This window comes from Cervus elaphus, chromosome 5 (assembly GCF_910594005.1).
Source record: "Cervus elaphus chromosome 5, mCerEla1.1, whole genome shotgun sequence".
Lineage (NCBI taxonomy): Eukaryota > Metazoa > Chordata > Mammalia > Artiodactyla > Cervidae > Cervus > Cervus elaphus.
In genome coordinates, this window is record NC_057819.1 from 114874534 (window position 1) to 115143427 (window position 268894).

The window sequence follows — 268894 nt, forward strand, 5'->3', positions numbered from 1 at the left end:
AGAACCTTGTTCCCCCTTCCCTTAAGTCCTATGCAGATGCTGCAGGAGGGGAGGCTGTGTAGTGATTTTGCTCAGTTTCTCTGCCTTCTCCCCAGCCAGGGACGTTCCCCCACCCCACCCCACCCCACCCCACCCCCAATCCCATAGCTAACCATGCTAGGATACTTTCCCTGGCCTTTTGCTGGAATTTGGCAGCTACATCAATAACCTCAGTGGACCTTTATTCTGTCATCATGAACGTTTCCTGAATAAGGGCTGACGTGCCAGCTGGGGGTGGGGGTCGTTGCTGGGTTTTTGTTTTCCTCTGTATAAGGGGGTCCTAGGGCATGAGGTGTGTTTGGTCTTTGGACTGTCAGTCACCATAACACCTTCCCCTTCTCTCTACTCACTTTCCCAGGGAGTCCACCTCTTAGCCTCTGGTCAGGCTTTGTCACAAGTGCTTGGACCTTAATTCGAGGTGGCTCATGAGCTCCTAGCTTTGCAAACAGCAGGGTAATATTTCCAAATTATCATCCTGCTCTCCCACCTGCCTGCCAGCCCTGAAGTGAGCACCACACATGCTTCTCCATCCTCAGTTCTCCTTCTAACTTTCCAGCTTGAGTTTCAGCCTCTAGTTGGGCACTGGTGGCCAGTGATCTGCCCACAGCAGCGGCCAACCCACTCCAGGATATTCATCTCTCGTCTTTGCAGTGGTTCACCCTGCGTGGTTCCTCAAACAAGCTCACTAGACCAGCTTGCATTTCCCAACCCCATGCAGGTGCCTCTTTCCCAAGGTCCATTCTTTGGTCTCCTGGTCAGCTTGCCACCAATGTTGATTTGTCAACTGGGGGCAAAGACCGCCAGACTGATGAAAGAAGCAACTACTCTAGATTGGAAGGTGGCAGGTTTAATAAGCAACGTGAACTTCCCGGACATCCAGTGGTTTAGGCTAAGCCTGCCAGTGCAGGGGGTGCAAGTTCAATCCCACATGCCATGAAGTGTGGCCAGAAAAGCTTTTTTTTTTTTTTTTAAAGCAAGGTAACTTACATACAAGGCTTGTCGTGGTGGAGAAAGAAGAGTAGATCTCTGCACCCACCCACCAGAATCTCCAAGTTTCTATAGAGGCCTTACCTAGGTTCAGTCACCTAAACCATCCAGGTGGTCTCATCAGCATGTTGCCCTTGAGAGGCTGCATGCTTGAAATAGGTCCCACTGGAGGAATCATAGGCAGACGACATTCCAAGGACATGGGAGGGGTGAGCTGCCTCTGACTGCCCAAGTCCAGCTCAAGGGTCGATTGGCAGTCACCTCCTCCAGAGAGCTCCTCCAACAATGACTCTGTAAGCATGTGAAACAGTGTGTCCAGATGTTTCAGGGAACTGCCTCAGTCTTTGTGGTTTGCTTCCTCAGCTGGGTCTTCTCTCTCTTTTTTAAAGTTTATTTTTGGCTGCACTGGGTCTTCATTGCTGGGAGGGCTTTTTCTAGTTGTGGTGAGTCGGAGTTACGGTGCAAGGACTTCTCATTTCGGTGTCTTGTTGCAGAACAAGGGCTCTAGGTTCAAGGGCTCAGTAGTTGTGGCACAGGGGCTTAGCTGCCCCTTGGCATGTGGAATCTTCCCGGACCAGTGATCGAACCCAGTCCCCTGCATTTGCAGGCAGATTCTTAACCACTGGACTGCCAGGGAAGTCCTGGGTCCTCTCTTTAAAACCCAACTTAATATGTCTCTGCAAGAAGACTGGTCTCAAGGCCTTTGTGGCACTAAAACTCTTCCACCATTGACTTCAGGACCAGATCCAGGTTCTGTGAGGCCATAAGCTTATACACTTTGGGAGACCTCTTTATAAAAAAAACACAAAATTAAGTGTGCAAGTGAGCATTTATTTAGTATGGGAATAGAAACCACAGCACATTACTATAGTGGACCTTGGAAATTGGTTTCCCTCCGTTTTGAGATCGCCCTGGACAATTTACCTGAAATGTTCCTAATGGCAACCTGGCTTTGTCTTCCCACGGAGACTACCAATTCCAGCCTCTCCAGCACTCTTTGCATGCTAAGTCGTTTCAGTCGTGTCCGACTCTTTGCGACCCGATGGACTGTGGCCCACCAGGCTCCTCTGTCCAAGGAATTCTCCAGGCAAGAATACTGGAGTGGGTGGCCATTTCCTTCTCCAGACCAGCACTCTTTAGCCTCATGGTAAATTCTCACCACTGAGTCTCCTCCCCCAGCCCCACTGCCTTTTCTTCCGCCCACAGGAACCATTCTCTGGCAGCTCTACTGAGCTCACACGCACAGCTCTCCTCTTCTTCCGCCTCTCTCAGGAAAACCGTCATATCACTGGTTCTAGGTGATATGGAGAGCACTGCACGGGAGCCACGACACATGGCCTCTGTCCTTACCTCCCTAGATGTCCCTGGAACATACAGGGCCTCAATGTTTCCATCTGTGAAATGGGGACTTGGACAGAACTGTTCCGTGACCTCCCACATGAGGATCCTTAGACTGGGAGGGCGTCAGGACGGCCCTGGGGACGCAGAGCCCTAACTTGAATGCTACCCTATGACATCTCCCTCCACCTCTGTCCCCGCGATTTATTAAGCAGGAAAGCCAGGTGTTAGTCCCGCCTTTGCCGCTGTCTCCCAATGATCTGGCTGAAGCCAGTCTCTTCTCTCAGAGTCTGAAGGGCATCCGTTAAACAGGCTTTCAAGCCCGCCTTGCCCTGCCTGCGTGCTAAGTCTCTTCAGTTGTGTCCGACTTGTGTAGCTCGGCAAGCTCCTCTGTCCATGGGATTTTCCAGGAAAGAATACTAGACTGGGTTGCTGTTTCCTTCTCCAGCCGCCTAGCCCCACTCCGCCCAGTTTCCGTGAGATTAGGTTTTGGAAACAAGTTTTCACGCACCTCCCACGCCTCAGAGCTCCACCCCTTTGCAACTGCAAGCACCACCCCCCACCCCCGCCTTCAAATGAAAAATCTCGCGAGAATCCCTCGCCGAACCAAAGCTGAGATTTTTGGCCTTTCTTAGGTTCCGTAGTTTCGAGTCACAGCTCCGGAACTTGTGTTAACGGGTCGCGGCTGGGGAAGCCTCCGCGGTAGTGCAAGCGGAACCAAAGCCCGGAGGTCTCAGTAAGTAGGACCCGAGCCTGAGTGTCCCCTTTTAGTTCCCTCCTCCAATTCCTTGAAGATGCTGGTGCAGCTCAGCAAGAACGCCCGGGATTTCTGGATTCCCAGTCTTACGACGTAGGGGCTCCTGCCCAGTTCCTCTCCCCACCCCAGGATTTTGATTCAATTCAGCGAATTCACCGCTCTGAGAGATGATAAAACTGAGATTTAGAACACAGCCCGGAGGCGCCATTTTCCAAGCCCAGTCCCCTTCCCCAGGTTCCTCTCGGTCGGCACTGAGAACCCCGTCCCTGCTCCAGGTCCCCCTCTCTTGGGTCCGAGTCCCCCTACAGTTTTCGGCCTCAAACACATACCACCCAGTCACCCTCGCCTCGTCTCCCTGACTGTCCGCAGGCCTGGGCAGGATGGCCGTATTCCGGTCGGGCCTCCTGGTGCTGACAACGCCGCTGACCTCCCTGGCCCCTCGCCTGGCCCCTATCCTGTCTTCGGCAGCCCGGCTGGTGAATCACACGCTCTATGTACACCTGCAGCCGGGCATGAGCCTGGGCGGCCCGGCTCAACCCCAGTCCAGCCCCGTGCAGGCCACGTTTGAAGTTATCGATTTCATCACGCACCTCTACGCAGGCGCCGATGTCCACAGGCACCTGGACGTCAGAATTCTGCTGACAAATATCCGAACCAAGAGCTGTCTCCCTCCCCTACCCACCTCAGTCCAGAACCTGGCCCACCCCCCGGAAGTGGTCCTGACTGACTTCCAGACCCTGGATGGAAGCCAATACAATCCGGCCAAGCAACAGCTAGAGCGTTATGCCACCAGCTGTTACAGCTGTTGTCCGCAACTGTCTTCAGTGCTGCTGTACCCAGATTATGGGCCTGCAGTGCCCCCCGTGGGGTCCCTGGGCGTCCACTTACCCTCCACCATCAAGCCAACCTCCCCTGTGGCCAGGTCTGCAAAGCAGCCAGTGCGCAGCCACCAGCGGGGGGCTGTGGGCGGCACCTTTGACCACCTTCACAATGCCCACAAGATGTTGCTCAGCGTGGCGTGCATCCTGGCTCAGGAGCAGCTTGTGGTGGGAGTAGCAGACAAAGACCTGCTGAAGAGTGAGTGACAAGAGACTCTGGATTGGGGCAGCCTTACCCTCCCCCGGCAGGACAAGGCTGAGGAAGGGTGGGGCCATCCATTACTTCCCACCCCTCCTAAATGTCACAGTGCCTGGGGTGCAGTTCGCACTGAGGGGATATGTTAAATGAATAAATGCAGCTTATTTGGTGTGTGGTCTAGTCACCAATCAGGATCCCCCAGGTGTGGAGCCAAAGAATCTGCACTTATAAACAAGTTCTCCAGGTGATGAATCCTAAAGTCTGAGCCCCTGGAAATAAATGGATGAGTAAGTTATAGGTAGCAGTGCCGAGGGCAGTAAGAGGAGGATCTTGAAATTCTCTGGCTCTTGGAATTCTTAATCTGACCTCCTGGCACTGCCAGTTCTCTGCACATGTGCCAGCCCTTGCAGCAGTACTGTGCTTGCCTGCTGCCTCCTCCTCATAGGCCCCTTCGTCCTGCCTCCACCTCCCCTCTGGAGATAGGATGCTTAGGGACACTCTTCCCCAAACTGGCCCACTCTCATCCTCCCCGGTAAGAAGATCTCACTGTTCTTCTGGGCTCCTTCCCCAGGCAAGTTGCTCCCTGAGCTGCTCCAGCCCTACACAGAACGCGTGGAACATCTGAGTGAGTTCCTGGTGGACATCAAGCCCTCCTTGACATTTGATATCATCCCCCTGCTCGACCCCTATGGGCCCGCTGGCTCTGACCCCTCTCTGGAGTTCCTGGTGGTCAGCGAGGAGACCTATCGTGGGGGGATGGCCGTCAACCGCTTCCGCCTTGAGAATGTAACCCCTGGGGGCGACTGGCAGAGGGAGCGGAGGGGGATGGGGAAGGCCACTGGGGGCTGTTGGAAGTACCGTGACCCCACAGGAGGGAAGAGAGGGCTGAAGGTGGTGGGAAGAAGCAAGGAGGAACTGGTTCCCAGCTTGCCCTCTGAGGCAAGCTCCACCTCTGGGGTAGGCAGGGGAGGATAAGGTGATAGACTTGTCCTTGTCCATCTCACCCCTCCTTCTCTCTCCTCACTCTTCCTTTGCTTCAGAACCTGGAGGAGCTCACCTTGTACCAGATCCAGCTGCTGAAGGACCTGAACCACAAGGAAAACGAGGAGGACAAAGTCAGCTCCTCCAGCTTCCGCCAACAAATGCTGGGAAACCTGCTCCGGCCTCCATATGTAAGCCCCCACCCACATGTGGGTGGGCTGGGATTGCTGGAGAGGAAAGACTGAACGGTTCAGCCTCCATCCTGAGTCCGGGGACCCTAGTAACTGTGGGGTTCTCTCTTATGTACCCGTAGAAGAGGCCAGAGCTTCCCCCAGGTTTCTACGTGATTGGGCTGACGGGCATCAGTGGCTCTGGAAAGAGCTCAGTAGCTCAGCGGCTGAAGGGCCTGGGCGCATATATCATCGACAGTGACCACCTGGGTCACCGGGCCTATGCCCCGGGCGGTCCTGCCTACCAGCCGGTGGTGGAAGCCTTTGGAACAGGTAATAAGTGGGGAGGACTGGAGGTGGCCTGAAGCAAGGAGGTGGCCTGGCCTCCTTGCCCAGTCCTTCATCTCTGTCGTCCAGATATTCTCCATAAAGATGGCATTATCAACAGGAAGGTCCTGGGCAGCCGGGTGTTTGGGAACAAGGTAAATACACACCTCTCCAAGGGCTCTGCAGCTGCGCCAGACCCGGAGGTGGGGACCCACTGTACCTTTCTGTTCCGGCCCCAAATGCCAGTCTCCACCACCTGTTCCCCACCACCTGCTCCCTCGGGCTGGCTCCATCTCTGGGGAAAGGTGAACTTGGCCCACCCCTTGCATTCCCTTCCTTAGAAGCAGCTGAAGATACTCACGGATATTATGTGGCCAGTTATCGCAAAGCTGGCCAGAGAGGAGATGGATCAGGCTATGGCTGAGGGTGAGTGAGCAGCCCAGGGAAACAGTGGCACAGATTCTCCCTCCAGAGCTCCCCCACCCCAAACCAGACCATCCACTTTCCCTGGGATTACGTTTCCTTGGCTCTATGACTGGTAGCAAGTGGTGGGGTACTGCTGGCAGTGACTGGGGTTTCCCCACAGGAAAGCGTGTGTGCGTGATTGATGCCGCCATGCTGCTTGAAGCCGGCTGGCAGAACATGGTGCATGAGGTGTGGACGGTTGTCATCCCCGAGACCGAGGTATCTGGATCCCACCCCCCACTCCATCATTGTAGCCCAGTTCCTGCCCAGAACCAGTGGGCTGACAAATGCCCTGTCTGCCCAGGCCATACGACGCATCGTGGAGAGGGATGGCCTGAGTGAGGCTGCGGCTCAGAGCAGGCTGCAGAGCCAGATGAGTGGGCAGCAGCTTGTGGCTCAGAGTCACGTGGTGCTGAGCACCATGTGGGAGCCGCATATCACCCAGCGCCAGGTTGGTGCCCAGGGAAAGGCTGGGTTGTGGGGAGGGAGTCTCAGTGAATACCCGTCTGACCCTGTCCCTGTTTTCTTCCTGACATTCTCGCCTGTCCCAAGGTGGAGAAAGCCTGGGCCCTCCTGCAGAAGCGCATCTCTGAGGCACCATCAGGCCAATGACTGACAGATTTCTCTGTGGGGTCATAGTGGCCCCTGGAGCTGACAGATCCAGCGGTGAGGAGGAATGGAACCTTGAAGCTCACTCTAGCCTGGGCCTAGAGGGCTCTAAGCTAAGCTGGGCAGGGCAGGGCTGGGCCCGCTGGACACAGGGAGCCTACCCAGCTTGCCAGTGGTTGGCCAACACTGAGGATGCAGCTCATGCGGGTGCAGGCCCCTGGCATTGTTCTATCCCTGCTTTTGTCCACAGGTCTTTGGTACCCATGCTGGGCTGGGGCCAGGGCAAACTGGAACCTGTAACAGAATTAAAGGTGAATGTTGCCATGGTGTCTGCTTCCTGCTTCAATGACTCTGGGTATCTTTGTGACCCTTGAGCCCCAAGTGCAAGGCCCAGTCCTGAGCTGGAAGCCAGAAGTGCAGTGGTTAAGAGCATGGCTTCTAAAGCTAGCCAGACTGAGGCCAGCATTGGCCCTGTCACTGGCTAGCTGTGCACTTCTGAGTAAGTTCTGGACTTTCCTGGCACCTGTTTCCTTAGCTTACAAAGTAGCGTAACTTGGCTAACAGGCTCTTAATTCCACAAGTATCCTGCCAGACTCTGGGCTGGGTGTTGGAGGAGCTTCCTTCAACAAGCCACTCGGGCCTCTGGCCTCACAAAGGCTGCATCCCGGCGGGGTCGGAAGAGGTGGCCAGAAGTGCAGGTCCGGGAAACTCATCCCGGTCCCGGGAGCCCGCTGGGCACGGCGGTACGCCTGCGCTGCGAGGTTATGCGGACAAGCCTCTTAAAGGGACCCAGTTTCACGGAATGTGCTTCCTGTCGCGGCGGCTGGAACATCTACCCTGAGCAAGAGCAGGGATTGGCGAGGGGGGTGGCCCCAAGGCCATCAGTGTCAGCTCCGAAGGCAGGCGGGGCACCGTCTAGGCGGCAGCGGCGGCCGGGCGTGGGGGCTGTCCTCCGAATCACGCATGCGCAGCTGCCCCGCCCCCGCTACTGGACTGCGGGTTGGTGGGTCTGGGTCACGTGAGCGCGCCTCGCCTCTTCCTCCAGGCCGGGGGCCCACCCGCTGGCAGGTTTCCGGTTCGGTGGGTCGGAGATGACGGAGCCGGGCGCCTCTCCGGAGGACCCCTGGGTCAAGGCAAGCCCCGTGGGCGCGCACGCCGGCGAGGGGAGGGCGGGTCGGGCTCGAGCACGTAGGGGGTCTGGAAGACTAGGGGACTCCCTGCAGTCCCCAGAGCTACCCCCGCTCCTCGGGCCCTGGGGCTGCAGAGAAGACAGCTCTCACCCTGTGTGTGCCAAGGTGGGAAGACAACTGAGGCGTGTGCGCGCGGGTGTGAGGGGACGGGACTGGAGGGCTGGGGGCGTGGAGTGGGCGGACGGGGTCCTGCCGAGGGGCGGCGCTCCCGCGGCCTAGCCGCCCTTGGCTTGGGGGGAATCCTGCGATTGCCATCGCACCCCAAGTGTGTACGTATGTGTGTCTGTGTGTGTGTACACGCGTGCAGGGGCGGAGGAGGCCTGACGGGCTTCTCCCTTGCTCGGTGCCGCAGGTGGAGTATGCCTACAGCGACAACAGTCTGGACCCTGGTGAGTGCCTCCCCCACCCTCTTCACCTCTGGAGGGACACTGCCACTTCAGCCCGATGGATTCGCGAGGCCTTGGCAGCCACACCTGAGCACAGCCCACCGTCCCTGAGCTGAGCGGGCCTGAGCAGCGAGGGAGGGTCTGGAGGACAGGGGCAGGAAGCATCCAAGGGTGACACCTAGTTCCCTCTGCCCTGGAGCAGGGAAGTGATGGAAACGGGGCCAGCCGGTCACTCTCCATCATCACGCCCAGATGCCACTTTTGAGCCAGGAGGTATCCTTGCAGGCCTGTGGAGCAGTGCAGACACTAGGGACGGGAGCACTGCGGCATGGCACGACAGGAAGTGGGTGTACCAGTATGGCTGGCTTTTGGGTTGAAGGAGAGAGGTCAGCATTTAGGGCTCAGGAAGCCAGTGGGCCCACAGGTGTCTTGAGAGCCTAGTGGAGCCCCTCCCCCCATTCTATTCCTTAGTGACTGGGGCCTCTCTTTTCCAGGGCTTTTTGTAGACAGCACCCGCAAGGGGAGTGTAGTGTCCAGAGCTAATAGCATCGGTTCCACCAGTGCCTCTTCAGTCCCCAACACAGGTAGGCGGCAACATCCCCCACCCGGGGAACCAGATGTGCCTTACTTTAGTCTTTTTCTTAGACAGGGCCGCTCCTGCCTTCCACATGGGGGCGCTGGAACCCGAGTTCTAGACATGGTTTCACCATCACGTCATCTAGGGTATTAGGTTCTCGTATCCATCCGCCATCTCTGGGCACCAGGTTCTTCCTAGCTGGGGAAAGTGGGCTGGCTGGGCCCCAGTGGGCCCCAGAATGACCTCTTCCTGCCCCCAACCCTGAGCGTAGATGACGAGGACAGCGATTACCACCAGGAATCCTACAAGGAGTCCTACAAGGACCGGCGGCGGCGAGCACACACTCAGGCCGAGCAGAAGAGGAGGGACGCCATTAAGGTGATTGGGGAGGCCCGCACCTCGGGGAGCGCCTGCACGCTTCAGATCCACTCTGCCCTTGCCCCGTCAGGCAGCCCCAAGCAAGCTTGGGGGCAGCTAGTCTAGGCCCTGGACATGAACTTCTCCCTCCTTTCTACCCCTCTGAGTGAGCGAGCGTGGAACTTGGTATCGTGGAAGAAAAGCTGCGTGCCCATTTGTCTTGCTCTCTCCGTAAAGGAACCCGTTTCCCCGCTCTCTCCACAGAGAGGCTATGATGACCTACAGACCATCGTCCCCACATGCCAGCAGCAGGACTTCGCCATTGGCTCCCCCAAACTCAGCAAAGCCATCGTGCTGCAGAAGAGTATGGCCAGGAGAGCGTTGGAGGGCTTGGAGCTAAGGGGGCTGTGAGAGGGCTAAGCCTCAGAGCCGCTTTTGGCCTGGCCCGGGTGGGATGGTTGTAACGAGGTGGGGGGCGCGGAGGTGGGGGTCTGGAGGGAAGGGGAATCAAAATCAGCTTTGTCCTTCTGGTTGAGACGTCCTCTATGCCCACCGCCTTTTCCCACCCCCACTCCAGCCATTGACTACATCCAGTTTTTGCACAAGGAGAAGAAAAAGCAGGAGGAGGAGGTATCCACGCTCCGCAAGGATGTCATGGCCCTAAAGATCATGAAAGTGTAAGGGCGGGTATTGGGTTGGGGGAACCAGGGCGTCTGGTTCTGAGGGGACTCTGAGGCCTCTTCAGTTCACACCCTGCCCGTCTTCAAAGGCCACATCAGATGATATTCTTACTCCCTCAAGTGGCACGACTTAATCCCAACTGTAGCAAACAATACTCTGGAAACACCTGTGGGATTTAATGAAGGAAAGGTTGGAGGGGGTAGGCCACCACTGCTGACCTAGAAGCTGATGTTGAATACATCCCACAAGCTCTCTGGGAATCTCCTTCCCAGGGGAGTATGGAGGGTAAGCGCTATTACTCTTCCGGGGCCAGGAGAGCCGCTGCAGCCCCTCAGGCCTGGCCTGCTCGCTTTCAGGAACTATGAGCAGATCGTGAAGGCGCACCAGGACAACCCCCATGAGGGGGAGGACCAGGTCTCGGACCAGGTCAAGTTCAACGTGTTTCAAGGCATCATGGACTCCCTCTTCCAGTCCTTCAATGCCTCCATCTCCGTGGCCAGCTTCCAGGAGCTGTCAGCCTGTGTCTTCAGCTGGATTGAGGAGCACTGTAAGCCTCAGGTACGGGGCGGCAGTAGTCACAGGGTCAGGGGCTCTTCGCTCAGGCAAAGTGACCCAAGCTGTGGTTTGTTCAGAGAGGCAGGGTAGCAGCTTTTAGGTTTCTTGAGGGTATTTCTACAACTTGTATTCCTGTTTCCCTCTTTGCTTTCTAGCCCAGATATTCCTGTAGAGGCTTCATTTTGCAAGAATGATCTGGGCACTCACTCACGCAAGGCCTTTGTTTCGTTCACAGAATGGCAAGTAACAGCAGCCTCAGGCACTGCTTGCCTGCCCAGCAAGTGAGCCCGGACCACTTGCAGCACTTAACTTGGAGTTTTGGGAAAAGATTTAAGGCCCCTACCCCTAGACCCCCAACAGTAGTTTTCCTTGGGGTTTCTAATTATTATTTGTAATAGTGTGTTAACGGTTAACTGAGTCTTTTGCTTTTGAGGTGTGGTTGCTTTTACTGAGGCTTGACTTGTATCTGAGATTTCTCACTTTTTTGTTTCCCAACATTTTTTTCTATATAGTTTTCTATATAAAATTCTATATAATTTTCTATATAATTTTAAAAAGCGATTTCTCCATTTCCAGTTATTACAAAATATTGGCTGTATTCCTCATGTTGTACAATACACCTAATAGTTTGTACCTCCCATTCCCCTACCCTGATGTCCCCCGAAACCCCCGTTCCCGACTGGTAACCACTAGTTTGTCCACCATACTGGGAGTCTACTTTTTTGTTATATTCACTAGGTTATTGTAATTTTTTTAGATTCCACTTGTAAGTGATGTTGTATAGTATTTGTCTTTCTCTGACTCATTTCACTTAGCATAATGCTAAGTCCATACATGTTGCTAAAAAGGCAAATTTTCATTGTTTGGTCTTTTTTTTGACTAAGTATTCCATTGTGTTTGTGTACCACATTTTTACTCATTCATCTGGAGTTTTTAAGTTTTACTGAAGTATAGTTGATTTATAATATTCCTGTTATTTAATTCCTGCTATAAGTAGTGACTGGCGAAGGAAATGACAACCCACTCCAGTATTCTTGCCTGGAGAATCCCAGGAATGGGGGAGCCTGGTAGGCTGCTGTCTATGGGGTCGCAGAGTCGGACATGACTGAAGCGATTTGGCAGCAGCATAAGCAGTGACTGTTATATTCATTCTTTTTCATTACGGTTTGTCACAGATAGTAATCGCCTCCTGTGCTATACAGTACAACCTTATTGTTTATCTGTCCTACATGTAAGTTTGTCTCTGCTAATGCCAAACTCCTAATCCTTCTCTCCCCTACCCACCCTGCCCTCTCAACCACAAGTCTGTTCTGTATATCTTGTTTCATAAATACTTTGTGTTGTACTTTAGATTCCACATACAAGTGATGTATGATGTTTGTCTTTATGACTTCCTTTGCTTATTAGTATGATCATCTCTAGGTCCATCCATGTTGCAGCAAATGGATTATTTCATTCTTTATGGCTGAGTAGTATTCCATCTCTCTCACACACACACACAGAATTAGTGTTTTTGTTTTTTCGAACAAAAATTGTTTTTTTGAATACATACACACTGAATTAGTATTTTTTTTCGAACACATACCTCAGGGTGGAAGTGCTGGATCATTTGGTAGCTCTTTTAGTCTTTTGAGAAATCTATTATTTTCCACAGTAGCTGTACCAATTTACATTCCCACCAGCAGTGTGCAAGAGTCCTCTTTTCTCCACATTCTTACCACCATTTATTATTTGTGTTCTTTTTGATGATAGCCATTCTGACAGGTATGAGGTGATAGATGATTGTGGTTTTGGTTTACATTTCTCCGATCATCAGTGATGTTCAGCATCTTTTCATGTCCCTGTTGGACTCGTGCAGTTCCTCTTTGGAAAAATGTCCATTCAGTTCTTCTGCCCACTTTTTTTTTTTTAATAAGTTGAATATTTTATTATTAAATTGTTTATTCTCCTGCAAGGCTGTTGCTTCACTGTATAAAAATAGCACCAGCAAACACAGTATACTGCAAAATTAAGACAGTAATATTCTTCACTGGACACTATACAACTAACAAACTTTTCTCCACTGGCAGTTATTTCTAGTGGGAAGATCATTTTGACCCAAATCCAAGGATAGCTGTAAGCAAGTTACAATGTCATATAAGGTATAAGATAACCATGTTATCGTTGAATTACATAATTTTTATAATTAGTTTTATCAGAGATAATTTCAGGAATTCTGAGTATTGTAACTGGAGCCTAGCCTAAAAATCACAGGATGCTGTGGAAAAGATAGTGTTTATCTGAAGGCATTAGAAAGTTAAGGGGTATTTTCTTCAGGAAACATTGTTACAAGTAGTTTCTTTTGCTAAAAGTTGCTTTTTAAATATCTATCCACCACTGATTTAAGACAACTATGCTAGATTAAGTTGTTTCAAAGTAGTTTAGGGATTCCATTTTCATTCCTCAATAGATTTTATGTATTTTTCATATGCTTCTTCACTCATTAGTTCATCTAGTTCTGAAGGGTTACTGAATGTCATCTTGATCAGCCAACCATCTTCATAACAAGACTTGTTGACAAGTCCTGGATTTTCTGCTAGGGTTGTATTAATTTCAGTTACTTCTCCTGATAGAGGGGAATAGAGTTCACTAGCAGCTTTCACACTTTCCAAAGCACCAAACTCCTCTTGTTTGTTCAACTTTGTCCCAACTTCAGGCAGACTACAGTAAACAACATCTCCCAAAGCTTCCTGTGCAAAATTGCTGATTCCCACTGTTCCAACACCGTTTTCTGTTGTTACCCATTCGTGTTTTTCTGTGAATTTCCGCACTGACAGCAGAGCAGGGCCGGTGCGCAGTGCCCGGACGGCACCCGCCCGCAGTCCCCATGGCCGCAGCGAGCAGGGCGCGCTGGGTGCCGAGATGGCGCGCAGGCTGCCGACCGCGGCCCGCACGCTCCGCACCGCTTGCAGCGCCATGTTCGCACGGGTGCTTCTGCCCACTTTTTAATTGGGTTGTTTTCCAGGGATGTTTTTTGGCCACACCACGTGGCTTGTGGGATCTTAGTTCTCTGACCAGGGGTTGAACCTGGGCCACGGCAGTGAAAGCACCAAGTCCTAGCCAGTGGACCACGAGGGAATTCCTTAGTTGTTTTTCTGATGCTGAGTTGTATATGTTGGCTATTAACCCCTTATCAGTCATATCATTTGCAAATATTTTCTCCCATTCATTAGGTTTTCGTTTTGTCAGTGGTTTCCTTTGCAACGTAAAAGCTTTTAACTAGGTCCCATTTAATTTCCTTTAGAAGATGAATCTAATAAAATATTGCTGTGATTTATGTCAAGGAGTCTTCTGCATGTGTTTTTCTCTAGGAGTTTTATAGTATCCAGTCTTACTTTAGGTCTTTCATCTATTTTGAGTTTTTGTATATAGTGTTAGAGAATGTTCTATTTTCATTCTTTTACATGTAGCTGTCCAGTTTTCCGAGCACCACTTATTGAACAGACTGTCTTTTTTCCATTGTATATTCTTGCCTCCTTTGTTGTACATGAACTGACCGTGAGTGCATGGGTTTATTTTTGGACTCCCCTGTTCCATTGATCTTTGTCTGTTTTTGTGCCAATATCATACTGTTTGGACCACTGTAGCTTTTGTAGTAAGTCTAGTTTGAAGTCAGGTCATATAATTCCTCTAGTTCTGTTCTATCTCAAGATTAGTTTGGTTATTAGGGTCTTTTGTGTTTCCATACTAAATTTAAAGTTATTTGTTCTGGTTCTGTGAAAAATGCCATTAGTATTTTGATAGGGATTGCACTGAATCTTTAGATTGCCTTGGGTAGTATGGTCATTTTTAACAATGTTGAGTCTTCCAACCCAAGAACAGGTTATGTCTTTTTGTTTGTCTTCACTTTCTTTCATCAGGATCTTAACGTTCTCAGAGTACAGGTCTTTGCCTCTTTAGGTAGGTTTATTCCTAGGTATTTTATTCTTTTTGACGTGATGGTAAATGGGATTGTTTCCTGCATTTCTCTTTGATACTTTATTGTTAGTTTACAGAAATGCAAGAGATTTCTGTACATCAGTGTTGTATTCTACAACTTTACTGCATTCATTGTTGAGCTCTAGTAGTTTTCTGATGGCGTCTTTAGGACTTTCCATGTTTAATATCATGTCATCTGCAAACAGTTTTATTTCTTCCTTCCCAATTTGGATTCCTTTTATTTCTTCTCCAATTAGTTTAACTAGGAGTTCCAAGACTATGTTGAGTAAAAATGGTGAGACTAGGCATCCATGTTTTGTTCCTGATTTTAGAAGAAATGCTTTCAGCTGAAGCTATGTCCCAAATTTTTATTGTAAAACACCATGAACATACTGCAGCATTGCAGGTTTTACAGTGAACCCTCAAATACCCCCACCTAAAGTCTACCATTAATTATTTCTGTATTTGCTTTATCACAGAGCAATGCATCTCAACCCCTGCCTCCATCCTATTTTGGGGGCATTTGCAAAGTAAACTATAGACATCAGTGGCTTTCAAGGGGCTATTTTTTTTTTTAATGGTACTCTAAAAAGCACACCTGGCCCAGGTAGGTGTCACTGAGCAGCCCTGTATCCTCCTTGAGTATCATCTCTTTCTTTCTGTGCTGCCCTCACCAGACCCTACGGGAAATTGTGATTGGCGTCCTGCACCAACTGAAGAACCAGCTTTACTGACCAACTCTTGGAACCTGCAGAACAGCCAGCAAGAGGCTTTGAGTCTCCTACTTGGCCACGGAGCCACTGGGCTTGTGAGAGTGGACTGTGACACTGCACGCCAGTCAGCTGCTTTCTCCTCGGTGTTTGCCTCCCCAGCTTCCTCCATGCCCCCCAACTCCCCCACCTTCATTGGGTTGGGGGGAGTATTATGAGAGCTTTAATTTATTTTATTTGACCATAGATCTCAAACCTACCTAGTCTTTCCCCCTCCCATATAAGTCCTCAGGATAGAGGTCTGCTCTTGGCACCCTAAAGAGCTCCTGGCCTCTCCCCTTTTTTGAAGCCTCGAATTCCTGCTCATATTTGGTAACTACTATTTGCCTGTTTTGGTGTCTCTGGCAACACTGAGCCAGTGCGGCCATGTGGCAGTAGTTGGATGGGAAGAAAGGAGTAAGAGGAAGTACTCCCACAGCCATGAGGGGTGGAAGGCAGCCTCATGCCTAGGCTAGGGCTGCCTGGTCAGTCCAAGGTGAAGCCAGAGCTTTTTCTGGCCAACTCAGGGCAGGGCTGCCAGGTTCCTGCCCTTGCCCCCTACTCCACTGCCTCCCTGCTCTGGGTGGGAGAGGGAAGCCACCTCCCCACCCTCTCCTGCCCTCTGTGCAGGGCACAGCAGAGTCAAGTGTGACACGACACTACATATTCAAAGTGTTTAATTTTTCTAAATAATGCAGTTTTGCTTAAGTTACAATTTTGGAGAATTAACTGGCCTCCAGACTACTTGTAACCTTTCTGTCAAGTGTATCTGGCTCTCTACCATCTCAGTGCTTCCTACATTTCTCCCAGGACTTGGGGTGGGGTGAAGGTGGGTAGAGGAGATTCTTTAAAGGCCTTCTGATTTGTAGAGCCCAGGAGAATCCTGGGTAAGGCCCTGGGCTTCTTGAATGCTGTGTATGGCAGCCTCTCTCTGCCCTTGTTCCCCAAGCTCCCTTTTGCCTTCCTCAGGTTTGATATTTGGGAGGTGTGATTATCCAGAGGAAATGAAATATTTTTATATCAAATGATATTACAATAAATATTGCCAAATGCTGTCCTTTAGTGCTGTTCCACATCTAAGTGTTGAGTTTAAGCAGTCGACATGTGGCTGATGAAATGAGCGTGCCCATCCTCTCTGGGCCACCTGTGCTCCCTCCCTCCACCCAGTACTCCGGTGTGTGCTCAAAGGTGGCCAGCACCAGGAACAAAAGAGCTGACCTAAACACGGCAGCCAGTCCAGGACGTCTGGTCTGTTCCCAGTCCTTCCGGGGGAACCTCTCAGGGATCTGGGAGCTTGACGTTGTGATCTTCATCAGTCTCTATCCCAACTTCCTCCTGTGGGGCAGCGAGACAAGGGAATGAGACCACCTTGGATCAAAGTCCCAGGGGAGCAAGGAAGGGCGACCACCACTTACAAAGAACTGCTTCTTGCTCTTGGGGTATCCTTCAAGGATGGCATCAGACAGCTCTGTTGCCTGACAAGAAATAAAACCACCCCCTTTCAGATGCCAGTACTGGGCATGCCTGACGGGCCCCTGAAACGAGGCAGCTGTGTCTCTGGGGGCTGCTATCGTCCAGGGCCTTCCTAGAGCTCCCATACACTTACCATCCTCTTGCGCTTCCTCCACTCCTTGTGGTACCTCTGCCTCTCCTTGTACACCTAGACAGGGAAACAGGTTCCTTTGAGCCCACAGCAGCTGCTGGGGTCAACCCTCCTCCTCACTTCGAACCTGCAGAGGCAGCCCTCCCTGCTCCGCCTCCCTCCCAGCCCACCTGCTCTTTCTCTTCTGGAGTCACGTGGTTGGTGGCCTCTTTGATGTTCTTCAGTCTTTCTCTGTAGCCAGCACATTCCTTCTTTAGCTCCTGGATCTCTTTCTGCATCTCCGGTGTGGTCAGGGCACTAGTTAACTCCTTCAGCTCTAAAACCACATCTCCCTGAAGTCAGTGGCTACTCTGAGGTAGGAGACCAGGCCTCCACCTTGCTCTGGGCTCTCTCCACACAGGGTTCAGAATGGGTCCTATATTCTGGAAAGCCTCAAGAAAGACTAATGCTTACAGAATTACCAGTTTATTCCAGTTTTCTTTCCTCCTAAATCTACAAACAGTTGGGGAGTATAAGTTTGAGTAGACTATTAGCTGTGGCCAGTTAAATAGGCAGAGTAAAGGGGAGTGTGGGAACTGTGTATTGATATCACAATAGGGAACGTAAATGTCTGTCTTGCCCATTTGTCTTCAAAAGCCATTAGTTGTTAGACATTAAGTTGAATGTGACGCCTACGTTGTTATTTAGTGGCTAAGTCGTGTCCGACTCTTGTGACCCCATGGACTGCAGCCTGCCAGGCTCCTGTCCATGGGATTCTCCAGGCAAGAAGACTGGAGTGGGTTGCCATTTCCTTCTCCAGGGGATCTTCCTGACCCAGGGATCAAACCCGTGTTTCCTGCATTGAAAGGTGGATTCTTTCACCACTGAGCCACCAGGGAAGCCCATAATGCCCGTGGCAGCCTACCAAAGGGATCTCTGCAGCGAGACGTCACTGCACTCAACAAATTCTGCACTTAGTAATTCCTGACCTTAGGACCAACCCTGACAGTAGGGGCACCTTCCAGGGGCTGCCAGTCCTACCAGCCTCCATGTGGCGGCAGCTCTGCTGCAAGCTCTGCACCTTAGCAGTGAGAGCCAAGATTCTGGCATCCAGGCCTTGGAGGTCAGCATCGCTGACCGCGTCAAACTGGTCCTGCCAGAGACAAAAGGAAATATAGAAGCAGGCTGATGGGAGGCACAAGAGGGGAACCCACATCTGGGAAGGCAACATCCATACACACTTGAAAATCTGGGGCTCCCCAACCCTCCACAGGGTCCAGGAAGACAGTGGGAGGGTACTTTTGAGCAGTTGTTCAGTCTAGTACCTGTTTCCTCAAAAAGCTACAAGAACGAACAAGTTGAAACCTGCTATTTGTCCTCAGGAGCTTTGAGGTGTGGGATACTGACTAATAGAACAGAAATAATCTTGCAGTTTACTAGCAAAACTACTCACTGGGCTGAAGGAGTAAAGAAACATTCTTCTAAAGGGGCTGATACCTAATTACAGGTTTCCAGGTAGTAAGAATCAAGACAGGTGAAAAGGCATGGTGGGAGGTATTCAGATAAGGACATCAGTGGTTCTGAGGCCCCTTCCATGTGAGCAGCTGCTAGAAAAGGCCCTTGCTGGGGCTCAGTGGCCTCCTGTCAGTTGGTGATAGGAAGCAGAATAGAAAGGACTGGAATACCACCCTGAGCAGTTTGGACTCTACAATCAAGTGTAGTAAACCATTAAGGCAGAAGGCAGCACTACAACCTGCAGGCCAAATCCTGCCAGATGCATGTTTTTGGGGGAAAAAAAAAACAATTTATGGAAACATAGTCACACCCATTTATCTACACACTCTCTATGGCTGGTTTTGCCCTACAATGGCAGACTTGAATGCCACTGAAAGCTGTGTAGCTGCAACAAAAGACCACCAGGTCTGCAAAGCATAAAAATACTAACTGGCCTTTTACAGGAAAAAAATCTCCCAACCTCTTTATGGAATCTCCAGTACAGCAGTAATATAATGAAACCTACTTTAGGAAAATTAGCCTTGACAGTGGATGTTAAAATCTTGTAGGGGTACTGAGTAAAGGAAGATGGATGAGAAATGGGGTCTGCTTTAGAAGAGCTTCAGTTTTGTAATGGAGGCAAGTGAAAGACAATTAAAATAGAGGATGCCTCAAAGAGGTAAGTGCCTGAGGAAGGCAGTTAGTTCAGAGCAGTCAGGAACATTTCCAGAGGTGATGCCTGAGTGAAATCCTAACGGATGAGTAACAGCTGGGCAGAGGAAGGACAACAAGCAAAGGCCACAGGAGTTAAGTACATCTAAATGGGCTAGCACTGATGGAAAAATAACCAGGACAGGAGAGGCTGGAGCCAAGTCTCTGAGCATCTTTTATCTGTTCTAAGGAGCACTGGAATTTTTGGTAGGGAAGTGGCATGACTAGAGATGCATGTACATAGACTATTCTGGCTGCAATGTTTAAGATATGTGTAAGGAGCCCAGGCGATCGGGAGGATCCTGCAACAGACAAGGAACACCTGAACCAGAGCAGTGGTGGCAGCTGGAGAGGAGATGGTGGGGTCAAGAAAGGGGAAACACCTGGGCTTGACAGCTGCCTAAGTGTGTAAAATAAGAATTTCCCAGGGAACTCCCTGACGGTCCAGTGGTCAGGACTCAAGTGCTTTCACAGCTGAGGACCTGGGTTCAATTCCTCGTTGGGAAACGAAGATCCCACAGGCTGTGTGGTGAGGCCAACCAAAACCAAAAAGAATGACTCCCTACTCTCTGGCCTGGGTGAAGAATGATTCCCTTAGGGGGAAGAACACAGGAGGAGCTGGTTTAGGGGAGAGATGAAGCATTCTACTTTGGCAATATTGATTCTGATGGGCCTGAAAGGGGGTCTGGGCTGCAAACAGAAGGAAAACAACTGGGCAGACTGGTTCTCATCTAGATGACTGGGAATAAGAACTTCCACGCATAAATGGACCTCGATAGCAACAATTCAGGATTTTCTGTCATCAATCATATTTCAAGTCTGGAAATCTAGTGAAGTTTGGATGACAGCAAAAGGAGTCCACGCTTTGTCCTAAAGGTTGGCTGGGGCCCTTTAAATGGCCTAAGACGGGTGAATTTCACAGGATGCTTCAATTCTCCCAGAGTTCATACTAGGGACTGACTGACCTAATGCCGGGCTCTCATATAGGTGTTAATCTGTTTCCCTCACCTGGTCCGCAAAGTATATCTTCTGCTTGCCATACATCTTCTCTTTGATTTTGCCTTGTTGGGCCAGCTGCTCCAGCGCCTTCACCACCGCCTGACAGAGGCGAGAGGGCGGAGTAGTCAGGAGAGGGACTTTGGGAGCCGGAAGGATGTCACCAATGATGGGAAGCGCCCAACAAGCCTTAGGAAGCCCTGGGCTAAAATGGCGGCCTGGAGCGTGCAGGCCCCTGAGGTCCCGGGGGAGGTCCCACAGTCCGAAGAGAGGATTCTCACCGTCTTGCCCAGCCCATGTTCCCGCTGCAGGTTCCCGAACACGTCCTGGGCACTGTAGGGTCGGTTCTGCTCCTGTAGGTACTTCAGCAGGATCCCGGAGGCTACGGAGAGAGACAAGGCAGGAAGGGGGTCCTTCAATCTGCCCCTGCCCACCCTCCTCCCGGTCTCCCAGCGCCCACGGCTGTTACCTCCCGGGGCAGCTTCTGACCGGCCTTTACTCATGGCTTTTCCCGCCGCCAAACTCCGAAAACCGGACGTTGTAGTTGCTCGGGGTAACGGCTCCTTCCGGCAAAGGGCAGGGCGGGCCTCAAGTGTGATTGGCAGGGGGCGGCCTCCGCGAGGAGCGGAGCGGAGCGGCCCTTCCCGGGCACCGTAGTTCAGCTCGGCCTGCTCTAGGGAGCCCGGCTCCCGCCCCAGCTGCCAGGCTCTCTGCCGGAGAGGTGGGGTGCACGCTTCGAACCTCTCCCTTCCTCCTCTCGGAAACAGGGCTGTCGGGAATCACGCCTTGTAGTCTCGGGACCCAGTTCCAGCGGCCGCTGAGCACTCGTGACCTTGAGCTGGGCTGAATATTTGAATGGAAAGGAATCTCGGCATCAGCTCCCGCTGGGCAAGTGACTTGCTCAAGGTCACAGGGTGTTACCCAAAGGCGTGTCCCGTCCCACGGCCCAAGCCTTTCTCTCGGTTTTTATCTTTTGTAAAACGGGAACAAGAGGTGCTTGCGGGGGGTGGGGGTTGTGAAGACTTAGAACGACGCGTAGGCGCCCTGCAAGGAATAACGCTGCGTTTGTTTGCCCGTTACCGAGCTCCTCACGCAGGGGGCGCTCAGCACATGCTGTGGTTGAAGGTATGGTTGGGAGGGGGCTGATCGTAAGCCACAGAGCTTGTATGTTTTCTTTTGGCAGAGACAATCTTAAGGCAACACCTGACAGGTGCTTTCCATTCCTGCCCACAGTGGCCAGTGGGACAAAGCCTTAAAATAAGTTATTTCTAGTTTCTGAGGTCAGCTGAAGGCCAAAGAGCAGCTGTTCCTGCAGCTCAAACAATCCACTGGGGCATGGTGCTACTTTTAAAAGCCTCTATTACCTCAAACCTCACTAGCCTTTGAAACCTGTACTCCTCTTCACACGTTGAGTGGACAATATTAAGAATTAGAATGATGGAACTGCAGGCTAGATGCCGGCCGGGAGTGCCGGTTATGCTCCTATCTGGGCTCTCCTGGAGATGGGGGGCAGCCTCCTATCATGGTGATTTTTCTGGCCGTCACAAAACAAAAAACCAAGGATGGTCAAGTGGGTCCCTCACACATTGGGCTTTCTTTGAGGCTGTCACCTCCTCTAATAACATCTCAGATTAGCAAGACCTTTCAAGGCTGACACCATTCAACGTTAAGTCTCTTAAAGGTTGTTCTCATACAAGATTTATTCCCCAGCACCCCTCCCACCCTCATCCCCATCCGGATTCACAGTGGAGGACTAAGGAGATTCAGAGCAGGATCTGCAGGTACAAAAAACACCTTCCAAAGATTTTGCTCTCCTTCCTTTTCTCCCTCCTGCCAACTCCCAAGGCTTGAAGCTACACACACTCATGCAAACACACAAAATCCCACTCCTTTCCCACACCTCCTGTTTTCTTCCACATCAGAGCTCACCTGTAAGACATCTGGGCTCTGAGAAGAGAGGTGTCCAAAGTTTGTCTGAGAACCCTAAAGTGGGGGAGAGGCTGTTTCTCTAAACTTCACACAAAGGGAAGTGACTGAAACAGACACCAAGCTCTTCTCTCCTCTCACCGTTGACTATTTTCACTCCTTGGCCTCTACCTTCTCCATCAACCAAGAGCAAACACATTAGCGCACTCCCACCTGCAGCACGTGAAAACGGGCTCTGTCCAACATCCATCACCCAGGTGTGGGGTGTTGGGGGGAGTGGTCCCTGAGGATCAGCAAAGGGTTAATTTATGTGGAGGGAAAGATGATTAGGAGAATTCGGCTTGAGCTCTGATTGGGGAGGCATGGGTTTAGAACTAATGATCATTTTGTTTTTGTCTCATATGATTTTTTACTAGGGGCAGTAGCATATAGATACCCCATACAGGGGTCTCTGCTGATTACAGACAGATTCTTGCTAACTGGGCTCATCTTAAAAGAGGCCCTGCCAAACTGGGAAGCAGTTGAAAACAAAATTATTAAAGGAGCTGAACAGGGGGGTAAAAGCTGGTGCAAGAAGAGCTGGTGGCTCCTGGGATGAATGCCACTGAGCCGTCTGTAAAGTGCTACTCTGACACCGCCTGTGTGGGATTATTGCTTCTCCAGAGGAGGAGCAGGGGAAGGAACAGGAACACGGAAATGGGTATGGAATGGTATGGTATTGCTTTGCTCGTTGCTCAGGCTGATGGGCAAATGGAGCCAGGGGTTAGCAGCACCAAAAATAACCAGCTCCAAAACAATGAGTGAGTTGGGGAGCTACAGAGGCGTTCACCCTCCCACCCCACTGACCCCACAGCCCAAAGTAATGTGGAAGAAGCCCACCCACACCTCATGTTCACATTCTAAAACTTCACAAGCAAGATTCTGGAGCACTAGGGGGTAGGCCTCAAGAAATGAGGATGGGCTGAGGCAAGGGGAGCAGGCCTGCTCTGCAGAACCAAAGGACAAGTTTGCTTAGAAAAAGGCAAATCAACCATGGCTTAGCAAAAGAGGACAGTTAACCTCTTCCAGCTGCCTGACTTGGAGCTCTAGGGAGATGATAAACAGAGGAAGGAAGGGAAGGGATCGGTTCACTGAGGGCCTCTGAGCATCCAGACCTAGAAGCACACAGCAGCATCCCCTCAAAAGGGAACCAATACCCCTGACTACTTTGTTCCCCAAAAGTACCACCATCCTGATAGAGAGAAGTGTGCCTCAAGGGAGCACACTCTCACTTCGGTGACTTGAGCTCAGATATCAGCATCCAGCCGATAGCAAGGGAGTGAGTATCCTCTCTCAGTAGGCCTCTGAGCATCAGCCAGGCCACCATGCATACATATATAATTCAGAAGGTGGGACCTGGGTTCTTCCCTTGCCCCTTCACCTTAAGTGGAATGGGGAGAAAAAAAAACTTAAACCACAGTGACCCCCCAAAGGAAGTCTCTCCTCAGTGGCTCCTGGAACTGGCAGGGTCCAGCTGATTCAGCTCTGACTGGTCCAGAAGTTCAAAGTCATCCCCCTCAGCATCAGTGTCCAGGTCTGAACTGGGTGCCCTGAGGACACCTCTGGCGGCTCTCCGGGGAGGTGGGCCAGACGGGCCTGGCTGGGAGGCCCCTGCCAGGGCCAGCTGGATCATGCCCTGCGAAACCAGGCTGGCAAGGTTGCTGGTGAGGTTGGATCCTGCAGGCAGGGCACCAAGCAAAAGCTCCGGCAGTGCGGCCTCTTCCCGGCTGGCAGGGGCGCCCTGAGACTCCTCGGCCCCTGGCGGGGACCGGTACATCAAGCTGGGCATCCCGATGCTGGTATCGTCCTCATCATCCAGGCCAGCAGGATCCACGTTAATGGAAGGGAAGTCTGGAAGGTCTCTGGCAAAGGATTCCTCTGGATCACTGTGACCATCTAGGTCTGCAAGAACAGAGGAGTGTCTGAGACATGGCAACTGTGGTATGGCCTTCCTGTGTCCCAGCCCCACCATGTCAGCCCCAAATAACCAAATGTTTCCACCCTGGGTTTCTGGCACTGGTCAGCCTTCCCCCTCCACTTATAGACTGCTGTTACCTTTACTGGCCAAAGAACTTCCCCTTTCTCCCCCATGAGCTTCGATCCTGAGGCCACTAAGGGACTGAGGACTTCCAGGGCAGCAGCAGTGCCATCTGGCTGGAGCCATGCCCCTAAAGCTGCTCCACCACCTAACCCACAGCTCGGAAAACAGAGGGCAGGGGTAGTGTCCCTGCTGCCTGCAAAGCTGAGCGGCAACAGTCGGAGCCAGTATCAACTCGGGTCCAAGGTTCCTCTCACCTTCAGAGCCTTCTGTTAGAGGTGTTTGGCCCCGTGAAAGGTTGAATGTACCGTTGTCTGTACAGGAGACCTCAGCATCCGAGTGCTCGGAGTCTGTGATGGCAAGTTCCCTGGCAACAGTGGAATCATCCAGCTGAGGAAAAGACAAGACCAACAAGCATGAAGAAACGGTGCCATTAGAAACAGGTGCAATTTGCCACTTACAGCTTCAGCAGTGAGCTGGCCCCAAAGGCCTAAGGCTAACAGTGTAACCAGGCATGGATGGCGACTTTAGTCAGAATCCTGACCCCTTTCAGGCTGCTCCCCCAGGGAAGACACTCTTTTCATCAATCTTGAGCCCAGGAAGGAAAGCAGCGTTGACAGTCAACCAGCCACTTAGACTCTGATGCAAATAACTGACCCAGAGAATACTTTTCACAGATGGCTGGGAGGATGTGCACAGGTTACTGCTTGACCTAAGGCAAGCTGTGCTGTTTTAAGTGTGATCAGGCCAGTTGCAGAAGTTCTGCCCTGATGACGGGTTAAAAGGCGACATGGAAGAGGGTGTGCTGGTTACCAGACTCAAACTGAGATCTACATACAAAGTCCCAATATAATACTAGCTTCTCTCCTCACTGCTCTTGGGGGCAGGGAGGTCCTTGGAGAAAGGCAAAAAGCTGGGTCCCTGGAGAGCCCACAGTGAGCTTGGAAACCTGTTTACTGTCTAAACAGGAGTACCAGATGGTAAAAACGGAGCTAAAACTGGCCAGTGAGGCAGCTCCCACACCCCAGATACCTGAGGACAGAAGGCAGCAAGCTCCTCCTCGCTGTCACTGTGGTTGTCCACAGCGTGCTCTGGGTGGAGAGCTCGGCGCCGCACTGTGTGGGAAGAGCAAAAGCCGTGAACACCTTCCCTTGAGGGCAAACTCCCGCCCTCTTTGAATTTCAAAGGCATTCAAGTCAGAATACAAGAGAATGAACCCCTTAAACCTACATAAGGATGTCTGAGGAAGGAGCTGCAGAGCCTAAGTGGCAAGGTAAGCTGATAACATGATAACACAGGAAAGAAACCCTTTTTGTTCAGGTCAGATCAACTACCAGACTTGTCAACAAGCCTCAAGATCACCTAAGAACAGATCAGATATCAGTGTGAAAAGGGGACACTATCACCGAGAAGGCAAAGGGAGACACTCCACCTGGGCTGAATCAGGCTTTTGAGAAGTTCAACTGACTGAGTCAGGGGGAGCTGGGCCTTGGCACCCATGTGCAGGGCTCTTAGAAGGCCGAGGGGGCTTAAGATCCAACCTGACCACACCACAGAAGAGAGGGAAAAGTTCGCTCGATTGTCGTTTGTGGGTTGGAGGATCTCAGGCTAGTATGTTTGGCTTCTGAAGCCAGTTTTCAATCACTTTTGGAAGGCAGCTTTCAGGAGTGAAGAGGCCCAGCTGAGGGGTTTAAAAGACCTACTCTGCCATTTACTAACCATAAGCTTCAGTTTCTTCAACCAGAAAAGGAAAATACCACCCTCTTCTTAAGGGTGTTGTACAGACAACGTATGCAGAGCAGCCAGCTCAGTGCTTGGGCACACGGGATGGGCTTCATAAAAAGCAGCTAACACTGGGAATATCTTCACTGTCTTTTATATGACTTGGGAGAACTTTTCTCATATTTGTTTAAAATAGGAGTGTCTAGAATTCCAAAGGGAAAAATTGGTAAGCCTGAAGAGATTTCCCTAGAGTAGATCATCACTTTTACCTACCAACCCCCTACACACCAACCACATGCCATTTCTCCATGTTCAAGGGCCTACGATGCCAAACCTATGGGCTTCTCCTTCTCCTCCCCAAACTGCGCAAATGGACGGAAGGCTCCCCTGGACACTTACATTGCTTCTCTCTCTGCCTGGACATCATGTAGCCACGAACACTGAAGTCCAGCCGCTGCAGTGCGGGCTTCAGCCACACGTACGCTCGGTCCCACAGTCGGTGGTACACCGTGAGGGGCCACATCATGACAGTGACAACTGAGAGGAGTGAGAAAGAGTGGTGAGATGGACAAAGGGCCGCATGCACAGTCCCTGACTGTCCCTCTGCCTTGTGTCCTTAGGGCTGGGGCACTTAGTGTGGAACGGTCCTGTTTAATTCTGCAGGTCATCTTCACGAGGTGAAGACTTTTGGGGTCAGAGACTCTGTAGCCCTGACAGGGTTGTGCACAGTGGGCTGTGCTGCTGACACATCAAGGGCAGAACCCGTGCTGTCACCTGCACGTGGGCGTCGCTGAGGCATAAGCAAGACCAAATGGTAACAGTGCCTCAGCAACTACACAACAAATCATTCCAGCTTCTGCTATACAATCACCGGGGTCATCACTGCTCAGTTCTTCCAGCCCCGAGTAGACAGAGTTCATGTCAATATGAAGTAACTAAACTTACAGAACTGCTCCAGGGGTGGGGGAGAAGTGCTCCAGGGTAAACAGAACCTAGTAACCTACAGGGTAAACAGAACCTAGAACAGAATCCTAAGAGTTATGTTCTACTGTTACACAATACAACTGACTCTAAAAATTCCCTCCTGAAATAGGAACAGACAGTCCTTTCTTGTGGACCCTTGTCAGTTTCTAAAACTTGGTAAGAAAAGGACTTTATATGTGGGGAGCTTGGCATAGGTAAGAAGAAAGGTATTTTCATGACTCTAAACAGGACATGAAAATATAAAAAGGTCATTTCCTGGAAAACCAAAATATAAAAGTCCTCTCTCCAGACAAAGTTAGCTATGGCTAGAAAAGCTATGAGTAGGTTAAGCTTGTGGGGGAGGTATATACCATACTTACGAATTAAGTAGGAGAGCAGGAGCCCAGGGATGTAGCGGCCCAAGACAGCCAAAAAGGTCAGTATCCCACAGCTCAGCAAGCAGAACTAGGGGTGTCAGGAAACAATGTTAAGTTTCTGCTGTATGGCAGGGGATGGGGTGGGGCTGGGAGGCAGATAAGATGGAGGTGTGCCTGAAATGACTTTCATGACCTCTGAATAAAGCGTGGACATGTCAGAATGACACGTACCTAGCCTGCCACTGCTGCGTCCGACGGGGATTCTGCTGGGGAGGAAAGGGACCACGGCCACTCCTATTCAAACTCCTCTCACATGGCTAACCCCACAGGGTTGCACCTTTCATGCTGGGAAACTGGTTTGAATAGGACTGAGCCAAAAATTCTCTCTGAAAACAAGTGCTGGTGGTGGGCTTTTTTAAGGCAAAGTAAAATAAAAACCTCAACCACCTACCACATGTTTAATATGACACAGAATGCACACAAGCAAGCTTTCTTTCCCATCTTGGGGCAGGAAGACGGCCTAATCTAAGTGGCAAGCACCTGAAGGAGTCATCGAGTTCTTGCCCTAGTCCTAGTGGCTGGTCAGAAGCCCCTTCCTATGACTTCCCTTGTCTCTACCAGCACCATGGTCTTTTCTTTCTTGAATGAGGATATGTAGTAAAAGGGCTATTTCAGTTTAGCATGAACTGAACTGAGAAGCCAGAAATGAGAGTTGAAAAAGGGAAGTCTTACCTTGCCTGGGTTTTGCTTTTTGAAAAGCAAAAGATTCCTTATGAAAATGGTCCCACTAACCCAGACTTCAGCTACGTGGTGGCAGAGCTCGGGCACGCTGAGCAACCGAGGGTGCACAAAGCCCCAGCTATAGGAAAGAGAAGGGGGAGCTGTGAAAGGAGGGTGCTGAGGGCTCCCCCCCATCTCACTTTGAAGGCAGCCGATGGTTCCGGGTTTAAATAGGGGTGGGGGAGTGGCTAGCCCGAGGTGCTCTAGAGGTGAAGCATGACTTTCTTCTTGGCGCTCCAGGTTGAAACTTGAATTTAAAGACTAGGAGAGCAAACTTGTTCTGACAACTCCACCCTATGAGCCAGCAGCCCAATCCACATGTGTAAACCTGCCACCAGCTCCTAGGCCCTTTGTGCTTAAAAGCATCTTTCCTGTGCTCAGACCATTGCAATTCACTGTGATTGCAATCCAGGAGAAAATGCACAGCACAGTCTGACGGCACTGCGGCGGGTGGGGTGGAGGCAATGGATGTGCCCCTTAGAGAGAAAACAAACAAAGCAAAACCAAAATAAACCCAGCAAAGACAATCCAACACATGACATGAATGAACTCAAAAATGAAAGCAGGAGCTGTAAGCCACAAGAGGAATCTTTGGCTTGCTGATGCCAGAAATGAATGTATTTTCTGACCAGGAACTTGAAACGGCCGAAGGTCACAGAAAACACTAAATGACCTCGTTTTTATAAAAGCCCGGAGACAAATGAGGTAAGTTGCCTCTAAGTTTTTACACAGGCTGAATATGAATAATTCCTTGGTACGTCAGCACTCTAATGCTGCTTTCTCAGAACTGTCTCTTATAAGTATCACAGGACACTCAGCGTCTCAACCTACTGCTGCCTTTAGGATTTGTTAAAATGATTATCTGCAACAGACTAGGTTCTCAGCTTCTAATTTGTATCCAGAACATGGAGTTAACAACCTGTAACCAGAATATTACAAGAGAATCAATCAGAGCAACAAAAAGGGATTTAATTAGCATTCCATACCTCTCATTGTCTAACGCGTCGGGTCTTGGCACTACAATATTAAAACAAACACCAGCATTAGTTGGTAGGGAAAACAAAACATGAAAATGTTAGGCTGTTGGTCTGACAGCTCAAGTTTTAATAGGTTTGGGGAAAAGGAAAACAGTAATAGCCAATAAAAAGGAGATACCATGTTACACTGCCAGTTAGGGAGCTACAGACAAGGAAATGATAGCTAGTGCCTGCTCATTTCTCTGGTAGGATGGGGTGGGAATTCAAATGGAGCATTAGGGCCCCTTCTAATCACTACAGCTGAGAGCCAAGGTGCACACGAAAAAGTTCATCCCACCCACCCCTCAAGTGTGTCTGGGTTGCTCTTATGCATCAGTGTGTGCCAGGTCACGAGGGCATGTTATGACTACTTTAACTCTGGATATCTGCTATTCTCTTTAAAAAGAGACCCATTAACTACAATCAATGATGAAAAGTCTTCTGACATTCACTAGCCATAGGACAGGTGGGTGAACTATATGATTCCTTGAAGTCTCTGCAAAATAGGATGGGAATGTATTTAAAAACTGTACACTCTGGTTTGAATATTCTGCCAGCACTTCAAAAATGACATGTCCAACCTACATCAATTTTCCTCACTCTCAGTCTCCACCCAAATCAACTGCCCAGCCTACCGCTGCCTACCTCTGCTAACTGTAATGCCACTCTTACTCCTCTCCTTGCTCTGAAATCCCAAAACTACTGTTATTCCTTACTCCCCTAACCTCCTATTTATCAGTCAGAAATTCCTGAGAGGCAAATTGATACTGCCTTGGTAATGATGTAGTATCCAATGAGGAAAATTATTTAACAACTTGAGGACTATTTATTCCTCACGCCAATTATGGAGGAAAGGATATCTCAGGTGGTGGATACAGATTTCCTGAGCTTTAACAATGATGGGAAGGACAGAACTCAGCTCTAAGGAACTGCGGGTGGGGCGCTAGCCCTTCAAGTGTCTCCTAAAGCAAATAATTCAGACTTCAAAAGCTATTCCCAGCTCCACATACTCCTCCAGAAACTCCTAAAACTACAGGTAAAAATGACAGACCATTTCCAGTTCAGAATGTTCTAAATCCTACCAAACTCACCTTTTATTTCAGGCCAGATTTTGTTCTTCCATTGATCTATACACACAATGATCATTGAGCTGAATGCAAGTAAAAACACAAGACGAAGGGATGTCAGGGCAAAGAACCTAAAGGGAAGGAAAAAGAGAAGATCATTATCCACTTAAGCTAATTTCATAAAAGACCATATGTGCACTACTGGTTCTGTGGTAAACAGACTTAAGTGCTAGCTATACACCTTGGGAAAAATCACTTAAACTCAATGGACTTTAGCTATTTTACCTATGGTGTAGAGGTAAGAATTTGCTTCTGCAAAGGCAAATGACTAAATCAAATAAACTTAGAGCCCCTTTCAACTTTCAAGTCTGTGATTCTATTAATTTCAAGAAGAAATTCATCTTTTTTGTTGTCTGTTTTGGGGTTTCTCTGCCATACTGCGTGGCTTATGGGATCTGAGTTCCCCAATCAGTGATTGAACCTGGGCCCTCAGCAGTGAAAGCTCAGAGTCCTAACCACTGGACGGCCAGGGAATCCCCAAAATTCATTCTCAAACTGAACAAGTTGTTATGATGAAAGCAAACATCTTTCTATAAAATCAGACCCTGGTTCAGGGCAATAAACTGACAGAAGTGCATTAAAGAACAGCTAACTCAATCAGATATCCTTTCACAGACAAAGGAACAAAGACAAAAAAGTGAACCAACTTGGTCAAGGACACATAGAAAGTGAGCACTGAAGCTCCATCTAAAAACCAGTTCTTCAGAATCGACACCAACCCTTCTCAAACTTCCCAGAAAACCTGACTCGATACCAAAGCCAGACAAAACACTACAAGAAAACTATAGTCCAATACATGTTATGAATATAGAGGCAAAAATCCTTAGTAAAATATTATCAACATGAATTCAGCAGCATATTAAAAGGATTATACACCATGACTAATTCCAGGGATTCATCCCAGGAACACAAGGATGGTTCAAGATACAAAAATCAACAACTGTAATGTATTGCATTAACAGAATGAAGGAAAAGCTAATTATTTGAAAGAATCAACCATAAAGAGATGTTTACAAAAAACTTGGGAAATCGGAACACTGACAGTAGATCTGAAAATATTAAGGAATTACTGTTAATTTGGGGGGATATGATGATATTATGGAAGTTATGTTTTTAAAGAGTCCCTATCTTTTAGAGATACATACTATTTGGGATTTGTGTCAAAACAAGAGCCTGGCAAGGGGCAAAGGATGTGAAAGAAGAGGAAACAAGACTGACTGTGAGTTGATAACTGCTGAAGCTGGGTGATGAGTACATGAAATTCTTTATGCTCTCCTCTCTACTTCTGTGTATATTTAGAATCTTTCACAATAAAGTTTTTTTTACAAAAAAAAAAAAAAAAGGTTGGTCCTTATGAGTCTTTCTATGATCCAACTCAAAAGCCTCCAGGGCAGTCAGTGCCTGCAGAGTGTCTGTATCCAGTGATTTTACCAGACTGTCAGGAAGTAAGTACAGAAACTGAAAGCAAGAATCTAGTAATTTTTATAGTAATCTGACCAAGTAATTTCGAACATAAGGATATATTTGGGTTTGTATTTTGTGTGCCTTTTTATCTAGTAACTTATTCATATTGTATTTTACAAAAATATTGATCAGATATAGACTGGGGAAAATGACAACACTAGTCCTTCACTGAAGATGGTTTGAGAAACAACTGTTCTAAGATCTTTGTTGTTGTTTAGTTGCTAAGTCGTGTCTGACTCTTCGCAAACCCATGGACTCCAACCCACCAGGCTACTCTGTCCATAGGATCTCCCAGGCAAGAATACTGGAGTGGGTTGCCATTTCCTTCTCCAGGGATCTTCCCAACCCAGGAATCAAACCCATGTCTCCTGCACTGACAGGCAGATTCTTTAACACTGAGCCACCAAGGAATTGAAGTAGGCCAAATGCATCACCAGAGAAGCAGTTCAGCAGGGCAGTGAGGTATGGCTTTTAAAGCTAGATTGACTTGAGTCTATTTCTCTGAACAGGCATTCTTAGTTGTATGACTTTGAGTAAATTAGCTTAAACCTCCTTAAGCCTCAGTTTCCTCATCTACATGTGATATTAACAATAACAAATCATGCAGGATGTTTGTATGTATTAGAAACAACATGCTTAAATCACTTATAAAAGGATCGTAGTTGGCTTCCTTGGTGCTCAGTGGTAAAGAATCCGCCTGCCAATGCAAAAGACAGAGTCAATCTCTGATCCAGGAAGATCCCACATGCTGTGGAGCAACCAAGCCTGTGTGCCACAACTATTGAGCCTGTGCTCTGGAGCACGGAAGCTGCAACTACTGAGCCCATATGCCCTAGATCCTGTGCTGCTTAACAAGAGAAGGCCACTGTAATGAGAAGCCCGAGCACCTCAACTAGAAAGAGTAGCCCCTGCTCACCGAAACTTGAGAAAAGCCTGCACAGCAACAAAGACCCAGCAGAGTCAAATATAAACAAATAAAATTATCTTTAAAAATACCATGGTTGATCTTGCTAAAAAGACAAGAAAATACAAATAAGGCACCTATATATGCCCAATATATGTCCTATTCAGTTTTACAAAGGAGCAGTGTTATTAGCTATCATCACAGCAACTGATCAAACGAGAATAAGGATGACCAAGAGATCATTCATGGTTATAAACGTATCTCTTATCATCTCAACACAACACATTACCTAATGACCTGACATATTCACAGAATACCATATTAAGAGTATAATCCTTATGTTTTTTTTTTTTTAAAGCTGTATTTGTGTGTACCTATGAATACATATGTGCATTCAGGGACTGTCAGAGGAACTTTAATTTCGGTCTCTAGATGTTTTGCACTGTTTTCAATAAACATGAATCCATGTTATGTATTTTAAACAATACAAAAAATGAGGGATGGAAGAAACCAAGAACTTAGAGAAACCCAGTCACTAATGGCAACCTTATTCCAATATTTCCACCCCATCACTTCAAAGATACTGTAATTATACACGAAATTAAAGAATGAAAGTAGTTTAACAGGAGTAAGCCTCAAGAGCTGCCCCAAGGCCATTAATCTCTTCAAAGTCAGTTCATCACCTCAACAAGCTAGGAAGTTGAACAAGGCCAAGGATAAGGGCTGAGAGCACCTGCTCCCCCCTGCTGTTGCTTCTGTGTCCCAGCAGCAGGATGTGGCACGACTCTGTACTCTGAAGTACCTGGGAGGACTCTCTAGGGAGGCAATCCAGACTATCTGCAATTTCCACTTTCCAGGTCACAACTGCTAACGCAAATACAAACTGAGGTAGGGAAAGGATACTAAACTTTCCTAAGAAAGGTCAGTTTTTCAAAGATGATGGCAGTAAGAACACAGTTTCTCCAAGAGCTGAACTATTTTAGTAGCCTGTTAGAGCCCCCACCTATGCTTCAACCTCAATTCAAACATTTATTAATTGCCTACTATATGCTGAGGCCTTATGGTAAGTGGGCCAGTTACAGAAAAGAGTAACACATGGACCTTATTCTCAAGTGGATTTATGTCAGTACATGTTTGTAACATAGCATGACAAGATAACAATAACAAGGAGGACATCTAAGCTGGGATTTGAAATGGTAAGACAACACAGGAAAAGAGAGTGAGAAAGGATTAATCCTGGTCAGTAATGCAATTTTAGAGCCAGACACAGGATAACCTTTCCATGAACAAGCCAACTTGCAGAAACTTAAGAGGAAGAAGAGCTTTTCTGTGAAGTGCAAGTCACTCAGTCGTGTCTGACTCTTTGATTCCACGGACTATACAGTCCATGGAATTCTCCAGGCCAGAATACTGGAGTGGGTAGCCTTTCCCTTCTCCAGGGGATCTTCCCAATCCAGGGACTGAACTCAGGTCTCCCACATTGCAGGTGGAGTTTCTTTACCAGTTGAGTCACAAGGGAAGCCCAAGAATACGGGAGTGGATAGCCTATCCTTTCTCCAGCAGATCTTCCCAACCCAGGAATTGAACCAGGGTCTCCCGAATTGCAGGTGGATTCTTTACCAACTGAGCTGTGAGGGAAGCCCCATGTAAAATAACAATTCTTGGAAAAATAGCTTCTTCCATATAGATAAAATCTTAATGGAAAGTTCACCTCAAACCACCAGAGTTGACCTCTTCAAGGTACCTACGTGAATGCATGCTAAGTCACTTCAGTTGTGTCTGACTCTATGGGACCCTATGAACCCTGCCAGGCTCCTCTGTCCATGGAATTCTCCAGGCAAGAGTACTGGAGTGGGTTGCCATTTCCTCCTCCAGGGCATCTTCCCAACCCAGGAATTGAACCAGCATCTCTTGTATCTTCTGCACTAGCAGATAAGCTTCTTACCACTAGCGCCACCTGGGAAGCCCCCTCCAAGGTACCTGAAAGTGAAACTGAAAGTCACTCAGTCGTGTCCAACTCTGCAACCCCATGGACTAGTCCATGGAATTCTCCAGCCCAGAATACTGGAGTGAGTAGCCTTTCCCTTCTCCAGGGGATCTTCCCAACCCAGGGATCAAACCCAGATCTCCCACATTGCAGGTGGATTCTTTACCAGCTGAGCCACAAGGGAAGCCCCAAAATTTTAAGTCACTCAGTCATGTCTGACTTTTTGCAACCCCATGGACTATACAGTCCATGGAATTCTCCAGGCCAGAATACTGGAGTGGGTAGTCTCTCCCTTCTCCAGGGGATTTTCCCAACCCAGGGATCAAACCCAGGTCTCCCGCATTGCAGGCGATTCTTTACCAGCTGAGCCACCAGGGAAGTCCAAGAATACTGGAGTGGATAGCTTATCCCTTCTCCAGCAGATCTTCCCGACCCAGGAATCGAACTGGGTCTCCTGCATTGCAGGAGGATTCTTTACCAACTGAACTATCAGAGAAGACAACATCAAATGTTATTAATTCCTTTAGGGGTCTATCAAACATAAAAGAATATGGATAAGTGTAGTGTGTACACCTTTCCTTCCACCCCCAATACTAAATTCTTAAACAAAAGGAAATATCACTCTCAGATTGGTGTGCTTGGGATATATTTAAGTCACATTATACTTTTATTTTATGGAGGTAACTTGGATGATAACAGAGGATGAGATGGTTGGATGGCATCACTAACTCAATGGACATGAGTTTGGGTAGGTTCTGGGAGTTGGTGATGGACAGGGAAGCCTGGCGTGTTGAAGTCCATGGGGTTGCAAAGACTCAGACACAACTGGGCGACTGAACTGAACTGCACTGGATGCCTACCTGTTAAAAAAATAACCAACTCTGCAACTATGTACAAGGACAAGATATCATTGAAGATAAAATACTTGTGAGATTGGTATAAGAAAGAAAAGAAGACAAATAAGGGAGGATTCCTCTGGATTAGTTTCGTCCTCCAATGTCTATTTCTGCAAGCCCAAAAATTCACATACAGATATAACAGTGTACAAGCTGGATAAGACAACATGCAAAACATTTTTTCAGCAACTATAATCATCATGAGAACTTTCCAACTTAGCAAAAACAACTACAATTGCAGGCAACTCTGGATATTCACATGTGAATTATTTAATTTGATTATTGCCCATAGCCCATTACTCCTTCTACCAATTGTAGGAGGCTCACAATAGACTTTTCCTTAATGATATTTATTTTTTTTTAACTTCTAATGGCAAGCATGGTTGTAGAAGAAATTTCAGAAAATATAGTTCATAACTAAGGAAGAAAATAAAATTAATACACTATTACCAGTCTGCCAAAAAAATTTTTTTTTACCCTAAATCTGGTCAAGCCTCTAGATTCAGCTACCAATTTACAGGAAATACACAGGAGAGCACAGAGGAACGTGTTAAGCCACAGGGATGCAATCAGCAAAATACACTCTGTAGGACACTCTACAGGACAAACTGGTTTCTTGCCTGAAAACAAGAAAGGAGGAGGTGGAAAAGGACTGAGGCATAGGAGACACAAAATTGGCCAAGAACTGAACTTTTTTTTTTAAGAACTGAACATTTTTAAAGCTATGTATGTGATGATGCATAATATTATTCTGCCTGCTTATATATACGTTTTCCAATTTTCCACCGTAAAAAGTTTAAAAAATAAACAACTCGTTATCCACACACATATCCCAAAATAGCGAGAGATTATTCCCTTCAGTTAAAAAATATTCACATATAAAGTACTCCATGGAAGGATAGAGTACCTGGTTTAAAAACGTTCTCCTTCATTTAAAAATCCACAGATGTTTTCCTTTATCACCAGCAAAGCACTCACAGCTTAAGGATGATTACATCATACCCAGATACAATTACTTTTTAAACCTTTCCCTAATTGAACTGAGATGCTTCCAATTTTTGATGTAATAAAATAAAGCTGAACTCTGTATCTCTGAGCATAAATCTGACCTTACTTATGATTACTTTAAATGGAAGTACTAGGTCAAAAACCATTAACTATTTTAACAGCATTACAGAGATACAGTTTGCATACCATAAAATACACCTTTTAAACAGTCAAATTCAGTGTTTTTTGGTATCTCAGAGTTGCAACTATCATCATTATCTGATTTAGAACATTTTAATCACTCCCCAAAAAACCCCATGCCGGTTAGCAATCACTCCCCATTTCTCCCAGCCCTTGAAAAGGTAGTAACTTTTTAAGTATCTTAATACTGTTGTCAAATTAGTTTCCAGAAAGGTTGTCAAATTCATATTCCTATCAACCATACACCAGATTTCCCATATTTTGCCCAGAATTAAATACTATCATTTTTAAAAACCTAATAAGCAGAAATTAGTAACTCACTGCCACTTATATTAGATTTTGTATTATTAATGAGTAAAAATGTATATATCCATTGATTTATTATTGTTTTTTTTTTTGTCCTTTTATAAATTATCCACCCCCTTTACTAGGGGCTAAAATTCAATTAACTATCAGTCTAAATAAAATACTTATTAGAAAAACAGTCTGGTGTCCAGAAAAATCATGAGAAATTCCAAAAAGAAACAATTTTTTGAGGTCAACTATAGCATGGATCCTCATCATTAGTATAGGTAAATTAGAGTCTGCTATAATCATAAACAAAAGAAAGATCACATGTCTATTTTCAATCAAAGAAGATACTATTTCTGGGTTTCTTTGTTATTACAGAGTAAGCTTCTCTCAGTGGCACTTCAGAACAAAGCAGCCCATCCTATAGGGACAGAAAGCCCATTATTATACAGCACTTGCGGCTGTCTGGTTAATGAGCCAGTCACTGGTAAATTAGAAAGAAAAAAAAATTAACGCAACCTATATCATGTAGAGCTGGTTGCTGCCTGTACAAAACCAGAAATGAAACCAGCTAGCTGCAAACGACCCACGTTATGTTAATGGACAGAAAGCACCCAACCTTAAAATGAGAACAGATAAAAACTTTGGCAAAACAAAGGCAAAAAGAAAAAAAAAAAAAAAAGGAAGCCAAGGCATCTCTGGGAATCCTCCCTGCTCAGGGAGTCAGTGAAGGACTGGGAAGCTTGGCGTGCTACAGTCCATGGAGTAGCAAAGAGCTGGACACGACTTAGCGACAACAACGAGGCATCTCTGGGAGTCCTTCCTGCTACCAAATGCAAGAAGAACCCTCCAAAGACTATCATCAGAAACATCTGCTCAATAGATTTCATCTGAAATTTGATGTACATATTGTTTTTTCACAGAATAAATGCCTCTACTTAAAAGGCCCTCCCTTCCACTTCCTATCTCTCACTACTGTTTTTTTCCCCCTCAAATTGTAACCTTTTAAATCAGCGTTGCTGTATAATCACTTCTTGGGTCATTTTTTCACTTGGGGGTATTCAGGGAGGGGAATCACCTTTATCCCATTGCGAAAACAAGAATTTCCTGCTGCTGCTGCTAAGTCATGTCATTCGTGTCCGACTCTGTGTGACCCCACAGATGGCAGCCCACCAGGCTCCACCGTCCCTGGGATTCTCCAGGCAAGAACACAGGAGTGGGTTGCCATTTCCTTCTCCAAATACCCCCTAAAATACAGAATGGTTAACTCAGACTAGTGACTCTAAAAACAGATCCCAACAGAGATCTTATCAAAAAGAAAAAAAAGTTTGTGGACTGCTCTAAATCAATATTCCTAACCACCTAGAATCACAGAATGTGAAAAACTGGAAGAGAGCTCAGCAGTCATCTGCCCCTCCCACCCCTAGTCCCCAACCCCCTTGAACCACGTGCTTTTCATAGGAGGCAGTGCAAGGGTTTAGAGTTCACACTCCTTTCGGGGGCTCCTTTATCCTTCCCTTATCTCCTAGGAATGAGTCCAACCAAAAAGTTACTACAACCTGTTCTTTTCTTATCCTGTCAGGATAGATTCTTGCTGACTCAGATATTCTTCCCCCAAATCACTCATTTACAGGTGGTGTTGAGGCTAATGAAAATACAGGCCTGATATTGATAAGGAAGGCCTGATATTTCTGTTGTTATACTAGAAAAAATATAAGTGAAGCAAGGAGCAATATAGGCTAAAGACCACAATCACTATAATTTTTCTGGAACTGGAAAATAAGAAGGAAAGCCTTGAAATACTATAGGAGTGAGGCATCTCATCTATCCCTCTCTTTTATGTTCTTTATTAAAATGTAAGAGGGCACATTCACAGGTACAGGAAAACCTCAACTGAGAAGATAGAACATTGAAAGTTAAGAGCTACCTACCTGAATTCTGATGATTTGTTTGTACTCCTATTCAGTCTTCTAATACCTCGAAATGTATAAAACACCTCAGTTAATGATGTATCATTATTCAAAACAAGTACCGAAAAATAAATTACTTCAGATTTGATTTCTCTGTAACCTGCACCCAAGACCCACCTGCATTTTCTAAATACCTTTTTAAATGAAATGAGAACAAAGCAATTACTCTTTGACATTCCTAAGCAAAATATCTACACCCATATTCAATTTGATGCTACTGGAATGTGGTCTGACTTTTATTGTGAACGTCAAATCACCTTCCGCGGAAGCTCATTTCCTAGGAGAAACCACCCTGTGAACTCCAATGCTAAACAACCCTCACTTCTGGATCCTTCCCACCATCAGTCAGTCCATTTTGTAACCTTCACAGGTATGAGTCCTCTCCATAAATGGTACACCCAGTTGTTCTTTCACTCTCAAGAGTCACACCCTCATTTTGCTACATCTCTCCCCCACCTACTTAGAGCCTGATGGGAATGTAACAAGAGTAAATGCCTACTGGATACACAGCAGGCAAGCTATCAGGAAATGCCAGAGATAAAGACCGATTGGCATCAATGCATTAAGAGACCCAGGAGTAGGAGAAAGGGATGTGACATTCTAAACATAGCATATTAGTAAACTTAAGTAAATGCTGTTGGGAACCAGCAAATTAAAGGTAACTGTAACATTTAAACACATGTATGAGCAGACTTCCACCCCACATTCTACCCAGAAGATCTTTCTCAGGCAAGGATCATGTGGAAGGTCCTCTCCTCAAAAATAACAACATACATGCTACTGATCTATTTGCATTAATAAACCCTTGCTTTATCAGAATTCATTTAAATGCTGCCAATGTTTTTATACATCAGTCACACTTTAATACAAACTGATTCATGATCAGCTCTTTTCCTAATAATACAATCCCATTGTAGGCAAGGAAGTTTTGACTTAATGGTCTGGGGCTACGGTCTGGGATGTGGAGGTGAGAGGAAAAGAAGATAAGGTCATTTGGGGAAATGCTCCAGAATGAGGTGCTACAACTTAAAAGTTTTCTGACAGAGAGCCTGGGAGAGAGTAGGTACCTGGGGATCAAGGAAGAAGCACTACCAAAAAGAAACGAAGAATCCTGGAGGAAAAGTTTATCAAGTTGGCTCAAGACTCTAGAAGCAACAGATACCAGAGACTGCTATGACACCTCTAACCCAAGTCTCCTTCAAACCAGGAGACAATTAATGTAATATATACCTCCGCAGTGTGTCTTCCTGTCAATGAACTTGGAATTATTTCTTTTGCTCCAGCTCACTGAAAACGTTCTTTCAAAGAATAACAAATATTTTGGTTTTAAGACCAAGAATTTCAAGAGGAAAGATATTTTTAGCAAAAACAATTATGTTTTGGAAACACACATTTTGTTTTGTTTCAAGCTCATCCAGAACTGCTTTATTTTTCATTCAGCTGTAAAAGCCCCCCCGCCCCCACCAATACTTGAGCTCCCTTGGAATCTGATCAGTAATACTTCCCTAGTTATGAATAAATACAAGCTCTGCTTGGCAGATTCTATGAAGACCTAAGTTCACTTCAGGAGATGACAACTCAGGGAAGCAGCAGTTCCTTTTTCACACAGCATGACACAGACAGATTCTTTAAGCATATTTTTAGCCCTACTATCCCAGTTCAGAAAAACAAACACTTAGGCACCCTCAATTTCCTTGCATATAAACCGTGGCGAAGGATGCCTCTCTAATTCCTTGGAACACGGAGAAGTCGTCTTAAGTGGCTTTGAAATGGGTGAAATCCCACAATCACTATTTCATAACTGTCTTCAAAAGCTTGTAATTTTCTTTCAAGTTGCAGTTATGGAGGCTCTCACGGACTCTCAGACTTCGCGAACTTCCTGAGTGGGCAAAAGGATGTCTGTCTAACATGCTAATTCAGATCGTTTAAGCCTGTTTCCTTATTACACCTATGGATCCCTTTTCAAGATTTCACGCCTTACTCACCTACCCCAACAATAAGTACTAAGATCTCGAAACTGTTGAGCAGACAAGAGAAGGGAGGTGATGGCCTTAACAGGACACAGCTTCCCTTGGCTAAAAATGCACTGTGAGCGGCTCATGATGTTACTAGAAGCTCCTGCCAGATGTGCGGGGCGAGGGTGCACGTAAAGCAAGGGAAACAACTGGAAGGCCCTAAGAACTGCGGTGCCAGAGCTTCAGGCGGGAAAGAGTGGAAGGAGGTGAGGCAAAATTAGGCAGGTACAGGTAGGAGCCAGTGCAGCGAAGGAAACAAAGGAGGCGAGAGATAGAGCCTTAGAGAAACCTGACGAATTCGCGCCTCGGAGGGTTTCCGAGGATCCAGTTCTCTCACCAGAAAGCCGCGTTCAGCCCCAGGCACCACAGGGCGCTCCTGGCTGGCCGCTCCCACACCAGGGCTGCCTGCACTCGGCTCAGCAGAGGCTCGTAAGGCCCCAGCACCTCCACCAGGGCCCGCTGCGCCGCCTCAACCTGCTGGTCCCGCTCCCAGGAGCCAGACATAGGGCGGCGACCCTTGAAAGTCTGACCCGAGGCTGGGCCTGGGGCCTCGGCCACCCCCTCTGCCTCCGCCATCTCCCCCCGGCAGCCACAACATCCGGGGCCACGGCCCGACAGTCACAATAATACCAACTGCGCAGATGCGCGAAACAGCGAGGGAGGCCGCATCCCTCCACAGCGCGCCTGCGCGAAGGCTCTCGGTCGCGTACATCCCAGAACGAAGAACACTGCGTCAAAATTACGTCCCCGGCGCCCCAAGCAGGAGCTGCGCACGCGTAGTCCGCAGGACTGAAGCCGAACGAGTAAGGAAGTGCCCTCGCCAGAACTCAGTTTTCATTGGAACAGAGGAAGTTTGTGGGCGGGGCGAGTTTTGGCGTCTGCGCAGTGCGACGGGCTAGCGAGCGGCGGCTTTGCTGGCGGGAGCGGCAGCTTTTCTGTGGCGAGAGCGGTATCTTTGCCGTAGAGAGTGGCTGCAACGCAGCTGCCAGAGGAGAGATGCCGAGGGAGATCATCACCCTACAGTTGGGCCAGTGCGGCAATCAGAGTGAGCGAACTTCCGGCCCCTCCACTAGCCAGGGTTTCTTAGGTTCTGTGGGATCTCGCTGTGGGATCCTGAACTCCATCTGCCCCCAGAATCGTAGTTCTCCGAAAGGTGGGACATGCCTGACCCAGTATCCAGTTGCTCAACCCCAAGGGGCCCTCCTCTGCCCAGTCGCTGATATACTGCCCTTTCCTCTGACACGGGAGACTCCCGAAGCTTGACTTCCTATCACTGGACCCAGGCATTGAGTCCCCCAGCTCCTAGTTGGAACCTGCCCAGACCCAGATATCCTCTTTCTTCCCGCCCGCGTCCCTCCCGTCAGTTGGGTTCGAGTTTTGGAAACAGCTGTGCGCCGAGCATGGTATCAGCCCCGAGGGCATCGTGGAGGAGTTCGCCACCGAGGGCACTGATCGCAAGGACGTCTTTTTCTACCAGGTGCCCCCAGCGACTTAGCCAGGGCCGGTAGTGGCCCAGGGGTTCTGAAGGGAAGGGCAGTGGCTTGGTATTGGGAAGCCCACTGGACAGAGGAGCCAGGGAGGCTGGCTTGAAGAGGGAGGGAGGCAGGAACCAGGGTTGGGAGGACTGGAGGACTGGGCAGGCCCTAGCTGATTGGGCCCCTCCTAAACTCCCTTTTACAGGCAGACGATGAGCACTACATCCCGAGGGCAGTGCTGCTGGACCTGGAGCCCAGGGTGATCCACTCCATCCTCAACTCCCCTTATGCCAAGCTCTACAACCCAGAGAACATCTACCTGTCGGAGCATGGAGGAGGAGCTGGCAACAACTGGGCCAGCGGATTCTCCCAGGTCATTTGCTGTTCCCTGGCAGAAGAACTCCACTCCTAAGTGGGGACTGGCCCTATGACTTCCTAAAGAGAAGATAAACCAGATGGAGGATATATGAGTGGAGAGAGAGATGTGACTGAGAAGATTCTGAGTGAACTATGTAATAGTTATAAGAGACTGCACTTGGCTCATGCCGGGTGCCAGGCCATAGTTAGTGTTTTACATAAATTAACTTACCCAGACCTTCCAACAATCCTAGAGGTAGGTACTACAGGTCCACAGTGTCTGTAGGTTTCCAGAATCCAAAAAACTCTGAAACCAAAAGGATTTTTAACTACTCATTTAGCAGCAAAACCAAATCTCAGTAAAGATAGGCTAGTTTATAGTTTCTGTTCAACTTACTGCCACTTCTCATTCCTTTCACTGCAGAAATATTAATGTATTTGGTTAGCGCCCCTCAGACCCCCGCCCCACTGGTGTTCCTGTGTTATACACACCATATAGCCCTCCTAGAATCTGAAATATCTGAAGTATGAAACATAATGCCCAAGAATTTTAGATAAGGGACTGTGGACCTGTATTAGTACCTTCATTATACAGAGGAGGAAACTGAGGTACAGAGAGATGAAGTAGCATGCCCAGAGTCACCCGACTAACTAGAACTAGAGCTAATATAGGCATTCAGGCAGTCTGGATGTAGTGGGCCTGCTCATAACCACTAGGCTGTACTACCTCTCAGTACAAACAAAAGGCAGGACCACTGTTTTCCAAAAAAGGACTTTTAGGTACTATAAGGTGAATGGAGGGTGGCTATTCTGAGGTCAAAGTCCTTGTCCCTTAGTCCTGTCCCACTCTGATGCCCCTCCATGTCTGTACAGGGAGAGAAGATCCATGAGGACATTTTTGACATCATAGACCGGGAGGCGGATGGCAGCGACAGCCTAGAGGTGAGCATCTCAGGAATGCCGGTGGGGGGCCAGCATGGGGAAGGCTCGACAACACCGTTTAGAAGCCATCTGTTAGGTGTGGGACCCTCCCCCTGTAACCTTTGCACTGGACAGAAGCCACAGGGCCCTGTTGGAAACAACGAAGAGTCTCCTAATCTGTGAATGGGGGGTGGGGGGAGCGCAGTGGAGGAGAGGTCCTGGGAAGATAGGAGTCCAAGAAGTTATGAGATGGGTAAAATTGGAAATCCTGCCACTTGAAACCTAGACACTGACCGCCCCTTCCCCATGCAGGGCTTCGTGCTGTGTCACTCCATCGCTGGGGGAACAGGCTCTGGCCTGGGCTCCTACCTCTTAGAACGGCTCAACGACAGGTAAGTCTGTTTTGAAAGGCTGAGAGGATTTGGTTTCCCAGGTGACTGGGAGGCCCTCCAGATAAAACCTTCCCATTCACTGGAGCAGGAAAGGGCCCTTCCATTCCCTGCTGTATTGAGGAAGGAAAGGTACAATGACCAGGAACCCAAGCACACTCCCAGTGGTTGGAATCAGAGTCTAGAATCCTGATCTTTGATGAAGATTCAGGGAGTAAGCCTGATTTGGAGTTAGAGCCCTAGGTCCTAAGATGTTTCTCTGCCCTAGCCCCCTTTTGGGTTACAGGCTGCCAAAAGTCAAGTCTCCCTTTTCTGCTCTCCTATGACCCGAACCCCACTTTCCCCATCCTGACAGTCATTAGAAGCCCCAAGTTTACCAAGCCTTCAGTCTGTTGCCCTTGACCATCCTTTCTCAAACACCCCCAGGTACCCCAAGAAGCTGGTGCAGACATACTCAGTGTTTCCCAACCAGGACGAGATGAGCGATGTGGTGGTCCAGCCCTACAACTCACTGCTCACACTCAAGAGGCTGACCCAGAACGCCGACTGTGTGGTAAGTCCTGGAGTCTCGCTTACTCCACTCCCAACCCCCCTGTCTATTTCATCCTTTTCATGCATTTTTAAAAGTCCCGTCTTGAACCTTCCTGTGCCCCAGTCTTGTTCAAGTCTTTTGGATGGGTCTTTCTGGCGATGAAGCAGCAGGCAGAGCTCCTGTCCTTTCTGTCCTCCTAAATCTGTCACCCTCTTCTGTCCCCACAGGTGGTGCTGGACAACACGGCCCTGAACCGGATCGCCACAGACCGCCTGCACATCCAGAATCCCTCGTTCTCCCAGATCAACCAGCTGGTGAGCCCCCCACTCCTGGACTCCCTCCTTCCCGAAGCACCATCTAGGGAAGGGAGGCCCCCAGGACAAGGCCCGTGACCCGGCACCCTGTCCCCAGGTGTCCACCATCATGTCAGCCAGCACCACCACCCTGCGCTACCCCGGCTACATGAACAACGACCTCATCGGCCTCATCGCCTCGCTCATCCCCACGCCACGGCTCCACTTCCTCATGACGGGTTACACGCCCCTCACCACGGACCAGTCGGTAAGAGCAGCCCTCGGGCCCAGCAGGCCCTGACCAGCCTTTCCCTTCTCTCGGCTGCACCCGGAGGCCCTGCTTGCTGGCTGACTCGCTCTCCTCTCCCCCTGCCTGTGGCACCCTGCAGGGCCGGGGCTGTACGGGGTCTGCTGATGCTCCTGCACAAGGACATGAGTTAGCTGAGCTCTGGGGGACTGAGATCTCTGATCCCTCAGTGAGGACCTGCATCTAAGGCCACTCCCCAGAGAGACCAGGCTCCCCCGCATCTGATGGGGCTGTGCGTCACCTCGTGCTCTCTGTCCATGTGTCTCTTGACTTTACTCTGAGTACCGGGCTGCCCTGTGGCCCCTCTCCCCTCAGGTGGCCAGCGTGAGGAAGACCACAGTCCTGGATGTCATGAGGCGACTGCTGCAGCCCAAGAACGTGATGGTGTCCACAGGTCGGGATCGCCAGACCAACCACTGCTACATCGCCATCCTCAACATCATCCAGGGGGAGGTGGACCCCACCCAGGTGGGTGAGGCCCCTTCGTTCTACCTCCGGAGCCCACAGGGGTAGAGGAGAGGCTACCACCACCATCCCTGTGCCCACCCCAGGTCCACAAGAGCTTGCAGAGGATCCGGGAACGGAAACTGGCCAACTTCATCCCGTGGGGCCCCGCCAGCATCCAGGTGGCCCTGTCTAGGAAGTCTCCCTACCTGCCTTCTGCCCACAGGGTCAGTGGGCTCATGATGGCCAACCACACCAGCATCTCCTCGGTGAGCCCCACAGTCATCTTCCTGGTGGTGCCTTATCTCTTTACAGCCCTGCTGCCCCTGCTTCTGGCTTTTTTACTGTGGGGATAGCCCAGCCTTGATTCCTGGCTCTCTGGGCCACATGGTTCCTTGAAGTTCCCTGTGACCCCTGTCCAATCTAAGTCCTTTCTGTACACCCGAAGCTCTTCGAGCGGACCTGTCGCCAGTACGACAAGCTGCGGAAGCGGGAGGCCTTCCTGGAGCAGTTCCGCAAGGAGGACATCTTCAAGGAGAACTTTGATGAACTGGACACATCCAGGGAGATTGTGCAGCAGCTCATCGATGAGTACCATGCAGCCACAAGGCCAGACTACATCTCCTGGGGCACCCAGGAGCAGTGAGTCCTCCAGACAGGGACCCTCATCTGCCTTACTGGTTGGCCCAGGCCCTGCCTGACTGACCACCCCTCAGAGCACAGATCAGGGACCTCGCACCTCTTTCTTACCAACACATATACCCATACTCTCTGTTGACCTGAGGACACATGTAATCTCCTTGTGAGACTGTTCATGTTTAATAAAGCACTGGATATAAATCAAGTCGCTGGACTCTTTGAAGGCTTGGGGAAATGGGGGTGGGGGGGGGTGCCTGTTCTTTCTCCATCATTCTGACGGGGTCTTCCTCTACTTCATACACCTTCAACTCTAAGCAAATGGCCTCCCCCAGCTTTTCCTTCCCCTGTCTAGTATTGGAGAACATGGGCGAGACATTCCTTTTCAGGGTAGACAGGCCCACAAACACTGCCTTGCTCTCATAACACTCTGTATCCCAGTTCCTCCCACCCTCCTCCTCCCCATATGGTGATCATTCGCCAGTTTCACATTCCCACATCTGAATGTCCCATTGGGCATCACAGCAGCAGGCCTGCGGCCACCACCCCCACCACCAAGCCCTGGACAGGCAGTAGAGTCAGCCCAAATGCCTTTAATCTTGCAGGCAGGGCAGTGACAGAAAGCCAGTCCTGGAAAGCCCTGGTCAGGCAGGTGGAGTCGTCTAGGATGATCAAATCAGGAGACCAAATTCAAAGCCTGGGCTATAAGCAGGGCCAGAAGTGGACCCATATCTAAGGTGCCAAAATTCAGTTGTTTCAAAGGCCAGAGTTGCCTTTTTGAAAATTAATTAATTTGCTGAGGATCTTTAGTTGCAGCATGCAAACTCTTAGTTGAGGTAGGTGGGATCTAATTCCCTGACCAGGGGTTGAACCCAGGTCCCCTGCATTGGGAGCATGGGGTCTTAGCACTGGACAACAAGGGAAGTCCCAGAGCCTTCCACTTCTGGTACCAGATTGCAGGGAAGCAGTCAATACACAGTGGCCTAAGTCCTCAGAATCAAAAGGGCAAAGCAGGTTGTCCGTAGATTGGCGGATTGTCAGGGCCCCTCTTAGGCCCTTACACCCCCCAAAGGTGAGGACTGTAGTAACTTTTACATGCATGTGGACCCTGTGCCAGATGCTTTGCATTATTTTGTTTAATCTTCAGGACAGCCCTATGAAGTAGTAAATGTTATTAACCCCATTTTGCAAATGAGGAAACAGGCTGAGTGATTAATTTACCAAGTCACCCAGCTGGTGAAGAGTATAGTTAGAGGCAAACCCTGGTTTGACTGCCTGGCATAGGTGTTCCTAACCATTGCACATCCTGCTTTTTGTGACACCTTCCTGGGCTGGTGTAGAAGAGTCCCATTTCTGGGGTCTTGGAGCTGTGGGATGGGTCCACAGTTGTCACAGGATGTGGGGACCTTGAACACCTGTGCATATTGAGCAGGTGGAGTCCGGGGAGGGAGGGGGTGTAGGCCTCCGCAGGCAGCAGGTAAACCCACCAAACGTCCCTATCACCCAGGTCAGGGCAGCCTTCTTGCCTCACCACTAGGATGTCTGGGGCCAAACCCAGAGAACCAGGCCCTGTGGATGGGAAGGATGGTACTGGCAAGGCTCAGCAAGCAGATGAAGCACCAGCCCAAGAAAGTCCCTCCAACTCTCCGTGAAGGCTGAAGAGTCCCCTTCACTTTGGGTGAACTAGGACGTTTTTTCCTTTTGCTCCCTGTTAGCCTGGGGACACACTTTTCCTTCCATGAACCAATGTATCTTTCATAAACCCCTGGACATAAACAAAGTGAGCAACATACAGGGCAGACCTTCATGAACAAAGGGGACACTTACAGGACTGATGGGCTGAGACTACGCGGTCACAAGCCAGGCCCTGGGCTGCCTGAGGGTGGCAGGGAGGCTGGACACACAAAGCCTGTCAGCACCACTGTCACAGCATGAGCCTGTCACTTTTGGTTGCCAGGGTCTGCAGGTGGTGGACTCAGGAGAGCCAGCCTCGTTGTCAGCCAGCTGCCTGTTCATCCAGGAGGGAAGAAGATGACTTCAGGGAAAACCGATGGGCACCGGGTCCCTTCTCAGCTCTACCTCTGACCCCTGCACCCTGGATACGTTGTGTTGCTCCCGCCCTTGCCACTGATGACCTGCCTTTCATCTCTTGGGGCATCTGCACGACTGGCTGGTACTGAGTAGGGGATCATGAGCTGGCAGATGTGGTGAGGCTGCTGTATGTGAAGAGCCAGCTGGCCCCCCTCCAGGCCACAACCATCCCAGAACCCTCCTTTGCGAGCCTAGTTAAAGAGTATGGAGCCCAGGAGGGAGGGACTACCTAGGGAATCTGGAGTCAAAGTTGTACGTGAATATTACTAGCTACCGACCCAGAGGGGTGAATACCCTCCTCAGGAGGGGGAGCTGGACTTAACAAAGATGCCTCCTTTTTCTGACTGCTGAGTGTCTCAGCGCAGACTAACACCTCAATGCCAGCTTCAGAGCTGGGCCCCTCCCCCAAGGCTATTTCCAGATCACCCATCACCCCACACCAGCTCCACCCCTCCCTGTTCTTGGCCAGCAGCAAACCCTAAAGTGTGTCAACCAGAGGGCAGCGAGGAGGCCAGGTGGAAAGGGAGGGAGGCCTCTGGGATCAGGGCAGCAGGTGGTGCTGGTGGTGAAAAATCCCTGCAGTCTGAGAGCCTGCCAGCCACAGAAGTGACTGTCCCTGATGAGCGACAGGACTGTTTCAGAGGAGCTGGAGCGAGCAGAATGCTCAAGCCTGGAACAGGAACCGCTTCTGGACTAAATAAATCAGAGAAAACGAACAATTTATTTTATGTAAGCATTTATTTTTTGGCTGTGCTGGGTCTTCATTGCTGTGTGCGGGCTTTCTCTAGCTGCAGTGAGTGGAAACTAATCTAGTTTCGGTGAGCGGGCTTCTTGTGGTGGCTTCTCCTGTTGCAGAGCACAGGCTCTAGGGCTTCAGTCATTGCAACACAGGGGTTTAGTTGCTCTGCGGCATGTGGAATTTTCCCAGACCAGGGATTGAACCTGTGTCCCCTGTATTGGCAGGCGGATTCTTTACAACTGAACCATCAGGGAAGTTCAAAGATGAGCCATTTAAAGGTAATTTTTCTGGAACACTTCAGTGTGATGTGACCACGGGGACCTTTAAATGTGCCTGAGACAGAGATCTAGCAGTAGGAAGCACTTTAAAAACAGAGTGAGGGACTTCCCTCGTGGTCCAATGGTGAAGAATTGCCTTCCAATGCAGAGGATGCAGCCGGTTCAATCCCTGGTCAGGGAATTAAGATCCACATGCCTTGAGGCAAATGAGCCCACACGCACTGCAACTAGAGAGAAGTCCATGGGCTACAACTAAGAGCCTGTGTGCTGCAAGAAAGACCCAGCACAGCCAAATAAATAAATACATTCCTTAAAAAATAAAAATAGAGTGAAACTTTGAGACTGTAACTTCAAAAATTGTGTTGAGATGAAACCAGGAGGTGATGAGCTCAAGGATGGGCGGGTGAGCAGAGCCGCTGCAGAGAGTTGGTGAGTCAGTCTAGCAAGCCTTATTCGTGGTCTCCACCAGACACAGGTATTCTAGAAATCCCTGGAAATGGGCACTCTGCCCTAGAGAGTCAGTTAAAATCCAACACAGAGGGCTTCCCCAGTGGCTCAGCAGTAAAGAACCTGCCTGTAATGCAGGAGATTCGGGCTCAATCCCTGGGTCAGGAAGATCCCCCGGAGAAGGAAATGGCAACCCACTCCAGTGTTCTTTCTTTCCCAGGACATCCCATGGACAGAGGGGCCTGGTGGGCTACAGCCCACGGGGTTGCAAAAGAGTCGGACAGGATTGAGCAACTAAAATCCAACATACAGTCCTCCCTCCAGTAATGCCCACCCCCACCCCCCACCACTTGCTCACTCTCCAATCCCTCTTGAGGATCTGAAGCAGGTAAGGGACTGCCCTAGAAAAGTCACAGGAGCATTTAAGTTGACATGCTGTTTTACTAAGCCATCATGTGTAAGTTAAATTACATATGGCCCGATCACTACAGTGTGAAGCGGTAAACTGAGTTTCTTACAAAACTGCAGGCTCTGTCAATCAAGGTCTAACACCTCTGTGAGACCCCACTGGAAACACCTGTGGCATTGCTATAGTGGTGACCTTGGTTGTGGAATCCAGAGGTAGGTAGTTTTCACTAACCCTCAATCCTCAAATCCAGTGGCACTGAATTGTTAATAGGGTGAGACCAATTCATCCTGGTTTTAGCACTGAAAGTCTTGAGTCCCAGGAATCCCCCTAAGATTCGGTTTAAAAATTAAAATTCCCATATTTCCTCATTCCTGGGAAAGCCAGGACAGCTGGTCACCCTAAATTTAAGAACACCATAGAGAAAGACTGGAAAATCTCAAGGCAGTATATGTGAGTGATCAGGGCTAAGTTCAGGCCTAGTAGACATCTGTTCATTAATTAAGCAAGCATTTATTAAAAATAGAGACTGGGCTTTTCTAGTGACCCAGTGGTTAAGAATCTGCCTTGCAATGCAGGGCACACAGGTTTGATCCCTGGTCCAGAAAGATCCCACATAACATGGGGTACCTAAGCCTGTGTGCCATGACTACTGAGCTCTGCAACAAGAGAAGCTACTGCAGTGAGAAGCCTGCACAACGCAACTAGAGAGTAGCCCCTATTCTCTGCAACTAGAGAAAGGCCTCCTGCAGCAACAAAGACCCAGTGTAGCCAAAAATAAATAAATATATATATATTTTTTAAAAATACAGACCAAGTTGCCCATTAAACTTCACAATGGACCCTACCTGAGGGGGTTTCCAATTTTATCAGGAGTGAAAGGAAGTTGGTAAGTCATGTCCAACTCTTTGCGACCCCATGGACTGTAGCCTACCAGGCTTCTCCGTCCATGGGATTTTCTAGGCAAGAGTACCAGAGTGGGTTGCCATTTCCTTCTCCGGGGATCTTCCCAACCCAGAGATAGAACCTGGGTCTCCCTCATTGCAGATAGACGCTTTACCCTCTGAGCTACCAGGGAAGCCCTTATCAGGTGTGGGTAATATATAATGTAATTTTATTACATATTCATAAAATACTAATAATATAATTTTTGTATGTCATCATGTATTTTAATTAACTGTCTCAAATATAAGTTGTTCAATTTTAAGTGTTGAATGTAAAATGTAATACAAACTAAAATTGGAATCAGTACTGAGCATTTAATATACACTAAGCACTATTCTGGGCTTCTCTGGTAGCTAAGCTGGTAAAGAATCCACCTGCAATGCGGGAGACCCCAGTTTGATTCCTGGGTCAGGAAGTTCCCCTGGAGAAGGGATAGGCTGCCCACTCCAGTATTCTTAGGCTCTCCTGGTGGCTTAGATGGTAAAGAATCCGCCTGCAATGTGGGAGACCTGGGTTCAATCGCTGGGTTGGGAAGATCCCCTGGAGGAGGGCATGACAACCCACTCCAGTATTCTTGCCTGGAGAATCCCATGGACAGAAGAGTCTGGCAGGCTACAGTCCATGAGGTCACAAAGAGTTGGACACAACTGAGCAACTGAGCACACACACACATAAGCACTATTTTAAGTACTTTACATTTATGAGCTCATTTAATTTTGACAACCATATAGATAGACATTAGCCCAATTTTACAAACAAGGAAACTGAAGCTCAGAAGAAAGTGAAGTTCAGGGTCATATGGCTAGTAAGTGGTTTTTCTATATCTGGAAAGAAAAGACAGATGTGATAACTGTCAAATATATGATGGGCTGTCAGCGGCAAGAGGGAGGGTCTCATTCTGTGACACTCCAGGGAGAAGAGTAAGGATCAGTGGAAGAAACCCACAGAGGGGCAGGACCCAGCTTCACAGCAGGGGTACTTCTCCATGATCAACACTATCCTCGAGTGGAGTAAGTGGCCACGTGGACCGTGAGTTCCCCTGCAGTGAACTCGGTCAGGTAGATTCTGCACGATGACTTGCCTGGAATGGATGGATGCCAGGAGATGGATGAGGTGACCTCAAATCCACCTTCCAGCCTTAAGGACTGTTAGGAATTTCTTGAAAACCGTTTTCTTTTATAATAAAGTTTATTCATTTTTATTTAAAAAAATATTTATTTATTTGCTCTGGGTATTCGTTGTGGCATGTGGGATCTAGTTCCCTAACCAATGATCCAACCCAGGCCCCCTGCACTGGGAGTGCAGAGTCTTAGCCCCTGGACCACAGCTTATTTATTTTTTTAAAAACAAATCTATTAGGGGCGTACCATGCGCCTGAATCCTTTCCAGGAACTGGGGATACCTAGATGAACAAACTAAGGTGCTTAGAATCTCAAAAAATTCACAGCCGGAGACATCTACACAGAAAGTGACAGTCCAGATGGTAAGCAAATGTCAGCGGGATCACAACAGTGTATGCTCAGTAAATATCTGTTGAATATTTACAAGAGGAGAGGCTGTGGGAGGTCAGTGTGGGAGTCCCACAGAGGGACAATTGTTGACAGGGTCTTGAATTCTGAAGAAAAGCTTCCCAAGTGGAGATGTGGGAGAGGGTAGGAGGGCTGGCATGTACAAAGGCCCAGTCTGGGCAGGGGAGTGTGAGGTGTAGCCCACTCTCCTCTGAAGCTGAGCCATTCCTGCCCCATGAGTAGTTTCGAGGGGACACTTGCAACAGACAAATGAGGCCACCAGGGCTCACCTAGGACTGCATATATGGCATGGCTTGTGTGCTCAGTCCAACTCTCTGCAACCCCATGGACTGTAGCCCGCCAGGCTCCTCTGTCCATGGAATTCTCCAGGCAAGAATACTGGAGTGGGTAGCCATTTCCTTCTCTAGGGGATCTTCCCAATCAAGGGATTGAACCCACGTCTCCTGCTTGGCAGGTGGATTCTTAACCACTGAACCACTTGAGAAGCCCCATTTAAGGCTGAGGGGAGGCCAGACAGAGAAAGGAGGTGGTGCCCAACCCAGGTATGATAGTAGGCTTCACAGAGAGAAACCAGCCGGGGTCTTTTACTCAAAGGGAGCAGCTACGGCACTGACGTGCACAAGGAAAATCATGGTAAGCACCGGGAAGAGCACCTGGAGAGGAGGGAGGCCCAAAACCAGGACCGTAGGCTTTGGAAGCTGCAAAGACTCAGAGGTGCATTTGGGGAAGCAATGTGAGACCAGGTCAGGGAGATATTCCAAGACCAGGCCAGTCATGTAGGGCCTTTTATGCCATGTAGAGTTCGGACTTGATTCTTAGAGCAAAGAGGAACCCCTGAAGGCCAGCTGGGAAGCTCCAGCCATCAGCCTGCCCTTTCTAGACTTTTCCCCCCAAATGACCCCCACCCCCACCTCATGCTTTCTTTTTTTTTTTCCCCATTATTATTTATTATAGGATGTTGCATATAGTTCCCTCTGCTATATAACAGGACAAAGTTTAACTATTTTATATATAGTAGTTTGTAGCTGTCAATCCCAAACTCCTAATTTATCCCTCTCCCACCCCTTTCCTCTTGGGTAACCATAAGTTTGTTTTCTAAGTCTATGCGTCTGCTTCTGTTTCATATATAAGTTCATTTGTGTCATATTTTATTTTTTAATCATTTTATTTATTTTGGGTTGTGCTAGGTCTTCATTGCTGCATGGGCTTTTCTCTAGCAGAGGTGAGCAGACTTCTCACTGTGGGGGCTTCTCTTGTTTCGGAGCACAGGTTCCAGGGCACAGAGTCAACAGTTGTGGTGCACAGGCTTAGGGCTCCATGGCGTGTGGGATCTTCCTGCATCAGGGATCGAACCTGTATCTCCTGCACTGGCAGGCGATTCTTTACCACTGAGCCACCAGGGAAGCCCCTGTGTCATATTATAGATTCCACATAAAGTGATATTATACGGTCTTTTTCTGACTTGGTTCACTTAGTATGATAATCTCTAGGTCCATCCATGTTGCTGCAAATGGCATAATTTTATTGATTTTTATGACTAAGCAGTATTCCACTGTATACATGTACCATATTTTCTTTATCTGTTTGCCTGATGATGGTCATTTAGGTTGTGTCCATGTCTTGGCTACTGTAAATAGTGCTGCAATGAACACTGGAGTGTGTGTATCTTTTCTAAATAGAGTTTTCTCCAGATACATGTTCAGAAGTGGAATTGCTGGATCATATGGCAACTCTGTTTTTAGTTTTTCTAAGGAAACTCCATATTGTTTTCCATACAGTGGCTGCACCAATTTACATTCCCACCAACAGTGTAAGAGAGTTCCTTTTTCTCCACACCCTTTCCAACATTTATTTGTAGACTTTTTTTTTTTTTTTGGCTGCATCAGGTTGCAGCACACAAGATCTTCAGCACACAAGCTTGCAGCTCCCTAACCAGGAATCAAACCCAGGCCCCCTGCATTGGGAGCGCATAGTCTTAGCCACTGGACCATCAGGGATGTCCCTGTAGACTTTTATATTTTTAAATTATCATTTATTTATGGCTGTGCTGGGTTTTCATTGCTGTGTGCAGGATTTGTCTAGTGCAGTGAGCGTGGGATGCTCTTCGTTGCAGTTCATAAGCTTCTCACTTCAGTGGCTTCTCTTGTTGCTGAGCACAGGCTTTAGGTGTTTGGGCTTCAGCAGTTGCAGCCCTCAAACTCAATAGCATGCAGACTCAGTAGTTGCAGCATGTGGGCCCAGTAGAGCACTTGGGCTTCAGTAGTTGTGTCGTATGGACTTTGTTGCTCCAGAACATGTGGGATCAAACCTGAGTCCCCTGCACTGGCAATTGGATTCTTAACCACTGGACCACCAGAGAAGTCTCCCCTGTAGACTTTTAAATGATGGCCATTCTGACCAGTGTGGGGTGGTACTTCATTGCAGTTTTTATTTGAATTTCTCTAGTAGGTATCAGTGTTGAACATCTTTTCACTTTCCTAATGGCCATATAGATGTCTTCTTTGGAGAAATTTAGGTCTTCTGTCCATTTTTAAAATTAGTTTGTTTGCTTTTTTGATATTGAGTTGTATGAGCTGTTTGTATATTTGGGAAATTAAGCCCTTGTCGGTCACATCATTTGTAAATACTTTCTCCCATTCCACAGGTTGTCTTTTTGTTTTGTTTATGGTTTCCTCTGCTACACAAAGGTCGGATTCAGTCCCAATTGTTTATTTCTGCTTTCATTGCTATTGCCTTGTCCACCCCCTGCTTTCTATTCCCTCCTACTCCCTAACTCTTTTTGCAATCAATAATTGGCAAATCTGATATCAAATCTCTTGTCTATGTCCTGCCACTTCTTTCTGAAAGTGTATTCTTAGATGCTGTTGCCGGTACACTGAGGCCTGCTGTTTATCATTTTTTTCTCAGGAGCCAGGGCCTGCCCCACCCTAAGCTGCCCCAGACCAGTTCTGCTCAGTAGCCAAGCCCAGCTTCCTTCCCTCCCCCCAAGCCCTCAGATCATTCCTGGCCAGGCCCAGGCGGGCCTCCTCTGGGAGCTCAAACACAATATTCCCCTTTCTGTCTGCAGTCCACTAGATGCACAATTTCACAATACTTTGTTAGTGTTATAATTGTATTTTTTCATGTAATTTCCTTTTCTAAACTCTCAAACACAACCCCATGTATTCCATAAAATGCTTTGGCATTCTTGCAATAATTAAGTTCCAACAAATAAAGGTGTTTTGGAAATGTACCCTATTCCTTAGCGGTTAACTCTATAATAAGACAGGTTTTTTTCGTTCATTTTTTAAAGTAATCAAGAGATGTGGGTATGAAATGTGGACATTTTCTGTTAAAAATGAAAATATAAAGAGAAAGGATACAAAATCCTAGCTACAAACTGATTTTTTTTATGTTTGAAATGATAAATTCACAGAAAAGTGCAAAGAAACACACAGTGAGGTCTTTGACAGTAGCTCAGACGGTAAAGCGTCTGCCTACAAAGAGGGAGACCTGGGTTCGATGCCTGGGTCAGGAAGATCCCCTGGAGAAGGAAATGGCAACCCACTCCAGTATTCTTGCCTGGGAAATCCCATGGACTGAGGAGCCTGGTAGGCTATAGTCCATGGGGTCACAAAGAGTCAGACACGACTGAGGGACTTCACTTTCACTTTCACCCAGTCACAGGGCTTCCCAGGTGGCGCTAGGGGTATAGACCCTGCCTGCCAATGCAGGAGATGTAAGAGACATGGGTTGGATCCCTGGGTCGGGAAGATTCCCTTGCTTGGAGAATCCCCATGGACAGAAGACCCTGGCAGGCTACAGTCCATAGGGTCATATAGAGTCGGACACGAATGAAGCGACTTACTTAGCATGCAAGCATGCACCCAGCCTTGGATTAACATCTCGCATAACTATAGTACAATATCATAACCAGGAAATTGACATTGGCACAATCCACAGAGTATATGCAGACTTCGCCAGTTATATATATATAGAGAGAGTTAATGAACATAAGTGTGTGTGGCCCTGTGCAATTTTACAACATGTATACCTTTTTTTTTCATTTATTTTTATTATTTGGAGGCTAATTACTTTACAATATTGTAGTGGTTTTTGCCATACATTGAAATGAATCAGCCATGGATTTACATGTGTTCCCCATCCTGAACCCCCCTCCCACCTCCCTCCCCATCCCATCCCTCTGGGTCATCCCAGTGTACCAGCCCTGAGCGCTTGTCTCATGCATCCAACCTGGACTGGCCATCTGTTTCACACTTGATAATATATATGTTTCAATGCTATTCTCTCAGATCATCCCACCCTCACCTTCTCCCATAGAGTCCAAAAGTGTTCTATACATCTGTGTCTCTTTTTCTGTCTTGCATATAGGGTTATCGTTACCATCTTTCTAAATTCCATATATATGCGTTAGTATACTGTATTGGTGTTTATCTTTCTGGCTTACTTCACTCTGTACAATGGGCTCCAGTTTCATCCATCTCATTAGAACTGATTCAAATGAGAACATGTATACCTTAACGTAACCACCACCATAAACATGATACTTCATTGTGACAACAGCTCACGACTCTCTCATGCCACCCTTTTATACCCACACTCAACCTCCCCTCAGCCTGATTTAAATATGAAAAAATATTAAATGGAGCACAGAAAAATTGCCAAGAAAAAATACAGCAAAATGATTGCCAACAGATGTCTGGATTATGGGATGCTTGATTTATCTTTTATTTTTACAATTTTCAGTCTTTTCCATTTTTCTTCAGTGAGAATCCATTACTTTTTAAATTAATTAATGAATGAATTAATGTTAAATTACTTAATTAACTAATTTGGCTGTGCCAACGGGATCATCAGTCTTCACTGGGGCATGTAGGATCTTTTAGTTGCAATGTGCGGAATGTTCAGTTGCAGCATATGAGATCAAGTTCCCTGATCAGGTATCAAACCTGTGCCCCCTGCATTGGAAGCACGGAATTTTAGCCACTGGACCACCACGGACATTCCAAGACTCCATTACTTTATGAGAAAAATATCTTGATGAAATTTCTAGTATACACTGTAACATTTATAATTGAATGATCCCACAATTTTCAAACTGAAAGAAAACCTGGTAGATTTTAATTTATATTAAAGTTTACCAACAGATCAAAATAAGCCCTTCCCTTCCACGCATAAAAAATTTTTCCATCTCCCACAGAACAATTTACAAAGTAAAACATTCTAAGAGTTGTTCATAATTTTATCCTAGCCCGCCTTCATAAGGTTAAACTTGAACACAGTAAAAAGATATTGTTTCTATTATTTAGAGATTGCACAAAAACTCATGGCAAAACGTAGAGGCATAAAATCTTGATTTATCGTTTCTCTTGATTCTGTGAGTTGACTGGAAAGTTCTTTTGCTGGTCTCCTCTGGCTCACTTGGGCTATTACAGATGGCTGGAACAGCTGGAAATTCATTCCAAGTTGGCCTCATTCACAAATCTGGCAGTTGGTGCTAAGCAGGGAGTCTCAGCTCTTCTCGTGACCTCCTGACCACCCAACGTCCAGTAGACTAGATGCTGATCTGGGGCAGTGTTCCAAGAGGTGAGCCCCAGGGCTCAGGTGCTTACCCTCCCAAGTTTGTGGGATGCACAGGTCTCCTGGTTGAGCCCAAGGCTGATAGGGAGTTACACAGAGGCAAGAATACTGGGAGGCAGTATTCATTAGGGGCCATCAAAAGCAATAATCTAACACAGATATGAAGGGTTGCCCTCTTATAAGAATGTAAATATGGGCAAAATAAAATACCTCTTTGAGTCCAGTGGCAAGGCTAAGGAAGGCAATTATAAGCAATTTCTTTTTTAAAAAATTAACGTATTTATTTTTGGCTGTTCTGGGTCTTATTGCTGCCCGTGCCCTTTCTCTAATTGCTACAAGCGGGGGCTACTCTCCTGTTGCAGAGCATGGACTCTAGGGCGTGCGGTCCTCAGTTATTGAGGCACATGGGCTCAGTTTCCCCAAGGCATGTGGGATCTTCCCAGACCAGGGGTCGAACTGGAGTTCCCTGCATTGCAAGGTGGATTCTTAACCGCTGGACCACCAGGGAAGCCACAGCAATTTCTAATCTTAATATAACAGTGATTCAATCAAGATAATAGAAAAGGTCAATTTCCCCATGGTTAACTCAAGAACTAGTGCCTCATTAAGGGAGCTGAAAAATATAGTTACACAATCAACTAGATGTTACATTCATACATGTATTTCCATATGCTCTTTTCTTAATATTTACCAAACACAGTTCAGCTTTTTTTAAATCTTTTGCCATACCAACAGATGCGGGATCTTAGTTCCCAGACCAGGGACTAGCCACCTGAGCCCCCTGCAGCGGAAGTGGAGCCTTAGCCCCTGGACCACCAAGCAAGTCCCTATAATTTTTTTGTGTGTGTGCGTGAGCTCAGTTGCACAGCTGTGTCCAACTCTTTGCCAGGCTCCTCTGTCCATGGAATTTTCCAGGCAAGAATACTGGAGTGGGGTGCCATTTCCTCCTCCAGGGGATCTTCCTGACCCGGGGATCAAACCTGCATCTCTTGCATCTATTTATTTTAAAAAAGATTTATTTTTGGAATTTCCTGGCAGTCCAGTGGCTAAGATTCTTTGATCTCACTGCGAAAGACCCAGGTCTAATCCCTGGTCAGGGATCTAAAATTCCACAAGCTTTGCAGGGCAACCAAAAATATTTTTTTAATAAATAAATATATTTATATAAATAAATTATATTTATTGTTTTAGAACAAGTATTTATGAAAAATCTAATTAAAAGTTTACATTAAATCTTAAAAGTTATACATTAAATCAACTTTTGCCTCAGAAATAATTTCTGCAAATACAGGAAATATAAAAGGGATCAGTTCAGTTTAGTTGTTCAGCCATGTCCGACTCTTTGAGACTCCATGGACTGCAGCATGCCAGGCTTCCTGGTCCATCACCAACTCCTGGAGCTTGCTCAAATTCATGTCCATTGAGTCAGTGATGCCATCCAACCATCTCATCCTCTGTCGTCCCCTTCTCCTCCCACCTTCAATCTTTCCCAGCATCAGAGTCTTTTCCAATGAGTCAATTTTTCCCATCAAGTGGCCAAAGTATTGGAGTTTCAGCTTCAGCATCAGTCCTTCCAATAAATATTCAGGACTGATTTCCTTTAGGATGAACTGGTTGGATCTCCTTGCAGTTCAAGGGACTCTCAAGAGTCTTCTCCAACACCATAGTTCAAAAGCATCAATTCTTCAGTGCTCAACTTTCTTTATAGACCAACTCTCACATCCATACATGACTACTGGAAAAACCATAGCATAAAAGGGATATGCTTTTTAAAATTTTAATAAATATATTTCAGACGTCCCTGGTGGTCCAGTTTTTAAGAATCCACCTGCCAATGCAGGGCACACAGGTTCATTCCCGGTCTAGGAAGATCCCACATGCAGTGGAGCAACTAAGCTTGTGTGCCACAACTACTGAACCTGAGCTCTAGAGCCCAAACTCCACAACAAGAGAAGCCACCACAACGAGAAGCTAAGCACTGCAACTAGAGAGTAGCCCCTGCTTGCCATAACTAGAGAAAAGCCAGTGCAGCAACCAAGATCTAGTGATGCCAAACATAAATAAAATACATAATGGATGTTTCTTTCACTATAAAGTAGAATCAATACATGTTACACAGCTAATTTTTTTATGTGTGTTCCCTCCAAAGTTTGACTGATCCGACGGCTCCCCAAAGCATATGACACTTAGATAAGACTTAAGATTCACTAAGAATTTATTTGGAGGATCAAGTGTTTCAATTGATCTTGAGACTACAATAGTTCCTCAGACATCTGCTGTGAGGCTTGCTCCCTCATCTGCCAGATGCTGTCTCTAGAAGCACTGGCCCCTACCCTTTTCTGCACCACATCTCTCCTAGGCTCCCTTCACTCTCCAGCCATGCTGGGCTTCCTTTGGGTTCTTCAACGAGTTAGGCTCTGGCTTCCCAGCTCTCTTCACGTGTCTCCTCCTCCGAGATCTCCTTGCTCCACTTCCTTCCTCTGGCTGACTCCTTATTCATCTCGCATGTTACTTAAATGTCACTTCCAATGAAGATTTCTGACTTTTCCATATATGTTCCACCAGCACCCTGGGGGCTTCCCAGGTGGCGCTAGTGGTAAAGGAACCCTCCTGCCAATGCAGGAGACAAGAAATGCAGTTCGATCCCTGAGTTGAGAAGATTCCCTGCAGGAGGATGTGGCAATCCACTGCAGTATTCTTGCCTGGAGAATCCCATGGACAGAGGAGCCTGGTGGGGTACGGTCTGTAGGGTAACACAGAGTGAGGCATGACTGAAGCGACTTAGCACGCATGCGTTTTTGATGATGTTAGCATCCTGTACTTTCCCTGCCATAAATGTCACCATATTCTGTTATTTTTTTTTGTAAAATTAAAAAAAAGTGTTGTTGTTAAGCCACGTGGCATGTTAGTTCCCTGACCAGGGGTGGAACCTGTGCTCCCTGCATTGGGAGTGCAGAATGTAAACACTAGACCACCAGGGAAGTTCCTCACACTTTATTATCTTATGTTTTTAGTTTTATTTCTTCTCCCTGAGGGCAAGGAATGACCTGTTCATTGCTGTGTCTAGTGACTGACACATGGCTGGGGCACTCAGAAATGTCCCTCTGCTGCTGCTGCTAAGTCACTTCAGTCGTGTCCGACTCTGCGCGACCCCAGAGACGGCAGCCCACCAGGCCCCTCCGTCCCCGGGATTCTCTAGACAAGAATACTGGAGTGGGTTGCCGTTTCCTTCTCCAATGCATGCATGCATACTAAGTTGCTTCAGTCTTGTCTGACTCTGTGCGACCCCATGGACAGCAACCCACCAGGCTCCTCTGTCCATGGAATTCTCTAAGCAAGAGTACTGGAGTGGGTTGCCGCTTCCTTCTCCAGAAATGTCCCTCAAGTGACTATAAATATGACAGAAAGAAAATTAAAGAGGCACTTTCAGTAGTCATGTTCACATACTCAAGATTACGCTCTTTGCCAAAGGTGATGCTGTCAAGTCTTGACTTATAGTCTTCTTACTCATTTTTTAAAAATAACTTTATTTGTTTATTACTTTTGGTTGTGCTGGGTCTTCACTGCTGGGCCAGACTTTCTCTAGTTGCGGCGAGAAGGGGCCACTCTCTGGCTGTGGTGCTCAGGCTTCTCACTGCGGTGGCCTCTCTTGTTGCAGAGCCCAGGCTCTAGGTGCACGGGCTTCGGTAGTTAATGCATTCAGGCTCGGTAGCTGTGGCTTGCTGACTCTAGAGCAAGGGCTCAGTAGTTGTGGCGCACAGCCTTTAGCTGCCCCATAGCATATGGAATCTTCCAGGATCAGGGGTCAAACCTGAGTTCCCTGAGTTGGCAGGCGGATTCCTAGCCACTGACCACCAGGGAAGGACTTCCCACCTTACTCTGACTTTTTGAATTAATTAATGTTTTATTTTTGTTTGTGCTTGATCTTCCTTGCTGCCCACAGGCTTTCCGTAGTTGTGGTGAGGGGACTACTCTCTAGTTGCAGTGTGTAGGCTTATTGCGGTGCCTCCTCTTGTTGTGGAGCATAGGCTCTACGTGCACGCGCCCAGCTGCTGTGGCTCAGGGGCTTTGTCGCTCTGCTGCATGTGGGATCTTCCCCAACCAGGAATCAAACCCGTGTCCCCTGCATTGCAGGGTGGATTCTTAATCACTAGACTACCAGGGAAATCCCACCTTACTGTTCATTTTAAATAAAAGTCTGGGCTGATTCATGTCAATGTATGACAAAACCCACTGCAATGTTGTGAAGTAATTAGCCGCCAACTAATAAAAACGAATGAAAAAAAAATAAAATAAAAAAAAATAAAATCAACTAAAATGATTTTAGTTGGTGAATAAAACTTTTCTAAAGCTGTAAAAAAAAAAAAGTCTGACCTACTTGGATTTATGAATTCCTAAACCAACACAAAGTTGAACGTACAAAGGAGAGTGCTACTTGGGACGGTCAACTAAATGCAGTCAGGGCCAGCAGAATCAGTCTGATAAGGAGAGAAGGAAGAGAAACATTGCCAAAAGCCATAAGGAAAGGCCAATTGGCTTAGAGGAGAACATATGAGATTTTGGGCAGCACAGCCAAATCCAAAGCCTAGCATTCATGCAGTGCCTGGAGTCAAGGAGAAAAGACTGAATTTCATTGAGCATATTCCATTTAGGAAAAAAGAGGGGTCTTCCCTGGACTCTGAGCTTCCACTGCTGGGGGCGCAGGTTCCATCCCTGGGTGGGTGCTGCATGAACCCCACAGTGCAGCCAAAATTAAAAAATAAATAAATAAATAAACTAACTATAGCTTAAGAACTTCAAAAAAAAGAAAAAGTACATTTAACCTATTTCCATGAAAACAAATTTTTTTAATGCTTTAAGTTTGGGGACCTTGAAAAATAAGCCTGGATATCTGGAAAATCCACTTTTCCACATGGAAAATCCCCCTCCCCCAGCCCTGGTAAAACAGTGAGGGGCTACTGATTTTCCAATGAAGGAGGCAGTATCTTGCCTCAGGGATTATTGTTGTTGTTCAGTCACTAAGTCATGTCTGACTCCTTGTGACCGCCTGGACTGCAGCACGCCAGCTTCCCTGTCCTTCACCATCTCCCAGAGTTTGCTCAAACTCATGTCTCTTGAGTCTGTGATGCTATCTAACCATCTCATCCTCTGCTGCCCACTTCTCCTTTTGCCTTTAATCTTTCCCAGCATTAGGATTTTTTCCAGAGTCTGCTCTTCACATCAGGTGGCCAAAGAACTGGAGCTTCAGCTTCAGCATCAATCCTTCCAAGGAATAGTCAGGACTGATTTCCTTTAGGATTGACTGGTTTGATCTCCTTGCAGTTCAAGGGACTCTCAAGAGTCTTCTCCAGCACCACGATTCAAAAGCAGCAATTTTTCAGCACTCAGCCTTCTTTACGGTCCAACTCTCATGTCTGTACATGACTACTGGAAAAACCACAGCTTTAACTATACGGATCTTTGTTGGCAAAGTGATATCTCTGCTTTTAAATACACTGTTTAGGTTTGTCTCTGGGATATCAGCCCCCTGATCACGGCTTTCCTGGCAATTGCTCCACTCTATTTCATTAATGACTCACTTCTCTGTCTCCCCAGCTGGCCCATGCATTTCTTGTAGGCTGGGATAGGGTCTTTTATCTCTTCAGCCCTGATATCTACCACAGTCCTAGCACATTGTAACTGTTCAACAAACATTCATTAAACAAATAAAAGAACAGTGTCAAGGCCATAGCTTCCACTCTCTGCCTTTCCTTTAATAAGAAGACATTAAAAGCCTTGCCATACAATCACATAATAGCATACCCCAGGATAAATTTGTGTGTTCACCACACTGGCCTACAGATCAATAACACGGCTGACTGTAATCAGCCCATTTTCAAAGAGGAGGAAAAGGAATAAAAGATGTCATTTCTGCAACTTTAGAAATTATTTTTTTCAGTTCCTTTTATGCATGACTTAAGAAAAGATATCCCAGAAACTTGGCTTGAATTTCTGATATTCGAGCCTCTGGAAATGGTCCCAATGGATACACTTATATGAGGTGCCATTAGCACCTGAATGGAAACAAACTGGTGACTAGGAATATTTCACTTCCTACAAGATCAAATAGTAGTCATGAAGCATGAACTGGATCTGTCGATGGCTGCACCAAAACAGAGAATCAGTGGACAGTACGGCAGTTCTAAGGCCTTGTCTGCAAAAGTCAGCTGGGAAAGGGGGCATCAGAACTGGCACGGGGGGAAGGTCACCTATAGGGTAAAACAGAGCTGCCAACTGGATGTGTTTCCCTGAAACAGCTTTGCAGCGGCTTGCCTTGCTCAAGGAGCACAGGCTCAGCCAAGAGATGACCAGAAGGAGGAGGTGAGGAGTGAGAGAAAGCCTAGTGTGCGTATCCATGCTGTCACTTCAGTCGTGTCTGACTCTGTGACCCCATGGGCTGTAGCCTGCCAGGCTCTTCTGTCTATGGGGTTTCCCAGACAAGAATACTGGAACTGGTTGTCATGACCTCCTCCAGGGATCTTCCTGACCCAAGGACCGAACCCGTGTCTCATCCATCTTCTGCATTGGCAGGCGGGTTCTTTACCACTAGGGCTACCCAGGAAGCCCCTGGGAGAGAGCCTCAGCAACACCCAACTACAGCTGGGCCAGTGAGAAAAACATTGAGTCAAACAACCCCAGAGATTTGGAAGTGATCCACTTTTTCTTTTCCCAACCTACAGTCCCCCCTGAGAATTACCACTTCCACCATGTCCCATTCTTCTTTAGGATTCTGGAACCTAGAGAGAACTGCTCCCCAAAATAGTTCTCTTGTCCACTTAGATTCCATTTCTGGAAATGGTACTATCCAATCTCATCAGCGGGGCCCCAAGGTGGAAATGAATCACACAGGGCACTGGTCCCAGGAATGGTGTGGAAAAAATACCAGGTCACCTGAAGTTCATGAAAAGGATCAAGTAGCGATGAATATACTAGGCTTTATGTCCAAGGGCTAATGAAGGCCAGACTACGACTTCAGCTTCTAGGACATAACCACAGATGATACGGCTGAAGAGGGTCCCCCACCCAGAGCCAGGGGACAGCCTTAACTGAAGTCCATGTGGCCCCTGGAACTCCTTGTGACCTCACCCTCTCGTGGATTGTAAACAGACTCAGTCCTGAGAACACTGTGATATTCTGTCCTCTTTGGAGTCTGGTTGTGTTCAGGGAGCTCCCCACAGTGACTCTTCTATTCCAACCAGTTAAGTTCCCTTGGACTCACATTATTTATTTCTCTGTATGCACCGTAGTTGTCCCTTGCTCATTCAGTTAGTTTCCGACCACTGCCTCTAATCCACATGTGAGTACATGTCTTCAGGTACGTTCCATTATCAGGAGATGCAAAAGCTGTTAATCCATTGGCCCTGAGCCACCAAATTGGTCCTTCCTACCCTGTCATACTCCATTCACTGACATCCTTGCCCTGCGAATAGCAAGGCCCCTATAAATGCAGGCATCCCTTCTGCTTCCCCTATGCCAAGAGTTCTTAACCTTTGTTGACACATGGGTCACTCTCAAGAAACTGTTACCAACTTTTCCCCAGAAAAAAATAAACATATAGACTTGAAAATAATGTTAAGGGGTTCTTGACTCATAAAGCCCATTCTACGGACTCCAACTCAATGCTAACAATTCCTAATGGCAAGAAATGGTGACAAATCTAAAGAGACACACAGTCAGAAGAGAGAGAGCTAGGGGGAATTCCCTGGTGGCCCGGTGGTTAGGACTCAGCACTTTCACTGCTGGGCCTGGGTTCAATTCCTGGTCAGGCAACTAAGATCCCACAAGCCAAGTAGTGTGGCCAAAAAAAAAAAAAAAAAGTGAGAGCTTAACCTACCTGTTCTCCATATGCATCAATGTCTACAGAGGATTTGGGGACAAAAGTTTGTTGGTTTCATCCCTGAGGTCCAGCCAGGTGCTGTCCTCACCTGCCCACTGAGTTCAGGCAGCAGGCTCATAATAAGCAACCAAGACAGCGGCTCCTCGTTGAAGCTGGCAGACATATCAATACCCTTGCCCACATCAATACGCTCCCACCTATGGGGCCAGCCCAGACCTTACACATCTTTCCCGATGGCCATCTAGGTGACTCTGGTGCTACCTTGTCACCTTGAAATCGTGAATGAAAAGGACTTCCAACAGGTCTGCAGGGCCACACCTTCTCCAGGTTTCCTACTTCTCCATTCACCCCTCTCCTCCCCTCCCTCCTTCCCTCTCCCTCTCTCACACTCACACACACACATTCCAGCTGTCACTCAGGAAAGCAGTCAATGTCAGCATCCTGAGGCCTCCTTGGAGCAAATTTCCTGGAGCATACCATCACAGAAGACTGCTGAGCTCAGGGATGGTTACCACTGGCCACCAGCCAGATTACATTTCCTGGGTCACTCTGACCTCCTCAAAGGCCACAGGCAGTAGCGATCTGGTATTCTCATGCTGACATCCTACTCCAACCCTCTCTGCTTTAAAACAAAGCAAAACCTTGATCCTGTCACATATCTAAGTGGTTATCACATACACACAGGGTTGTCACCAACCTTCCCCCATCTATTCCAAAAATGATTACATATTTCTAACAAAAACTGACCATGAAGATAATTGAGGGTCTGTGGACCCCAGGGAAGGGGAGAGATCTCCCTGCCCTTCTGTAGACTAGGGACTTCACCCACTCTCATATGTAAAGTGAAAGTCACTTGGTCGTGTCTGACTCTTTGTGACCCCATGGACTATATAGTCCATGGAATTCTCCAGGCCAGAATACTGGAGTGGGTAGTTGTTCCCTTCTCCAGGGGATCTTCCCAACCCAGGGATTGAACCCAGGTCTCCCGCATTGTAGGCTGATTCTTTACCAGCTGAGCCACCAGGGAAGCCCAAGAATACTGGAGTGGGTAGTCCATCCATTCTCCAGTGGATCTTCCCAACCCAGGAATCAAACCAGGGTCTCCCGCATTGCAGGCCGATTCTTTACCAGCTGAGCTACCAGGGAAGCCCTTCCTTTCCCAATCGTGGGAATTCTCCCTCCTCCCCACATATCTTTCCTACTGGTAGAGTATTAGCAAAAGAAACAAAACTCTAAGGTACCAAAAGAAGCCTCTCAAGATGAACCTCAGAGTCAACTCTGGATGTTGTGGATCATCATGTGAATTAGAAATTCACACAGATAATGTGTCACCAGAGTTTTATTCCAAGATCCAGTCCAATTCTGCCCTCTCCTGACATGCTGTCAGGCAATGCAACGTAATTACAATGTTATCATAACCTATGTCTCACAAGGTTGTTACGAACTAGATTTGTGATTTGGGGCAGGGCACTTCCTGTCCCTGGGCCTCTGTCTCATCATTCATTCACTCAAGAAACATTTATTGAGAAACTAGTAAGTTTCAGGCACTCTGCTAAGTGCTAATGACAACAATGATGAGCAAGATATAGACCAGCTGAAGAATTTCCCACTCTATTGTCTATGTGTTAATGTAAATAATTGATCATATGACTGCATAATTAGGGCAATGGGGAAGGCTGGACAAGGTACTGGAGGAAAACTGGAAGGGGAGTACTGTCTGACTGGGGCACAGAGGGGTCTGTAAAAATGAAAGGGTTGGACTTCCAGATAAAAGAGTCTGTTATTGTAAGATGCATTCCAAAAGGCCCCAGAAGCAATTTGGATATTTCGCTTCAGGGAAATGTATGCAAACCACCCTCCACTAGTGTAGATAAGGCATGTACCATTGACGGTTTACCATTTGGCACCAATGCCTCTTCCAAATCGAAGAGAAGCCAGATTCTCATTATCAGACTTCCGCAGTACCCAATTTTAATGATTACCTACAAGTGTAAAGCATACTCGATAAAATCAAGTCTCTTCCAACTCAAAGGTCAGAAAACACATGTATACTTGTGTCATACATATACTTAACCAGTTGATGAAACAAACACATCTTTTTGGGGGGCTGCACCCTATGGCATGAGGGATCTTGGTTCCCCAAACAGGGATCAAACTAGTGCCTCTTGCAGTAGAAGCACAGTGTCTTAACCAACGGACCGCCAGGGAAGTCTCAACGCATCATTTGTTGTTTAGTCACTAAGTTGTGTCAGTATTCTTGAGCTTCCCTTGTGGCTCAGCTGGTAAAGAACCTGCCTGCAATGCGGGAGACCTGGGTCTGATCCCTGGGTTGGGAAGATCCCCTGGAGAAGGGAACAACTACACACTCCAGTATTCTGACCTAGAGAATTCCATGGACTGTATAGGCCACGGGGTCACAAAGAGTTGGACACAACTGAGCGACTTTCACTTTCACTCGCTAAGTCGTGTCTGACTCTTTTCGACTCCATGGACTGCAGCATGCCAGGCTTCCCTGTCCTTCAATATCTCCCAGAGTTTGCACAAACTCATGTTCACTGATCCAACCATCTAATCTTCTACTGCCCCTTCTCCTGCCTTCAATCTTTCCCAACATCAGGGTCTTTTCCAATGAGTCAGCAACACATCTTTTAAGTGGAGAAAAAACTCAAACACAGACACACATAAAATTGAATCCATCATAAGGTTTTCTTTCAAACAAAAAACAGAAATAAAACCTATTGATCTGTAATCGCTGGGAACTCACTCACCCTGAAATGCTATTGAACTAAAGTTTGCTAATTGTGGCTTACAATTAACTCAAGCACAAGTTAATACTGTCAATATTTAAATCCTCAAATACTGAAAACAACAGCACTCCAAATGCCTAAAAGGTCAATATTAATCCTTCCAAGTTATTTACTGTTTTTGCTTACCTGTTTTTTCTATATTTACTACAACAAATACGTTTTGATGCTATAGTGTTTAAACCTGGTAGAGATGATTATTTTACATAGAAAAAGTGTGTCCTCTCCCATTAAAATACTGTTTTTCCTATCTTCCCAAGGTAGTGTGAGGAAGATGATACACATTCAGGATGGCTGGTAAGTCAGTTATATCTACAACTCAGTGCTTAGATTTTCTTCTATCTTGAAGTAGAAATACAGGTAAAGTACAAAGCTTCCCCATCCCATTTTCAATTCATCAGTTTATATATTTTGATATATACATTTTATATATATTTATTTATCAAAAGTTTTATGTGTTAAGAAGCTATCTCAGTGGTTGCACACTGATGTAAATGTACTTAAAGCCACTGAACTGTACACTTAAAAACAGTTAAAATGGTAAATTTTATGTGATGTATCTTTTACCACATTAAAAAATAATGAAAAATGTTTCATTTTTTTAAAAAATGCAATTCCCTTGTGTATATGGATCTTGAATTGTAACTTTTCTAAAGTCCCTCATTAGTTCTGGTAGCTTTTTCAGACACATTCCTTAGGATTTTCTATGTACAATCAAGTCTCTGTAAATACAGCTTTATCACTTCCTTTAAAACAAAAAAGAGATCTCTACATTAACAAAGCAAAGGCTACCAGAATATAAAATCTCTTTTTCTGTACCCTCAAGTGCATTTTTTTTTTTAATCAAAACTTTTTTTTTTTTTAATTTTTGGCTGTGCTGGGTCTTCTTTGCTGCATGGGCCTTACTCTAATTGTGGCAAGCAGGGGCTACTCTCTAATTGCAGCGTCTGGGCATCTCATTGCCGTGGCTTCTCTTGTTGCAGCTCCCAGGCTCTAGGGCCCAGGCTCAGTAGTAAGATATGCCAAAGAGGAAGAACCATGTCATACAGATGTCAACTCAGATTAGGGAAGATGAGAGTAAAATTACTTTGATTCCAACACGTGAGAACAGTTTGAGAATGATTTTGCTTCAACATGTGATTAACAGAAAAACACCTAAGTCATGTATCATTACTGAGCCACGGAGGAACTATGGCAGAGGGAAGTGGACACAGGCTGTTTTCCTGGGTTCCTGGGCTATCATCTTACTCGATCACAGGGTGATTCAACCCAGGGGGCGCTGTTTCTACCTGTTTGGTCTCGGTCAACACAGAAGGCACTCACTGACTTGCTTCTGTCACTCATTTACAGATGGGACTGAAGCAGGCAAGGGAAAGGACTCGGACAGTTCTCACACAGAATCCTCAGAACACTCACAAATGCCCGCCCTCCCCCGCCAAGAGCCTGCACAAAGGGACTGTCTTGAGACCTGCAGAACCTTAGGGTCAGTCACCAAAGTCTTAAACTGGAGCAGTAAGGAGCCCGAGGGGCAGACAGGCCAGGACTAAGAAAATGAGAGCTGCAAAACAAACAAAAATCCTTAATAAAAAGTGTTAGGGCTGGATTTTCCAATTTTCAGTTAGGCTGTTAAATAACTGTTCTTAGAACCTAAAAGGTTTTGTTAAATTGTGTTGATTTAACAAACCAAATGATAGAAAGCAGGAAACTAAAACCATGTCAAAAGTTAATTTTTAATAATCTCCTAAACAGGTTAGCCAAATACACTAGCCTGGCATAGCTAGAGAGAGGTACTGGTAGCATAAGAAACACCAGTAGAGTCAAAGTGGCTACAAATGTCAGGGTTTCCCTTGTGACTCAGCTGGTAAAGAATCCTCCTGCAAAGTGGAAGACCTGGGTTCAACCCCTGGAGAAGAGAAAGGCTACCCACTCCAGTATTCTGGCTGTCAATATACATATAAAACAATGGAAGCTCTAGAAATAAAAACAGTCCCAGATACTAGAGGAAATCAAACTATTAGATACAACATATTAAAGCAGTAATAGAACATATCGCATCTTACTACAATGCTTCCAAAAATGGAAACTTTCTTATTTCATCAGAAAAAAAAAAAAATTGGATGAAATTTTTTCCTGCCTGGCACCACAATAGGATCTTAAAAAGGAACTCTGACAAGAGCACCAAACCAAATACACTGTGACTTAAACAGAAATCATCCTTACTGTAAGAAGGAGAAAAAAATATAACTTACAACAGAAGAAAGGAAAATACAAACCATACACAGTACCATCACTAATAAATTATGCAAACATACTTTTTGAAAATGAAATAAGCCCCAGTTTCCTCATTCATGAAATAAAAAGTTGAAATAGACTAAATATTTAGTGATCAAAAATTTTATGTGTTAAAAAGTTATCTTGAGGGGAGTTCCCTGGTGGTCCAGTGGTTAAGAATCCACCTGCCAATCCCAAAAGATTCCACATGCTGCTGAGCAACTAAGCCTGGACGCTGCAATTACTCAGCCTGTGAGCTGTAACTCCTGACGCTTGCATGCCCTAGGGCCTGTGCTCTGCAAGAAGAGAAGCCACTGCAATGAGAAGTCAGAGCACCACACTAACAGCGGCCCTCGCTCACTGCAACTAGAGAAAGCCCGGGAGCAGAAACAAAGAGTCAGTGCTGCCAAAAATACATAAATAAAGGTACATTTATTAAAGAAAACCCTTAAAAAAAAAAAAGAAGCTATTCTTTGAGGCTTCTCTGGTGGTCCAGTGGTTAAGAATCCACCTTGCATTGCAGGGGACGAGGGTTAGATCCCTGGTTGGGGAACTAACATCCCACATACTTCTGCGCAACTAAGCCACAATTAGTGGCACAACTAGAGGGTCCACGCGCTACAACAAAAGACACTCATGAAACAGTGAGACCCTGTGTACCTCAACTGAGACCCGACACAGCTAAATAAATAAATAAGTAACAATTTTTAGAAAGAAGCTGTCTTGGGTGAGGTCGGGAGGGATGGATTGGGAGCTTGGGGTCGGCAGATGCAAACTATTATATACAGGATGGATAAACAAGGTCCTAATGTATAGCGGAGCAAACTATATTCAATATCCTGTGATAAACCATAATGGAAAAATGGTTATAATGGGAAATGAGCTATAGGGTTCACAGGAGCCCCCCAGGAACCCCTCCCGAGGAGAACTGCCTCAACCCTTCCCTTTCCTTAGGGTGTGGTTGTTATTTCTCTACAAACTGAAAGGGGAAAGGTTGGGAAGGCTTAATTAATAGATAAACTCTACAGTCCATCCAGCTCTAGGAAGCTGTCACCATGCCTCCCATAAATCAAGACCATGATGCACAGTGGCAACAATTTGAACAGACAGACCCTCCATTCTGCACAAAGAAGTTACATACAACAGATAATGAAAGTGACAGAAACATGCCTGTCTTTCTAAAAGCTGCTGCTGCTGCTGCTAAGTCGCTTCAGTCGTGTCCAACTCTGTGCGACCCCATAGACGGCAGCCCACCAGGCTCCCCCCGTCCCTGAGATTCTCCAGGCAAGAACACTGGAGTGGGTTGCCATTTCCCTCTCCAAAGCATGAAAGTGAAAAGGTAAAGTGAAGTCACTCAGTCGTGTCCGACTCCTAGTGACCCCATGGACTGCAGCCTACCAGGCTCCTCCGTCTATGGGATTTTCCAGGCAAGAGTACTGGAGTGGGTTGCCATTGCCTTCTCCTTCTAAAAGCTACTTTTCTGGAAAGTACACTTAAAGAATATCAAGATAAGAAAATTAAATACATTTTAGAGCAGGCATCCCTAGCAAAATATATTTTAGGGCAAGTTGAAATGAGGGCCTAAGATCATCCATTTGATGAAACTGTATCTGTTAGCAACTACGAGAGTGCAGCAATCAGGGATAACATGGGCATGAACTAAGGACAAGAGCAGAATCCTGAAAATGCCATCATGAAATATGTAATTTCTAATAAACGGTACAAGAAGGGATGCAAAAACTACACAATAAAATAAAAAATTGAAATTTCCCCTAACTTTTTTCCAATGAGTATAAATATATTAAAACATTTATTTTTAAAATACTGCATGATTTCTTTTACAGAGGCGTTGGTGGCATACACAAATTCACCTCATTCAAGTGATTCCTAAAAGAGCATACTCAAATTTATACCTGGGATAAGTTTTTCATTTGAAATCAATTACGGAACTTCCATGGTGGCTCAGACGGTAAAGAATCCACCTGCAATGTGGGAAACCTGGGATCAATCCCTGCATTGGGAAGCTCCCCTGGAGGAGGGCATGGCAACCCACTCCAGTAGTCTTGCCTGGAAAATCCCCATAGACAGAGGAGCCTGGCGGGCTACAGTCCAGTGGGTCGAAAAGGACTGGACACAACTGAGCAGCCAAGCACAGCACACATGGGACTTCCCTGGCGGTCCAGTGGTTAAGACTGCCTTCCAATGCAGGGGCTGTGGGTTCGATACCTGGTCAGCGAACCAAGTTCCCACATGATGTGGGGCATGGCCAAAATTTTTTTTTAAATAAAATATAAAAGAACTATGAAGTATATATGGTACAATTATATGATCCTTGTTAATTTTTATGTTTTTAAATGTCTAAAATAAAAGTTTGAAAGTTTAATTGTAGATTATATCTTTTAAATTTTAAAATGTTTAGATCTTGTTATGTGGTGTAAATAGCTGAATCCTAAGTGTATTATTTCAGCCTGGTCAGTCATCTCTGTTTCAGCACTCTTGCTTCAATAAGTAATCAAGAGACACTGGAGAGCATATTGTTGAGCAATGCTCCTTAAACTTCAACATGCCTGCAGATAACCCTAGGATCTCCTGAAAATGCAGATTCTGATCCAGTAGATCTGGAGTGGGACCTGAAATGGTTTTTTTTTTTTTCTTGTAATCGTCATGTCTGACTCTTTGTGACCCCATGGACTGTAGCCTGCCAGGCTCCACTGTCCATGGGATTTTCCAGGCAAGAATACTGGAGTGGGTTGCCATTTCCTCCTCCAGGGGATCTTTCTGACCCAGGGATCAAACCCACATCTCCTGTTTCTCCCTCACTGGCAGGAGGATGCTTTTACCACTGAACCACCTGGGAAGCCCTAAGATAGTTATTTTTTCACAAGTCTGTAAGTGACGCTGATGCTGCTGGGCCAGGACCAAACCTGAGGACCATAGCTAGAGAGCAATGGCTTTCAAACTGAGGTGAGAGAGAATCATGTAGAGGGCTCCTTAAACCAGATTGTTGGGCTCCACCCCCAGGTCTGAGGTGGGCTATGAAATTCCGTGTTTCTTTTTTTTTCAGCTGAACCAGCAAAGCTTATGGGATCTTGGTTCCCCAAGCAGGGATTGAATCTAGGCCCTCAGCAGTGAAAGCACCAAATCTTAACCACTGGACCTCCAGGGAACTCCCTGCATTTCTAACAAGTTCCCAGGCAATGCTGATGCTGCTTGTCTGGGATCCACTAGTTGAGATTCATTACTATCAAGGAAAGAATATTGGATTCTGAGAGAGAACACCTGGGATTAGCCTCGGCTCTGTTACTAACTGGCCCTCTGACTCAATCAAGTAGAAATACAGTGAGCTGCAATTAAAAGAACATTAAATTAAAAGCAGCTTAAATAAACAGTAGTTTGTTTTTCTCCCTTGGTAAATCCAGAGGTAGGCAGTCCAAGCTTGAGGTTAGGAAACCATCAAGGACACATGGCCTCTTTTTTTTTTTTTTTTTTTAATATTTTGGCCATGCTATACAACATATGGGATTTTAGTTCCTCCACCAGGGGTTGAGCCCACGTTCCCTGCAGTGGAAGTGCAGAGTCTTAACCATTGGATCCCCTGGGATGTCCCAGGGGCACATGGCCTCTCTATTTTGTGTTGCTCCATCACTAACACGTGGCTTTTTGTGCTCCCGACACAAGACACCTGCTGAAACAGCTTCCAACAGAAGAAAGAGAACAGAGCAAGTGTGGAAAAGGCCTCTGGCTGCACTTGCCCTTTGAAAAAGTTTTCCCACGAGTCTTGCTCCACGGCTTCTGTTTACATCTCACGGGCCAGAACTAAGGCAACCATAGACCAATTATTGGGAGGCGACTAGATAGAGCAGACGGGACTCACCAACCACCAGTGTCTATCACAGTGATCTCAGACACAGACACAGATCTTAACATGATATCAAGACAAAGAGAAGCTCCAAAACGTCAGCACACAGCTCTCTGAAACCCCGTCTCCTCATTTGTAAAGTGTATGAGATGTACTACCAGCATCATGGCAGGACAGGTCACCTGCAGTGTGGATCTATCCTGTACACTGCGGGACATTTAGCATCTCTGATCTCTAGGTACTGAAAGTCAGTATTGTCCACCCCCACCTTTGACATACAACCAAATAGGCCTCTGCTGGTTTGCAAGTGCCTCCTGGCTGGTGTAAGGCATGGGAGGGTGACTATCTTCTGGGGTTGGAAACCACTGTACTAGATGGTGTCAGGTCCAAAATCGTGTGACTCTTTCTGGCCTCTTCAATAAAGGCTAGTTTTGTTTGTTTTTCTGAAGCCCTGGCTATACAGCAGAAGCGTGGGTCCCCACTCTCCACCTCATGGTGGGTAGGCATTCTTTCATCTCCTAATTGTTATTTTTAGACAATTAACTTTTTTTAAGTACAGTTAATTTACAATGTTGTGTTAGTTTATGGTGTACAGCAAAGAGATTCAGATATATATATAGACATATATTCTTTTGAAGATTCTTTTCCATTATAGTTTATTACTGTGTATTACAATATAGTTCCTTGTGCTATACATTAGGACCTTATTGTTTATCCATTCTAAATGTAATAGTTTACACCTACCAAACCCAAACTCTCAGTCCATCGTTCTTCCTCTCAGCTCCCCCTAGGGAACAAGTCTGATCTCTATGTCTGTGAGTCTATTTCTGCTTTGTAGGTAAGTTCATTTGTGTCATATTGTAGATTCCACATATAAGTGATATCATATGGTATTTCTCTTTCTCTTTTGAACTTACTTCACTTAGTATAATCTCTAGGTCCATTGATGTTGCTGCAAATGGCATTATTTCATTCTTTTTCATGGTTGAGTGGCATTCCATTATATATATGTACCACATTTTCTTTATCCATTTGTCTATTGATGGACATTTAGGTTGCTTCCATGTCTTGGTTATTGTAAACAATGCTGCTATGAACACTGGGATGTGAGTTATATTTTCAAATTAGAGTTTTCTCCAGATATATGCCCAGGAGTGGAATTGCTTGATCATATGGTAACTCTATTTTTAGTTTTTTGAGGAACCTTCATACTGTTCTCCATAGTGACTACAATTTACATTCCCACCAACAGTGTAGGAGTGTGGGAATTTTTTTCACATCCTTTTCTTCACATCCTCTCCAGCATTTATTATTTGTAGAATTTTAGATAATGGACATCTGAACTATGTAAGGTGATACTTCATTGTAGGTTTTTAAAAATATTTATTTATTTGGCTGTGCTGGATCTTCACTGTGGCACACAGGATCTTTGATCTTCATTGCTACATGTGAACTCTTAGCTTTGGCATGTGGGACCTAGTTCCCTGACCAGAGATCAAACCTGGGTCCCCTGCATTGGGAGTGTGGCGTCTTAGCAACTGGACCACCAGGAAAATCCCTTCATTGTAGTTTTAATTTGCATTTCTCTAATAATAATAGATGTTGAGCAACTTTTCATGTGCCTGTTGGCACATGTCTTCTTCAGAGAAGAACAACTTTTGATAGGGTTATTTGTTTTGTTGAGTCATATGTGGTGGTTTAATCGATAAGTTATGTCCGACTCTTTGCGGCTCCATGGACTGTAGCTCGCCAGGCTCCTCCATCCATGGGATTCTCCAGGCAAGAATACTGGAGTGGGTTGCCATTTCCTTCTCCAGGGGATCTTCCTGACCCAGGGATCGAACCCAGGTCTCCTGCATCGCAGGCAGATTCTTTACTGACTGAGGGACGAGGGAAGCCCATTGAGTTGTACGAGCTCTTTGTATATTTTGGAAATTAAGTCCTTGTCCATTGCATTGTTTGCAAATATTTTCTCCCAGTCTGTAGGTTTAGATAATTACTCTCACCTTGCTGAAAAAGCCCCCCTCCTCCTTTGAGGCACTTATTATCCACCAGCACACTCTTCTGCTTGTTCCAAAGATCCTCCTACTTCCAAGTCACTCTTTCACATTCTCCAGATTTTCTTCTCCACTCCAAACCTCACCTTCACGTTTACATCCACATGGGTGGTCCTGGCTGGACTGGCTGTTTATTGACCTCCTCACCTCCAATGCCCTTTCCTAGTTTTCTACTCATCATACACACCATGGACAGACCCCACCACCTGCCATCCCACAAACTATTCCTTAACCTCAAAATTGACTGGCTAAGGCTTGCACCACCACTTCCGGCACCTCAACCTTCTCATTCCCTTAGTCCCACTCTGCTGCTTCTAATGTTGATTTCACTCTTCCAAGCAATCAGTCCCTTCCTAGCTTCACATTCTTCTCCAGGCAGTCTGGATAATCTGATCCATCCTTCATTTACTCTCCTGATCTTCACCCCCATCCTCCTGGTAAAACCCAGCCCTGGTTTTCACTGATATGCCCTCTGATTCCCACACCTGGGCAGCTGAACACTGCCCGAGGCAGCACACTCCCACTTGGACTACTGCCTTGACATTCTGGTGGTCCCTAACTGTCCCAGCCCTCTCCACCCACTGGACTGGGAGACCTCATACTTGTGCCTGTCAGCCCTCTCTTCTGCTCCCTACCTTTGTCACCTCCCCTCTTACTCTCAGCAGATAACTTCACTCCTACTAGATGGTGAAAATAGAAGCCATCAGGCAGAATCCCCCTCAACTTCCTGTCCCTGCTCCCACCCGACTAAAACACTTATTTTTATCCACACTCATCCTTTCCTCCCTTTCATTGTGGGAAAAGTTTCCTTCCTGTAGTTAATCCCTCCACCTGAGCCCTGCATCCCAAGAGCTCCAGTCTCCTCAGGGACTTGGTTCTCAAAATCCCCTTTGTCCCTTTAGCATTTCAACATCATGTTGAAATACTGAGGCTTTTGCAAGCTTCTCCCATGCTCTAAAACACAGTGTTCCCCAGACACTACATTCCCACCTCCTCTGTATAAGTCTCCCTTTCTCTCTTTTCCGCTTGAGAGCTAAGTTCTTTTTTAAATTGCTGTTTTATTTATTTTTTAATTTATTTTGGGGATCTTAGTTTCAACCGAGGATAGAACTCATGCCTCCTGCTGTGGAAGCATGGAGTCTTACTACTAGACTGCCAGACAAGTCCCTAGAGCTGAGTTCTTAACCCTTATCACACCACAGATGCTTCTGGAATCCGGGGCATGCTTTTGGCAGTCTGGTGAATGATGCAGTTTTTTAAAAAAATATTTTAAAAAATTTATTTAGTTATTTGACTGTGCCGTGTTCTTAGCTGTAGCACTTGAGATCTTTGATCTTTCCTGTGGCATATGAACTCTTAGTTGTGGCACGAGGGGTCTAGTTCCCTGACCAGGTTTTGATATAGGTTTGACCCCTGTATCCATCTGGGAATATTCCACGTGTCGTGAGGACAACTAGGCCTAAGCACCACAACTACCAAGGCCGTGTGCTGCAGCTACTGAAGCCTGAGCACTTAGAGCCTGTATTCTGCAGCAAGAGAAGCCGCTGCAATGAGACGCCCACACACCACAATGAAGCGCTGTCCCCACTTGCCGCAACTAGAGAAAGCCCATGCAAAGCCATGATGCCCCAGTTCAAAATAAACAAATAAATGATGGTATAATCATACATGAACTTCTTTCATTTTATTTTTGTGTCATCCATGAATGCATTAAATAACAAGATCTCGAGGGGGCCTAACAACTCATTCACAGGTAGTAAAGATTATAAACAATATTTTGTAACATCTGCATCAGCTGTGATGTGATCTAAAAATAGCTGTGATTTTTAGCTGTGTCACAGAGTCACAGGCACTGCTCAATACTAGTGAAGTGTGATGCCTACAGTTACAATGGAAAGGAAGGCTAAATTTTAATTAGAGGTGAGTGAAAAATCAAAATATAATTCGTTCCATTTAAGTTCATGGTCTATTCTATCCATAAACCCCTTGGAAGTGATCTGTGATCCCCATGTTAAACTTGCTGTTTCAAACACCCTGCCCATCTCCTTATCTTCCACATGTCTTAATTTTATGTTTCCTCAAATATTCCTCAAATTTATTCCTCAAATACAGTGCCAACTATGTAGAAGGGTAACTAACTTTTGCCAGGAGATGCAGGAGACATGGGTTTAATCCCTGGGTCAGGGAAGATCCTCTGGAGGAGGAAATGGCAAGCCATTCCTCCAGTATTCTTGCCCAGGAAATCCCATGGACACAGGAGCCTGTCAGGCTACAGTCCATGGGATCACAAAGAGTTGGACATAACTGAGTGACTGAGAATACACATACAACCTTTTGCAATCTAGCTTTACTCCCAGGGTTACTATGCTCACTGAAGTCACTAGTAATCCCCCACACTAGAAAGACCCTTTTCTATCTCCATGTTACTCCATCTTCCTACAGCCTCAGATGTCAAATCATCTCCTCCCTAGAACATTCTCTTTCCTAGATTTCTACAGTATCCTTCTCTGTGGCTATACCTCCGTTGTTGCTTAATCACTAAGTTGTGTCCAAATCTTTTGCGACCCCATGGACAGTAGCCCGCCAAGTTCCTCTATCCGTGGGATTTCCCAGGCAAGAATACTGGAGTGGGTTGCCTCCAGCTGCAAGAACAAACTATAAGGAACTATCCCACATTTCAAGAGATCCAGATACAAGGCAGCTCCGGGGCTGATTAATTTGATGGCTCAGCAGCAGCATCAGGGATCCAGGTGCTTTCCCTCTTTCTGCTCTACCATCTTCAGCATGATGGCTTATCCTCAAGATGCTGCTGCTGCTGCTGATGGTGGTAAGTCACTTCAGTCATGTCCGACTCTGTGCGACCCCATAGATGGCAGCCCACCAGGCTCCCCCATCCCTGGGATTCTCCAGGCAAGAATACTGGAGTGGGTTGCCATTTCCTTCTCCAATGCATGAAAGTGAAAAGTGAAAGTGAAGTCGCTCAGTCATGTCGGACTCTTAGCGACACCATGGACTGCAGCCTACCAGGCTCCTCTGTCCATGGGATTTTCAAGGCAAGAGTACTGGAGTGGGGTGCCATTGCCTTCTCCGATCCTCAAGATGCTCTCTGCACAATTAAAAGATGACTGTAGTAGTCCCAGGTGCCAACATGCAACTGAAGAAGTGCAAATTTTCTTTCATTTTTTTACAATGTCTCGTGGCTTGCAGGATCTTAGTTCCCCGATTAAGGGGGTTGGATGCAAGCCTCTGCAGTGAAAGTGCCAAATCCTAACCACTGGACCACCAGGGAATTCCCTCTTCCTATCTACTTTTATCCAGCGAGGAGATCTTCCCCAGAAGCCCCCAGAAGTCTTTCCTTACATTTCATGGACCTGAATTGCATCGCATATCCCTTCCTAAATCAGTTGCTGGCAAGGAAATTGTGAGAACCATAGTTGGCTTGGATTAATCAGGATTTACTGCTGCTTGGAGGAGGGGTGGAATGCAGAACAAAATCAGGGCTCTGCCAGGAACAAGGAGGGCAGGCAATCAAACCTCACTGATAGGCTCTAATTTTTCTTCTGCCTTTTTGTTTGCTCTTTCATTTTTCTTTGCAATAAAATCTTCCTACCCTTTAGGTGTTATATTCTATTGGGTTCTATTCCAGTCCTCTTCCAGTCCAGGAACATCCCACACCATGCATCGTCCCTGAGTGATTCTATTCAGGCCTATGGCTTCCACTGCCACTTGGGTACAGCCAACTCTCCACCTAGATCCTGCTTCTTCGCTCTGGGCCTCTGTATTCTCTGTTGCCTGCCGGCCCCCGACTTCCATCTGGATATTCCCCAGGCTTCTCAAACCTGGGGCTTCTCAACCTCTGCAAACATGCTCCTCTTGAACTCACACGTCTCAATACACGGCCCTACCTTCACCCAATGTCCCAAGATTGAAATCTGTCTGCTCAGACTCTTCGCTCTCCCTTAATTCCATGACACATTCAGCCATCTTGAACTGCTGTGGATTCTTTCCACTCTATCTCTAGAATCTGTCGCTTGGGCAGGGCCCTTCTCATTTCAGGCCTGGCTAGAAAGCTTGCCTGTTGCTCCATTCAAGCATGCCCATCTCACTGATGTCAGAGGGATCTTTCCTTTTTTATTTTTTAAGGTTTTTTTTTTGATGTGGACCATTTTTAAGTCTTTACTGAATTTGTTACAATATTGCTTCTGTTTTATCTTTTGTTTTTTTGGCTGACAGGCACCATAGGATCTTAACTCCAAACCAGGGATCGAACCCACACTCTGCGCTGGAAGGCAAAGTCTTAACCACTGGATTGCCAGGGAAGTTCCTTTTTTCTTTTTAAAAAAATATTAAAAAAATTATTTGGCTGTGTCAGGTCTAAAGTTTCGGCAAGGATCTTTAATTAGGGCAACAAACTCTTAGTTTTGTGCATGTGGGATCTAGTTCCCTGACCAGGGATCAAACCTGGGACCCCTGTGTTGGGAGCAAGGACCCACTGGAACCACCAGGGAAGTCCCCCATCCATTTTTTTCTGAGCTTGTGTTTTCTTCCTACTGATTTGTATCCACTCTCTTTCCCTCACCCCCTTTTTCTCCACCTGCCTAGTTCCTACTAGACATTCAAGACAGGCCAGGGACAATCTCCTCCAAAAGTGAAAGTCGCTCAGTCGTGGCTGACTCGTTGTGACCCCATGGACAATACAGTCCATGGAATTCTCCAGGCCAGAATACTGGAGGCGGTAGCCTTTCCCTTCTCCAGGGGATCCTTCCCAACCCAGGGATGGAAGGTCTCCTGCATTGCAGGTGGATTCTTTACCAGCTGGGCCACAAGGGAAGCTCTAGAATACTGGAATGAGTAGCCTATCCCTTCTCCAGCAGATCTTCCCAACTCAGGAATTGAACCAGAGTCTCCTGCATTGCAGTGATTCTTTACCAACTGAGCTATCAGGGAAGCCCTGCTCCAAAAAGTCTTCCCCAATTCTCTGGCCTCTCCCTGCCCCTACCCCAAGTTAAGCCAGCTCTATACTCTCTACACACCAAGCTTGCTGTATATTTATCTCCTCTGCAACTTCATGAACACCTCTATTCCCCTCTCATATTAGTGTGCTATGTGTAATGTAGGTGCATAATAAAAGAATAAGCAAATAATAGGCAAATAGGATTACTTTCAGGTTTATTTTCTTTTTCCTATTCCTTAAGAAAACAACACAGAACAAAATAGCCAGTTTTGTTCTATTTCACAACCAAAATATGAATTTAGTAAAACTCCTTTCACATAAAGAGCTTCGGCTCTCTGGTTTCATTGTTTAACCTTTTTCCTTGGCATCATTTTGAAAGTTAAACTCCCGCGGTCACAGTATCCCAGTCTCAAGACCCTGAGACACACCCTCATTTTCACACCACTGCCTCATTACTTCACAAGATACCTGTATTCCTGGCCTACCATAGGCCAGGCATTCAGAAAAGCCCAGAAACAAAGGTGCCTCCCCAATAATGTCTTTTTAAAAAATATTTACTTATTTTTACTTATTTGGATTTATTTGGCTGTGCTGGGTCTTTGTTGCACCATGTAGAATCTTTGATCTTCGTTAAAGCATGCGGGATCATTCAATTTCGGAATCTTTTTAGTTGTGGCACGTGAACTCTAGTTCCCTGACCAGGGATCAAACTTAGGCTCCTGCATTGGGAATGAGGAGTCTTAGCCACTCAACCACCAGGGAAGTTCTCAAAATAATGTCTTATTGGGAATTCCCTGGGGGTCCAGTGGTTAAGACTCTATGCTTTCACTGCTGAGGCTAAGGGTTCAATCCCTGGTCGGGGAACTAAGATCCGGTAAGGCACAAGATGCAGCCACAAAACAAATTAAAGTTTTATTCAATCTGTAATGTTCAGTAAAGGCTTAGGACATTTAACAAACTTGTTAGTTGACAAATGCTACATGTACTATCAGATGCAAACCAAAGCCTCAGACAAAGGAAGGCCAAATCCCACTACATTATCATAACCTGAATCAGAGATCATAGAGCCAAACATATTAAACTCAGCACTCAATAATCAAGCTGTGGGTAATGACCTCCAGGTCCTAAGAGATGGACCATGAACCTGGGCCTTCTGTTCAACCTCAACAGAAGTCTGCTCTGAAACTGAATCTGTAGGATCATCACAAAGTAATTAGGCTTTAAGTTTTTTCACATTTATTTAAAACAATCAGTCATTTAGTTTTTACCCCGAATAAGATCTTTCATCTCTAGCAGCAGCCAAACTATATTTTAACTCCAACTGCATCTTGTGATATAACAGCAGCTAATATTTGCTGAGTGTTGACTATGAGTCAGGCACTGTGCTAAGTGCTCAGGCATCATTTTATTTAACCCCGACAGACAGGTCAGTTCTCAGCAGAAATGGAAAGCACACCCTGCTAATAACTGGGAGGATTTTTGTTCAGCTCAGCTAATGTACACAAGCACCTCAGTTTCCAACCCCTTTCTGCAGAGGAGGAGGAGTCTCAACCGTGTCAGAGATGGCTTCTTAGAGAAAACTTAACACTGCAACTTCTCCAACTCCGAGAAATTCACATGTTCTAACCTGTTTGCCTATAAATTGAGATTTCAAGTTTTCCTGCTTCTGGGAGAAGGAGGAGCAAGGCACTATTGTTAATTAAGAAAAGGTGGAAATTAAATTCCCACGTTTCACAAGTGTTCCTAAAGGGCTTACAGCTTATTATTTTAAAGGAAGCAAACAGCCATTCCAAGCTCAAAAGGAGGGGAGGCCTGGCAAGTTTACTATCACCTCCGAAGCCGTCCCCTTCACCTGGGCGGATTCTGAGAGGGGCCTGGCAAAGCCTCTGAAGACAGGCAGCCCTAAGGAGAGGTCCGTCGGGGGAGGGGAGATTCAAGGCTAACGAAGGCGCTCCGACCCCACCCTCAAAACTTCAAAGGAAGCAGCCAGATCCTCCCAGAAGAGGCCGGCCGGCCGGCTTGCGGATTCTCTGGGAAGGCGCTCGAACTCTTCCGACGGCAGGGCGGGAGCTAGAGGGAGCAGGCGAGGAGGCCCGGTACGGTTAGGGGAGGGAAACTGAGCCCGGGAGAGGACAGGCGTGGGGCAAGCCAGCGCCTTCTAAAGACCAGAAGATTCTTGGCGGCCGGGGCTGGAAGGCGGCCGAGTTCTCCTTTAAAAAAAAGAGAGAGAGAGGAAACAAAACCTAAAAAAAAAAAAAAAAAAAATCCTCGTCTGAGCATGACTCTTGGCCGTGGTGCTCTCATCAGAGTCTCTGCAGCGGCTCCCAGAAAAAGCTCGCCAGACGGGGACAGACCCACAGCCCAATCGAGCGGAAGAGCGGCCAGAAGCCAGCCCACGTCGGAGCCCGGGCTTGGAATGTTGGGGGTGGGGGAGAGGCCGGACTGCACCGACTCTACAATAATTGGTTCGGAGACAATTGGCCATCCATATGGAAAAGATAAAGTAGATCCCTATCTTACAGCAGGCCTCCAAATAAGTTCCAGATGCACTAAAGACCTACAAGAAACAAGCAAAACTACTTTTGGGCTTTGGGACGAAAACAGCGAAGGACAACTTTAAGATAGTGGGAGAAGAGGCAGGTCCTTTAAGAAGGAATAAAACGTGCAAATCATAACCGAAGAGATGGGTAACTTTGTCTACATTAAAATGAAAATCGTCTCTGAGGCAAAAGACATCATATACAAAGGGTAAAGACAAACCATAGACCCATAATATTTGCAACCCATAAAACCAAGAAAAAAATTCGTAGAATATCTTGAATTAAGAGAAACAGCCCAATAGAAAAAAAAAAGGGCAAAGGAAATGAACAGGCAATTCCCAGGGATCAGTAACAAGAGAAAATTGAATCAGCTTTGATTGTGATCCTAACTGGAAGTTACAGCTATGAGTTACCTGGAGCTGACAAAAATGAAGATCTGATAACCCAAGTGTGGAACTGAGTATAGAGAAATGAGAATGCTATTGCTGGTTAAAAGTATAAGTTGGTAACAACCATCTAGGAAAAAATATGCCAAACCTGGTAAAGTTGAAGATGCACAAGCTCTTGGTAAAGATATTTTTCTTCACATTCACAAGTGGATAACTCCTGTAGGCATTTGATGTAACAGCAAATAAGTGGAAACAATCAAATCACCCCTGTGTGGAAATAGAATAAACTGTTTTTATCCATCCAATGAAATACTATGAAGCAGTTAAAAGGAACGAAATGAATCTACAAGTCTCAACATAGCTAAATCACTAAAGCTAAAGTAGGGTGAAAATAGCAAGATACAAAAGGATATTACACTCTGATACCATTTATGTAAATTTTCAAAATAAAAAATATATAGTAAAAATTCAAAATCATGCTTGCATGTTTAAAACTTTTTGAAATTTAAAATAAAATAGAAACCACAATGAGATACCACCTCACATTCATTAAGATGGCTTTTTTTTTTTTTTTTTTAAGTAACAAGTGTTGATAAAGATGTGGAGAAACTGGAACTCATGTGTGTTGCTGTGGGAATGTGAAATGGTGCAGCCATTGTGAGAAATAGTATGGAAAGTCCTCAAATAAAGGAAACACAATCCTGCCATGATTTAGCAATTCTGCTTCTGGGCATATACCCAGAAAAATTGAAAGTAGGCACTCAAACAAGATATTCAGACACCCATGTTCATTAGCAGCATTAAGTAGAAGCATGCCAATGTCCATTGACAGATGGATTGATAAAACACAAAACGTGGTATATGCATACAATGGAATATTATATAGCCTTAACAAGGAATAAAATTATGATATATGTTTCAACATGGAGTAACCTTGAGAACATTACCTAAGTGAAACAAGCCAGACACAAAAGGACAAATACTGTGTTATCCCACTTGTATGAGGCACTTAGTCAAATTCACTGAGACAGAAAGCAGAATGGTAATAAGGGCGGGTTACTGTTCAACAGGTAGCTTGGGAAGGTGCCAAGGTTCTGGAGGTGACTGCTGGAGACCGTTACAGAACAATATGTATGTACTTAACTTCACAAAATTGTAATCAAAAATGGTTAAAATGGTAAAATTTGTTAGATACATATAATTTAAAAATAGAAATTTAAAAGAAGAAAATTAGCTTGAATTCAGCCCCTCTACCTAGCAGAGCAGGCAGAGCCGCTCACCTACCTATAAAGCAGAGCGCCGGTGACTCCAGACACCTGGACGTCCCCTCCCTCACTTCCCTTCCCCCACACCCGGTCACTCCCCGCTGCCCTGCGCGTCTCACTGCGCAGGCGCAGAGCTGGGGCGGGTGGGCAGGAGGGGGCGTGGCCTCACTCCGCGCCTGTGCGGAATTCCAGCTGCAACTGCTGTGGGGGGAAAATGATGCCCAGGTTGGGCTCCCGGGCCGCCGGCCGAGAGGAGGCCCGCACTGCACACGCGCAGACCGAGCATCCGCGTCAAAAGCAGAAGAGAGCGCGCGCTCCCCACGTCCTGCGCGCCCAGCTGCCAGGCATTTGTCCCTGCCGTGACTCCCGCCGGGCCTGGCCAGGCTGGCGCGGCCTCATCTGAAGAGCGATGCCCCGGGAGATCATCACCCTGCAGCTGGGCCAGTGCGGCAACCAGAGTGAGCGAATGAGAGCCGGGCCCAGCTAGTCTCCGGTTCTGCCCCTTCGGGTCCCACCCGAGTGCTTGGCATCCTCCAGCACCACCACCCCACCCCCGCCCCGCTTCCCTCCCATAAACCCCCTGCCCTACTGCGCATGATGAACCAGGTCTCAGACACTCAGAACGAGAGACATGCCTCTAACCCTGAGCTGTCACAGCTCCCAGACCCGGGCGTCTTGGGCCCACCCTTGAATGTGTGAGACTGTCTGAGCCTCACCCTGGGCTCCCGAGAGCCCTCTGCTAGAGGGCTTTAGCAGACCCAGGCGTCTCTCCCCATCCCCCAGTTGGGTTCGAGTTCTGGAAACAGCTGTGTGCCGAGCATGGTATCAGCCCCGAGGGAATCGTGGAGGAGTTCGCCACCGAGGGCACTGATCGCAAGGACGTCTTTTTCTACCAGGTGCTGCCAGCGACTTAGCCAGGGTTGGCAATGGCCCAGGAGGCCTGAAGGGAAGGGTTTGGGTACTGGGAAACCCACTGGGCAGAGAAGCCAGGGCAGCTGGTTTGAAGGAGGAGGGCAGGCAGGAGCCGGAGTTGGGAGGACTGGAGGACTGGGCAGGCCCTAGCTGATTGGGCCCATCCTGGACTCCTCTTGACAGGCGGATGATGAGCACTACATCCCGAGGGCAGTGCTACTGGACCTGGAGCCCAGGGTGATCCACTCCATCCTCAACTCCCCCTATGCCAAGCTCTACAACCCAGAGAACATATACTTGTCAGAGCATGGAGGAGGAGCTGGCAACAACTGGGCCAGCGGATTCTCCCAGGTATCCAGGTGGCCATCCCAGAGACTCTTGATGTTCCCTTCCTGGGGTAAGGCAAGCACAAGCAGTCTGGTGATTAGACCATACTGACAGTAAGAGACAAGGGACTACCCTGATAAGAGGGACAGACACAGAGAAGTTTATGCAAAGTAGCATTTCTGGGGTGAGGGCCACAGTTGGGGCTCTGCTTGAGGCATCAGCAGTGTCCCAAGGTAGAGTTACTGGTGCTGAAAAGAAATGCTCTCCAGAAACATCATCCTCACGTCTCTATAGATGTCTCTGCCTTCCTCATGTCTCTATACAGGGTGAGAAAATCCATGAAGACATCTTTGACATCATAGACCGAGAAGCAGATGGAAGTGACAGCCTAGAGGTGAGGTTCTGCCCCTTTAGGGGAGAGGAGCGAGGAAGCTGAAAAGTGCTGGGGAAAGTCAAGAGGTAGCCTCCCTGGTGGCTCAGGATAAGCAATCAGCCTGCAATGCAGGAGACCTGGGTTCAAATCCCTGGGTCGTGAAGATCCCTGCAGAAAGGAATGGCAACCCACTCCAGCATTGTTGCCTGGAAAATTCCATGGACAGAGGATCCTGGTGGGCTACAGTCCGTCCATGGGGTCACAAAGAGCCTGATCAGATGTGTGATGGGGCAATTCAATTCATAACTCTTTCATTAAGTATCAGATGTGAGATGGTGAAGTAAATAAGGTACAGTCTGTGTCCTCAAGAAGATCCTAATCTGGATGGCATCAGCTCCTTCTTTCTCAAGGAGCCTCACACTGGATGGATATACAGGAAGCCCTGAGACTTGAGCGGGTTGGGAGTGGGCCATGAGACAAGCCTGAAGTCTCTCCCCCAGATCCCTGGAGACTGCCTCTCCATTCCTCCCCCTTCAGGGCTTTGTGCTGTGTCATTCCATCGCTGGGGGGACCGGTTCTGGCCTGGGCTCCTACCTCTTGGAGCGATTGAATGACAGGTAAGCCTGTGTTTGGAAAGAGGGCATTAGCTCTGTTTCCCTGGGTAATGTCTTTTTTTTTTGTCACTTTTTTCTTTTGGACTGAAAGCCCTATTCCTACCGCCCTTCAGTTATAAGTAGGAACAGAGCCTGGCCTCCCAGGGAGCATCTTGGAAGCAATAACTCTCAGGAAACAGGGAGTCTGCATAGGTGGGGGAGAGGACCTAGGAGGGAGGGAGGTTTGATGCTTCAGGTTTATCTTTTTTGGCTTCTGGGAGATACATTGCTCATATTGCCCCAGCCTCCTCCACTCAGGGCAGAGGCTGTGGAGGCTGCTAAAAGAAGGCCTGCAGCATTCTGAGCAAGTCAGTTCTGCCCTCACTCCTTTTGTTTAAGACCTTGGTGGCACTTGGAAAGGATTGGCCCCCGTTATCCCTGGAGAAGACAAAGAGAGGCAGTGATGAGAGTCCTTGCAATTCACTCTGCTACCTTCCCGTTTCCCTCTTCCTCACCCCCAGGTACCCCAAGAAGCTGGTACAGACATACTCAGTGTTTCCCAATCAGGATGAGATGAGCGATGTGGTGGTCCAGCCCTACAACTCACTGCTCACACTCAAGAGGCTGACCCAGAACGCCGACTGTGTGGTGAGCATGGGAGGAGGAAGTGGGGCCTTTGGCCTACCTCCCCAAACCAGTGAGACACCTACACTCTGCCCTTCCCAAGCCCTTGCCCAGAGAACAGACAACCAACAAAGCCATACCTGGTGGCCCAAAGTATGAAGTAAGAACCTGACCCCAAGCTTCTCATAGTTCCTTTAGGTAGCAGGACTCTCAACAAAGTAACACCCCCCTCCCACATGTCTCCACTTAGCCTATTTAATACCTACTCATGTTTCCACTCTCAGCCTAATGGTTACTTTCTTAGCAAAACCTTCCCTGACCACCCAGACAAGGTCAAATTCCTTTGTGCTTATTTCAGGCATAGCTATACTTTTCTGTTGTTTTGTATTCAATGCCACTCTCCCTTCTCTAGACCAGGGGTCCCCAACCTCTGGGATCTAATGCCTGATGATCTGAGGTGAAGCTGATGTAACAATAATAGAAATAAAGTGCACAATAAATGTAATGCACTTGAATCATTCTGAAACCCCACTCCTACCCCGGTCCATGGAAAAATCGTCTTCCATGAAACTGGTAAAGTTGGGGACCGCTGCTCTAGACTATAGACCTGGTGAGGGGGAAGACCATGCTTGTTTTACTCTCTATGGTTTCTCCAGAGCCAGGTACCATGCATGGCACATGTTGGACAGTCAAATATTTCTCTAATGCACTGGATGGTAGAAAAGTGTCTCTTGATGCCCCAGAGACAGTACTTGCCCTTTAAATGAATATACCTGCTTCCTAGTTTTGGAGTGTAGAGGGGGACTAAGCTAATAACCTATTTCTCTGCCCCCTTTCTCCTCAAAAAGGTGCTGTGACCCTCTTCTGTCCCCCCAGGTGGTGCTGGACAACACGGCCCTGAACCGGATTGCCACAGACCGCCTGCACATCCAGAATCCCTCGTTCTCCCAGATCAACCAGCTGGTGAGCCCCCCACTCCTGGACTCCCTCCTTCCCGAAGCACCATCTAGGGAAGGGAGGCCCCCAGGACAAGGCCCGTGACCCGGCACCCTGTCCCCAGGTGTCCACCATCATGTCAGCCAGCACCACCACCCTGCGCTACCCCGGCTACATGAACAACGACCTCATCGGCCTCATCGCCTCGCTCATCCCCACGCCACGGCTCCACTTCCTCATGACGGGTTACACGCCCCTCACCACGGACCAGTCGGTAAGAGCAGCCCTCGGGCCCAGCAGGCCCTGACCAGCCTTTCCCTTCTCTCGGCTGCACCCGGAGGCCCTGCTTGCTGGCTGACTCGCTCTCCTCTCCCCCTGCCTGTGGCACCCTGCAGGGCCGGGGCTGTACGGGGTCTGCTGATGCTCCTGCACAAGGACATGAGTTAGCTGAGCTCTGGGGGACTGAGATCTCTGATCCCTCAGTGAGGACCTGAATCTAAGGACACTCTCCAGAGAGACCAGGCTCCCCCGCATCTGATGGGGCTGTGCGTCACCTCGTGCTCTCTGTCCATGTGTCTCTTGACTTTACTCTGAGTACCGGGCTGCCCTGTGGCCCCTCTCCCCTCAGGTGGCCAGCGTGAGGAAGACCACAGTCCTGGATGTCATGAGGCGACTGCTGCAGCCCAAGAACGTGATGGTGTCCACAGGTCGGGATCGCCAGACCAACCACTGCTACATCGCCATCCTCAACATCATCCAGGGGGAGGTGGACCCCACCCAGGTGGGTGAGGCCCCTTCGTTCTACCTCCGGAGCCCACAGGGGTAGAGGAGAGGCTACCACCACCATCCCTGTGCCCACCCCAGGTCCACAAGAGCTTGCAGAGGATCCGGGAACGGAAACTGGCTAACTTCATCCCGTGGGGCCCCGCCAGCATCCAGGTGGCCCTGTCTAGGAAGTCTCCCTACCTGCCTTCTGCCCACAGGGTCAGTGGGCTCATGATGGCCAACCACACCAGCATCTCCTCGGTGAGCCTGGCTGCCTGGTCTGCTTTGGCCCCTCTTTTCCACCTTCATCATTCTCCACCAGATCCAGTCCACCCCCCTGTCTCCCCCTGGCTCCCATCCTGGAGACTTTTATCTCTTTCAGCTCTTTGAAAGTTCCTGCCAGCAGTATGACAAGCTGCGGAAGCGGGAGGCCTTCCTGGAACAGTTCCGGAAGGAGGACATCTTTAAGGAGAACTTTGACGAGCTGGACAGGTCCAGGGAGGTTGTGCAGGAGCTGATTGATGAGTACCATGCAGCCACTCGACCAGACTACATCTCCTGGGGCACCCAGGAGCAGTGAGTCCTCCCTACTGCACCCTCTGGACAGTAAGCACCGCCCCATCATACTTGGTTCCTCTGGTCCAAATTCCCCTCACCAACAAGGTTCTAGATTCTTCTCCAACCCAAGAGTGGGCCTTGCTTCTTCCTTTTGGTGACATCACCCTTGATATGCTTATTTAGCTCTAATAAAGTAATAAAGCTTAGTTGTGAATATAGTCAGGCCTTGGTCTGTGAATAACTGTCAGGCCTTGGTAGGTGAATATGGGGGACAATGAAAGGATCTCCGTGGTGCCTCGCAGTTCCCAGGCATGTGTTGGTAGGGTAGGCTTTACCTGCTCTAGTCTTACCAGGTGGTCCCAATCTGTGTCCATTGTTTCCATGAGCATCCCTGCCTAGAACCAGGCTGTTTTACTGGAGTCAGTCCTACTCTCAAGACTACAGAGTGTTACTGATGTCTGCTGTCTCCTCTGTGCCTAAGGTCCTGCCCGAGGGTGGAGATACATAGCTCATATTGCCCCAGCCTCCTCCACTCAGGGCAGAGGCTGTGGAGGCTGCTAAAAGAAGGCCTGCAGCATTCTGAGCAAGTCAAGAAAGCCAAGACTCTGGATTCCCAGGCCCAAGGCATTTAGATCCTCAGGAGTTAACCCAATTCAGCTCGATCTGATAAAGCAGTTAACAGCTCAGGAGTAAAGTTGAGCCCATCCCGATCAATTCATTGTCTGCCAGAGAAGTTCTTGGGTCTGATCCTGCTCCAGGCTTCTTCTGTTCCAGGCCCAAAGCAGTAGGCACATTAAAGATAGTCCCAGCTAAGACCCAGAAGCTGGACAGCAGGGTAGGACTGGGTAGTGCCAGTCCTGGTGACTCACTGCCCTCGGGCCTCAGGGACGCCAAGAGGCCACCCCCATGCCACTCAATGGAAGAAGGATGAGTAATTGCCAGCTTCCAAAACTGCCCTCTTGTCTGCCCCACCTACCACCCTAGGGCAGCATACTGGCTACGAGGAGGTTAAATCTAGAAGGTCAAGGAGGGTGGAGCCCCGCGGTGTTCAGACTCCTCTCAGTGCTGGTAAAAGCCTGGGAGTGTGGGCGTCCCTGGGGGTGGAGCTCTGAGCTCTGGGGCTCCAACTTGTCCCACTGACAACACTCCCACAGGAAGGGTTTGTGTAAATAAGGAATTTTTTTTTTTTTTTTTTTTTTGCTTCTCTTCTACAAATAAATTAAGAAACAAACTAGAAAATTGTCTGCACCCATTGCAGCCCTTGCATGTGGGGTATGCCCTGTCCCTGCAGGGCCAAAAGGGTCCATGGTTCCCTGAAATCTCAGAGTAGTCCAGATCCAGGCTGGAGGCAAGAGGGAGGTCGTGACCTCTTGGCAAGCTCAGTCCTGCAGCTGCCCCAAACAGCCAGACTGTCCCTGGGGCTCGTCCAGGCCCGGGTGCTGGCTGGGAGGGGAGGTGTCTGGCAGGTCTTGGCATGGAGGAGGGCTGCTGCTGGGCCTCTCGGGGGAGGGGTTGGCCAAGTAGGCATTCACCAGCTGCACGATCTCTTCCACCTAAGAGAGGGCAGAGGTCAGAGTACAAAAGGGGCCAATGAGTTCTCCTTTGTCTCATCCTCCACCCAGGCTCCTTCCCAAGGCCTTGTGAGCTGCCCTCCTCAACCTTTCCTTCCTCATCACCACTCTCCCTCACTCTGTGCCTATCACACTTCTGCTCCTCTGTTATCCTAAGGCGAGTCTCATCTCGGGACCTTTGCCCTGGCAGGTCCCTCTGCCTGGAAAGCTGTGTCCCAGGATCTCCCTTTGGGTGGTGTTGAGTAGCTTTTCCTGACCATCCTATCTAATGTTTTGATCCCCTCCAGTCACTTCGTGTCTCACTACCCTTTCCTTCATAGCATCTGTCACTATCTTTAACAGTCTTTGATTCCTTGTTTAGTGTCTGATGGCCGGTACTAACTCAAGCTCCTTGAGTTTGTCTTTGATCACTGCGGGATCCCTAAGGTCTAGAGCTGTGCCTGGCCCATGCTCAATGTTTCATAAATGTTTCTTAACACCCTCTCCCTCCTTTCCTCCTTCTACACCCTCTTCCCACTCACCTGGGGACTCTGCAGGAGGAGCTGGCTCTCTCCCACCCTCAAGGCCAGGGTGTGGGGGCCCATTAGCTGGCAGGCGGCCACACGGCCATAGCTGACGCTGTGGATGGGCTCTGTCTCACCGGGCCGCGAGAGGGACATGGCCTTGGCTCCCAGGCCCAGGCATAGCTTCTGTGGAGCGCCCCCACCAGGCTCCTGCATAGGTGGACAGACAGGCAGAGTCAGGGTGGAAAGAGGGGACCCTGCTGCATTATTTTTGGTGGAGGGAGATGGCTGTGAGCAAGACGTTTCCTGGTCCCCGCCCCCCCAACATGATCCACAGCTCCAGAGAGTGAGGGCGTCAGGGACAGTGACTCCTGGGCTTTGAGATGGGCAGCTGTGCTGGGTGTAGGGAGCACAGTGACCCACAGCGGGGGCCTGTGGCTCTGGGGCAAAGGTGTGGGGCTTGGGCCACCAGAGTCCCCCTCTCCCTTCTCCCCCTCACCGTGCTCAGCTCCAGAACGTCATACCGAGCAGCGCCGAACCCTGGACACTGCGCCGCCAGAGCCAGGTAGGCAGCCATGGCCTCAGCTCGGCCCATGCCCCGTAGCCGCTTCCAGCCTCCCAGCACAGCAGCCGCCCTGCCGGCGCCACCTCCTCCCTCGCGGGCCACGCTTCCCGCGGTGCGGCCGGCCCCGCCGTGCCGGGCCCGCTCCGCCCGCCTCTTGGCCAGGCTCGGGCTCCAGATCGCCCCGGCCAGCAGGGCGGCGGAATGGGGAGGCCTGGGCAGCGGGCGGGGAGGATCTTCACGCGGCCGGGCCGGGGTGGGGAGCAAGCGATCCAGGCGCGGCAGAGGCGCCCGCGGGGAGAAGTCCGGGTGCAGGCTCTGCAGCCGCAGCGCCGCCAAGGCGCGCAGCGTGTCGTCGGGCGGGGGTGGCCGGCCACGCAGCAGCAGAGCGTGAGCCTACGGGGAGGCAGCGGGCATCAGCACAGGAGTCGCGGGTACCGTCGCGAAGACACCTCGGGGAACCGAACTGTAGGTCTGGGTTGGAGCACCGCCTCCCCCGGGGTTGTCATAACGACGAAAAGCGAAGGCCCAGAAAGGAAGGGGTTCAGGCTAGGGGGGTCTCCCCCGGGCATGAGTACAGGAGAGCCTCACTTGCTCAAAGAGGAAGGGCAGTTCGTGACCATCTGGGGACAGCCCCTCAGGGTGCAGAGGTCCGTGAAGACGCAGACACAGTCTCCAACCGGTGTCCGGCGGGTCCTCCAGCCCGGCTTCCTCCGCCGCCAAGCTGCAGAAAAAAGAAGGGAGCGATACGGCCGGGTAGCAGGGCCCCGAAGGCGCTGCCCAGGGGAAAGAGGCGAGGCCAGGTGTTTGGGGGCGGGGCCCGCCCGGGCTGAGTGGACCGCGGAGGCGAGCCTGGAAGCCCGACTGCAAACCGCCGGCGGGCAGGAATCCGCCTGTGAACTTCACCGTGCGGAGGCCAGCGCTCGGTAAACGTTTACTTAGGGATGGATCGAAGCGGAGAGGCCAATGGGCTAACGGAGAGCAGGGCTGGGGCTGGACATTTACTTCTCAAACCTGGTGAGCACGTCGGCCACGAGAGTCCCCCCGGCCAGGGCTCGCTCCTGCGCCCCTCGCTGCTCGTACAGCGCGAATGTATTACGGCTCCGGGTCAAGCCCAGCCGCCCCACCAGCTCTCGAGCCACCTGCAAGGCAGGGAGCATAAGAGGAAAGTCAGGCTCAGACCGCGCAGGGGGCCTGCCAGTACTTCTGGAAGGGTTCAACTGGAGGGATCTTTCAGGTCTCTTAGTCCCGCCACACGCAGCCCTTACCCAACTGATGACTCTCAGACTCGGGCAAACCTGGGGTCCAGGCACCCCAGGCACTGGACGCTGGGAGGCTTCGGTTTCCGGGGTCCTCTCTGGTCTTACCTCTCCCGCCGTGGTGTGGGAGTCTATGGCCACAGGGCAGGCACCAGCCCCCGGACAGTGCACGGTGCACAACAACTCCTGCCGTCGGCTCAGCGCGGAAATCTCGGCCAGCGATGGCACTAGCTCCCGGCCGCGCGTCCGGCCCAGCGCTCTCCGTATGAAGCGCGCATATTCCGCCAGTTCCGAGTCCGGGAGCGCCTGTTCAGTCCTGGATTAGGGAGAACTGGAGGGTTAATGCTCCCAGGACTTTTCTTCTCTTCCTCCCTATTGCCTTTTTAACTCAGACTTTATTTCACCTCGCCCGATTCCCTCCCCTCCAACTCTAAGTTCCTTGAAGGCAGCACCACCAGCTGTTCTGAATCTAACCACCACCCCACCCCCATGCTCTGTAAGGAGCGGAATTACTTTCTAAGGCCCTTGGCAGCCTATCTGCCCCCTCCCACTTCCCAAAATTTCCATGCTCCTCCTTTGGGTTGAAATCCAAACTCCAGCCGCATTCTGCCTTCCAACCTTAAAGTCCTGGCACTGGACTGCATCAGCCCCGAGGAAAAACAGCCTTTTAATAATTCTTCTGCCCAAAGTGGGAGCCTTTTTTGTAATTCCTCCGCCGGCAAGTGGGGTATGAAATTGTGATTCCCACAAAGGCACTGCGCTCTGGAGCAGCGGCCCTGACCTTGGGCAAGTCCTTCCCTTCTCTGGGTCCAAGTTCTCCATCTGCCAAACCCTTTGGAATGGCCTGCCATTCTTTCCCAGCTCCCTCCGCTCCCTCGCCTTGGCTTTACCCCCACGCCTCCCCTCTCACCTCTCCAGATGCCCGAGGAGGTGTCCCCGTACGGCTCCCCCCGGCCGGAAAGTGCAGCTCATGCAAGTGAGGAGCTGCCAGTACCGCAGGGTCGCGGGGTCTTGGGTAGCTGGCGGCCCGGGGGGCCCCGCGGGGCCCGAGGTCTGCTTAGCCAGCTGCAGGAAGAGTTCGTCTCGGAGCGCGGGCAAGTCCCGGCAGGTCTGGAGCACACCCTGCATCAGGGGCCCGGGGCGCCGCGCCCCCTCCAGGGCCTGCAGCGCCAGGAACAGCCTCACGGCCTCCTCGCGCAAGGGCGCGTAGCCGGGACCTGAGGGAGGGTGGGGGCGGAGGGACGGTTTGGAGAGGGGAAACAAAGATGGGCCCTGGGAGGAAGGTGTGAACCGCCGGAAGGTCAGAGGGAGTACAAGGGGACAGGGGTGGCAAGGAGGGGGAGAGTGCGAAGGACAGGAAGAGTGAAGGGAAAGCAATGGTCCCCACGGAGCCAAATTCAACCTCTGCCTCCCAGGAATCTCCCCCTCTAGACCCACTAAGGCTAGGCTTCAAGTTAGTAACTTGGGAAAAAGTGTTAGTCGCTCAGTCGTGTAACTTTGCTTCTCCATGTAGTGACTCTTTGCTTCCTCCATGGACTGTAGCCTGCCAGGCTCCTCTGTCCATAGAATTCTCCAGGCAAGAATACTGGAGTGGGTAGCCGTTCCCTTCTCCAGGGGATCTTCGAGACCCAGGGATCAAACCCAGGTTGTTTTTGCAGGTGGATTCTTTACCACCTGAGCCACCAGGGAAGCCCTAGTAACTTGGAGGGATAGACTAAAGGACACAGAGTCAAACCGTGGATGCTGTAATTAGGTACTGAGAGTCATCACTGTGGGCCAGAAAACAGGCTGGACTGAGAGTCAGAAAACCAAGGTTCTTCTCCAGCTCCCCTTATTCCTCTAGCTTGAGAACCTGGGCCTGTCATTATACCCTTTTGGGGAGAAGTGTAGCTAAATGAGGCCAGCACATTCTCCTGAGGTGGTGGCTTTTCCACCACTTGTAAAGGAAGTCTGTCATGGTGTTGAGAGCATAATGAAAGAACAAGAGAGAGAGTGTAAAAGCCCGTGAGTGAAGGGACATCGGTAGTCAGAATGAGACCCAAAGAGAAGGTAGTCAGTCAAAGGGGGTCTTTACTTTCTGTGCTGGCTTCCCTCCCCCTCTACCCTGGGTATCAGTCTGCTCCACTTCTTGTTTCATCTTCATCCTTTGAAAAATGAGGGGCTAGGGGCTAGTCCTCTGAGGACTCCTAGGTCCCTATCAAGTAGACCCCATCGCAGGGACTTGGGCCATGGCACCACTCACCTGGGGTACTGACTCCGTACGGCAGAGGCAGGAGTGGGGCATACAGGGCTCCACTGGTGTGCCTCAGAATCGGGTTTCTTCTGTAAATAAGGGCCACGGCTTCTGGGTCCCCACGACTCTCCTAGAGGCCAGAGAAATGATCTCAGTGATGGAGAAGGGAGCTCCCCCGTGAAGCTGGAAAGCTTATGGGTCCATCACCCTCCTCTTTCTCCATGGAGTTCTCTCCCTCGCACCTGAATGTCCCTGAGCAGCAGCTGGGTGGGGGTCTCCAGAGGCGCCTTGGAGGCGATCACCTCCCGCAGCGCCACCCCCCAGCGCTCTGCCTCCGACTGGCGAGGTGAGCAGAGCCGAACGCTGTGCTTCCGGCCAGACACGGTCACTGACCACAGACCTGGGGGAAAGAGAGGCCGCGGGGGGCAGGCAATCAGGGCTGGCTGGGGCAGCTGCCTGGGGAGGTAGGAGAATCCCCAGGAGGTCTCACCAGTCTCCTTGGGCCTGCGCTCAGGGCCGGACACCGAGCACAGGCTGGTAAGCACGAGGCTCCCGAGCCGCCTCGCCCCCTTCCCGCTGCTGCTGAACTGGTCCAGGGAGTCCCGCGTGAGCACGAACCAGGCTCGGCGCGGGGGCAACCAGGGCCGCGCCCCTCCTCCGCGGGGCTCGCGGTACAGCCAACCTTCGGGGAGAAGGCAGGAAGGGGGATCAGCAGGATAAGACAGCATCCCTTGGAGGGTTGGGATGGGGCCTCTAGAGCGTATGAGGTGGATCCCCACCTTTCACGACGACATCTGGGTCGTCTTCAGACGGCCCCTTCTCCGGGATGAGGCTCCGCGTCTCCTCCCAGCTTTGCAGCCTGGGCAAGAGGGGAGCGAGGGTTGGGCAAGCCTGCCGGTCCCGCACCCCGCCTCCAGGAGGCTCTTCTCTAAGGGCTCCCCAGGCAGGCTGCGAGGGGTGCCTACTCCCGGGCTGGGCACCCCTCCCCCAGGCTGTGGGAACCGCTGGGCCATTCTGACCTCGAACCAGAAATAGCCTGGACCCCCCCTTCCTCCCCGCGCCCCCAGCCGGACCGCCCCCCGGGACCCTGGCCAAACCACAGCGTCCGGCATAAGGCCTCTCCCTTATTGCACAACCACATGAGGGAAGAAGGAGAGGATGGGGGTCCCAGGGACCGGCTGGGGTCTCCAGACCATGGGACTGCAGGGGCTGGGCTCACCTGTCTGAAACTGGCCCACTCCGCATAGGCTGAGTCAGCGTCACATCTAGGGGGCCCTGGGGAAACAGGCAGGGCAGCCCTCAGGCTCAGAACCCTCCTTGTAGGATGCCAGTGGCTTCTGCTCTGGGACAGCACAGCTCAGGGGATTGAGGAATCAAGGCGTGGGGTGGTGACTGTGACTGTGACCCAGCGAGTTGAAGCCACTGGACTTGCCCCTTCCACCAGTCTCTATCCAACAACCCAAGCTAAGAAGCCAAGACTCTCGCCTTGTCTCTGATTCAAGAGGCAGTCGGGTTGGGGAAGAGTAGGAAAGGCACCCGGCAGAGTCAGGAGACCAGGGTTCTAATACCAGCTCAACCATTAATTCCAGTCAGAAACTCGCTGTGGAACCTGGGCAAGCCCCTTCGAGTCTTTGGGTCTTAGCTTCCCAATCTTTGAAAAGGGAGTGGTGGGTGAAGTCCTTTCTTGCTCTGGCAGACTCGAAGTCACCCCCCCCCCATTTTCCCTTCTTTGGCTGGTGGGCATTCAGGCTGGCAGGCAGGTGGTAGGCATGGAGGTGAATGAAGGGAAGAGGAACCCTTTCAGTATAGGAGTTTCTTCAAGAGCGTCTTATCCTCTCCCACAGACACCGCTGAAACTCAGTCGTAGGTAGAGACCCTGCCCTTTTGCTGGGGCTCAGGCCAGGCTGAAGAATACCATGCATGGAGAGTATAGTCCAGGATTTTGCCCTCCCTCCCCCATCCCACCTTCCTGCCCTGGAACTTCTACTGTAGATTGGGGTCTAAGAGAGGCTGAAAACCCATCCAGGAGCCAGGTCAGGCAGGAACTGTGCCAGGGTCCCATTGCGACCAGGCAGCTAAAGCCAGGAGGCGGGGGGAGGGGGACCAGGGACACCTGTCCCCAAGCTCTGGGGGGAGGGGGTGGAGGTGGAGCATGAGGGACGCAATGGCAGTGGTTCACAAAGCCGACCCTGCCGAGGCTGGAAGCTTGGGGATGCCTGGGTCCTGTGCCTTCAGGGGGCACAGGTCCTCTTATTTTCTGGTGGGGCCAAGAGGGGCTCTCAGCCACACCACCGTAGGGGCAGGTGCTGACCCCTCTCTTAGACCAACTACCCTAATCGCAGTCCCCTCCTTCCCTCCCTCCCCCCCCTCTATATTTATCCGCCCTCCGCCTCCGCCAGGTGCTGGCGCCGGCCCCAGCGGCGCAGCCCGCCCCACCCGGGCAATGAGCCACTGGGCCTGCTGGGGACCCCTGGGCGGGGGATGGGAGCCTGACCCAGGCCACAGCACAGAGTCTGGCTGCCCGAAGTCTGGTGCCTGGGGTGTAGGGGCATCAGAGACGGGACGTAAGGGGATGATCCTCCCCCACATCAGTAGAGCCTCAGTTTCCCCACGGCAAGAATCGACGAAACCCCAGAGCCGAGTGTCTCTCACCATTCCCTCAGGGATTCCCGAGGAGCCTCACCAAGAAGGGCGGAGACTTCTGTCCTGACTGCCAGGGTAACGATGAGGGGTCCTCGGAGAGCTGTGGCCCCCAGCTCCCTCTCCATGGAGCCCCCGCCACGGACCCCAATCTGAGGATACCTGCTTCCCCTCGCCCAGGTTCCTGCGGCGGGAACTCCCGCATCTGGCCCCAGCGCCCTGCGCTCGTGAACTGGGAGCGGAGCGGACCCAGGCGTCCGAGCTGCCCAGCCGGCCTCGCCACATTCCTCGGCGCTGGCGGAGGCGGAAGGAGACGGGATGGGACGCGGGCCCGGCGGGGAAGGGAGAGGCACGGCCAGGTCGGGCCAGGCGTGACACCTCCCCTGCCTCAGGGCCCCCAGCAGGTGGACAGCGCCCAGCGTGCTGCGCGAGGCCCACAGGCACATCCCAAGGCGGGCTGCTGCTGGAGCTCTCGGGGGCTTCGGGCCCCCAGGCAAAAACGTCTCCTGAGACCCCAGTCCACACGGCGTTTGCTGGCGTCTGAACCAGGATTAGGCTTGACGGCCGGCTGTAGTGAGAGGGGTTGAGACAAGACTCCAAACCCCCCGGGGACTTACCCTCCCGCCGCCCGCTGGACTCGGGGTCCGTAGCTCAAAGGTCTCGTCCTCGTCTTCGTCCCCGTCCCCGCTAAGCTCGCCGTCCCCGTAGTCCCGGTGCAGAAGAGTAAAGCCTCGACGGCAGCAGAGGAGCCACCACAATCCCCCGGGGAGAGGCATCCGGGCGAGCAGCCGCGGGATGGGGGCGCGGGCAGCCGAGGCCGAGCTGCAGGGGGTCGGAGAAACTGGCGGGGCTCCGACCAGAGCAGGAGAAAGATGAGGCGGGAGGAGGGAAAGGGAGTGGGGGACTGGGAGGAGGTGGTGTCTGGCGCTGGGGTGCAAAGGGTCGCTAGCTGGAGCCTGCAGGGGGCTCGGAGTCTGGGCCCCCGGAGGGGGAGGGGGGGAAGCGTCCAGGGCTGGGGGTGGGGGAGAGGGAGCAATGTCCGGAGCTGGGAAGTAGTGTCCGTTGTAGTGTCCAGCCCTGTGGGGGGCAGTGTCCGGTGCAGTGTCCGAGGTGGGCAGTTGTCCAAGCTCCAAGGAGGGTCGTGTCCGGTAGAGCGTCCGGTGGCCGGAGCCCGGGCCGCGCGCGCTGCGCTCCCTGCAGCCCGGGGACTGGCGCGCTAGGGGCGCGAGCACAGTGCCGGGACCCCGCCTCCCCTACCCCCTCCTCTTCGGGCCCCCCTCCCTCTTCTTTCTCTCCTCCCTTCTTTTCAGGGCTGTGTCCAGTTTTCGTCACAGCCTCCTCTGTCCAATCCCTGTGCCTGGCGCCGGGCGCGGCCACCAATCAACCTTCTGAACCGCGGCGGGTTGCATCATGTGCCCCTGGCTTGGTGACAGCGGGGAGGGGCCGGGGAATAGGGAGGGAGGGGGCAGAGTGATGTTAGCCACGCCCCCGCCTCTGAGGTCAGACGCGAACTGCTAGTGATGTCACGGAAGCCCGCCTTCAAGCTCTTGTTTTAACTCTTGGCTTACCAACCAACAAATTAAAAGCGCTCTTGGGCAAGAGCTTTGGAGAACAAAGTGCCCATAGGGCATAGAGGAAGGCTCCGAGTGCTGCCCTCCGACTGCTGTCTCGTCACAGGGTTCGTAAGAAAGGAAAGAGCCTTAGCTACCTGCACCAGGCACAGTCCTAGAGGTGTAGCCTTCCGTCCGTGGATGGAGTCCAATTCCTCGATCTGAGTCACCTTTTCGAGGTGTAGAAGCTGAGGCAGAGACTCCGGGAAAGTGCAGTCCAGGGCCCGAAATAAAATCTAATTTAGAGCGCACAACTCACTGAACTCCAGTTGGGAGTGTAGAGTGACGGGATTCTAGGGCATCCCGTGGTCTTCGAATGGAGTGGAGGCTTCTCAGGCGACGTTCCTGCGGTTCTGGGTAGGAAGGGGTTAACCGAGGCTCTAAGCGGACGGGGCGGGGCCAGAGGGGCGGGGCCAGAGTGACCGCGGGCGCGCGCGTGCGTTGCTGACTCAGCGGCGATTCCCGCGAGCTCCGGTGGAGGGTTCCAGGTTGGCCCCCAGTGGCTTGGACCCTTTGAGGATCGGCGCCATCTCCGGGCCTTCCCTGGATCCTGGTCCCGGGAGGCCGTGCTTCTTGGTCTCAGCCCCCGGAGGCTCCGAGAAGGAAAGCTAGCCCGAGCTGGGCGGGGCGGGACAGGGCAGGGACGACAGGCCAGCGCCTCTCTGGAGACATCCCCGCCACTCTCCGCCCTTCTTGCCCTGGGTCCCCAGACCCCTGGCTGCAGTGGTCAGGGCAGCTTTGCTGACCGGATATTAAACTGCGAGAGTTGTGCACGTGGACACCATTCTGCGTGTCTTGACTATGTAAAACAAAGACTGGGAATCAATGTCTCTAGAGGCTATCCCAGCCTTGTCCTCGCCCCAGATGAGAGAGGCCTGCGCTGAGACTTCTTTGGGATGGAAACCATATACTCTTTTCCCTGTCTGGATCCCAGGTCCTTGCCTGCAGGGAAGTTCTTTCCGTTGTCTTTCCAGCAGGCTCAGTGCATTCCCTCTGACCCTGTCCCGAAGGAAGACGGAGAATGGCTTCAACCCCACCCCCACCTCACCCGTGATAACCACTCTTTGGAAATCTGCAAATTGGAATTCTCTCCTTGGATTTTCTCCAAGGTGAAAAACTCCGACTCAACTTTTTAGATTACTTTTTTCTCTCCAAAAGAGAACCTTAGAAGGGACTGTAGAGTGGTAACTGAATCCAAAAGCACACCCAAAACGGGAATCTCCTGGCCCCGTTCCTACCCCCACACCAGGCATAGGCACACACAGTCCCGGACAGCCTCAGCCTGAGCATTCCAGAGGCCAGGAACTCGGTACTTGCTAAGGCAGCCATTACTGGATAGCACTCTAGTTGTTAGAAAGCTCTTCTTTATTTCAGGAGGAACCTCCACCCCTCCTCGCCTGGCAACTTTCCCACCTTACCTCTGCTGGCAGAGACCCGGTGAGAGTGGAGGGGTGGGTGTCAGTGTCTAGAGCTTTAGCAGGCTCAGGAGCCCCCCACCCCCACCCACCCAGGCTCTCAGCGCCTTCCTCTCAGAGCCAAGAGCGGGAGAGTTGGAAGTTGGGGGGGGGGGGGGCGGGGAACCACCATTTCTGCCCTGTTACAAATCACTTCCAAGCCGGTGACTCAAAAATAGTAACAGTTGTTGAGTTGCATCTCATTTCCATGTTGTCTATTTAATGTGCCAAAGTACAGAAGCAATTCCTTAGGTCCCTACCTCTTTCTCAGTGCCCCCCACCGACTCCCCCTTCCCACTACTCTCCCTGGAAACATTTCCTCAGGCCGCCCCGTCCTCTTGATTCGAAGCCCTAGTAGTCCCAAGAGGAGACACTGTTGGTCTCAGTGGGAGCAGAGCAGGAAGAAAGGCGGGGCCGGCGGGGGCAACGGCCGCCGCCGGGATGAGGCCCTGGACTGCAGCCCCCACCCCTTAGCAGCCTCCGCAGGTCCTGGCGGAAGCGCAGGCCCAAAAAGGCGTAGAGCACGGGGTTGAGGCCGCAGCGGGCGAGGGCCAACCCCCCGGTCACCAGCAGTGCCAGATCCTTGCGTTTGCTGGCGGGGCAGCTCCGCTCGCGGGCCGCCAGGAGGTCGGCAGTATCCAATAGCAGGGCGAGACTGTAGGGCAGCTGCAGCACCACGAACGCCGCCACTAGGGCCACCACGACGCGCAGCGCGCGCCGGCGCTCGGGCCCCCTGGTGGCCAGCAGCGTGCGGCCCAGGAGCGCATAGCAGGCAGCCATGACGCCCAGCGGCAGCGCGAAGCCCAGCACCACCTGCGCCACGGCGCTCGCCCCTTTCACCGTCTGCGTGAGGCCCTCGGGGAAGATGAGACGGCAGCGCCGCTGGCCTTCCCGGTGCCCATCCTGGCTGAAAAGGAGAGCGGGTAACGCCAGGAGCAGCGACAACAGCCACACGATGACTGAGACCAAGTGTGCACGGCCCGACGCCGAAGGCCTCGGTCCAGCTGGGAGGGCCCGCGCAATGGCCACGTAGCGGTCGGCGCTGATGCAGGCCAGAAAGAGGAAGCCAGCGTGGAAGGAGGCCGAGTAGAGGCCAGAGATGGCACGGCAGGTGGCACTTCCCAGACTCCAGCCCTGCAGAGCCCCGGCTGCGGCAAAGGGCAGGGTCAGGGCCAGCAGAAGGTCGGCCAGGGCCAGTTGGAGCAGGTGGGCGGAGGTGGGCGAGCGGGCAGCACGTCGGGCTGCCAGATGAGTGGCCAGGACCAGGCCATTGCCGGCCAGACCCAGTGCAGCCACCGTCAGGGAGACACTGGGTTGGAAGGCGCGACTGAAGGCCTGGACGTCGGCCTTGTAGCAGAGTTCTGGCAACGGCTCGACCGAATATGCCTCCTCATCGTCCCCAGAGTAGGGGCCCCAGGAGACCTGAGGAAGCCAAAACAAAGAGAAGAGAGACCTTATGAGACAAGCCTCCACCACACGCCTCCCCCTCCCACACAAGCATTCCAAGCTAGGAGCCCGTGTGTGACCAGGTACAATGGTACAGTACACAGAGAGAAGACATAAACTCTTTTCCAAACTCTTCCTAGCATATCCTCGACAGGCCTTGACTTCCGGCACACCCCTCCTGCCCCTACATCCGGCTTCCTGGGTGACCTTGAGCAAATCATTTGCTTTTCTGGCTCTCCAGCTGTCTAATAGGTAATGTGGAGATCAGAAATCCCAATCAGCTCTCCCGGTGGGGTGGTTTGAAGCAAGGATTGTTTGAAATAAGGAAGATAATGAATGTGAAGCATCTGTGCTCTCTGATGGCCCAGCGTCTGTATTATTAATAAATGTTAAGAGCTTCCGTTCCTTTGCAGTGCCATCTCCTGGAAAAACACCCACATGCAGACTTTTCCTCAGACTTGGTCCCTGGAATCCTTGCTTGGTCTGGAGAACATTTTCTAGCTCTCCTTTCCCTTCTCTCCTCCTCACCCCCACCCCTAAGCTTCCAGTACAAGGTTCACTGAACTACTCATGATGTAAAGGTTGGAGTTCAGCTTTTCTGGGCTCAGTTGGGACCTTAGACCTCTAGATTCAGCTCACCCTTCCTCTCATACCCAGTCGTGTCCCCCAACCCCAGCCTCTCATTACTAGCCCCTTCTATCTGGAGGGCCCCTGGTCCCAGAGGGTTCCAGGCATCCTAGGTAGGTCATAGGAAGGCAGAGACCTGGTGCCAGGTGGGGAATCCCATCCCTTCACCTTTACCCTCCCTCCCTGTAACCCTTTCCTCCCCCCTGCCCCCACTCCCACCTGTTCTGCTGGCTCAGTCCCCATCTCTGGCTACTCAGGTTTCTGAGGTAAAGCCACCGAGAGAAGTTATAAACTAATGGGACAGGAAGGAAGGGGCGGGGAGAAGGGCTGAGAGGAGGTGAGGATGAGGGTCTGTGGGCCCTCTTTACCTAACTTTCGTATTCTACCTCCTAAAAAATAATCTCCCATTACCTTGCCAGTAGAAAAAGAAAGGGTTTTGGAATATTATCATTTGCTAGCTACATGTGGGATCTGAAGAATTTTTTTTTTTTTTTTACCTCTCTGAGCCTCAGGTTTTTCATCTGCAAAATGAAGTGAGGTAAAAATGCAGAATTCACAGGGTGATGAAGGTGCCTAGCACGCGTGCCTGGAGCAGAATTTGCTGTCCGAAAATGTTAGATTCTTTTTACTTGCACCTCTCCCTATCTCCAAGCACCCTCCCTTTCCATCTCTTTTCTTGGATTTTCCAGGATCCCCTAGCCGGCCCCTGTCTCCCTTCCCCCATCTCTGCGGCCACAGTCCCTGTCAGCCTCGGGTTATTCAGGGTATTTCCCGGTGGCGGGAGGCTCTCTACCCCCGCCCTTTCTCAGCGGGGCTGAGGCGCGCGCTTGCGCGGGGTCTGGGAAAGCGGAGCGTGCCAGGAGAGCGAGGCTGGGGAAGGGGGGAGGTGAGAGGAGAGAGGGTGGAAGGAGACGAGAGAACAGCAGAGAAGCAGGAACGGCATCTAGGGAGACAAGAAAGAAGGGCTGGGGGAGAGAGGAAAGAGAGAGGGGTGGGTGAGGGGGAGAGACAGTCATTCTTTGCGAAAACCCAGGAGGACAGCCCGAGCTGGAACTGGAACCCTAGCCGGAGCCGGGCACAGGAAGGCGGCCGCCGAGACCCGTCAGCCCTGCATGATGCGTCTCCGGCTCTTCTGCATCCTACTCGCCGCGGTCTCAGGAGCCCGGGGCTGGGGCTACTGTGAGTGCAGAGCTCGCAGGCAGGCAGGGTTGGGCCCGGGAGTCCGAGGTCTGCAGGGCGGGTCCCGCACCGCATTGCGGCTGGGTGGTCGCGGGTCTCTTCCCGGCCGGCGCGCACTCGTGCGCTTTCATCCTTTGCAGCCTCTCCCCCGCGCTCCGCAATGCAGCTCCGAGGCTGGCGCGCGCGCCCGGGGCTGAGGCTGGGCTCCGAGCTGAAGATCGAGTCGGCCCGGGCGGGGACTTGGGGCTGCGATCCTAGCGGGAGCGAGTGCCGGGTTTGAGGGTTGGGAATAGGAGTGGTACCAGTGACTCGGGCTAGGGTTAAGGGGACTGGGGCTGGGCTTGGAGCTGGCCCAGGGACCAGGGTTTGGGGTTTGCGGCTAAGGCTGGGGCTGGATTTGGGGGTTGGGATCCATGCAGTATTTGGTGAGCCTATACAATGCTAAGTTTGAACATGGAACTGGTGGTGCTAGGACTGGCTGGGGTTGGAACTAGGCCTGCATTTGGGCTCCATGCAGGTTTGCGGGTGCTGCTGAATGGTACTGAGGCTAAGTCTGGGGATGGATTGATGTCTTGGGGTGACTCAGGTTCTGAAAGATGCTGAGGTTCGGGATTGTGTTTTGGGGAGTACTGAACCCCAACTGGTCCTTGGGAGGGTCTGGCTTAGGGGTTCCCCCAGGAGGAGAAGGCAGCCTCCCCTCAGTCTGCAGCTGTTGCTGCAGGTCACGTTGAGCAGGTGGTTTAAGTTAGGGCTGGGTCTGCACTGGGGGGAGTGAAGAACGAGCGCCAGTTGCTCAGCCTTTGGAAAAGCCTTCTGGGCCTTTGGAAGGACTGGGAGGGGCCGCCCTGGTAAACATGTCTGTTCCTGCAACCCAGACGGCTGCGACGAGGAGCTGGTTGGGCCCCTGTATGCACGCTCCCTAGGCGCCTCCTCCTACTATGGGCTCTTCACTGCACCCCGCTTTGCCCGGCTTCATGGTGAGCACGGTGGTGCCCCACGGTGGGGTGAGGGACTCTGGAGGGCTAGAGGTAAAGGGGGAGCCAGTGGTGAAAACCCTTATCCCTTCTGTAGGCATAAGTGGATGGTCTCCCCGGATTGGGGACCCAAATCCCTGGCTCCAGATCGACCTAATGAAGAAGCACCGAATTCGGGCTGTGGCCACGCAGGGGTCCTTTAACTCGTGGGACTGGGTCACACGTTACATGCTGCTCTACGGCGACCGAGTGGACAGCTGGACACCGTTCTATCAGCGAGGGCACAACGCGGTACTCCAGGCTCCCTGCACACACACTTGGGGGACCTTCTCAGCTCTGTGACCTGGGCTGGGCTGGGCACAGGTTTGGGGGAGGGGGAGGAGGTGGTGGTGAGAGCACAGATGAGGAGCAGTGACTTTCACTCCAGGGGCTCAGTCCAGAAGGACCATCTGCTTGACGTGTGTGCAGGATATGCCCAATTGACAGGGTTTAACATACTTCAGGGTAGAATCTGGGAGAGCTTCTTGGAGGAGGCGACATCTGAGTTGACCTTTGAGGAAATAATGGGAGGACGCTCTAGGCTAGGGAAACTGTAGAGTCAGGAAGGCGGAGGAGATAAGGAGTGTCTGCCTTCCAGAGGTCGAGATTAGCTGGATGCGACAGCTGCGGGCTGGGAGGCTGTGGTAAAGCAAGCAGAGGGTGGGAACGTGATCACCCCTCTCCCCTTGCCTTTAGACCTTCTTTGGTAACGTGAACGAGTCGGCGGTGGTTCGCCACGACTTGCACTATCACTTCACGGCGCGCTACATCCGCATCGTGCCCTTGGCTTGGAACCCGCGCGGCAAGATCGGCCTGAGGCTCGGCCTCTACGGCTGCCCTTACAGTAAGGGTGCGGGGTTGTGGTGGTGGCGGGGCGGAAGACAGAGTCCCGCGGCCCCCGACCCACCTACGGTCCTTCCCGCAGAGTCCGACGTGCTGTATTTCGATGGCGATGATGCCATCTCGTACCGCTTCCCGAGAGGAGTCAGCCGGAGTCTGTGGGACGTGTTCGCCTTCAGCTTCAAAACCGAAGAAAAGGACGGGCTCCTGTTGCACGCCGAGGGCGCCCAGGGCGACTACGTGACACTCGAGCTGCAGGGGGCGCACTTGCTGCTGCACATGAGCCTGGGTGAGCTCGCGGCCGCGGCGCAGGCCCCAGGCTTTCCTCCCACGCCCCTTGTCGCACCTCCTCCGCGAAGCCGCGCCCCATTCCTTATCTTCCCCTTCCTTAACTATTTGGACCCATCTGCCTTCTTCGTGTAAAATTTGGTGCTTGCGAAACTCTGGACTGGGAATTAGGAGAAGCGGATTCCAGCACCCAGCACCTACCTGCGGTGTGACCTTGGACAAGCACTTCCCCCGTCAGTTTCCTCATTGTAAAAACATTGTATATATGTATACAGGCGCGCGCGCACACACACACACACACACGCACACACACACACACACACACACGCACACACACACACACTCCTGAAGCGTTGGTATTATTTTGTATCTCATTCGCTTTCCATAATATGCACATGATGAGGTAGAAGCCGCTCTCGTGCCCTGTTTTAGTGATAGGAAAAGAGAGGCTCAGAGAAGTTAAATGACTAAGTCCGTACTTGCCATTGGCCACCGCTCCATCGCAGGCTGAGGGTGGTCCGGTCTCTATGTGCCCACCCTCCCTGGCCGTCCTGGGCCTTGAGCAGTTCCTCCTCTGTGTTGTAGGCTGTTGCTCCGCCTCGGGGTTTGCTGGGCGGTAGGGCCCGAGGTGGGTTCTCCAGGTTCCCTGTCTGACCCCGGCCTACCCCACCCTCAGGCAGCAGCCCCATCCAGCCAAGGCCGGGTCACACGACCGTGAGCGCTGGGGGAGTCCTCAATGACCAGCACTGGCATTACGTACGAGTCGACCGATTTGGCCGTGACGCAAATCTCACCTTGGACGGCTACGTGCAGCGCTTCGTGCTCAATGGCGACTTCGAGAGACTGAACCTGGACAACGAGGTGAGCAAAAAGGGGAGGAGTCATTTGGTTAAGTGAGATGCTGGGTGGGCCGCTGGGGGTGGGGGGCACTTCTTTCAGAGGTAAGACTCTTGCGTTCTGAATATGCTATCAGGAGTTGGCAAACTCCCAGAAAAGCTTGGGTTTTTGTTGTTGTTGCTGGTGTTAGCATGCTGATTCCCGGGCTCCACTCCAGAGCTGCTGAGGTGGAGTCTAGAAATCTGGATTTGGGGGATCAGGCGAGATGAGAAAATTGCCCTCTCCTGGCCCTGATGTGCAGATGAAGAACCCCAGACAGGTTCATCGACTTACCCAAGGGCATGCAGCCAGTTTGTGGTGGGGTCAGGGCTAAAACCCAAGCCTCAGGAGGCCCAGCGAGCTTCCAGCTTCAATACCGATACTGGGGCAACGGTGTGTCTCAGACCTCAGCCTGAGCGTGGGAAAGTGGACGGCGCGGGAGCGCGAGAAAGGCACGCACGCTGCCGCATCTAGGGACGCTTACTCCTCACCCCGCCCGCAGATGTTCATCGGGGGGCTGGTGGGCGCCGCGCAGAAGAACCTTGCCTATCGGCATAATTTCCGCGGCTGCATAGAAAACGTCATCTTTAATCGAGTCAACATCGCGGACTTGGCCGTGAGGCGCCATTCCCGGATCACCTTCGAGGCCAGTGGGCTGGGGGATCTGGGAGGACGGGGCATCAAAGCTTCCGGGAACAAGGGAGTGGAGGGGGGAGGAGATCTTGAGCATCATCTAAAAGCCGAGGAGCCCTTTCCCTAGCCAGCTGCTCACGTTGTGGGCGGGGCATCACTGACTCTCAGGAGGTGCAAAAGGCCAGCTCCCCACCTTGCTCCCGCCTAGTTAAAAGCTGGGGTCTGGTCTCACCATCTCCTCAGTTATAAGTGAGGAGAATACGGTGTGGCAGCCCAGAGTGGCTCGGCCAGTGGTCACACAGCGCAGGGGCTGAGGAGGGACTTGAGGGCTGTTTAGGTATTATGTGGTCCCCCCTACCCCAACTCAGGAGCTAATCAGGTTCTCCTGAGATGATCAGAAGATAATGTAGATTACCGAGAAGAGTCCTGAGGGCTGATTTGGTGGCTGGAGACCTCTCCACACCCGGACGTGTTTCTGGGCGGGGTGGGGTTGGGGACGTACACCCAGGGAACCCCGCTCCTCACAGAGGCCGGGGCGGGGCATCCGCTTGGGTGCTGATGCATCCTCACTTGGGTCCCCAGGGTAAGGTGGCCTTCCGTTGCCTGGACCCGGTTCCTCATCCCATCAATTTCGGAGGTCCTCACAACTTCGTGCAAGTGCCTGGCTTCCCCCGCCGCGGCCGCCTCGCAGTCTCTTTTCGCTTCCGCACCTGGGATCTCACTGGGCTGCTGCTTTTCTCCTCCCTGGGGGATGGGCTGGGCCACGTGGAGCTGATGCTCAGTGAAGGGCAGGTCAACGTGTCCGTGGTGCAGACCGGCCGAAAGAAGCTTCAGTTCGCTGCTGGTGAGCAGAGGGAAAGGAAGGGGAGGCAAAGGGAGGCCAGAGCAGGGTAGAGAGCTAGGAGACAGCAGGCCTGGACTGAGGCCTTTGCGTACTCAGAGGGGTGAGGGAGGGACGTGAGGGAGCCCTGCAGGAGGTCCCAGGATGTAGACAGCTGGGAGTTGGAGGGCCCGGCAGATCTGAGGGACTAAGGCTGAGAATCCTGGTACTCCATTTGGAGGGTCCCTGTGGGTGTCATTCACTGACACCTTTTGACTCTGTCAGCTTCTGGGGTTCCACATAGTGAAGAGAGACATTTGGGGATGTCACTGCTCAGTGTGATAGATGTAAAAATGGGAAGCACAGAGGCTGCTGTTAGGACACAGAGTGGGGTTGCTGCTTCTCCACTCAAGACACTCTTCTAGAACACGGTGCCTCCCCCACCCACACTGTCCTCTTGTCCTGTCCAGGGTTCCGCCTGAATGACGGCTTTTGGCACGAGGTGAATTTTGTAGCCCAGGAAAACCATGCAGTCATCAGCATTGATGATGTGGAGGGGGCAGAGGTCAGGGTCTCATACCCACTGCTGATCCGTACAGGAACCTCATACTTCTTTGGAGGTAAGTGGAGGTCAATCTGGCTAGACCCCTGTCTCTGGGTGGGAAGGCCCCATCTAAGTCCACCCAGATAGGGCTACATGGAGAGCTTGGTAGCAGTAAATCCCTCTTGCCCCTCTGGGGCCTTGGGGACTGGAACGTCACTGTCACTGTCTACTGGCCCCCTTCCTTGCTTCCTTCCTTCATGGCTGGCTCTCCCTTGGCATCCCCCTGGGGGAGGGTCGCTGGAGTCTACCCTGGGGAGGGCCTCACAGGGGTGGTTGCTCCAGGTTGTCCCAAGCCAGCCAGTCGATCGGGCTGCCACTCCAACCAGACGGCGTTCCATGGCTGCATGGAGCTGCTCAAGGTGGATGGTCAACTGGTCAACCTGACTCTGGTGGAGGGCCGGCGGCTTGGATACTATGCTGAGGTCCTCTTTGACACATGTGGCATCACTGATAGGTATCCAGAAGCCCCTCTCCCTCCAAGAGGTGACCCCCTCCAAAGCCCTCTTCCACGGTCTCCCAGTGATGGGAATGGCCTTTCTCAATGATCTCCCTTCTGGTCCCAGCTCCTGAGTCTCCCACCTGGGGATGATTGCTTCTTGACCTCTCACCTCCCGGTTCTTCCCTTAAAGTGTCACATGCTCAGAATGGAAATGAAGCATCTGGTTTTGGTCCTAGAGGGTTTTCTTTGGTGGGGAGGTGAGGATGGGGATATAAGGCATTATTAATTCCTTTGGGGAAGAGGCAACAGTAGTACTTGAGCCCTGAGGCCTGCCTCATGCCCCAACATTTAGGCTTCTACCTGGCTACTTAGGTGGAGTATGTTAGGTGCGTTCTGGTGCTCTCAGGACCTGGGACTGAAGCCTGTAGGGGTCAGACCCTACTCTGCAGCTCCCCATAAGGCTCCTTCCCTGCGTGCTGACCCCCTCCCATAGGTGCAACCCTAACATGTGTGAGCATGATGGTCGCTGCTACCAGTCTTGGGATGACTTCATCTGCTACTGTGAACTGACAGGCTACAAGGGGGAGACCTGCCACCAGCGTAAGCCAGCTGGGATGTGGGGGAGAGTCTGGGGGAGAGTCAGGAAGTGTCTGGGGATCATGAGGCTGCTAAAGATGACGGGGCTGACCCTCCTAGCCCCCAACCCCATAACTACCTTTTCCCCAACTCACCACCCACCAGCTTTGTATAAGGAATCCTGTGAGGCTTATCGACTCAGTGGGAAAACTTCTGGGAACTTCACCATTGATCCTGATGGTAGTGGCCCCCTGAAGCCTTTTGTGGTGTACTGTGATATCCGAGGTAAGTGGCTCTGATTGAGGGGTGATGGGCAGTGGATGATGAAGTGTGGGAGTGTAGGGGGGAACAAGGAAGGATGGAAGGGTGGACTGGAGCCAGTAAGATTAAACGGTGGAGGGGTAAAGGAGGACAGTGTGGGAAGGGAACACTCAGGAGTTTGTAATCTAGCCTTGCAGCTAGATCTCAGCTTCCTGATCCATCCCAGCTGTCTCATGGCCGGTCTATGATGTTGGAGACTTAGAGCTGGGCTGGAATGGAGCTTCTGGCCTCGTTTATTGGCTCTGAATTGCAGTAGTGGTGCTGGAGGCGGGTAGGGAGGTGGGTAGAGAATGCTTCTCTCCAGCCACAGCTCTGCCTCGTCCCTCCCCCAGAGAACCGGGCATGGACAGTTGTGCGCCATGACAGGCTGTGGACGACTCGGGTGACGGGTTCCAGCATGGAGCGGCCATTCCTCGGGGCTGTCCAGTATTGGAATGCATCCTGGGAGGAGGTCAGTGCCCTGGCCAATGCTTCCCAGCACTGTGAGCAGTGGATCGAGTTCTCCTGCTACAATTCCCGGCTGCTCAACACAGCAGGTTAGGGCTGGGGTGGGGAGGGCAGGGTGAAAGCTGGAGGAGAGACCCATGGGGTCTGGGAGAAGAGGACCAGAGGGCTCAGGAAGTGGTCTGTGCTGGTTGAAAGGGTGAGGGAGGAGCCCTGAGGCTAATGGAGGGCGGGGCCTGGAAGCTGCCTGCCCTTCTTCCCCAGGAGGCTACCCCTACAGCTTTTGGATTGGCCGAAATGAGGAGCAGCACTTCTACTGGGGCGGCTCGCAGCCTGGGATCCAGCGCTGTGCCTGTGGTCTGGACCGGAGCTGCGTGGACCCTGCTCTGCACTGTAACTGTGACGCCGACCAGCCCCAGTGGTAAGGGGGGCAGAGGAACAGGGCTTTCAGGATGCTGGGGGCTGCTGAGCAGCAAGGGCTGAGCCGCCGCATCCCCATCCCCACAGGAGAACCGACAAGGGCCTGCTGACCTTTGTGGACCATCTGCCTGTCACTCAGGTGGTGGTGGGGGACACGAACCGATCCAGTTCGGAGGCCCAGTTCTTCCTGAGGCCTCTGCGCTGCTACGGCGACCGTGAGTGGCAGAGCCTTTTCATGTGCCCTCGCAGGGTCGGCTCTCTAGTTCCAAAGCCCTGACTCACTGGGTGTATGTGTGCGGGGGTCTCCAGGACACCCTGCCAGACACCCTGGCTCCAGCTATGACATGCCCACGCCTGTTCCTATGCACCTGCACCTTCCTCTCTTTCATGACACGCCTTAGTTTTTCCCTGGGTTCCCCCAGCTGTCCCCCTTTGCCCTGTCGCCTGCCTCCCGCCCCACTGACAAGGCCTTCCTCCATTTGGTTCTGTAGGAAATTCCTGGAACACCATCTCCTTCCACACTGGGGCTGCACTGCGCTTTCCCCCAATCCGGGCCAACCACAGCCTTGACGTCTCTTTCTACTTCAGGACCTCGGCTCCCTCAGGAGTCTTCTTAGAGAATATGGGGGGCCCTTACTGCCAGTGGCGCCGACCTTACGTGCGTGTGGAACTCAACAGTGAGCAAGCAGACACTGGGGGGATGAAGATCCCTGGGGAAGACATGGGGTGGGTGGAGGCTGGGGTAAGTGGCAAGGCCAGATGCCCCTTTGAAAGGCAGCATGGGAGGGACTTTAGATGGGCCTGGCTTCTAGACCTAGCTCCATCTCGATAGCTGGCTTTGTGACCCTGGGCACCCACTTGGCCTCTCTGGACCTTTGGCCCCGAGTTGTGAGTGAGGAAGCTGGACTCCTGTGGGGTGGCCGGGGGTGGGGGGCGGGACTCCAATTTGATGAGCTATGCTTCTAACCTGAGGTGGGGCTGGGAAGCTGGCTCCAGGGATCTGGGAATGTGGGAGACCAGAGCTATGAGGTTTTAAGCACTTCATGGGTTTTGTCCCAGGCTGTAAACAGATTGGGCTTCTCAGGTGGTGCAAGCTAGTAAAGAATCCATCTGCCAATGCAAGAGACATAAGAGACAGGGGTTCAATCCTCTGGGTCAGGAAGATCCCCTGGAGAAGGAAATGGCAACCCACTCCAGTAATCTTGCCTGGAGAATCCCATGGACAAGAGGAGCCTGGGGAGCTCCAGTCCACGGGGTCACAAAGAGTCTGACATGACTGAAGTGACTTAGCACGCCCACACGTAGACAGATTGGAGGGACAGTCAAGGAGCTCCAAAGAGCAAAGAAGAAGGGCTGTATCGACCCTGTGCGGGTCCTGGGAGCTCTGAGTCCTCTCCCCTCGCCCCCCACACTGTCCAGCATCCCGGGATGTAGTCTTCGCCTTTGACGTGGGGAATGGGGATGAGAACCTGACAGTGCACTCAGACGACTTTGAGTTCAACGATGATGAGTGGCACCTAGTCCGGGCGGAAATCAACGTGAAGCAGGCCCGGCTCCGCGTGGATCACCGGCCCTGGGTGCTACGGCCGATGCCCCTGCAGACCTACATTTGGCTGGAGTACGACCAGCCCCTCTATGTTGGTGAGCAGCGACCTGGAGGCAGGTCTGAAGCCTCTGTCACCATCCTACCCTCTCGAGGCCACTCTCCTTGTTTCCAGGAACCCCATCTCTTAGGTCGCAATCCCCTCAGCCTCACAGTGAGCCGAGGCCCACCCTTCCTCTCCAGTCCCTGGCATCCGGTCCATTCTTCTAGCCCTTCACTGCCTTTGCAGCCCCAGTACTTTCCCCTGTCTCTGCTCTACACCCATCTCTCCACCTGCCCACCTTCTCCCCAGGATCTGCAGAGCTCAAGAGGCGGCCTTTTGTGGGTTGCTTGAGGGCTATGCGTCTGAATGGAGTGACTCTGAACCTGGAGGGCCGTGCCAATGCCTCTGAGGGTACCTCACCCAACTGCACAGGCCACTGCGCCCACCCCCGGTTCCCCTGTTTCCATGGCGGCCGCTGTGTGGAGCGCTACAGCTACTACACCTGTGACTGTGACCTTACGGCTTTCGATGGGCCATACTGCAACCACGGTCAGTGCTGTTGGTTATGGGAGGAATGAGCCAGACAGCATAATGGGATGTAAGGAGGGCGAGGAAGGAGGGAGGACACAGTGTCAGCATTGGGGAAGACTGTGGTCATCCTGGGCTCCTGAGCTTTGAGCTGGGCTCTCCGGCAGCTGAAGCTGCTGGGTGATTCCAAAGGAATAAAGCGGGACAAGGAAGGATGGCACAGCTAGCTGGCACTACAAAAACAACAGCAACAAAACAAATAACTTCCCCATCTTCCCACTGTCACCAAGGGAACCCAGGTTACCCCCCTTGCAAGCATATCCCCATCAGGCTGCACGACGCCCTCCTATGCCATTTCCTAGTTGACAATCGCTGCATGCCTAAAACATGTCTACAGCCTGGTTCTCGGTTAAGGAGAGCCTTGACATTCACCATAGCAAGATTCTGCACATACACCAAGACCACATCCTCCCTAAGGCTGGTCTAGGAGGATGCATGAGCAGGTAGGTCACTGGTGGGAGAAGTCTGGTGAGGTAGGAAGACACAGGGACTAAGGGACTCATAGAAGCCCTTTGGTCTTGGTTTAGAAGTGTGAGTAGTGGCAGGTGGGCTTGTGGTATCTTGATTCTAATTCTGACCCTCCACTTACTATGTATCCTCAGGCAAGTCACTGCCCATTTCAGAGCCTTGCATTCCCCATCTGTAAAGCGCAGGGGTTGGATCAGATGATCTTTTACATTTCTTATGATTTTAAGATTCCATTCCATGACATAGGGCCTCCAGGGGACCTAAAAGTGAATGGAGATGGGTTGTGGTGTAGCAGAAACTGGGGACACGTGCCAGACCTGTGTGTGGATGACATACATAGCATCTGGAGGGGGAGACGGGCCCTGACTTCACTACCTCTGCCTCAGACATCGGCGGTTTCTTTGAGCCTGGCACCTGGATGCGCTATAACCTCCAGTCGGCACTGCGCTCCGCAGCCCGCGAGTTCTCCCACATGCTGAGCCGGCCAGTGCCGGGCTACGAGCCTGGTTACATCCCCGGCTATGACACTCCTGGCTACGTGCCCGGCTACCATGGCCCTGGGTACCGTCTGCCTGATTACCCGAGGCCAGGCCGGCCGGTGCCAGGCTACCGCGGACCTGTCTACAACGTCACTGGAGAGGAGGTGTCCTTCAGCTTCAGCACCCAGTCTGCCCCCGCCGTCCTGCTCTATGTCAGCTCCTTTGTGCATGACTACATGGCCGTGCTCATCAAGGAAGACGGTGAGTTCCCCACGGCTCTCGCCCTCCACTCCAGCTTCCTCTGGGTGCCCCCCATTCTCATAACTATTGACCAATACTAGGACTCAAGTGCTCTTCCAAGGTGGCGGCTTCGGTGGACTTCTCTGGTGCTTCCAAATGCAGGGGCCACAGGTTCCATCCCTGGTCAGGGAACTATGATCCCATAGGCAGCATGGCAAAGCCAAAAAAAAAAAAATGGGGACTCTGGGAGCTGAGGGGTGACCCCCCTCTTCCTTGTCCCCACCCCACAGGGACCTTGCAGCTGCGCTACCAGCTGGGCACCAGCCCCTATGTGTACCAGCTCACCACCCGCCCTGTGACGGACGGCCAGCCCCACAGCGTCAACATCACCCGGGTCTACCGCAACCTCTTCATCCAGGTGTGTGCCGGGGGAGGGGACGGGGGAGGCAGGCTGCTTCAGATCATAACCTCACCATCAAGGTTGTGGCAGTGGGAAATGGCAGAGTTTAGCATCTGTAGAGCACATTCCAATGTACAGAGGATGTTCACGTGTTGTATCATGGGACCTCACAATCGCCCTGTGAGGCAGTTCAGGTAGGCAGCTCTTCTTACCTTAATTTGACTAGTCACAAAAGGGGCTCCGACAGTAAAGTGGTTTTCCCAAACCACCATAAGCTGCAAAGACGGGGCTCAAAACCAGTTTGTGAGGTTTTTAATACCAAATGCTATGTCTGGGCCCAGGATTTGGCCACATGGGACTGATCTCGGACCCACCACCAGTTGGAAGAAGAGAGTCCCAGCCTGGTCTGGGCTATGTCTACTGCTGGTTCTCCCTCTCGTCTCCTTTCCCCTCCCCACTCAGGTGGACTACTTCTCCTTGACGGAACAGAAGTTCTCACTGTTGGTGGACAGCCAGCTGGACTCGCCCAAGGCCTTGTATTTGGGGCGTGTTATGGGTAAGCTGGGGCTAAGACGGCATTTGGGGTCAGGAGCTGTGGACTCCTCTGGAGTCCAGAAGAGGGTGAAGGATGGGGAGTGGCAGGGAAGGTGCTGCTAAAGAGAAGTGGGAACCTCAGGGGTGGTGAGAGGGGCCAGGGCTGTTAGGGGGTCCAAGCCCCTTTCTTTCTGGGCTGCTTCTCCCTCAGAGACTGGAGTGATTGACCCAGAGATCCAGCGCTACAACACACCAGGTTTCTCGGGCTGCCTGTCTGGTGTCCGATTCAACAACGTGGCTCCTCTCAAGACCCACTTCCGAACGCCTCGACCCATGACCGCGGAGCTGGCCGAGGCCCTTCGTGTCCAGGGAGAGCTGTCTGAGTCTAACTGCGGAGCCATGCCACGTCTCGTCTCAGAGGTGCCCCCTGAGCTGGACCCCTGGTATCTTCCCCCAGGTATGTCCCCAGGGACACAGAAGAGGAAGGGAAAAGAGGGACAAGAGGGAAAGGAAATGATTCTTAATTTGCAGGAGGCTCCTCCTAACTGGTGCTTTCTCTTTTTTTCAGACTTTCCGTACTACCACGATGACGGATGGGTTGCTATACTTTTGGGCTGTGAGTGGCACCGTCCCTACCCTGACCTCTCATTCTACCCTCTAGCTGTCAGCCTTCCCTCCCTGTCCCGTATCCTCAGGCCTGAGGGGTACTGAAGGCACTTAGTATATGGTGGTGCCAAGAACCATGAGACAGGCCATGCTGAAGGTAATTGATAATCAGCTTGGAGATTTTTAAATATTGGCAGATTCTATAGATTTTAATAGAAATGAAATAGTAAAACTGGGCCAAAGTTTTTACAGTGATGTGCCTATCACTGCCTGACTCAATATACCATTTTCACGTAGTGGTAGTCCATTGCTGGTCACGTCTCTGACTTTATGACTTTGTGAATCAGATGATGTTCACTTCATGATGAGCAGCTTAAGTCATATGCTCCTCTCTTGGGTCATGGCCACACGTTCCCACCAAAATCAGGGGTTTAATATCTAAAAGGTCCCAGAATTAGGCAGGAACTGTGTCTTAAAGGGAGTTTTACTGCACTATAAAAGGATACATTTTATGGTATGTTAACTATATCTCAATAAAGCCATTATTAAAAAAAATAATTGGGGCTAAAGCTAAGGGATGAGGAAACAGGGGTAGACTAAGATCCAGAAAGATGAGAAACTGGAGTAAGTACCAGGGATGTCGAAAGAGAATATTAGAAATAGGACAGAATTCTATTATTAGAAAGAGAAATTTATTAAACATTACATGTACCATATGAGAAACAGAAATTCTAATATTAGAAACAGAATAGAAGCCAGGACTTTAGACCAACCAGACACATCAAGAATAGCTTGATGTGGTTGTACAGCTGACGCTGTTGGACACATATGCTTTAGGCCAAAAGGATACACGTGTGTCTGTGTATAGGTGAAACCTCAAAGATCTGCCCTCAATTGTTCCTTTTTTCTCTTTCAGTTTTGGTGGCCTTCTTGCTGCTGGGACTGGTGGGAATGTTGGTGCTCTTCTATCTACAGAATCATCGCTACAAGGGCTCCTACCACACCAATGAGCCCAAGGCCACACATGATTACCACCCTGGCAGCAAACCTCCCCTGCCTACTTCAGGCCCGGCCCCAGCCCCAGCCTCAGCCCCGACCCCGACTCCGACACCAGCTCCCACCCAAGTTCCAGCTCCAGCTCCAGCCCCAGCCCCAGCCCCAGCCCCAGCGCCTGGCCCCAGGGACCAAAACCTACCCCAGATTCTGGAGGAGTCCAGATCTGAATGAATCAGGAGAGGGGCTTCAAGGACCAAGCCCGTCTCCTCCGAATTCCCCAATCCTGCCTCCACCCCATCCTTGCAGGGACATGTGGCTCCTCTTAGCTGGCTCTGCTCATCTAGAGGATTTCCCTCCTGCCAAGTCTGGTGGGCAGAGCTACAGATGGGACCAAAGGGAGTGGCTGAGCCTCACTGCCTAAAACCAATGCCCTGCCCATCCCCATTTCCCCAGGCTCCTGGTTGTTTGCCTGCCCCAAAGAAGCCTCGTGGGGTTGGCCCAGGCCTTTCCTGCCACCCCTGTCCCAGCTGTGGCCAGGGATTAACACCAGAGTGCAGGGGAGATTAACCGCCTCCCTTCAAATATTCAATCTCAGCAGGGACAGATGTGTGGGATTGCAGGGGCGCCCAGGGCATGGGGGGAGGCTGCTCAATCATACCCCCCAGCCTCCCCCCTCCCCTGCAGAACATCTTCCACCTGCTTCCCCTCAGTTGGGAGTTGGGGAGGGCTTCATTGCTGCCCCCCCACCCCCCTTTTTTGTTTTTTACAGAGACCGAGAGGCCTCAGTTTAGCACCTTAGTACCTCCGCTGCTTTACACGCTTTAGCCAAAGCCATAAAAAAACTTGCAATGTAGAGAGAATAATGCAGACACACTGACTAGCCAGCCCTCTACTCCTCCTCCCTCCTCCAAGATATGCAATAGCCTTGGTGCCTGTCCAAAGGCTTGGCCCCCCCCCTCCAATGCATGAGGAGCCCTCTTTCCTCCGCTCAGAGATGCTGCTTCATTTGTCCAGGAGGTCGTCTTCTTTATATATATTTTTTGTTGCAAAGTCTCTCTCTAGAGAAACTATATATATCACTCTAATTTTTTAAAATTATCAGTTTATATATAAAAGACAAAATCAATGGACTGCCCTGTGCCCGCCCAGTGTGCTTCTCCTGTGCTGGAGTCTCACGAGGTCTGCTGGTCACTCACCCAAGCCTGATCCAGCCTCCACTCTGAAGCTGTGCTCTCAGACTCGGAGCTGTTCTAATAAAGCAGAGTGACAGAGCTCCAGTCTGTGTGTGGTAGTTGGCGGCGTGGCTAGTGGATAAGTGGGATGACTTTCAGGGAACTAATCTGATAGCTCCAGAATCTCTAATGGGGAGCACTCAGAATTCCGGCATCACCTGCTAAAAGGCTGCTTGGTTCTTGCCAACCCCCTGCCCCAGATCTCCCCCAACGCTGGGTCTCCGCGGACAAGTGGAGATCGGAATGCTCAAGCTTCAGCCTGCGCTGCTCCTGAACCGCCACCCCTGGATCCTTCCAGGGTTCATCCCTGGACCCCAAAGCACACAGCACACAACTTGCCAAAATGGATTCTACCACTTTATTCAGATAAGAGGTCACAAGCCACAGGACTTTAAAGTGCGTGAAATTCACTGGCAACAGAGCCGCACATACACCAGCCTCCCCCGCCATTCCCACCACCTCACTCCATCATTACTTGTCTGGGGGGAGGGGTTAAGACCCGTCATTAAAGGTGGGGGAGATCAGGGGAGAGGATGGGAATGCTGGAGCAACAGCAGTAGGCAGTGGTCTGACACAGGGGAAGGAGGGGGGTCAACCACAGTGATTCTGCACGCTGAGGGAAGGGTGGGGTCAGTCTAGCCTTTCAAAGGCTGGATGTCAATTTTTCCCCATCTACTCCTCATAGCCAGCCCCCCGGACTGCATTTCAGATAGTCCTAACCCTCCTTCCTCTGTCTCTGGTTTTTCCCTATAATTTATGAGTAATTCGGAGCCCACAGTCCAGCTAGAGGGTGTCCCCTATACACAATGCATACAAACCACAGCAGATGAAGATTTCAGAAGCCTGGCAGGGGCTGGCCCCGTCAGGTGGGAAGAGGCTTCTGTCAGGAACTGGCTGGGCGTGTGCTCAGTGCTGAGTGCCTGTGTGCCCACTAGTGTGGTGAGTGAGGGTATGTGAGTGAGTGAGTGAGTGTGAGTGTGTGTGTGTGTGTATGTGTGTGCACGCGCATGTCCCACAGAAATCCCTAGGTGACAGTTTGGCCAGAGGGGACCCTACTCCTTGCTTCACTGGGACAACCAATGGGGTTAGAGGAAGGGGGTGGTCAGCACAGACCAGGGAAGAGAGGCTCTGAATTCACAGAGAAGGGAGAAGCCCGCTCCCTTATCTAACACCCTAGGCTTGTCTGTACCTGCCCACTTCTCTTTCCCTAGCACAAAGCGCCTTATTCCCTACAGCTCAGCACCAGCCATTGACACAGGGGCGGTTCTTAGGGCTGGTGCCGTTCTCCTTCAATTCTGCTGTTTCATGGCAGCTCCTCCTGCCTCCACCAGGACATGAGATAGAACTGGAGGAGAATCTTCCACCACCTCCTCCCCGCTCCCTCAGCAAAGAGATTTGGGCAGGGACCCCCGAGACCTTAGCTCAAACTCTACCTCAATCTCTAGACCTTTTAGAGGAAATAAAGTGCTTCCATGAATCCCAGAGAGAATGTCACTATGAACTGGCACAGCTGGCCGGCCTGTGTCTTCTCGACATTTAAATACCCTCTGCCAGTCTGCCTGCGTGGTGCCATCCCAAACACGCGCAACCTGGGAGCTCCTCGCCCACTTCCAAACACATAGTGTCAACTTATCCTTTCCTACAGCAGGGACTCCACGCAGGAAAGTGATCCACCAACCTTCCCCTTCGCTAGTCCAGGCCTGCACCCCACTACCCAGAAGACAGGAGCAAAAGCGGCCCCATAGGCCCAGCCTCTAAGGGAAAAGAAAGGCCTGAAAACAGCTACATCTGCAGGGAACAAGAGCGTCAGACCCAGGCTGCACCACCCCTCCAGTTCTTAAGCAGCAGTGTGATGCCCACCTGTCACTGCCAAATCAGAACTTTGAAAGGGGTTGACAGGGCACTGGCATCTGCTCCTGGGAATCTGAAAACATACCCATTCGTCTCCAGAGTACACACAGAGGGTGCCCCAAAGCCTGCTGGGCCCCAGGCTTAGCAGTTTATTATTGTCCTTGGGCTGGTTCTCACTGTCTGCAGAAAGATGGATGGCACTCAGCTTTATTTCTCCCAGCCTTGAAGAGCTTTTCTTAGAACCCACACTCTTTCAGTTTGAAGCATGTCAGGGGGAAAGAGGTAGTAGTCAGGTTCCCCATCTCCCCTCTGAATTCAGTCTGCTCCGCCCGCCAGGCTCATCTTTAACCCTGATCACTCACAAGCTCTGGGTATCAAACTTCACTGAACCTGTCCTCTTCTAGTCTCAGGACCACAGAGAGATCTGCTGGTGACCCAACTACAGGAAGGATCCTTGATTTGGAAAGTTAGGCTAATGCTTGTTAGGAACCGTCCAAGGTGACTCCTGAGGCCCACAGCCTGGGGAGCCATTAAGAACTCAAGTAAACATCACCCACCCCCAGCCTGTGCTCTCTTCCTCCAAGGCCTGAGACGCAGCCTCCCACTGGTGCAACTCTCTTTCCTGGGAGCCCAAGCCCTAGCCGCCTCTGTCTCCCCTCTCGCTGAGACAGTTCTGTCCCCACTGGACACAGGTGAGGCCTCACTACAGAGGGAGCGGGTGGGGGGTTTCTCGGTGTAGGAGACACATAGTGCAGGAAACTCGAGCAGCAGTGGTGTGTGCATGAAAGCAGGACAGTGCCGCGACCATAGCACTGGCGAGGGGCCCACGAGGCCTAAAGGACATCCGTCTCCCGCTCGATCCCCACGTACTTGAGGGCATCAGCTTGGCTGTACCTGTCCCAGGGCAGGAGGAGGAACCAGGTCACTACCGAGGCCTGTGTGATTGAAAAGATGAAGTTCCCTCCCATTTCACTTCCCCTCCTACTCCCTCCTACAAGGCTCCTGCTTCAGAGGCAAGGCCCCAGAGAGCACCACAGAGAAAAAGCCTTGGTCACCATGAGATGTCCTTCATCCATATCACTCACCCTCAGCCCCCCAGATAAATTTCAACAGCTACCCTCTCTGCCCTTTGGGCCACTTCCCCAGGGCTATTCCTGGCTGCCTCACCTGTAATCAAAGAAGAGCTCTTCGCCAGCTTGAATTGCCCTCTTGGCAAAGATCCCAATTCGATGATCCCCATTCACCATGACCACTGAAATAGGACAAAACCAGGGCTAGATTCCCAGTCACTTCAAGTCAATGATCAGTAGTGAGTCTGGGCCAATTTTCTCCCACTTCCCAGTGAAAACACACATGAAGAGGAATCAGAAAGTCATCAATGAAGGTAGTTGTCTCTATGCTTTTAGATCTGTTATTTTGGCTAGTGACACAGGGAAAGAATTATCTTCAAAAGCTTCACATTAGGAAAAAATGTTTATAATGTATTCAGTCAGAAAAGCAGATTAAAAAACCAAGACAGAAATGATATTAGACATTAATCATGATTATCTTTGGACAAAGAAATAATTTGGTTATGATAAAAAACTGAACTAATGGATAGAAATCAGAGTAAATGAAGCATCCATCATCTATCCCACCTCCCACATTACTGGGAACTCACCTTTGGCATAACAGTTGGGGTTCACTGAATGGTTTGCAAATCGAATTTTGTTTCCTTTCCGGGTAGCATCCACGACAAAATCTATAAAGTAAACCAGGGGGACCATGAGCTTACCCGGAAGCTCTACAGCTTCCTGAGCCTGAATCTGAAATCAACTAAACTGCAACAGAAACAATGCAGGGGAAACTCTGAGTCCCAGCACACTAACTGGAGCTAGAAACAGCCTCTCATGGAAGCACTCCCTGCGGGTTCCCTTCCTCTTGTGGGAATTACAGACCTCTCCTCCCACCTACTCGGAAAGGAGATTTCTGAGGTATAAGCACTCGGGGCTCTGATTAACAAACACAACCCGGAAATGGAGGTTCTCCCAGAGCAAGCAAACTGTGGCTCCTGGAGTCTCTGAGTTCAGTCTCACCACTGTGCTCTAATCATCGGATGGAAGACTCAGTGCTGGTCCGAACCTGAATGATGACCAGGGGAGTCTGGTAGAAAGACCTGCCTGAGACCACGTGGGGATGAAAGACAGACTCCCTACCATTGTTGAGGTTGAAGAGGAAGCTGGACATGTACTTGTCATAGACCTTCCCTCGTCGATCGGCCTCATCCTGAGAGATGAGCTGTAGAGACAGACAAGGAACAGACAGTGGAGATGTGGCTGCCTGCTCAGGGCACGGCACTCTGCCTCTAGAAAGGGCCAGGAGGGGGCTTATGGAGGACCACAAGAACAGCAGTCAGAGGGGGAGCTCAGCTAGTTTCATCCCAATCCCTGCACAGGCTAACCAGCACTGAGACAGATCAGAGTCCCCCGCCTGCCTGGCCCCCTTGTATAGCCTGAGTTGCCAAAAAGTCGAAGAAAGAGTGGTTTGTTTCAGGATTGCAAACAGTTCTGTGGGATCCCCCGAGAGGCCACATGAGAACTTGGCTGAGTTATTTAGAGATCAATTCACAGAAGTCTGGCCCACAGAAAGTAAGGGTTTCTCATCAGTATCTCTCCATGTAAGAATGTGGGCCACACTGATAGCACTCACCTCACCGCAGTATTCAGAAATGAATTCATTCTTCTGCACTGACTCCTTAATGAAGGTGCCCCATCCGGCCACATCTGAGGGGGCCAGCAGCAGGTGCTGGGGAACAGGGAGTCAAACCTCAGATTACAGGGCGTGTGCGAGCTGGGGGCAGGGGGGAATGTGTGCTGGACATGCACGTGGGCTGCGGGCAGCAGGGTGGAAAGAACTAGCAACTGTAAGAGGATCTGAAAACAGAAAAAGGACTCGGCCATTGTATTCTGGTGGGAGGTGATGAAAAGAGACCTGATACCTCTTCTTCTAGCCTGGGGAACCTCCTATAGCTGACCCTGTGGAACTCACTGTGAATGTCCACAGAAAACAGACATGGTCAGTGACATGGCCTCTTCCCTGCTCCTCTCAGTCTGGCCAAGTCAGGGGATTACTTCTCTAATCCCTCAAGGGGACCAAAGGCTTGATGAACTCAGGAAACGTGTGTCTGTCAGGAATCACCAACACGGTGTGCACACCACCTCAGGGGCCCGCAGACAGAGGCTGCACGGATCCTCAGCCTGCCCGCGCCTGGCCTGGAGCCGGGAGCCGCACCTTCTTGAGGCCGCGCTGGATGCTGCAGTTCTTGCAGGACACCACCTTGCAGTCCCAGTGCTCCGCAGCCCCGCAGGTGAGGCACAGGTCGGGGTCGCACTCCCGCACCGCCAGGTAGCACGGGCACTGCTTCGTGTTGCACTGGGTCTTGCAGCGGCAGCCGGGGAAGCGGTTCTGGCCTGCGCAGGGTGACAGGGAACGTCAAGGAGATGAGCAGGCTAACGCGGGGGTCCGCTTTGACTCAGGGGACAGCGGGGAAGTCAGTGTTATGGGTTCAAGGATATTTGGCAAATAGCAGAGAAACTGCCTTCCCAATAATCACATGTTGTTGTTATTGTTTAGTGGCTCAGTCACGTCCAACTCTTTGTGACCCCATGGACTGTGGCCTGCCAGGCTCCTCTGTTCATGGGATTTTCCAGGCAAGAATACTGGAGTGGGTTGCCATTTGCATCTCCAGGGGATCTTCCCAACTCAGGGATCAAACCTGCATCTCCTGCACTGGCAGGTGAATTCTTTACCTGGGCAGTCCCAATAATCACAGACTCAAGTGTTTTTCAGAGAAAATGGAGCATCTCCCAGCATTCACATCTGAGTCAGAAAAGCAGGTTTGATTCTGGAGAAGTGTTCTCTACAGAATCCCTAACAATGCTCTCCCCTTACCACCTCCACTTTGTTGGGAGAATTTGGCAGGGAGGTGAACAGTGCTCCAGAGAAGTAGAAATCAGTGCTTTTCACTGGTAAATCCTCACCATCAAAACAAGAATCATTTTGAGAACATAATGCATCCGTTCTATGCCATCATCCTCCACCCACTGCCCTCCCAGCACAATCACCCACCCCTCTATTGTGGTTAAGATTGCTATCTGCTGTGTGTTACAAGGTATTTCCAGCACAACTGCCTGGGCACCCAGGTCTGCAAGCTCTGGGGGCTGCCACCCAACTGCTCAGCCTCAGTGGGGGCGGGCAGGCAAGGGTAAGAAGCAAGAGAAAAGCGCTCTTGAGTCTCTGTCCCACCCTCTGCTGACATCCAGACCAACCTGAGGCTAAAACTCCAGATAGGAGACTAAAACAGACACACACAGAGCTGTAACCTGTATACGTTGTAAAACAACATCCTGGAAAGGAAGGCTGTATTTACATCTTAAGGAAAAAGATTCTCCCATTTCTTAATGCTGCCCTAGAATGTGAAGCTGGAAAAGCAGCTTATTTCAGCGTAACTGTGGCTTTTAGAATCATAACCTCAGGACTTTTTAAAAAATGACTTCCCCTGATCTTAAAGATCTTGTTTCCTCTGTAGAATGCTTCAAGGGCCGCACAGAGGGTATTGGAAGGCCCGTAAGCAGAGAAGGGTGCGAGGGGAGGGAAACCTGGGCTGCTGAGCTTGGCCACTGCAGCCAACAGAGCACTCTTACAGTCAGGGTTGCACTGGCAGAACTTCTCACAGAAATTCTGGGTCATGATGCAGGGGCAGGTGCTGTCACAGGGGCGGTCCGGGTGGTCGCAGGGCTGGTAGTTGTATACCTGGGTGGAGGAGTTATCTAAGAGAGAAAAGAACACACTACTGTGGCCACGCTCCTGAGCCACCCTCTCTCCCTAGGGTACAGTTGCCCCCATTCAGGAGGCTTGTCCTGCCCAACTTGGGCATGCATTTAGCACCTGACGTGAGAAGTAATCACAGGTGGTAGTGGTCCATAAGCTACAATGGAGTGATCTGCTCTGTAGGGAGAGTGTGGAAATGGTGTGATTACAGGGCAGTCATTTTAAACACTAAATGAGGGGACTTCCCTGCTGGTCCAGGGGTTAAGACTGTGCTTCCACGGCAGGGGGCCTGAGTTCAATCCCTGCTTGAGGAACTAGGATCCCACATGCCGCTTGGCCAAAAAAATAAAACAAACCCCGCCCCAAAACACTAAATGAAGCCTAGAACCCTGTATATGGCACATGATGAAAGTCAGAGACCACAGGCCTGTGACTATATCTCCTGAGAGGTCTCAGCTGCAGTGAGGAGCTGAGCTGTTATCAGCTGTTGCAGGGGGGACCTGCAATGTGCGGAAGCCATGCAGGGTCAATAAGTGCAGCCATGGGTGGGGCGGGGGAGGGGCAGCCACAGGCTGCAACCTGAGCGCAGTGCCCCAGTGGAGCTTACCTTTCTTCAGCTGAATTTTCCGGCAGTGAGCAGCCCACAACCTGCAAGAGATGGTACAGCTCAGGGTCGTGGCCCTGGGGAACTCTGCAGATTTGGGTAAATGATAGCATGACCTCCTCTGGGGGACTGCGATCTGATCACTGGGATCCTCCCCAAATCCCTTCACAACAGGCCTGGACGCCTGTCCACAGAAGCTGGAGCCCACCTTACCTGCAGCTGGCCTCTGGCTCAAGATTTAAACAAGAACACCACTTCCCACCCATAAACAAACATACATAAAAAAACCAAAAAGAGGTGCAAGACCAAACCAAACCCTCTACGTCTATTAAAATGCTAACATTTCTCCATTTCTCCTCTCCCCTGCCCTCCCTCTCTTTGAGGAGGTGGAGATGTGGGGGCGTTTCACAATGGGGAGGTGGGAAGACTTTTCAGAAATCTGCTCTGAGTGAAGGAACTGAAAGGGAGATGCCGCAGGGATTTCCTTCTATATCTGGAACCAGTGTCAGTTCTTTAGGGAACAAAGCCAGATGGAGTGTTGGATGCAAAAAAAAAAAAGGTTCCAACCCTAAGCAAAGTTTAGCTAGAAGACAGTGTTATTATGCAACTCAGAGAAACAAGTGCAGAACAAAAACAGAACAAAAAAACTCTGGTCAGAGTTGAGAAGTGAGCATAGTGGTAATAACGACCCAGGGAGAAGAAACAGCCTCAGGGTGGAGCCATGAGGCCAGTTCACATCCTGCTGGCCAGGAGCTTAAAAATCAGTTATTTCATGGTCCACAGCACTGCAGGACAAGGGAAGGGCTGATTCAAGGCACAGACTCGCAGGGAGCACTGAGGAGGCTGTGCTCTGAGGAGGCCCTCCGCTGGGTGACGCTGAACTGATGGCCAGGGGCTGCAGAGGGAGGCAGCAGCGAGGCCCTAGGGGCGGTCAGGGCACAGAAACAGCCTGGCCACAGAAAGCCTTCGGTCCAACCCTTGCCTGTGCTTTCTCTTCTTCTTCTGCGAGGGGTTCATAAGCTCATCTGTGGGCAGCTTCAGGATAAGTGACTCTTTGACTGCAAACTGGAAGACCTGGAAGAGAAATCCAATAGGACCTGTCACTTCTTGAGCTGAGGGGTCAGATAAGTGACCGAGGCAGGTGCTGGTTTCTGGAGAGCTTGTGGGGAGATGACTGAGCATCTTTAGCAGGGAGAGACAGAGCAGCACTGGGACACCGGGTTGCTGGTTCTGAAGTTCTTTGTTTTTGGTTGTGTTTTTGGTTTTGTTTTGTTTTTGGCCATGCCGTGTGGGGTGCAGGACCTTACTTCCCTGATGAGGGATTGAACCCATGCCCCCGGCATTGGGAGCAAGAAGTCTTAACCACTGGATCACCAGGGAAGTCCCTGAAGTTAATTCTTAAGTGTTTATCCTGACTGAGCACAGGTGCAGTTTTCCTGGTCCGTTGCTTTCATCTACTGCTCTGCCTTCCAAGCCCAGAGGGAGTCAATTCTTACCAACAGTATCTGCCTCTTATTAGGAAGGGCAGTGTTGTGTACCTTGTGTGACTGAGTCTGACGTGACCTGAGGTACCACCCAGCTAAGCACTAGCTCCCTCTGTTGGCATAAAGATGTTAGAGCCTTGACTATTTTAGTAGGACGGCATTTCAGGAAGGCCTGGTCCCTTTAAACATGCTGTTTCCCTTAGAACATTTGTTTTTTAGCTTTTTCTTTTTGGTTACAGGCCCTCTCGCAATTCCATGAAAACTGTGAATCTTCTTTTCAGGAAAATAACACACAAAAATTGCTTTGTACACAGTTTGCAGGCTTTTAGGTAAAAAACCTGTGCCTTAGGGAGACAGGTATAAGATCCAAAAAGGAATGAGGGACACAGTTTTTCAAGGCATGAGCCGCTGTGTCTCCTTTTGCCTGGCAAAGCAATAAAGTTATTCATTTCTACTTCCTCCAAAAAGGCCTCTTGTGCCTTCTGAGATGGCTCACACTCCATCTATGGAGTGTGCTTCCCCCCTGAGTAAACCTTCTTTCATTTTAAAAGAAAGGAGGCAAAGGGCACTTCAGCTCATGGCTCTACTACTTGTTCTAAGTGGAGAGTACATGAAGAAAAGACTGCAGAGACTCTTCTGGAAAGTGGGGAGCTAAGTGAGGAGGGCTCAAGCTCTGGTGTTCCTGTTTGGACCAGTTGGCCCCAATACCTGACTCTATCCCTGCGCTTCAGTCTGTCTGCTCCCCACAGGCTTCTCCTGCCTCCAGGTCAGAAGCTACTATCAGATCGTGATTCTAATGATGATGTGAGTGAGATGCAGAAGGTCCAGACCCAGTCATTAGGGGTGGTAATTAGGAAATCTAATGATAGAACATTTGAAGAATAAAGCAACTGAGAAGACTGATTAGGGGGATGGTGGCAGCTACAGAAGCAGGAGCAGAGATGTGAGATAAGAAGATCCCCAGAAGGACCCAGGAGTGCCTTCCAGGAAATGGGTCCACATTTAGAAAGAAACGGAGAAGGAAATGGCAACCCACTCCAGTATTCTTGCCTGGAGAATCCCGTGGACAGAGAGGCCTGGTGGGCTGCTGTCTACAGGGTTGCACAGAGTTGGACACGACTGAAGCGACTTAGCACGCATCCATGCGTTAGAAAGAAAGGCAAGAACACCAAAAAAAGAAAAAACCTGAGAGAGGGTAGAAACATCCAGAAGAGTTAGATAGTGGCTACAGACAGAAATAAAAATTCAGCAAGGAGAGCAGATCCTAAGTATCACTAGGCCTGGCATTTGCAGAAAGCGCCCCATGTGTGGGGAATCCCCTTCGTGGTCCAGAAGCACAGGCTCACGAAGGACTGAACCTAAGACAGCTTCTATCCAGACAGGCAGCCTTACAAAAGGGCCAAAGGGCTCCCAGGGCGAGGACTGATTCCCATCCCCTTCAGACAGTACCTGCTTGCATGTCTTAGTCCCCAGAAGTCTGGCTATTGAACAGAAGTTGTTGAAGTAGGTGCCATGAAAGACTCGAAAAAGAGATTCTTCAGCGCCAGTCCACTCCACAGGCTCTGAGGGTGCTTCTACTACACAGAGCTGAGGTGGGGCCGGACTTGCCTTCTGTTTCGTGGGCGTCTGACAGCGAGAGTTCGCCTCTGAGAGAGGAAGGAATGAGAGAAACACAAGAAGGTGGAATGCGGCTGGCCTCAGGGGTTTGCCACAAACTCCGCTCTTCAATCTACACCAAAAGGCAGAAGAGTTAGGAACGAAAACATTCCTTGTCTCTACTGCTTACAGGTGACCCTGGGGAAAGAATGAACAATTTAAAAAGGTAATAACGTTAACTGTTAGGGCATGATCCTGGGTTTACCTTGTGTAGCAAGAAGAGGTCATTTTCTGCTCACTGTACCTGAAGAACTGGAGGCCCAGTCATTGCCAGTGTCCCTGTCACTGTCCCCTTCTTTGGTCTCGGCCACAGCAGAGGCTGAAGTGTTGGAGCAGGAAGCATTGACCATGTGGTGCCTTCGCCGGCGACGCCCGGAGCACTTGGAGCGAGGGTTATGCAGCATGGCGTATTCCTTTGCTCCTTCCTGCAGAGGCCATGTTACAGTTAGGAAGTAGAAATAGGCCACCATATTGGTCCCATCATCACAAACCATCTTCAATATCTGTGCTGACTTGCAACTTGACACTTTTTTTTTCCCCTCTGTACCATATATGACCATGTGGTATCTTCTTAACAAACATCTTAAAGCTTACACACTTATATGTTTTGACAAAGAGCTGCCTTATAATATAATCTTTATAAAGATATAATCTTTATATATTATGCATAGATGTTTCTATGCATCTTTGACTGTCTAGTGAGTCATATCTTACTCTCATTTGCTCACAAACTGATTGGAATTTGAGAATACATTCTCCTGTAGATGAGAAAATGAGGTCCAGAAAATGAGGGATCTGCTGAGAGCATGCAGCTAATTATTCCAGAGCAGGTACAAGAATCAGGGCCCTTCATCCCTAGGCCTCACTGTTCTTTACGTTTTACCACACTTGTCTCTGTTTCAGTAAGAAAATGTATAATCCCTGAATTTGTATAATATTACCACTTAATTTAGGAAATTCCCTCCAAGTCAGTATTTTAAACTAGGATGAATATTTTATTACTTTATTACTTTACAGCTATGCTTTTTTTTAAAGACCAGATAATTACTTAGCTGGATCATCTATCTTCTCGACAGACTTAGTTTCTAAAGATTTTGAGCTGTTTCTGGAAACTAATTCTACAAGTAAAGGATAAAGGTGTACCATTATTAAGGATATTCAGAATATACTGTAGGCCCTCAAAGAAATTCCAAGAGAGAAGTTTTTATTTTAACTGAATCTGATACTATGTGTCTTTGCTACAATGTGACATATAAAGGATTCCAGGATGACTACTCTGGGGAGGGCAATGCCCTTTTAATTTTTTAAAATTTTCACTTATTTATTTATTTATTTTTGGTTGTGCTGGGGTTTTCATTGCTGTGTGGGCTTTCTCTAGTTGCGGTGAGCAGGGGCTACTCTCCAGTTGTGGTGCACAGACTTCTCATCACAGTGGCTTCTCACGCTGCAGATGACAAGATCGAGGGCACGAGGGCTTAGGCAGCTGCAGCATGTGGGCTCAGTAGTTCTGGCTCCCAGGCTCTAGAGCAAGGCTCAAGAGTAGCAGAGCATGGGCTGAGTTGCTCCTTGGCATGTGGGATCTTCCTGGATCAGAGATTGAATCTGTGTCTCCTGCACTGGCAGGCAGATTCTTTACCACCGAACCACCAGGGAAGCATCGGCAATGCCCTTTTGAGTTATATAAAAAGCATGAACTGTGGAGTTAGACCAGAGCTTCAATTTCATCATTGCCACACCACTGACATAGTAACAAACGTTAGGCAAAATATGTAACTTTTATAACCTATACTTCATCCACCTCAGGATGTTGTTATAAGCATGAAAATAAGATCATATATGTTAAGGGTTAGCACAGTACTTTGACACATAGGAAGGAATTAATATATATTATGGAAAAAATAAATCAGATAAAGTCTATTTATTTTTGTTTGCTTAAATGAAATTTTCTGGGCATACAGTTCTATGCGTTTTAAATATTTATATTTATTTGTTTCAGCTGTGCCACATCTTAGTTGCAGCGTATGAACTCTTAGTTGCAGTATGTGTGATCTAGTTCCCTGACCAGGGATCAAATCTGGATCCCCTGCATTGGAAACTCAGAGTCTTAATCACAGGACCACCAGGAAAGCCCTATTTATTTTTTTGCTATTACCATGTGGCACATTTTCCCGATTTTTAACCAATGGCACTCTGTATCATATTTCCTTCTATTACCCCCCTAAAGATAGTCCCAGAAGCACCTGGCTGTATAATCTCATTTTAATTGGTAGCAGAAATTGTATCAAGGTATTTTATTCTTTACCTAAGCTCACCCTATCGTGTGAAAGTGAAGGTTGCTCAGTTGTGTTCGACTCTTTGGGATCCCATGGACTATACAGTTCATGGAATTCTCTAGCCAGAATACTGCAGTGGGTAGCTATTCCCTTCTCCAGGGGATCTTCCCAACTCAGGGATCGAACCTAGGTCTCTCACATTGCAGGGGGATTCTTTGCCAGCTGAGCCACCAAGGAAGCCCAAGAACACTGGAGTGGGTAGCCTATCCCTTTTTCAGCGGATCTACCCAAACCAGGAATCAACCCGGGGTCTCCTGCATTACAAGTGGATTCTTTAGCAGCTGAGCTACCAGGGAAGCCCCACCCTATTGTGTAGAAAGCAGAACTATGTCTTTGACAAGTCCAACTGAACCTATTCCCTTCTAGCTCTCAGGGGACTGCTTCCCCACATAAATGCAGGAGAATTTATGCTGCTACATGAGGTCTGTCTGCCAGCAAGGGTCCATCTGGCTGATTAACTCACATAAGATATGAGCACCTTCATGTGTTGTTCCTCCTACATTTATATGCAATTAAAGGGAGACAGCAAAGATAGTGTCTCATGCACACACATACAGCTCCAAGTAAAACAAAGCAGTTTCAGACTCTGAAATCTGAGTAGATGATGTTTAGAGCAAGAAAGCCTTCAATGCTCTTCACACCTCACTCCATGAAACTAACTTCACAGTGCTACTGCTGCAAAATCAGGGCGCTCCTTACGAGCAGAAGTCATGTCTCATCTACACTCTGTGATCCTCAGGGTGCTATATACCAGCTCACATAGTTTGTGTTCTCTGGGGCAGAAAGCCCAAGGACTATTTCCTGCTCAGATTTCTACCAATTTCAACGATGGCAGAAGAATTTAAAAACGTACCAGCAGAAGGAAGCAGTCTGTGCCACACGGTTCTGGCTCAATCTTGATTTCTTTGTTCTTGCGTTTATACACATTAGGGGTGGCATGGAAAGCTGGAAAACACAAAACTGTCCTGTTTGCAATGGCTCATCTGCTTGACAGGAGGAGGAACAAATGTGAATTAGGGAGCCACTGGAGGAGAATTTAGATAAAAACAGCTATCATCAAGGTGAATCAAGCTGAATCATTTCTGACATCAATACCATTCTTCCAAAGCTAGAGGAAACTTGGGGACAACTGTGTTGCTGGTTAATCTGTCCTCCCTGTGTGAAGCACACCACATTATAACTACACAAGAGAAAAGAGAACTGGCCCTTTGTAAAACCATCATCGGATCAGAAGCCAGGAATTCCACTGGAGAAACTAAAAATAAAGAGAATGAAATGGTGGCTGGGGATGGAAAACAGGAGAGCATTTCAGAGCAGCCCACTCACGGTGAAGGAAGCAGTCATATTTGAAGCAGCGCCGGCAGAACAGTGTGTGGAAGGAGTGCAGAGACTGTTCCCGCTGCACAGACTTGGCGTTGGGGCCGTCGATGTTGGGTGTGCACTGTGGGGGGAGTGCATTGGGGTCTGACATCTCTGTGAGCTCTCGGTACCTGGTTGGGAAAAGAGAGGTAAGAGTGCCTTCTAAGGGAATGTCTCCACTGAGAAAACTCAGACTGACATGGGGAACTCTACTCACCACTCTATAACAGCCTACACAGGAACAGAATCTAAACAAAAACAAAAAAGATTGAATACATGTATATGTGGGCTTCCCTGGTGGCTCAGTGATAAAAGAACCAGACTGCCAATGCAGGAGTCACGGGTTTCATGGGTTTGATGCCTGGGTTGGGAAGATCCTCTGGAGAATGAAATGGCACCCCACTCCAGTATTCCTGCCTGGAGAATTCCATGGACAGAGGAGCCTGGTGGGCAACAGTCCATGGGGGTCACACAGAGTCGGACACAACATAGTGACTAAACAACAGATGTATATGTATAACTGATCCACTTTGCTAAAACTAACACACTGTAAATCAAATATACGCCAATAAAAATTTTTTAATTAAAAAAAAAAAAAAGAAAATGCAGACTGAATACTGACAGTTATCTAGAAATGGTCTGCCAAGGGAGAAAAGGGATGATGGGTGTTATTTTTAACAGGTCTTTATGTATAACCAGGTAGGTTCACCATTGTAATGATGCTGGGCTCGGTGTGTGCATGAAAGTTAAGGGAAAAAAAAAAAATAAAAAAAAAAAAAAAAAAGAAAGTTAAGGGAAAGGAAAGATTTTCTAAGTATGGTGCTGGAGTAACACTCCAGTAAAGTAGCAAAATCTTCAAACTTCTCTGCCCAGATTTACGCAAAAGCCAGCAAACCATGACCTTTAAACGTGGGAATGGGCATTCAGAGAAATGTAGGCAAATCATAATGCACTTACCAAAAATGAGAATTTTTATAACCCAAAACAAGCGTGTATGCAAGTTTTGCCTGAGTGGTCTACATGGCCTGCGGGGGGGCAGCTGTCCTACCTCTCCTTCATGTCGTCTGGGACCCCGTTCTCAGGGAACATCGAGGCGATCGCACTGAAGATCATGTCGTTTGGGAATTGTTTCTTGGAACTCTTTTTGCTGCCTGGATTGGAAGTGATAAAAAGCTTTTGAGTGCCATACAGAAGCACACAAAGCTAATTAATCATCTTGTACTTTTGCCATGGCATTTTGATTAGAGTTGCTTTTTAACGCAACCATTGACTATGTCAAAATACAGAAAGAAGGTCAGCGCTACCTGGACCTATCTACTGCCTACTAGTTGATAAGGAGATCAGAGTCATCTACATGTTAACAACAAAATCCACAGTCCAGGGGAATTCCCTGCTGGCCCAGTGGTTAAGACTCTGAGATTTCACTGCCGAGGGCGTGGATTCAATCCCTGACTGGGGAACTAAGATCCCACAAGCCTCATGGTGTGGCAAAAAAAACAAAAAAAAAAACTACAGTGTAAGACAGAATCTGGAAGTGAAAATACAAGTTTTTATGGAGAAACCCGAGCATAGAAGTACCTACCATAAGGCTGATGCCAAAGAATAAGATGGATACTGTAAATTTGTTATAAGAAGAGAAGACACTTTGTGTCTGGACATATGGTATAACTAAATAACAAAGTATAATTAAATATGAAATTAATTAAATATTGTCTAACATAGGAAAATGCTCATGATGTAAGATTAAATAATAAGGGGTATAAAATTATCTATGTGTATACACACATATGTGGTATGATACTAACTTCACCTACCATATATATATGTTGATTTACTTAGGTACTTTTTAAAAACTGAGATAAAATACATATAATACATTTCAGGTGTACATGTGTATATTTTTATACATACATTTTTTAAGTCTAGAAGGAAATATTAATACTAAAAGAAACTACTTCTAGGTAGCAAGATAATAGGGTAATTTTATTTTATTCTTTATAACTTGTCACATTTTTCAAACTATTTTTTACAATTAGAAATGAACAATGATTATTGTCTAAAGTTCTCCTACTTTTTTCTTCAGCTAAATCACAGATATCTTAAACCATCAGTCAGTAAACACATTCTCCTTTTAAGTGGACCAGTGAGAAGTGCCAACAGCCTTTAATAAGAAACAACCCTCTCTTTTGCCTTCTTCCCTTTCCCTGTCACTCCAGGTGGAATAAGGAAGTTGTGCTCTGCACCTTCAATAGCGTGTCGTTTTCTCTTTCTTGTTACTGGCAGATCCTCTTTGCTGTCATCTTGCTTTCCATCTGAGGTGTCGTTGTGTCCTTCTTCATCTTCATCCGAGTATTGATTCAGAGCATCTACCAACTCCAGGAAAACAGCATCACTGATCAGGACAGAGCCAGGAATCATCTCTGAAATAAAAGAATTAGATGGATATGGATGGGCAGTGGTCATTTCATACTCCTTTAGTCCTCCTCGGAAGGTTTTCCTATATTCACTCCTGAGACTCAGATAATATATGTACATTTTTATGTGGAAAATCAGGGAATTACAGTAATTTGATTGGCTCTTAAAATTGCAACTGTTCAGCTGGTTAGAGTGGGAAATCCAGTTATGGACTTTATTTTTACTGGGGTCTTCACTTCCTCAGTAATAGATCAACCTGTATTTATGGTCCAAAATATCACAAAAGTGGGCCAACAATACAAATAGGACAGAGAAAGAATGATGAAATGAAAATGTACTTGGTTTTGCTACTGATGGGTTAGTAGTAACTTCTTTTTTTTTTTTTTTTAGTAATAACTTGACTCAACAGACAACATACTTAAAAAAAAATCATACTACATGGGGTTATACTATTAATACAATTTAGGATAAAGCCTCAGAACACTAGAGGGCACTGTGTATAAACAATGCATTTCAATGGCATCACAACAGCATCCACAATCATCAAAAGAGCAGGTTGAGGCCACTGGTCTGCAAATCTATGAAGAGTTTTTCCCTATCTTTCCCCTTCTTACACTCTAACAACTTTTTCTAAACCTACAACTAAATACAAATGACTTGCTTTTTTAAATCAGACACAAATTCCTTTGCCCTTCTCCTCTGAAGTAAAAGGTCTTTGCTTTAGTCTCCCGGGTGTTCCCTAAGTCACAAAAAGGTTGGCTCAGAGGTAATGATTAAGAAATGTGAAGACATAGAAACAAAGAATAGCTGTTGGGCCACAAAACTGGTAACAATTTAGACTATAAATCTGCAACACAGCAGAATCATTGTACTCCCAGTTCTCCAAAAGAAAGATAAACGCCTGACACACATTCCTAAGTTGTGTTATAAGAAGTAGATGTCCCACCAGACAAAAACTGCTGACTGCAAGCATGAAGACCCTAGACTGGTTGAAACCAGAAGGTTGATGAGGCTTGAAACTTCACCCAGATGCCAACCAATCCTAGAACTGGGCACAACTGATCATACACCCTACAGTTCTCTCCCTCACACTGCCTTTAAAATTCTTTCCCTGAAAGCCATTGGGTAGTTCTGGTCCTTTGAGCTTGAGCTGCCCCTTCACCTTGCTTGGCGCCCTACAATAAAGATTGTACTTTCCTTCACCTCAACCTGGTGTCAGTAGATTGGCTTTATTGCACTCAAGTGAGCAGACCCAAGTTTGGTTTGGTAACACTTTTAGGAAAGTCAGAACATTATTGCCAACTTCGAGCAGATCCAGAGAGTATTTGGATCTAAGAAGAGAGGTTATGCTCATTGCCAGTCTCACAGAAAGGGAAACAAAGAACAAGATAGCCTTGGATGGATTTATGGTAGACTTCTAAGATCAAACTTATTTATTCACTAAATTTTCTTTCCAGCCACTGGAGAGAAAATCATATTACTATATAACCATTATATAACTATACAATCCTTTTATGTCTCAACTCTTTTTTTTTTTTTTGGCCATGCTGCATGGCTTGTGGGATCTTAGTTTCCTAACCAGGGACAGAACCCTGGGTCCCTGGAGATGACAGTGTGGACTCCTAACCACTGGACCACCAGGGAATTCCTCCAAATGCTCTTAAAATTTAACTGGGGTATTTGTAATATAAAATGTTTACTCCCAGCCATGTGGTGACACAGAAATAGCCTTCAGTGTATACACCACAAGGCAGCAGATAAAAGCAAGCTAATGATACATGAGACAAGAGGCACCATCCCAATAAAGTCCTCTCCTTAGCAGACCAGCGCCACTACCTTCTTCACCGTGGACTTTGCCATCGTAGTTATTGATCAGCTCCTCAATGAAAGTCTCATCTTCCTCTTTCACCTCATCTCCCATGTAGGGGATATTGCATAAAACTGTCTCATCTTCTACCTGAAATCAAAACAAATGTAATTCATTTCATGAATCTGCTATGCATCTCCTCTGTCCTGTTTTTTTTTCCTCTTTCCTGTATAATGGAACCTATGCTGAACCATTTTTGCTGCTTTAAAGCTCCTAAAATGCCTCTGGTTACAAAGTTCACTACATTTTAAAGACTGGTCATTTTGGCAACAAAGCCTCAAATGGAAGGGAGTCATGCTACTCTTGGAAGAAAAAAAAGTCAGTTTTACTACCTGAGGATATTAACTACCAAATGTTAAGCTGGATGTTAACAATATTTCCACCAACACCTAAAATCTGACAACACATTTCTTTCTCATAGTGAGTCCATCTATTATGTCATTTAATCCACTGAACATTGTGAAATTGGTTACAAATATCACATAAACAATGGTCTAAAAGGTCTTCAATTTAAATCCTTCTCATCAGTAGAAAGACATGAAAAGGAAGACTTTCAAGAGTATAAACTGCAACATAATCGCAGTAGTTAAAACAGAAACTGGCAACCATAAAATATTTGTATAGTCTACTATATAGACTAAGACTGACCTCCCATAAACATAATGAAAATTCTTACTACAACTGATATCACTCACCCTCAGTGGGAACCTAAAGTCAACTGCAGAACAAGCTATGTATATCTTCTGGCAATAAACAATATGAATGGATTTTGTTTTGTGGTTCAGCAGAAAACAGTCATTTTCAGTTCTATAGCTACCAAGTAGAGTTTTCTTCTAAGAGATGATTTCCTTCTGTAAACCTATATCCTATTCCAGTCAGCAGAACTGCTATCTGTCACCAGACACAATAAGCAATGACAGTATTTAGTGGCCTGATTATCAGAACCACAAATAATCCTGGCAGGAGTCAGCATAAAGCCCCAGATGAAAGGATTGGTGATCCCCGTGTGCCTCTGCTATCTCAGTTGCTTTCACAGCATCTTGCCTTTAGGGGATTAAGAAAGGATTGCTCCATCAGCAGGGACCTGACAACCTGCTAAAGCCTGAAGTGTCTGATTTAGAATACATTTAACTGCATACAATGTTATAAAATTGGACCAAGGTAGTAGAGGAAGGCTGGACTCTTGCCCAGTCTCTTTCATTCAAAAGAGAAACAGCATCAATTCTGAGAAGGCAAAAGCCAACAAGTTAGAACAACTTGCAATATGTGTTTTTTCAGAGTCAGTAAATCACAAAAACATTCTGCCCTGCATGTCCAAGCTTTGTTAAGTATATTCTGACAATCTTTACCCTGAGAGGAGTGCCAGCATCTCAATGTTAAAAAAAAAAAAAAAAAAAATTCCATTTAAACAATCACCATAGTACTTTCAATACATACCATGAAGTTCTGCTGGAGAGGGGACCACGAGTACATGATGGGAACCAAGGCAACCGTGTTCAGAGACCTCATTAACATGTGCTGGCTTGCAAATCCTGGGAAAATGCTCTCTATGGTACACTGAAATACAAGCAATGACATGGAGAGGGAAGGCAGGTCCACAATCCAAGAGAGAATCGGAGTTTCCTTCCAAAATTACCCCTGTAGCCTTCTAATTCTTACAAGTGGATAAACTGAGGGTTTTGTAACATCAAGCTCCTAAAAGGAATCCCTCAGTTGTAAACCTGTGGGAAGCAGGAACTGTCTCTCGTCTCTTACTGCCCTTGGCCTCCCATATTCAATCGTTGTTAATCTCCATCTAAAAGTGTTGATGTCCTTGGGCCGTACCTGACAGCAAAGGGCCTTTGAGTGTCCCAGGAGATGAGAACGAAGACAAGGAAGTTTTCCTGAAGACCTAAACTTTAGACAGTGGACTTCAACTTAGCTGCTGAGCTGATGGGGACAGTACAGGGGGAAGCAAAGTAGTGTAGAGATTATGGACACCGTCTGCTTTGGGAAAGAAAAGTGCCCTTCATAAATTATCTGTTTTTTATATTTTAGAGACATCATCTCTATAAGAAACTAATAGAGTGATTTTCTTTTAGTTTACAAAAAAGATGTCCCGTTGACCATATTGGTCAATAACCCACAGCATTCCTTTTCTAACTTCAAAATGGCTGAGGTACCAAAAAAGCCACAAAAGTGGTTGCTTTGAAGCTTGTATACAGAGCCCAGGAAAGTAGACAGCAGACGTCTTATTTTTCTAGGTAAAACTCATGATTAAACTCATTAGCTGAGAAGAACAAAAGGCAAAAAGGTTATTCTTTTTTTCAATAATACAATTTGGTAATGAATTTGATGTCCTTTTGATGTATTTATTTATTTATTCTCAGGCTGCAGCCCGGGATATGCAGGATCTTAGTTCCCTAAGCAGGGACTGAACTTGTGCCCCCTGCATTGGAAGTGTAGAGTTTTAATGGCTAGATCACCAGGAAGTTCCACAGTTAATCTTTAAGTTACAGGTTCACCATCCCAGTTATTCAAAGATGACTACAGTAATTGCATCCATTGTCTTTATTTTCTAATAATAATAAGTGTGACCCCATGGACTGCAGGCCACCAGGCTCCCCTGTCCATGGGCTTTCCCAGGGAAGAATACTGTAGTGGGTTGCTATTCCCGCCTCCAGGGGATCTTCCCAACCTAGGGATTGAACCCAGTTCTCCTGCACTGCAGGTGGGCTCTTTACCATCTGAGCCACCAGGGAAGCCCAATAAGCCACAAATACAGAAAAGAGAGAAAAAAAAAAAAAACACCTTAAATCTAAGGAAAAGAGAAAGGCCGAGCTTATACACTGGAAGTACCTTTTTGAGAAAAGGATGCCCACTCACAGGCTTCATTAACTGGACAGGTTGGACACGAAGTTTCTTCCATTCTTCATTGAGGATCTGGGTTTTTTCTTGAACTTTTGCAAAATTTGCTACATAGAGAGCCTAGCAGAGCCAAAGAAAAGCTTGTTAGGATTTTAAGAGAAGAGTTAAAAGATAAAAATAAAAAGTCCAACCCCTCCATATTGAATCAATTTATAGCCTTTCACTTGGGAAGTATTTTTACCTTTGCACCCATATTCGCCTGAAGCCGTTTAAGCTGCCGAAGTCGCATGTATTCAGACTTAACTTTCCTCTTCCAGTAAGTGATACATTTGGAAGTTGGGGGATTTGGTATATCCATTTTGCTGTAACTAAGAGAGACAGAGATGACAAATAGCATTTTACTTCCTGGAAATGATGCATTCCTCAAATTCAAATAAACATGGTCAGTTACGCTTTCATTCCCATTACATTTATTCACAAAAACAAGCCTAAAGAACTCAAATCTATGAGTTCAACAGAAAGTTCCAATTAAGAAAAGATTTCATATCAGCAATACCTGGTCTGATTACCTAAAAGCTTAGCCACTGTCCTCTGTGGTAACATGTTTTTAATTTAGCTCTCACTTTCACAGATATTTAGAAACCTGGATTACTTGCAAATTTGGAAGCCTGTTTACTACTTTGATTAAGAGAAATGTTTAGCAGGAACCAAGTTAATATCACAGAGCTTCATGGAAAGATTCACCCACACAATAAAACTATACCTGCCAAATTGCCTAAATCTACCAGATGTCTAGCAATTAAGGTCGAATATGACGACAACATAATCTCATCTCCAAGTCACCAGCATGACACATGGAGATACAGAACACTGCTAATCACTGGGGTTTTTTTTTTTTGAGGCATTTGAATTAAAACTCAGTTTTAAAGAAGTACTTATTGGACCACGCTCTACCTACCTCATAGAATGCAAGGCGAGGGGTAGGGTTTTACAAGTGGCTTCTGTCCTTCAGAGGAATGGCAAGACACAAAGGCCAAATAAATGTTGAGCTTTTCAAAAGAGAATAGACAGTCGTTTCAAGTCAGTGGAGCATAGTCAGATCCTCAGAAGGATGTTCCCCCCAAAACTATGAAGACTTTGAAGTCTCTGCTACCACAGTATTTGCATGTAAATCAGATCCTAGTAACACTTGATGCCATTTGAGAATGGAGCTTTATTTTATTAAATTCTATCTTTCCAGGCATACATACAAATATATTCTCACAATTACCAAGTGCATTTTTCTGCTTTTCTGCACCAATTTCTAGGCTCAGCCACCAGGGCCATCAATTACTTTAGAGAAAGAACAAATACTAAGTATAGGTAAAAATTCAATAAAATCTACAAGATTTTTATTCTGTATCAGCTACTTAGGTTTCCTGAAGAACTAATTCTGTTATTTCGCCTAACATACTAAATTTCTAAAAACATTACAAGGAGCTATAAATGAAAGTTGCTGAGTCGTGTCCAACTCTTTGCAACCCCATGACTACACAGTCCATGGAATCCTCCAGGCCAGAAAACTAGAATACTGGAGTGGATAGTTGTTCCCTTCTCCAGGGGATCTTCCCAACCCAGGGATTGAACCCAGGTCTCCCGCACTGCAGGCGGATTCTTTACCAGCTGAGCTACCAGGGAATCCCAAGAATACTAGAGTGGGTAGCCTATCCTTCTTCAGAAGATCTTGCCGACCCAGGAATCGAACTGGGGTCTTCTGCACTGCAGGCATATTCTTCACCAGCTGAGATACCAGGGAAGCCCCTAGAAGGAGCTATGAAGAGCCAAAATTTGAAACAGAAACTAAAGTTTAGAAGCATGTGAAAATTACCTGTTTTCACCCATAAAAAATAATAGCACAGACAAGAAAACAGCAAAATTCAACTCATGGTCACACATATGCCATTGATCAGATCATGACTATAATACCTCATTCAACTGGACTTTAAGAGGACTATATGGGAATGTTTCATTTGAAGAACCAAATGGATGGGTGTAATGCTGTGTTAAACTCAGAGGATACATCAAGGAAGGACAGGACTTCCCTGGTGGTACAGTGGTTAAGAACCTGCCTGACAGTGCAGGGAACATGGTTTCAATCCCTGGTCCAGAATATTCCACATGACGTGTCACAACTAAGCCCATGTGCCACAACTACTGAACCTGTGCCCCAAAACAAGAGAAGCCACTACAGTCAGAAGCCCATGCACCACAGCTAGAGAAAGCCCTTGCACAGTAATGAACACCCAGCACAGTCAAAAATAAAAAATAAATAATTTTTCTAAAAATAGGGAAGACAGAATAGCAAAGAAACAGACAAACTCACTGTGTTCACTGTTAATCACTTGTAATCAACTGATTCAAGCTCTTAAAAGCAATTCTCCATGAGTTAAAAATTCTCTCTCTGGGGGAAGGGAATGAAACAACACCATAATCTCAGAACTGGAATCCCAGAAGCTAAGGTGTTGGAGTATTAAAAAAAACTTAAGCAATTCTGAATTTATTTCCTATAAATTATAGCATCTCTTTCTCTTATATCTTTTAAGTATGTTTCATTCCTCTATGAAATGGGGGCCAAAAGAGGGACTCTTTCTTAGAATTAAAGAACTATTTAATAACATACACCCCTCTCATATGTAGTATTAAGTAGCTGCCCATCTAATTTCTGCCCTGAACAAGCTTAATAATAATTTGCTCCAGGAAATGAAAAAATGGTTCGAATCTAGTATAAAATTGCCTCCCTAAGAAACCTTAGGTTACTCTTTTCGAGACCCAAATGACCCCAAAATTTATTCTGAACTGCAATCCCTCTCCCATTGCTTTTGGAATTCACTTCCCATTTTGAAACAGTAAGCTTAAGGCAGGTTGCTCCATCCATTTAAAACTGGAAAATAGGAGTTCCCTTGCAGTCCAGTGGTTAAAACCCTGCATTTTGACTGCCAAGGGTCTGGGGTTCAATTCTGGTCTCAGAACTAAGATCCTGAAAGCCTCACAGCTGGATTAAAAAACAAACAAAAACACACAAGCAGACAAAAGTAAGGTAAAAATGGAGACCAAGTGATGGGAAAGAATCCACAGCTGCTAGTATATATGTGTGTGTAGATTGCTTAGAGGAGACAGCCAAAGGAAAACATCAATAGTTTCATTGAGAAAATAAAAAAAGGCTTCCCTGGTGGTTCAGTGGTAAAGAATCTGCCTACCAATGCAGGAGACACAGGTTCGATCCCTGATCCAGGAAGATCCCACATGCTAAGCCCAAGCGCCGCAACTATTGAGCCTGTGTTCTAGAGCCTGGGAGCTGCAGCTACTGAGTCCACACTCGCTATAGAGCCTGTGATCCACAATAAGAGAAACCACAGCAAGGAGAAGCCTGTGTATCACAGCTAAGAGCAGCCCAGGCAACGACGAAGACACAGCACAGCCACAAGTTAATTAATTAATTAATTAAATTCTACACGCACAAAAAAGGAATTATAGCTGAAATGTGATCTCCTATAGTCTGTCAAAAGAGATGAGAATAAGCACAACCAGAATAGTCTAATAATTAACAGCACTATTTCTAATTTTACTCAAGTGCTTTATTTGGCCAGAGTAGTACACACATATACATGAACATATCATTGGGTTTTGTCCGATCATAACATAAAATAAGCCACCCTTCCATCTTTTACAGTTAAAGTGACATTTGAATCTCATGTGATCATGAGCCAATATTTATTTTACTTGGCTTTTTAATGGGTTTTTGGTATCTCTAAAAGTTTATTTGGCAGTTGGCAAGCCTCCACAAAGTATATGAGGAATATGAGACATACTGTTTGGAACAGATAGGTATGATTAAAATAAACACCTGAAACACAGCCACAAGATGGGTTCTCATAGCACTCAAACATTAACAACTATCACTTCAAAGATTAAAAAAAAAAAAAGCAAGCAAACAAAAAACTCAGCAGTCACTAGAACAGATTAGGAGAAATGAGTTTATTCATCTTAGGCAAAAGAAGCGCCACACAAAAAAAATACTTTAAATTTTACTGTATCTGTTATTTAATTACTTACATATGCAAAATACTATTTACATTCCAGTTAAGTACTAAGCTAAGAGCTTTTCATTACTTTCACCTATACATTGAAAATAAACTCCAAAACATATGTTATCATGGTCAAAAGTTTAAAAGTAAGTCTTTATATGAATAACACCTACAATTCAATAATAAGATAGACACCAAATAGAAAGTGGGCAAAAAATTTGAATAGATACTCCACCAAAAAAGATATATGACAAATAAGCCACAAAAAAATGCTATCATTAGTCCCTGGGATTCCCTGGTGGCTCAGGCACTAAAGAATCTACCTGCCAATGCAGGAGGCTCAGGTTCGATCCCTGGGTCAGGAAGATCCCCTGGAGAAGGAAATGACAACTCACTCCAGTATTCTTGCCTGGGAAATCCTGTGGACAGAGAAGCCTGGCAGGCTACATACCCCCATCCATGGGGTCCACAAAGAGTTGGACATGACTGCGCAACTAAACAACAATCATTAGTCACCAGGGAAATGCAAATTAAAACCACAATGACATAACTATTATACAACCACAAAATGACCAGTATTAAAAAGATTTATAATACCAGTGGTGAAGATGTGGAGCAGCTGGAATCCTCATATATTGCTGGTGCAAATGCAAAATGGTACAATCACTTTGGAAAAGTTTGCTAGTTGTTCTGTTTTTCCTTTTTAAAAATTATTTATTTGGCTGTGCTAGGTCTTCATTGCTGTGTGGACTTTTCTCCAGTTGCACTCATGAGGGGCTACTCTAGACGCAGTATTCAGGCTTCTCATTGCAGTGACTTCTCTTGTTGCAGAGCACAGGCTCTAGGGCACTTGGGCTACACTAGTTGTGGCTCCCCAGCTCTAGAGCACAGGTTTAAGAGTTGTGCTGCACAGGCTTAGTTGCTCCTTGGCGTGTAGCTTCTTTTCAGATCAGGAATCAAACCCATGTCTCCTGCATTGACAGGTGTTTTCTTTACCACCAAGCCACTAGCAAAGCCCATTTCCTTTTTTTTTTTGTTGTTTTTTGGCCATGTCACAGCACATGTGGGATCTTAGTTCCCTGACCAGGGGTTGAACCCGTGCTCCTTGAATTGGAAGCAAGCAGTTTAACCACTGAACTGCCAGGGAAGTCCCCTTTTTAAAAAAAGTAAATGTGTACTTACTACACAACCTGGCCTACAATTTCTAATTATTTATCAGAGAGAAATGAAAATATATGTCCCCATAAAGACCTGTACACAAATGTGCAAAGCATCTTTATTCATTAATAGCCACAAAGTGGAAATAATACAAATATCTATGGATTAGTGAATGTATACAAAGTGCAATGTATACATACAATGAAATACTACTCTGCAATAAAAAGCAAAAAACAGGTCCTATACATGCACAGTATATTGTAAAAGCCTTATGCTACGTGAAAGAAATCAGACACAAAAATTTTATACTTTATGATGCTACTTATATGATAGAATGATTCTAGAAAGGAATTAAATGGAAAGAAGCATAAGGGACATTTTTGAGGTGATAAAAATACCTTGGTTGTGGTGATGGTTATATGACTGTGAACTTTTTTTTAGTGCAGTTTTAAAAAAGACTTATTTGTTTTTGGCTGTGCTGGGTCTTCAGGGCCACGCGGGCTTTCTCTAGTTGCGGAGAGCAGGGTCTACTCTCTAGGTGGGGTGCTCGGGCTGCTTCTTGTGGTGGCTTCGTTTGAGAGTACCAGCTCTAGAGTGCTGGCTCTAGTTGTGGTGCACAGGCTTCGTTGGCATGCAGCATGTGGGATCTTCCTAGAGCAGGGATTGAACCCGTGTCCCCTCCATTCGCAGGCAGATAATCTTGAACCACCAGGGAAGCCCTAACTATGTACTTTTATGAAAACTCACTGAACCTTTGGGCACTACACATACAGAAAAAAACGTTACTAAAAAGAAGTTGTGACCCTGAATTCTTAATTCAAAATAAAATTATAGCATTAACATCTTCCAGTGTTGCTTTATTAAGAGAACCAGGTTGTGTGCATTTGAGACAACAGTGACAAAAATCAAAGCAGAATTAGCTTTTATGAGACCCAAGGAAAATGCTGGCTCTTAGGATGTACAACACTGATTCAGATGACTTAAAGGAAACTCCTAACAGGCTACAGCTCTACCGTGACTGGTTCTGAATTACAGGAGCACAAGGCTTAATGTTTTTCGTTTAATGGGAATTTCCTGGCAGGGGTCAGGACTCTATGCTCTCACTGCTGAAAACCTGGGTTCGATCCCTAGTCAGGGAACTAAAATCCTGTAAGCCTTGAAGCTTGGCTAGGAAAAAAAAAAATGTATGTAGACTGCTCATTATCATTAATAAAACAAGACTTTTCAGTTATTCCATTCTGAATCAAAATATTAGGACAAGTATGTCTGAGAACATAACACATCAGAGGCACTAAACTCTACCTCATTGACTCATAAACTCTTGACTTCAAGGTTTGGCGTGATGAAATCCTAAATGATAAGACTAAAGATGTTGGGAAAGAGTTCAATACACAGTTTGGTCAAATGAAAAACAAGCAAAACTAGTCATTTTCTGGAATGGAGGTATTCTCTGAAAGCAATTTTTCCTCTTAAAACCCTCTCCCTCAATCCTAACCTAATTCTCTTCACCCTTCTCTACATATTTTCATTTTTAAATTTGCTCTTTTATCTTTTAGATCCCACATATAAAAGAAAACATACAGTATTCATCTTTTACTGTCCGACTTATTTCAAGAAGTATAATGTCTTCCAGGTCTATCCATATTGTCATTAAGTTGCAAAATTTTTTGTGCGTGTCACATTTTTATTCATTCATCTATTGATGGGCACTTAGGTTGTTTCTGTATCTTGACTATTGTAAATAATGCTGCTTTGAATATTGGGGTGCATGTATCTTTTTTAATTACTGTTTTCATTTTCTTCAGCTAAATACCCAGAAGTGGACTTGATGGATTTTATGGCAGTTTTTTAAATCTTTTAAGGAATCTCCACTGTTTTCCATAGTGGCTGTACCAATTCACATTCCCACCAACAGTGCAGCAAGGTTCCATTTTCTTCACATCCTCAATGGCATTTGTTATCTCTTGTCTTTTTTAGTAACAGCCATTTCAACAGGTGTGAAGTGATATCTTATTGTGGTTTTCATTTGCATTTCCCTGTTGATTAGTGATGATGAGTAGCTTTTCATGAGCCTGTTGGTGATCAGTATGTCTTTTTTGGAAAAATACCTATTCAGACCCTCTGCCTTTTTTTTTTTTTTTCTTTTTTCTCTGCAGTTTAACCGTCTGATGTAGAAATGTAAAGTGTTTGTCAGTTCAGTTCAGTCACTCAGTCATGTTCAATTCTTTGCGACCCCATGGACTGCAGCACCCCAGGCTTCCCTGTCCATCACCAACTCCCAGAGCTTGCTCAAACTCTTGTCCATTGAGTCGGTAACACCATCCAACCATCTCGTCCTCTGTCATCCCCTTCTCCTCCTGCCTTCAATCTTTCCCAGCATCAGGGTCTTTTCCAATGAGTCAGCTCTTCGCATCAGATGGCCAAAGTGGCTAAAACACTTGCCTCAAATCTTTTTCAGCAAGTAGCTAATTAACAAAGCATGAACTTAAATATATATATATTTATTTACTTGGCTCTGCCAGGTCTTAGCTGCAGCATACAGGATCTTTAGTTACAGCAGGTGGAATCTAGTTCGGCCAGCACTGGGAGTGCAGTCTTAGCCACTGGACCACCAGGCAAGTCCAACAATGTATACATTGTTTAAAAAGTTTTTAAACTTGAATATACACATGAAAAAGATAAACTTAGTGAAATAAACTGTTACCTGTTTCACATAAGGCACAAACCAAGGGTGGGAACTGTTACCTAGAGAACTAAGAAGGCCAGATTTCAGAACTCAAGAATTCAAAAGATAAATATAATATTTTAAGCAGCTTTTTAAAGGCATGCTAATTCAAAGTCAAGTGTAAGAGAAACAAGTCTAACTACATTTTCTACCCTTTTCCTTCCTCACAAAAGTCTTCTTGGGCATAAAACTTCATTTTTAACCCTAGGCTCCTTCTTCTAGTGGTGTTTCAAAGAGAACTAAAGTAACAGCACTTCCACTTCAGAAAGTTTTAAAACTACCTTGGCATCCAGTTCCATGACTGGGCTATGAGTACTCTGCCAGTTCTTCCACTAACTGAATCCAGATCTCCCAACTTCCAGTCCCAGGGATCTTCCCACTATTTCTTTACTCCACAAACATGTATTGAGGGGACTTCCCTGGAGGTCCAGCGGTTAGGAATTCATCTTCCAGGGAAGGGGGCGCAAGTTTCATTCCTGGTAAGGGAACTAAGATCCCACATGCTGGCAGGAGTGGAGGAAACGAAAGCGTGCTGCAGCTAAGACGCGATGCAGCCAGAAATAAACAGATAACTAATTTTTAAAAAGATGTATTGCTCACCTACTGTGTGCCTGGCACTGTTTCAGCATTGAAAGTGCATCAGCGAATAAAACAAGCCAACATTTCTCCCCTGGGAGAATTAATTCCCGCTGTCTGTAATACACACTCTCAGCATAATAATAATAGTATTATTACATCTTTATAGATGATCTTTGCCTCTACTATAAATGTGTGCACGCATGTGTGTGTTTAAAGTACTTTATTTCCTCATACACACTTTCTTCTATGCAATTAAGTAATCTTCTTTTATCAATGCCACACATTCCAGCTCTGGGGATTCCAAGACTTAAAATAGACAAGCTCTCACAGAAACCTCTGATAAAGTTAGCACCTTCTAACGCTGGGAACTTCCTTTAAGTTTCTTAAACTTAAGTTTCTTAAATCCGGTGGGGGATTTTTCTCTTCACAGGCATCATGGCAGCAAAAGCGGAAGAGACTCACTTTGTGGCCATCTTCACACGCACCCATTACTACCTCGGCTCTTAGCTCCCATCCTCATCCCTCTAGCTCTGGACTATCGCGATACCTAGGCGACTCCAGCTATAATCCCGTATTTCACCTATGAAAAGCCCACTCTCAATATTTCCACCGGCGGCACGAACACTCTTCCACATCCTTTCCCCTCCCCGCCCCCGAAACAATTTCTCAGTAGTAACTTTTTACCGAAATAAGTTTGCCCCACATTTCCTAACAGGCACGTCCCCAATACACCACCTTGCCTTTGCTTCAAGGCTCTTTCCCTTACATTACTTGATCCCCAAGAGAATTCTGGGGTGGGCAGGGATTGGCGCGAGACCAAATTTGGAGAGAAGCCTCTTACTCAGGGCCAGGACTTGGGGGAGGCGAGAGGGGCACCGAGCGCGAGACCCAGAGGCACGCGGCACCGCCTGAACCCCGAGAACGAGCGCCCCTTTCCATTCGGCGCCTTAGGACCCTCACTCGCCTCACCCCGCTTTTACTGCCACCGCTTCCTCAACACCCCCCAAAGTCATCGAAAGCTGACTCCCCGCGTCTGGTCCTCCTCAAGTCCCCCGCAGGTGCCACCGCCCACCTCGCCCTCCCGGCGCGGGGGTCCCGCCCACCTGGCCCACCCCGCCCTCCAACGGGATTTCGCGTTCCCCGGCCCGCCCCCGCCGCTCCTCCTCCTGGACACACAGCCCTCCCCGCCGCAGACGCGGTCTTCGCCTGGGGCTCGCTCGGCCAGCTGTCCTCTTTCCCCCAGCCCTCGGAACGGGGAGTGGACGCCCCGCTAACCCCAAGCAGGCAGTTGGTGTGTCCCTCCGCTTCCCCCTAGTTCTCTGACCCCTTCGACTCTCCCTCCCTCAGGCTCCCCGGTGGCGAGGTGCGGAGGCCCGGCCCCACCGACGGGCCAGGGCTTGTTTACTCACTCACCCTCCATCCCGAGCCGCAGGGACCCGCCGCTAGCACGCCTGCGCGCCGCGGCCCCGCCCCCGCGCCGCGGCCCCGCCCCGCGCCTCGTCCGGGCGCGTGCGCACTGCGCCGCCCTCGCCCCGCTGGTCAGGCTCCCTGGGCTTCCTTCTTCGCAGGTCTGTGGTTTGGCGCCAGTACCCCAAACTCAGGAGTCCGAGTTGGTGCAACCCGAGCCCGAAGATTTCCCAGGCGGCGCTGTCAGGGGACAGGAAGGGCTCTTGAGAAACTTCCTGGAGCCATTATTATCCTCTTGAAGACCCAACCAGCGTTGCATCATCCCCACACACTGGTGACATGCCACTTCTCACTTCAGCATATGACACCAACCTGCAACCCCTTCATGCAGATCTTTGACAGATATTTGATCTACAGATATCCCCAAACACCCATCTAGGTCTCTAAGTTATCATTCTTGCTTTATTTACGCTGGGCTTCCCTATTTTGTCAATAGTTTTCCCAGTCACTTAGATTCAAATCAATTGCCTTGAGTCAAAGTATCCTCTCACAAGATACTTATAAGTTACACAAGGAAAAAGAGTAACTTTACAGGAGAGAAATCTAGCAGACATCACCTTAACCAAATGATCCAAGTTAATATCACTAGTGCTGAGATAATATTTTTACTAAGTACCTCTCAATATAATTCAATGAGGACACAAAATCAATTCCATAGTAGTCTTGAAAAAAATGCATAAGCTGAATTAATGAGGAGGAAGCATCAGACAAATCCAAAATAAGGGGTAAATCTGCACAATAACTGCCCAGTATCTTCAAAAATATCAAGATTGGGACTTCCCTGGTGGTCCAGTGGTTGACTCTATGCTTCACCTGGAGGGGGTCGAGGGTGCAGGGCCAAAAAAAAGACAAAGAAACAGTGAGGAACTGTCCAGATTGGAGGAAACTGAGGAGACATGACAAATAAATGTAATGTGTGATCCTGGATTGGATGTTGGTCCAAAAAAGGCACACCAGTGGGATAATTGATGAAATTAGAATAAGATCTGTAGATGAGTTAATAGTATTTTGTCAATCTGAATTCCTGGTTTGGGCAATCACACTTCGTCAACAATTGAGGAAGTTGGCTCAAGGGCGTACAGGAAACTCTCTACCACTTGTAACTCTTTTGTAAATCTGAAATTATTTCAAAATATAAAGTTAAAACTTAAAATACAAATTAACATCACCTTAAATTTGTCTCCACAGACTTTTTTTTTCTTTTGGCTGTGTAATGCACCTGTGGGATTTGGGATCTTAGTTCTCCCCACCAGGGATCGGTTAGCCCATGACCCCTGCTGTGGAAGTGTGGATTGCTAACCACTAGACCACCAGGGAATTCCTGCTACATACATATTTTAAAAGCCGATAATAATTTTTTTTCCAAATAATCATAACAACTCTGTGAAGCAGGTAGGGAGGATTTTAGTTTCCCACACAAAGCTATTCTGGCATAAAGGAGTTAAAATATTGTCTTGATGAAAAATTACCCTATCAGGTCTCTGGATTTCAGATTTAGTATTTTTTTTCCTCATATCAGAAATTTTTCTTTTTTTCTCTTGCCTACACCCAATTCCGGAGAAGGCAATGGCACCCCACTCCAGTACTGTTGCCTAGAAAATCCCATGGAGGGAGGAGCCTGGTAGGCTGCAGTCCATGGGGTTGCAAAGAGTAGGACATGACTGAGTGACTTCACTTTCACTTTTCACTTTTATGCATTGGAGAAGGAAATGGCAACCCACTCCAGTGTTCTTGCCTTGAGAATCCCAAGGATGGGGTCACACAGAGTCGGACACGACTGAAGTGACTTAGCAGCAGCAGCAACACCCAATTCACCACCAAATCAAAGTAAATAGTCCTTCACACTTGGCAGTTTCCCATGATGTTCCTTTCCATTCCAAATGCCTTTTTTAGATCAGTGGTTTTCAAGCTTGGTTCACATTGAAGTCACCTGAACAGCTTTAATAACTACTGATTTCCTCCTCCCACCTACAGAGAGCCTGATTCATTGGTCTGGGGTTTGGCTTGGGCTTCAAGAAGTCTAAGAGCATCCCAAGTGATTCCACTGTGTAACAAGTTTAAGAACCATGGCACCAGTAGTCCCCAAGCCTTTTGGCACCAGGGACCAGTTTTGTAAGAGTTTTTTTCACGGATAGGGGAGGGGACAGTTTCAGCATAAGTCAAGCACATTACATTTATTGTGCTCTTTATTTCTTTTTTTTTTTTTATATTTTTTCAATTATTTTTATTTTATTTTATTATTTTAAATTATTTTATTTCTAACCTGATGCTGCCACTGATCTGATAGGAGGTACCAGTGCGTGGCCTGGAGGTTGGGGACCCCTGTGTTACACTACATAAAGAATTGTTGAAATAAAGAATATGGTTTAAAAAAAGGCCGGGGGCGGGGGAGTGGGCAGGTGGCAGGTCAAAAAAAAAAATGTAAGTTACCTAAGGGAATATGTTCAGAACGTCTGAACGTCAGGACTGAGACTAGAGGGCAATTTGGGAACCATCAACTCTGTTGGTAACTAACACCATGGGAGTGACCCACATTGTTTTAGGGAAGTATGAAGTATGCCAAGTGACAAGAGGAGAAATACAAGAGGAGAACAAATGTCTTTGTTCTGCATAACAAAGACAGTATATTTACAAAAATATTTTGATATGGAAAGGAAGGAAGGTGAAGGGATTTATGTCAAAGTTATAGATCAGAGTGTACAATCCATCTCAAACTCCACCTCCTCATGAACCCTCCCATCCCCCAAGATCTCCCCCAGCTTCAACACCGTTACCACTTTACACTAACTACCAGGCTGTCTACCTCTTTCCTATCCATCACAACATTTGGCATAGGACTAAACCCAGGGTTTAATAATCCTTGTTCACTAGAAGATTATAAAAACAACTTTCCACACCACCAATAATTGTGGGGTGCTTGGGGAAAATTTGTCTGCCAATTGGTTCCTCTCTCCCTCTCTGAAGGGAGAGAGTTTTTCCTGAGACCAGGCTCTTTCTTAGCTGACCATGGTCCATGAGATACTATAAGCCAATTTTTTGTTTGGCTAGCTCTTCCTCTTTTTCTTTTCCAACCCTTCAGGTCTTTGTCCTATAAATTCGTAGAAAAACTGTTGGCAAGTGGTCAGCTATTGGACCTTTGAAAAACAGTACCATCACCCCTGCCCCACTCCTCCTGGCCCCTCCCCCAGGCAGTTAATAGGAATAACTGTGTCACTCCTGGCTTCCAGTTGCTCATCTTGCTCTTAAATCGCAGGCCTCTGGGGCTGAAAGAAACTGGACAAAGTGTGCTGAGTAGCCTAATGGGGTTGGTTCTTTTTCCGAAAGTTCTCTATTGCGGAAAAATAAAATTATGTGTTTAATTTCTGAAACCTGAGGCCTGATTTGCCTTGGCAGCCCTTCTCCCAGGCTTGGCTAAGAGTCCAGCAACACTAGCACACTGATTAATACCAGCTCAACTTGCTCCCTGGAGAAGAAGAGCATTATTTACTTGACCATTTTCTTAAATCCTTTTTAATTTGCATGTATGTTAGCATGATCTTCTTGGCTTTAACATGCTGTATCTCTGACCACTGGCCCCAAAGAAGCCTCAGGGAAGACTGTTCTTCTCTGTGCCCTCAGTATCCCCATCCCCAAGCAAGATTTTGTTCTACTCAGTGGTTAGAAACGACATTTCTGTCACATGTTCTAAGTGTACTTTTGTCCCCAGCTGGTCTTCAGGCCACTGCTAGAAAGGGAGGGAGCCGATGCTTCCCAGAGTTGAAACAGAATTCTGCACTATTCCTTTCTCTCTTCCAACTTTTCTCCCTTTCTCCTTCCTTCCAGCCCCCTTTGGACGCTGACCCCTCTGCTCATTCAGCCCCTCCCGTGTAAAGCCCACGGGGCTATCAAATAGCATTTCTCCAAGGGGACACAGGAGTGCAGAAAGGCTGAGCCCCAGACAGTCCCTGACAAGGGAAGTGTAAACACAGCTGTGGAGATGGGAGCAGACCCTCCTCTCTCCTCCCCCATTTCCCACCCAGAAGCAGGGGAAGGCCACCCTGCTGTGGAGAAACAAACAAGCAAACAAAACACAGCACAAGCCCAGAGCCTGCACGAAGGTCACCAGAAACTGGGGCTGCTGCCCAGGCCTTGGTGGGGCCAGATGAATTGCCAGACCCCTCCCTGAACACTCAGAGTCAGAGGCAAAGGCGACTCCAAAGCAAGTTGAGGTCTGGACATCCCTGAGCCTGGAAACATAGCTCAAGTTTTGAAGCTTCTCCACTCCTGGACATTTTGTCCTCTGATCTCAAAAACCCAGCTTTCCGCCTCAGGTACTTAGCCCCTGACCCCTAGTTGCTTCGGGATCATAATAATGCATTCAATTCAGCAAGTAAGAACAGGCCCACAATAAACCCTTGTCCGTGGCTCTTAAAAAGTTTAAATTCTGAACCTCCAAGCCAAAATATTAAAAAAGGGCCTCCTTAGCTTTTGTTAATTACAAGATAAACAATTCTAGCAGGAAGGGGAATTACTTTGGGGGATTACTTGGGTGGGATTCAGGCCTTGCTTTGCACATACTCTGAAAGCTCCAAGCCCATGGCTAGGGTGGTGCTGCCCGCTGTCACTCTCTCAGCACAGTTAATGCAGGGCCTGGATCCCACGGGACACGCCTTTGGCACGGCCCTGTCTGGGAAGTGGCCCCAGTCGGGTGGACAGCTAATGAGCTGTGCTTCCTTCCTGGCTATCAGGGTCCTTGACTGTGTAACTGCAGAAACAGAAAACGATCCCGGCCTTCACACACTGACCATTCAGTGTGTGCCTGGCATTGTGCTAAGTTTTTTATAATGGGTCATCTCATTCCATAGGAAGTCAGCAATATTCTTATGCTCATTTTACAACCGAAGAAACCAGGGCTTACAGAGATTGTGGAACTTGCCCAAGATCAGCCAGCTGGTAAATGGAGAGGCCAGGATCTGGGCCTCATCATTCTGACTTCCAACCTATGCTCGAAACCCCTCCATTCTCCCTCCTCTTGTCTCTAAGGTCTTTTAGCTCTGAATCACAGGTCTGGATTGTCTCCATGGTTTTCTCCTTTCACCAGTGGCGCCAGAAAGAGAAATGTGTTTGGGACTCTCATCTGCAAGTTCAGAGGAAAAGAGTTCCTAATCAACAAGGGGCTCCTTACTTCCTCTGTGCTGGAGATGCCAATCACAGCTGGACACTGGACAAACCCCTGTATCAGCAGGGCACAGCCTGTGTGCAAGACGAACAAATCCTAGCCAGACAGGAAAGGGGAGTTCCCCGTGGTTCTATGACTTCCGCTTCTTTCTTCCCTGGTTTATCAGCAGGATCCTCTTATCAGCAGGACCACCTCCTCAGTGGTCCTTTGAACCCCACTGCAGCTAGGATGAAGTACAAGGCTATGGAGACTTTTTTTGGAGAAAGTACAACAGATCCCATCTACAGATCCCATCCATGACACCTTAGGGAAAGAAACCATGAATCACATTTATTTATATATTTAACACATTGCCTTTAGCATTCACATAAATTCATTAGCTGGTGGCTAAGATGGTAAAGCGTCCACCTACAATGCGGGAGACCCGGGTTTAATCCCTGGGTTGGGAAGATCCCCTGGAGAAGGAAATGGCAACCCAATCCAGTATTCTTGCCTGGAAAATCCCTACAGTCCATGGGGTCGCAATGAGTCGGACACAACTGAGTGTCTTCACTTCACTTCACTATTGTATTGGATGTGAACCTATCTTCTCTTGTACAATCCTTGCAAGATGCCTGGGGAGGGGGTAAGTCTTGTCATCCCCATTTTACAGAGAAGAAAACTGAGGCTCGGGAGATTGACAACATTGGCCATAATCACATGACTGGTAAGTAGGAGGGCTGGGAATTCAAACCCAGGCTGGGACTTTCTGACTCCAAAGTCTGTATTCTTTTCAATAAAGTGTTGTGTAATGAAAACAAAACAAAACAAAACTGAAATTATGAAATGGGAAGGATCTCAGAATATCTTGGAAATAAAGTTCCGTAATTGTATGTGGTACACATTATGATAGCAACTACCATTTATCGCATGCTTACTAGTGCCAGGAATTGAGCTAAATGCTTTAACATGCATCATTTCTACTGCTCAGTGAGATACACATCAGAAACCCCATTTTTGTAGATAAGAAACCAAGCAGGTTCAAAGGGATTAAGTAACTCGTACAAGGTCACAAACAGCTAAGAGTGATGGTGCTGGGATTCAAATTCAAGTCTGCTTGACTCCAAAGTGTGTACTCTTAATCGCCTAGCCAAGAGAAATAATAATAAATGTTGACTATGAGCCAAGCACTCCTCTAAGTTCTTTAACTCATAACTTATAGATATTATTATCTCCATTTTAAAGGTGATGAAAATAGTGTCTTTTATAGTATCACTTAGGTTTCCCTGGTGGCTCAGACAGTAAAGAATCTGCCTGCAGACCTGGGTTCGATCCCTGGGTCAGGAAGGTACCCTAGATGAGGGAATGGATACCCACTCCAGTATTCTTGCCTGGAGAAGCCCATGGACAGAGGAGTCTGGTGGGCTATGGTCCATGTGTTCGCAAAGAGTCAGACACAACTAAATGACTAAGCATGTCAAGCTTACATTCCACACACAACATGTGTTTAATACACATGCACTATTAGTGTCATATTTGCTTAACTTATGTTGGATCCTTGTTTTGATCTAGAAAATTACTTTCTTCCTAGTGTCATGGATTCTTTTTCCCCCAATGTCCATCTATGTATTAAAGTCTTGGGAGAAAGGATGTGAAAAGATAATATCTGTAGGTGAAGTAAACATAGTCGGGGCAGGGGTCATACTGAGAGGGGAAGGCCCCTTGCGACATGAGGAGCCCTATCTGTTTGCTCTTCCAGCCAATCTTCCTCATTCCTTACTATTTCCTTCTGTCTACCAGATCAGATAGCAGGTTGACTTCCATTAGGTGTTGATTAACCTTTCTTAGCCTCAGTTTCCTCCTTTGTAAAGTGGGTTGCTATGGTACCTACATACATACAGCCGTGAGGGGTTTTGTTTGTTGATTTTGGCTGTGCTGAGAGGCATGTGGGATCTTAGTTTCCTGACCTGGAAGAACCCTTGCCCTCTGCAGTGGAAGTGCAGAAACCTTACCCACTGGACCACCAGGGAAGTTTGTGAACTGGGAGTTTTTAAGTGAAACAATTTGTATGAAGCATGGAGCACACCGCTTGACTCCCTCGGGGTACCCGCATGTTATACAACACCTAGACTTCAGGGTGGGAAGGGGTAGAAGGGTTCCTAGGGGTGGTTTCAGAGGACAGTTGTAAGAAATGGAAGAAGGGTAAAAGCAATCCTGGCATCTGGCATTGGGTCCTCACAGTAAGCATGAGTCAGCCCCAGGTGCCGAGGGACCGGCAGTGTTCTCAGCACTGCTGGGTGTGTGCTGTGGTCTTTTGGCCATGGTCCTTTTCAGTCATGCTGTCTGAGTATCATTCTTGTAAATCTGGCCTGGGTTCTTTTCAGAAAAACAGCCTCCACCATGTGATGTCATGGTCCAGCCTGGGTCAGGGAGGGAAGTGGGGAGGACATTGTGTATACGGAGATGAGTAAAGCAGGATCTTCTTATTTTTAGAGGGACCCATCTGATCGTGGAAGAAACTCTCTATCCTTCTCTCTTCCACTCAAGATTCAGTAAAGGAGACTTTCCTGGTGGTCCAGTGGCTAAGACCCTGTGCTCCCAATGCAGGGTCCAAGGTTCAATCCCTGGTCAGAGAACTAGATCCCACATGCCACATCTAAGAGTTTGCATGCCGCAACTAAAGATCCTGCATGCTGCAACCAAGACCTGGCACAGTCAAATAAATAATTTTTTTTTTTCAAAGCATGAAGTAGTAGCGTCAAGTAGTAGTGATTTCAATCCCTGGCTTTGCCAATTACTTCCTCTGAGACCCTGGGCAAATCACTAGTGTTTTGTCCATTTCATCCATGGACAAGATAATTCTGATGTTGTGGTGGGGAATTTTTAAGAAATGCTTGCAAATCACTCAGCATAAGTGTCAGGGAACACACTCTGCAGCACGTAATAATTGTTCAATAAATGTAACTACTTTTAAGTCCCCAGCAGTTGATAAGGAATGTAGTTTGACCGTTTTCCCTGCTTTTCCCTCATAACTTCTATATATGACCTGAGAATCAACATTTTTTCTGATAACCGTTCTTCCCCATGAGAGGCGGTCATGCTTCTCATGAGAGTATCCTGGAAATGAGGAGGCTGGGGAGAGATGGAGTAGTTGTGTCCCTACTCCCTTGTCTTCCCTCCCTTAGCCAGCTGGCTCCCTGGCTGTAGCTCTTCTGAGTCTCCCTGCTGCCTCCCTGCACTCTGAAGAAGACAGTCTCCTCTCTCCAGCTTGGAAAGTTCAGTCCTTCCCAGCTGGAACTCTGGGCTTCCCTGACCCTGGCTCTCCCCTACACCTTTTCCTGTGCTCTGTTCTTTATTTTTCAGACAGCTGGGGAAGACGCCAGCATGTGTGATTGTCTCTTCTCGGTAGAGATGGTAATTCCTGGATGCTCTGGAAGTAATTTTACTGTGTAGGAGGCTGCCTGTGCTTTTGACTCCCTCATGTTGTTCTGGATTTGCCTGTGTGTGTAGGGGGAAGGCTGAGGATTAGAAAAGGCACTCCTTAGGATCAAATCACCTCTCTCCCCCCTGCTCTAGGCAGGATGGCCATTGGCTAGTAATAAGAAGAGAAATTTACAAGGCAGCGAGATCCCTGCCCAGGAGAAGTCAATATAGGTTGAAGCCAGAAATCTCAGATCAATGTCCAGTTGGATCAGAACCAGATCTTCCTCTTCCCAGGCACTGGGGGATGGATGTGGGGTAAGGACAGAGGAATAAGGGACTGTATAGGGAACTCAAAGCCTAGATTGCACTGGACATAAGGGTAAAAGACTGAAGACAATACTACATGGCAATTAAAAAGAAAGAGGCATATTTATATACAGTATCAAAGATAACCCAAGACATATTACTATCTTAAAAAAATCACTGGAGAAGGAAATGGCAACCCACTCCATTATTCTTGCCTGGAGAATCCCATGGGCAGAGGAGCCAGGAAGTCTACAGTCCAAGGGGTCTTAAAGAATCAGACACGTCTGAGCCACTTTCACTTCCACTTCACGGAATGATTTTCAAGTCAAAACTCACTGTCATAATAAAGTTCTCTTTAAACATACAGGAATTCCTCAACGATCGGAAGCAAAAAAAAAAAAATCACTGAACAAGGATATTAATTCTAATTTTCCTTTTTTTAAGTCCAAAATATGTGGGGCAGGTGAGAAAGGAATGGGGGTATAAGGTTTTCTGTTTTTAAATATTTTGCAATGAGTATACAGTAAGTCCCCTACATATGAACCTTCAAGTTGTGAGCTTTCAAAGATGCAAATGTGCATTCCATCAATGTCATGCATAAATGAAACTGCAGCTTGCCCTCCATCTCCTATTGCTGATGAGCCTTCAGCTCTACCATCACCCACCCCCTCTTCCTCCCCTGGTCAGTAACTCTTCTTGCCTGTTCACTCAATGCCAGCCTCTGTACGCCAGCTGTTGCACTGTACTTTATAAGGTACTGTATTGAAAGATTAAAAATGTTTTATTTTTTTGTTTATTTGTTTTTATGTATTATTTATGGGAAAGTATTATAAGCCGATTACAGTACAGTACTGTACAGCTGATCCTGTTAGTTGGGTACCTAGGCTAGTTCTGTTTGTTGCACTTAAAAACAAACTGAACTTATGAATGTACTCCCATAATCAAACTCGTTTGTATGTAGGGGACTTACTGTATACTTATGTATTACTTGCAATTAAAAAGTATTTCTTTATAGCAAAAAGATGTAGTTTTAAAGCAGAAATAGACTTAGAAAGGAAAGTTAAGCCACCCCCACCCAGGGGTGGAAAATAGGACTTCCCATGAAAGAACCAGCCTCTGTCCCTAATGAAGCCCTTCTCTGGCCCTTGCTACAGATCATTTCCTATAACAACTTGGAAAAGATGAGGTTTCTAGCCCCCGTTCAGTCTCAAAGGACCTGCATAGCAGACCCCCAGTTACCGCGATGTCCCCAGAGGTCACTGAAAACAGCCAAACATCCAACTAACTAGAAGAGTGAGAAGAGGGAAATCAGGAGGAGAGGAAATTTCCAGATTCTCCAACAGGAGGTTTGGACTCCCAAGACCAAGAAACATTACAACAAGCTCTCCTTTGGAGGTCTCCACATCTTGATGCTAGCTTAAACCCAACTCTAGGGCTAAAACACCACTTTCTACCAAGTCCCTTATATTTTCCTTTAGCTACTATAGTCATTATTATTATTTTTGGCTGCACTGCGCAGCATGTGGGATCTTAGTTCCCCAACCAGATACTGAACTCTCACTCCCTACATTGAAGGTGTGGAGTCTTAACCACTGAACCACCAGGGAAGTCCCAGGCCATTTTATATATGAAAATATTGAGCTCCAAAGATGTGAAATGACCTACCTAAGGTTACACAGTGAGATAGATGCAATATCTGCCTTCAGAAACCTAAACAATCTTTGTTTTTATTCATTATTCCATATTGTTTTATTTCAAGTCCAACATTTGTTTTTGTCAACTTTCATCTTAATCCCAAACCCAATTCTAACCCACAGCAGACTCAGGTACTTCTGGCCAATGGCAATGGCTGATTTTGCTTTCTGTCCCTCCTGGCTTCCTCCTCCCATCTTATTACCTAGAAATCTCCCTCCTGACCATGCTTCCGTCTGAGAAAGTGCAATCACAGGTGGGAGGGAAGGAGTGGAATTTGCTCCTAGCCTGAAGTGACTCCAAGGCAGCCTGGTTCTTTTCTGTACGTTGCAGAGGATGATCCTCACTAGGAAGGCTTTGGGGTTCATGCCAGTTCCCTTCTCCCTCTGGATTCCTTGCGAAAGCAACCTCTTGATCCTACCGATGGAAGACCAACAGGTTATCAGTGGCCATGATTTAAGAGCCTAAGACCCTGAGATGAAGAGCTGAAGCGAGATCATGAAAGATAATTTGTGGTGGGCAGGAATCCTGTAAACTGGGACACAGCAGCAGCTGAGTCCAAGGGTCAGTGTCTGGGAGTAATTTGGGAAAGTTTGGTGCCGACAGCTGTGTCTGGAGTCGAACGTCATGAACAAATCAGCTTCTGGGATCCTCAGAATGATGAAGCTCTGGCTCAGGACACACAGTCAGCTGTGGTGTGGCAGCAGTCAGGGCCGCTGGGGCCCCAGACTCAGCCTTGCTGTTTCTCAGCTGCATGACTTCAGGCAAGTCCTTAGGAAAGGAGGAAAGGAAACTAGACTCTGCTGAGTGAGGGCAATGCCCTTTCACAAGCATCACTCTCACTGCAGATCAGGGTAGCGCCCCTCTTTTACAGGGGAATAATCTGAGAATCCACGAAGGTAACTGAAGACATTGCAGGCTATGTAACTGGAAAGTGGGAAGACAGAATTAGAACTCAGAGCCTCTGAGCTCCAGTCCTGGGCTCTTTCCTCTGAGCAGTAAAGTTTGTACCCACCTCACGATGAAGTCGCTCGCCCATTGTAGGTTCTAAACTCTTCCCTTCTCACAACCTTGGTCCTGAGGAGTTGTGGCCACCTTCTTGGGGATGGAGCAGTCATGCTTTTGCCCCTGTGCTCAATCTGGTTTGGGGGGAGTCTAGGCCCCAGGGGGTGCCTCGAAGGGAGGGTATTTGGACTTTGGTTCCCCTGTACCCCATCCTCAGGCCTTCTCCCCAGGGCTGGCTCCCTTTCCTCCTCCTCCTCGGGTTTTGGCAAGCAGACTGACATCAGTGGGTGTTCCCAGGGAAAGGGAACTCTGAGCCCAGCTCCAGGCGCCCCTTCCCCCATGGCTCAGGGCAGCCGCAACCCCCAGCCTTAGAGACTGCAGTGTTGAGAAGCCCTCTGAGCTCCCAGACCCCTTCCTCTTTTCATTATCTCCCCACACACTCCCACCACCTCACCGAGAAAGAAAAGGGGCCACTAGAGTTCGGGGAGCAAATGCTCGGAGACCTGACGAGTCCTGGGCGCCACGCGGCCGAGCCCAGGAAATGGATCCCGGTTCTGGGGTTACGAGGGGAGCTGTCCAGCCCTGCGGGGTGAGCTAGCAGAAGGGGTGGGCCAACGCCGGCCAGGCGGAGGGAGCGGCGGGCGCCAGGGCCGGGTGGGGCAGCGACTCCCCCTCCAGCCCGCCGGCCCCGGGCGTCGCCCCCGCCCCCCACGTGGCCGCAGCCGTCCCAGCCCCCGCGAGGAAGCGGCGCGGCTTCCTGCGGCTTGGGACCGGGATATAGGCGCCCCCGCCCGGGCCCGGCTCAGCGCCGCCGCTCCTCCTCGCCTGCTTGCCGTGCGATGGCCTCGCTCCGGGCGGAGCGCGCTGTCGGCGGCCCGTGGCTCCCCGCCACCCGCGCCGGGCGACCGGCTGCGCTCCGCCTCCTCCTCCTGCTGGGCGGTAAGCGCAGCGCCCCGAGGTCCGGGCGGGAGGCGCGGGAGGCCCTGGAGGGGAGAGGGACTGGACGGCTCGGAACGGGCCCCGGCGTGCGGGTGCGGACCGCGCTGCCCTCTGGACGGTCCCCGGCCTCACCGCAGCCAGGGCGCAGCGCGGCAGCTTCCCACCTGGGGAAAAGCTGAGATGCCCGGGGCCCGTGTAGAAAGCTCTTGGGAGGTCTGGAGCTGGCGAAGAAGGAGGGGTTTTGAATGTGTGAAGGAATTGGTGCGGCCCCCTCTCTTCCGGGCACCGAGGCACCGCGTGGGGGCCTGGATTGCTGCTCTGTCTCTTCTGAGAGTAGCCCTAACTTTCAAGAGTCTCCGACCCCAACCCACACCCCGCTTCTTCCTGGCTCCACATCCCATCCTCCCATCTCCCTGTCCCTTCTCTGCCCACAGCTGTCCTGAAGCCCCAGGAGTCCCTGGCTCAGCTTCTTCCCACCCCAGACGGCTCCAAGTCAGAAGGTGAGTAACCAGCGACTGTGGGATGGTGGCCCCCGGCAAGGAGGAGAGAGGTGAGTGGGGAGGGTTTCTTTCCCACAAGCCAAGCCCCAAACCCAATTGGTGCCCCTAAACTCCCTTCTGTTCTCTCTCTCAGGGTTTCTTGTTGTCTTTCTACCTCTCATCCCACAAAGCCCCCAACCAGCTGTGAACTGGCCCGCCTCACAAGTGGGTTAGGATATTCCAGAAAAAGTGTATGTGGAAACCCTTGCCAGGCTGGAAAGTCCAGTGTACATGGAAGGCATTAAACTTTTCCTGAGCTGGGACTCTCTCTTCAGCTCAGAGTATCTTGCTTGGGAAATTTTCTGAGGCTCTCTGGGTAGTTACCATATTTGAAGATAGGAACAGTGGTTCCACAATGGAAGTACCTGGATCAGAGGGTTTGGAGGGTGGGGCAGGGTATGGTCAATGTGCAGCATCTCTGCCCACAGGGAAAACGGTGTTGGAGACCTATGGGACAAATGTCCTACAATGCTGGCACGATTATGAGGTTCAAATGGACTCTATCAAGAAGGACTGGTGTGATTGGGCCCTGATTAGCAGGTAGGGGCAGTGCTGGAGGGCGGCTTGGGCCAGGCGTGGGGCTTGCTCCCTGCGGGTGAGTGAGTGTGGAGCAGTCCTCTTTCTGGCCCCAACCCTTCCCTCACTCTAGTCCTCTCCTGTCTCTAGGCCTTATAGCTTCCTTCGAGACTGCTTGGAAAAGGGTGCAGAAGAGTTTGGCCTGGGCTTCCCCAATCCCTGGGCAGAAGCGATCATCTTTGAGACTCACCACATCCACTTTGCCAACTGCTCCCTGGTGCAACCCACCTTCTCAGATCCCCCAGAGGATGTGCTCCTGGCCATGATCATAGCCCCCATCTGCCTCATCCCCTTCCTCGTCACCCTCGTGGTGTGGAGGAGTAAAGACAGTGAAGCCCAGACCTAGGGTGGCAAGAGCTGTTTGGCAGCCATCTTACTCCTTTTCTCGGCCACCACCTGGTCTCTCCCCTCCCCTCCCTACTTCCTTCTCTCGCTCTCACCCTAACTGGAGATTCTTAAATTGGTGGAAATGGAAGCTGGGTGGGGTCATCGTGCAAGTTCTGTAATCTTCAAAATAAACCTTTTTTTTTTTTGTACGTTGTTCCCCTCTCCATTCCAGGGGGAGCCTGTGTCCTTCCAGAGACTCTGCCGTTCCCACAGGCCCTCAGCTCTGGGCAGCAAAGCTAGAAGAATATAGATAGGTCCACTGTTTTGTTCACTTACTGGCCCCTCCCGAACTCCCTCCCCCACCTGAAGGCCACGGCCCTATATCCCTTCCTCCCAAGGCCAGGCCTTTCCTGCCCTTACCCAAACCCAGCTTCAGGAAACTTGCAGGAAGAGACTCCCTTCCTGTCTGGACAGCAGCTGGGGAGGTGAGGGGTGTGGGACGAGAGAGGACTCTCCGCTGTGACTTCTGCATGGAGGGGGTGCCATCCAGAAGCCCTGAATTTTCCGCTTCCTCATGCCTCAGTTTACTCCCAGGGCCTGGTAATAGAAGCCCTGATGGAACCAACGGTAGTCCATCCCTAAGGACCTTAGGATTGAGGGCAAAGGCAGTGGGGGTTTCCTCTACTAGACTCACCACAGGACTTCCCCTCCAGGTCCTTGGCCCTCACCCTACATTGTCCTGGACCCTGGGTGGGTGTGGCCTACAACCTGGCCACACACTGCCCTCTGGTGTCCACTAAAGCCAACAACCAGAAGATGGACATGGCCTGGAAGAAGCTCAAAACAGTTGTGAGATCAAAGACCTGCTATTCCCACAGCAACCACTAGTTCTTCATTGGCTGCTTCTTTTAGCTTCCTCAGCCCTGCTTACGCTCCCTTAAGACACTTTCCCACTGTTAAGGGCCATACCTAGCCAGCGACCCACCATTTCTGTATACAGACACTTCCTGTATGTTCCTTAGATGGTGAGGCCCAGGTCTCATCACAGAACCTTCACTTTCAGTTCTCCCTGGGACAGACCTGCCAGGTCATCAGAAACATCTAGACAGTAGCTTTGTTCTTTAAAAAATGACACCTGTAAAAAAATAAAACGACACCTGTTTATTCCTTGAGGCAACTGGCACCTCTCTAGGAACGCTCCTTCCTTCCTGGTTGAAACACCTGCCTCCCTGAGTACATAGCCACTTTCTGGGACGTGCCTGTCTATTCCACAGATATATGTGTGTATATATATATGTGTGTGTGTGTCTGTGTGTATATATATATACTTCCTGAAATATATCTATTTATTCTCTGAAACACACTTCTCCTCTCAAGGCACATCTGTTTCTCTAGAGACACCTATTCCCTAGGACATTTTGAGGTTCCACCATGAGAATCTTTGCTCTTTTTCCATAATGCATCTATCTTCTCCAAGGATGTATCTGTCCTCTTTTTGGCCCATATTTGCCTTCATGCATCTTACTAATATACATCAAAAGCATGCCGGTGTAAGTCACTGTAAATGGCCTATTGTGTTGGGAAGACAAGTTAGATAAGGCTTGGTTCTGCTTTGATGTCTTTCATCTGGCAAGGGAGCGGACCTGTGCACAAATAAACAAAAACAATGGAATGTGTGATGAGAATCATGCAAGGGATACAAGCCAAATGTCATCTGAGTATTAAGGAAGGAGGAGTCACATTTAGCTAAGGTGCAGTCGAGGTGAGGTCATAGGAGGGTGACTGTGGAGTTGGCATCTGACTAGGCCTTAAATGGAGAGGATTCTCCTATGGGAGACAGTAGAAAAAGAGATGAATTAGACAATTATAGCAATAATCCCGGTTTGAGAAAACAAGGGCATGGACCAAAGGAGTGCTGAATGGAGAAACAGAAAATAATTTAAAAGTAGGAAAAGGCAAAATAGGGGAGGGAATTCATAGGGTTTCAATATGAAGGTGAACAAGAGGAGAGGTTAGAGCTGACGCTGGCTTTGAATTTGAGTTACTAGGACAATGATGGAAGTAATAATATTTAAAGGGCCATTAAGAGGAGAAGCTGGCTTGAAGAAAAGGATGTATAATATAACAATGGAACAAGATGTAACATACCATAGGGAGTTTGAAATGGGAGTGGTCTTGTTGCTGCTGGTAGTAGAAAAAAGTTGGAGTTAGGAATACAGGTTTAGGAGTCCCCTGCAGAGAAATGCCACGTGAAGCCATGAGAAGGATGAGAGGTCCCAGAGAGAAAGTGTACTAAAGAAAGCTGACATCCTTAGAAAACATGCACACATATACAATGAGGACTAAAGAAGACAAAAGGGAAAGATCAGAATCAGCAGAACAAGGATAAAGCAAAGCCAACGGATGCAAAGGAGATGGTGCCCTTTGAGAGAACATTATCCACTGAAGGGTTCACTAATTTAGTCATTCAAGAAATATTTATTGGGCACTTCTGTGGACCAGGGACTGTACACAGTAAAGGATGGACTTCGGTGGGGGAGATGTTAGAGATCAGACAGGAAATTGAGAGGGTGGTAGAATCAAGGAAACTACAAATTTTCAAGTAGGGATGACCTCAGCATATGTAGACTAGAGGAGAGGAGCCAGGAGAAAGGGAAAAAGAAGGGAAGATGATGCACAGAGAAGTCCTCGAGGAAACTGGAAAGGAGAGGCAAACAGATGCCAAAGGGTTGGTCTTGTCGAGGGGGTTCCCTGGCTGTCCAGCCGTTAAGACTCTGCACTCTCACTGCTGAGCTCGGGTTCAATCCCTGGTCTGGGAACTAAGATCCCACAAGCTGTGTGGAGTGGCAAAGGAGTAAAAGTGAAAGAAATTGAGAGATGAATTTGAGTGTGGTGACAGAGAGGAAGGACCAAGAGGTTCACATGCATGGCCTCAGTCTCATAAAAATAGAAGAGATGGGCATTCTGCAGAGAGGCAAGAGACAGGAACTGGTGGAATGGCTTGATGTGTGTGGAAAATTTTGAAAAGTTACCTTAAGGAATGTGACAGGGAATCAATAAAAGACAAAGCATCACTGGACTGCACTGATAGAACAACAGTGAGGTCAGTCAGGGAATCTGAGGCTCAGTCAGAAAGTTCTGGTGATTTTTTTTTTCCCTGTCAGTAATACTCCGGGGCTAAGGCGTGAAAAAAAGATTGAGGAATAGGCGGGCAGCGATCAATAACTCTGGTTTGGAAAATGAGGAGCAGGGAGGCAGGCAAGGGGACAGAACTGAGTAGTCTAGGCTAGGCAAGAAGTCATATAAGACCAACAGGGTCCCGGGACTTGAGACTAGAAAGTAGAGGACATGGGAGAGGTGAGACAGAGGTGGCTATGCTCAAATATGGCAGCTCTGAATCATGGAAGCAGAGCCATTTCCAGGGATAAAAGCTACAAATAAGCTCCCAGGGAAGATGGAGTCGAAGGACACAGGAATTGAGGGGAACTGTGAGGGGTTTAAGTTAAAAGCGACACAAATGTTAATATTAAAAGCAGCCCCGTATAGTGGAAACAAGCCTAGGCTGCGTTCTGGAGACCTGGGTTCTGCTTGCAGTTCTAACCGTGCCACTTTGGGGAAGTCACTGCCCTCTCTGAGGTGGAATCAGAAGACTTCTCGGGGCCCTTTCTGCTCTAGCCCGTAAAGATATGGGATAATGGCAAGAAATCGGCTGACGAAGATCCCTCCGGTTGGGCCTCCTCTCTCCCCAGACGCTCCCGGAACCTTTCTGCAGCGCTTTCGGTCCGGACGTGCCGGAGCGGAGACCGGAAGTCCTCTGCCGGCGGGTTCCGGGTTTCCTGGGCTACTACGATGGCGATGAGTTTCGAGTGGCCGTGGCAGTATCGCTTCCCACCCTTCTTTACGTGAGGCTTAGACCCCGAGAAGCCCCGTTGGACCTCCCTCCCCTCCCCCGGACCCCGGGCTCAGCCCTAATGCTTCAAATGGGGAGGGGGAGAATGGACCCGGTCGCCACTACCCGCAGTCCCTCACTTTCTTCCCCGAATGCGCCTCTGGCAAGTGCTGCCGCTCGCCCTCTCTCAAGTCCTCTAATTTTGCGCCCCACCCGCTTCACCCGGCAGGTTGCAGCCGAACGTGGACACTCGGCAGAAGCAGCTGGCCGCCTGGTGCTCTCTGGTCCTGTCCTTCTGCCGCCTGCACAAACAGTCCAGCATGACGGTGATGGAAGCCCAAGAGAGCCCGCTCTTCAACAACGTGAAGCTCCAGCGTATCCTCCTTCGGGCGCTTCCACAGCCCACACACATGCACTTCTACCTTTCCCACATGCCCAGACTTCACACTCCCTCTCACCCACAGAAGACAGGTTCCCATCCAGACCGGCCTTGGGAAAGAGCCCGTTTGTGTAGCTGACATCCATTCCCGCCCCCTCGCCCCCCACCCCCGACGCCAACCCCAATGCAGCACCAACCCCCTCTTGTCCTAGACAGTGATGAGTACCTAGGTGTCGTTCAGATCTTACAATTTCGGCCCTGAAGCCAAGTACTAGGGTTTTTCGACCTGAGCCTTTTTGACTTGTTGAAAGTTAAGTCCTCTGTACGAAGCTCAAACTCTAGCATTACCTTTAGTAATTTTCTCCGCCTACTCCCCTCACCCCAGGAAGAAAGGATGGTTTTCTTTTGCTGCCTGGTTCATCCTTGAAATATCTGGACAATGGTTGGAGGAAGGAGAGAGGACAGGGAGTGCGAAATGATAGTACCTTTCATTCTCTAAAGCTTTTTTTAAAAAACAAAAATAAAACACTTTCTTTTTTGGTTGGCATCTTAGGGCCCACTGCATTGGAAGCGCAGAATCCTAACTACTAGACCACTAGGGAAGTCCCTAAAGCTTTTCCTTTTGATCAGACTAGTTTCTCTTTACCTTCATCCTCCCCAGTATGCAGGAAATTGCAATTTACATCCTGTTGTGGAATTGCACATCTCAGTGTGTAGGAGGGAGAAGAATGGTAATTCGTAGCATGAGCCTGGCTGTGAGAAATTTCATCCCACCAGTCCATTCCTTTAATGCCGTTCCCTTAACCTTAAACCAGGGAAGCTGCCCGTGGAATCAATCCAGGTTGTCTTAGAGGAACTGAGGAAGAAAGGTGGGTTCAGTACATCAGATTCCTTATTTTTCTTCCTAGTGGGGTTTTCCTGAGGACAAATTAGCACAAGTCTTTTCTTCTAAGAACTTTTTTTTTTCCCCTCTCCTGGCTTGGAACCCAGAGTGTTCTGTACAGTAGCCCAATTCCCTGGGTTCTTTTCCCCCACTGGTTTACAAAATTGAAATTTCTCCATCTGTGCTCCAAGGCATACTATATGCCTTGCAGATAGTAAAACAGTTTTTGAATTGCTCTTTCTGAAAGCTGAATCTCTTCCACTCTGTTCCACCTTTAGTTTGCCTCTTTGTCTCTTCTTGGAGCACGATGCTTTCATAAGTATCTTTTGCAGGGAACCTCGAGTGGTTGGATAAGAACAAGTCTAGCTTCCTGATCATGTGGCGGAGGCCAGAAGAATGGGGGAAGCTCATCTATCAGTGGGTGAGGCTATTCTGACACAGTGACCCATGGCAAAGGAGAATGACTCTATGCTCAGCAGATAGCTGGTGTTTTCAGATCCACACTGGGCAAAATGGGAGAGGGCAGAAAGAGGAAATGTAGGTCTTCCAGGCAGGCCTCTTTCAGTGACTCAGTTTCCCTGGCTGCAAAGAACTTCCCTGTCTTTGCCAGTAGAAGGCCAGGGGCTGTGTGAGGCCATGTTTGGAGAATGCAGTACTGGGAACCATGAATACTGTTGTTGGCTGGGGCCTCTGGCCACAGAAGATAAATGGGGAAAGGAAGAGAAAAAAAAACCACAAAAACCTGGACCCCCTCCCCCACCACATCCTTATGGGGCTGCCCACAATATAAATGAGACTTTCTGAACCAATGTGGGTGTGGGGACAGCCTCTCTCCCCTGCATTCCAGGTCACCACCAGTCCTGAACATTCCCAAGAGAGAGAGAGGAGGGGAAGAAGCATCAACAACCCAAATATAACAAACACACACCGCCCATTCCTGAACAGGAAAACAACCAGGATGAGAGGTCATTCCTCAGACACGTGAAGGCCTGTGGTTTAGTGGTTCTGAGCATGTGTGTACATGTATAAATATAGCACCTGTAGGGTTTGTGGGTTTTCGGCCACTCCTCTACTGAGGTGACAGCTCTGGTTTAGGAGTAAGTATCATTCCTGGGTCAGAGAGGTGGAGCTGATGAGTTTGCCTTCTCCCAGGAAATTCCTGGGTCTTACTCAGTCCCTGTATTCTGTGTCCATAGGTTTCCAAGAGTGGCCAGAACAACTCCGTGTTCACCCTGTATGAACTGACCAATGGGGAAGACACAGAGGATGAGGGTAATGCTTTTCCCTCTCCCCCCAGTTTTGTCATGTGAATTCTCTCTCAACTTTGTTTAGTTGACATTCAAATTTCCCATGCTTTTGTCTCTAAATTCCAAATACTAAATACAAAGGTTGTTAACCCATGTCCAAGATGTTTATAAACCACCTGAATTCACATGCAGAACACCCATAGTCTTTGTCTGTGGGGGTGTGTATGCATTTTAGTTCAGTTCAGTCGCTCAGTCGTGTCTGACTCTTTGCGACCCCATGAATCGTAGCACGCCAGGCCTCCCTGTCCATCACCAACTCCTGGAGTTTACTCAAACTCATGCCCATCGAGTCGGTGATGCCATCCAGCCATCTCATCGTCTGTTGTCCCCTTCTCCTCCCAGCATCAGGGTCTTTTCCAATGAGTCAGCTGTTCGCATGATGTGGCCAAAGTATTGGAGTTTCAGCTTCAGCATCAGTTCATGAGATAAAGTCCCTATTTTAAGACTTAAAAAAAAATTTTTTTTGCCCATGCCACAGGGCACGTGGGGATTCCCTAACCAGGTATTGAACCTGTGCCCCCTTAAGTGAAAGTGCGGAATCTTAACCACTGGACTGCCAGTGAGGTCCTCCATGTTATATGATGTTGAAGGGTGTCTGTGACCCATGAAAAGTTAAGAATTATTGGTGTAGATGCCGAATGAGGAACCAGGGCAGGAGATTAAGCCTGAAATCTCCATTCCTTGTTGATTCAGGCCTTCTTTCACCCTTTATTGTTATAGAGGGTTCAAGATCTGTGGGTATCAGCTGAAGGGATTGAGCCAACACCCCCATCCCCAGTCCTTTAGAATACTTTGGTTTCTGGCCAGACTGGGATTTGTATACTCTTTGATTTTTATATAGTGTAAATATTCTCTTAGCTCTTTTATCTCTGACTCCGTATGTTGATCCCCAGGATCATCAGAAGTACCAATCTGAGCTGGGTAAAGGGGGCACCTCCCCTTCCTGCCAGGCCTGACTGCCCCAACAGTTTACAGCGCTTGGCATTCCCCCCTTTCCTGCAGGCCTCTGCTTGCTGCTCCCACCATCATGCCATGACTTCAGTGCTGCAGCCTAGCCCAGCCCACCACTCAGGCCAGGCAAAGCTGAAGGCTTCCTTGGAAAGCAAGCTCCCTGACTCAAGAGCTGGGCCCTGCAGGGGGTGTGGTGTGCAAGCTTGTTAGGACTTGCCTGCTGCCTCTCACAGCTCCCTGCAGTATCTTGCCGTGTCTCCAGATACTCAGCTGGCCCTTGGCTCCCAGCTTTGTTCTTTTTTTTTTTTCACTAGGATAGGACAGATATCTGTGCTGGACCTTTGCAGTCTCCTGGCCAGAAGTATGGCTATACCTCTGTGTGTTAGGACAGGTCCTCCCAATGGGTACAGATGCAGTTAGGGACAGCATCCAGTGACAAGAGCCTTGACCTCCGTGGACTTGATTATCAGGGCCCCTTTTTTGTGGCTCACAAGCAAATGGGGTTATTCTTGAATATTGAGACACTAATGGGGGGATGGTGCGAGAGTGTGTGCAGGCTTTGAGTCTGACAGAGGAAACAGGAAGGGGGGAATAGCATGAACTCTCATTTCATGTTGACTCAGGCTTTCTTCCACCCCTTACTCCTGAAGAATACCCAGAAAGGGTGGGTGGTAGCGGTAGCAGTACTGATGGCCTGGAAAGTTCTCTGCTTCCAGCTCAACTGCTCTCCTCAGAGGCCTTGAGCCCCTAGGAGCTGCGTGTCCCTGACTGCCCATCTTTCCTTGTCCAGAGTTCCACGGGCTGGATGAGGCAACCCTACTGCGGGCTCTGCAAGCCCTCCAGCAGGAGCACAAGGCCGAGATCATCACCGTCAGCGATGGCCGAGGTGTCAAGTTCTTCTAGCAGAGACCTGTGTCCCTTTACTTATTACCTCCCACCCTGCCAGGGCTTTCAAAGGGAGACAGACCAAGTGTCTCCACAGACTGGATCTGTGACTCCACCTGACTCAAAAGGGCTCTAGTCCACGGGTGGGTTTCCTAATTATCCCATTTGTCTGTCCCTGGGATCCAGTGAGGCTGAGGTGCCAGGGAGGGAAGATGTGCTTCTCCTTGTCCCACCTCTCCTGAGCCAGGGTCTGAAACCCAACACTTCACTTGTGTCATACACGTAAGTACACATACACATGGCCTGCACAAGCTTCTGTCTCTTTCCCCACCCCCACCCTCCACCCCCTTAGCTGCTACTGCCTCCTCTCTCAGGCTGGTGCTGGATCATTCCTAGGGGATGGGCGAAGCCCTGGCTGCAGGCAGCCCTCCAGGCAATGTGAAGATAGAAGGCCCAGGAGGGGGCCTGGCAATGAGAGCTGGGGCCCAACACTGATTTATGATTATTAAAAAGCTTAACCCCACTGCTTACTGCTGAAGTTACTACTGGAATGAGCAAGGGGAGTACTGTGATCTGTTAACCACGCTGAGTGAATCCCCACCTACCTTAGGGGAGAGGTCCTCCGGCACTGGTGGACTCAGTGAGCCTGTGGTTTTACATCTGCTGGGTGGGCTGTGTGGGGGAGTGCTAACAGAACACAGCTTGAGGACAGACGGCTTTCTGTCTCTGCAGTAGAGTAACTTAATGGCTTCCCCTCCCTCACCATCTCCCTGTGGAAGTCCTGAACGACGCTGAAGCCCCTCCCTCCATCCATCTGCTCTGGGTCGGGTAGTTGAGGCCAAGGGGAGCTGAGGGGGAGTAAACCGGATATGGACTTTGGTTTATTGGAAACTTTGGCAAACAGAGGGGTGAGGAAGGAGAGCCCACAGAGCAAAAGCAGCCACTTTGGTCAGGGCCAGGCTGTGGTTAAGGTGGGGAGTGGAGAGGATGGGTGACCCGGTCCTTGGTTTGGGGGAGGGGCTGGCTCTGGGGTGTACACACCCATCCGTGCGCAGCCCCGAGGGACTGCGAAGTCGGAGAAAACCACATCTTTCCATTGACCTCTGTATTGTCGGCCCGAAGCCATTCTGGACGATTAGGAGGGGGTGGCGCTACCTTATCTGGGGCGTGCAGACGGGTGGTAGCCTCCTCACCACGCCCCTTTTCTAGGGTCGGGGAGCCGAGGTCACGTTTCATCTCCGTGTCCTACTACCGTGCTCCCCCAAACAGGTCTGCGCACTCTTAGTGCGCGAGGACACACCGCCTCTCCCCGGGCTCCGGCTTCGGAAAGAGACTGAGGGCGGGTGCTCCGGGAGGCCAGGAGGAGGAGGGAGGGCCAGCGGCCGGGGGCGGGGCAGTGGCCGAGGTGAGGGGCTGCGCCAGGGGTTCCACTGTACAGGCAGCTCCGAGGGGGCGGCTCTGGGGGGTAAGGGCGGGGCGGGGGCGGGGTGGGGGCGGAGCTGCGGGGCAGGCGAGCCGGGGCTGGGGCCCCAGTAGCTCAGCCGGAGCACTGCGCACCGAGCCAGTCGTCCTGTCAGGCCGCCCGGCTTACCGCCTGCAGCGCCCGGCCCTTCCTCATGCTGGCATCCCCGGCCCCAGACACCGAAGTCCCCATGTCCCAGGCGGAGGCTGACCTGCCCCTGCGGCCCCCGCCGCCCCTCGCCGCGGCGGGGCCGCCCCGCCTCGGGCCCCCTCCCCGCCGGGTGCGCCGCTTCTCCGGGAAGGCTGAGCCCCGGCCGCGCTCTTCCCGTCTCAGCCGCCGCAGCTCAGTCGACTTGGGGCTGCTGAGCTCTTGGTTCCAGCCAGCCTCACCCGTTCCGGAGCCCCCTGAACCGCCGGACTCCGCTGGTTCCGGCCCCGCGATGAGCCCACCGCCCAGTGCCGAAGAGCCCCCTGAGGGCACGTGGACCGCGGGCGCCCCGGTGAAGCCTGCAGACTCCGAGCGTTCGGAGCCCGCGGGTTCCACAGGAGGGTCGGGGTCCCGGGAACAGCCGAGGATCAGTGAGGCGGCGGCAGCCCGGGAGCGGCGGCGGGAGCAAGAGGAAAAAGAGGACACGGAGACCCAGGCTGTGGCAACGTCCCCGGACGGCCGATACCTCAAGTTTGACATCGAGATTGGACGTGGCTCGTTCAAGACGGTGTATCGAGGGCTGGACACCGACACCACGGTGGAGGTGGCCTGGTGTGAGCTGCAGGTGCGGCTGGGCGCCCCCTCGGTGACGCCACGGGATGGGACCTTTGGAGGTCTTGGGATGGGAGATCCAGGGAACAGCAGCAAGGGGGATGTATTTTTCCAGTCAAATGTCTGGACACTTGTCCCACTGGCTCTGATGGTCCATGGACCTGGCTGATTCCAGGCTGCAGAAGGATAAGCTGAGGCAGGTGGTGTGTGGTAGCTCCCTGTGGATATAAGACATTCTTACTTTACAGGCTCCATCTCAACCCTGAGAGCTGGAAAGAAAATAAGATGGGAAATTGGGTAGGGAGCCAGCTCAGACCTGAGGGGTGGCTCACCACTTTCCTGCAGTGGTTACCCACTATCTCCTCCTCTCCCTTCCCCGTAAGTCCTGAGACCCTCAGTGTGACCCTGATCCTCCTTTTTCCTTGCCCTGGATCTTTGCAGATTAGAAGGCTGGAATGATGGATGGAGGCCAGGAGCTGGGACAGGGTCCTCTCCATTTCCAGAAGATGTAGGGCTATTGTAGCAGGACAGGGCCTTCCCACATCCCTTCTGGAACAAACTTCTGGACTTCCCCATGGGGGAGGGGGAGACAGGGAGCTCCAGCCCTGGCCTGAGTCCAGTCCTGCTCCTCATCCCACTGCCTACCTGAGCTATCCTCTCCCCAGACCAAAAGCACTGAGCCTCATGGGGTTTAGGGGTATGCTGGCTTGAAGGACCTTCCTCCCATAGGGGGGAAACCCAGTTAAGTCTGAGCTTTGGATTCATATTGAGGGGACAGGGCCTGGAGGAAGGGTCCTCCCCTCCAGCCCTGGCACTGAGCTTGCCCCTTGTGCCTGCCAGTGCCACACCCCAGGCTCTAGGCCAGGCCAGGAGAAGCGGCCAAACTAGGGGTGGGAGGGTGGAGAGGGAGATGGGGGAAGGCAAGACAGCTATGGGGCAGGGGGCGGTCTCCTGGCACCTGGTCTTGGATGCCTTCTCTCTTTGTCTGTACCTCCCTCTGCAGCCCTTCTGCCTGGATCTAGCAGTTACCAGTTTCTGAGTCCAATCCCCTTGCCGGCCCCAATTCTCTGCCCGCCCGCCTGCCTGCTGCCCGCCTGCCGCCTGCCCGCTGCCAGCCCCGGGGCGTCCCTTCCCGCTCCACGGCCGGCCTGGGCGGCTACAAAGGCGCTATTGAGTTCAGAGCTCCTGGACCGGGCTGCATAAAAGCTCTTGTGTCCATGAGGGGGTCCAGGGGGCGGCCCCAGGCCCATAGTGGGCGTGTCCTTGGAGCGGTCCAGCGGGGGCAAACCAGGAACTCGGGGTCTACAATCCTGTTGGCGAATGATGCCACCCACCCAGTCCCATCCGTTGGCTCCTACCCTCACCACTCCTCCAAGCCCCGCCGCATGTGTCCCCGTCCCCCTCTTCGTGGGGGCCCTGGGCCTGAGGTGACCGTGACCCCCGTCCCCTACCCCACAGACTCGGAAACTGTCTCGAGCCGAGCGGCAGCGATTCTCAGAGGAGGTGGAGATGCTCAAGGGGCTGCAGCACCCCAACATCGTCCGCTTCTACGACTCCTGGAAGTCGGTGCTGAGGGGCCAGGTTTGCATCGTACTGGTCACCGAACTCATGACCTCTGGCACGCTCAAGACGTGAGCTCCGCGCCTGCTGGTGGTAGTTGGGAGGACTGGTGGTGGGAGGTCGCCACTGCTTCTGGAGGAGCCCGGCCTCCTCAGACTACACGCAGGTCCCAAACCGGGCTCACTTTCTCTCATCCTCGCCTCTTGAGCGTCTGGAGGCCTGCAGTGCGTCCTAAAGAGTCCTCCACCATGCTACCTCTCTCCTCTCCAAGCTAGCTTATCTTCCTGCAGCGCGCGGGAATCTGGGCTTATCACTTCTCTCCTTAAAACGCTTCGACTTATCCCGCCGCCCTCCGGATAAAGTCCATTCTTCCTAGCGACTGCTCACAAAGTCCCTATAGGATCCGGCCTACGTTCCGGACAAATCAGATTCCCAGCACCTCCTCCCACCCTGCGCCGTCACCTGTCTCCGGGCCTTTAAGCACGCCTTCCCTTCTGCCTGCAAGGTCTTCATCTCTTCCCATTTTCACCCTTGAACTCCTACTCATCCTTCAAGACACCACAGAAAAGTTATTTCCTCTAGGAAGCCCTCCCCCACGTCCGGGGCAGCTAGTCATCCCTTCCGGCGCTTCCACAGCACCTTGGCGGCGGCCATATCTTGAATTTCCCCGTTTTGTAACCTTCTGTCTACCCGCCACGCCCCCTGACAGCCTTACTGTCTGAGGCCGGGCGCGGATCTGTGCTAGGAGAAGCTAGCGGCCGGTGCGTGGGCGGGAGTGGGTGGGGCTACGGGAGGGGAACCTCCCAGTGGTGGGCTCCCTGCGCATCCTGTGTGTCCCCCGCTCTGACCCTAGCTGTGCGCGCTCCCCTAGATACCTGAGGCGGTTCCGCGAGATGAAACCACGAGTCCTTCAGCGCTGGAGCCGCCAAATCCTGCGTGGGCTCCATTTCCTACACTCCCGGGTACCCCCCATCCTGCACCGAGATCTCAAGTGTGACAACGTCTTTATCACCGGCCCTACGGGCTCCGTTAAGATCGGGGACCTGGGCCTGGCCACGCTCAAGCGCGCCTCCTTCGCCAAGAGCGTCATCGGTGCGTCCCTCCAGGAGGATCCTTGCCATTCCTACCCTCCCTCCCCTTCCCCTGTCCGGAGAGAGCCTGGGGACCCTCTCCCCCTAGTAGATTTAGAAGGGGGTTAGAGTTAGAACCCCTCCACAGAGTTAGAAGACCATGGGGAAGATGAGAAGACTTGTGGCATGTCCTCTTCCCCACAACACCCCCCACCCAACACACACACACACACATACACGATGAGATGGGATGGGTCTCTTGCACTCCAGAATTCGCGGAGTTGCCCCCACCCCCACTTGTACTTTTAAGGAGAGGGACGAAGCCAGAAAAGAGGCACTGACGTCTGCTGTGGATCCTGCAGGGACCCCGGAGTTCATGGCCCCAGAGATGTATGAGGAAAAGTACGACGAGGCCGTGGACGTGTACGCGTTTGGCATGTGCATGCTGGAGATGGCGACCTCGGAATACCCCTACTCAGAGTGCCAGAATGCCGCTCAAATCTACCGCAAGGTCACCTCGGTGAGAGAGAGGAGAGGGAATCACAAGTCCCCCTTCCATTTGCCTGCCCCGGCCCCCCCGCGGTCAGTGCCCTTTCCCTTAATGAAAACGGGGTAGACACAAAGACGCTCTGGTTATTGGATGCACTCACGGCCCCTCCAGTACAAGCTGTTTAGAATAACGATGTGTGTAGCGCTCCCTAAAGATTACAGATGATTCAAATCCAATCTCTCATTCGATCCTTTCCGCTGCCCCGCGGGGTGAGCAGGGCAAATGTTCTGCCCTGCATTTTACAAATGAGGACACCGGCTCAGCGAGAGCCTGGTTCAAGGTCGCACTGTCGATACGTGTGTGTTGGGGGTCGGGGGGGTCGGGGCGGGGGGGGGGCTGGGATTTTAAATCACAACTTCTAAACGCGGACCCAGTGCTTCGGTGCTTCGGCAACTGCAAGCGCTGCCGCCTCGGGCTGGGGCGGGGTGGGAGGGGGAGGTCAGCAGAGAGCTGGGGCACAGAGAGCGGGAGGCCTCATGCAACCCCATTCCCCAGGGCACGAAACCCAACAGCTTCTACAAGGTGAAGATGCCCGAGGTAAAGGAGATCATTGAAGGCTGCATCCGCACGGATAAGAATGTGAGGTGGGTGGAGGGGGCAGGGCGGGAGGGGTGCTGTGGGGGGGGGTGGCGGGCGGCGGCGGGGCTCGGCTCACGTTGGCACCGCCCTCAGGTTCACCATCCACGACCTTCTGGCTCACGCCTTCTTCCGCGAGGAGCGCGGCGTCCATGTGGAGTTGGCGGAGGAGGACGACGGAGAGAAGCCGGACCTCAAGCTCTGGCTGCGCATAGAGGACGCGCGGCGAGGGGGGCGCCCACGGGACAACCAGGCTATCGAGTTCTTGTTCCAGCTGGGCCGGGACGCGGCCGAAGAGGTGGCTCAGGAGATGGTGAGCGGAGGACAGCATGCCTGCCGCGTAACTGGGCATGTGAGGGGCGTGTGAATGTCAACCGGAGGAGGCAGTGCCTTGCGGGTGCATGTCTGGGTGGTGGGTTGTCTGGGTGGTGGGCTCAACCAAGTCCTCTCCCGAGTCTCCTACAAATGTCTCCCTGCTGCTCTCGCCTTAACACACCTGGGGGCACACGTAGTGTTCTCCGCAAGTCCAGGATTTCCTTTTTGCAGCCCTGGGTCCCTCAATCTCCCTGTTTTAACTTCCGGTTGATCCGGTTTTCCCGAATTGTCCTTCTCTCCGAGTTATCTATTTTTCTCTTTCTTGTTTCCCCCACCCCATCTTTTTTTTGATCTTGCTTCATGCTTGGAACCGTGCATTTGAGAAAGCCTGTCCGCTCTAGAGTTCAAGTTAAATACTTCTTTCCACTTCAGCAAGCCCTGCATTACTGGACGGGTCTCCATCAGCCTTGTTTTATACCAGGATACATTCCCATCTTTCTCCTCCACTAGGCTACAAGGTCCTGAGGGCAGAGACTGTGTATTGACCCTTCTGCCCCTGACAGTGCTTAGCGCGTGATGGGAGCTCAGTTAATCACCCACATCCTATAGCCCTTTCATGTGCATCTGATGGTTGTTACCAACCCTGCATAGAGTGATTTTATCTGATTTACTGCTGAGGAAATGAAAGCTCAAAGAAGCTGAATATCTTGTACCAGGTCCCAAGCAAGTAAGTGGCACAACTGACTCAGGTTGTTCAGATTTTGAGTCAGTTCATCCTGCCCCACCTCCTTTACCTGTCCAGTGAAGCTTGTTATTGAAATGAATAAGGATAATGAATAGAAGCCGGTGGACCAGGAGAGAGGCATGTATGAGAGGCAGAAGATGTAGGGGTGGTTTAGGAAGGTCTGAGGTGGTAAGGGAAAGAGTATCATATTCTTGATGGAAAAATGCAGTTGAAGGGGTGGGAATCATCTATTGGTGGATCTGGGTCAAGAACGTAAGAATGTGTTTGAAATAAGACATAGGAGTCAGTCTCTGTAGCCCAGCTCAAACCTGACCTGAGCTTGGGACCTGATCCATTACATACAGAGGTTCTTGACTTTGACACTAGTGACATCATTGTTTGGGAGACTGGGCTATGCTGTTGTAGGTTGTTGAGAAGAATCCCTGGCATCAACTTAGTAGATCCCAGTGGGATCACCCCCCAAGTTGTGACAACTAAAAATATCTACAGTATTTTTCTCCACCCCGCCCCCCCCAGAGCAATTGACTTAGAGTATAACCTTGAACTGGTCACTTACTTTACTTATTTCTAAAATAGCATTGATAAGACCTATCTCAGAAGGTTGCTGGAAGGATTTAATGATGACATGGTAAAGAGTTGCCAGTTGGATTTCTCTGGTGGTCCAGTGGCTAGGACTCCATGCTCCCAGTGCAGGGAGTCCAGGTTTGATCCCTGGTCAGGGAACTAGATTCCACATGCTGCAACTGAAGATCTTACCTGCCACAACAAAGATCCAGTGCAGTCAAGTAAATAAATGACTTAAAAAAATGCCAGTTGTGGACACAGTGGGTAATCAATATATGTTCCTTTTCTTGTATATCCTAGAGGTCTCAAGAAGGTGTCCTGATGGGGCTTTGTTGGGGAACGGTGAATCTCACCTCAAATTGCGTTCCTCACCCTTCCAACTCCAGGTGGCCCTGGGCTTAGTGTGTGAAGCTGATTACCAGCCAGTGGCTCGTGCAGTGCGTGAACGGGTTGCTGCCATCCAGCGAAAGCGTGAGAAGCTGCGCAAAGCTAGGGAGTTGGAGGCCCTCCCCCCAGCGCCGCGACCCCCACCAGCAGCTGTCCCCACGACTCCTGGTCCCTCCGGTGCCTTCCCTCCTGAGCCCGAGGAGCCAGAGGCAGACCAGCACCAGCCCTTCCTCTTCCGCCATGCCAGCTATTCATCTACCACCTGTAAGTCACCTCTGACATCCCAGAACCCTTGACCTCTGCCCCCCTACCAAGAAGTTCAACCCAATAGCATTGTCACTTACCAAGCCTTCCACATCTAGCCAGGGCTCCTTCTGGGAAAGAACTATCCCACAGCCCCAGACCCCTTCCTTGCTCAGGCAGTCCCCTGCTCAGCCATCACCCCCCTTTATTTCCCCTTTTTTGATCCCCTCCCTCCCCCACCAGCGGATTGCGAGACTGATGGCTACCTCAGCTCCTCCGGCTTCCTGGATGCCTCAGACCCTGCCCTTCAGCCCCCTAGTGGGGTGCCATCCAGCCCCGCTGAGTCCCATCTCCACCTGCCCGCGGTGAGAGGGGGTCACATGGGGGGGCTCCCAGCCATTCCAAGCCCACGACCTAGCTCTCATCCTGTAAAACCCAACACCATGACCCGGCCCCATGTCCTTGGAAATCCACCACTCTTGTCCTCATCTTTATTCCCTCTGCCTAATACCCCAGCACCCTTGATATTATCTTCCTGGAGCCCAACAGTTATCCTCCCCTGACCTCACGAACCCATATCCTGTTTCAGGCTTTCGCTCTATCCATTCCACGTTCTGGCCCCAGCAATGACTTTTCCCCTGGAGAGAGGTAAGTTCTGGTCTGAGTGGGGGCTTCAAGGTGAGCTATATGGAGCTCTGGGGTCCATTGTATTTTCCCTTTTCCAGTTATGCCTCAGATGCAGCATCAGGCCTTAGTGATATGGGAGAAGGGATGGAACGGATGAGGAGACCCCCAGGGAAAAACCTCCGGCGTAGACCCCGATCCCGGCTTCGGGTCACAAGTGTAAGGAAGGGGCACATGAGTTCGGGAATAACCTACAGGGCCTGGATGGACCTGTCAGAGGGAGGGGTGTGCGGTCAGCCAGAAAAGGCGAGAAGCACTGTGTCACTCCTACCCAAGAGGCCGCCGGTCATGTTTTCAGTACGAGACTTTGGGGGCAGTATCTGCTTCTCTCCGGTTCCAATCTGGCCACTGTGACTTGGGTGGAGAGGGGTGGGGACACTTGATGAAGACAGAGCTTGACCTCCTCCCCTCTGCTGACTTTGACCCTGAAGGTCTCAGACCAGAATGACAGAGTGGTTGAATGCCAGTTGCAGACGCACAACAGCAAGATGGTGACCTTCCGATTTGATCTGGATGGGGACAGCCCAGAAGAGATCGCAGCTGCCATGGTGAGGGAGAGATGAGAGCACAGTCTATAGATTTGAGACAAGAGTCTCCCTCCTGATGTCCCTGGGTGCTGAACTGCCCCACCCCCCACAATCCAATGACAAGGGTTTCAAAGCTGCCGGGCCCTCAGTGCAGTGAAACTGAAGACTTATCTGCCCTTGTTTGGGAGGAGATTTCTGTTTATCCAGGGAGGTTTGGATCCTCAGCTGGAGCAATTTGAGACTAACACAAGGTATCCACAAGTGCTGCGGTGAAGTGTACACTAGACACGTGATGCTGTAGTTATAAGGAAAGGATCAGCAGTGGAAGAGGAAGGACTCACGCAAGGTCTTGACAGATGGGTCAGAATGGCAGTGATGAGTGGAAAGGGCGTGTCTAGTGGTGGTATGGCAAAGGAGAGGCATGGGAACAGGGAGTGACTTGAAGTATAGGGCTGGGAGGGCTTCTTGAGGAGACCTTTGTCACTGGAATTAAGGGTTCCTCTTGGAAGCAATAAGATCCTGCTGTAAAGCAGAGAACTATATTCAGTATCCTAGGTAGTAAACCATAATGGAAAAGAATATTAAGAAAGAATGTGTGTGTGCGTGTGTGTGTGTGTATATATAATCACTTTGTTGTACGGCAAAACTTAACACAACATTGTAAATCAATTATACTTCAATTTAAAAAAAGTTTTGTAGACGTGAGGTTGGGCATGTAATGTGTGCTTAAGCATGTAATGTGTAATGGAGTCTTAAGAGTTAGAGTGTAACACCGTGAGAATAGGTTTTAAGAAGACTGTTCTGTTGTGGGATGTAGGAGAGGGCTGTGGGTAGGGTATCCAGTTGGGAGATGGATGCAAGAAGCCAGGTGTGGTCCAAGCAGAGAATGGATTATGGGGGAGGAGGAAGGAGAGGGGTGAATCTGGGGGTTATTTTGGGAAAATAACCTACTGTGCCATCCAGTGATTGATTGACTTAGTACAGTGTACATAGAAGATGGTCAGTAAGTACTTCATGAGTTGATATGAGAGGGAGTTAGGGTGAGGGATATCAAGGGTGACCTGTAGCTTGGAGGAACTCATGGGAATAGGCCATCAAAGGAGATAAGAAGCTTTAAAATGAGAGTATGGCTTTGTTTTTTGGAGGGGGATGAGCCTGAATGACAGAGGGGCAAGCAAGATAAGATCCTGCATAAGTAAACAGAATATGGTTCAGGCAGGACTGGGAGAGGAGTGGATCTGGGAGTCTCAGCACAGAGTTGAACAGTAGTGAAGATGGGCCTGCAAAGCCAGAGGCGTAGAGGAGTATCTTAGTAGACACCCCCAGTTCTGGAACTGGGAGCAGGGATAGGTTATCAAAGGACAGAGATGGAACCTGAGAAATAGAAGGAACTCTGGAATATTTTAGTAAAAACGGAAGAAGGAGATTGCTTCGAGGAGGCATAGGGTGAGGCCTGAGGCAAGACCACACTGGCTTTTGTCAGGAGGAGGTCTTTGTGGGAGACCAGTTTCAGTGGAGTGGGGGCGGTGGCTGCCAGCCTCTGGGGTGCAGGAGGGAAGGGAATGAAGTAAACGTCAGACTTCAGGAACTCCCTCTAAAGCTTCTTCTCCATCATGTCATTCAGCTTGTGTCCGGGATAAAAACAAAACAGCACCTGGCATGCAGGCTTATCAACTTCTGTCAAGCCACTCAGCCCTTTAGGAATCTCTCATCCAGCCACACTGGTTTCTGAATGGTCCTCTGGAGAGGCCTACGTGCCTTTTCAGCTTCTGCTTCCATCTCTTCAGGGGTCTCTCTCCATGGGAGCTTTCTCTATGAGCCTTCAGGCCCAATTCAGATCCCATACAACCAGAGGGACCCTGTCCCTCAACCCAGGGTCCATTGCCTTCTTTTCTTTCCTTACTAGCCCACCCTCCCTTCCCCTGCAGCAGAATTCTCTCAAGACTTTAAATTTGCTTTTTTGCCCCCAAATCGACAGTGGCTACCTGTGGTTACAGAGTAAGGTCCAAATTCTGCAGCGTGGCCTTTAAAATTCACAGCACTCTCAGCTGTACTTCAGTCTTCGCTATTTTGTGAATGTGCCCTTTGCTGCCTCAGAACAGTGCAGAACAGAGGAAAGGATGGAGGTTCACATAAGACCTGAGTTCCAACTTCAGCTCTGTTAGCTACTAATTTGGCAAACTTGGACAAGTTTCTTAACCTTTCTGAACGGCATCAGTATAACGCAGGGGATGTTACTTATTTGTTAAAGATGTTCTGATGGGCTTCCCTGGTGGCTCAGATGGTAAAGAATCTGCCTGCAGTGCAGGAGACCCGCCTTTGATCGTTGGGTCAGGAAGATCCCCTGGAGAAGCAAATGGCAACCCACTCCAGTATTCTTGCCTGGAGAATTCCATGGACAGAGGAGCCTGGAGGGCTACAGTCCATTGGATAGCGAAGAGTTGGGATGCAACTAAGTGACTAACACTTCTCACTTTTCTGATGTAATATATGAGAAATGATATAGCATGTATGAGAAGTGAAATGATAAAAGTATGGGAAATGTCCACATGTGGTAGGTCCTCAATAAAGGGTTGCTTTTTCTTAGTCATCCTTCAAGGCTCAGCTCTGGAGCCATCTCAGCTCCCCGCTGTCCTCTGAAGTGGTATGAACTGCTTTCTTCTTGCAATGGTGTTTTATTTTATTTATTTCTACTTATTTATTTATTTTTGGCCAACCCATGTGGCAGGTGGGATCTTTCCCCACCAGGGATTGAACCCAGGCCCCCTGCTTTGGGAGCACAGAGTCTTAACCACTGGACCACCAGGGAAGTCCTGGAATGGCATTTTTAAAAATCATGGTAAAAAACACATAAAGTGTGTCATTTTAACCGTCCTGAAGTGTACAGGTCAGTAGTGTAAAGTATATTCATATTGTTGGGCAATAGGTCTCTGGAACCGTTTTATCTTGCCAATCTGAATCTCTACCCATTAAACAGTGGCTCTCCCTTTTCCCCTCCGGGAATAGCACTTTTATCTGTACCTCAGTCATAAATGCCTTGCCTGCCTTGGGCTGACTTGCAGTCTATCGAGTTATGTATGTGTGTGTCTCTTCCTGTGTGTCTCTTCCACTAAGATTTTGGGCTTCTTTGGGACCAGGACAGTGTTTCCTGCTTCCTTGTTCCCTCAAAGAATTTAGCCTATGCCTGGTGCATAAAACACTCAAGAAGTGTTTGTAGACCTGAATCCTGGCGAATAAAACACTCAAGAAGTGTTTGTAGAGGGAGGTGGGAGGGGGGATCGGGATGGGGAATACGTGTAAATCTATGGCTGATTCATATCAATGTATGACAAAACCCACTGAAATGTTGTGAAGTAATTAGCCTCCAACTAATAAAAAAAAAAAAGAAGTGTTTATAGACCTGAATGTTATATTTATCACATATTGCCTTATTTTTACTTTGTGGAGCTGTGTGTATGTGGATCTGTGTGGCACATTTTACAAGCTGTATGAGAGCAGGAGTTGTGTCCAAAAGCAGGTGAGGCATCAGTGGAAATATAACTCAGGTTTTGGCTTTAGACAGATCTGGGTGCAAATCCCGTGATCTTGGGAAGACTGAACTGTACCTCGTTGAGCATTGGTTAGCATAACTCTAAAGTAGGGGTGTTCATGTAGACCACAGTAAGCTGTTGTTGGTGTCAAATGTGATAAGATCTGGTATAAACACACATGCTATGAAGGTTAGCTCCCTTCCTCTATGCTGTATTTCTCCTTACAACCACACAGTGCCTGGCACACAGTTGATGTTTACTAAATACTTGTTTTAGATTGATGAGCAGAAGCAGTGGGGTGAAGGGTTGGTTTTTTAAAGAGTTCACTTTGGGACAAGTGGAATTAACCGAGCCCCCCTTCCCCTTCCTACTGACACTCACCAGGTGTATAATGAGTTCATTCTGCCCTCGGAGCGAGCTGGATTCCTGAACCGGATTCGGGAGATTATCCAGCGAGTGGAGACCCTGTTGAAGAGAGATACTGGCCCTGCGGAGGCTGCTGAAGACCCTCTGAGTCCCCAGGTCAGACCCCTGTGGGCACCTCCAGGGGGATGGGACTTTGCTACAGGCTTAATTACTCTTTGCCTCCACCAGCCCCCTTGGATCTAACTTGTCTTCATCTTTAGGATCCCAAAACAATGGCTCTTCCCCCATTTGAGAGTTTGATGAAAGCCATGGACTCTTGTTCCAGAAAAATGTGTTCAGTACATACTTTTAACTCAGTATTTTGTCATAATTTCAGACCTACAGAGAAGTTACAATAGTTGTACAAAGAACTCCTGGGTGCTCTGTCTAGATTTGCTAGTAGTATTTTGTTACATGACCTTTAGCCTTCTCCCTTCCTCTCTCCCCATCCACCTGTGTGCATGCTTTCTTTTTTTGGAAACATTTAAGTTGCAGATGTCGTGCCCCTTTACCACTAAATATTTCTTGAAAACACTTTTGAATCCCTTGAAACTCATCTGTGGACTCATAGAGGCTCATGAGTCTGGGCTTAAGACGCCCAGCCTGGAACCTTCCATCTAAGACTCAACTCCTCCCACTGTGACATTTCTCTCTCTCAGGAGGAGCCAACACCACTGCCTGCTCTCCTGGGGTACCCCCCAGATCCACCCAGGGGTATGTACTGCATTCTGTCCCTACTCATCCCACCCCTGGGGTTGCTCCATGGGACTGGATGACTGGAATCTCAACCTTCCCTCCCTCTCTTCCCAGCAGAGCTCCAGAGCAGCACCTCCCTGGAGCAGAGATCCTGGGCAGCTTTCTCTGCCTCCACATCTCCTGGAACCTCCTTGTCTTCTGGAAACTCCTTTTCTCCTGGAACCCCTGTTTTCCCAAGTCCCATCCTTCCCATCACTTCTCCCCCATGTCATCTCAGCCCCTCCTCATTCTCCCCAGTTTCTCCTCAGGCCTCCTCAAATCTCTCTCCACGCCCCCCAAGCTGCCCACTTCCATTCCCCCCCAGTGCACCCCAGTTTCCAGTCCCATCTGCTCAGTTTCCACAGAGTTCTCCCCTCCCCGATTGTTTCCAGGTCACTCTCACTCCTCCCTCCTTTCCCCCCTGCCCCTCTGCTTGTCCCCTCCCCTCCACCACTGCATCCCCTCTCCTCTCTCTGGCCAGTGCCTTCTCTCTGGCTGTGATGACCGTGGCTCAGTCCCTGCTGTCCCCGGCCCCTGGGCTCCTGTCCCAGTCTCCTCCAGCTCCTCCTGGTCCTCTCCCTAGCCTGCCCCCTCCCACTCCCAGTACTCCTTGTGGCCAGGAGCGGCCTTCATCGCTGACAGCTGAGATGGAGAGTGAGGTGAGTAGGAAACCAAGAGGGATGATTGGGCGGCAGGGGGTGGGGGCGGGTGGGCTTCATTCTGGATCATTTCTCTACTCACAGACCCACACTTTATAGGCCTCTCCGAATCTTGGTCGGTCACTCCCGGGTGAAGCCAGATTGGCGCCCATCTCGGAAGGTGAGACCTTTGACCACTGACCCTCCCCTGCCCATCATTCTCAGTGACTTTATTTCCTACCACTGATTTCTCTTCCTTCTTGCCTGATGCCTTCTTTGTCTTGCTACAGAGGGAAAGCCTCAGCTTGTTGGGCGCTTCCAAGTGACTTCATCCAAGGAGCCAGCTGAGCCTCTTCCCCTGCAGCTGGCACCCCCAACTCCCTCTGGCTCCCCGAAGCCTCAAACCCCTCAGCTGACCTCGGAGAGCTCGGACACGGAGGACAGTGCTGGAGCCAGGCCAGAGGCCAGGGAGGCTCTGGCTGAAAGTGACCGTGCAGCTGAGGGCCTAGGGGCTGGAGCTGAAGAGGAAGGGGACGATGGGCAGGGACCCCAAGCAGGGGGCAGCCCTCCACCCCTGAGCCATCCCAGCCCAGTGTGGATGAGCTACTCCTGTAACAGCCTGTGTCTGAGCAGTGAGGAGTCAGAGAGCAGTGGAGAGGACGAGGAATTCTGGGCTGAGCTGCAGAATCTTCGGCAGAAGTGAGTCTGGGGAGGATGGCGGGCAGGAGGTGGACTTGCCAGAGCCAAGTGTTGGGCCAGCCCTCTCACGGCCCTGGTGTGTCCTCAGGCACTTGGCAGAGGTGGAGGCACTACAGACACTACAGAAACAGGAAATCGAGGACTTGTATGGCAGGCTTGGGAAGCAGCCCCCGCCAGGGATCGTGGCCCCTGCTGCTATGCTGTCCAGCCGCCAGCGCCGCCTCTCCAAGGGCAGCTTTCCCACCTCACGGCGCAACAGCCTGCAGCGTTCTGAGCCCCTGGGCCCTGGTGAGACAGAAGTCACCAGCTCCCATTGTTCCAGGGTCCCCTCCCTAGTGACCTGGCTTTCTTTCAGGCCCTGGGGGTCTGCCCCTTGGTGTGGGGGGACTCGCCCCCCACTTTCCCCTGTGGCCCCTCCCCTCATTCAGTGCTCTCCCTCCCCATCCTGCACCCAGGCTTCATGCGAAGGAACTCCCTGAGCGGCAGCAGCACCGGCTCCCAGGAGCAGCGGGCAAGCAAGGGGGTGACATTCGCCGGGGATGTTGGCAGGATGGTGAGGGCGGGCCCAAGGGAGGGAGAGCCCAGGGAATGGTAACTGGCTTCAGCTGCAGCCTCCTCCAGCTCTGGAGGTTCCTTAGGACTTCTTCTTTTCCCTCCAGTGAATTCTGAACAGAGGCCATGTGTCTCACCCACACCTGGGCCCACCATGGAGCTTGTGCCCTTAGAATCTGCTGACCAGCACAACCCTGCAAGGAAGACCTCAGCACTGAGGGAGTAGGCGTGGACAGTGCTGCTCCGCTAGAAGAGCCAAACATGTGGGAACTGTTTGCTGTGTGTAGAAGGTGTACGTTCTGTAAATCCTCATCCTTGCCACCTCCCCAGCAGAGAGAGAACCACTAAACAGTCCCACCTGAGTCCAGATGCTTCTAGAAGGCACACTCCCAGTTGGGCAGGAGGAGGGAGAATTAGTAGCAGCCAATAAAAGTTCTGGAACCTAGAACCTGGCGAATCTGTATGGATCTTAGAAACAGGGCCAAGCTCTGTGGGGGAACTTCCCTGGTGGTCCGGTGGTTAAGGACCCATCTCTCAGTGAAAGGGACTAGGGTTCCATCCCTAGTCAGAGAAGATTGCACATGCTACAGGGCCACTAAGCCCATGTACCACAACCGCGGAGCCTGCACGCCCTAGAGCCTGTGCTTTGCCGAGAGAAGCCACTGCAATAAGAAGCCCACGCACCACAGCGAAGAGTAGCGCCTGCTTGCTGCAACTAGGGAAAACCCACGAGTAGCGATGAAGAACCAGCACAGCCAAAAAAGCTTTGTAGTAGGGTAAGGCAGGGGAGGATTTAGAAGGAATTTCCCTCTCACAATGGGAGGCAGGGGTGGAACCCAGCCTTCGGGCTTCCTGCCAGCAGTTCATGAAGAAACTGCAAGGTCAATAAGCCACCTGACCAAGCTAAGATTCCACCCAGACTCCACCTTAGGCCTACACAAGCAGGCCCCAGTGGAAGTTAATGAAAGCTGCTTGTCCATCCTTCCTTTACCTCTGGAGAAGGGAGAAGGCAGTAAAGTTGAGCGTAGTGTGTCCTGAGAGTTGAGGACAGAAGAGTGACCTTCCTCCCCGCCCCCAAGAGCTGGTTCAGTCTCAAAACGGCCCAGTGACCCACCACAATCTCTCCCTTAAGTCAGGTGGAACGATCTCATGGAAAAAGTAATTCTAGTTAAACATTTACAGCTCCCTGGGGCAGTGGTGGCTCAGATGGTAAAGTGTCTGCCCACAGTGCGGGAGACCTGGGTTCAATCCCTGGGTCGGGAAGATCCCTTAGAGAAGGAAATGGCAACCCACTCCAGTACTCTTGCCTGGAAAATTCCGTGGACAGAGGAGCCTTGTAAGCTCCATGGAGTTGCAAAGAGTTGGACACAACTGAGCGACTTCACTTGGGGCAATATCACTGCTGCAGCTGCTGCCTGTGAAGTGCTTCAGCATGAAGTGTCAGCCCCAACACACTCATTGGACTTGGAGAGAAATGATTCAGTTTATTACTTTCAACCTGACCCCATCTTTCCCATTTTAGGCTCCAACACTGCACAGAGCTGCCACACCCACCCCCATAATAGCCCACCTCTTGTCCTCCACCCTCCAAATCGGCCCCCAGGGGAGTTTAAGAGGACTAAACCATGAAGTCAATGCTTGGGAAAAGCCAAGGTGGATACTTCAAACAAGGAAACAAACTAGGAAACAAACAAAGGGGTCAGTGGCCACACAGAATCAAGGTTAGGTGGGCGTTGTTCCCTTGACAATGGCACAAACCCCCAGACTTGGACCCCTATCATGGTTCAAAGTTAGTAAGACGGCCAGCAATGCAGGCTTCAATTTCTACACGATCATGGAGCATCATCCACCATGTGAAGGGACTCCAGCAGGTTAGACATGCACCATGCCCATCTGGATCAGTGTCCTGATGCCCTTTCCAGAGCTCGGGCTCGAGCAGCTTTGGCCTCATCTTCCAGCTCATCCAGGAAACGCTCCTGGGACACCGAGTAGAAGGTGTAACCATCTGGGGAGGTGGGTTCAGGAAACCACGTGGAATATGCGCATTCCCTTTTATGATTTGCTCCACCACCTTTGTTTATCTCATCCTCCCAAATCACCTTCTGCCCTCTGCTCCTCTGAGCCCTGACCCCGAGTCCGTTATCATTAATAAATTATATTAAAAGAGCACCTTTACAATGACAAAGTAGGGTACGCTTAAATTCTTGGCTCGGCGTTAGAAGTAGCCAAGGTTTTCATAGCTCCGGCTCTTTCTACACCCCCGCACTGCCCTCCTACACGCCTCTGCTGCCCTTCCCCTGCCCCCATATGCGGTCTCCCCGAGTCTATAGTCCAGATGGATACAAATTGCTAATACCAGGGCCCCAATGCCCAGGCCAGTCACGATGTTCCGCGTCCGCCGTTGTGGCAGCGTCTTCTGCCACTGGGCGAGCTGCGCCTGCCGCATGAATTGTAGTTGTGCAGGAGTCAGCTTCTCCCGAGTCGGGTCGATGCGCTGAGCCAGCGGGGCCTTTCCGCTTTTGGCATCCACCGGGTCTCCAGCTCCGGGTGCCGCCATGTTGCCGCTCTTGCCCTTCGCCGGTCCCGGGGCGCGGTGCTTGCTGGGAATGGCAGTCCTCGGCCTCGGAAGGGAACCCTGGGAGCTGTAGTCCGTCTTTCTATTCACAAAGAGGGCGGCTCGGGGCCCAAGGGAAAGGGCGGGGCAGGAGAGAAGAGGCCTTGCTTTCCGATTGGCTCAGGGCCCGCGGCCGTTGGGGCGGGAAAAGGCTGTGGAAGGCTCCAGGCTGTGTTGGGAAGTGGGTTTTCCTCAGACTTGAGGCGAGGACAAGCGCACGGAAGGCGACGAAGAACCCAGGGTGTGGCAGAAGACTCTGAAGAGAGGTTAAAGGCGTGGGTTTATGAGCCGTCTGGGTACCCAAACACGGTTCTGAAGATGGACCGACCCGAGAGGCCGAGATTGTCCTCTCTCAGTGACTTTCGGTTTGGAGCTGTTGCCACAGAGACCATCGAAGACACTCTGCTCCACTTGGCCCAGCAGAATGAGCAAGCCGTGCAGGAGGCTGCCGGCCGGATGGGCAGCTTCAGGGAGACCCGGATCGTGGGTGGGGATGCAGGCCGGGGAGCTGGTCTTATGGGAGACCCGGGCACTTGTCTTTGAGGCACCGATCTTGAGATTCATTATGCGTTATTCCTTCAAGTTTCGTTAGTACCTACTATATGCCAGGCGTTGGGGTGGGGGTACAGTGATGAGCCAGACTCACCAGCCCCCCACCCTTGATTTCAACTCAATTCAATAGAGTACTTACTCTCCTTGCCTCGTAGGATAGAAAAAAGAGGTCTAGTCCCAACTTTTAAATCATGTATATAATCTTCGGAGACTATTAGGACAAATCTGCAAATGACTAGGTACAAGTATGCTTAGATAAGTGACATACCACATAAAACAAGCTTTTATGGAGATTGAGAAGAAAGATGGAGTGAGGTGGGAGTAGGATGAATTAAGGTCCTCCAAGCATCATGGTATTTAAGGTAGACCCTGAAGGATGACATTTTGGTTGGTGAAGGTGACGGGTGATGTTTCTTTCTTTTTTCTGGCTGTGCTGGGCAGCTTGTGAGAGTTCCCCAACCAGGGATTGCCTTAACAGTGGAAGCGCCAAATCCTAACCACTAGACCATGGGAACTCCCAGGACCATGTTTCTGCTAAAACAGAATAACATGAGTCAAGCAATGGAATAGGGACACTTTGAGTGAATGTGGGTACCATGTCATTCAGGTTGGCCAGAGTGGAAGAGTAGTTGAAATTCAGACCAGAAAGGTGGTTTGGAGACCATGGGGAATTTTGAATGCCAAAGTGAGGAGTTTATATGTGACATAATAGGAAAACAAGAAGGCATTAAAGGGTTGTTTTTGTTTTTTTTTTTTCATATGGGAGTTCTATAACTGCAACCTTTGCCCTAGAAAAAATTATTTTGGCTGTGATGTAAAGGATGGGTAAGAGTAGAGAGAGATAAGGGGGTAGGTTGTCCAGTGGAGTCTTTGTCAGTCGTTATTTTTTAGGTAATAAGACAGGAGAAATGACAAGACAGGATAGATGAAAAACATCTAAGAGGTAAAATCTAGGGTTCTGTAATGGATGAATTTAAGAAGTGAAAAAGGGGAAGATGACTATATCAAAGGGTTGAGCCTAGACATACAGTGGTGCCATTAAGAGAAACACACATACAGAAAAAGAAAAAACAAAAAGGAAACGTGACTTGTTTGGGAAATAAAATGGTTTTGGTTTGAGATCTACTGAGTTTCAGATGCTTGTGGGACATCTGGAGGAAGGTTTCTGACAGGTTGTTTAAAAATTTAAGTTGGAAGAGAGGTCCAGTAAAGATAAGGGTTTGGGAGTTATCTCCATAGTGATACTGCTGAAACTGGCAGAGGATGAGCTCTTAGAAGCAGAATCTAGTACAGTTTCTTGGGAGACATTTTGTGTTCAGGTAAGTGGAGAGGGAAGAAGGATCATGAAGGAAATAAATGGAATGGCTGGGGAGATAGGAGCAGAACCAAGAGACCCTTGGAAACAAGAGGAGAATTTCATGAAGGATGATGGTCAGCAGTTTCAGATGCTTCAGAGATGTGAACAACAGGGATGAGAATTGCAATTTAGACGTATTTCCTGACCCCTGAGACAATCATTTCAGCGAATTGTAAAAAGTAGAAGCCAAATTGCAGAATATGAGGGACTGAGTGATTAAGTGGTAGCAAGCAGCAGGTATAAGCTAGGCTTTCCAGAGTTTTCACAGTGATAGAGGCTACAGAGATAGAGCCCTAGTTTAAGAGAATGGAAGGGGAGGGTCTTTTAGTTAATAGATTTGAGTATGTTTGTATAATAAGTACAGGAGATGGAGCAGCAGGAGAGAGGTGTAACCCTCATCTATTCCACCTAACCCACACTGTTTTCTTGACAAGTTAAAATGAAAAATACTAATAGAAACAATTGCCCGGATATTAATAGTTAATAATTCAAATAAAAAGCAAAACAACTATAAACACACCCCTCCCCACAAAAATAAAGAAATGAAATCTGCTGCTGCTGCTAAGTCGCTTCAGTCATGTCCGACTCTGTGCGACCCCATAGACGGCAGCCCACCAGGCTCCCCCGTCCCTGGGATTCTCCAGGCAAGAACACTGGAGTGGGGAAATGAAATCTAGGCTCCAGCAAAGAAAAGGACTGGCTAATGACACAATTATGAGTTCTAGGATACTTTGCTTAATTGCTGAAACTAATTATCTTCATTGGACACTGTTAGCAGAGCTTTAGCCTCTGTCGTGATGAGGTTTTGTACATATATCTATGTGTAACCTGTGTCAAGTAGATTGTTAAACTGTTTTGTGCTAAATTTTATAATTTTTTTCCTTTAAGTTAGATTTTCTCTGAAGATATATGGAAATTTGACTGTTTGTGATTCTTTGTTGATCAATGCTCACAGTTCCTAGTTCTGCAGGACCTTTGAGAGCTAACATTTATCCTTGTTTCCACCCTCTAATGATATTGCTAACTAAATAGAATTCTATCTGGGGCTGTTCTTTCAAAGAGAAACACAGACAGCCTAAAATCTTGCCAAGGTATCTTACCCTTCCCACCTTCCCAATGACTTGCCCCCACCCAAGCTGGACCTTGTTTCCTGATTTAGGGCATAATTCTGCCAAACAAGCCACTTCACAGTAACAAACTTGCTCCTGGAGGAGGCTCAGCCACCAAAGATTTACCCAACAAACTGGTGGTGGAGAGGTGGTGTCCAGCTGTAAGGTGAATTGTGTTTGTAAAGCAATGGGAGTTCTCCAGAGGGTGGTTACTAAACAAACAGTGTTATAAAGAATATCGAAGCTCCAGGAGGGACCTTTTTGTTCCTGTCAACATTCCACTGAAAACAGAATATACGAGTTAGGGTTTTTATCCATCCAAGAATCTCTCTTGAAGCCGGAGGTTCCCAGCATGGCGTAAAGGCCAACGAGAGCAGCTGGTTTGTTTGTGTGTAGCTGGCCAAGCCTTTTATCAGCTGAGACCCACAGGAAGGCTCAAGGGGCCCTGAGGGGGCTTAGTAAACCTTTGTTTTTGCACTCAGTCAGCCTCCTTTTCATGCTTCTCATCTGCCTCTTGGCAGCAAAGGGGACCAGGCTCCGCTTGGATTGTTTCAGTCTCATCTTTCGCACCTCCTGACCCTCTTCCCTGAGTCCCATCATGGCTTTTATACAACGCCAAGAGTTCCCAGAGTCGTTTTGGTTGCACCTTGTGAATCAGGCTCTTCTTTCCTGTTTTGGCAGAGTTTGTTTTTCTCCTGTCTGAACAATGGTGTCTGGAGAAATCCGTGAGCTACCAGGCTGTAGAAATCCTAGAAAGGTAAAGCCCTGAGCATAAGGCCTTTGTGAGGGGTAACTCTCAGGATGGCTAATGTACCCATATCTTAAAAAAATACTAGTTGCTTCTTACTGTGAGGCCAGGTTTGTACATTACTTGCAAATGTATTTTTTTTTTAAGTTTTGTATTTTTTTAAATAATATTTTATTTATTTTTGACTACTCTGGAACGTTGTTGCTTTGTGCAGACTTTCTCTAATTGCGGCAAGCTGGGGCTACTCTTCATTGTGGTGCAAGGATTTCTCATTGAGGTGGCTTCTCTTGTTGATGGGCACAGACTCTAGGCCCATGGGCTTCAGTAGTTGCAGCTCATGGGCTAAGTTGCTTCATGGCATGTGGAATCTTCCTGGGTCAGGGATCGAACCTACGTTCCCTGCATTGGCAGGCTGATTCTTATCCACTGTGCCACCAGGGAAGTCCGCATATGTAAATTTTTTTAGCCAGCAATTGGATATTAGAGAGGATAAGATGTAGCATAGTTTGAAGCACCAACTCCATTTAGTCTCAGTGGGTGTGGATTGATTCCTCTGCTGTTTCCCTTTTTTACAGGTTTATGGTTAAGCAGGCAGAGAACATCTGCAGGCAAACTACAATTCAGCTGAGAGGGAAGACAGAACCTCAGAATTGGAGGGCTCTGAAAGAGCAGCTTTTCAACAAGTTTATCCTGCGTCTTGTGTCATGTGTTCAGCTGGCGAGCAAACTTTCCTTCCACTACAAAGTAAGGAGCTAGGGTGACTCGTGGGCACCTAAGTGTTAGAGCGAAACCAGCTCATCCAAGGGTGGCTTTGAGAAACCCACTCCTAGGGCTAGGTGATACTACTCATGCGGAAATTCCAGAGTGTAATCATGCTTCCTAAGCAGACCTCCTACACACACACACACACACACACACAGAGTCACACAGACCTCCTAGTCACACAGACCTCCTACACACACACACACACACAGAGTCACTCAGACCTCCTAAACACACACACACACAGTCACACAGACCTCCTAGTCACACAGACCTCTTACACACACACACACACATACAGAGTCACTCAGACCTCCTACACACACACACACACACACATAGAGTCACACAGACCTCCTAGTCACACAGACCTCCTACACACACACACACACACACAGAGTCACACAGATCTCCTAGTCACACAGACCTCCTACACACACACACACACACACACACAGAGTCACTCAGACCTCCTACACACACACACACACACACATACAGAGTCACTCAGACCTCCTACACACACACACACACACACATAGAGTCACACAGACCTCCTAGTCACACAGACCTCCTAGTCACACAGACTTCCTACACACACACACACACACACACACACAGTCACTCAGACCTCCTACACACACACACACACACACACAGACCTCCTACATAGTCACACAGACTTCACACACACACACAGACCTCCTACACACACACACAGTCACACAGACCTCCTACACACACACACACACACACAGACCTCCTACACACACACACAGTCACACAGACCTCCTACATACACACACACAGTCACACAGACCTCCTACACACACACACAGAATCACACAGGCTTCCTACACACACACAAACACACAGTCACACAGACCTCCTACACACACACACACAGAGACCTCCTACACACACACACAGTCACACAGACCTCCTACACACATACACAGTCACACAGACCTCCTACATACACACACACAGTCACACAGACCTCCTACACACACACACAGAATCACACAGGCTTCCTACACACACACAAACACACAGTCACACAGACCTCCTACACACACACACACACAGACCTCCTACACACACACACACACACAGACCTCCTACACACACACACAGTCACACAGACCTCCTACACACACATACACATAGTCACACAGACCTTCTACACACACACACACACACAGACCTCCTACACACACACACAGAATCACACAGGCTTCCTACACACACACACACATACACACAGTCACACGGACCTCATACACACACACACACACACACACACACACACAGACCTCCTACATAAACACACACAGTCACACAGACCTCCTACACACACACACACACACACACACACACACACACAGACCTCCTACACACACATGCAGTCACACAGACCTCCTACATACACATACAGAGTCACACAGACCTCCTACACAAACACACACACACACAGACCTCCTACACACACACACACAGTCACACAGACCTCCTACATAAACACACACAGTCACACAGACCTCATACACACACACACAGACCTCCTACATACACAGTCACACAGACCTCCTACATACACATACACAGTCACACAGACCTCCTACACAAACACACACATACACACACACACAGACCTCCTACACACACACACACAGAGTCACACAGACCTCCTACATAAACACACACAGTCACACAGACCTCCTAAACACACACACACACACACAGTCACACAGACCTCCTACATACACACACACAGTCACACAGACCTCCTACACAAACACACACACACACAGTCACACAGACCTCCTACATACACACACACAGTCACACAGACCTCCTACACACACATACAGTCACACAGACCTCCTACATACACATACACAGTCACACAGACCTCCTACACAAACACACACACACACAGACCTCCTACACACACACACACAGTCACACAGACCTCCTACATAAACACACACAGTCACACAGACCTCATACACACACACACAGACCTCCTACACACACACAGAGTCACACAGACCTCCTACATACACAGTCACACAGACCTCCTACATACACATACACAGTCACACAGACCTCCTACACAAACACACACATACACACACACACAGACCTCCTACACACACACACAGAGTCACACAGACCTCCTACATAAACACACACAGTCACACAGACCTCCTAAACACACACACACACACACAGTCACCCAGACCTCCTACATACACACAGTCACACAGACCTCCTACAGAAACACACACACACACACAGTCACACAGACCTCCTACACACACACACAGTCACACAGACCTCCTACATACACACACACTGTCACACAGACCTCCTACACACACACACAGTCACACAGACTTCCTACACACACACACACACAGTCACACAGACCTCCTACACACACACACACACACACACACACACACATACACACACAGTGCAGTTATTAACCTGAAGTTCTGTTCCCAAAGTATAATTGCTGGACAGATGCCATCATTCATACAGGTCACCTTTCCTCCCCTTGGACTCAAGGACAGTTTACATAAGGTGCCTGAATTGCTAACCTACATAGTAGTATTAAAGGCAAAAAAACTATTGCATTTATAAAGGACACAATGTTTCCACATCACTATGTGATTCTTGTATAGTAAAGTATCATTTATTCAACAAATATTTATTGTCTTCTATGGTGCCATAGCTACAAGAGTAAAAATATTGTCTGTGCTCTCAAGGAATTTATTATCTAATGGGAGAAGACACACAAACAAATGTGGGAAAGTGTTCTGGTTAGTGTGAATACAGAGGGCTGTGAATGTACTTAATCAGCCTTGGGGAGACAAGAAAGTGTATTTAGAGAAAATTATTTTTTTTTTAAACAACAGAACATTTATTCATTATATTCCACCTGTTGTTAAGCACTATCTCCACTCCCATCTAGAGGTGTTTCTATCAGTCTGCCTCTCTTTGAGATTAATTAAAAAATTTTAATAATAATTATTTCCTGCTATTAACTTACAGTAATGCATTATTCTTTTAATTGTTATCCAGGAATGTTTCACTGCCTGTATGCTTTAGTTTAAGTTGAATACAAATGGTGAGGGCAGACATCTTTGCTTTTTCACAATCTTAGGGAGAAAGCATTCAATTTCTCACCATTACAAATGATGTTAGCTATAGGATTTTTGGTATATCACTTTAACCAATAAAGTGACTTCTTGAATGGGAGGGCGGGGGGATGGGTGGATCCTAAGGGGAGAGGGGGCATAGGTAAGGAGGGCAGAAAGGGAGGTGTGTGGGGGGTGGGGGCAGAGGGAGATGCAGACATGGGAAATGTGTAGACACCTGGAGAGCCTGTGGGTTTGGGAACGCAAGTAATTCTGTGTAGGCGTAGAGTATAAGGGGGAATTACCAAGAGAGAAGCTGAGATAAAGGCAAGAACTGGATTGTGAAGGGCTTTGTTTACTATGCCAAGATGTATGACCTCTATTCTGACAACCGGCTCTCCCTTTCACTATCTTTTGGTTTTGTTTGCTCAGATAATCAGCAACATTACAGTCCTGAATTTCCTCCGGGCTCTAGGGTATCTTCACACTAAAGAAGAACTGCTGGAATCAGAGCTTGATGTTTTGAAGTCCCTGAACTTCCAAATCAATCTGCCTACTCCTCTGGCATATGTGGAGATGCTCCTGGAGGTTTTAGGTACTTAATTGTGTTGGGCATGCAAGTTGGAGTCTTCCATAAGAAGGTGGAACTTCCATAGAAGTTCCTAGGGGGATGTCCCTGGTGTTCTAGTGCTTAAGACTCGCGCTTCCACTGCAGGGGGCACAGGTTAGATCCCTGGTCAGGGAAGTAAGATCCTGCATGCCTCGGGGGTGATCAAAAAAAAAGATAGAAAAGGAATGTGCTTAAGGGTTTGAGGGCAGTGGGCAGAACCTGACAGTGAGGAACAGCAGTTTTCAGTTTCCTCTAGTACTTGTCAGGGAAAGAAACATGTCTGTGCACCTGACTTCTCTCTGGACTCATTAGGCACACTCTTATTGTAAGATCAAAGAGTTGATTTTATAGAGGCATGAGATAAGAGGGGAACAAGCAAATAGGTTCCAATTATATATATATATATATATCTCGTAGATGAAGGTTTCTCTACTTCTCCCTTTGTCCTTTAAAATCGACCTCCAGCTAGAGGTTTCTTACAGTAGAACTTAGCAACCAGGAAGCACAGCAGCTTTGTTTCTCATGACAACTGTGATTACAGTCAGACACAAATAATGCTCTTTACCCTGCGCGTACTCCATCTAGGATACAATGGCTGTTTGGTCCCAGCCTCACAGCTGCATGCAACCTGCCTGATTCTACTTGACCTAGTCTATCTTCTGCATGAACCTGTATATGAAAGCCTGCTGAGGGCTTCAATTGAGAACTCCACACCCAGTCAGCTGCAAGGGTAAGGCAACTCCTTTACTGTAGGCTCCTTCCAGAAACAGGGAGTCAGTAACATATCACGAGAACTTGGGAAATGGAATTTACCTAGCAAGGCACCTAGGCCACAGATAACCTGCACGGGTTACCTTGTTCTAATCTATATCCAATATGTTGTTTGGATGGATGACTGAGTTCAATCAGCAAAACCCTAGAGGCTTTTACTTTTAAATTTAAATGACTTCAAGTAATTAACATACTTTCATTCCTAATTCTTCTTTTATAGCTGCTTATAATTTCAGATTACTGAGCTGCTTTTATAGTCACCTAGGAAAAGAAGCCAGTCACAGGGTTGCAACTTGGACAAAGTGTTTGATTACTGTAAAGTCAGGCTGGTAAAAAGCCTTACAGTTACATTTGGTAGGGAGACAGATGGAACAACAAAAGGTCCATAAACCATTCAGCCAGAAGGCTCACGTTTTTATCTCAGTTGAGTTGGGGGAAGTTGGAAGAGGGAATCAATTAGCTATTACTTGACCATTTCTTTCCATGTATAAAATTTCCCATGATCAACGTAAACAACTCAAGAGTTGAAGTTCTGTAGCCTTAGGATTTGGAAGATCCAGTGTCAATCTAGCTCCAAAATTAATGTGGTTTTAATCACTCAGGGAAAAGTTTGTTTCAGTGAAGGAAGACTTCATGCTGTTGGCAGTAGGAATCATTGCAGCAAGTGCTTTCATCCAAAACCATGAGTGCTGGAGCCAGGTATGCACCACTGAAAGGACCAGTATGGTCAGAATTCATTTAATAGAAAGCATTCTCCCATTAGTTAAGGGAAAACAGACAAGCTATAAAAGGTAACTGCCAAGACCTAGGATCAGGATGAATAAGCAGGACTTGGGAGAGAAAACTAGGACTGAAAAATGTTCTCCACTTTCCCCCTTGTGAAATTGGAAATGGAGGCTCAATTTCAGCTTGTTCGTTTCCCATTATGATAACCCACTACCATGTTAAAATCCATTAAGTGTATCCTCCCAAACAGAAAATGTCAAGACTCAAATATCCCTCTTATATTTCACAAAACTTATCTCAGCAGAAGGAAATGTCTAGCAGAAACTTGCCATGCTAACACTATCAGGGCAAAGGTATCCTAGCGTAATGTGGCCACTGGCAAACACTGGGATCTGGGTTCTCTGCGTAAGTTCAGAGAAATGAAAAAATTTACATTTGGCTTGAGAGAAAAGCCCCAGCAATGTGTCTGTGCACTAACATGTGTTTCTGTAGTAATAAGAAATCTGCCTCTATTTCTGAAGGTCATGGGGCATTTGCAGAGCATCACTGGCATTGCCTTGGAGAGCATTGCTGAGTTCTCTTATGCAATCCTAACTCACAGCGTGGGAGCCAGCACTCCAGGTCAACAGCAGCCTGTTCCTCCCCACCTGGTGGCCCGACCTCCAAGGGCCGCTGCTTCCTCCAACACATGAGGCAGGCGGAATCTGCCAAATATAAACAGCCTTCTGTTGCTGCACCCATCCCTCCCTTTGTTTACTTTCATACTCAGGGTACAAAAGTTTCAAGCATCTTCTGAGTTGTCTTTTGTAATCCAACTTCATGCTTATTTTTCTGCATCAGAGAAAGAGTTAAGATGAATAACCATGTCCCTTTTGTCATATCACACTGAATATGTCAAAGAGCTGGGAGAAGACAGAGGATCAGTGAAATTAGTTTATTTTTGTTTAACAAGGTATTTATGGCTTTTCTTTAACTGTTCATTTTATTAAGACAGAACCTCAGACATGGAAATTAGTATTAACCAGGGGCTCAAATACTGAGACCATATGGGTGACCCTGACTGAACATCAAGGATGTTGACTTTATTTCCCCTTAAAATTAGTTTAACATCTCTGTTCTGTTATGGAGAGCTACACAAATAGGGCTTTCTCTACAGGTATCTATTTTTCCATTAAGAGTCTTTTTAAAAAACTAACACCCACCTCTACACATATTTCAACAGACTTTCCACATACCTGCACTTGAACTCAATTCTCCCAGAATACAAAGTACTCTATTTTAGTTAAAGAAAAACCCAACAGTGCACCTCTGGGCAGTTATCAGACTGCAGTTGATCTTTTATTACAAATAATTAAATCTCTCCACCAAGGTCTCAAACAGTATCAAACACCATTTCATATCTCTTAACACAGAGCAGAGCAGGCATTCAGTACTAGAACCAAGTAAGAAGTGTTAAATTTCAAGCTTCTGATCACATCACACGGTGACCAAAGCTTGTGTCATTTTCTCATGTTATCCAACTGAGCATCTCACACTTCTTGTCCTCTCAGTGGAGACAAAAGTTTCTAGTTCATGTTCTAAGCGCAGGAAGTTGAGAGAGACAAACTCCAGTGAAAACACATCAATCTCAATTCAACTCAGTTTAAAAAAAAAAAAAAAAAGCAAACTTAAATTATCTGTTTTGAGGGGACAAAAGGAAAGGAAGGCATGGGGTTAAGAGTCAAAACTGTGACAAAGACCAGATGCTATACATGGCATGTTATAGTTCTGGAAACTATCTGTTATATGATATTTTAAAATAAAGTGGCTTTTGTGGATTTTTTTCTCTTTTGGTATTGTAAACATATGCTGTTTAATAGTACCCGAATTTAACACTTTCTTTTTTTCCAAACAAAACAAAATTGAAAGCCTTTAAGGCAAACGACCTCCTAAGGAAAAAAGAAAGTCATTTGTTATAGAACTGTGAGGATACCCAAGCAAGACCCCACTTAAGATTCGTCAGCATAAACTTGAGAGCTTTTGTCCACTGTTCCTCCGAGTTAAACTGAGTTTTGATGGAATAGGAGCCACCACTGCCTCCTGTGTCTTCAATTTTGCCTTTCTCCACATCCATCCTGCAGGTGAACACAGCAGAACTCATTAGTAACTGAGATCCGAGTTAAGTCAGTTCAGGCAAATGGGCAGGGACTTGATCATGGGACCATTCACGTCATTTTATCTATTAAAGAACTCTTGGCGAGAAGCGGTAGTGTATTTTGGATTTGCTTGAAAGTCCAATATCAAGAAGGCTGTCACAAGAGCCTCATTGTGATTGCGGAGCACAGGGACAGGACACACACCCACACAGATGAGAAGCCTGGGGCAGAGGGTGAGTGAAGGGGACAGTGCAGGCATCCCTCACTCATGGGGAGGGGAGGGGGGCAGAAGAAAAGAAATGCTTTGTTTTGGGGTGAGGGAAGCAGCTCAGCCCTACTCTCTTAAGTAAGGTGCCCCTCTGTCTCTGGGCTCCTACAAAATTTGATCAAAGGAAGCATTCCTGTATCTTTCCAAGGGCATGAGGGAAAACCTCCCTGAAACTGGAGAGCAGGCTTGAGCTCTGCACCAAGAAAATCCCTCACACCATCGAAGTCAGCATTTTCTCCAGGGATCAGGTGGTCACACTGTCTTGCTTGCAGTGTTGGATCCATCCTGCCCATCAGTGTCATGGGATTTGACTCCGTTTTCAGCTTTCCCACCATGCGTACTAGTTTTGCTTCCATTCTTACTGTCCCTTCCATTCTGCTCACTTTGGTCCTACTTTAGGTTCATTCAGCACTGGGGAATACTGACCTGTAAGGAAGGCAAAAACGTGTCTCGCCTTTCTCAACTTCTTCTTTGAACTGCTGCACACAGTCCAGGAAAGCCACCATTGCATGGTCAAACTTGTTGTCCCAGAAAAACCGCAGCCCCCCTGAACAGTACAACGGCAGCTCCTGCCCGAGAAGAGAGAACTGGCTGTATTTGTGGCCCAAACACTGGCTACAACAGGCTGCTCCCAATCCAATCCATCTCTCTGCCAGGTTCTGTCTGGATTCCACTGGCAACAGTAACCCTGGGCAAATACCACGCACCCAGAACTGTTTCACCATCACTGAAATGTATCAAACATCTACTGCACAGTGATGCCTTTCTCATCCTGGCACACACATTCTCCTTGGATCCGCCCATATCTCTTCTCAACAAACTGTAAAAGTATAATTTTCTCAACAGGCCCCAGAAAGCTAATCCTGAACTAGACAAGCCACTGAACAAGACACTGGCTCATCATGAGATATCTCAGTCTAAGAAATGAAATTATGCTATTATCAAAAGTAAACTATTTTGTTAGGAAGTACAAGGATTCTGTACTGTAGGTGAAAAATGGAACTTCCTAGAGTACCTTAGATTTGTCTGTCAGAGACTCCAGATATGAATGGTTTCCATAGGGAACAAGTCGATATCTAAAATGGAGATGCAGACAGAGATGAATACAGGACTCTTCCTAAAATGATTACTAGGGTGTTATAACCCAGTGATTTTTGGTCTTCAGCTACACAAAGAAAGTGAAAGTGTTAGTCACTCAGTTGTGTCCAACTCTTTGCGACTCCATGGACTGGGACCCACCAGGCTCCTCTGTCCATGGAATTCTCCAGGCAAGAATATTGGAGTGGGCTGCCACTTCCTTCTCCAGGGGATCTTCCCGACCCAGGGACTGAACTTGGGTCTCCTGCATTGCAGGCAGATTCTTTACTGTCTGAGCCACCAGGGAAGCCCAAGCTACCCAAGGACCTCTTTTATTATTTCCACTCCTCGTAACCTCCCCATGGGGGCTCCATGTTTAAAAAGTTTTGTTTGGGACTTCCCTGGTAGTCCAGTGGCTAAGACTCCATGCTCCCAATGCAGGGGGACTGGGTTGGATCCCTGGTCAAGGAACTAAATCCCACAGGCTACAATTAAGACCTGGTGCAGTCAAATAAATAAACACAAATAAGTATTTTAAAAAAGAAAAAAAAAACTACATTTATTATATAATTATCTGGGGGCCTTTTATGGATGTATGTTCTGGTTTAGATTTATAAACAGAAATCTGGACATTTTTTAGGTTCCGGAGATAGGAAGTTGGATACCACTGCTTTGGTCATGCAGTTCATGGACTGCTCAATCAGTGGAAAAGGTCTGTGGTGAGGAGAAAACCAGAAGCACAGTCTCCATAGACAGAATACTCTCTGCTTGCTAGGAGCAAGGGCTCTTGGCGTAGTCAACAGAAGTAACAGGTGGCATACACAGATTATATCAAAGACACACCACACTCAAGAAAGGACCACCTTTTTTACCTCTGAAATTTCAGACCCATCTTATTGGCCAGGGCGTGGAGCAGCAACACTGTCTGGCCCCAAGCAGCATTAATCTCATTCCATTCCACTGGAACACTGGGCAGCCGACCCAGTCTAAAGTTATTGATTGTACCAAACTGTCCACTATGCCTACAGAAGAAGGGCAGGGAAAAATACAGAGAGAATGTAAAACTTGGCAAATTCTGATATTTCCTGTTCTCACCTAAAACCTGGCATAAATCTCTCTCCTTATCTTCAGATTCATATATCCAAGCTCTACCTGGTACTTTAAATACGTACGTAAAGTGTGAGTCATCATCTTTCTCCTTGCTGCTCAGACATCAAAGTAGAAACCTGGGCGTCATCCCTGAACGCTCTTTCAGCTCCCTTTTCCCCCAAACCACCAAGCTCTGCTGGTTCTACCTCCTAAACCTCTTGAATCTGTCCTCTTCTCTTCAGACTCAATGCCACGGCTCTCTTTTCATGTTTAGAATCCTCCTGACAAATTTCCTAACCAACAACCTTGCCCTCTTCCCCCAAGTCATTTCTCACACTGCAGGTAAAGCCATCATTTACATATACAACTGTACTTTTGTCACTTTCCTGCCCAAAGCGCTTCAGTGGCTCCCACTGCCTTTTGGATAAAGTCCAAATCCCTTAAGGAGGCTTATAAGATCCTTAAGGAATTGGTAGCACTCCAGTTTCGTACCCTGTCCTTCTCTGCTTTATACTCCATCTCCAGTCACAATAAGCTCCTTTCAGTCCAGAAAGTTCAGTGGGAGATTACCACTTCCACTTTCCTCTGCCTCTTTGCACAGGATGTTCTCTCTGCCAGGAACAACCCTCCTCCTCTGGGGACTTAGACTCCACGTCTCAGCTTAAACATCCACTTCCTCTGGGGGAAACGTTCATGCAGCCTCCTCAAATCGGGTGAAGTGCCCTTGTATGTTCCCATAGCACCCTGGGTTCACCAGGACCATGCTGAGTGCCTGTTACCCAGCCATCTCCCCCTCCCCCACGAGACTGCAGCAACCCGGAGGCAGAATCAACATTGCTTTTTGCTGTTGCCCACCCAGTGCTGAGCAGTGTCCACCACATAGCAGATGCTCAACAGATACCAGCTGACATGGATAAAATGTCAAATAAATGAGGAAACAAATGACCCCGGGAGAGGGGGATGAATGGAAGTCACCAAGCTCTAGAATCTCATTCCCCTTATTGTGAAATGGATGAAGCCTAGATGGGGTGAAAATGACACGGACTACTATTTCATGGGAGGTGGGCACCCTGGCTTAGTGGTCAACAGCTAACATTCAGATATTCAGTGCTTCCCAGATGCCCCTCACCCTCCAGCCCTTCTTACCAAATGTGGAAGGTTGCATTAAAGACGTTGGTTTTCTTCAGCTTGTCCAGCTGCATCTGGGCATAACGCATCTGGTTTTCTACACTCTTCAGCTCATCATCCAGTTCTAGCTGTTGTCTTTTAAATTCACTGTATTCCCTTTGATACCTGTGAACAGACAAGGTGGTCATTAAAGGCTGTTAGTTTGGGGGCTAAAATTTCTCTCCCACCACTCCTCTCAAAGACTTCTTCTAGTGATTACGATCACTTCTAGTTGCAGCACCTTGTACATTTGGCATAGATCTCACTCAAAGGAGCACAGTTCCCCTACATGTTTTGCCTGGGAGGGACAGAAATGTCCCAAATTCCAACTGCTCACATGCAAAAAAGAGGAGGAAGACAGAATGCTCCCAAACCAGGACCAGATACTTCTTGGACTTCTGGTCTTTTCCAGAAACAAGGTTAGTCAATGGTGGTTTCTTCCCTGAAATGGTCTGATTGTCTATCACTTCACTTCTACATGCCTATTGTCCTTTAAATGGTTAGTGTACATCATTTCTAATGGAACTTGTTACACTACCCCATGAAAAATTTAACTTTTTCTCAGTCCTCCACTCCCCCACTTTCAGTCTCCTCCACTAGACAGAGGGTTCTCTCAGGTCAAGAATACCAATGAAGGACTTCTCTGGAGGTCCACAGGCTAAGACTCCGAGCTCCCAATGCAGAGGGCCCAGGTTCAATCCTTGGTCAGGGAACTAGATTCCACATGCTACAACAAAGATCAAGGATCCCATGAGCTGCAGCTAAGACCTAGCACAGCCAAATAAATTAATATTTTAAAAAAAGAGCACCAGTGAATTTTGAGCTGGAAGAGAATGAATGTAGGCCAACACACTTAACCTTCCAGAGGAGGATGTGGGATTCAGTGGCTGACTCATCCAAATGTTCCCTATAGGACAGAGCTGTCACTAGAGGCCTGGTTCCCAGCTCTCCAAAAGCACTGGACAAAACCAATGCTTTTGTCACTTAACCATGCTGACTCTTCCTACATAAGCCTCCCAACCAACATCGAGAAACAGGGCCTGGAAATGCAGGGTCTAGAGCAGACATGCTACTGAATGCTGACTGCTGTTTACAAACTAATCAGACACATTTGGCTGTGAGCCATTTCCTCCCCCGGAGCCTTGAGGCAGGAAGATGGAAGAACAGGGTGATCACTCACTGAGCTTCCTCCTGATCCAACCTCTCAGCCTCAGCTTGGACCTTCTCGAGATTTTCCGCCACCATCTTCCGGTTCTTTTCCACGTCTTCCAGCTCTTGGATCAGCCTCTCCTCCTCTAATGCCAGCTCGTTTAGCTCTAATCCAAGCTGTTCGCTGTCATCTTCATTCATTTGCTCTAAGATCTCCAAACAGCGTCTGCCAAGGACATAGTCAGGGAAGGCTTATGGGAGGGAACCTATTATTCCATTACCCTGCATGAAGCACAGCTCTTGGGTGAGGGTTGTACAGCCCCAGAGCAGTGAGCACTCCAAGACTCAGAGCCCTGTTCCTGGGCCCAGGCCCTGGATGCACTCACTTGTAGTTCTGACATTCATTTTCAGTGACGTTGAGCTGAGTGTCCAGCTGGTCTAAGAGAGTGTCTGTGCATTCCTCACACAGGGGGTGATCCACATCTGTCTGGCCTGACATGATGTCAAAAAGGTCCCCAGTGACCTGGAAGGAGAGGAGAGTCAGGGTAAGGCCTGTCTCAAGTCACCTGCCTGGAGATCCCCCTACCAGCCAGCCCATTGCAAGCCACTGGCACGAGGCAGACTTGCCTTTAGTCTTCGGCTAAGGTTCTCCATGGTGCCGCCATCGGATGCCTCCCCAATCAGAGTGAAGCTGTTGGCACTTTCTGTGGACATCATCCTGCAGATAGCCCCCCGCCCACGGGCCACATGAGGGAGCAGAGAGGCCTCCTCCACCTATATGCAATGCTGGTGGCAGAGACTCTCAAGCACCAGCTGAGGGGCCTCAAGGCGCATACCCACTCCTAGCCCGACTGACCTCCCAAGGATACCTCTCTCCCAAGGGAAGGCCATGCTGGTCTTCCACAGGGGCACTCAGCATAAGGCTGGCCTGGATAGACTAAGGAGGGAGAGGGGGCATCAAAAACGGCTATGTGTGTGTCTATAGTAAAAAGGAAGGAGAATCAGGAGAGACCATTTCTTACATGCATCAATAACTAAGAAACTGAACATCTAACATTTGTTATCCTAAAAGTTTTCAAGGGCTCATCTCTTCCATTAGTCAATCACACTCAACTTTTCTTAATTCTTCATCATGAGAGCTACTGTTCCTTCCCACTGTGTGAATGGCTACAGGAAAAAAATCAATATGGAAGGTGATGGGCCAGGTGTAAGGGACAGTGTCTTTTCTAGTAGAGTGAAAGGCTAGGTGATGATTCATCTCCATCACAATTCTGGGTTCAATTAAAATTCTACTGGCCTTTGGCAAGGAACAGGGGGCTGAGGAGTAGTAGGCACCTGGCTGGGGGGATGAATCTGCGAGAGACACCATCCTGGCGAGTTTCAATAAATGGCTCCTGGGAAGGAAATAAGAAGTCATCAGAATTCTAGCAGCTTTTGAGATGGAGTCTATTTTCCCAATGGCCTCAGAACTATTTGGCTTTACCCACGACTGATAACCACAAGACTTGAGAAACAAGAGACTTAAGAAATGGATTTTCTAGCCAATCCTTGAATACATGCACTAAGAAAGGACCCCTGGTACAAATAAACCCCAAGTCCCATTTGACTTTTTTGTGGGAAACAGCATTTCCTAGCTATGTTGTACTCTGTTATATTTGCATTTTCTCAACACTTACTAGTTGGGTTAGGGGAGAGAATGCCCTTCAGGGGTTCCCAACCTTTTTGGCACCAGGGACGAGTTTCGTGGAAGACAATTATTTCACAGACCAGGGCAGGGGGGAGGGGTAGTTCAAGTGCATTATGTTTACTGCACACTTTATTTTTACTGTTTTTACATCAGTTCCACCTCAGATGATCAAGCATTAGATCCTGGAGGTTGGAGACTCCTGCCCTAAATCATGGCACAAGGGAAAAGCCAGAGCAGACTGCAATGAAGTCTTCCATGCATAAAACAAAGTAGATTCTTTGTTTTTCATACTTTGATATAATTTGTATGTGACCAAAGTCTTATCTTTGACAATGAAAATCATCACTCAACACAGTTTAAAAAAAATGACATGTTCTCTAACACCAACAACCCTTCAACACAGTTTAAAAAAAAAAGACATGTTCTCAAACACTGACAACCCTTTCTACCTAGTGTAATCACACAATTCTATGTCCAAACCTAGATACTTTTAAGACTAGAGAGGAGTGGATATTAATAATGAGCTATGACAACAGGTATAAACCAGGTAAGACCTGGACACACAGGTCATCATCCCACCTCCCACCTAAAATAGATTATAATTCTACTCCAAATAAAGCAGAGTCTCTCTTCACATTTTTGAATGGATGCCTCGTTCAGCAACCCTGTGACCGCAGGAGTACTTCTGTGTCTTCAGTGATCCACAGTGGCCTGGTTATGTAGAATGTCTCTTGTTAACCAGAGATTTCACATATCTGGGGGCTCCAGGAGCACCAAGGACCCTGCGGAAACCCACTTTGTATTCCAGTGTTTTCATACCTCTCCTGAGTTAGCCTCTTCCTCCTGGGTCTCTCCTGGTTTCAGCTGGGCTGTGGCAAGTAATGGAGCTAAGAGCAAGGGAAACATTGAATCTTTCAGAAAGTCTTCTCAGAGCAGGAGCATGTACGAAAGGATAAGAATCAAAATATCCTCCACCTTTTTCTTGGAGTAGAATTTACAAAAAAAAGGATCTGTTTTCTTCTTCTTATAGCCATTAAATCAGATTAAAGGATTATTAAAGTTTTTCCAGTATAATGGTATGATTAGGTCTTTAAAGAGACATCTTACCTCTCAAAAACACTTAATAAAATATTAATGATGTTTATGTTTGGGATTTGCTTCAAAATCATTTGGGGCTGTAGGTGAAACATGGTTAAATGTGCGTGGATAATCGTTGAAACTTGGTGATGAGTATACAGAGGTTCATTATAAACTTGGATGTTTTCTATAACAAAAGTTAACATCTTCTTTCCCCCAGAATAAGTGGGAAGGAACATGAAAGGAAGATAAAACTTCCTTTCCTGGAACTAAGATCCAGGAAGATGAAAGCTCTCTACATAGCAATGGAGATCTAAGTTACATGAGTATACATTTGTCAAAAACATACAGCTAAGGGTAATTCACTGGCAGTCCAGTGGTTAGGACTCCACACTCTCACTGCCAAGGGTCCAGGTTCAATCCCTGGTTGGGGAACCAGGATCCCACATCCCACAAGCTGTGCATCATGGCCCCCTCAAAAAGCTAAGATATGTAATATATAAATCTTGACAATTAGGGACCTCCCTGGGGGTCCAGTAGTTAAGACTCTGAGTTTCCACTATAGGGGGCAGAGATTCCATCCCTGGCTGGGGAACTAAGATTCCACATGCCATGGGGTACAGGCAAAAAAAAAAAAAAAAAAAAATCTTGACAATTAAAAACCGTCAGTGTTATGAAAATTTACCTTTAAAAAAATGAGGTAAAAAGCAAAATACCTGAGTGGATATAGGAGGTGAATGTAGGTATAGAGGAAACAAGAATGGTTGAGTGTAGCTAATTGTTGAAGCTGAATGATGGACACAAGCGAGTTCACTATGCTATTCTCTTATGTTTGAAATTTTCCATATTAAAAATTTCCCATATTATAGTTAATTCCCCTCAGAAAAGAGAAATCAGGCATTGATAATAATAGTTAATATTTGCTGAGTACTTTTCCCTGGCATATTCTTAAGTATTCATGGTCTCTGTCATATTTGATCTTTACAAGTACCTTGAGGTTGTTTTACATTTTACAGATAAAGGAAATAAAAAAAAATTTGGGCCTAGAAACTAAAAATTGGGTGAAGTAACTTGCAAGAAGTCATTCTGCTAGTAAACGACAGCCAGAATTTAAATTCAAGCAGAGTGACTCTAGGTCCATGAGCTTACTTTAACTGTTTATTCAGTCTTTTCCTTTTTCCTAGCTTCATCTCACTTCTTGGGAATTTGGGACTCTATTCCTCTACTTTCCTCTACTTATCAGCCATTGGCTTCTGGGTAAGTCATTTAACCTGAGTTTCAATTCCTCATGGATGAAATGATAAATTTTTAGTACTCCTATGCATAGGGGAGTAAAACTGCACTACTCCACAGAGGTTAAAAGGAATGCATGCAATGCACTTGGTATATGGCAGGTCCTCCATAATTGCCGTTTATTTTTACATACAGAATCCTTTACTCTGAAACAGCAGAAGCAGAAAACTAAGGACCTTTCCTTGTTATAGAAAGCTCTCAGAAGCACATAGTGTCAGAACTCTTTTATGTTCTCGATAAGAAAACAAGGAACCAGAGAGAGGAAACAACTTCCGAGGCTCAGAAGGCTTGTTTGTGGCAGGCTATATGTAGTCCTTAAGACCTTCATCTCCAAAGCTGCCCACTTTGAACGATCTTGATCACCCTCTTTCCAAGGGCCTCGCTGACCTGTGAGCTCCTGGATGGTGACACGGTCCAGGATCTTGAAGCTCGTGTCCAGTTTCAGAGGCTGGCTGCACCGCTGACACACGAAGCTCACCTGCATGGTGCTGCTGGATGTCTTAGACCCCTCCATCCCTGCGGCGGTGGAAAGGAGACGACGTTAGGAAGAACAGGCGCCCCTGAACCCCGGGTTCGGAGCTCCCACCTGACTTGCTGTTCTGGTGAAGGGGTAAAAATCCCCACCTGCACCTTTCCCTGTAGGAACGGTAGGATACCAGGCGGACCTGCTTCCGGGGCTGACCCGGCAAAGGCAGTTTACAGCCCAAAGTCAGCGAGGGTCTGCAATAGGGGTGCCCAGGTCCCCTTCAAAAGTAGCCGTCCAGCCCCCAACGCTTTTCACCTCGGGACCCGGAGCCCGCCACCCTGTTCCGGTCTACCGCGGGGGTACCGCGGCCTCGGGTCTGTCTGCGAGCGGGACTTCCAAGACTGCCATTGCCCAGCCTTCAGCTACTTCCCGGTCTGCCGGGGGAGGACTTCCGCCGGGACCGGACTTGACGTCACGATGACAGCCGCGCCTCAGGGGCTCAGTCATGGTCCACCCGCTTCAGCGTGGCTGCGACCTCTAGAGGCTGAGCTGGGAAAGGCGGCAGGCGTCGGCCTGGGGGTTGGTGTTGCGAGCGGAAGTGGCGCGACCCAGTTGGGATGGAGTCGCGAAAGAGTCCGGTACAACTTAGCGAATAAACAAACAACCCCTGGACACGCCACCATTTTCGAATTCAGTGACTTTTCTTCAGATTTGTCACTTCTAAGCGGAGCCACTTTGGTTATTCACTGCGGTATCAATTTTTAAAATTTCTCATTGGGAGAACTGGGCGTTTTTTTGAAACGCTTGAGAAAGAGGTAGACACTTGGAAGGGCAAGTGAGGAGGTAAACCTTATTGTGTTTCGTTGTATATTTTAAAGTTTCAGTTATGATAAGGGAAACTCCAACACTTTAGATATTGAAATATAAAGTTTTAAAACTAAAACATTTTTGTGTTGGTGCAAGAGTATCCATGGAAGAGAATAAAGTTCAAAAATAGACCATGTATGCGGGGGGGGGGTGGGGGGTGGGGAGGACGGATTTAGTGGGTGATAAAGGTAGTGTTTAAAATTAGTGGGGATGTGATCTACTTAATAAGTGATAAGTGGGGCCAGAGAGCCATGTAAATGGTAGTGAGCTAAATTTTCTACTTCACTGTTTACACCAAAAGAAGTTCCAAGTTAGTCACAAATTTAAGCGTCAAAAATACGATTGAATTCCCTGGCAGTCCAGTCGTTAGCACTACAAGCTTTCATTGCTGAGGGCCCCAGTTCAGTCCCTGATGGGGGAACTAAAAATCCCACAAGCCCTGTGGCAAAAAAACAAAACAATGGTTAAAGGTATTAGATGAAAGCATGAGTGAATATTTTTTATAATCTTGAAGTTGAGAAGGGCTGTCTAAGCATGACATGAAAATCAGAAGTAAAAAGGAAAATATTGACCTTTACTCCTTAGAAATTAAAACTTTCTGGATCTCCCTGTCCTTTCACTGGTCAAAACTCCACACTCTCAAGGCAGGGGGCTTGCTCCCTGGTTGGGGAAGATTCTGCATGTTGGTGTGGTGTGGCCAAGAATGAAAATGAAATGAAAACTTTCTGAACTATCAAAGACACTGTAAAAAAAATTTGTGAAAAGAAAATGTGGAAAATAGTTGTGTCTCATAAGAAAGAAGGTAAATTTCTTTGATATACAGAACTCTATTCAATCAATAAAAAATACCCATAGGCCAGTAATGAAATGGGCAAATAATGTGAAAAAGCTCACAGAAAAACAAATGGTTGATTAGAAAAAATGAAAGATATTTCATTTTACTAGTAATAGTGGAAATAAAACTGAAGTCAGGCAGCTTTCCTCATTTAAGAGATTGGTAAAGGCTGAACTAGTTGAAATTAAAAGACGCTTACTCCTTGGAAGGAAAGTTATGACCAACCTAGACAGCATATTAAAAAGCAGACACATTACTTTGTCAACAAAGGTCCGTCTAGTCAAGGCTATGGTTTTTCCAGTAGTCATGTATGGATGTGAGAGTCGGACTATAAAGAAAGCTGAGCGCTGAAGAATTGATGCTTTTGAACTGTGGTGTTGGAGAAGACTCTTGAGAGTCCCTTGGACTGCAAGGAGATCCAACCAGTCCATCCTAAAGGACATTAGTCCTGGGTGTTCATTGGAAGGACTGATGTTGAAGCTGAAACTCCAATACTTTGGCCACCTGATGCGAAGAGCTGACTCATCTGAAAAGACCCTGATGCCGGGAAAGATTGAGGGCAGGAGGAGAAGGGGATGACAGGATAAGATGGTTGGATGGCATCACCGACTCAATGGACATGGGTTTGGGTAGACTCTGGGAGTTGGTGATGGACAGGGAGGCCTGGCGTGCTGCGGTTTATGGGGTCGCAAAGAGTTGGACACGAGTGAGCAACTGAACTGAACTGAGCTAGTTGATATCATGTATTGATGAGCATATGGGGAACTCTATGTATAAACTAGTACAGTCTTTTTGGAGGACAATTTGGGAATGTCTTTAAAAAATTTAAATGTTCAAATTCTTTGATTCATAAAATTTCTTTCTAAGAATTTTCCTAATAGATAATACAAGTGATCAAATACACATGTACAATAAATAAAGTTCACGGCTAAATTTCCTTCAGTAATAGGGATTGTTTAGATAAATTATGGTATTACTCATTCAGCAGAATACTGTGCGTGCTCAGTAGCGCAGTTGTGTCTGACTCTTTGCAGCCCCATGCGGCCATTAAAAAGAATGGAATAACTTGCTTTTTCCTTGGTTCCTTTGGCTACTTTCAGAATGGTCTGAAGAAGGGCAAGAGTAGAAGCAGGGAGACCACCTGGGAGGTTTTGCATGAACTGAGGCAAGAGATGATTATCAGTTAAATAAGAAAGGTCATAGGCAGTAAACATGATATAATTCCATTTGTATAAAAAATAATGTGGTACGTAATATGACATATGTTATAGGAAATGATATTCAGCAAGCAGTGTCTTTCACTAAACAACGGGACAGAGATTTTTACTTAATACAAATTTGTACTGTTAGTTTTTTTGACAATAAGCCTATAATTCATTTACAGCAAAATTAAACTTTTACAGAAAGATAATATAACAATACAGGAAGTTGGGGCAATAGTGTCATAGAATTACCCATAATCTTACCACACTCTAAGTTTTATGTTTTGCATTGTGATGTTTCTTCCCTGTGTATTTTATTTTTGTTTTAGTCACTCATTTTATTTTTTTTTTAACTTTTTATTTTGTGTTGGGATATAGCTGATTAGCAATGTTGTGATAGTTTCAGATGAACAGCTAAGGGACTCAGCAGTACATAGACATGTATCCATTCTCCCCCAAATGCGTCTCCCATCCAGGCTGCCACATAAGATTGAGCAGAGTTCCCTGTGCTAGACAGTAGGTCCTTGTTAGTTATCCATTTTATTTATTTATTTATTTTTTAGTTATCCATTTTAAACATAGCAGTGTGTACATGTCCATCCCTAACTTGCCAACTATCCCTTCCCCTGCGCCCCCCCCCCACTCCCGCTGCAACCATAAATTCCTTCTCTAAGTCTGTGTCACTGTGTATTTTAACAAAGTGAAGTGAAGTGAAAGTGAAGTCACTCAGTCGTGTCCAACTCTTTGCGACCCCATGGACTGTATGTAGCCTACCAGGTTCCTCCGTCCATGGGATTTTCCAGGCAAGAATACTGGAGTGGGTTGCCATTTCCTTCTCCAGTTTTAACAAAGCTGTATTTATATTTGTAGTCTATATGCAATTTTTGTATCCTGTTTTTAAAATTCAATGTTACATAATAAGTATTTTCCTCTGTTGTTACACAGATTTTGTAATTGTCACTCTCATGACTGCATTACCTGAGTGTTACCTTAATGTGTTTCTTTGTTGCATTGCTTCCAATTTTGGTGGTTACAATGATGCTGCAGTGAAAAGGTGACTGCTTCTTAAAACTAGAATCTCACCACTGAGATTACTGAATTTGGCTATTTCATGTCTCTTGATTAACATTAGCAATTGTTTTCCAAAGTGGTTTCATATATGTATATTCTACCTCCAGTAAGGTTTGAGAGAGCCTGTTTCAAGATGCCCTGGCCAGGACCAGCTATCATATATCAATAGTTGAGGAACAAGGGCAAATAAATTGGTACTTCCTTGTTATTTTAGTAGACCTCATTGGTTACTTGTAAATATTGACTCTTTTGTGAAACTTGTGTTCTTTGTTCATTTGTCTACTAGGTTCTTAATAACTAAGGTATTTTCCAGATGTGCAGATGTTTTACATTTTTATGAAGTCAAATCAGCTTTTTTTCTTGATGATTTATATTGCTTAGAAAGCTGTTCCCACTTTCAGAAGTGACTCTCTTAGTATTTTAAATGTGTATGCCCTCCTATAATTAGCATCAGACATAATATGTGGGACTAGGTTGCTTTTCTCCTGGTATTGCTAACCAATCAGAGATGGTCTTTACAATCCTTATTCCTTGGATCTTTCAGTATGAAACTCCCTCTAGAGGAGTTGAGTGGAATCATCCCCAAAGGATTCTCAAGTAAGACTGGTGTAATTGATTCATAAGTCACTAATTGATTAGTCACTAATCCGTGTCTGACTCTTTGTGACCCCATGCACTGTAGCCAGCCAGGCTCCTCTGCCCATGGAATTCTCCAGGTGAGGATACTGGAGTGGGTAGCTATTTCCTTTCTTCTGGGGAATCTCTCTTCCCAACCCAGGGATCAAACCTGGGACTCCTGTGTTGCAGGTGGACTCTTTACCGTCTGAGCCAACAGTGGCCGAATCATAGTTGTATTCAGTACATTTCTTCCTGTATGGCTGCCACTAACACCATCTCAGAAAGATGTAGATACGTAAAGGGCTTCTAGAGAGGGAGGGCTTCTAGAGATTACAGCTGTGGGTTTGGAGGTCTGTCTTTGTCATTCACCAACCCTGACCTTGAGCAAGTTACTCAACCACTATGGACCTTGTTTTCTTATTTGTAAAATGAGAATAATAGGGAATTCCCTGGTGGTCTGATGGTTAGAACTCTGCATATCCACTGCAGGGAGCAGAGGTTCCATCTCTGGTTGGGGAACTAAGATCCCGCATGCTGTGCAGTGTGGCCAAAAAAAAAAAAAAAAACGAGAATGATAGTGTATGTCACATAGGGTAGTGATGTGATGATTAAATGAGCTAATAATATGAAGCACAAAGAACAACATCCAGCACATAGTAAGCTCTCTGTCTGCTCTGCTGTTTGGAGAATACGTGACAATCAGTAGGTGTAGTACCTGAGGAACTGAATATTCAACAACATACCATAGGTCATAAATTCAACAAATATATATATACATATATATATATATATTTAACAAATATATTTATTGAAGACCTACTATGTGCCAGTCACTCGTCTAGGTCTGGGAGGATACACTGGTGAACTACTCTAACAGTTTATATTCTTGAAAAGAGAACTGGACAATAAACATGTAAACCAATGAGTACGGTAACTTCAGATAATGGCAGGTGTTATGGGTGGAACTTGCCCCAGAAGATATTGAAATTTGAAGATACTGAAGTCCTAAGCCCCAGTACGTGTGAATGTGACCTTATGTGGAAACAGGATCTTCACATATGATCAAGTTAATGAGGTCATTAGGTCATTAATCCAGTATGACTGGTTGTCCTTAAAAAAGGGGGGGTGTCAATGTGGACACAGAGATGGACATACACAGAGGGAAGACATGTGAAGAGGCACAGGGAGAAGATGGTTGTCTCCAAGCCAAGGAACGCTTGAGACTCTCAGGAGCACCCATGTGACTTTTGTGGACATGAATTTAAAATAAAATCAGTCATCAGTGATCATGGATTCATAAGCACCCAGGAATGAAAAGAGTTTGTTAAATATAGTGGTGCCCTCAGCAATTGTTCACTGAATAAATAAACAAATGAGTGCCTATTACTTAAAACATTTGGATAAAGGAGGAGGAAAAGAAAGAAAAAAGGAATGTGTACCTCTCTTCTTATGGGGCTTTCCTGGTGGCTCAGGCGGTAAGGAATCTGCCTGCAGTGCAGGAGACCCGGGTTCCATCCCTGGGTTGGGAAGATCCCCTGGAGAAGGGAATGGTTACCCACTCCAGTATTCTTGCTTGGAGAATTCCATGGACAGAGGGGCCTGACAGGCTACAGTCCATGGGGTTGCAAAGAGTCGGACACCACTAAGCGACTAACATTCTACTTGAAGAAAACAAAACACAATTATTTGAGAACAAAGCCATATTTCAATAAGCACAAACATATTAAGCTTCTAAGCTGAAGTTAGTAATTCTGAAAGAAATGCAGGGTAACGGCTCACTTAAAATAGGATGTAGTTAATTTGAGAATGCATTCCTGAAATTAAATTCCAGATCAGAGTTCAAAAGTTACTAGGAACAAGTGTTAACAGAAAGGAGAGGTAAAAAGGGGAAAACTGTTAGATGTTAATAAGCAAGATGGTGGGACTTCCTTGGTGGGCCAGTGGTTAAGAATCTGCCTCGATGTATAGCACATGGAACTCTTGCTCAATGTTATGTGGCAGCCTGAGTGGGAGGGGAGTTTGCGGGAGAAGGGATACGTGGATATATATTGCTGAGTCCCTTCGCTGTTCACCTGAAATTAGTGCAAGGAATCTGCCTTGCAATGCAGGGGAGTTGGATTTGATTCCTGGTCGGGGAACTAAGATCCCGTATTCCTCGGAGCAACTGAGCGCCTGCAACTAAAGTGACTGGAGTGTCTTTGCACCGAAATGAAAGATCCTGCATGCTACAGTGAAGATCCCACATGCCACAACTAAGACTGGACACAGCCAAATAAATAACATATTTTTTTTAAATTAGTAAGAATGGTAGTATGGGCCATGTTGTAAGTGGTCTTGAATAAGTGGAAAAGGACTTTGAGTCTGAAAGTGGGGATGAGAATAATTGTATAGTTTAAGGAGTAACCTCTTCATGCTAAGCATGAACAGTTAGCTTATCTGATAACGGCTACTATTTATCAAGTGCCTGCCTGTGTCCATAACAAACCTACTAAATTACATACTATCTATTAGTAACATTTAAAGTTACATTTTACAAATGAGGGAATTGAGACTCACCATTTCAATACTTTACCCAAGATATGACAGTTAGGAAGGACTGATGCTGAAGCTGAAGCTCCAATACTTTGGCCACCCGATGTGAAGAGCCCACTCATTGGAAAAGACCCTGATACTGGGAAAGATTGAGGACAGGAGAAGTGGGCAACAGAGGATGAGATGGTTGGATGGCATCACCGACTCAATGGATATGAGTTTCAGCAAACTCCGGAAGATAGTGAAAGATAGGGAAGCCTGGAGTGCTGCAGTCCATGGAGTCTCAGAGTCAAACAAGACTGAACGACTGAACAACAACAAAGGAGCTGAGGCTCCTGATTTGAAGGCAGGTTTCTCTGATTCCAAAGGCCACAGTCAGTCACCTTTCATTAAACTGTGTATTCCCACCATCTCCCTTGCTCTTTCCCCCCTCCCCCCATCTCCCTTGCTGTTAACACAGAGGTGTGCCCAGGATAAAATATAAATCAGATAACCTGCCTTTGTACTTAAACCAAATTGTTTCCTAACAACCCTCCCCACCCCACTCCCAGCCCCAGGTTACTAACTAGTCTTTCAGTTTCTTCAACTGGGGTATCTCTGGCGGTCCAGTAGCTAGTACTCCATGTTTCCACTACAGGGGACCCGGGTTTGATCTCTGATCTCAGGAAAGATCATGCATAGCATGAAGTGCAGCCAAAAAAAATCAGTAAAATGAAAAATAAATGTGCTTAAATTTTTTTTCAACTAGACCACCTCTTTCCTTCCCCAGAGCATTTGCCTGTGCTGCACCCATACCTTTGAAGGCTCTTCTTCTCACTCTTCTCAAGCTAACCCCTTTACATCCTTGAGATTTGAGCTTAATTGTTACTTCATCTGAGAGGACTTTCTTGGCCATTTTATCTAAAATAGACCCCTGGTATTCTCTATGTCGGCCACATTCCCCCTAACATTTATCAGATTTTGCAATTATGTTGTCAGTTTCTGATCTTTCTGATCTCTTTCCCTAGTATGAAGTCCCATTAGACCAGTGAACTTGAGTTTTGTTTACCTTTGATTTCTCAGAACTGTGCTGTTGGGGAAGCCACTAAACACATAAGGTTACTGAGTACTGCAAACCTGGCTCCTCTGAATTGAGGTGTGCAAGTAAGCATAAAATTCATACTGAATTTCAAAGACTTGGTATGAGACAAGAATGTACAAGATCACATTGATTTTTTTTATATTGGTTACACGATGAAATATTTGGATAAATGGTTAAATATATGATTAAAATGAACTTCACCGGTTTTACTTTTTAAGGTGGCTATCAAAAGACGTTTAACTTATATAAGTGAGTCACATTATTTCTAGCCTCTACATTGCTGTCCCAGAGCCTAGTCCATTTTAGGGTGAAACAACCAACATTAAGAGAGACCTTATGAATGGGTGAGTTAAGAGTTATAGTCTCTGCCTTCCATGAGGAAAATGGATACAGCACTGCCCTAAAAGGAGATCTGAGTTCTGGTCTTGGATTTTCTGAAATCACCGTGTAGCCTCGACAAGCACTACCCGACTCTGGGCATCAATTTGTCCATCCGTCAGGCAGTTGGTCTCTGAGATCTGGAAGTGTAGGAGAATAAGTGGTTAAGTGGCAGAGAAAAGTGGGGAAGCCTGGTGCAATAGGATTTCTGTTAGGTTCCAGTCTAACGCTACAGCTTCGGCCAAGAGTAGGAGTCAGTGTGCATAACAGACTAGATGCCCAGAACAGACTAGACGCCCAGAACCCAGCACTGGGACAGCCAGCTTCCTCGGGCCGACGTCACTGGAGCGCGACGGCATTGTCGGTCTGGTCCCCGCTCGAGACGGGGCAGCGGCTCAGAAGGTCCCTTCCGTGAAGGCGAGTGCCGGGCAAACAGAGAGGCAAACAATCCCCGAGTCTCTGAGGCTCAGATCTCACTACACCGGTCTCCACCACCCTCCCTCTCATTTCACCCGTATCCAGCACAAGAACTGGGAGGTAAGAGCCGAGCGCCGAGCTCCCAGAGCGGAACCTCAGCGCGGCTGCGCAGAGCACGTGCGCATCCTCGATGGACTCCCGGCGATTGGCTGTGACGCAACTTCCGGTGTGAGCGGCGAAAGCCGGGAGGGTGAGCGAGAGAGGGAGCAGGCAGCAGGGACAGGCAGCAGGCGGGCTGGCTGACCGACGGCACGAAGGGAGGGAGCAAGTGATCAGTGAGTGACCCAGCGAGGGAGGCCGCGTCCTGAAAGCAGCCGAGATTCCCCCTTCCCTCTGACCCCCTCCCCGGAGCCCACAGCGCCTCCGGTCTCCAGCGGAGCGGACACGGCCCGGCCCGGCCATGGCCTCGTTGCTGAAGGTGGATCAGGAAGTGAAGCTCAAGGTAGCGGCACCGGCCCAGGCCTCCTTACCCCTCGCTTCAATCCCCGAGCTGTCTGACCGATTTCCCACTCCCCGTGGCGTCTTTGTCTCCCTGGGGACACCAACCCTGAGCTTCCGCTAGGCTCAGCCCAGCCCCCCACCCCCGGGGACGGCATCGGGGGAGAGGATAATATGAGGTGGCCTTGTGTACCCCGTCTAATAGGGAGGACCTTCGCGGACACGTGGCGGACTTAGTGCTTTAGGCTAGTGACAGCTGAAAGTCCCCCAGCCTGGCAACGTCGCCGCTCCATACGCTGCTACTGCCCCTGCCCTTGGCGTCAGGCTTGCCTAGGCCAGGTTTGGATGGGAGTTGACACGTTTGTGAGCTCACACCTCCCCCATCTACTTGTCTTTTGTCTGCTCTCAAAGTCAGACAGCTTCAGACTGGGAGGGAGGGGGGGAAGACAGGTGGGTGCTGCCCTCAAGCCCCGCTTCCCTCTCCTGAGATGGAGAAATGGATCCTCAAAAAAATAAAGTATTTGCAGTCTGGGGGCCTCTCAGCTTCTCATTACAATTATAAGGTGAGGGGAAGACATTTGGATTTGGGTTTCCCCAACCTGCCTAAACTTAGGTTGCCAGCTGCTGATTTGCTCTTACTGCATTGCTTTCTTTGTTAATTTTAGGTTGATTCTTTCAGGGAGCGGATCACAAGTGAGGTGAGTGAAATAAGTAGAAAAATGAGTGTTGGTTAATAGTTGGGAGTTCCCCAGAGAAGAGATATCTATAGAGACAGGCCTTCCCACAGTTACTAATTCGGTTGTATTTTCCCTCATCTTTAGGCAGAAGACTTGGTGGCAAATTTTTTCCCAAAGAAGTTGTTAGAACTTGATAGTTTTTTGAAGGTGAGAGATGCTTTTCTTTTCCTCAGATTCCCCAACTTTCTTGGCCAGGGTCTTTCTGTCTGGTGGGACAGATGAGGTGCTGATTCTGTTCTGTTGTGTACCCTAACGCACTCTCATTTCTTGCTTTTTGAATGAAATACTTCTTTGTTCATCTTGAAAAGACTAATGTTTTTGGGGGTGGGCATCTCTCTTTCAGGAACCAATCCTAAACATCCATGACCTAACTCAGATCCACTCAGACATGAATCTCCCAGTCCCTGACCCCATTCTTCTCACCAACAGCCATGATGGACTGGATGGTGTAAGTGTCCTATATTTTCCTTTGTGTTCCAAAGCAATAGGGGTTCTCTGTTCTCTATTTCCTGGTCAGTTGAAACATACTGAGAGGAGACTGGGATTTTTATCTGGAAATGAGGATTCTTAAGACATTATGACTCCAGAGCACCTCCTTTAGATCCTGATTTTCATTTGTAGCATGAGGTGAATATGTTAATGCTACTCTGTTAGAGTGAGTTTGAAATAGGACAGATAGCTACAGGTTCCCACAAGTGATCTGGTCTGTCCCTATGACTCTAGGCAAGACTTTTCTTGTCATGTAACTACAGTCCTAGCCTTTGTGTGTCTTTGATACTGAGTTGTTACCAGTTATATGTCCACATTCTATCATAACACTGATGACACTGCCTTGTTCTCTGTCTGCATCACTGTCTCACTGATAGAACTTGCAGTTCTGGAAAGCAGAAACTATCTTCATTATCTTTGTATCCCCAGCATCGAGCATTGTTCCCAGCACATAGCAGTTGCTAAATACGTTTGTTGATTGAATATTTTGTGTTTTTATGGAATTGGCAGATTTGCACATATTCCCTTAATTACCCTAACTCTGCATTCAGTGGTTCGTTTTTCCTGTTGTTTGTAGTATTCTCCCTCCCCTAATTGCTTATTTATTTACTTATATTTGGCCACAGCATGCCCCTTTTGTGGGATCTCAGTTCCCCAACCAGGGATTGAACCTGGGCCTCTGGCAGTGAAAGTGCCAAGTCCTAACCCCTAGACCACCAGGGAATTCCCCCTAATTGCTTCCTTTGTTTATACTTCTTGAAAGGTTGGTTTTCCCAGCAGAGGTTAAGTTGCATTTTGGCAAGAATCTTATCTTAAAGGCTTGTATGTGCTTAATAAATTGTGCATAACTTAATTAAGACAACCTGTGGGGTTGAGGAAGGGATTAAACTTGCTTGAAGGGTAACTTATGATGGGGATGTGGATGTCGGACAGGCTAATTCCTGTCTCTTTGTATCCTTAGCCCACTTACAAGAAGAGAAGATTGGATGAATGTGAAGAGGCCTTCCAGGGTAAGAGCTGCCTTTACTGTCCCCCACCCCAACCCTTCCCGGCAGATGCAGAATGTGTTCTCCTGGCCAGGAAGCAGGATCTGATTTTATTTCCCAGAGTTCACATTCCCATGTCTTCTAAGCATCGTCATTATTTAACACTCGAAACCTAATTTTCCGATTAACAGGGAGGGTTTGTTTTAGTGTGGACTACCAAGGGAGACAGGTTGAAGAGGACTACACATCACAGATTTTTCACAGAAATGCCAGTTCTGTGTTATTTTTTCCTCTTCAATAATAGTTGATCTATTAAGTCTATAGAGCAGGGGTCCTCAATCATGGTGCTGGTCTATGGCCACACAGCAGGGGGTGAGCAACAGGCAAGCTAGCAAAGCTTCATCTGTATTTACAGCTGCTTTCTATTGCTCGCATTACCACCTGAGCTCTGCCTCTTGTCAGATCAGTGGAGGCATTAGAATCTCTTAAGAGTGCAAACCCTACTGTGAGAGAGAGATCTGGGTTGCGTACTCCTTATGAGAATCATCCGGAAACCATGCTTCCTGAGCTCTCACAAATCCATGGGAAAAATAGAACATATTTAAATTTCCTTATTCTTCAGACCTGTGGAATACTTTAGACTTGTTGTTGTTTAGTCTGTTAATCCAGGTGTTCTCTTTTTTATTCTGTTGGGGGTGTCAGGTTGTAGATAGGGTTATGCCAGATAAAAGGCCAAGGTCATAACATCTCATGGGGCTGGGAAAGAGAGAGAGAGACCTGGAATGCTATGTCCTGCCTTTCCACACCAATAATTTAATCTTCCTCACATCCCTGCCAGGAACCAAGGTGTTTGTGATGCCCAATGGGATGCTAAAAAGCAACCAGCAGCTGGTGGACATTATTGAGAAAGTGAAGCCTGAGATCCGGCTGCTGATTGAGAAATGCAACACGGTGAGGCAGGGGCTAGTGACCTGTGGGCTGACCCCAGATACCCTGTCTTGAGCTGTGTTAGATGATGGATGTACTCGATGATGGGGCTGGAGGCGTGGAGGTGATGTGGCAGCTGGCAGACTAAGTATCTTGGCTCCTGTGCTCCTGGCCTGTGGCCCCAACAGCCTGAATTGTGTACTTCATGGCTTTAGGAGAAAGGGCTGAGGTCCTCATACGTGTATTTTGGTCCCCTCACCCTCCAGGTCAAAATGTGGGTACAACTCCTGATTCCTAGGATAGAAGATGGGAACAACTTTGGCGTGTCCATTCAGGTAAGGCACCTGTAATAGAAACTGGAGAGGAAGGTGTGGGAGTATTCTCACTTCCTCTGCTTTTCTGTTTTCCTTTGTGTTCTGCTGTGGGATGACATGGAAGTGACTTTTGACTCATTTGTTTTTTTCAGGAGGAGACAGTTGCAGAACTGAGAACTGTTGAGAGTGAAGCTGCATCTTATCTGGACCAGATTTCTAGGTAGGGCGGCTGGGGTGTGGCCTAGGAATTGGGGGCTGGTGAGGTGGTGAACACCGTCCGGGGTCTCCTGCAGCTTTCTCCTCTTCTCTCTCCTTCCAGATATTATATTACAAGAGCCAAATTGGTTTCTAAAATAGCTAAATATCCCCATGTGGTAAGTGAGGGTTTCTTGGGCTGAGGGTGGAAGTGGTAGGACAGGGGGGAGCGACTGTTCCTAGAAAGAGCCGTGTGGGTGACAGTCAGGCCTTGGAAACGACTTTTCTCTGCCCCTCATCAGGAGGACTATCGTCGCACCGTGACAGAGATCGATGAGAAAGAATATATCAGCCTTCGGCTCATCATCTCAGAGCTAAGGAATCAATATGTAAGTTACCTCGGACCCTGCTCACAGTTGCTCTGGCTTCTCTTAGTTCCTCTGGCCGTCTTCCTGCCTCTCTCTAGGGATTGAGTTGGGGGTTGGAGGTAAAATGAGTGGAACAAATTCTGCCCGTCAACTGAGTATTGAAAAGCCCCATAAGGTCATTGAAGGTGTCTAGGTGCTTTTTTCCTTCTTTCTACCTGGATGGGAAAGGGCGCAGTATAGTCTTGAGGTGAAGATGTGGGCGTTAGTGTCAGGCATAGATTTAGAACTAATTCTACCTGTAATATGGGGCCTTGGGCAAGTTTAACCTCAAACTGCAGTTTCTTCGTCTAACACATTAAAGGACCTAGTGTAATTCCTGGTATGTTAAGTGCTTCATACATGTTATTTATTAGACTCTTGGACCCTGGGATATCCCCAGCTGTGTCCGGGGTATGAGAGAGGTAGAAGGGCAGCCACCCTGAATTCAGATTTGAGTGAGATTTGGGTCATATGAGTGATTGGGGGTAGGGGGGGTTGTGGGGGTGTCTCATTTTCCTAGTGAGGTAGGGGTTGAATAGACATGTGATTCCCTGATCCTCTCCTCCCAGGTCACTCTACATGACATGATCCTGAAAAATATTGAGAAGATCAAACGACCCCGGAGCAGCAATGCAGAGACACTGTACTGAGGCCGGGGCCAGGGTCAGGGGACTCTGTGAGTCTGGCTCAAGACCGACATTGCCTTGGTTTGTTACATGACTATCGTGATGGGGAAACTGGCTGGAAATAGTAATCACACCTCTCTCTGTTTTTAGTTAGAGTCTAATGAAACTCTCATGTAGTTCTGTGACGTGTTTACCTCTTTTTTCAGGCCTCAGGAACTCTTCTATTTCCTCCCCTAACACCCCCACGCCCCCCTGTCCTAATTTCTGGAGAACTCCAGGTTTGTGTGCGCAGGATCCTGGCACAGGAATACTTGTGTTTTCTCTCCCTGGCTCCCTCCTGTGTCTTGGGCTTTGTGTTTTCTTCCTTTTGATGATGAGTTGGTTAGAAGCTGAGGGGACTGGAAGGAAAGTGCTCGGTGTCTTGTAGGAACTGGGGTGGGGTGGAGGGGACCAACTCCTCTCTTGCGGAAGGAAGGTTAGTGTCCCCGCCACTGTGGGATGTTGGATCCTCCCTGCCACAGTTGCCCTGGTGATGACTGAGGGCTTCCGTCTACATACATTGTACCTTGAACCTGATCATGACAAGAAACACCTTAGACCTTCTTCTGCCAAGCCCCTAGCTCCTTCAGGTGTTTTTATAACTAGGATTTTCACATACATATATGTGTGTGATATATATACACACATGCAGCACACACATGCCTTGCTGCTGTTACGTGATGCCCTCTCCCCCCCCCCCCCCCGCCCTGCCCACCTGTAAACCCTGTCTCTCTCTCCTTTTCTCTCTCTCTCTCTCTCTGACACACACACACACACACACACACACACACACACTGTTTAGAAGGTGATAGATGTCTTAGTCCTCTTCTCCCAGGACCCATTGTCTCCTGATATTGGTGCCTGAGGCTGTGAGTTGGAGGGGAGCTGAGAGATGAGAAGCGGAGGGAGTGGGGAAGGCCCCTTCCTCTGACTCGAGTCCTTTTGGGTGTTTTTGCAAAGGCTTGTCCTCTGACCCCTGGTTGCCTCTTCCCAGGCCAGTTGTAAATTGGGGTAAGGGTGTCTGCAGCTGTGAGGCTAGATGCTGCTGCTGCTACTGGGCTTTCCCTTTGGGAAAAATGTTTTCTTATTTGTAGTATTGTGCTTCCCGGGAAAGCAGTCACTTGTGTGTATATGTGTGTGCACACACAGGCATGTACACAGTGTGTGTATGTGGAAATCTGCCGAGCAAGTCAAAACCATAGAAGAGTTGCCTCTTATCTCTCAAATCTTCCAGAGATACCACTTGTTACAGCTTTTGTGTTAACCCTCATCAACCCCTACTTCTTTTATTCTGCCACTCCTGGGGAGTCTGTTGGTGGCTCTCTTTCTTTCAGTGTTTCTGACTTTTATCCTTGCCCCTTCCCTGCCCCATCTCTGTCTTCCAACCTCCAATCATATTTCCATCTGAGCGCATCATTTTGGTCCCCCGTTATGCTATAGAGGAGGAGTTCGGATGCTGTCTTCCCATGAATAGTACTCAGTAACAAACCAATTGCATTTTAGTTGGGCAGTGCCCCTACCACCCTCCAGACCCCTTCCAACTAAAACCCTTCCCTCCTCCCATCCTGTGTTTCTCGGTTTCCCTTTTTGTTTGTTGGATTGTTCCAGTACCCCTCCTCCTCCCCCTACTGCCCTTGGATCATAATGTAAAATTCTTTTACCATGTCAAGAAATTATTAAAAATACAGGTACTTTGACCTCTTTCTAAAACTGCAGACGCTGATGCGATGCCCTGGTGGCCTGGGACATACTCACACTTAGGTGTGTGCACATTGGGACACCCACCTCCATATATACCTCCAGCCACCCTGTTGGGTGTCTTTACTTCAATTGAGCTGCCTCTTTTCTCTGAAATAATGAAAAGACTGAGGCTTCGGCCTACCAAGAGGCAAGAGTGGGTCCTTCATTTGTGTGCAGTCTGAATTAAATGCAAGTTGAAAGAAAGTGAAAGTCAGTCATGTCCTGCGAGGTTCCTCTGTCCATGAAATTCTCCAGGCAAGAATACTGGGTGGGTAGCTATTCCCTTCTTCAGGGGATCTTCCTGACCCAGGGATCGAACCCCAGTCCCCTGCATTGCAGGCAGATTGCAGGCAGGTGTCTGAGCCACCAGATAACTCTTCTCCAACCTAACTTGCCTTCAACCCTGACAATATCCCAGCTCCTTTCTTCCTTCTCCAGTAATACCCTAAACTGTCAGTAGAGGGTGCTGTAGTTCCATGTGTGGGGAATCACCTGGCTTGAGGCACACCCCACCCCATCGTTTTCTTTATACAATACTTCTCTCTGAATAATGTCTTAAGTTTCTTGAGGATATGCCAGGGACTCCTGGTTCTGACTTTCAAATGACTTGGAGGGCTGTCTGGGATCTTAGCTCCCTCTGAAATAAAAGTTTCCTTAACTTCCACCTTGCAGAGTAGCGTACTGATATCCATTGATCTGGGATCCATCGTCTCTGCAAAAAAAAGACTTAAGGTCTTGAATGGTGGAGGAACATCTCTTCTATTCTGTTTCAGAGATCAGTACCTGTAGCTGACCGTTTTTGAATGCCTGCCCCGTGTCAAGCTCTGTGAAGCACTTTATCTGCGTGATCACATTTATTCTTCATGAATCTCTAGGGTAGTTTTATCCCTTCTTTATAGATCAGGACACTGAGTCTCATGATAAGTAAGTCCCCTGAGGTCACGCCGCTTCAGGACCTGTGATTGGGATACAAATTGACTGCTGTGGCCAGGTCTTCACCACTCGTTTCTCAACTGGCTAGATGGAAGAGGCCTGAGACTACAGACCAAGGGCTTTCTTTGCCTTAGGCATCTGGCAGAACACAGTGCTTACTGCTGAACTGGGCAGTGGATCCTGGAAATACTGGGGTGGTGCCTGCCAGAAGGTAGGAAAGTGGCCAGAGTGGTTGCATGTGGCTCATAGGACTTGATCGGGCATCTGAGATTTGCATTCTTCCTCAGACCCATGCTGGGCAGAAGGTAGAGTTTAGCGTCTATACAAATGCCCTCTAATCTGCTCTAAATGATGGCGCTTGGGAGTGGGTACTGACCGTGCTGCTGGGAGGAGTTCAGGGATGGGCTGAGGCGATGCACGTGGAAGTCGTACCTTGAGCCAAACCACAGAACAGAAAATTGGAGCAGAATTACACAAATCAAGGTCAGAAATTTCCCGTCCAACCCACAGGGTGGAGTTTTCGCTATTCCTATCCATCCTCCTGAATATAAACCCTGATTTGATGTCAGTAACTGGAAGGAACAGCTGGTGGGACTCTCCTTTCAGCTCTCAGCATTCACCATGAATCTCAAGGTAGTCCTCGTGTTCCTGGCACTGTCTCTCATCACCATCTTTGCCCTGGCCTATGTCTTGCTGACCAGCCGTGGTGGCTCCAACCTGCCTCCCCGCTGCCCCTCTGTATCCCCCCGTGCCCAGCCCTGGACACACCCTGGCCAGAGCCAGCTGTTTGCAGACCTGAGCCGAGAAGAGCTGACAGCTGTGATGAGCTTCCTGACCCAGAAGCTGGGGCCAGGCCTGGTGGATGCAGCCCAGGCCCAACCCTCAGACAACTGCATCTTTTCGGTAGAGCTACAGCTGCCCCCCAAGGCTGCAGCCCTGGCCCACCTGGACAGGGGGAGCCCCCCACCTGCCCGGGAGGCACTGGCCATCGTCTTCTTTGGCGGACAACCCCAGCCCAATGTGACTGAGCTGGTGGTGGGGCCGCTGCCCCAGCCCTCCTACATGCGGGATGTGACCGTGGAGCGTCATGGGGGTCCCCTGCCCTATCACCGACGCCCCATGCTGGCAACCGAGTCTGCCCAGATGTGGACGCATCTGAAAGAGGTGGAGTTCCCCAAGGCCCCAGTCTTCCTGGCTTCTGTCTTCAACTACAATGGCTCCACTTTGGCGGCTCTGCATGCCACCCCTCGTGGCTTGCGCTCAGGGGACCGTGCTACCTGGATAGCCCTCTACCATAACATCTCAGGTGTCGGGATTTTTCTTCACCCCGTGGGGCTCGAGCTACTGCTGGACCATAGGGCCCTGGACCCTGCCCATTGGGCTGTCCAGCAGGTTTTCTACCTCGGGCACTACTATGCAGACTTGGGTCAGTTGGAATGGGAGTTTAAGGCTGGCCGGCTGGACGTGGTTAGAGTTCCTCTACCCCTGCCAGATGGGGCCTCTTCCCTCCGCTCCCGGGTCTCCCCAGGCCCTCTGCCCCCTCTTGAGTTCTCACCTCAGGGCTCCCGGTACAGCGTCCAAGGGCACCTGGTAGAGTCTTTCCTCTGGACATTTACCTTTGGCCATGGGGCATTCAGTGGCATGAGAATTTTTGATGTTCGGTTCAAGGGTGAGCGAGTGGCCTACGAAGTCAGTGTCCAGGAGTGTGTGTCTATCTATGGCGCCGATTCACCCAAGACCATGATGACCCGATACCTTGATAGCAGCTATGGACTTGGCCGGCACAGCCGAGGCTTGGTGCGGGGAGTAGACTGCCCCTATCAGTCTACCATGGTGGACACCCACGTGTTGGTGGGTCAAGGGGCAGTCCAGCTGCTCCCGGGGGCTGTGTGTGTATTTGAGGAGGCCCAGGGACTACCCCTCCGAAGGCACCACAATCAGCTTCAGAGTCACTTCTATGGTGGTTTGGCCGGCTCTGCCCTCGTAGTCAGGTCTGTGTCCTCTGTAGGCAACTATGACTACATTTGGGACTTTGTATTGCACCCAAATGGGGCACTTGAAGGGCGGGTCCATGCCACGGGCTACATCAACACAGCTTTCCTGAGCGGGGGAGAGGAGAGCCTCCTCTTTGGGAACCGCGTGGGGGAGCGAGTGCTGGGGGCGGTGCACACACATGCCTTCCACTTCAAGCTGGACCTGGATGTGGCAGGTGAGTGCCCCGGGGGATGAGGATGGAGAGTTGGGGTGGGCCAGAGGGAAGGGAGACCCCCACATCAAGCCCAAAGAGGTAAGAGGGTGGCATTTCAGTACCACAGTTTATTGTGGCAACAGCAGGGGCTGATGTGAGTGTTTTGACTGCAGTCAGCCTACTGGGCCTACTGGGTGTTTAGCAGAAGATAGGTTTCAACTGCCTGGCCCCTCTGACCTGCAATTTTAAAATGAAACATAATGGCCATGCTGAGCTATCTGGCTGCCTTAGCCTGTCTGTGAGTAGGGAACTGGCCTTCTCAGGCTGGATGCAGCTGGAGCTGGGGCTCTGAGTTCATTGTTATTCTGAGAGACTGTGGAGGTGGGGAAAGCAAGGGGATGAGCAGAGGGAGGTAGGAAGCAGTGTCTAAAGAGGTTTAAAGAGTGGAGGTAGTGCTGGGGCTTGAGAGAGGGAGGCGCTGGCTAGGGGCTGCTCCCACAGGATTTCAGATGACTGGGGAGACAGCATAGGGGCCCAGGCGCCTTCTGGGGAGGCCCAGCCCATTCCTGCCAGCACGCGTCATCACAATAGGCTCTCCGGTGACACGGCGCGCCTGCAACAGACTTGATGCAAATGTAGAGGGATTTCTCCAGTAGGCTTTAAGCACCAAGGGGGCTTTCTCCTCTTGACATTTTTTTTGTCCAGTTCAGAAAATAATTAACCAAATCAGCCTGTTCGCCCAGAGAGAAAATTTGGAATCCGCCAGACCCTGTCTGTTTTACAGTTACAGAAATCGAGGAGGGTGGGGGGGAGATGGGTCAGAAAGTGGCTGCCTGTATATAATGCACCATAACTCGGCATATTCTTGTGAAACATTTTCATATCCTCTTGAGTATAAAGATGGCACATGTGCCTCTGTGTGTGTGTGTGTGTGTGTGTGTGTGTGTGTGTGTGTGGTGTGGAGGGGAGGAGAGCTAAGAAAATAGCATGATGGAAATGCTAGTATTAACTAGATTATTCTTTGACAAATTCGGTATATGACTATTTTCTGATTTGAAGTTTTCTCTCCAGCACTTTGACGTTAAAAAACCTTGTCTTAGGACGTAAAATCAAGTAACACTGGATCCTTAGAGGACGCAGTGCGGGCTGGTGCTGTGGGCCAGAGGTTGTGTCAGGCGCCTGCACAGAGGGCAGTAGCTGCATTCAGGACAGCTCCCTTGTTCCAGCGCCTTCCTGGGAGTCAGACTGGAAGGAACTGACAGTCTGAACCTGCAGCAAGAGTATAAGTGTTTCAGGGATCACCCCAGACAATTGAAAGATACAAATGTATTTATTTGTGAAAAAGACAAAGTGGTCCCTGCCAAATTGAGAAGAGAAGAAAAACAAAGCTTCAGAGTCAGGAGGAGTGTGCAGGGCACCAGAAGAGGGGATCAGGTTTTTCCAGCCAGCTTCTCCAAGACAAAAATCCCTTTCATAGTTAGAAGAATGTTGTTAGCCACCTGTGTGTGCTTTTCCATTTATGGAGCTCAGCCATAGAACAACTTTTTTTAATGCCTAGTGTAGAGATTCACAAGGTGAATCAAATGTGCTTCACTACAGAGAAGCAAATAATTGGTCCAAGGTCTATTGGATAGACCAGGGCCCAGAAAGCTGCAGCGATAGAAATACATGCCTGCCTTGTCCAGTCTGTTAGCCACCAACCATAGGTAGCTGTTGAGCACTTGGAATGTAGCTAGTGTGACTAAGGAACTGAAGTTTTAAGTTGAAAGAGCCGCTTGTAACCGGTGGTAGCTATTAGACAGGGCAGGTTCAAAGAAGATCGGCTAGCCCTCAAGTCCAGACCTGGCTCCCAGCGCAGAGTGCTCTCTGCTGGGCTCTGCGGCCGTTTTTCAGGCCAGTGCAGTGGGCATCACGGAGATGACAAGGGACCTGTCTCACCTGGTGTGGAACTCCTCTCCCTCCCCTCACCCTGGCAGGGCTGAAAAACTGGGTGGTAGCTGAAGACGTGGTGTTTAAACCTGTGGCAGCCCCTTGGAGTCCGGAGCACCAACTGCAGCGCCCACAGCTGACTCGGCAGGTCCTGGGAAGGGAGGACCTGACGGCTTTTTTCTTGGGGAGCCCCCTTCCCCGCTACCTTTACTTGGCTAGCAACCAGACTAATGCCTGGGGTCATCAGCGCGGGTACCGAATCCAGATCCACAGCCCTCTTGGCATACACATGCCGCTGGACAGCACCATGGAGAGGGCCCTCAGCTGGGGGAGGTGAGGAGGGCCCCGGGGACTGGGTGGTAGGGAAGGGCTGGTCCCCTTCCCATCCCAGCTCTTAAGAGACCCCAGCTCACTAACCTCGGTGGACCCTTCACCCCTGGATCTCTCAAATCCAAGCAGATAATGGGATGGGAATCAGTCTCACACAGAACCTGAGCCAAAGGCTATCTGGGCTGTCCAGGCCCTTGATGTTTCCTGACATTGCCTTCCTACAACATTCCCGGTCAGATACCAGCTTGTGGTGACCCGGAGGAAGGAGGAGGAGTCCCAGAGCAGCAGCATCTATTACCAGAATGACATCTGGACAGCCACTGCGGCCTTTGCTGACTTCATCAACAATGAGACCCTCTTAGGAGAGGTTGGTAGCCCTAGGGGCAGAGGACCAAGGCTCCCCTGAGCCTAGTGTCATGGCTGTAGGATGGAGGGAGTGGTAGGTTTCCAGCTCTTAGCTTAGGGGCCAGGGAGTCCGCTGATGACCAACATGGCTCATCCCTCTTAGGGTGAGATTAGCTCTGGGACCAAACTACAGCTTCTCACATGGATGAGAAGCCTGTTATTTGGGCCTGGGGCTGGAGACTGGGGATCGTGGCTGAGGGGAGGTTCTCTGGGTCTTGCCTCCAAAATCTCCAGCTCCTCCTCTTCCTGCAGGACCTGGTGGCTTGGGTTACAGCCAGCTTCCTGCACATCCCCCACGCTGAGGATGTCCCCAACACAGTGACTCTGGGGAACAGAGTTGGCTTCTTGCTCCGACCCTATAACTTCTTTGACGAGGACCCCTCCATCTTCTCCCCTGGCAGTGTCTACTTTGAGAGAGGCCAGGATGCTGGGTTCTGCAGTGTGAATCATGTGGCCTGCATTCCCCACCTGGCAGCCTGTGTCCCGGACCTGCCGCCTTTCTCTTACCAAGACTTGTAGCCCTGAGTGTGCGGAGGGACATGGGTAGGGCAGGGAGGTGGTGGTGCTAAGACCTGTACCTTCCTTCCTATTTCCACTTCCTGCTCTCCTGACACTCGACCCTTGGGAAATAGCCTCCTACCACAGAAATCCCCATATACCCTGTTGGTAAACTCCTGTTTCCAGTTCATTGTCTTAAAAATGATGAATTTATACAAATGATGCCGTTGTTAAAATATTCGCAAAAAACATCACAAATCCTACCACTCAGAAATAGCTGGTATTCACATTTGGTGAATGTTATACCAGACATTTCTTTATGCATGTGCATTGAAATGGAAAAATAGAATTTTTTAAAAACCTCATGGTGTGTGTAATTTATAATAAAGAGTATTATGAGATTTTTACTTGAATTTCTTCCATCTGACTTTTGAAGTATCTAGAATCCCCCAGAGAATATTAGGGATTCTAGCCAAGGAAATTAGCCAGGGAGAAGAGGGGGCAAGGGGGACAGACCTGGCCAAGAAATGTTGCTTGGGAAACTGAAGAAGGGGGTTGGGGGGTGTTCTTGGAAGGAGGACAATAGTTCCAGTTGCAGGAAAGGAAACATCTGGCCTGGGGAAAGAAGGGGGGTTGAGGGGGACAAGGGGCTGCCCCCCTCTAGCATTTCTATGCATTTCTGTGCTCATTCTGGTTAGCTGCATTATTTTGAAATCCCCACCACCCCTTCCCTGTACTCCAGATCTCCCCTGACCCAGAGAGCAGAATCTGAATTGGGAGTCTGGAAGACAAAGCCATGTAAGGTCTGTGGAAATCGCTGCTGCCCTGCCATAGCCCCGCCCCCGCTGCCCCAGCCGCCCCACCCCGCCCCCAGCCTTCCCATGCTCTTCCCACCTTCTGTTTCCTTTGCAACGGAATACTGAAAACCTCAGCCAGAGTCCAGGAACCCTCAATACAGGAGCCAAAAGAGACCCTCTTCTGCTGGCCTGAGAACACAAGTCTCCAGTTTGGTTCAATCCTCTGTCTCTCTATTCATGGGACCATGAACCAGAAGACCACCCTGGTGCTCCTCGCTCTGGCTGTCATCACCATCTTTGCCTTGGTGTGTGTCTTACTAGTTGGCAGGGGAGGAGATGGGGGTGAAGCCAGCCAACCTCACTACTGCCCCTCCGGAACCCCCAGTGTCCACGCCTGGACACACCCTGACCAGAACCAGCTGTTTGCAGACCTGAGCCGAGAAGAGCTGACAGCTGTAATGAGCCTCCTGACCCAGAAGCTGGGGCCAGACCTGGTGGATGCAGCCCAGGCCCGACCCTCAGACAACTGCATCTTCTCGGTAGAGCTGCAGCTGCCCCCCAAGGCTGCAGCCCTGGCCCACCTGGACAGGGGGAGCCCCCCACCTGCCCGGGAGGCACTGGCCATCGTCTTCTTTGGCGGACAACCCCAGCCCAATGTGACTGAGCTGGTGGTGGGGCCGCTGCCCCAGCCCTCCTATATGCGGGATGTGACCGTGGAGCGTCATGGGGGACCCCTCCCATATTACCGACGCCCTGTGCTTCTCCAAGAGTACCTGGACATAGACCAGATGATCTTCGACAGAGAGCTGCCCCAGGCTGCTGGTGTCCTCTACCACTGCTGCTCCTACAAACAAGGAGGAAGGAACCTGGTGACCATGACCACAGCCCCCCGCGGTTTGCAATCAGGTGACCGAGCTACCTGGTTTGGCCTCTACTACAACATTTCAGGATCTGGGTACTATCCGCACCCTGTGGGGTTGGAGCTGCTGGTAGATCACAAGGCTCTGGACCCTGCCCAGTGGACCATCCAGAAGGTGTTCTTTCAAGGCCGCTACTATGAGAGTCTGGCCCAGCTGGAGGAGCAGTTTGAGGCTGGCCAGGTGAATGTGGTGGTGATCCCAGACAATGGCACAGGTGGGTCCTGGTCCCTGAAGTCCCAGGTGCCCCCAGGTCCAACTCCACCTCTGCAGTTCCATCCTCAGGGCCTCCGCTTCAGTGTCCAGGGCAGTCGAGTGACCTCCTCGTTGTGGACTTTCTCCTTTGGCCTCGGAGCTTTCAGTGGTCCTAGGATCTTTGACGTTCGATTCCAGGGAGAACGACTGGCTTATGAGATCAGCCTGCAAGAGGCTGTGGCTATTTATGGTGGGAATACTCCCGCAGCAATGCTCACTCGCTATATGGATGGCTGCTTTGGCATGGGCAAGTTCGCCACGCCCCTGACCCGAGGGGTGGACTGCCCCTATCTGGCCACCTATGTGGACTGGCACTTCCTTCTGGAGTCCCAAGCCCCCAGGACCCTACACGATGCCTTTTGTGTGTTTGAGCAGAACAACGGCCTGCCCCTGAGGCGACACCACTCAGATTTTCATTCCTACTATTTTGGGGGCGTTGTAGAGACAGTGCTGGTCTTCAGATCTGTGTCAACCTTGCTCAACTATGACTATGTGTGGGATATGGTCTTCCACCCCAATGGGGCTATAGAAATCAAATTCCATGCCACAGGCTATATCAGCTCAGCCTTCTTCTTTGGTGCTGCCCACAAATATGGAAACCAGGTTCGGGAGAACACACTGGGCACCATCCACACCCACAGTGCCCACTACAAGGTGGATCTGGATGTGGGAGGTAAGACATGCTGGCAGAGGCAATGATTCTGGACAGGAGGTTGAGGAGTTGTCACTATTTGCTTTGGGTTTGATGGAGGTTTCCCAGGAAAGGAAGATGTGGGTATGCGGTTTTGGACTTTGATGTTTTCTTTTACTTGGATGGGAGAGTGTTGGCTGTTGAATTTCCCTGTGATCTTAGCTCACTGGCTGGGTGCAGAGATGCCAGACTCCAACCACATGACCTCATTAGAAAATCTTGGGAAACAGCTAAGCTTAGAGAAGAGACAGTATCTGGGCTAAGGGTCTTCTTTGCCCTCTTCCCTCCCTGGCACCTATATGGGCCCCCCTTGAGTGAGGCAGACATTTTTTTTCAGCTTATATGTGTCTGCCTGCATTGCCGGTGTTGGGGAAGATCTGGGTGCATTCCACTGAGTCCCTGGCACATGCAGGCCAGCCCTGGCTATCCCTGGGTGCACATTTCCTTGGCAGGTGGGCCCTCCTCCTCCTTGAGTTTTCATCTCTGGGCACAATCCATTTAAATGTGAAGGGTAGAGAGGATACTGTGGAATATTCCAAAAAGTTTCTGGAGTTGGTGGTCCCAGAGAGCCAAGGGAATGGGATATGTAGGAGTCCATGACATTTCACTGTTGTTCCCCACATTGACTTCATCACCAGATTTTTCTTTCTGTTCTGCTGCTGAAATATCTCCAACCCGTTGCCTGGCCTTCCTGCCAGTCCCCTCTGGGCGCCAGGCCTCTCTTTGCTACTTCGACTCTTCTTCCCCTCAGATCCAGGGTTCACCCTGTGCTCAGAGGGACCTTCCAGCCCAGGCCAGCCTGCCCCCTCACACACTTCCCACTTGCCCCATCACTAATGGATTCCCAACTGCAAAAGGACTGCCAAGACCTGTCCCTTTAGAGGGCAGCTGCCACCTGCCTTCCAGATTCTTCCCTATGCTGTTTTAGCCACATCTTCACCCTCTGTGTCCCCAGAAACACACACAATAGGTGACAGTTGGGCTTCTTTGCTTTTGCTCCTCTTTTGCCCCAGCCTTGAATACCCTGCCATGCCATCTCGGATGGTGACATCCTTAAGGCCAGGCTGAAACGTGGACCAGAACTGCCTCTCTTCCTGTCTGTACCTGGCTTCCTCTAACTGTGCTCCTCTCACACTGTAGGCTCCTTAGGGCTTGGCCTTCCTCAGACTTCTGTGAGAGCAGAAGGGTAAGGTTGCATTCATTAGAGTGTCCCCAGCACTGAGCACAGGTGTCTTCACTGATGAGTGTGAAACAAGGATGGAGTGAAATCCTCGAAGAAACATTTCACAGGTCACCAGCTTTGGCTGAAAGATGTGGACATCCTGGAATGAGGAGAGGGAAGCAGGGGACACACTCAGTCTGGTCTTCTTTTCGGCCCCCACTCTGAAGCCAGGTGCAGGCAGAGTCTGAGGGGTGGGGCAACTGCCTGACCAGCCCTTCCTCATCCTCTCACCCCCCCAGGACTGGAGAACTGGGTCTGGGCTGAGGACATGGCTTTTGTCCCGATGACGGTACCCTGGAGCCCTGAGCATCAGACTCAGAGGATGCAGGTGACCCGGAAGCAGCTGGAGACGGAGGAGCAGGCCGCTTTCCCCCTGGGAGGGTCCTCCCCTCGCTATCTGTACCTGGCCAGCAAGCAGAAAAACAAGTGGGGGCATCCTCGTGGCTATCGCATCCAGACAGTCAGCTTTGCTGGGCGGCCGTTGCCCCAGAACAGCTCTGTGGAGAGAGCCATCAGCTGGGGAAGGTGGGTGGGGTGTACTGTTGGAGGGGGTGGATGAGATGAGAAGAGCATCTTGGGAGGGGAAATTGGGAACCCAGTTTAAATCTACATGAGGTGAAGTAAGAGCACAAAACATTTCCTGGTTATCAGAAGGTCTACAGTAAATACATGGTCTGCTTGGAAGGCTAAGGCCCAGGCAGATAAGTCTTTCCTGTTTTCCTGATGCTGTGAAACCCAAAGGGATCAACAGGAGAAGGACATGAAAAGATGTTGGGCTCAGGTCAGAAAAAAAAAAAAAAAAGGATCACCTAAGTACTGTATCTTTACAAAAAAAAAAGGTGTTGGGCCACCCACTAGATGGGATGTGGGATGTGTAAGAAACCGTCTGCACACTAGGGTGACGTCACAGTGACGATATGGATGAGCTGAGAAGCGGAGGTCCATGGGCTTGGCTCCCTTCCATGATGATCAGGCAGCAGGACAGGGACAGTGACCATGGACCCCTGACCAGAGCATCTCTAGGTACCAGCTGGCCGTGACCCAGAGGAAGGAGACAGAGCCCAGCAGCTCCAGCATCTTCAATCAGAATGACCCCTGGACTCCCACCGTGGACTTTGCTGACTTCATCAACAATGAGACCATTGCTGGAAAGGTCAGCTGACTGTGGGAGATGAGGGAGGGGTGGGGGACACAGAGATCAGCCCCACCTTCTCTTAGGGTGTGGGCCCCGAAAACCCTGTGATCACCTCAAGGGCTGAGCTGACTCCTGCTTCTGTGCTTTTGTGGATCTGCTCACTACTTGTGGAGGGAAGCTTCTTTTTCTGGGAGTTCATCTGCAGATCCTGGCTGAGGTTCCAGTCTTTCCTCGAGAGGCAGCAGATCTCTCAGTCTCTGCTCTGTGGACTGAGTCCTTTAAGTGTCCCAGGATTCAGAAGGGCTGGAATGACCAGGGAAGATCACATCTCTTATACCTAAAGCTTCATTTCTGTCTTCACCACAAAAGGATTAATTTCCAAATGCTGAACTTTTCTGCCACCCAAACCTGATCTACCCTCCAAAATTTCCTTCCTTCAGTTACAGTTTGGGAATTCTCCTGCAGTGTCAGGGGAGGTGCTGAAGTAGCCTGTGAGTGTCGTCATTTCTCTGGGGATAGGTAGGCTGATGGCGATGTGATAGGAAATGTCAGAGATGGCAGCTGCAGCCTGGGACACTGAAGGCTGGTGTCGCTTCTAATATGAAGTTGATTCTTTATGCTTTGACTTCTGGGCTACTATGAAAAAAACGTTTAAAAATTTAAAACCCTCTTGAGTGATGGTGGGCTCCCAAAGTGAATTCTGTGGGAGGCAGAGGTGTCCTTAGCAGAGCCAGGCCTCATGACCATCTTTCTTCCCCCTCTAGGACTTGGTGGCCTGGGTGACAGCCGGTTTCCTGCACATCCCACATGCAGAGGACATTCCCAACACGGTGACAGTGGGGAATGGTGTGGGCTTCTTCCTGCGACCCTACAACTTCTTTGACGAGGACCCCTCCATCAATTCTGCTGACTCCATCTACTTCCAGAAAAACCAGGATGCTGGGTCTTGTGAAGTCAACTCCCTGAATTGCCTGCCCCAGGCTGCTGTCTGTGCCCCTGATCTCCCTGCCTTCTCCCACGGGGGCTTCTTCTACAACTAGGTGTTCCCTGGGATGGGGAATGTGACTGTGACTCCAGGGTCTGGGAGTGTGGGGAGAAGGCCAGGAACTGGGGAGCCTGAGCCCTTTTCTCCCTCCTCTCACCCCAGGGTCCTCTCTCCCGTCCATCGTCCTCCCTTGCTTACCGCCTCACCAGGATCATCCTGAAGCTATGCTGCCTGAATCTGGGGCTTCTCAGCTTTGTTCACCCCAACCTGCTGGGTTCCTGTGACAGAGGAGAGGAGTGGTCAGCCGAGAGTCTGGAGTCATGGTTACACCTTTCCAGAAGACTCTTCGGTTTGGTGTTTTTCATTTTCTTTTCTTTTGTCTTTGCTTGCTGCTTTCCCCAAATCATTTTAGGCCATGCCAGGTCTCTCCTGAGACTCCCCAGTCCTCACATGGGAGGAGAGGATGGGGGCTGTCTCTGGGGATGGTTGCCTAGAGGCCCTGGGCAGGGTTCCTGGCAGGCTTGTGAATCCAGGAGTCCAGCTGGAAGGGGCTCTTTGGCCCATGTTTCCTCTCATCCTGGTCCTCCTTCTCTCTCTTCCTTCTTGCCTCGCCTCCTCCTACTCTTACCTATTGTTATAACCTGGGATTTACCTCTCGGCCCTGAGGGGATGTTCCTCAGCTCTCATTTTTCAACTCTGGTCTGGTCTCCTGACTCTAGGCCTGTGGAAGTCTGAAAATGCAAGGGACATCTAGCTTGAGAGGACAGTCCCCATCTGTCTCCCTGTGTCTGGGAGCTGCCCCTTCCCCCAGTCCCGGGGCAGGGTGTCTCCCCCATGGTTCTTTCTGCCCATTTGTATGGGCCTGTGTGGCATCCTCTTGCAGAGGATGGTCGTGGAGACAGCAGCAGCTCTGTAGCACTGGAGGCGGCTCTGTGGGCGTAGTGGTGATGAGGAGGGGTCACTTTGTGCCAGGTGTGTGGTGTGACCAGTGTCCTCTGAACTTGGCAATAGCCAACATGGGAGACTGGGTGAGCGCCAAGGGTGAGAATCAGAAAGACCAGTCACACCATGCCACGGGGCCAGGGACTGACCAATCACGCGTGAGCATGCAAATGAGCCAGGGCCTCTGGGGGTGGAGCCTCCCCCTCAGGCTGTCCCTACAGGATCCGGGGTCTCTCCACCAATGTCCAGAGATTGGACATAATAGAACTGTCCTTCCCTAGAAGATTTGTTAAGTAGGTTCTAATACAGCTTGACAAAGCAGTACTCCGCAGCTATAAAACTGTATCTTTGTATAGAAATTACTTTTCTAAAGGGCAAGGCAATGCATAGAATTGTGTACCAGGCACCTCCATTTGTGTTTTATTGGGGAGGATCATATAAATCCATATTTTCATATCTTTTAGATGCATATTCTGAAGACATGGGTAACACTGGTTGCCTCTGTGAAGAGGAACCAGGAGGTAGGGACTTGGGAGGGTGGAGACTTGATACTACATATCCTTTTGTACATTTTGAATTTTGAACCGTGTGACTGTATTAATATTCATTTATTATTATTCAAATAATAAATGGGGCTAAATAGGTTCTGACTTCATTCTTTAAAGTAGCTTGTCTTTTGGGAAGGGGGAGGGTGGGGGAGGGTGCTCTGCCCAGGGACTCAATTACTTCAAGTGTTTGAGACCCAGAGAAATGGGTGTGGCCTCTGTGCTTAGTCGGCCAATCATGGCCAACTCTTTGTGACCCCCATAGACTGTAGCCTACCAGGCTCCTCCATGGAAGGAATTCTCCAGGTAAGAATACTGGAGTGTGTAGCCTTTTCTTTCTCCAGGGAATCTTCCTGACCCAGGGATAGAACCTGGGTCTCCTATATTGCACAGAGGTGTGGCCTCTGGTGACCCCTTTGCCTCTTCTTGCCAGGAAAAAGCGTTAAATGTCAGGAAATCTTATGCAGTCTCTTGCTCACTCTCCCTGTCTGACTCACTTCAAAGAGGAGGAATGAGAGGCAATGGGGAGGGGTGGACTTCCATCTGCTGGAAGCCCAGGTAGGGCTGGGAGGTGAAGGACAGGAAATAGATTTCATCTGATCTGAGGGAGAATATATCCAGGGAGCACAGAAGCTTCTTCTCCCTTGTGTCCTGCTCCAAGCCCCGATTCACTTCTGGGTCAACAGTGGATGGAGGTGAGCTGAACAGAAGCTAGGTTCCAAAGAACAGGGAGAAAGCCCTCAGTCAGGAGACAAGGCCAATGCTGGGTGGGTGAATTTATAACATGACCTGAAGTGAAAGTCAGAGTGACAGAGGGCAGAAACTGAGGAAAAAGATAGGCTAAAGACTGAGACAAGGAGAAAAATCGATGCTGTGGCCGCTGTGGCTCTGATACTGACTTGACGCCTCTTCTTTCTCTGACCTGAGTCATTGAAATTCTCCATGATGCTTATGCTGTTGTCTCCACCTCCTTCTGGTTCCTTTTCCCAGTCAGTTGCACAATAGTCAGTGCTGGAGGCAAAAGGAAGAAAGAAATGCAGTGTCCACCCCTCCCCCACCGTGGTTAAATAATTTACAAGTCATTACCTTGAGTCCCATGATCAGACCAAGACTGTGAGTGTTTGCAAGTAGTTAGTGTGCCTGTGAGAGTGTGTGGATGCTTGCTTAGAGCTTTTTTTAAAGTTTGTTGTCAGCTTTTTTTTTTTTTTTACATTTTTCTTTCTTTCTTTGGCTGTGCTGGGTCTTAGTTGTGGCATGAAGGATCTTCAATCTTAGCTGTAGCATGTGGGATCTAGTACCCCAACCAGAGATCCAACCAAGGTCCCCTGCACTGGGAGCAGGGCAATGTTACCCAGTGGACCATCTGAGAAGTCCCAGAGCATTGCTATATTTAGGAACACTACCACCTGGCAGGTTCAGTTACTGATTAAGGTAAAATCCCAGCCAAAAATCAGTAGTAGTTTGTGTGGTGATGAGATATTGATAATTGTGTAGAAGATCCTTGTATACTTTATAAAATGCTTGGTGAGTTTGGAAAACGGGGATACCCCTAACCAAATAAAAAAGGTATATGAGGTCCTGCTGACAGCTTCTCTGATGAGACTTATCAGTGAGAATCAGCTATCCTCTCCAGCATTCTTGCCTGGAGAATCCCATGGAAAGAGGAGCTTCAGTTCAGTTCAGTTCAGTCGCTCAGTCCTCTCCGACTCTTTGCGACCCCATGAATCGCAGCACACCAGGCCTCCCTGTCCATCACCAACGCCCGGAGTCCACCCAAACCCATGTCCATTGAGTTGGTGATGCCATCCAACATTCTTATCCTCTGTCATCCCCTTCTCCTGCCTTCAATCTTTCCCAGCATCAGGGTCTTTTCAAATGAGTCAGCTCTTCGCATCAGGTGGCCAAAGAATGGAGTTTCAGCTTCAACATCAGTCCTTCCAATGAACACCCAGGAGTGATGTCCTTTAGGATGGACTGGTTGGATCTCCTTGCAGTCCAAGGGACTCTCAAGAGTCTTCTCCAATACCACAGTTCAAAAGCATCAATTCTTTGGCGTTCACCTTACCTTATAGCCCAACTCTCACATCCATACATGACCACTGGAAAAGCCATAGCCTTGACTAGATGGAGCTTTGTTGGCAAAGTAATTGGCGGACTACAGTCCATAAGGTCAAGAGGAGTCAGACACGACTGAATCAACTTAGCACAGCATAATCAGTGAGAATGGGCTCATTAATTCTACAGTCTGTTTACTTGTTTTAAGGGGAAACCCATCCCTCCAGCTGCTCCCAAAAGGTTCTCTCTCAGTTATCCAACCCTCTCCCTGAACTTTAAATCTCTCCCTCATGACTGGCTCTTGATTCTCATCTCATTAAGTCTCTGCCAGGACCCCGACTCTCCAGGGCAGGGTCTTCCTTCAGTTTGTGCCTCCCAAATCCCTTCCTCCAAGGAGAGCTCTGCCTCTCCTGGGTCAGCTTCCCTTTCCTGCCCCCTTCCCCCACACCCCCAGTTCCTCCTTATCCCACTCCCCTCTTTCTTCTGATGTAGAAGCCACAATGCTTTCCAGCTGATACTTTCTGGACTTCTGGGTGGCATTGGTCCTCTCTGACCAGTCCCTACTGAAAACTCGCCTGTCATGACCTCCTCACATTCTGACCCCTCCAAGGGCAAGCTGGCTGCTTCTCAGCCTCTTATGCCGGGTCCTTTGCCTCTGCTCTGCCCACCAACCTGCTCAGCCCCACACACGGGCAATTTCTGGACTAGGCCCTGCTCCTCCTCTCTCCCTTCTGCACAGTCCTCCCTGTGTGATCTCAGGCTTCCTATCTTTCTGCGTGAGTCGCTCAGTCAGGTCCAACTCTTTGCCACCCCATAGACTGTACCTGCCAGGCTCCTCTGTCCATGGAATTCTCCAGGCAAGAATACTGGAGTGGGTGGTCATTTCTTTTTCTGAGGAATCTTCCCAACCCAGGCATCGAACCTAGGTCTCCCACATTACAGGCAGGTTATTTATCATTTGAGCCAATGACTACCTTTTGTTGTTTGACACAAATCTCCATGTCTAGACTAGAGGCTATTCTCCAGACATTGAAACCTATAGACCCAATGGCCCTTCTCCTGGGCATCTGTGCTGGGGCTTCCCACAGAAACCTCACCTCAAACTTGTTGGATTCCTCCTTAAACTTGCTGCTCTTCGTGTAGGTCCTGCTTCTGAAGAAAGCCCCTCACCCTCCCAAGTCACTCAGTGGAAACGTGGTGTCCTTGTGTCACCAGAGTCTGTACCCTTTCTCACACACCAGCTCAACCAGACACTGAGTCCTGTCAACACCACCGGCCACATTGCTCAGATTCCTCTTTTCTTCTCTGTCCTGAGGTCACTGGCCTCATCTGACCCTGTGCTTCCTGTCGGTGTCCTCACTTCTGTCTTTCACACACTCGGTGCTCTCTCAGCATTGAAGCCAGAGCTGTACCCCTGGAATGCAGATCACATTACAATGACGTGGGCATCTGGATGGGTTCCAGGGGCCTCATGGGGACTCTGGGACAGCAGCCAGGCTCAGGAACCACGTTCCGGGGCCCAACCTGGAGACTGCGGATGGCACCTGGCTCCCAGGGATCGAGTTACCTTCAGCACATTTACACAGGCTTCGGGCAAGTTTGTCCAAAGGGAAATAAGACTTACTGGAGGAAGCAGGATGTGTAGCTCCTTTCCCCTGAGTAATTGTCCAACAGGAACACCTTTAAACAGTTGTTTACGCTGTGTGATATAATGATTGTGAAGCCTAGATGACATGAATTCAGAGGAAGCAATGTGACAGCAAGATGCTTCTAGAGAGGGTGGGCAGAGGGGGCACCTTCTTCTATATCAGTTCCTCCTCAAGGTCAGGCCAAAGCTCTCCCTTCCACTCCCTGATCATTACTCCCTCTCCTCAGGAGACCTGGGGATTCCCCACCAGAGTGGACATTCTTGATCTGTGATTGGTAACGCTGGTCGGGATGAAAAAAAGTGTTCCTATTGACAATGTGTTCTGAGCTGGAAGGAAACACCATCACTTATGAAAGGATTCCAGAATGAAGTTCTTGGGCTGGAAAGGCTTGCCATGGGGCCAGGGCCAGGGTTTGACCTTCGATTCTGTCCCCCCCTTTATTACAAAGTCCACATGAACCATTTCAAACTGAGACAGGCTAAGGCCTGAGACCCTGTACTGGAATGCTTGCACTTGGCACCTGAGCAAATATCTCCTTGAGCAACTGAATACAAAGAAATTGTAACAGACTAAAAATATCTGCAAGCACTAGGGAGTCGGGGCAGTTATGAACAACAAGATACAAAAAAGACAGAAATGTATTACTGCTTCTGAAGTGAAAGGAGAAGAGCGGGTATTGGGCATGACCCCTGCACACAGCACCACCAAAGGGGTGGGCAGACCACCTAAGCCAGCCCTCAGTCCGCTCCACGGATCTGCCCCCACTCTGACTCCACTGAAGGGACCAGGCCACAGAGGACAAGCAAGAGAACCTGTGTTTTCTTCTTGCTCTTTCCTGTAGCAGCTTGAGGATCAGTTAACTCTCACTTGATTTACTCCACTGGCCTCTTTATCAATTCAATTGCTGCAAGAGTCCGAGGCCGCAGGTTGGTCACAAAATGACCCGTATGTGGAATTTGCGTATCAAAATAGAGCTGGTTGCAGAAGCAGCTGGTATCTGGAGAACCTGACCTTTCTGAGGTTGATTTCCCTGGTTTCACATGTGCCTAGATTTCTGTCTTTCTGCAGTGCCTACTTTGCTTAAGACCCATACACTGCACAAGCCTTCCTGACCTGATCTCTTTTGCTGTCCCACCGACTCCTATTGCCACCTCACACCCAATACCCTGACCTTGGCCAATACCTGCCCATGTGAGGTGTTTCAAGTTCTGTACCTTTGCACCTTCTGATGCTTTTGGCTGGGATGTACTGTCCCTTCTCCTCCAGGCAAACATACTCTGTCTGCAAGGTCATCTAAGGTGGCTTCTGGGGAAAGTGGCCTTGGACGTGTCCAGGCGGGAAAGGAGTTTCCCTCAGGTCACCAGGGAAGCACGTCCATCTCTGGACCTTCAGGCTCTCCTGCTTCCCTCATACCTGGCTGCACAGAAGATGGTGTCTCCCTCACATCCCCTGCCTGACAATGGAGATGGCTTTGCTCTCTGCATCTTCAGCATTCTGGAAAAGGCTTTCCTGGGGATGAAGTTTGTGGACAGCTAGGTTAAGTTCACAGCCAGGGTATTATGCACCCTGACATCTGATGTGGTCCCTCAGTTCTGCTCAAGGGGTGGGGGTCCCTATAAACTGCAGCTTCCCACCCCCTCCAGCTTCTGACTGGCTTCACTCCCCTTAGGCTCCCCTCTAGGGACTCAGGGAGCTCAGGACCTCCAAGATGTTGACCTGGCTCAGCTCTTCAGCCCCCCAGCCCCCTACAGGTGATTGGTGTTCTCAGCATGACTCTCCAGGCTCCAATGCATGCCAGTAGGTTTCTGGTTGCCACATGGGAGCCCCCATCAGAGAGCTTCATGGACTAGAGGAAGGAAGATGGAATCTGGCTGGATGGCTGAACACAGGGCAGTTTTGCTTGCAGCCATGTAGCAAGGAGCAAGGTTCCATGAGAGAGTGGAAAAAGATCCCCGGGACCCATGACTTCTACCTCTCTCTCCCTCCAGCTGCGTCTCCCATATCCATCCCTCCCCCATTTTGTGAAGATGACTGTTTGATTTGAAACAGGATGACAGAGGCTGACATGGGCCACTTAAAGTTCAGGTTACAACCTCAGGTGCATCTTCTGAGCCTGGCCTGATCGCTGCCCTGCCCCAACCTTGAACCACTGCCAATCCTCGTTCCTCAGCTGCTTTTCATTAGTGTACATATAACGTATTGACCCAAAGCACAACTCAAAGGTAGGAACCTCCAGACACTGAGGGAGGCATTGTGCACCCATTTCTTGTCTGTCCATCATGCATGCTGCATTCCAAATCAAGAGCCTGAAGACAGCCAGAGCTTTAGCAACGTTCATCTTCATTTTTCTGTCCTTGTGGACTCTTCTGGTGATGAGCAGGGAAGAAGGTGGTACTGGGAGTGAGGAAGGAGTTGGGAAGCAATGTCATCACAACCTGCCTCCCCGCTGCCCCTCTGGATCCCCCAGTACACAGCACTGGATACAGCCAAACCAGAGCCAGCTGTTTGCAGACCTGAGCCGAGAAGAGCTGACAGCTGTGATGAGCTTCCTGACCCAGAAGCTAGGTCCAGGCCTGGTGGATGCAGCCCAGGCTCGACCCTCAGACAACTGCATCTTCTCAGTAGAGCTGCAGCTGCCCCCCAAGGCGGCAGCCCTGGCCCACCTGGACAGGGGGAGCCCCCCACCTGCCCGGGGGGCTCTGGCCATCGTCTTCTTTGGTGGACAACCCCAGCCCAATGTGACTGAGCTGGTGGTGGGGCCACTGCCCCAGCCCTCCTACATGCGGGATGTGACCGTGGAGCGTCATGGGGGGCCCGTGCCCTATTACCGACGCCCTGTGCGTCCCCGAGAGTACCTGGACATAGACCAGATGATCTTTGACAGAGAGCTGCCCCAGGCTGCTGGTGTCCTTCACCACTGCTGCTCCTTCAAACAAGGAGGAAGGAACTTGGTGATGTCAGGTACAGCTCCCCGTGGCATGCAGTCAGGGGACAGGACCACCTGGTTTGGCCTCTACTACAACATTTCAGGATCTGGGATCTACCTGCACCCTGTGGGGTTGGAGCTGCTGGTAGATCACAAGGCTCTGGACCCTGCCCAGTGGACCATCCAGAAGGTGTTCTTTCAAGGCCACTACTATGAGAGTCTGGCCCAGCTGGAGGAGCAGTTTGAGGCTGGCCAGGTGAATGTGGTGGTGATCCCAGACAATGGCACAGGTGGGTCCTGGTCCCTGAAGTCCCAGGTGCCCCCGGGTCCCACTCCACCTCTGCAGTTCCATCCTCAGGGCCTCCGCTTCAGTGTCCAGGGCAGTCAAGTGGCCTCCTCATTGTGGACTTTCTCCTTTGGCCTCGGAGCTTTCAGTGGTCCTAGAATCTTTGACATTCGATTCCAGGGAGAACGGCTGGCTTATGAGATCAGCCTGCAAGAGGTCCTGGTTGTCTATGGTGGGAATACCCCAGTAGGAATGGTGAGCCACTATATGGATCGAAGCTATGGTATAGGCAAGTTCGCCACGCCCCTGATCCGCAGCGTCGACTGCCCCTATCTGGCCACCTATGTGGACTGGCACTTCCTTCTGGAGTCCCAAGCCCCCAGCACCCTACATGATGCCTTTTGTGTGTTTGAGCAGAACGAGGGCCTGCCCCTGAGGCGACACCACTCAGATGTGTTTTCTCACTATTTTGGGGGTCTTATGGAGACAGTGCTGGTCTTAAGATCTGTGACGACCTTGTTCAACTATGACTATGTGTGGGATGTGATCTTTCACTCCAATGGGGCCATTGGAGTCAAATTGCATGCCACGGGCTTCATCAGCTCCGTGTTCCACTTTGGTGCTGCCAGACGCTATGGAAACCAGGTTCGGGAGAACACACTGGGCACTGTGCACACTCACAGTGCACACTACAAGGTGGATTTGGATGTGGGAGGTAAGACACCCTGGAGAGGTAAGGTTTGAAGATGGAGGACATCTTTGGGTGAGAGATGGGAAGCAAGGGACACACTCAGTCTGGCCTTGTCTTTGGCTCCTACTCTGAAGCCAGGCACAGGCAGACTCCACAGGGGGCAGGGCAGCCACCTGACTAACTCTTGCTCCTCCCTTCTCCCCGCTCCATTCCCACAGGACTGGAGAACTGGGTCTGGGCTGAGGACATGGCTTTTGTCCCCACGGTGATACCCTGGAGCCCGGAGCACCAGACACAGAGGCTGCAGGTGACACGGAAGCAGCTGGAGACGGAGGAGCAGGCCGCCTTCCCCCTGGGAGGGGCCTCCCCTCGCTATCTGTACCTGGCCAGCAAGCAGAACAACAAGTGGGGGCACCCTCGGGCCTACCGCATCCAGATGAACGGCGTCCCTGTGGAGCCACTGCCCCAGAGCAGTCCTTTGGAGAGAGCCGTCAGCTGGGGGAGGTGGGTGGGGTGCATTGTTGGAGGGATAAGTGTTGGGAGGGGCATTTGGGAACCCAGTTCAAACTGTACACGAGGTCAGGTAAGAGCCCAAAACATATTTCCTGGTTATCAAAAGGCCCACAGTGAATACACACCACCCAAGTGGGAAAAGTCTTTTCCATTTTGGTGGGGCCATGTTGTGAAATCGAAAGGGATGCACAGATAAACATCGAAAGGTGTTGGGCCACCCACTAGAGTGACATCGAGTGACTGTAGAGAGGGGAAACCTGAGGTCCATGGGCTTGACTCCCTTCCATGATGATCAGGCAGCAAGACAGGGACAGTGACCATGGACCCCTGACCAGAGCATGTCTAGGTACCAGCTGGCTGTGACCCAGAGGAAGGAGACAGAGCCCAGCAGCTCCAGCATCTTCAATCAGAATGACCCCTGGACTCCCACCGTGGACTTTGCTGACTTCATCAACAATGAGACCATTGCTGGAAAGGTCAGCTGACTGTGGGAGATGAGGGAGTTGTGGGGGACACAGAGATCAGTCCCACCTTCTTTTGGGGTGAGGGCCCAAAAACCCGGGATCACCTCAAGGGCTGAGCTGACTCCTGCTTCTGTGCTTTTGTGGATCTGTTCACTACTTGTGGAGGGAAACTTCCTAAGCTGGGAGTTCATCTGCAGACCCTGGCTGAGGCTCCAGTCTTACCCTCAGTGGCAGCAGCTCTCTCAGTCTCTGCTTGTGGACTGAGTCCTTTAAGGGCCCCAGGACTCAGAAGGGCTGGAATAACCATGGAAGACTACATCTGTTATACCTAAAAGTTCTCTGCTTCTGTCTTCACCACCAAAGGGTGAATTTCTAAATGTCAGCCTTTTCTGTCAGCCACACCCTGATGTCCCTCCTCCATTCTTCTACTCTCAGTTACAGTTTGGGAACTCTCCCAGAGTTGAGGGAGGTGCTGAAGTAGCCTGTGGGTGTCGTCATTTCTCTTGGGATGGGTAGGCTGATGACGAAGTGATAGGAAATGTCAGAGATGGCAGCTGTAGCCTGGAATTGTGGAGGCTGGTGTTGCTCCTAGTATGAAGTTGATTCTTTATGCTTTGACTTCTGGGCTACTATGAAAAAGCATATAGATGTTAAAACCCTCTTGAGTGATGGTGAACTCCCAAAGTGAATCCTGTGGGAAGCAGAGTTGTCCTTAGCATCATCAGGCCTCGTGACCCTCTTTCTTCCCCCGCTAGGACTTGGTGGCCTGGGTGACAGCCGGTTTCCTGCACATCCCACATGCAGAGGACATTCCCAACACCGTGACAGTGGGGAACAGTGTGGGCTTCTTCCTGAGACCCTACAACTTCTTTGACGAGGACCCCTCCATCAATTCTGCTGACTCCATCTACTTCCGGGAAGACCAGGATGCTGGGTCCTGTGAGGTCAACTCCCTGGCTTGCCTGCCCCAGGTTGCTGCCTGTGCCCCTGACCTCCCTGCCTTCTCCCACGGGGGCTTCTCCCCCTAGGTGTTCCCTGGGATGGGGAAGGTGGCTGGGGCCCCATGGCCAGGGAATGTGGGGAGAAGAAGGGCTGGGAGCTGGGGAGTCTGTGCCCTCGTCTTCCTCTTCACCCTCCAGGGTCCTTTCCCTTGCCGTCCCCTCCCTGCTGGGAGCATCCTGAGTCTCTGCTGCCTGAGACAGGGGCTTCTCAGCTCTGTGAACCCCAAGCTGCTGGGTTCCTGTTGCAGAGAGGAGAGGAATGGCCCGTGGGGAGTCTGGAATGATTATTAAACCTTTCCAATCGCTTCCTGGTTTTGGTGTGTTTTGTTTTGTTTTCCTTTTGTCTGGTTTCCTGCACTCTCAAAGCTTTTTAGGCCATGCCAGGTCTCCCCTGAGACTCCCCAGTCCTCACGTGGGAGGGGTGGAAGGTGGCTCTCTAAGGGGGTGGCTGCCGACAGGCATCCTGCCAGGACTGTGAAGCCAGGAGTCCAGCTGGAAGAGGCTCTTTGGCCCTTGTTTCCTCTCATCCTGGTCCTCCTTCTTCTGTTCCTTCTTGCCTTGCTTTCTTCTGTTCTTACCTGTTCTTATATTTTGGTATTTACCTCCTAGACCTCAGCGGATGTTCCTCAGATCTCATTTTTCAACTCTGGTCTCCTTTTCTGACTCTAGGCCTGTCGAAGTCATTTTTTTTTTTTTAATTTTTTATTGTTGTGGTTTTTGCCATACATTGACATGAATCAGCCATGGATTTACATGTGTTCCTCATCCTGATCCCCCCTCCCACCTCCCTCTCCATCCCATCCCTCTGGGTCTTCCCAGTGCACAAGCCCTGAGCACTTGTCTCATGCATCCAACCTGGGCTTGTGATCTGTTTCACCCTTGATAGTATACTTGTTTCAATGCTGTTCTCTCTGAACATCCCACCCTCGCCTCTGTGGAAGTCTGAAAATGCAAGGGACATCTAGCTTGAGACGACAGTTCCCATCTGTCTCCCTGTGTCTGGAGGCTGCCCCTTTCCCAGTCCGGGGACAGTGTGTTTGTATAGGCCTGTCTTGCATCCTCGTGCAGGGGTGGTCATGGAGACAGCAGCAGCTCGAGGTAGCCCTTGAGGTGGATTTGTGGGTGCAGTGGTCATGAGGAGTGGTCATTTTGTGCCAGGTCTCTGTGACCTGTGTCCTCTGCACAATGCAGTAGCCAGTAGGGGAGGTTGGGTGGGCACCCAGGGAGAGAGGCAAGAAGACCTGTCGTGGAGCCAGGGGTTGTCCAATCACAGTTGATCATGCAAAGGAGCCAGGGCCTCTAGGGGTGGAGCTTCCCCCACAGGCTGTCCCTCGGGAGATGTGGATGGAATAGGTCTGGATCCAGGGTCTCTCTACAAATGTCCAGAGATTGGAAATCATAGAACTCTTTTTCTTAGAAGATTCATTAACTAAATTCTTATACAGTCTTACAAAGCAATATTACATAGCTATAAAACCAATCACATTTCTTTCTAGAAATTAATCTTCTAAAGAGCAAGGCAAGGTACAGAAGTGTGTATAGGGCACCACCTTTTGTGTTCTAAAGGAAAGATCATATAAATACATATTTACATTTAGATGTATATTCAGAAGACATGGGTGTCACTGATTGCCTCTGGAGGGCATCCAGGTGGAAGGGATTCAGGAGGGGGGACTTAGTAGTATAAACCCTTTTAAAAAAACTTTGAGCCATATGACTATATTACTTATTCATTTACTATTATTCAAATAATAAATGGTCCCATACAAGACCTGACTTCATCCTTTAAGCTATTAATAAATTGTCTTTTCGGATAGGGTAGAATGGGGGAGGATAAACTACATTGAGAGATGAGCCCATGGACTCAATTTTCTCAAATATTTGAGACCCAGAGAAATAGATGTGGTCTCTGGTGACCCCTATGCTATGGTTTTTTGCAAGCAGGTGCTTGGAATCCATGGTTACTCTAAGGGAAATGGGGAGCCATGGAAGGATTCTCAGCAAGGGAGTGCCAGGGTGAGAGTTTCCTTTGCCCCTCCTGCAGTGGAAGCCCAGCTTATGAACCACTGGACCACCAGGGAAGTCCCAGAGCATCATTATATTTAATGAACACTTAACACTTGGGAAAGTCAGTTGCTGATTAAAGTAAAATCCTACCCAAAAAGAGTTCCCTTGGTCCTTTGTGCGCGATGGGATAATTGCTTAGATGATCCTTGTAAACTTTATACAGATAATGGTGGGATGCGAGAAACTGAAACCCCTAACAGCAACAAAAAAAGGTTTCTTGGCTCTCCCAGACAGCTTCTTTGACTAGATTTGGCAGTGAAAATGGCCAAATTTTCATTATTTCTACAGATTCTACCTGTTTTAAGGGAATCCCACCCCTGCTGGCCCCCTCCAGAAGGTTCTCTCTCAGTTATCCACTCCTCTCTCTGAACTTTAAATATTTCCCTTTTAATTGGCTCTTGACTGATCTCACTAAGTCAAATTGAAGACCCTGCCACTCCTGGGGGGGTATCTTCCCTGGGTCTGTTCCTTCCAGGCGCCATCCTCCAAGGAGAGCTCTACCTTTCCAGGATCAACTTCCCCTCCCCCTGAGTCCCTCCTCATCCCATTCCCCTACCTCTGCTAATGCAGAGACCACAGACCTTTCCAGCTGCTACTCTGGACCTCTGGGTGGCATTGGTCCTCTCTGACTAGTCCCTACTAAAAACTCTCGCCTGTTGTGACCTCCTCACATGCTGACCCCTCCGAGGGCATGCCGGCTGCTTCTCAGGCTCCTGTGCGGGCTCCTTTCCTTCTGCTCCGCCAACCAGCCCGCTCAGCCCCACACCTGGGCGTTTTCTGGCCTTCGGCCCCGGCCCTCCTCTCTCCCCTCTGCACAGTCCTCCATGGATGATCGCAGGCTCTCCTGTCCTTAATGATTACTACTTGTTGTTCAACCTAAATCTCAATTTCTAGCCTAGACACTGTTTTCCCATCCCTGGAAACCCATAGAGACAATGGTCCTTTTTCTAGGCATCTATGCCGGGGCTTCCCAGGAGCACCTCAACCTCAAACTTATTGGTTTCCCCCTTAACCTTGCTGTTCTTCTTGTAGGTCCTTCTGATGAGGAAAGCCCCTCACTCACTCAAGTCACCCGTTAGAGGAAATTCCTCAGTGGTCCAGAGGTTAGGGCTCCTCCCTTCCGCTGTAGCGGTCACGGGGTCCATGCATGGTTTGGGTACTAGGATCTTACAATTTGCACTGTGGGACCAAAAAAAGAAAAGTCCATTAATTACCAAGTCACCGAATGGAACTGTGTCTTTGTGTGGCCTAAGTCGCTGTGCTCTGTCTCACCCACCCACCCAGCCAATCAGACACCGAGTCCTGTCAACTCCACCCACCACACTGCTCAGACCCTCCCTTCCTCTTGTCCTCCAGGTCACTGGCCTCAGTCTGGCCCTTTGCCTCCAGTCCGGTGTCATGGTCCCTGTCTGTCCCACATCCAAGTCCTGCTCGGAACCACAGTCAGAGCCGTGTCCCCAGATTGCAGATCGGAGTGCAGTGACCTACGTGTCCTTCCGCTGCTGGACCAGGCCTCAGAGAGAAGCTCAGGTCAGTCACCGCCTCCTGGGGCCCAGATCTGGGGGCTGGAGATGGGCTCTGGGTCCCAGGAATCAACTCACTTTGAGCATAGTCACAGAGGCTGGGGCCAATTTGTCCAAAGAGAAATAAGACCTAGTGGGGGGAACAGGACGTGTGGTCCTTTCACCTAGGTAATTCTCCAAGAGACTCTTTTTGTTTTAGGATGGCTGACACGATGATTGTGAAGCCTATGATGAAAGGAGATCAGAGGAGGCAATGTGTCAGCAGGACACAGAGAAGATGGGCAGGGGGCATCGTCTTCTGTACCAATTCCTCCACCAGGTCAGGCAAAATCTCTCCCTCCCGCTCCATGATCATTACCTACCTTCCCTAGGAGACCTGGGATACACAGCAGAGTGGCTGTTCTTGACCTCTGCTTGGTCACACTCGTTGGGATTACTTTTACCAAGCACAGGAAAAATATTATCCATCCTCTTGATGATGCGTTCTTACCAAGGAGAAGAGGCTATCACTTACAAAAGGATCCAGAATGAAGTTTGTGGCCTGGAAAGGCTGGCCTTGTGGCCAGGGCTGGGTGTGACCTTAGATTCTGCTCCTCTAATTACAAAGTCCACATGAACTGTTTCAATTTCAGAGACTGGGGCTGAAGACCCTTGAGTGGGGTGCTTGTACTGGCACGTGGACAAATGTCTCCTCAAGCAACAGAATACAGGGAAACTTTAAGGCATTAAAAATACTGGCGTGGACCAGCAGTTGAAGCTATCATGAACCATAAGATACAAAAAGAGCACAAGTGTACTGCCACTTCTGAGTTGCCAAAAGCAAAAGCAGTGTATTGGGCACGATCCCTGCCCACAGCACCACTAGCAGTTGGACAGACCACCTAAGCCAGCCCTGGGGCCCGCTCAGCGGATCTGCCCCTGCTCTCACTCCACTGAAGGAACCAGTCCACGGAGGGCAAGCAAAGGGAACTTGTGTTTTGTTCTTGCTCCTTCCTGCAGCAGCCTGAGTACCAGGAAGGCCCTGGCTCAATTCCTCCTCTGGCCTCTTATCAATTCCAGCGATGGAAATGTCTCCAGGGACGCAGCTTGGTAACAAAATGAGCCATATATGGAATTTGCATATCAAAATAGAGCAGGTTGCAGAAGCAGCTGGTATCTGGAGAACATGAACTTTCTGCAGTTGATTTCCCTGGTTTCACATATTCCCAGATTTCTGTCTTTCTGCAGTGCCTACTTTGCTTAAGACCCACACACTGCACAAGCCTTCCTGACCTGATCTCTTCTGCTGTCCCACAGACTCCTGACTCCACCTCACACCAAATACGTTGACCTTGGCCATTTCCTGCCCATGCCCAGGCTGTTTCAAGTTCTGTACCTTTGCACCTTCTGATGCTTTTGACTGGAATGTACTGTCCATTCTCTTCTAGGCGACCTGCAAGGTCATCTAAGGAGCCTTTCAGGGGAAGTGGTCTTGGGCGTGTGCAATTTGGAAAGGCTTCTCCCCCAGGTCCCCAGGGAAGCACATCCCATCTCTGGGACCCTCAGGTCTCCTGGTCCTGTCAGGGCCTGGCTGCACAGAAGATGGTGTCTCCCGCACATCACCTGCCTGAGAATGGAGGTAGCTTTGTTCTCTGCCTCTGCAGTATTCTGGAAAGGGTTTCCTGGGGATGAGGGTTGTGGACACTAGTTTAAATTCACAGCCAGGATTCTAGGCACCGTGACCTGTGATGGTCCATCAGCCCTGCTCATGGGGTAAGGAGGGGGTCTTTCTTACACTGACTGCTCCCCCCACTGCATGCTCCCCTCCAGTGACTCAGGGAGCTCAGGGCCTCCAAGATGTTGACCTGGCTCAGCCCTTCAGTCCCCCAGCTCCCTACAGGTGCTTTGTGTTCTCAGCATGATTCTCCAGGCTCCTGTGGGTGCCTGTAGGATTCTGTTTGATGGGGGAGCAGAGTACAGTGATGAGGGCCTCCCAGATTATAGGAAGGAAGGAGCACATCCTCTGGAGGGTGTATTTTGCTTGCAGCCAGGTAGCCAGGAGAAAGTTAGGGCCTGGAGCAGGAAGGAAGAGCCCAAGGACAGTCCCTTTCTGTCCCCGTCACATCTTCCTCTTTTCTCTCCAGCTGTGTACTCAAACCCAGCCGTCCCCCACTTTGTGCTCCAAACTTGAACCTGAGTGTTTGATTTGGAACAGAAAGACAGAGGCTGACATGGGCCACTTAAAATGCAGATTCCTACCTCAGCCCCATTTCCCGAACTGAGTTAACCATTGTCCCACCCCACCTTCCACTCTCTGCCAACTCTCCGCCCTTGGCTGCTTGTCTTGAAGGGGCCCTTCATTCGTCACCCAGAAGCACCACCCAGAGCCAGGAACTTCCAGACACTAAGGAGGCATCGTGCACCCCATTCTGTCTGTCCGTGTGTCTGTCTCGCAGGCTTCATTCTGATTTAAGAGCCTGAAGACTCATGAGTTTTCGCGATGTTCATCTTCATTTTTCTGTCCTTTGGACTCTTCTGGTGATGGGCAGGGACAAAGGTGGTGCTGGGAGTGAGAAAGGAGTGGGGAAGCAATGTCATCCCAGCCTGCCTCCCCCCTGCCCCTCCAGATCCCCCAGGTCCAGACCTGGACACAGCCTGACCAGAGCCAGCTGTTTGCAGATCTGTGCCGAGAAGAGCTGATGTCTGTGATGGCCTTCCTTACCTAGAAACTGGGGCCAGACCTGGTGGATGCAGCCCAGTCCCAACCCTCAGACAACTGTGTCTTCTCAGTAGAGTTGCAGCTGCCCCCCAAGGCTGCAGCCCCAGCCAACCTGGACAGAGGGAGTCCCCCACCTCCCAGGAGCACTGGCCATCATCATCTTTGGCAGAGAACTCCAGCCCAATGTGACTGAGTGCTGGAGACAGTGCTGGTCTTCAGGTCTTTGTCCACGATGCTCAACTCTGACTGTGTGTGGGATATGGTCTTCTACTCCAGTGGGGCCATAGCAGTGAAATTCCATGCCACAGGCTACATCAGCTCAGCGTTCATCCTTGGTGCTTCCCAAAGATACGGCAATGAGGCTGGGGAACACATGCTGGGCACCATCCACACCCACAGTGCCTACTACAAGGTGGATCTGGATGTGGGAGGTAAGACACCTCAGGGGAGGCAAGGATTCCAGCAGAGGGGGCTGAACGACTGGGGACATCTTCCGGTGAGAGGGGAGGGAAGCAGGGGACACACTCAGTCCGGTCTTCTCTTTGGCCCCCACTCCGAAGCCAGGTGCAGGCAGAGTCCGGAGTGGGCAGGGCAGCTGCCTGACCAGGACTCCCTCCTCCCCTCCCAGTCTGCAGCCCTCCTGTGCCCCAGGACTGGAGAACTGGGTCTGGGCTGAGGACATGGCTTTTGTCCCCATGGCGATACCCTGAGCCCTGAGCACCAGATACAGAGGTTGCATGTACCCGGAAGCAGCTGGAGACGGAGGAGCAGGCCGCCTTCCCCCTGAAGGGGCCTCCCCTCGCCACCTGTACCTGGCCAGCAAGCAGAGCAACAAGTCGGGGCACCCTCGCGGCAATAGCATCCAGACAGTCAGCTTTGCTGGGCGGCCACTGCCCCAGAACCGCTCCATGGAGAGAGCGGTCAGCTGATGAAGGTGGGTGGTGTGTACTGTTGGAGGGGGTGGATGAGATGAGAAGAGCATGTTGTGAGGGGCAATTGGGTACTCAGTGCAAATTCTACATGAGGTGACATAAGAATACAAAACATTTCCTGGTTATCAAAAGGCCCGCAGTAGATAAATGGTCCACTTGGAAGGCTAAAGCCCAGGCAGATAAGTCTTTCCTGTTTTCCTAATGCTGTGAAATCCAAAGGGATCAACAGGAGAGGGCCATGAAAAGATGCTGGGCTCAGATCAAAAAAAAGAAAGATAAAGAAAAAGATCATTCAAGTACTGTATCTTTTTTAAAACAAAAAAAGGTTTTGGGCCACTCACTAGATGGGATGTGGGATGTGCAAGAAACCGTCTGCACACTAGGGTGACGTCACAGTGATGATATGGATGAGCTGAGAAGCTGAGGTCCATGGGCTTGGCTCCCTTCCATGATGATCAGGCAGCAGGACAGGGACAGTGACCATGGACCCCTGACCAGAGCATCTCTAGGTACCAGCTGGTCGTGACCCAGAGGAAGGAGACAGAGCCCAGCAGCACCAGCATCTTCAATCAGAATGACCCCTGGACTCCCACCGTGGACTTTGCTGACTTCATCAACAATGAGACCATTGCTGGAAAGGTCAGCTGACTGTGGGAGATGAGGGAGGGGTGGAGGACACAGAGATCAACTCCATCTTCTCTTGGGGTGAGGGTCTGAAAACCCATGATCACCTGAAGGGTTAGAGCTGACTCCTGCTTCTGTGCTTTTATGGATCTGCTCACTACTTGTGGAGGGAAACTTCCTAAGTTGGGAGTTCATCTGCAGACCCTGGCTGAGGTTCCAGTCTTTCCTCAAGAGGCAGCAGCTCTCTCAGTCTCTGCTTGTGGACTGAGTCCTTTAAGGGCCCCAGGATTCAGAAGGGCTGGAATGACCAGGGAAGATCTCATCTCTTATCATAAAACTTCATTTCTGTCCTAACCACAAAAGGATTAATTTTCAAATGCTGAACTTTTCTGCCACCCAAACCTGATCTACCCTCCTCCATTTCTTTCCTTCAGTTACAGTTTGGGAACTCTCCCAGAGTTGGGGGAGGTGTTAAAATAGCCTGTGGGTGTCATCATTTCTCTTGGGATGGGTAGGCTGATGGCGATGTGATGGGAAATCTCAGAGATGGCATCTGCAGCCTGGGACATTGAGGATGGTTTTGCTCTTAATATGAAGTGGATTCTTTATGCTTTGACTTCTGGGCTACTATGAAAGAGCATTTAAAGATTTAAAAGCCTCTTGAGTGATGGTGGGCTCCCAAAGTGAATCCTGTGGGAGGCAGAGGTGTCCTTAGTAACGTCAGGCCTCATGACCCTCTTTTTTCCCCCGCTAGGACTTGGTGGCCTGGGTGACAGCCAGTTTCCTGCACATCCCACACGCAGAGGATATTCCCAACACGGTGACAGTGGGGAATGGTATGGGCTTCTTCCTGCCACCCTACAACTTCTTTGACGAGGACCCCTCCATCAATTCTGCTGACTCCATCTACTTCCAGAAAAACCAGGATGCTGGGTCTTGTGAAGTCAACTCCCTGAATTGCCTGCCCCAGGCTGCTGTCTGTGCCCCTGATCTCCCTGCCTTCTCCCACGGGGGCTTCTTCCACAACTAGTTGTTCCCCGGGATGGGGAATGTGACTGTGACTCCAGGGTCTGGGAGTGTGGGGAAAAGGCCAGGAACTGGGGAGCCTGAGCCCTCTTCTCCCTCCTCACACCCTAGGGTCCTCTCTCTCCTCTATCGTCCTCCCTTGCTTACCGCCTCGCCAGGATCATCCTGAAGCTATGCTGCCTGAATCTGGGGCTTCTCAGCTCTGTTCACCCCAACCTGCTGGGTTCCTGTGACAGAGGAGAGGAGTGGTCAGCCGAGAGTCTGGAGTCATGGTTACACCTTTCCAGAAGACTCTTCGGTTTGGTGTTTTTCATTTTCTTTTTTTTGTCTGCTTTCTGCTTTCCCCAAATCATTTTAGGCCATGCCAGGTCTCTCCTGAGACTCCCCAGTCCTCACATGGGAGGAGAGGATGGGGGCTGTCTCTGGGGATGGTTGCCTAGAGGCCCTGGGCAGGGTTCCTGGCAGGCTTGTGAATCCAGGAGTCCAGCTGGAAGGGGCTCTTTGGCCCATGTTTCCTCTCATCCTGGTCCTCCTTCTCTCTCTTCCTTCTTGCCTCGCCTCCTCCTACTCTTACCTATTCTTATAACCTGGGTTTTATCACCCAGCCCTGAGGGGATGTTCCTCAGCTCTCATTTTTCAGCTCTGGTCTGGTCTCCTGACTCTAGGCCTGTGGAAGTCTGAAAATGCAGGGACCTCCAGCTTGAGAGGACAGTCCCCATCTGTCTCCCTGTGTCTGGGAGCTGCCCCTTCCCCCAGTCCCGGGGCAGGGTGTCTCCCCCATGGTTCTTTCTGCCTATTTGTATGGGCCTATTTGTATGGCCTCTTGCAGAGGATGGTCGTGGAGACAGCAGCAGCTCTCATAGCACTGGAGGCGGCTCTGTGGGCGTAGTGGTGATGAGGAGGGGTCACTTTGTGCCAGGTGTGTGGTGTGACCAGTGTCCTCTGAACTTGGCAATAGCCAACATGGGAGACTGGGTGAGCGCCAAGGGTGAGAAGCAGAAAGACTAGTCACACCATGCCACGGGGCCAGGGACTGACCAATCACGCGTGAGCATGCAAATGAGCCAGGGCCTCTGGGGGTGGAGCCTCCCCCTCAGGCTGTCCCTACAGGATCCGGGGTCTCTCCACCAATGTCCGGAGATTGGACATAATAGAACAGTCCTTCCCTAGAAGATTTGTTAAGTAGGTTCTAATACAGCTTGACAAAGCAATACTCCACAGCTATAAAACTATATCTTTGTATAGAAATTACTCGTCTAAAGAGCACGGCAATGCACAGAATTGTGTACCAGGCACCTCCATTTGTGTTTTATGGGGGAGGATCATATGAATCCATATTTTCATATCTTTTAGATGCATATTCTGAAGACACGTGTAACACTGGTTGCCTCTGTGAAGAGGAACCAGGAGGTAGGGACTTGGGAGGGTGGAGACTTGGTACTACATATCCTTTTGTACATTTTGAATTCTGAGCCATGTGACTGTATTATCTATTCATTTATTATTATTCAAAGAATAAATGGGGCTAAGTAGTTTCTGACTTCATTCTTTAAAGTAACTTGTCTTTTTCTTGCCTGGAAAATCCCATGGATGGAGGAGCCCAATAGGCTACAGTCCCCGGGGTGGCAGAGTTGGACACAACTGAGCGTCTTCACTTTCAGGGTGGGGGAGGGTACTCTGCCCAGGGACTCAATTGTTTCAAGTGTTTGAGACCCAGAGAAATGGGTGTGGCCTCTGTGCTTACTGGCTCAATCATGGCCAACTCTTTGTGACCCCATGGACTGTAGCCTACCAGGCTCCTCCATGGATGGAATTCTCCAGGTAAGAATACTGGAGTGTATTGCCTTTTCCTTCTCCAGGGAAACTTCCTGACCCACGGAGAGAACCTGGGTCTCCTGCATTGCAGAGAGGTGTGGCCTCTGGTGACCCCTTTGCCTCTTCTTGCCTGTATATCTCCAAGAAAAAATGTTAAAGATCAAGAAATCTCTTTTGCCATCCCTTGCTCACTCTCCCTGTCTGCCTCACTTCAAAGAGGGGGAATGAGAGGCAATGGGGAGGGGTGGAAGCCAAGGTAGGGCTGGGCATTGAGGGACAGGAAACAGATTTCAGATGCTGCTCAGCTTCTGACCTGAGGGAGACCATATCCAGGGAGCACAGAAGCTTCTGCTCCCTTCTGTCCTGCTTCAGGCCCAGGTCCACTTCTGGGTCACCAGTGGATGGAGGTAAGCTGATCAGAAGCAAGCTTCCAAAGAACAGGGAGAAAGCCCTCAGTCAGGAGAGAGGGCCAGTGCTGGGTGGGTGAATTTATAACATGACCTGAAATGAAAGTCAGAGTGACAGAGGACAGAGAAAGAGGAAAAGGAGAAGCTAAAGACTGAGACAAGGAGAAATATCAATGCTGTTGCCGCTGTGGCTCTGATACTGACTTGATGCCTCTTCTTTCTCTGACTGGAGTCATTGAATTTCTCCATGACGCGCTTTTGCTGTTGTCTCCACCTCCTCTTTGTTCCTTTTTACAGTCAGTTTCATAATAGTCAGTGGTGGAGGCAAAAGGAAGAAATAAATGCGATGTCCACCCCTCCTCCACCCTGGTTGAATAACTTGCAAATCATCACCTTGAGTCCCATGTCCAGACCAAGGCTGTGAGTGTTTGCATGTGGTGAGTGTGCCTGTGAGTGTGTGTGGATGCTTGCTTAGAGCTTTTTTTTAAAGTTTGTTGTCAAGGTTTTTTGTTTTGTTTGGTTAAATATTTTTCTTTCTTTCTTTCTTTGGCTGTGCTAGGTCTTAGCTGTGGCATGAAGGATCTTCACTCTTAGCTGTAGCATGTGCGTTCTAGTTCCCCAACCAGGGATCCAACCAAGGTCCCCTGCACTGGGAGTAGGGAATGTTACCCACTGGACCATCTGAGAAGTCCCAGAGCATTGCTATACTTAGGAGCACTTACCACCTGGCAGGTTCAGTTACTGATTAAGGTAAAATCCCAGCCAAAAATCAGTAGTAGTTTGTGTGGTGATGAGATATTAATAATTGTGTAGAAGATCCTTGCATACTTTATACAGTGCTTGGTGGGTTGGAAAAAGGGGATGCGCTTACCCAAATAAAAAAGATATATGAGGTCCTGCTGACAGCTTCTCTGATGAGACTTATCCGTGAGAATCGGCTACCCTCTCCAGTATCCTTGCCTGGAGAATCCCATGGACAGAGGAACTTGGGGGACTACAGTCCATAGGGTCGAGAAGAGTCAGACATAGCACAGCATATATCAGTGAGAGTGGGCTTGTTTACTCTACAGCCTGTTTACTTGTTTTAAGTGAAAACCGACCCCTCCAGCTGCTCCCAAAAGGTTCTCTCTGTTATCCAACCCTCTCCCTGACTTTAAATGTCTCCCTTTTGACTGCCTCTTGACTCTCATCTCGTTAGGTCTCTGCCAGGACCCTGAATCTCCAGGACAGGGTCTTCCCTCAACTTGTGCCTCCCAGATGCTTTCCTCCAAGGAGAGCTTTACATTTCCTGATCAGCTTCTGATCCCCAACCTGCCCCCACCCCCTGCCCTAGACCCCCAGTTTCTCCTTATCCCACTTCCCTCTTTCTGCTGATGCAGAATGACAGGCCCTTCCAGCTGCTACTTTCTGGACTTCTGGGTGGCATTGTTCCTTCTGACTAGTCCCTACTGAAAACTCTCACCTGTCGGGACCTCCTCACACTCTGACCCCTCAGAGGGCATTCTGCATGCTTCTTATGCCGGCTCCTTTGCCTCGGCTCTGCTTACCAACCTGCTCAGCCCCACACACGGGCAATTTCTGGACTGTGGCCCTGTTCCTCCTCTCTCCCTTCTGCAGAGTCCTCTCTGGGTGATCTCAGGCTTCCTATCTTTCTGCATTAGTCACTCAGTCATGTCCAACTCTTTGCCACCCAAAGACTGTACCTGCCAGGCTCTACTGTCCATGGAATTCTCCAGGCAGGAATACTGGAGTGGGTGGTCATTTCTTTCTCTGGGGAATCTTCCCAACCCAGGCATCGAACCCAGGTCTCACAAACCACAGGCAGATTCTTTATCATCTGAGCAATGACTATTGTTTGTTGTTTGACGAAATCTCTATTTCTGTCCTAGAAGGTGCTCTCCAGGCGTTGAAACCTATAGACCCAATGGCCCTTCTCCTGGGCATCTGTGCTGGGGCATCTCAAAGGAACCTCACCTCAAATTTGTTGGATTCCTTCTTAAACTTGCTGCTTCTCCTTCTTCTGAAGAAAGCCCCTCACCCTCCCAATTCTCCCAATAGAAACTTGGTGTTCTTGTGTCACCAAAGAGTCTGTATCCTTTCTGACACCCTCGCAATCAGACACCGAGTCCTATCCACACCACCGGCCACATTGCTCAGATTTCTCTTTTCTTCTCTGTCCTGAGGTCACTGGCCTCATCTGACCCTTTGCCTCCTGTCGGTGTCCTCGCTTCTGTCTTTCACACACTCGGTGCTCTCTCAGCACTGAAGCCAGAGCTGTACCCCTGGAATGCAGATCACAGTACAGTGGCCTGGGCATCCAGATGGGTTCCAGGGGCCTCATGGAGACTCTGGGACAGCAGCCAGGCTCAGGAACCACATTCCGGGGCCCAACCTGGAGACTGCGGATGGCACCTGGCTCCCAGGGATCGAGTCACCTTCAGCACATTCACACAGGCTTCGGGCAAGTTTGTCCAAAGGGAAATAAGACTTACTGGAGGAAGCAGGATGTGTAGCTCCTTTCCCCTGAGTAATTGTCCAACAGGAACACCTTTAAACAGTTGTTTACGCTGTGTGATATAATGATTGTGAAGCCTAGATGACATGAATTCAGAGGAAGCAATGTGACAGCAAGATGCTTCTAGAGAGGGTGGGCAGAGGGGGCACCTTCTTCTATATCAGTTCCTCCTCAAGGTCAGGCCAAAGCTCTCCCTTCCACTCCCTGATCATTACTCCCTCTCCTCAGGAGACCTGGGGATTCCCCACCAGAGTGGACATTCTTGATCTGTGATTGGTAACGCTGGTCGGGATGAAAAAAAGTGTTCCTATTGACAATGTGTTCTGAGCTGGAAGGAAACACCATCACTTATGAAAGGATTCCAGAATGAAGTTCTTGGGCTGGAAAGACTTGCCATGGGGCCAGGGCCAGGGTTTGACCTTCGATTCTGTCCCCCCTTTATTACAAAGTCCACATGAACCATTTCAAACTGAGACAGGCTAGGGCCTGAGACCCTGTACTGGAATGCTTGCACTTGGCACCTGAGCAAATATCTCCTTGAGCAACTGAATACAAAAAAACTGTAACAGACTAAAAATATCTGCAAGCACTGGGCAGTCCGGGCAGTTATGATCAACGAGATACAAAAAAGACAGAAATGTATTGCTGTTTCTGAGGTGAAAGGAGAAGAGCAGGTATTGGGCATGACCCCTGCACACAGCACCACCAAAGGGGTGGGCAGACCACCTAAGCCAGCCCTCAGTCCGCTCCACGGATCTGCCCCCACTCTGACTCCACTGAAGGGACCAGGCCACAGAGGGCAAGCAAGGGAACCTGTGTTTTCTTCTTGCTCCTTCCTGTTGCAGCCTGAGAACCGGTTAACTCTCACTTGATTTACTCCACTGGCCTCTTTATCAATTCAATTGCTGCAAGAGTCCGAGGCCCCAGGTTGATCACAAAATAACCCGTATGTAAAATTTGCATATCAAAATAGAGCTGATTGCAGAGGCAGCTGGTATCTGGAGAACCTGACCTTTCTGAGGTTGATTTCCCTGGTTTCACATGTGCCTAGATTTCTGTCTTTCTGCAGTGCCTACTTGGCTTAAGACCCACACACTGCACAAGCCTTCCTGACCTAATCTCTTCTGCTGTCCCACCGACTCCTGTCGCCACCTCACACCCAATACCCTGACCTTGGCCAATACCTGCCCATGTGAGGTGTTTCAAGTTCTGTACCTTTGCACCTTCTGATGCTTTTGGCTGGGATGTACTGTCCCTTCTCCTCCAGGCAAACATACTCTGTCTGCAAGGTCATCTAAGGTGGCTTCTGGGGAAAGTGGCCTTGGACGTGTCCAGGCGGGAAAGGAGTTTCCCCCAGGTCACCAGGGAAGCACGTCCATCTCTGGACCTTCAGGCTCTCCTGCTTCCCTCATACCTGGCTGCACAGAAGATGGTGTCTCCCTCACATCCCCTGCCTGACAATGGAGATGGCTTTGATCTCTGCATCTTCAGCATTCTGGAAAAGGCTTTCCTGGGGATGAAGTTTGTGGACAGCTAGGTTAAGTTCACAGCCAGGGTATTATGCACCCTGACATCTGATGTGGTCCCTCAGTTCTGCTCAAGGGGTGGGGGTCCCTATAAACTGCAGCTTCCCACCCCCTCCAGCTTCTGACTGGCTTCACTCCCCTCAGGCTCCCCTCTAGTGACTCAGGGAGCTCAGGACCTCCAAGATGTTGACCTGGCTCAGCTCTTCAGCCCCCCAGCCCCCTACAGGTGATTGGTGTTCTCAGCATGACTCTCCAGGCTCCAATGCATGCCAGTAGGTTTCTGGTTGCCACATGGGAGCCCCCATCAGAGAGCTTCATGGACTAGAGGAAGGAAGATGGAATCTGGCTGGATGGCTGAACACAGGGCAGTTTTGCTTGCAGCCATGTAGCAAGGAGTAAGGTTCCATCGAGAGAGTGGAAAAAGATCCCCGGGACCCATTATTTCTCCCTCTTCCTCCCTCTAGCTGTGTCTCCCATACCCATCCCTCCCCTATTTTGTGAAGCTGAGTGTTTGATTTGAAACAGGAGGACAGAG

General features: G+C 49.0%; 21 protein-coding genes, 1 long non-coding RNA gene, 1 other non-coding gene and 1 pseudogene across 51 annotated transcripts; 14 read left to right on the forward strand and 10 right to left on the reverse strand.

The window, feature by feature from the left end:
- Positions 1–2958: 2958 nt before the first annotated feature.
- Positions 2959–7077, forward strand: COASY (Coenzyme A synthase). The gene is made up of 10 exons (XM_043904664.1): positions 2959–3100; positions 3491–4198; positions 4770–4984; positions 5239–5370; positions 5493–5682; positions 5767–5831; positions 6018–6102; positions 6263–6360; positions 6446–6592; positions 6694–7077. Exons 2-10 carry the CDS (start codon positions 3502–3504, stop codon positions 6751–6753), a joined length of 1689 nt encoding a protein of 562 aa, XP_043760599.1. The 5' UTR covers positions 2959–3100; positions 3491–3501; the 3' UTR covers positions 6754–7077.
- A 674-nt stretch (positions 7078–7751) lies between these two features.
- Positions 7752–16264, forward strand: MLX (MAX dimerization protein MLX). Of its 4 annotated transcripts, none has more exons than XM_043904673.1 (8): positions 7756–7883; positions 8293–8329; positions 8821–8910; positions 9175–9281; positions 9525–9624; positions 9838–9937; positions 10298–10499; positions 15131–16264. In XM_043904673.1, the coding sequence occupies exons 1-8, from the start codon at positions 7842–7844 to the stop codon at positions 15185–15187; spliced, it is 735 nt and encodes a 244-aa protein (XP_043760608.1). In that variant the 5' UTR covers positions 7756–7841; the 3' UTR covers positions 15188–16264. The 4 variants fall into 4 exon arrangements, with proteins under 4 accessions (XP_043760609.1, XP_043760608.1, XP_043760606.1 ...); XM_043904671.1 differs by having other exon boundaries at positions 7827–8045; XM_043904672.1 differs by lacking the exon at positions 15131–16264 and adding an exon at positions 10732–11821 and having other exon boundaries at positions 7827–8045.
- Positions 12803–13709, reverse strand: LOC122695141 (glycine cleavage system H protein, mitochondrial-like). The gene has a single exon (XM_043904677.1). It carries the CDS (start codon positions 13451–13453, stop codon positions 12932–12934), a length of 522 nt encoding a protein of 173 aa, XP_043760612.1. The 5' UTR covers positions 13454–13709; the 3' UTR covers positions 12803–12931.
- Positions 15863–21166, reverse strand: LOC122695140 (PSMC3 interacting protein). The gene is made up of 8 exons (XM_043904675.1): positions 20455–21166; positions 20267–20367; positions 19998–20087; positions 17826–17937; positions 16976–17121; positions 16809–16862; positions 16618–16677; positions 15863–16537 (listed from the first exon to the last, which is right to left on the reverse strand). The coding sequence occupies exons 1-8, from the start codon at positions 20486–20488 to the stop codon at positions 16481–16483; spliced, it is 654 nt and encodes a 217-aa protein (XP_043760610.1). The 5' UTR covers positions 20489–21166; the 3' UTR covers positions 15863–16480.
- A 501-nt stretch (positions 21167–21667) lies between these two features.
- RETREG3 (reticulophagy regulator family member 3) lies at positions 21668–41378 on the reverse strand. Its single transcript, XM_043904665.1, has 9 exons — positions 41026–41378; positions 29938–30044; positions 28817–28847; positions 27783–27909; positions 27054–27138; positions 26110–26247; positions 25021–25103; positions 24246–24378; positions 21668–23852 (listed from the first exon to the last, which is right to left on the reverse strand). The coding sequence occupies exons 1-9, from the start codon at positions 41262–41264 to the stop codon at positions 23395–23397; spliced, it is 1401 nt and encodes a 466-aa protein (XP_043760600.1). The 5' UTR covers positions 41265–41378; the 3' UTR covers positions 21668–23394.
- A 186-nt stretch (positions 41379–41564) lies between these two features.
- Positions 41565–46250, forward strand: TUBG1 (tubulin gamma 1). The gene is made up of 11 exons (XM_043904666.1): positions 41565–41733; positions 42053–42165; positions 42369–42536; positions 43394–43462; positions 43754–43833; positions 44257–44383; positions 44590–44676; positions 44774–44923; positions 45278–45430; positions 45514–45675; positions 45855–46250. The coding sequence occupies exons 1-11, from the start codon at positions 41685–41687 to the stop codon at positions 46050–46052; spliced, it is 1356 nt and encodes a 451-aa protein (XP_043760601.1). The 5' UTR covers positions 41565–41684; the 3' UTR covers positions 46053–46250.
- A 1647-nt stretch (positions 46251–47897) lies between these two features.
- On the reverse strand, positions 47898–86200 carry LOC122695142. 2 transcript variants are annotated; one of them, XR_006341313.1, is made up of 3 exons: positions 86092–86200; positions 84956–85074; positions 47898–48050 (listed from the first exon to the last, which is right to left on the reverse strand). It is a non-coding gene; the product is annotated as an uncharacterized LOC122695142 (long non-coding RNA). The 2 variants fall into 2 exon arrangements; XR_006341312.1 differs by lacking the exon at positions 47898–48050 and adding an exon at positions 83061–84088 and having other exon boundaries at positions 86092–86199.
- Positions 86201–86256: 56 nt separating this feature from the next.
- LOC122695136 (tubulin gamma-2 chain) lies at positions 86257–91378 on the forward strand. The gene is made up of 11 exons (XM_043904667.1): positions 86257–86530; positions 86856–86968; positions 87168–87335; positions 87637–87705; positions 88222–88301; positions 88799–88925; positions 89778–89864; positions 89962–90111; positions 90466–90618; positions 90702–90863; positions 90985–91378. Exons 1-11 carry the CDS (start codon positions 86482–86484, stop codon positions 91180–91182), a joined length of 1356 nt encoding a protein of 451 aa, XP_043760602.1. The 5' UTR covers positions 86257–86481; the 3' UTR covers positions 91183–91378.
- Positions 91379–92319: 941 nt separating this feature from the next.
- PLEKHH3 (pleckstrin homology, MyTH4 and FERM domain containing H3) lies at positions 92320–102404 on the reverse strand. Of its 5 annotated transcripts, none has more exons than XM_043904659.1 (13): positions 100546–101871; positions 98508–98563; positions 98068–98147; positions 97779–97970; positions 97531–97688; positions 97298–97418; positions 95966–96272; positions 95164–95371; positions 94802–94938; positions 94388–94520; positions 93734–94192; positions 93253–93444; positions 92320–92713 (listed from the first exon to the last, which is right to left on the reverse strand). In XM_043904659.1, exons 1-13 carry the CDS (start codon positions 100702–100704, stop codon positions 92540–92542), a joined length of 2376 nt encoding a protein of 791 aa, XP_043760594.1. In that variant the 5' UTR covers positions 100705–101871; the 3' UTR covers positions 92320–92539. The 5 variants fall into 5 exon arrangements, with proteins under 5 accessions (XP_043760594.1, XP_043760595.1, XP_043760591.1 ...); XM_043904660.1 differs by lacking the exon at positions 100546–101871 and adding an exon at positions 99972–100507 and having other exon boundaries at positions 94811–94938; XM_043904656.1 differs by lacking the exon at positions 100546–101871 and adding an exon at positions 99972–100506.
- A 788-nt stretch (positions 102405–103192) lies between these two features.
- CCR10 (C-C motif chemokine receptor 10) lies at positions 103193–105719 on the reverse strand. 3 transcript variants are annotated; one of them, XM_043904669.1, is made up of 2 exons: positions 105563–105719; positions 103193–104414 (listed from the first exon to the last, which is right to left on the reverse strand). In XM_043904669.1, the coding sequence occupies exons 1-2, from the start codon at positions 105584–105586 to the stop codon at positions 103344–103346; spliced, it is 1095 nt and encodes a 364-aa protein (XP_043760604.1). In that variant the 5' UTR covers positions 105587–105719; the 3' UTR covers positions 103193–103343. The 3 variants fall into 3 exon arrangements, with proteins under 3 accessions (XP_043760604.1, XP_043760603.1, XP_043760605.1); XM_043904668.1 differs by lacking the exon at positions 105563–105719 and adding an exon at positions 105285–105512; XM_043904670.1 differs by lacking the exon at positions 105563–105719 and adding an exon at positions 104539–105002.
- Positions 105720–105883: 164 nt separating this feature from the next.
- Positions 105884–120687, forward strand: CNTNAP1 (contactin associated protein 1). Its single transcript, XM_043904655.1, has 24 exons — positions 105884–106244; positions 107120–107221; positions 107316–107509; positions 107954–108101; positions 108183–108386; positions 109062–109246; positions 109764–109907; positions 110477–110738; positions 111185–111334; positions 111601–111772; positions 112251–112357; positions 112499–112618; positions 112987–113190; positions 113363–113519; positions 113606–113733; positions 114010–114195; positions 114938–115159; positions 115414–115653; positions 116547–116900; positions 117170–117297; positions 117742–117835; positions 118025–118270; positions 118382–118429; positions 119336–120687. The coding sequence occupies exons 1-24, from the start codon at positions 106178–106180 to the stop codon at positions 119644–119646; spliced, it is 4173 nt and encodes a 1390-aa protein (XP_043760590.1). The 5' UTR covers positions 105884–106177; the 3' UTR covers positions 119647–120687.
- Positions 120688–120991: 304 nt separating this feature from the next.
- EZH1 (enhancer of zeste 1 polycomb repressive complex 2 subunit) lies at positions 120992–151921 on the reverse strand. Of its 4 annotated transcripts, none has more exons than XM_043904678.1 (21): positions 151812–151921; positions 142831–142921; positions 142114–142240; positions 141864–141992; positions 140463–140582; positions 138995–139115; positions 136987–137163; positions 135792–135894; positions 134711–134874; positions 134238–134329; positions 131296–131476; positions 130845–131041; positions 128894–128985; positions 127915–127955; positions 127181–127306; positions 125769–125947; positions 125187–125282; positions 124694–124775; positions 124159–124239; positions 123666–123750; positions 120992–123392 (listed from the first exon to the last, which is right to left on the reverse strand). In XM_043904678.1, exons 2-21 carry the CDS (start codon positions 142833–142835, stop codon positions 123332–123334), a joined length of 2259 nt encoding a protein of 752 aa, XP_043760613.1. In that variant the 5' UTR covers positions 142836–142921; positions 151812–151921; the 3' UTR covers positions 120992–123331. The 4 variants fall into 4 exon arrangements, with proteins under 4 accessions (XP_043760613.1, XP_043760614.1, XP_043760615.1 ...); XM_043904679.1 differs by lacking the exon at positions 151812–151921 and adding an exon at positions 149799–149847; XM_043904680.1 differs by lacking the exon at positions 151812–151921 and adding an exon at positions 144235–144285.
- Positions 151922–164134: 12213 nt separating this feature from the next.
- On the forward strand, positions 164135–166024 carry RAMP2 (receptor activity modifying protein 2). The gene is made up of 4 exons (XM_043904689.1): positions 164135–164367; positions 164802–164867; positions 165335–165446; positions 165573–166024. Exons 1-4 carry the CDS (start codon positions 164268–164270, stop codon positions 165826–165828), a joined length of 534 nt encoding a protein of 177 aa, XP_043760624.1. The 5' UTR covers positions 164135–164267; the 3' UTR covers positions 165829–166024.
- A 3433-nt stretch (positions 166025–169457) lies between these two features.
- VPS25 (vacuolar protein sorting 25 homolog) lies at positions 169458–174626 on the forward strand. 2 transcript variants are annotated; one of them, XM_043904690.1, is made up of 6 exons: positions 169458–169711; positions 169928–170073; positions 170893–170946; positions 171293–171381; positions 172157–172232; positions 174009–174626. In XM_043904690.1, the coding sequence occupies exons 1-6, from the start codon at positions 169659–169661 to the stop codon at positions 174119–174121; spliced, it is 531 nt and encodes a 176-aa protein (XP_043760625.1). In that variant the 5' UTR covers positions 169458–169658; the 3' UTR covers positions 174122–174626. The 2 variants fall into 2 exon arrangements, with proteins under 2 accessions (XP_043760625.1, XP_043760626.1); XM_043904691.1 differs by lacking the exon at positions 174009–174626 and adding an exon at positions 171808–171925.
- A 129-nt stretch (positions 174627–174755) lies between these two features.
- WNK4 (WNK lysine deficient protein kinase 4) lies at positions 174756–190549 on the forward strand. Of its 9 annotated transcripts, none has more exons than XM_043904686.1 (19): positions 174756–176337; positions 177783–177955; positions 178756–178976; positions 179317–179474; positions 180000–180088; positions 180177–180393; positions 182091–182355; positions 182578–182699; positions 182924–182982; positions 183060–183177; positions 183450–183566; positions 187460–187597; positions 188140–188194; positions 188291–188874; positions 188974–189034; positions 189144–189552; positions 189641–189840; positions 190008–190105; positions 190212–190549. In XM_043904686.1, exons 1-19 carry the CDS (start codon positions 175720–175722, stop codon positions 190212–190214), a joined length of 3705 nt encoding a protein of 1234 aa, XP_043760621.1. In that variant the 5' UTR covers positions 174756–175719; the 3' UTR covers positions 190215–190549. The 9 variants fall into 9 exon arrangements, 6 of the variants coding, with proteins under 6 accessions (XP_043760621.1, XP_043760622.1, XP_043760619.1 ...); XM_043904687.1 differs by having other exon boundaries at positions 190008–190063; XR_006341314.1 differs by having other exon boundaries at positions 189641–190105.
- A 1013-nt stretch (positions 190550–191562) lies between these two features.
- Positions 191563–192702, reverse strand: LOC122695148 (cytochrome c oxidase assembly factor 3 homolog, mitochondrial). The gene is made up of 2 exons (XM_043904692.1): positions 192448–192702; positions 191563–192109 (listed from the first exon to the last, which is right to left on the reverse strand). Exons 1-2 carry the CDS (start codon positions 192659–192661, stop codon positions 192003–192005), a joined length of 321 nt encoding a protein of 106 aa, XP_043760627.1. The 5' UTR covers positions 192662–192702; the 3' UTR covers positions 191563–192002.
- An 80-nt stretch (positions 192703–192782) lies between these two features.
- On the forward strand, positions 192783–203303 carry CNTD1 (cyclin N-terminal domain containing 1). Its single transcript, XM_043904695.1, has 7 exons — positions 192783–193205; positions 196418–196493; positions 197060–197228; positions 200828–200990; positions 201591–201735; positions 202379–202475; positions 203024–203303. The coding sequence occupies exons 1-7, from the start codon at positions 193037–193039 to the stop codon at positions 203192–203194; spliced, it is 990 nt and encodes a 329-aa protein (XP_043760630.1). The 5' UTR covers positions 192783–193036; the 3' UTR covers positions 203195–203303.
- Positions 203304–203421: 118 nt separating this feature from the next.
- BECN1 (beclin 1) lies at positions 203422–214378 on the reverse strand. Of its 2 annotated transcripts, XM_043904693.1 has the most exons (12): positions 214226–214378; positions 213832–213960; positions 211894–211961; positions 210723–210781; positions 210015–210105; positions 209774–209910; positions 209419–209613; positions 208218–208364; positions 206855–207004; positions 205921–205981; positions 205332–205474; positions 203422–204616 (listed from the first exon to the last, which is right to left on the reverse strand). In XM_043904693.1, the coding sequence occupies exons 2-12, from the start codon at positions 213956–213958 to the stop codon at positions 204448–204450; spliced, it is 1347 nt and encodes a 448-aa protein (XP_043760628.1). In that variant the 5' UTR covers positions 213959–213960; positions 214226–214378; the 3' UTR covers positions 203422–204447. The 2 variants fall into 2 exon arrangements, with proteins under 2 accessions (XP_043760628.1, XP_043760629.1); XM_043904694.1 differs by lacking the exon at positions 214226–214378 and having other exon boundaries at positions 210015–210161; positions 210685–210781; positions 213832–213905.
- Positions 214379–222840: 8462 nt separating this feature from the next.
- PSME3 (proteasome activator subunit 3) lies at positions 222841–228275 on the forward strand. Its single transcript, XM_043904714.1, has 11 exons — positions 222841–223413; positions 224075–224107; positions 224231–224293; positions 224490–224594; positions 225597–225645; positions 226460–226572; positions 226815–226883; positions 227015–227082; positions 227182–227236; positions 227360–227446; positions 228034–228275. Exons 1-11 carry the CDS (start codon positions 223372–223374, stop codon positions 228112–228114), a joined length of 765 nt encoding a protein of 254 aa, XP_043760649.1. The 5' UTR covers positions 222841–223371; the 3' UTR covers positions 228115–228275.
- TRNAE-UUC lies at positions 225286–225358 on the reverse strand. Its single transcript has one exon. It is a non-coding gene; the product is annotated as a tRNA-Glu (tRNA).
- A 2257-nt stretch (positions 228276–230532) lies between the features above and the next one.
- Positions 230533–236647, forward strand: AOC2 (amine oxidase copper containing 2). Of its 2 annotated transcripts, none has more exons than XM_043904711.1 (4): positions 230533–233011; positions 234967–235252; positions 235487–235616; positions 235907–236647. In XM_043904711.1, the coding sequence occupies exons 1-4, from the start codon at positions 231424–231426 to the stop codon at positions 236171–236173; spliced, it is 2271 nt and encodes a 756-aa protein (XP_043760646.1). In that variant the 5' UTR covers positions 230533–231423; the 3' UTR covers positions 236174–236647. The 2 variants fall into 2 exon arrangements, with proteins under 2 accessions (XP_043760646.1, XP_043760647.1); XM_043904712.1 differs by having other exon boundaries at positions 234967–235063.
- A 122-nt stretch (positions 236648–236769) lies between these two features.
- AOC3 (amine oxidase copper containing 3) lies at positions 236770–243740 on the forward strand. The gene is made up of 4 exons (XM_043904710.1): positions 236770–238794; positions 240274–240559; positions 241058–241187; positions 241934–243740. The coding sequence occupies exons 1-4, from the start codon at positions 237195–237197 to the stop codon at positions 242207–242209; spliced, it is 2292 nt and encodes a 763-aa protein (XP_043760645.1). The 5' UTR covers positions 236770–237194; the 3' UTR covers positions 242210–243740.
- Positions 243741–249071: 5331 nt separating this feature from the next.
- On the forward strand, positions 249072–253529 carry LOC122695154 (primary amine oxidase, lung isozyme-like). 5 transcript variants are annotated; one of them, XM_043904701.1, is made up of 4 exons: positions 249072–251272; positions 251467–251752; positions 252099–252237; positions 252981–253529. In XM_043904701.1, exons 1-4 carry the CDS (start codon positions 249625–249627, stop codon positions 253251–253253), a joined length of 2346 nt encoding a protein of 781 aa, XP_043760636.1. In that variant the 5' UTR covers positions 249072–249624; the 3' UTR covers positions 253254–253529. The 5 variants fall into 5 exon arrangements, with proteins under 5 accessions (XP_043760636.1, XP_043760637.1, XP_043760640.1 ...); XM_043904702.1 differs by having other exon boundaries at positions 252108–252237; positions 252981–253523; XM_043904705.1 differs by lacking the exon at positions 252099–252237 and having other exon boundaries at positions 252981–253140.
- Positions 253530–259386: 5857 nt separating this feature from the next.
- On the forward strand, positions 259387–262415 carry LOC122693240 (annotated as a pseudogene).
- The last annotated feature ends 6479 nt before the right edge of the window (positions 262416–268894 follow it).

Excerpts from the sequence above, each read along its gene's own strand:
- COASY (XM_043904664.1), top strand. The coding sequence starts at position 3,502 with ATGGCCGTATTCCGGTCGGGCCTCCTGGTGCTGACAACGCCGCTGACC. Across the intron at positions 4,199-4,769 it reads AGACAAAGACCTGCTGAAGA|GCAAGTTGCTCCCTGAGCTG; the intron begins GTGAGTGACAAG and ends CTCCTTCCCCAG. Across the intron at positions 5,371-5,492 it reads ACCTGCTCCGGCCTCCATAT|AAGAGGCCAGAGCTTCCCCC; the intron begins GTAAGCCCCCAC and ends ATGTACCCGTAG.
- MLX (XM_043904671.1), top strand. The coding sequence starts at position 7,842 with ATGACGGAGCCGGGCGCCTCTCCGGAGGACCCCTGGGTCAAGGCAAGC. Across the intron at positions 8,330-8,820 it reads CGACAACAGTCTGGACCCTG|GGCTTTTTGTAGACAGCACC; the intron begins GTGAGTGCCTCC and ends TCTCTTTTCCAG. Across the intron at positions 10,500-15,130 it reads AGGAGCACTGTAAGCCTCAG|ACCCTACGGGAAATTGTGAT; the intron begins GTACGGGGCGGC and ends TGCCCTCACCAG.
- LOC122695141 (XM_043904677.1), bottom strand. The coding sequence starts at position 13,453 with ATGGCGCTGCAAGCGGTGCGGAGCGTGCGGGCCGCGGTCGGCAGCCTG.
- LOC122695140 (XM_043904675.1), bottom strand. The coding sequence starts at position 20,488 with ATGAGTAAAGGCCGGTCAGAAGCTGCCCCGGGAG. Across the intron at positions 20,368-20,454 it reads GTCAGAAGCTGCCCCGGGAG|CCTCCGGGATCCTGCTGAAG; the intron begins GTAACAGCCGTG and ends CTCTCTCCGTAG. Across the intron at positions 17,122-17,825 it reads CTGCCGCCACATGGAGGCTG|AGCTGAAGGAGTTAACTAGT; the intron begins GTAGGACTGGCA and ends ATGTGGTTTTAG.
- RETREG3 (XM_043904665.1), bottom strand. The coding sequence starts at position 41,264 with ATGGCGGAGGCAGAGGGGGTGGCCGAGGCCCCAGGCCCAGCCTCGGGT. Across the intron at positions 30,045-41,025 it reads GGGCTGAACGCGGCTTTCTG|GTTCTTTGCCCTGACATCCC; the intron begins GTGAGAGAACTG and ends CCTTCCCTTTAG. Across the intron at positions 24,379-25,020 it reads TTGCTGCCTTCTGTCCTCAG|CTGGATGATTCCACTGTTGC; the intron begins GTATCTGGGGTG and ends TCTTTTCCTCAG.
- TUBG1 (XM_043904666.1), top strand. The coding sequence starts at position 41,685 with ATGCCGAGGGAGATCATCACCCTACAGTTGGGCCAGTGCGGCAATCAG. Across the intron at positions 44,924-45,277 it reads CCCTCACCACGGACCAGTCG|GTGGCCAGCGTGAGGAAGAC; the intron begins GTAAGAGCAGCC and ends CTCTCCCCTCAG. Across the intron at positions 45,676-45,854 it reads ACCACACCAGCATCTCCTCG|CTCTTCGAGCGGACCTGTCG; the intron begins GTGAGCCCCACA and ends GTACACCCGAAG.
- LOC122695136 (XM_043904667.1), top strand. The coding sequence starts at position 86,482 with ATGCCCCGGGAGATCATCACCCTGCAGCTGGGCCAGTGCGGCAACCAG. Across the intron at positions 87,706-88,221 it reads ATGGAAGTGACAGCCTAGAG|GGCTTTGTGCTGTGTCATTC; the intron begins GTGAGGTTCTGC and ends CTCCCCCTTCAG. Across the intron at positions 90,619-90,701 it reads GGGAGGTGGACCCCACCCAG|GTCCACAAGAGCTTGCAGAG; the intron begins GTGGGTGAGGCC and ends TGCCCACCCCAG.
- PLEKHH3 (XM_043904656.1), bottom strand. The coding sequence starts at position 100,133 with ATGCGGGAGTTCCCGCCGCAGGAACCTGGGCGAGGGGAAGCAGGTATC. Across the intron at positions 97,689-97,778 it reads GCGCAGGCCCAAGGAGACTG|GTCTGTGGTCAGTGACCGTG; the intron begins GTGAGACCTCCT and ends TCTTTCCCCCAG. Across the intron at positions 96,273-97,297 it reads GTACGGAGTCAGTACCCCAG|GTCCCGGCTACGCGCCCTTG; the intron begins GTGAGTGGTGCC and ends ACCCTCCCTCAG.
- CCR10 (XM_043904669.1), bottom strand. The coding sequence starts at position 105,586 with ATGAAAAACCTGAGGCTCAGAGAG. Across the intron at positions 104,415-105,562 it reads AAAACCTGAGGCTCAGAGAG|GTCTCCTGGGGCCCCTACTC; the intron begins GTAAAAAAAAAA and ends TGGCTTCCTCAG.
- CNTNAP1 (XM_043904655.1), top strand. The coding sequence starts at position 106,178 with ATGATGCGTCTCCGGCTCTTCTGCATCCTACTCGCCGCGGTCTCAGGA. Across the intron at positions 113,191-113,362 it reads CCGGCTGCTCAACACAGCAG|GAGGCTACCCCTACAGCTTT; the intron begins GTTAGGGCTGGG and ends CTTCTTCCCCAG. Across the intron at positions 113,520-113,605 it reads GACGCCGACCAGCCCCAGTG|GAGAACCGACAAGGGCCTGC; the intron begins GTAAGGGGGGCA and ends CCATCCCCACAG.
- EZH1 (XM_043904678.1), bottom strand. Across the intron at positions 127,956-128,893 it reads AAGAAGAAGAGAAAGCACAG|GTTGTGGGCTGCTCACTGCC; the intron begins GCAAGGGTTGGA and ends CATCTCTTGCAG. Across the intron at positions 123,393-123,665 it reads GAGCTCTTCTTTGATTACAG|GTACAGCCAAGCTGATGCCC; the intron begins GTGAGGCAGCCA and ends GCCCTGGGACAG.
- RAMP2 (XM_043904689.1), top strand. The coding sequence starts at position 164,268 with ATGGCCTCGCTCCGGGCGGAGCGCGCTGTCGGCGGCCCGTGGCTCCCC. Across the intron at positions 164,368-164,801 it reads CCTCCTCCTCCTGCTGGGCG|CTGTCCTGAAGCCCCAGGAG; the intron begins GTAAGCGCAGCG and ends CTCTGCCCACAG. Across the intron at positions 165,447-165,572 it reads GATTGGGCCCTGATTAGCAG|GCCTTATAGCTTCCTTCGAG; the intron begins GTAGGGGCAGTG and ends TCCTGTCTCTAG.
- VPS25 (XM_043904690.1), top strand. The coding sequence starts at position 169,659 with ATGGCGATGAGTTTCGAGTGGCCGTGGCAGTATCGCTTCCCACCCTTC. Across the intron at positions 171,382-172,156 it reads GGAAGCTCATCTATCAGTGG|GTTTCCAAGAGTGGCCAGAA; the intron begins GTGAGGCTATTC and ends CTGTGTCCATAG. Across the intron at positions 172,233-174,008 it reads GGAAGACACAGAGGATGAGG|AGTTCCACGGGCTGGATGAG; the intron begins GTAATGCTTTTC and ends TTCCTTGTCCAG.
- WNK4 (XM_043904682.1), top strand. The coding sequence starts at position 175,720 with ATGCTGGCATCCCCGGCCCCAGACACCGAAGTCCCCATGTCCCAGGCG. Across the intron at positions 180,394-182,090 it reads AAGAGGTGGCTCAGGAGATG|GTGGCCCTGGGCTTAGTGTG; the intron begins GTGAGCGGAGGA and ends TTCCAACTCCAG. Across the intron at positions 189,553-189,640 it reads CTGCAGAATCTTCGGCAGAA|GCACTTGGCAGAGGTGGAGG; the intron begins GTGAGTCTGGGG and ends GTGTGTCCTCAG.
- LOC122695148 (XM_043904692.1), bottom strand. The coding sequence starts at position 192,661 with ATGGCGGCACCCGGAGCTGGAGACCCGGTGGATGCCAAAAGCGGAAAG. Across the intron at positions 192,110-192,447 it reads GGCCCTGGTATTAGCAATTT|ATGGTTACACCTTCTACTCG; the intron begins GTATCCATCTGG and ends CCACCTCCCCAG.
- CNTD1 (XM_043904695.1), top strand. The coding sequence starts at position 193,037 with ATGGACCGACCCGAGAGGCCGAGATTGTCCTCTCTCAGTGACTTTCGG. Across the intron at positions 201,736-202,378 it reads ACACCCAGTCAGCTGCAAGG|GGAAAAGTTTGTTTCAGTGA; the intron begins GTAAGGCAACTC and ends TTAATCACTCAG. Across the intron at positions 202,476-203,023 it reads ACCATGAGTGCTGGAGCCAG|GTCATGGGGCATTTGCAGAG; the intron begins GTATGCACCACT and ends CTATTTCTGAAG.
- BECN1 (XM_043904693.1), bottom strand. The coding sequence starts at position 213,958 with ATGGAGGGGTCTAAGACATCCAGCAGCACCATGCAGGTGAGCTTCGTG. Across the intron at positions 211,962-213,831 it reads CACCATCCAGGAGCTCACAG|CTCCATTACTTGCCACAGCC; the intron begins GTCAGCGAGGCC and ends CCTTGCTCTTAG. Across the intron at positions 207,005-208,217 it reads AATGCAACCTTCCACATTTG|GCATAGTGGACAGTTTGGTA; the intron begins GTAAGAAGGGCT and ends CTTCTTCTGTAG.
- PSME3 (XM_043904714.1), top strand. The coding sequence starts at position 223,372 with ATGGCCTCGTTGCTGAAGGTGGATCAGGAAGTGAAGCTCAAG. Across the intron at positions 224,595-225,596 it reads GCCATGATGGACTGGATGGT|CCCACTTACAAGAAGAGAAG; the intron begins GTAAGTGTCCTA and ends TTGTATCCTTAG. Across the intron at positions 226,884-227,014 it reads ACTTTGGCGTGTCCATTCAG|GAGGAGACAGTTGCAGAACT; the intron begins GTAAGGCACCTG and ends TGTTTTTTTCAG.
- AOC2 (XM_043904711.1), top strand. The coding sequence starts at position 231,424 with ATGAATCTCAAGGTAGTCCTCGTGTTCCTGGCACTGTCTCTCATCACC. Across the intron at positions 233,012-234,966 it reads GCTGGACCTGGATGTGGCAG|GGCTGAAAAACTGGGTGGTA; the intron begins GTGAGTGCCCCG and ends TCACCCTGGCAG. Across the intron at positions 235,617-235,906 it reads ATGAGACCCTCTTAGGAGAG|GACCTGGTGGCTTGGGTTAC; the intron begins GTTGGTAGCCCT and ends CTCTTCCTGCAG.
- AOC3 (XM_043904710.1), top strand. The coding sequence starts at position 237,195 with ATGAACCAGAAGACCACCCTGGTGCTCCTCGCTCTGGCTGTCATCACC. Across the intron at positions 238,795-240,273 it reads GGTGGATCTGGATGTGGGAG|GACTGGAGAACTGGGTCTGG; the intron begins GTAAGACATGCT and ends TCACCCCCCCAG. Across the intron at positions 241,188-241,933 it reads ATGAGACCATTGCTGGAAAG|GACTTGGTGGCCTGGGTGAC; the intron begins GTCAGCTGACTG and ends TTCCCCCTCTAG.
- LOC122695154 (XM_043904701.1), top strand. The coding sequence starts at position 249,625 with ATGCATGCTGCATTCCAAATCAAGAGCCTGAAGACAGCCAGAGCTTTA. Across the intron at positions 251,273-251,466 it reads GGTGGATTTGGATGTGGGAG|GACTGGAGAACTGGGTCTGG; the intron begins GTAAGACACCCT and ends CCATTCCCACAG. Across the intron at positions 252,238-252,980 it reads ATGAGACCATTGCTGGAAAG|GACTTGGTGGCCTGGGTGAC; the intron begins GTCAGCTGACTG and ends TTCCCCCGCTAG.